Genomic DNA, 206,199 nt, shown 5'->3' with positions numbered 1-206,199 from the left:
AGATATGGAGGTGGCCGCAAATTATCCAGAGATTTTGAAGAAAATTGTGTAAGAAGGTGGCTATTATGACCAACAAATATTTAATGAAGATGCAACTGGCCTTTTTTTTTTTTTTGAACCGAATGCCTTTCAAGACTTTTCTGGCCAAATCAGAGAAATCTCAGCCTGGTTATAAAGTCGAATGAAATTACTGCTAGCAATATGCGAGCCGTTTGGAAGCACATTCTTCTACATTGTGCAAATGATTTTAGAGGCTTTTCAAATGAATCTAAGTTAATTAAATCTCATTCTGAGAAATTGAGTAATTCCAACCTGCTAAATTTAGATGCACAGTGGGAAGATCCTGAAGAATATGAACAAAATTTAATCACTGACAAGCCCAAAGAGATTTGACAGAAACAAAGTGAAAATATTTTTCGTGCAACCGAAATACTTTTTTCGGTTGCACGAAAAATACCGAAGTTTTTAAGCCGCAATGCTTGGAGGCTGACCCTGGAGAAGAGAGAAGCAGTAAAATTTTCAATTGAGTAGAAAAGGCAATAGGGCCATACCATGTTATATGAAAAAAAGAAACAAAATGCCCGCCAAACTACGTTAGCTCAATTCTTTGTTAAGAAGTAGAATAATAAATTTATATTCTGAATATGTTTTATTGTATTTTTCAGCTTCATGGTTTTCCTTTAAGTAGGCCCTGAGACATACCCTACTTCTTTTATAAAAAAATCAAAGGTCAAAAAAACTTGAGGAACGAATTATACTTTTTCCCATAGGTTGTTATATTCGATTAGTGCGTTTTCGATTAATGCGCCTGTTTTAAAGAACGCATTAGGCGCATTAATCGAGGGAGGCAAGTTAGCCGATCTTGGGTGTGGACTGCAGGGTTATTCTCCCCAGTTTATCTGGGGTTTTTCCTCCCGCAAAGCAGGCAAACCGGTATTAAGAATACAACGCTTCACAGACAATTACACGTAGTTGAGAGTGGGGAGTAACGACCCCACTTGTAGTGAGTTATGAAACCCGAAAATGGGAGGCCAAGGCCCTACATGGGGCTGTAGTGCAAAAGAATGGGTATATATATGTTATAAGGGGAGGGGAGAATTCAAGGCATCAGAAAACTTATAATCAGTTATTCTGCCTATAGTTAAACTAGTCCTCCGTTCAAAATTCTTGAAAGTTTCTATTTTTGTTGTTGTTATTGACAAAAATTTGAAATCACAAAATCCCCCGACATAAATGGAACCTGGCGAAACAATTCGAATTACAATTATTAAATGGCTTGTTGAAATTGATTTAATTTTGTATTTGGGATCACTATTAGAATGTGTCAATTCGTTTCAAGGCAAAGTTATGCCTTCAGTATGTTTGCCAAAAGTTGTTCAATGTCAATTCAATTGTCATACTAAGTGCTACTACGGAACACCTTTTTATGATAGTCTACGATTATTTTATTATTTGTATCAGCATGATACAGAACCATGTACCACAATTTCTGTTTTTAATCCTTTTTTTATTCCCATGAAATTGCCGTGGTTTCAGAGTAATCAAGTTTTCTTTCCTGTCATGTTTGAGGCAACATATGCAGTTTTATCCGTCTAAGTGTTTAGCAATGTCAACATAGGCTGTTATCTTTTCGATTTTTTTTCGTTTTGAATAAAGATTAAAAAAAATTCGATAGAATCCCCCTTGCATGATATGATGGAATTTACTCTTGCTCAATACACGAATATATCCACAACCTAGCTATCCCAATCCCGTTCTGTGAACTTTTTAATACTATCTAAGATGGCTTTTTTTTTCTTTTTAAAAAGGCTTCAGCTGCTGAATTAGTCCACGACATTATTGGAAGTAACAAGCACAATGAAAAGGAGAGTCAACACGTCGCTACAAGTGAATCATCTTCAAGTAGCAACAATAACACATGGTGGGTGGCAACGAAAGATGTCGATGCGGATGAGGAGCACCACGCGCGTCTGGGCGAATACATAGCGGTACTATGGAGACACAACAAGATGACTGATATTAACCTCGTGTTAAGGAACCGCAGTTATCCCGCACACAAAGCTGTTCTCAGTTGTTATTCTCCTTATTTTAAAGACATCCTTTGGAGACCAGAGGGTTCCGCCAGCGCACTTGAGGTAAGTCTCACAGTATTAAACATTTTATAGATTAAAAAAAATAAAAATAAAAAAAAAACTCTCACGTTTATTTTCCTTCCTCTAGATTGAGGCACCCATGACGAGTCCTGTTATAATTGGTGATCACTATAAATTTTACCCTGCCTATTATCACTTCACTGTCAATAACTTCTTGGTTACCGAAATCTGAATGCTGTTAAACTTTACGTATCATATTTATCAAACTATAAAATAACCAAAATTCTCCACGCTTTATATATGCGCAAGAGTGCAAGCCAATATTTAACCCTATTGCTTCTGAAACTTGATTAAAGACCAGTCACTGCAGGAAGCTTAGTCTGATTGAATTTTATTTTGCTTGTGGGGCCGGGAATGATGAGCTGATGGGGTAATGAAAAGGATAATGAAAAGTTCTAATCTGTGACTAGAATCAAACCTATAGGATATTTCTTCTGTCAATCTTGCATGCGTGTTAGCACAAGATTACGCAGGTATCCTGATATCAATCACCACAGCCCCCACCCCTTTTTTTTTTTTGAAAGTAGGAGAATAAACCCCGTTATTGCACATTAGGATTTTTTTTTGTTAGATGAAAATAGAAACCTAATTAAAATGCTTTATGCCTTGAATTTCGTTAATTAAATAAGATATTTTTATCATGTTTAATGAGAGAATAATGCTATACTTGTAGCCAGCCGAAAACATTTATGCTATACACCAGCGAAGAGTAGGAGAATATGAGTTCGTGTTCTTGAAATTAAGAAATATTATATTATAGGAGTACTTACCTGAATTCGCATGCATTTAAATTTAAAGCGAAATGAACACACCCGTAAACTGAAATAAGTTAATGTATTGGTCTTTTTTAATTTAATTAACATTTCAAATTTCTACTCTCATATCGGCGTATAATTAATGTGAGTAGTTGGCTAATAGCGAACTGGTGTCCTGCAGCTTAAACTTGTTGGAGTTTAAGGAATTTTTACCACAGTCATATTCTGGCAACTTATGAGACAAGCTAACAATTATAGCAGGATAATGAATTAGAGTTCAGTTGATATTAAGCACTGATTATAATTACTGCTTTATGTTAGAAGAAATGCAGTTCAAACTTTCACAAAGCTACCCGATCTGTGACTGGTCAGTAAGAAAAACTAAACAAAAATGAATAAATAAACATGAAAAATGGGAACCAAATTTAAATTCAATGTTAAATCACGGTTGTTAATAACACTGTATGTGAAACACATAAAATTCAAAAGAAAAAGTGGGCATTCCTTCCGGATCTTTCCTAAAACTAACAAGCCTGTCAATCCTTACATGCATATCCAGTACATAATTTCATACATAATAGCAATAAAACTAGGTGCCCAGATGTATAAATATCCGCATATAAAATTATACATTAGTAGGTAGGGATCGCATGATTTTAAAATTAAATCCTAAATACGCTATCCTACCAAAAACCATGGAACAACGCTAATTTCTGAAAAAAAAAAAAAAAAGAATGTCACTAAGCAGTACGCAAATTCGGTGGATTATGAAGAACATGTATGACTCGTTTGAGAAGTAGTTTTAATCTTGTACGTTCAACGATGACTACAGAAAAAGAGTTAACACTCAGGAATGAATGACAATCGGATGTCGCTTGTAGAAAATATCTGAACACGTTACTTCGCAAAATCAAGCATTTCACATCTCGCTGTCCCACCTCAGAGAAAGCAAATGGTTCCTATAGGTATTCGCATGAGAAGTAGCCAGTTTTATGTCCCGAATTTCATCTAAGGGCCCTTGTCTTTCTAAAATTTACTCAAATACCTTTAACAACAACGAATACATATCGTCCAAGGGCATAAGCATATACAACGTGAGTTGTCTTTTCACCGAATCGAAAGCCACTGCTCACTTCTAGGTTGGGAAGAATGGAACAGCTTTGATGTAAAGTTGCTTTTTGTAGTATGAATTAGGTCTACTACACTGGTGTACAAAAGCTAAGGACGAACTGCATTTTTACCTGAATATGAAAAACTTTTCATGACTACAGCCAAATGTGGATTGCCAGCATACTAATACATTATATTACACAAAAAATGTGTTATAAATTCCGTACAAATTAAATTGCAATACGTTTTTGGAAAAAGTGACAGATTTCCTAAGGACGTAGTTAAGGAATTAACGTACAGTGCTTACAGAAAATTATGCGGAGAGACATTTCAGAACGGAATATGTCAATCCGAAGTGCGATGCACCTCTCACAACGTCGTACCATGCTTAGCACCAAGTGATTCAGCAGCTCTTGTAGCCAACTGATCCGGTCCTCCTTGTTTGGGAGGGGAATTTCGAGCAGCAATGCATCTCCTTATATTGCTTCCATATTTATTGAAAATATTCCTCACTAAAAGATCACCAAAAGATGCCAAACCATTCAAACATGCAACCATTCAATCCATATGCTGATTTTTGTGTAAATCAAAATGCCATACTCTGGATATTAAAGCGAGGAACACGATCAACAATCCCAGCTTGTCGAAACGTCATAACACGGAAATTAGTCGTGATTATGTTTGATCTAAAAGTGTTAGGGAGCCCATTTTGCAGTAAGACCACTCCCAAAATTTTGGAAGTGTCTTGACTGACTGTGTTTATGATGTACTGATATTTACAAATATAAATGAAGAAGTTATTTACATGTAAAAAAAAACCTTCAATCTTTCTCAATCCTATGTTTGTATCTGAATGGCACATATTTTTCCGTTAGGCCACAAATCATACATGCGATTAAAGTGAGCATTTTACATGGCCTGAGTCACTGGAATTGACCTAGTAGTTAAATCCTGTTGGAATGTTTCATATGGTACAGCAAATACCAAGTCCCCCCCCCTTCCTTGACCGCTAGTTTCGATAATACATAACAGCAGAGTCTCTAGGTAAGATTTCTCCATTTGAGAAAAGATCGGAGATTGAAAGATCTTTTGTAAAAGACCGATTCATATAATTTTTATATGAAGAGAATATATAAGGCAGACAAAAGAAGTCTTATTAACTGTTACTGTTGACAGTGGAAAACCCGGAAAAAAATTGAATCCGCCAAGATGTGGTGGATTTGTTTGAAAAGTACCTCTTCAACTTCTTCAAACCCCACTGGGTTTGAAGAAGTTGAAGAGGCAGTCCGCAAAAAAGAAACCATATCCAAATTTCTCATTTCCTTTCAATTCGCTCAAAGTGTTCTTAGATTACAGAAGGAGCAACTAAGAATAGAAATAACGCTAGTGTATTTTGTAGCGATATGCATGCATTTTTCTGGCTTTGTTTTTCGGTATTTAAAACCGAGTTTCCGGGAAGATGTGCCGTTAGATTTCTTATTTTGTTTTCTCTGTATTCTTTAATTTATGTGCGAAAACAGCTAAACAAGTTATCGGAAAACTCTGGCACGACTATAGAAGAGAAATATCATGAAAGTGGCAAAACATTCTGGAAGTTATTGAAAAATTGATGAATCAGAGATGATTCCGGCGGGGAAAAAAACTAAAGAGTTTTTTTTTTTTTGCTATTCTGGAGGTCTGCGGTGATTACTTGGAAAAATTGTTAAATGAAATAGGAGTGACAGAACAACGGTAGAAAATAGTCAAGAGAAATGTAATCAGGAGTGTGTGTGTATATATATATATATATATATATATATATATCAATACTAGAGGTAGAAAAGCCATCAAAAAGCCTTGAAATGTGGAAAAGCGGCTGCAGTAAATGATAATTCGTCCAGAAATGCTGAAATGTGGAGGAGAAATTTACACTGCATAATTCAAAAGGCATGAAAAATTGGAGTGCAGCTCTTACAGTACCGATTTACAATAAAGGGAATAAAACTGAGTGCGAGAATCGCAGAGGAATATCCCAAATGGATGCCTCTAGTAAGATTTATGCAAGCATAATATTTGAGAAGTAGATAAGAAAAATTGCTAAAGAGAAATCCAGAAAATAACAAATTGGGTTATGCTCGTATGGAGATTGTCAGAACCATATGTTTACTGTAAGAAGACAAATCGTTGAGAAATCATAGGCATATAAAAAAATATTTAAATTTTAAATCTAGAAAAGGCATATAAGGTGCAAAAGAGGATATATTCTAAACACTACAATTATATGGTGTAAATGGAACTTAGTACAGAGCAATATACATCGTATACTTAAGTTTAAGCGAACATTTAGGATTAAATCGGGGTACAGTAAGATGTTAATTTAATGTCAAATCAGGTTTATGTAAGAATTTATGCTATCTTCACTGCCATTTATCATCTATTTATGATAAAAGCATGTGGAGTAAACTGTGTTGTGCAAGTTCTCCTGAGACAAAGGAACTGATATTTTTAAATGACTGTAATATATTTTATAATTTTGATCTGACCAAATTGTATAGTCTATACTTCAGCATTCCAATATGTTCTACTGTTTTTTATGGAATAGAAAGTATGGGGGGATTAAGAATGACATGGAATGAGAATAACAGATTATTTAGTAACGGATTAAATGAGTGTGTGCATGGAATAAATAGTGCAGAAATACATACACAGAGATTGCTGAGCGATATATACAAAAGAATGTAAGAGAAGATCAGGGACAAAAACAAGCATCAGTGGGGGGGGGTAAAGGATGTCAAGTTAAAAAGGAGCAGAAAAGATATTGTGCTGTATGGGGATTCTATAATTAAGGGTGTGAAGGATGGTAGAGTAATTAAAGCATGTTATACTGGGTCAAAGATTAAGGATATAACTGAGGCTGTGATATTGCAGAAAGATAGAGCGAGTGAGATTATTGCAGTTATAGGGACGAATGATCTAGGTAGCGAAAGATTTTCTGTGAGACAGGATTTGAAGGATTTAATGATAGCAATGAATGCAAAGAGCGAGAGTGGAAAGATCATGCGTGTGCTACCAAGATTTCATAGTTATGAATTACACAGAAGAGCAATTATAGTAAATGGAATGATGTCAAGATTATGTAAAAGCTTCTGCAATGAAATGAAATTGAATATTCATTTTATGAATGTCTGGGATGAGTTTGATAAAAGGAAGGAGTATTTTAAGAGAGATGGTTTGCACTTAAATGGATTGGGCGCTTGACATTTAGAACATTTATTGATAAAGGATAGAGTAAATGGTCAAAAAATTGGGAAACAGGATTTGCTAGGGAGACAGGTGATAGAGTCAACTGTAAATAGTACTGAGGTTATTAATCGCTGTGAATTTGGGATTAATTTAATCCCAGATCTGTTGCCGCTGTATGACAGAGAAGAGTTGAGAAGGAGGGCCATAATTGCAAATGATCTTATGCGCAGGTAATGCAAGAGGAGTGGTGTGGAGTTTGTGGACGTATGGAGTGAGTTTGATGGGCGAAAGGACTTATATAAGATGGATGGTTTGCATCTGAATGGATTTGGTGTGCTGAGACTGGAAAAAGTGTTGCTGAATGAAGTGAAAGTGGATATGCAGATATCAGGGAGGCGGTTGAGTATAAGAATGTGTATAATATGCCTGAGATGGTACGGACAACAAATCTTCCAAGAAAGAAGAATTTTTGGCCTTGGTTGGCTCTTCCTAGCCACAGGTTATTGGCATTAGTGAGACATGGTTGACAGAAGATGATATAGCTAGTGGGATGGAATGTGAAGGGTATAGTGTTTAGGAAGGACAGAGAGAAAATAATGGGGGAGGAGTGTTACTGATGATAGCTGATGAACTACAGCCGAGAATTGAAGATGAACTGCAGGATAGTGAAGAGAGCACATTTGAGGCTATTTGGTGTGAGATTGAGACTAGTGGAATAAAATATACAGTTGGGTACTGCTATAACCAGGTGATAGAATAGATGGTGGATAGAATGTGCATAGACAAATAGAAGAAATGAGTGGAAGGATGGTAATTATTATGGGAGATTTCAACTATGGTAACATTGATTGGAAAGAGGAGAGGACAGATGGGAGGAAAGAATTGGATTTTATGCAGTTATTAAGAGAAAACTACCGGAGACAGCATGTAATGGAATATACTAGGGGTTAGAGAGTGCTTTACTCTCTAACCCATAGTTTAGAGTCTAGTCTAATTGCATCTGAGAATTTGACTGTAATGAATATGATCATGTTGCCACCAATTGGTGAGAGTGATCATAATGTCTTGACCTGGGAAGTGGCTAAATGCGTGGAATTTTCAATTAAGAAAGGGTACATGTGGAATTACTAGACTGGTAAGTATAACAAGCTTAGGAGATTGCTTGGTTCAGTGCCATGGCATGTACAACTGCAAGGGCTGGAGATTGATAATGCATGGGAAGCGGTAAAGGAGCGTTTGAAAGAGGTAATGGCTGATTGTATACATAGAGTCTGGATAGTAAATCAAGTAGGGGTTAAATGGATGAATAACACCATTAAGCTTGAGCTGCAAAAAAAGAAACAACTGTGGTGGGAATTTAAGGAGAAAGGTGACCTGCAGGCCCATGAACAGTATAAAGCACAGGCCAGAAAGGTAACGAGTGTGGTAAGAAAAGCAAAAGTGGATTATGAAAGGAAATTAGCCATGCAAGCTAAAGAGAATCCCAAACAGTTTTTTCGATATGCTGCAAGTAAAAGAAACAATGTATACGGCAGAATGATTTTAAGGAATGCCGATGGTAGGGAGGTAACTGAATCAGTTGATATAGTGGAATTACTGAGAGAGCACTTTGCAAGAGTATATCATCCAGGTGGTGATATTGCAGGAATGAATGAAGCAATAGCTTATACGGGAATTGAAGTGAATGAAATGGAGGTGAATAGTATATTACAAAAGCTTAATGTGAATAAATCTGTGGGATTGGATGGTATACCAGCTCGGGTCTCACGTGAAGCGGCTAAAGAATTGTCAGTGCCCTTGACCATTTTGTTTGAGTCTCGGGTCTGAGTTAGTCCCGAGGGGGTGGAAAAAGGGGAAAATAGTTCCACTGCATAAAGGAGGTTCCAAGACTGCTGTTGCAAATTACCAACCAATCAGCATAACAGGAGTCGTTGTCAAGGTTTTGGAGAAAGTAGTCAAGAGAAAAATACAGGAATGAATAGATGAAAATGGGATACTGTATGGGGACAGCATGGTTTTGTGAAGGGTAGATCATGCCTCACTAACTTGCTTACGTTTTATAACACAGTGATGGCTGAACTGGATAAAAGTAATGGGTATACAGTGATACTGCTGGACCTTGCTAAGGCCTTTGACAGGATACTACATGGAATTCTAATCAATAAACTGAAGCATATGGGGATGGATTTAGGGTTGCTGAGATGGATAGGAGGGTGGTTGATGGAGAGATATCAGAGAGTAGTTTATTCAGGGGTAGAGTCCAAAAGACGATCTGTGACTAGTGGTGCGCCGCAGGGTTCTGTTCTTGGACCACTACTATTTAATTTGTTCATTAACGATATAGGAAAGGATCTGAGAGGAACAGTTCATTTGTTTGCTGATGATGCAAAATTGGGTAGAGCAATAGTGAATGCACATGATGTCAAAATTTTGCAGGATGATTTGGATAGATTGGAGTACTGGGCTAAGGAGAATGGATGCCAATTTAATGTGGCAAAGTGTAAGGTTATGCATTTTGGGGTGAAAATATTAGCAGCAGTATACCACATCGGTGGAACTGTACTGCAGGAGATTAAAGAGGTCAGGGATTTGGGAGTGTCAGTGGATAGGGAGTTGAAGTTTAGGGGGCACATTGCAAAAGTAGCTAAATCAGCTCATCCAATCACTTGGTTACTGAAGAATACTTTGACGAACAGAGGCAAGCAAGTTATTGTTCCTCTGTATCGAGCCTTTATCAGGATGTCAAGGTAGTCAAGATGTAAGACCCCATCTTGACTACTGTGCCCAGATCTGGGAGCCAGGATTTCTTCTTGATGGGGAGGAGGTTGAGAGGGTCCAGAGGCGAGTGACCAAGATGATAGCAGGTTTATGGAATGAACTTTATGAGAACAGGTTGAAGATTTGTGGGTTGCAGAAATTGGTTGATAGGCGGAAAAGGGGTGATATGATTGAGCCATTCAAATTACTGAAGAGCTTCTATGACCTTAATTCAGAGGATATTTTTCAGACCAGGACTGGTGGTGGAAGGACTAGGGGCCATCCATGTAAACTGGGCAAGAGTGTGGTTAGCAAGGGTGTTAGAATTAGGTTTTTTACTTGGAGAGTTGTGAATGAGTGGAATGGGTTGCCAGAGTCTGTTGTGGGTGCCATGACTGTGAATTCATTCAAGGCAAAGTATGATAGATACTGTGTGGATGTTGAGTAGTTGTTTAGGGAGTCCCTAAACAACTACTCATCGAGGGAGTCCTTAGACTCCCTCGATGAGTCTAAGGACTCCTTGGAATTTCCCGTAATAATAATAATCTATTTGGATCACATTATGAAGGAAAGTGGCATTCGACTTGATACAAAAACCGACAGTATTAAAGTCATCTTTTTACTTGACTTATTTAGGATTAAGTAAACTGAATAACTAAGTTCCAAATGAAAATCAGCAAAAATAAGAACTATGCAAACAGGCAAGAATGTGAAAAACATCAACTGCATTCTCAATAGCAAATCTTCAGAACAAGTAAAAAATTTCAGCTATTTAGCTACAATTTTAGTGAAAATGGCGAATTAAATATGAAAAAAAGATACCAGAATAAGCAAAGCTGGTATGGTGAGGAAACAGATGAATAAACTTATTTGGAGTAAGAAGGAAATCAGTCAAAACACTTAATTAGCCGTATTACAACACTTTTCACATACCAATTTTAATTTATAAATCTGAGAGTTGGGTGACAAATAAAACAATTGATTAACACTAGAGAGATATTCGAGTGCTGAGAAAAATTAAAGGAGCAAACAGCTGTCGTCAATGGCAGAATCACATTAAAAATATTAAAAACGAACTTGACATCATTAGCATTTAAAGATGTGTGAACAGAGCTAATTTAAGATTAGCTAACCTATGACTAATCTATGACCATTTCGTTACAATAATTATTATTCTCCCGCTGTGAAGTGTATAAACAATCCATCCACAACTCCATACTCCTAGAGCAAACTTTTTCTTTGCCATTTCTTCTACTGCTAATCTCTCAAGCAATCGTTTGTTTAGAGCGACAGCCTATATATTCGTATGATTTCCAAACGAAATTTGAAACCTATATAATTCTCTAAGCTTTCTTTCTTTTTCTGATTTTCCCTGGATTTTGTACTAATTAAGTTATTCATAGTTAATTTTCTTCCTGAAATTTATAATCACTAAACATAATATTTCATTATAATTTCGATATGTGGTTATTCATACAATTTTTGTATATTGATTAACAGCTGAATCTGCCTTCAGTGACAAATGAAGCCTTTGAAATCTTGCTGACTTTCATGTACACAGGCGACCTAAACGTTTCTTGCCAAAATCTAGGCGAAGTCTACTCAGCAGCAAGAAAACTCGAAATAAAGGATGCCCTACAATACTGCACTGATGTAAGTTAATTCATGCAGAAGCAACAATGAGTTTGTTCGTGCAGAAGCTTCACTCGGTAAGATATGAGTATTTGGACCGAAGATCTGTCACATCCAGATGGTCCACGCACTAATACTTTGTTCGGAACATTTAATTTTAAAATATCTTACCGAGTGCAGCTTCAAGCTTTTTATACTTCTAAAAATGTTAATATATATATATATATATATATATAATGAAGAATTCATAATTTTATAGCAATGAATGTTAATTTTCTTATCATAATTATGAAGTGGAATGAAAAAAATTAACGCACAAGAAACAATATCGTTTTTGTGTGAGTAAAACCACTTGCTTTATTCAAATTTCTTAGATTGTGTCGTCTTTATGTAAGTGTGAGTCAGCCCATTTGTTAGGCGTGGACGTTTTTTTTTTTTTAAGTAGCTTCTACCCATGAGAGGCTTTTCTGTAAAACTATAGTACATATATTGGTACCGTGGGTGGGCTAAAATTTTTTTTATATATATATATATATATATAAAAAATATATATATATTTATCTATATATAAATATATATTTATCTATATATATATATATATATATATATATATATATATATTATTATTAAATATATATATATATTTAATAAACTTATATATATTTATCTATATATATATATATATATATATATATATATATATATATATATATATATATATATATATATATATATTATTATTAAATATATATATATATTTAATAAACTTATATATATTTATCTATATATATATATATATATATATATATATATATATATATATATATATATATCCTTCATAAAATATATTCCATGTATTTAAAAAAATTAAGAAATCTGTTTCATATATTGAATTTAAAATTTAATTCCTAATTTAGGAATTCCATCACTGCAAATTTCAACACAGTGAAAAACTAATGTAGGAGTTTTATAAATGTATGAGTATTTTTGATATTACGTTCACATAAGCCACGAACATTGCATTGAGACAATCTATCGATCAATCTCAGTAATTTTGCATTACTGACAAAAGCCTGTAATCATCAACGCCCGCATAATCCTAAGAAATGAGAAATCGTCAAAATCGCGGGTGTCCAATGGATCGATCGTGACTTCGTGGTGGAAGATTTTTTTTTCTTTTGTCCATATCTCCAACTTTGTAACGGCTTCAATCACAATGGCATATGGCACACGGAGACGAATAGTTTGCGATGTGTATATGCTCATAGGTAATTCAGAGGTATATATAACTGAACCATATTATTCTACTAAGAGTAGCAAAGTTACTGAAATTGCGGCTAAATTCTTGGAAGAACTGAAAAGAAAAAAAGAATAGTACGAAATTTGATGCAGCTTTATTAAAGTACACTAATTCATTTAGGGTATTTTTAATTATATTAATATATGTATTTGAAAAAAAAAAAACATAATCTCCGTTTTAGTTTTCATATAGCGTGTCCCATTTAAAAGGGTAGCGATTCCATTTGTAAAGAAATCAACTAAAAAACTACTTTTCCGAGTATTACCATTCTCGCAACCATTAAAAAAAAAAAAATGCCGATTGTTAGGAATCGATAAACGATATATATATATATATATCACATGGATATATGAGGAAATATACTTTCCTACATGCTAAGTGATTTACTGCATAACTAATACCATTCTTACTGTATTTATAGCAAAAGATTATGATTTAACAATTAAAATATTCCAAACAGGAAATTAATTTAACTTACCTTATTTTTAATACCAGGTAAGCTCATTTTGCTACATTTGGTAAACTATTTATTTTGTTTTCGAGATGTGAAGATATCACTTACGTCTGTGAATCAATATATCTTTTAAGCTATTTTTACCATACCATGAAACTGCTTTATATACAGTAGCGAGTAAATTACATAATCCGAACACTCACATTTTAAAGAAAATTTTTAATTCCGCAAGAAAATAAGTACAAAAATGAAACTGTACCAAGGTATAATACATTTTTCTTATTTCTGTATCTCGAAACCACACTTTTATGATGGATCACAATTTAATTTTCCAGATCTCTTTTTCACTATTGTCCGCAAATTATCTATTGGGTTAATGTCAGAAGAGTTACCTGGCCACTGAAGCAATTGGATGTGATTTTTAAGGAACTCTTTCACTTTTTTTGAAGTGTGACATGGAGAGAGATCCTGTTTGGAAGATGAATTTTTTGTCTTTCTGGATTCGTGGCACTGTTTTTTTACTCTGATAATTTTATGTATTGGTCGCTTTTCATCATACCGTCAACAGACACAAGTGATCCTGGACCGTCATGTGTAAGACAACCGGTAACATCCCCAGAGCATCTTTTTAGCTGGGTGTTTAAGAGCTTGTTGGAGACGTCTTCTCAGCCGATGATTTGTGAACATAAAGTACTCGCTCTCCTTGGACAAAAAATTTGACTCTCATCTGAGAATATGACCTTCTTCCGCTACTCAACAGTCCAATCTTTGTACACTTTTGCCAATTGAAGTCTCTTTTTCTGCACATCTTTCGTCAACAGTTGTTTCTTTTTATGTCTTTAAAAAGTCTCTAAAAACCACTTCCTGCTTCCAACGATCTTCGACGAACTGTCATGTCAGAAACATTATAGCTAGCTGCCAAGAGTCTAAGTCTACAGCAGACAACGTTGGATTCATTTTGCTTTTCGTAACTAGTAAGCGATCTTGAGTGTAGTTTTCCTTTTTCGTCCACATTTTCATTTTCTGTCAGGAGAAAAGATACCTGTTCTCCTTAAACCTCTTTAAAATCGCATTAAAATAGTACCCAACCCAACACCACACTCATTGGCAATTTTTTTTTTAAGTCATGGATGTGTGCTGAGAAAAAGTAACTATTTTTGAACGCTTTCTTGAAGACGTATCCATTTTATAGCTACACAAGCTGAATAAAACACTACGAATAGCAACTTGTTAGCCCTATTAACAACGCGCAGCACTCAACCAAAATAGTGAACTGAAACCAAAACCGAAAATAGTAAACCGAAATCAAAACCAAAATTATGATGTAAAAAAAAAGACGACGAAAATTCGGCTTTTTCGGATTAATATGTTCGCTACCTATGCTACAGTAATTTATCACCATGCAATCGCCAAGGAACTAAAATAATATTCAGAATTTTCTCGCAAAATATGCATCAAAAAGATTTCTAACACGATTTCTTACACTCACCCTCTACTTGATGTGCCTCTCGGAAGAAACTTTTAGGATGGTATTAGAAACAAGTCATTCGAACCCAGAAAATATAGAGAAAAATAAATAGTAAATAATTTTATGAAAATATAAATGTTATCAACGAAAAAATAATTCACCGTTGACTTTTTTTTTATATTTTTTTTTTATCATTCCTCAAGTTTTACATTTTTGAGTCAGAAGCAACGACTTGTTTCAACTCAGAAATCTGCATTTATATAAGGGCAACTTTTCGAAGCTTTTACTAGCAAACGTTCAATATCAGCAAAATTCTGTACAAAGTTTTTTTATTACTATTTGGAGGGAGGAGGGTAAATAATTAATATGTTTACAATCCAAGATTTCAGCAAGTTTCAAGCCAGAAACCCGAAAATCTTTTACTTTTTCTCTTTGTAGGTAATGGCAGGAAAGATGAAACCTTTTGTGAACTCCATCTATATCTATGTGACTGCTAAGAAATTAGGAATGACCGAAGCTTGTACTAAAGCTTTCAATACAATGAAGAAAAATTTTGAAAAACTGGCTGGAACCAAGGAGTTTCAAGAACTTGAAGTGGATCAGGTGTGTGAATATCTATCGTCAGATGAGCTTGGCACCAGGAGGTGAGAGATATATTAGAATTATATCGAGTTCTTCAATAAATCATTAAGTCTATGACACTACAATAACAAGAAATACTGTTTAAACCAACAATAAATTTAATTCATAATAATAACTTGAACTGATCACCAAACATAACAAGTGAACAAGTGTCCTAAAATGTTACCAACATTTTAAAAATCAAAATTTGTATCAAGCCATTAAGAAATTTATCAAGGAGTAGCTTATATCTAAAAAAAAATAATTATAACGCCAATTTATTTTAAATTCAGCAGCAGCTTTTTGACTCTTGTTTATGATTTTGCCAATATAATTTGTAACGTAACATTTAGATATCTCCTATCTAGAGTAGGCGAACGGTTTCAAAGAAAGCCTTTACACTTCAACTAAAAGTATATCTGAATATCCGTTCTTATTCCTATTCAAATGAATTAAGCGAAAACTAAATGATTATGGTAGAATGGGATTGATTGGTGAAAACGGAGGAATGATAACTGCTGCGGAGGATATAGTTGAGATATTTAATGAGCAATTTCTAAAGGTATTTCATTCTTGCGAATGTGACATCATGCAGAACTTGAAAGTAGTGGGAGAAGAGGAGGAGGAACTGTTAGTAAGTGAACAGGAGGTATATGAGGAATTGAATAGACTTGATGTATATAAGGCTGTGGGACTTGATGCTATTTCACTACGTGTCTTGAGGGTATGTGCCAGAGAGTTAACAACAGCTTTTGTATATCTTTTCAACATGAGTCTCTCACTGGGTCTAGTTCCAAAAGAGTGGGAAGAGGGTAAAATTGTTCCAATTCATAAGGGAGGTGATAAGAGTAAGGCTTTGAATTATAGACCAGTCTGTGTGTCTGGAGTTGTGGTCAAGGTATTAGAGAAGTTAGTTAGGAATAAAGTTCAGAATTGGGTTGACAACAGAAAAATACTCTTTGGTGGCCAGCATGGATTTACTAAAGGAAAATCATGCTTTAGCAACCTGCTTACTTTTTATAATAAAGTGACAAATGCGTTGGATAAGGGTATTGCATATGCAGTGGTATATTTAGATTTTGCAAAGGCGTTTGATAAATTGCCACATGACAAGCTGGTAATTAAATTGAAACGGATGGGGCTGAACAGTATATTGGTTCACTGGATTGGAGATTGGTTGTCTGATAGGTATCAGCGAGTTGCCTATGGAGGAGCGATATCCCAGAAGAGGAAAGTTACTAGTGGTGTACCTCAAGGGTCTGTTTTGGGTCCATTGCTGTTTAATTTGTATGTAAATGATATCTGGAGAGGTCTGAATGGTGATGTGCAGTTGTTTGCAGATGATGCAAAGTTGGGCAGAGCTATCAGGAGTAGTGTGGATGCTGTAGCTTTGCAAGAGGACTTGAATACACTGTCTGAATGGGTAAATAAGTGGGGATGTCAATTCAATGTCTCAAAGTGTAAGGTTTTGAAATTTGGGAAGCAGAGATGGGATGTAAAGTACACAATCGGTGCAAATATCTTGGAAGAGGTAGAGGAAATGAGAGATCTGGGAGTGATTGTAGACAAGGACCTAAAATTTCGGGGACGTGTTACTAAAATAGTGAAGACAACACAGCGGATAATGGGAATGATGCGGAGGACATTGACTTGTAAAAGTAAGGATGTTATGGTTCCTTTGTATAAGGCTTTGATCAGGCCACATATGGATTACTGTGCACAGATGTGGTCACCTGGTTTTCAAAAAGATGAAATTGCGTTGGAAAAAGTTCAGAGGCGATTGACTAAGGTGGTTTCTGGTCTCTGGAATGTAGAGTATGAAGACAGATTGACAAAATGCAATTTGCAGAAATTGGTGGATAGAAGGAGGAGGGGGGGGATATGATTGAGACATATAAGCTGTTGAGTGGTTATTACCAGATTAACGTCGGGGAGGTTTTGCACAGAATGGGTGAGGATAGCAGGAGAACAAGAGGTCATTCCTGGAAGCTGTATAAGGAGGGTGTGAGCAAGGGAGTGAGGCGCAGGTTTTTTGCATGGAGAGTGGTGTGTGATTGGAATGCTTTGCCCGAGAGTGTGGTGTGTGCAGAGACAGTGAATATATTTAAGGCACAGTATGATAAACTGTGTGTATAACAGTGGACCTCCCACGATGAGTCTTTGACTCCATGGAGGTTTTTATATAATAATAATAATAAAAACATCTTGTCTTCAAAACAGTTTCTTGCATTTGTAAAAAATACCTTTATAAATGTTTCATTAAATGTAATTAGTGCATCATAAAACAGCATGATATAAAAGTGTTCAAAATATACATTTTAAGGGCTTCGCTGATTCCAAGCACATTTGATGTCACGTGATAGCGACATTTGTCATGCAAAGAAGTGTCTGTCAGAATGAACTGCATTCCCATAGTTTATTCATTCATTACGCTACGACAACGGTTGTCAAACTGATGTTAGCTATGTATCAGCTATTTATCGATATAAATCTCGCATACTATCCAGTGCCTGCAAATGTTATAATTATCTGCCGCACCAATCCGATAAATTCTTCCAACTAAGTAAATAACCCACTATTAAAGCACGCACATTTAAATATGCTATTTTCTCTTTCCTGTAGTGAAAATGGCTCCCAGTGTATTTCCATACTCTATGAATTATTAAAATATTGATATCTGAATAAAACATTCACTAGGCCAAAGTTTCGTCGTTCTTTTAGAGATAGCTTCAACCGGACGTGACCGCAACAAGTGTATGTACGCTATTATATTACACCAGAGCGTGTTTCTACTAACTGCGTAGGTAATCGTCATTAACAGTAAACAAATAATTTATTGATATATAAGCTATTGAATATAAAAACAACATATTCACAGTCTTACCTGCTGCTTCCATATAATAACATCGTACACAATAAAAACAAGTCACACTACTGCCAATGTCATATGGTTAACAACTTAACAGAGAAAAATACGCAACTTCGTAGCCAGTGAATTCAACGATCGCATAATACTGGCCGCCAACAAACACATTTGTTTCGTAAATAATATGTATTGGACATCTTGGATATTAATATTTATATAAAAATGATTAAAATTGTTGCTACAATATGAATAATTATAAGTTTTAAAAAGTGACAGAATGAGCAATCGACTCCTAAAATAATACGTATCTGCGCATGTCACAATACTGTTGAGAAGTTCAGCGTTTAATAATTTGCTAGTATAACATACCATAAAACATACCTAATTTAATACCTTTCACCATGCTCATAAATAATAAAAGTAAATAAATTGATAAAAAATAAATAATTGGAAGTTATAAATGTGGTATTTATAAAATGACACATTTATACAAACTGCCACAAGCTGATTCGTCTGAATTCGCGGGTGTAATCTTCATGTTCGTCCTAAGGTTTTGGACACCAGCGTGTTATGATGCTTAATTCTGTCAATAATGATCAAATAATCAATATCAATAAAATATTCATGCAAAGTGTGCACATCATCCCATCACCACAGTCATGTCTAAGAAGTATCTGCATGTAACAATAAGAAACATTTATACTCGTATTTTTTTTTTTAATTTCTTTTCTTTAGTGAGGTGGTCGTTTACCTAGCAGCACTTAAATGGCTCAGCAAAAAATATTTGCAAAGAGAGAAATACGTTCAGCAAGTTATTGAGTGTATTCGTTTTCCTTTGATGACACTGGAAGAAGTTCTGGCTTGTCACCACCCCCCACTGCTTCCAGCAGTCACAGAAATGCCTTGGGTCAAAGAAAAACTACTCAAGAGTACATGGTAAGTGTTTAAAGACTTTTAATTCTCGCACTTAATTGAACAAGTTCCATTTCTTAAGTACAATGATTAAGAAAAATTAAGTGTTTAGTTGGTGTGAAAGTATGTCCACCCTCACCATTTTTTCTTAGGATAGCTCTACTTTTACTGACATTATAAGAAATCCCAGTCTTCACTAATAAGCACTTTTGAATTGAATATGCAAATACTAAAGTAATTTATTTTTTATTTCTTTCTTACTGCAGTTACATTGCAGCCAAATTAGTTGGACAAGAAGACAGATTTCAATGTTATAGCTGCCAACCTCGTACATTCCTGCACCCACTTGAATCCCTAGTATTATGGGTAAGTTGCTCCCTTGTATTTGCAATAATGAAAAATGCTAAAGTTGAACCTCATTGTACACTTTAATAACTTATTTTTTGTCTGTAAGATGTAAATATCGAATTACGTATGGCACTTTATGCGCCTAATGGTTAGTATTTTTATTACAGGACACCTACATTTACGACAAAGACCGATACAGTGCATATCGACGTGAGATAGCCGCTACAAGGATTCAGGCAGCTTTCCGCGGTTATAAAACTAGGATGCAGTTAGAACAGCAGAACGCCGTTATTTCACAACTACGTACAAAAAAATCATCTGCTCCACCTCCACCACATCAATTTAAGAACATAGAAAATCTATCTTACGATCAAGTGATTGCTGAAAATGGTGAACAAAAAACCCAGTATTCGTTGGATACAAGCAAAAGCAAAAGTCTGCTGATCGATGATGAAGAGGAAGAAGAAGAAGATTCAGACGAAGATTTTGATTCCATAATAATGTTGAAAGGCAAAGGTGCTCAAGCCGAAACGCGTGAACCTCTGTATCCAATCATTACTGAAGTCAGTTCATTCAGAGAACTTCCAGATACTGCTGACTTCCACGAGACTCAACCTATAGATCGTACGATGACTAATATTATGAAATCTGTTTCAGAATGGGAAGAGGTAAGTTCCCGAAGTAGACCTGTATATGATCTTTAATAAAATGATAGGATGAATTGTATTGAATAGTTTTATTGTCCAAACGATACTGATTTGTTCTGGCGATAATCATGAATACGTTAAAGAGATGACAGTTTACTCATAGTTACAATTACGATTTTGTACGCCTTTATTATGACACGATACATTATCTGGAATTATCATAACCTTTCTGGTAGAAAGATCAAGATAGCTTTCTAGAGTACAGTGACTGGCTTGTAGTTGCGCATGCTTCCATTTTATATATAGCAACTAAACTATACTTCATCTTTTGTATAATGCATTCTAAACTTTTGTATAATGCACAATATGTTTAAGTCCTTCATCCGGCACCAAGTAATTGTACTTTTTTTAATTAGCATTCCAGATCAAATTCATCTCTCATCACCAGCAGCAGAACCACCTTAAACTTTTCTCAATCTACAAGAGTATTTGCCAAGTCATAGAATCCAAATATCTACACCCTCCAACTGAAAGCTGGAGTGCATTCTTTTCTACTGAAAGACAGAAGTGAATGCAGTGAATATTAAATTTGCATAAAATCCATGATCTTAATGATCTGATCTCATTCACGATTTTTGCATGTCCACAGGTTGCAAACTTTCTCCCCCAGTGTTTCATTCTTCTCAATGCTTTCCAGCAAGGTTTGTTGCAGTCCTCCTATCTTATTAGGAGTTCAGACTTCTCTGGCTGTGTTTAGAACGACCATGGAACTCTGGAGCTATTCATACATCGCCTTCCATTTGTGCAAAATTTGTCCATCTGTTCTTGCTTTTATAAATATTTTCTGTTTCTGTTTTAATCCACATTTTTTATGACGTATGTATTCTTTCCAAAGATTGCACTGGAATCACGGAACGACGTTTATCTACAATCAATAAATTGTGATTAAAAGAAACACACGTATTAACTACAGTGAAAATTATTTAATTGTAAATATTTCATCCTAAGTATCTTAGGACATCATCAGTACAGTAGTTTAAACAATAATAAGAATAACATACAGTCACTCTCCCACACATCAAACCAGACAAGAAGTCAATAGGATTCCCATACCTTACGTCAATTTATCTAACCGTCCACTAACAACGGACGAATTAAATGTTCTAGCAAGAGGCCATAAATTTGCGATTTCACCAAAACGTTTTCCCATATCTAGACTTCATACATAATATAGAAAGAAACGTCAACCATCTCTCCAGTACTGAAACCAACAGACTTCGTTTTGAGGTAGCTAAAGTGATCTACAATGCCAAACTTCCGGAATTAAATATCCCACCATCAGAATTGAAAGCTATTACATTCTTAAAACGTAATAAAAACATAATCATTACCAGAGCTGATAAAGGAAATATGGTTCTTGATACCAATTCATATGATAGAAAAATGAATTTACTTCTTCATGATCGTAATACTTACGCCAAATTGGATTATGATCCTACAAAACGCCAACTCAGAAAATTAAATAAGCTACTTAATGAAACTTCCTCCTTAGATGAAGAAACAATCAAAAAACGTAAGACATACCATGCCAGACCTCCTAGAATTTATGGCTTACCTAAGCTACACAAAACTAATGTTCCACTTAGACCTGTCGTAGACTGTAATAGAAGTCCAACTTACAAGTTATCAAGTTTCTTATCTAACCTTCTCCATCCACATATAGGCCACTCAGTCTCTTCAATCAAAAATTCTACAGAGTTTCACACAAAAATGAAAGACATTCAACTGTCAAAAACCGACTTGTTAATCAGATTCAACATTGTCTCCCTCTTCACGAACATTCCTCATAAAGAAAATATAATTACTAACTCAAAAATTTCCGTCTGATATAGTTGAATTGTTCAAGTTTGTTATTGCATCAGGTTACTTCATCTGGAAAGGTCAAATTTACAAGCAAGAAGAAGGAATAGCAATGGGATCTCCTTTATCACCAAACCTAGCAAACTTGTTTCTAGAACACCTTGAGGAAAAAATATTCACTTTTGAACCCAAACTAAAAATTTGGTTAAGATATGTCGACGACGTATTTGCAGTCTGGGATCATCCCGAACATGAATTACAACTGTTTCTAGATAAAATTAACCTCCATCATCGCATCAACTTTACGTTAGAAAAAGAATCTCCACAGGGTATCTCCTTTTTGGATTTACACATTCAAAGAAAAGAAGACGGTTCCATCGCCACGTCTGTCTTTCGCAAGCCTACATTCTCAGGTCGCTACATTCACAATTCTTCTGCTCATCATCCATCTCAGAAATCTGGCATTATTAAATCACTAGTTTATAGAGCACACAAATTCTTCTTCTCTGAAGAATCTTTAAACCAAGAATTAGAAGTAAGCAAAAATACAGCCATCCTAAATGGATATAATCCTAAAACAACTCAAAAAATCATCAGTAGTCATTTCTCCACACATTAAACTAGACAAGAACAAGTCCATAGGATTCCCATACCTTACGTCAAAGGCATCTCCGAATGTCTTTCTAAAATTACGAAGAAATACAATTTTGCCACTACTTACAAATCTATCAACCAAATTTACAACTTGTTAACTTCTCCTAAGGACAAACTCTCACCTTTGATGTTGCCTGGCGTTTATGAGATTCCATGCTCATGCAAATTGTCTTACATTGGACAGACAAGTAGGTCTGTTCAGAAACGCATCTCGGAACATCAAGACCACATTCGTCTTTTTAAACCGCAGAAATCTGGCCTCTCTCAACACGGAATTGAAAATCCAAACCATAGGATCCATTGGGAAAAGTCTAAACTTTTACATAGATCTTTATATAAACATGAACGTTTATATAAAGAAAGTTCTGAAGCCCTACTACACAGACCAAATTTAAACCGCAACGATGATCTTGCTATTCCTAAAGTATGGGAAATTTTCATACAAAATTGTGTAAAATAATCATGTTTTTTTTTTCTTCTGTAACACGTTACGCACGTTTAATGAGTTTCTATTGTAATCATGCGCCCTAACTGTATGTTATTCCCATTATTATTTAAACTATTGTACTGATGATGTCCTAAGATATTTAGGATGAAATGTTTACAATTAAATAATTTTCACTGTAGTTAAAACGTGTTTCTTTTGATTATGATCTCACCACAGGTTTCGTTATTAAAAAATAAATAAATAAATTGTGAGACGTAACATTTCAAAATACATGACAAAATTTAACAACGTAAGATGGCAATTAATGATAGTTAATTATTCTAAGAATATTTAATCACTTCTAAAGGAAACTTACATAACTATCTACACTACGATCCAAAAAATACAAGGATATTTGAGTGTTTCAGACTTCAATATAAACCGTTTCCATAAAATGGCCGCCATTAATTGCTACTCTCCCGGTTAAAACTTTCCACTAAAAGTCAATAGGCAGAAATTTTGTCGCATTCCTCCACCAAAATGTTGGTGTTATGAAGTGAATTAGTTAGTGCCGTTTTCCACCCAGTGTCTAACTTTGGGAACTATACGTAAGCTATTGACCTTTGAATTCCATTTTTTGTTGAACCGTGTTACCAATCGTTGGTATAGTGTGGTGCATAATAAAGCTGATAATTATTCGGGTAATTTCCAACAACTCATAAACAACACAGATTTGTTTAGGTGCTCAATTTTTCACTGAATTACGACGAGGTGTTAACACTAACCCGAAAAATCAACCTCACTATACTACACAGCATGAGACGATACGTCCTTGTAAACAACGTCCTTCTGTCAGCGATCATCCCACAATGTCCATCCAATGTGAAGGCATTGAGATTTACTATTCCATTCCACATCTGTCCAATGGTCCACTAATGGAAAATGGACCAATGAAGAGCTGTGTACTATGAAGGGTTATTCATATTATAACTTATGGAACTTATTCGTTAATACTAGTAATCTGAGTTTCGATTGAATACGACTTAAATTACGTGTCGTAATGAATCCTGATTTATCAGATATCTACCTAGTCCTGTATTAATGACAATCATCACTACCCTCAATCATTAAAAATCTAAGGCAGATTACTTATTACGTAGCTAAACGACCGGAGATGATCATAAAAAAGGCTCTTTTCATAATAACAGTCTTGTATTAAATATACAGTACCATTATTACAGCGATCAAACCTACAACTGTGTTTGGCTTATGCGTCGACAAAGTTGGCTAATCCTATATTTCAGTAAAGTCGATACTTCAATATATATTAGTCTCAATAAAAGAATTGGAAAGTAATGGGGTGAATTGAAGTAATATTTTTTTATGACACGCTGTCGAGGAGTTTAATTTAGTGTTATAATTAAATGCACGTCTTTGTCTTCTCAAAGAGAATAAAAAATTATTAATGTTAATAAACTAGTTGTAAAATGCTGTTGTTAAAATGATTTGTAACTTGGGTTTGTGTTGTCAAGTATTGCTAATTTTGGCAATATTTCGGTCACTCAGCAACGACTAAGATTTTGTCGCAGTCTGGTTAATGCTCCAAAGTTAGCAATAAGTGGAGGAAATATTTCATTACATGAATAAATGAGGAAAACTAGAGGTAATTCATGGAAACTGAGTAAGGGTAGTTAGTAAGGGAGTGAGGAATAGATTTTTTTACTTGTAGTGAATGAGTGGAATAGATTGCGGGTCAGTTGTGTGCGCTTTGTCGGCGAATGATTTCAACACAAAATACAACACGTATTGATGGTTAAGGTTTATTATTATGTGACACCTAAGGACTCATCGAGGGAGGGCATTCTGCTCCCCGTCTTCACCATTTAATCCAATAACTACACAGAACCGCTACTACCATCATTGTCTACACACAACGCCATCTACTGCTCACTACTATCACTAGTATTTTTTGTCTGTAAAGTGCGTGTGTTCTCAATGCCAATTTGCCTGTACTCGGGATTAAAAACGCTGCGACTTCAGTATCAGATCAGCTCGCTCACTCACTCACTTTCAATTGAAAAAAAACTAATATAAAGAATTCTCTCGTCACGATGAGAATCGAACTTTGGCCTTTTCCAACCGACGGGCGCTGTTCTTCGAATTGGGCTTTATGTAATGGACTTTCTGCGATGAGATTAAGGGCTCCATGGAGGTGCGTATATGTTATAATATTTCGTAATGGCAACAAAAACAAACATGAACTTCAACATCTCACATGCATTACATTCTGGATAATGCCGGTAGTTGTAAGCTGGTATGCACAAGAAGAGTGTGGACAGTGAAGAAACGTGGCTGAGAGAAGTGGTTACGGCTAGCAATGATTGAAGGGAAAAAGAGTTACAGGAACGTATTCGTATAGATTTTTTTTTATCTGAAAGCAATTATTTCTTTGAAATGGTGTACAACCACCTGAAGATAATCTAGGAGGAGGCCTGGAATATATACGTAAAGGCGTATACAGTAACTCAAATTGGAAAGCAGTTACAGCAGGAGGTGTCTCTTATTTCATCTCAAGTAGAAAGTTTGTTTCTTCTAAATTGCTTATAGTTCGTGCATTATCATCGAAGATAAGAGGGGAAAAAAACTTACTCGCACAAGGATCTGAATTTATGTAATGAAGATTATATTCAGAGAACTGTAAGGTAGACAGTTTAAGTATTTTCTCTTCCTGTTTAACATCTTAGAGTAGGAAAAATCTGAGAATTATTTGTACTGAAGTCACAGAGGTGGGATAAGTTCCTTGACGGGAAAAGAATGTTAACTTTGATCCAGAGTGAAGATTCTTCATTGTAAATTATTGTAGTGAAATGCAATAGTTGTTTAATTCTAGACAGAATTAATTAGTAAAAGGAATGTTTGTTTACAAACTGTAGTGAAAAGCCATAATGGTTTACTCCTGGAGGGAACTTGTAAAGGAATTTGTTTCCTTTTTAAAAAAAAAAAAAAAAAAATTAAAGTGAGTGAATGTGAGAGAGAAACTATGTCTGTTACAATTTTCTTTATGTAAATAATATTTGTGTAGTTATTTAAATATTTCTTTTTGTATTACATTTTCCATTGTCTTATTTTAGAGAAAGATAAATGAATGTAAAATGTGAGCTACAATGTTTTTGGGGAAAACTAACAGTTTTCAAGGTAAATGAATATCATCTTCGTTCTTATCTGACCGTTAAACGCCTGTAACCGTCCAAGGTATCCTTGGATTTCGTAACCAGGTTTGGTGGTTAGCCCATAGGCCTATAAGTATACTTGATACGTAAATTTCGTGTGTTCTCATGGCCGGTTTGTTTGTATACGGAAAGAAAAAACTCGAGTTTCCAGTAAGAATAACCCTGCCATCACCTTATGAAACCGGCTAACTCATCTTCATTTGAAAAGCACTGGTAAACGGGATTCGAACCCAGGTTTTTCCCAACCAAAAGGGTTTAAACCGACTGAGCTACGGAAGCTGCCATGGTAGATGAATATAGTGGAAGAAAACCAGAGATACTTAAATGATACTCGTGAGGGCAATCATTCAGACACACACATTATTTTTAAAATAGCGAAGCCGACACACTGTAACACAGTAGACAAGAAAAGATTCAGTAATTTTCATTTCACAGTTGACTTACGATACATGACTTCGTGAAATTTTGACAGGAATGGGGTGGTTCCGATTTAAACCAACGAGAAAATCGGACAATTTTTAATCAAGATTCTAAATATCTAATTCAAATAAAACCAACCACATCGAGGCAAAAACAGATAACTGAGTAGTGATTCGCATTTTGATACAAAACTGTTCATTATATTTTGTACCTAAAACGTGCAGAGTATCATTTATGTTTTTGGCAAACACAAGGACTCTCTAGCGGCAATGAGTCCAGGGTGTGTGCATATATATATTTAACTTGAGTACTAGTATAAGTACCACCGTAGTAAAAATAATAAAATAGCAAAAATCATGTTATGACAAAATATACTTTCTTGGGGTGCACAAGTACCGCTTGCAATTATTTTAATTGCTCAAAACAAGTTTTAATGGCAAAGAATATCAACAACTGGTCAGATACTAACTCAACAAAAATAGCCTATAAGATTAACAATAAGTGTTTGGTCATTAACAGCAAGATGTATTCATTTTGTATTCAAACATTGCTGTAAAAACGAACCATATTTCAGAAAATGTTAAGATTTTGTAGATATAAAATACTGCACACAATCAGTGGTTTAAACCCTTAAAACGATATTTGAAAACCAAAATTTATTCAAATGAATTATTCTAATATAAAGCTTTAAACTTAGAATGATTCACGAATAAATACAGGACCTAACGATTTTTTAAAAAAGTAAAATTTCATTGAACAATTCTAATTTTCTGCTTAATCATTTGTTAATAAGAGTTTCCTTTCAGCCTACGAAAGGCTTAATATTGTCTTCCTCACCAACTCCAACCGAAAACAGAAATAACTCTCAAATTGAATTACGAAAAATTCAACAATATGTCGTAGTAACAGAACTTTCGGTTGAAGATGTGTTGCCGATTCAAGGTACTGAGGTAACGAAGCCAAAAACGCAATCAAATAGTCGCTTCGATAAAAGAAATAATCGTAAGGGACGAACTAAAGGTGTTGAACCCACCGATCCGTGTGTTGACTTCCTTCTTCTCAAGCAAATAGACAAAAGAAGGAGAAGTACGAAATCTAAAACGGGCGAAAAACAAGTTTTAAAGAAAAGTGAGGAACCCCTTCTTATCCATTTCCAAGATCCCAAAGATTACATACAGAGCATATACACCAGTGCCGTACCTCATTCAGCTACTCAAACTGAGATGCTTCCTATAATTCACACACCTTCTCATAGTTTTAGAAAAATTCGACATCACAGCATTCACATCGATGAAGCTTTTAAAAATAGCACCGAAGTAGATTTCTTGGCTCACAAGGAGTACTCAACTGGTCTGGAGCACAAGCCTGACATGCAGCCTATAGATGTTGAAACCCAAGTCGTGCAGCTTCTTCACACTCCTGCAATTTTAGTAATGGGTGGCATCAACTTGGATATTGAAGGAAATGATGACGTCGGTAAGATTCCATAATTCGTTACTTTATTAAATAGTTTATTACTCAGTTATCTAAACATTTATTCATGGAATATGTAGGATTGTATAAGATATGAGTAATAGTACCTTCCTTTATACTGGTCACATGTGCTGTTCTTAAAAAATGCGTAAAGGCTCATTTCTTCAAATGGATCATTTGAAATAAATCTGAGAGACTGCAGGGATTTTCATAAGCTTACAAATTTTCGTCGTCTTAGAAGATTACATGTTCACTATTACTTACTATTCTTAGAGTAATATCGTTTAACAACAATAAATCCCACTCAATCTAACTTCACTTTGGATAACATAATTACTCTATATAATGATGAATGTTTACTAATAGCATCAGTTTTATCCCAAAGTTGCACAAACTTTCTGTTAAAATTATACCATAATAAGAAATAAGTTATGGGGATGTGCGTACGTTTTTTTTTTTTTTTTAGATTCAGAAATGCAAACATCTATTGGAAGGAGATAATTTCTCTCTCTCAGAACACCTTCATTAAATAACTTTGTCTTCAGCTACTTGGATGTACGTCATTCATTTCTTACTGGCGCGTGCTTCCAAAACTTGCTTTAGCTAATAAAGCCATTTACTTAAACTATTAATTTAATAGTTTAAGTAAATATCATTAAGAGTAAAAAAAACACTATAAATGTTTATAAACTTACAGCTTCAAAATCCAACCTGCTGGATCTGCTCACTGCGAGACGAAGGCTTTCTCCAATTTTCTTCATTCTGTTCTGATTTCTCGTCCATTGTATTCCAACAATCGTAACAATTTCATCTTGCTATCTTCGCCTTGGCCTTTCGCTTTGCCTGCTGCTCTCCAAAAGGTCTATTCTGTTAATTTAGGACACTGCGTTGTTATATCTCCCAACGTATCCGGTCTATTTCCATTTTGTAAACTTAAAGAAACTGATCATGTCTTCCTGTACACTTGTTTTCGATCTTATCATATGGGAAGGTATCTGTCTTTAAGTGTCATACCAAAGATATTCATTTCCATTCTGTTCTTGGTAACTTTCCATTCGCCAACCACACTGGCCTAAAGCTTTCCTGTTCAAACTAATAGGAATATCACCTTTTTAGATATTTATCCTCTCTATTGCCATCCAACCACGTGGTATCCTTTTAATTCTTCTATTTTTTCCTTTTTTTTTTTTTTTTTTTTTTTTACCCAGATGAACATGGATCCCCAGTATCTCTTTTTTGCTGTTAAAAATCACTTATAATTAATTTCGTTTTGTTTAAATTTATTTTCCACAACCCAGTTCGACTGTCCGGTCGAACTGGGTTGCAGAATTCTCGATCTTTTGATAAGAGAACTGCAGTGTATATCTATCAGCAAAACACAAATGAGTCAATCCTTCCTTCTTCCAATTCCATTTCTGAAAACTTCATCTAAGATGGATGCGTAGTGTTTTGGAGAAATTGGATCTCCATCTTATTCTCCAGTTTATCAGAAAATATTAATTTTGCTTTCCCAATTTAATGACAAAAGGTGGAAAGGACTATACATGCATTTCATTTCAAGGTTTCGTCTGAAATGCTTTTACAATTAGATAAATTAGAATTTAATATAATAACAGTACAGATATGGTTGATTATAGTGGATGTTGAAACGCTGCTTTCTCCTCTTTGCGGGTAATAAACTAATGGGTCTGTACTTTTTCATATTTGCGAAGTGTAAACACTCGTGTTAATAATCAGTCTGTTTTTCTTACTTCCACCTTTCAACAATCCCACTTGAATCACATTCGGCGCCAGGAGTCTCCCCCCCCCCCTCGCTTCATAGTTTTCAAAATTACATCAGTTTAAGTTTTGACTCAAATCACAACTCTTTTTGAAGTATTATTTCTCGCTGTGAAGTTCTTTTTGCTATATAATTCATTTTATTTATCTAATTATTTTATCCTTTCTTTTCGGAGCAACGTTTGTTTTTCCCTAATGCCAAAGTTGTTTGCAGAATGTCCGTAATTTAATTTTTAATTTTTTTTTTTTTAATTAAAATTTCTGACTTCGTGTGTCATTCTTTTCTTCCTTTTGCACAATCCCGGATATCCAAATGAGTTTTTCATAGCAGCATGTCTATTTTTTCGAAATTTCATTATTTCGCGCGTGAGAAATAATTCCACCCATTTCAAAGATTTTAATTACAGTATTTCTTTGTATATTAATCTCATTTTTATTTGAAAGTTCTTTTAAGACAACTTTTTTTTTTTTTCAAGTTTCAAATACATGTACCTGAACTTTTGTTCAGTTGCCCTTTATAATTTTAGACCTCACCATTCCAGGATCACTTCCCGTTTTAAACAATGTCTCCTATATACGGCGTTTATTTTCATACAAAGAATTTTTTTCACAGCTGTAGTAAAACACACGGTCATTCTGCAGCTTAATTAGATGTTCCACTCTTCTTCTTCGCATGTCCGAGTCCGATTACATCCCATTTAAGTTTTTCAATCTCTCGCAATTACTCTTCCAAGTTTCTCTCTGAAGCGATCTACGGTTGGAAGTGCTAATGAATATTATAATAGACGCGGCCTTTTTCCTTGTGATCTCATCTCTTATCCGACCTCTTGGAAAGGTTAAAATCTGAGTTATTCTGAAAGATGGATTTGTCTTTAGGTCATTATGCCTACGCGCTCTAAGGCTTTCATGCTTTAATCCAAGTGATTGAAAATCTGAGGAGGGGTCCTAATTCATCCCACGCCCAGTAGAAATTGCAGACTTCGCTTGTCTATATTAGTCGGGCATACTAAGCAGGCCTAGAAAATATATTTATGGAATATAAAATTAATCGTCTACTTTTTATATGTTGATATTGCAGAACTGAAATATTGGTTTTTAGACTCATAGTTAATACAAACGTGGCCATTTTATTAAATGAAATATGTATTATGAAAACATCCATCTTCACAACATTTTAAACTTCTGAAAAGTTTACTTATACATAAACAATAAGTGTTTTGTGTCTCTTGCATAGGAAGTATGATCTCTCGCTATAATCCAGCAGCTAACGAGTGGGATACTTGCGGTAAATTACCCACTCCTCGACACCATCATCGCAGTGTGCTTCTTAATAACAATATCTACATAATTGGTAAGTCGGTGTTTAATCTTTAATAAGTATATTCAGGAATTGAAGTTAGTTAATACACTTAAATTACAAGGATCCAAATATCAACTAGCCACAGTTTACACATTAACAACGGCGGACACGCATCACAGCGCGACTGTTACCACAACAACAGCATCGAAACTGCATCCTCAATAACTTATTGTAGCCCTTAAGAGCCTTTGGTTATGGCATTGTCAAGATTACGAACTTTCAACAGGAGAGGAAAAATAATTGAGCATCCAGTTTTTAGTTTCTGACATACAGCTAGCCAGAATCCCTGCAATATACGTTATACAAAATTATGCTATTTCGGCAATGTAGAAAAACCTAGAAAGCTTCAATCTATAACATGCGTCTTTCCAGCTAGCAATAATGGACTCTATCAAAGTTACTTGTTTCGTACATGCTCTTAAGCCTAGTTGAGTTTGATATCCCTTAGAATGCTTTATTTGTTTTTTCCCTAATTAGGTGGCTGTGATACTCGTTTAACAAAAGAAGAAGGCAATATGACTGCTACTAGTTCGTGTTATCGCTATGACATGACCAACAATCATTGGTATCGCATCGAGGACATGATCCATAGCAGAGCTCATCATGGTGTGGCTTCTCTCGATGGCATAATTTATGCCATGGGTGGTAAAAGTCACCACTCTAGGTAAGTCTCAATTATTGAAAGCCATTCACCATTTCAGTTATTCTGGTAGTAATAGATTACACTTATACATACTTACGCGTACATCCCCAATGTAAGCGCACCTGCAAGTGCAAAAATTACCTTTGAACTATTTAATTTGTATAAAATTATTCATCGGTTGCTTCTTAAACTCAATAATTTGAGACGTTACATTTAAAAAAAAAATTGTAAGCATAATTTTTGAAGTGTAAAGTTTACTAAGAGGATCGGTTGTTGCTCACTGGCTTATCGTTGGCGAACATCTTGTAATTGTTATATTTTTTCATTCATATTTTATTAGCAGACATAATAGTCTGTCTCATTCAATAGATGGCACCACCAGTGTATGTTATTAATTTCTTTCCATTGTCATCTGATTTTTGATTTGCATTATATTTTTGTATAATAAAGAGATTGCAAACTACTAGTCGAGTTTTAAATCTTTAGATTTATTTTATTTTGTCATTTTAATCCCTAAAACTAACCTACTTTGACTTATGCAAATGACTTGCATCCGTTGTGGCTTTAATTTTGCATGCTTTCCGGATGTTACTTTAAATACCGAGACGTTTTGAGGCCGACCGCTATTATAAATAATAAAAACACATTGCGTCAGCTATTATTTGTTATGCGCGATGAAGATTGCGCAGTCGTATTTAATAATTGCTCATGATATCTTTATTTTGCATTTGACAAATCAAAATTTGCATTTTTATTATCAATACAACTCGCAAATGTAATAAAAGAAATTTGTAGGGTTCCCCCCTTACCGTACACTGCGTTTTGATTAGTTATCGATTTATTTTAATCGCCGTATTTTATTTTAATGTAAATTTGTGCCTTTTCTTGTGAAATGTAAATAACCGTACGATTTATCCGTATTTTAGACTCTTGGCATCGGTGGAGTATTATTTGCCCGAACAAGACTCATGGTATGAACTACATCCGGGTCTCAGTAGCCCTCGCATGGCAATGGGGGTGATTGCTTACAGGGATTTCTTGTGGATAGTAGGAGGAATGGTTGAAGATCACACAGGCAGAAAAATTGCAGTTGTTAGAGATGTTGAATGCTACGACCCGAAGCAAGAATGGTAAGTCCCTTTAAGTAACAAAATCCCGGTTAAAGAATTTTGAGGGTCAACCCTACAGTCTCTAATCTTATTTGGGTTAAACTTTGGCCTACTGCAGTTAAATTATATTTACACATTATTCGTTATTAGCGTTGCTACTTTAAGGCTTACGTGAATTTTAATACTTCCTTTTCTTTCTCCATTCGAATCTGAAAACATGCAATAATTTAAGATTAAAACATTTCTCAGGTCAGGGAAACTTTAACAAGCTTTTGTTCTTACTGCGTTAGTCATTTATCTTCATAACCAAACGGTAATAAACATTGATTGCTGCGGCAAACTTGAACAAAAACAACTTTGCTAAATTAAAGATTCACTCTTGATAAATTACTAAATTTCCTTACTTGCTTTAGGGATTATTAGCGTTGAGTAAAGGTGCACCAATTAGAACATTTTTTTAATTGTTTAATTCAACTACTAATAGCAGAAACACGCGAGCCATTCTTATTAAACAAATATGGATTATTTGAGGTAATCGAAGCTAGCGACATCTATATACATCTGCTAGTATTTCTGTACCGATTCTAATATGCATTAATTTTTTTTTTTATTTTAGAATGTAGATTAAAATACTAATGATTAAATTGCACACTGAATAAATTTAATTTTCTTTGTCACCTTTGGACATTACTTTTTTTTTTGTTTGTTTGCTAGTTGGTGGACGAAACAGGCGTCCCTTCCATCCCCTCGCTGTTTTATTTCTATGACTGAATGCAACGACAAATTATACGTAATAGGTGGCGTTACATACATTGAAGGAGTTAAAGAATCTACTCTCAGAAGTATCGGAGATGTTTATTGGTATGATAACGTAAACAACAAGTGGGTTTTGGATGTTCCTTTGCCATTTCCTCGCCACACAGCTCCAGCTGTAACTATAGGTAAGTTAGGCTTAATCGTTGATTTCGTAAAATCGCAGGTTTCAATGGTGGTTGAATATGAAACTTAAAATAACAAAAACTTTTTTTAAATTGAATGCTCAAATGAAATTAAAATTTTACTGCTCGGTAGCTTATAGTAAAGATTACAAATAATCAAGCTTGACCAACTTTGATATGCAAACAGACAGGCACATCTAAAACATTAAGAAACAGAACAAAATGCGAATAAAAAAAATAAGCAATTAATTGTTGCAATACATTCATTTAAACTCAACTTTCTCGTGTACACGAACTCGTGCAGTATTTATCGTATCTTTCTTTACTAGGAAAAGCAATCTTCGTGATTGGTGGTTTAACAACCTATGATATGACCGAATTGGATGACGTACTTGCTCATGATCATCACATGAGTGACTGGACAGAATGTGCTAATCTGCCTACACCAAGATGTGGCTTTTCTGTCATCGCTGTGCCTGAACTACAATAATGCACATTTTTTCAGAGGCTGCTTGCAAATCATTTGACTCTGTACACGAATCATTAAAAATGTTGACATTCTTTTATGTGTCATTTGTGTGTAAAATGAATACATTATAATAGATCAAAAGATAATTTTAGATTTACGATTCATTTTAATGTTTAAAATTCTCACAGGAATTTTATAAGGTAATAACATGTTTGAATATTAAAAAAAAGCAAATTATATATGAACTTACGGGAAATTAAAATACAGATAAGTCACTATTCAAATAATCAATCTTAAAAAAAAACAAAAAAACTGTTGATAATTTCTCTTTTTAATAACATGCCAGCCATACGAAAGCCATCAACAGCATGAACCTGCCTGATAACGAATACTCTAGATGGCGCCATGTATGCTTTTATAAAAAGCAGTGAGATTGAGCACTAGCATATTATGCCCAAATTAAACCTCACTAAATTAGAACTCCTGAAACTATTTAAAATGAAATATATCGCGCAACAGAAATCAATTATAGATGTATATATTTTATTACTTCATGATTGTTATTTCAGCATTACTTGGTTTGCTTTTATTGGCATACAATAGCTTTTCAATTACCTTAAATTGGGGATAACATTCGTCATTATTTGTAGTGGGGTACAATGATTGAGTCTTTTCAAGAAAAAAACTTCTTAATTGTAAAAGACGGCGTTTTCTTCCGTCATCAAGAAATATTTCGAAATTAGATTTTGAAACATTCTGTAGCAGCCATTTAATTTTTGTTTTCTCATTAATCAACCGTAGATCGATTCACAAAACTAGAAAAATATTTCCGTTTCATCAAATTGTGGAATTTATATTTATTTTGATTATTCTGGCTAATTCTGTATATAACTGGAATTCACTTCCATGCTGAATACTACTGAGAATAATGAATCAGTCTTTGTTCATATCAATTTCAGGAAAATGTCTACCATTCATCTCAATAATCAAAATACTTACTCAGTTTATTTTCTACATCACTGGTGAGCTATGGCTTCCATACATAATAAGGTGAATTAATAAACTGATTGCTCTGTACAGGAAATCCTCGCTTAACGTGATTAATCCAACAATTAATGCGCGTTAAGCGAATCCAATAAACAATAAGAATAATTATAATTTATCTATCAGTTAGCTTAAATTTTGGAAAAAAATACAGTATAAGCTATATTAGAAGATAAATCAAAGTTAATAAAAATCCATTGCTTAAATTTTTATTTAATGTCTAAACATTTGATTGAGCTGTTTTTTTACAAAAAGATTAAGTAAAGATATTCGACTTTTTCATTTTGTCATGCAATTAATAGCTGGCGATCGCTTTATCAAGATTTTGGCGGACTTCGAAGCTTCGTTCCATATCAGGATCAGCATCAAACAAAATTTCCTTAGCATTTGATTACTCAATGTGATTGAAAACTAGCTCAAGTTCTATTGCAGTTAGCTTCTTAGTCGTAACATTCTCTTCTTGTTCGCGCTCCTCTTCTTCACATGCAGGCTGTTCTTCTAGTTGAAGGAGATCATTCTCGCTTAAATGTTCTGAATGGGAATCGAGCAAGTTTCTCACATCTTCATTATCCAATTCATTAAATCCAAGTTCTTTTCCAATTGTGCTAATTTCTTCATTAACGTTAGATTTTGGATTTTGGGCAAGATAAACTAACACATCCTTGAGTTCAAAGTCGCCTTCTGCATTGCCTCCTAATAAAAGCGTAAGAGGATCTTTAGATGCTCTGTATTCTGGTTGAGATGCTTCAGTTTTAGCTAGGAAAGTTTTTGTTGGCATACGCTTCCAAAAGAGACCAATTTCGTCTACGTTGAATATTTGACGATCGTCATAATCACTCCCCTAAATTATCATTTGCAATTCTTTAGGAAACTTGGCCACAGAATATTTATCCGCACTAGCAGATTCCCCAGTTATTCTTAGGTTATGTAATCCAGTTCGATTTTTAAAACGATCAAACCATCCTAAATTCATAGTAAAGCTTTCACGTTCCTCTTGAAATTTGGTGTCTTTCAATGAGGTAAAAATATCGAGAGCTTTTTCCTGAATATTCCTTGCATTAAGAGGTATTCCTTTTTGGTTATAATCCTCAAATCTATAGTGATAGAAGACGCTCCACCTCGATCATTAAATACCTTCTATTTCGGGTGATCGGCATGCTTAAAGAACAGTAACAACTTTCCTTGTTCTTTGCTCTTATTTAATACAGTCCGAACTGTACACTCGCTGTATCCCAGATCTCGCACAGTCCTTTATTACTAGCGCCACTTTCATGTCTCTTAATGACCTCCAGCTTTTCCGCTTGCTGCAGATTGGCGACAAAAAGTTTTGCGTAACGTAAAAAAAATCTCGTTAACTGATTAATCACTCGCTTAAAGCGGGAAATAGTATCATTTCCCTCAATCGCGCTAACTGATTATCGAATTCGCGTTAAGCGAGGTTTTCCTGTATATTAAACAGAGAAGCACTTCGGGAAAGCGCTGCTCCAAAAACACTCAAGTGTTTTTGGAGCAACGCTAGAGCCGAGATTTTTTTTTTGTTTGTTTGTTTCTTGTGAAGCTGATCAGTAAATAAAAACTGCGAATATGAATAGAGAAATTCGTTTATTTCAACAGGAAGGCAGTATACACAGTTGATATAGATCGAAAGTGAAAGAGAATCGAAAGTATTTAAGTAACGGAGTTACATTAAATAGAAAAAGGAAGAATAGTAAGGCATGTGCACATCTCAAACAAAAAAACCAAAACGTCAATATGATAATCGGATTCCAATGTAAACATTTTTTCGTTAACAAATTGAAAAACGTGCGTATTTCTAGTAAAAGGTACACTTGAATGAGGAAAGAACAGTGATATATGTTGACTTACTACTGCATGAGTATAATTTAGAATCTTGTTCAAGTTTTTTTTTTCCCTGATTATTCAGCTGAAGGTTTGCACAGTGTTAAGATGAGAATAACAGAAAGACTAATGGGAAGATCTTTACATATTTACAAGGATATGAAATATAATCTACAAGTCTGAAGTGCAACACTACAAACACAAATATTCTTTACGGAAAAAACTGAGCATAAAAAACAAATAAAATTGCCAAACGAAGAAGTTTTGTTCACTAACTATTTTAAGAATCAGTCAATTTTTTTTCGTTAATTGTTCAAAACGTATTGCCTACAGTTTACACTATGACATTCACAGATTAACGAATCTGCGAGTTATTTCGTTTAAACAGAATATTACGTTTTAAATGACACTTCGACATATATACGAATTGTCAAGGCTATTTAGCGATCTGTTTAATTACCAATGCTTCAAACAATGGCATGGCACACTGCATTAATAGATTCATGATAGACATTATAAGAATAAAGCAATGATAAACAAATATGCACTTGTTTCTGTTAAATAGCAACTGAGATTTGTTGCTCAAACTATAACTGCATATGTTAACTCGATCTCAATATCACAGTATAAAAATACATCTTTGATTTAAGATAAAGGTTTGGTAAATTCGTATTTTAGGTACACATATCAACATGTACGAACCTAAATTACAAAAGAACCTTCAGATTCTGGATTTCAATATCACGGTAAACCACGTGTCAGATTGAAAATGTGTATATCAGGCAGTATGAATTATTAAGCTGAAGAAATACATTCTTTTATGTATTCAAAATATAAATTCAACTGTTTTCTTACTCGATTACTTAGGTTTATTTGATTACTTAGGTTTCTCTCGTCACAGTAGAAACATTATCATATACAAAGGAAAGTCGACCATTTTAAGTTAGAAAAGTACATTATGTGATTTTGATTTATATCTTTAATATTTGTCTGAAGTTACCCGTTTTCCAAAAGCATACTCTCTCTTTAAATAAGAAAATAAGGATTACTTTAACAATAATATATGTACGTCAAATATATAGATTTGTCTTTGACAATAAGCATGCATAGCTAACATTTCTCATTGATATACAAACATTCCACTTGAAAACATTATTCTTGACTCCGTAAATTAGTTAAAAAATTTTAATTTTTTAACTAATTTTATTTAATGACAACTTTATTATTAAAATACACTTAAATTTCAAATATTTTCCTATTACCCATAATTAGTATTATTCAGTATTGAGACGTGATCACCTGCACCTGATTATATATCTTTAGTCGTCATTGTAGTCTCTAGCGAGCTTGTACATTATTCTTAGTTCCAAGTAAACTATTAACGATATCTAAAATTTACGATCTTGTATTTCTTTCTCCTCTGTATCATTTATAGTAATTACATAAATCTTAAAACAAAAACACGTTTTAGGGAAGAGGCACTCACGGTACTAGGTACAGCATGCTTTACCTGTCACTAGTATTATGGGAATCACTGTAAAGTAGCATGTGTAAGTCATTTATATTTTGCAGCGAACTAGAATATCTCTCATTTTAAATGCAGGCAAAACTATATTAAATAACCGTGTATAGATATCTCTACAATTTATCACGATGGGTTGTGTTCTGCTAGTACTTCTTTTTTTTTTTTTTTTATATTACATGAAGATCTATTTTGGTTAATCGAAGTCTGAATATCATTGGAAGAATGATCTGATCAATGCTTTGCCTTATCAACAAGGAATCATTTGAACAGCGAGTTTGTTTAAAATATTCTCTTATAAAATACTAATATTTCCATTTAATTAAGGCATTGAGATTTTTGTTACATTGAAGTTTTAATATAGGATGCCATTTAAGATTTTGAAGTTTTAGAGTTTAAACAGTAAGAAATTATATTTGACGACAACTCTGCGAATACATTAAATGATATAGATGAAGACCTCATGATTCGATGAAGAATTAAAATATAAATTATTTAACACTACCCAACTTTTATTCGATGTCTGTATATTGTTTATAGATGACCCTAATATTTGATTGATTCACTGTAATTGGATTGCTATATTTCACAAATTACAGTAATTAGAAGTCAACTTCTCTGGGGGAGATAATACCCATAGCGTCTATTCATCGCAATTATTTCTATAGCATCATAAAGATTCATGCAGATTTAGCATATTAGCCATAAGATGCCAAATGGCAGTGTCGTCCACTCTGGAAATCGAACCAGATTTCAACTATAGTTTGCATCTCGCTATAAACCATAATCTCCAAAGTTTTGTACTTGAAAAGTATTCTTAAGTATAAGGACCTTTTAACAGTGTCCTAATTAAAGTGTTTCGAAGTGTTGGTATAAGTATCAACTCGGAAATTATGGTTTTCATTCTCGGAAACCGAATAAATGTTTTAAGAATTGGGCCTTCCTTCTTTATCTGACTTGCAACCCTAAAACAAGAAAGGTAGCTCCCTCGGCTTTACCCTACCTTTTGCCATCGGTGGAATTGCACTTCGTTCGGTATCAAGCACAAAAAGAATTCTTTAAAAAGATCACTTAAAACAACAAAAACAAGTATAAAAATAGACTACCAGCTGTTAGATCAACCCTTTATACCTCACGTGTTTTTTTAATCGAATAAGAATGATGACAAAATACAATTAATTATATCAATCGCTATATAATATGCTTTTCTTATTCCAAGAAAATGTAAGGCCATAAAGCGATTGAATCTTCCATGTACGTTAAAAGTTAAGATTATCTTCCCAAATAATCAAGTCTTTTTTTCAAACTGTCATAATCATCAATAACTATTTGGTGGTTCGTTCTTTACGTGTTGAATCGCAAGGCACTTCTGAATCTGACCTGCTTCCTTGTATACTCGCCACCTACACTAATACAAAAATAATTATAATTCTTGTCCGACCAACAGCATTTGCAAATACACAATTATGCATCAAACATGGATTTAACTATTTATTTATTAAATGCTTCAAGTTTCAACAATGCCATTTTAAAATGCGTAATGCAGGCATTTTTTTTGCCTTTCTGCGCACAGTTCTCGATAATATTTGTAACCTAAACTACAATTGCAGAGTTAAAATAAACTGGCTATTGTTCTGAGATTTTTTTTTTTTGGAATAATATGCACGACTTTAGGTATTTAGCTGTTAATTTATCAAACAATAACGAAAATTAGCAGCTATTAAAATTATCTATAATCAAAGATTAACTTTAAAAAAAATTAAGGTATTAAAAAAGCTGTGTTTTCAATCCTATTAGATACTAAGGCAGCAAGTCTGAACTTAAATATATGTATGCAAATTACAAGATAACATTTAAAGTATGGCGAAATAACTGGGAGTAATAAAGAATTTCAATCGCACGCAAAATTAACTGCCTAAAAATATCTATCGAAATGATCTTGACGCTGCAAATTCAAACCAGTAAAGGTGGTTTAATAACAATAAAGAAACAAGTGCATATTTTATAAAAATGTATGGACGGAAAATATAGTCTCCAGGAAGGTAACAGGAAACTAATAGATTTAAGTGATAACTTTTTTTTTGGAAGAATCAATGTAACCAAACATTGTTTGAATTGTATTAGCCAGAAAGGGAAAAAACAAGTTAGGTGGTAAAGTAACGTTTATATACTTAGTCAATTCTGCAACATAATATTAAAGATGGGTAGAACATTTTTTTGACACAATTTTGATAATTTTACCTGTATGCCAACATTGATTTATGCTTAAAATAAACATTGGTGCATTCATTAGAAATATCTCTCAATATACAACCTCATTAGAATTAACAAGCAACCATTTGACTTTACAATATATTTCATGGACCCGTCTTTACCTCGAACGATATTCCTTCACTAAAATATAACATCTGGTTTCTTTTACTTCGTTGATTGTTTCTTTCGTTTTCCACATATAAATATAATTTCTTCGATCCTATTTACACGTTTCTTCCCATGCTGCTGATTTTTTTTAGCTTTAAGCCTCTATTGTTAGTTTTTGTTCAAGTCTTTGGTACAACTTCTGCCTCTCCTATCGACTTCTTGATAATCTACAGATGAAGGATTTATATCTTGTGAAGAGAAAAAAAAAATCGTTGCACCAAGAAGTATTGGAAACATTATGGCTTCAGTTGCCCACAAAGACTTTCAAGATGTTTGTACAGCTGATAACGTTGTACTCCAGCAATAAACTCACCGCTACAAACACAAAGTACAGGAATAGCATCACCACTGCCAGTCCTACGTTCATTTTCCATTTGAAAAGTGCTATGGAGACTATCACGAAAATCAACATCAGGAAGAGGATGAAGATGGAACATGCCATGCCAGCACTGCTCACTTTAACGGGTCCAAAAATAAGACTCGATAGCAGCCATGGTAAAGGAAGACTGCAAGAAAAGTTATTGTAAATGAAATAAGGCCATATCAACGCACAAATTTTCAGAAAGACAAAATTAGGAATAAAATGACAACAAGATTTTGCATATTATTTAAATAATGAAAGGATTATATTTTAAATAATTCATATCTATCTACACTATACATGCCAAAGCACTGCAACATTTTCGAAGAAGCACTTACAATGTAAACAGAGGCTACTCAAATACTACAAAAGCCTTAAATGCTAGGAAAACAAGCATGCAAGGAACATGTCACTTAATAGCAGTTTCAATTATAAAGCAAGCTAAGCGGACTTTAAAAACTTGAGCTACCCACAGTTCATATTCAGAGATGACTACGGTACTTCTTAAACTACACGCGGTGGCAAGATTTTTTTCCTTCTGAAATCTTGTAACCGGTCAGAACACATGCAATTTTCAGACATAATGACTTCATAGCATCAGTTGTTTCTGCCGTAATCACAAGTAACTCCTTAAAACAAGAATGCTGGATTCCGAATAGAAGTGGATTAGTCTCTTGACTGATCTTTCGCTAGTCTGTTTTCATCGTGAAAAGGAATTAATCCACGTTTTTGTTTGTTTTTTTTAATCGATACTAGTGAACAGAGTTGTGTACTTCTGAGTTTCAAGTTTTCAGCTACCCAAATAATTCTAGATGCAGGGTGATACCTGTTCCAGCATGCGAATATCCCAGCAAAGTCTATTAGGGTTAGTTTGAGGAAAACGAACTAAGGTACTGACTAGCTCAGAGTCCGATCTAAACCCTGAATCCTTGAGGAATGAAGTGGGATAACACGAGGAACTGTCCCTGAAGCGCAGTATCTAGTCCTTCGTGAAGAATGCTAAATTTCCCACAAATACCGACAGACGTAAAACAATAACCACGTAGACGAAATGCTATGATACGTGCCAAAGAGTAATATTTGATTTCGTCCCACTTATTTCTCGAACGTTCCAGTACTACGAGCAATAGTAAAGAAAGAAGTTGCCCTTTTGAAACTTTAAAGTGATAACTTACAGAAATATGAACGTTTGTGCATTAGTCTAATATTTCGCACTACAATGGCAACCGCTACTCAATGAGCCCATATGTTTCCAGTGAAACCAGTTGTAAACTCAGACACCAAGTAGAAAACCCAGAATACCACAGTGACTAATGCTTGGAACTTGAGATCGACATGGAAATCACAGATAATGATTTCCAACCCAAATATTTTAACAAAACTTTGCCGAATAATTTTTATAAAATAATTTTCATTGCCACATTGAAGCCTTTCACCAATTCTCACATTTCTCTCTCCACGATTCTAGTATTTACCAGTTGATCTCGACCAGTTGGAGTTCTGAATCTAAAGCAAATAATCCCAGTTAACACATTCTCATTCAATAAATTATGTAATTTTAAAATTAAGAATCTTAGCTATGTACAAGTTTGGATCCACAAAAACTGGTGCTGTAATTCTGAATCGATTAGGGAGAGAATTATGGAATTTACAGCTGTATAATATATGAATAAGAACAAGATGGAGTGATAATCTACAAAGCTTTGATATGAGATGGTGGACCGTGGACAATGGCTAAAGATAGAACTGGAAAGTTAAGGGGAAGGCCTATATCCAGCAGTGGAATAAATCTGACTAAAGAAATGTATAAATCATTATAATGATCACATGGTTTTGTACCAATTTCGTAATTACATCTCCTTGCAATGATTTAGTCATGCTTTGGCATTTTTGTTTCCATTTTCAGTGTATTCGAACATATCAGCTTTAGACAGAGATATTTTGCGTAACTTCATAAGAGTAATGGATATTTACAAAACACTGTCATTCGGGAAATATTCGATGACTGGCCATGGAATGCCCCTTTTGGTGAATTTCGAGTTTGCTCAGATACCAAGATGATGTGCATTTGAGAATGTGTGAAATGAACATGCCCTAGCTGGAGAAAAAGTTAATGAGCAACATTCTATTATTGTGTTGAAATTCGATCAGAACAGAACTGTTCTGACTGCATTAGATTGATTATTCATTCTATCTTGTCTGTTCAGTAGTTTGAACTCAAGCCTGACAGCATTTCCCACCTGATTTTCCACATTAGGTGGCTCTGCGAATACTTGTTTCCAAAGTTGAAGATTCATCTAAACGAAACGAAATTTGAAGATATCGAATCAATAAAAGCTATAGGCACTGGACAAATTTATATTGCAGCTTACCTCGGGAGGTGAACGGATTACCGAAACAATTATATGAATTCTTTGTTTATTTACAATTCATTTATGAGTTGAAATTCCATTGTCAGTAAGCTTTGTGATTGTAAGGTCGGTACACTTTGTACCGATGTAATGCCAGAAATCCCATATTGCTAATGTCATTTACAATTTCTTATATGGTTTTCGTGTTAAAATTGTGGTCCAACGATGCGAATTTCTTAACGACTGTTAGAATCATGTGTAAGAATAACATTCATGGAGCACTATAAAGGCAGTTTTGGACTTCGCCAAGCCACTTCATGATAAAGTACAGTTTCAGTAACGTTACTGGTGATAACAGTGAAATTCTCGGAAGTTGTACATGAATATTATTCTGCATATTATCCTCGATAACTCAAGTACACCCGTGCAGATTTATTACAACGACTGCAGTATGGCAGCAAATACTTTTTAGGACCAATTTTATCAGATGGAAATCCATTTAACCATCGATAAATTTCAGGAGAGAAAATCCTCATCACTGTTATAATAATCATATTCAAGGAAAATATCTATATTCCCAATAATTGATATACTTGAAACCACGATCCGTTATGGGCAATATTTTTGTGTCCTCCAAGGACATGACCTTTTTCTATTACAAGGGTATGAGCGATCCTCCCAGATGATTAATTTATATAAAATACGCTCAGTCAATTCTAAAAAATAAGTGAAAAGATTTCGTACTACATCTTAATGTACAGATGGAATATTAACATTGAAATAATTATGAAAACTGGTGAAAATTGCAAAAGTTTCTGAAACGCAATCTACTATTTTCAACCTCATGTCAGAGGTGACAATTCTCTATGGTAGTGCTATACCGCATTAGGTGATTTGGAATATTAGAAATTAAAAAAATAAACCAGGAACTAAACTTACCCCACAGTCACATCAAAGAGATTGCTTCCCACAGAACTGGATACAGCCATGTCTCCAAATCCTTTCCTGGCTACAAGAACACTAGTAATGAGATCGGGTATGCTTGTGCCTGCCGCTAGAAACGTCAACCCCATAACCTATAAATGTAATAAAATAGGGAGAGAAAACCTTGGTTATCTGTTATTTCCTGTGAAAATCAAATATATTGTGAATAATTTAAATCCGAAATAAATGAAATTATCAATTTAAGACTAACAGCTTATTTTTTTTTTTTTTTCTAGACGAACAAATTCCGACGCCAGTGAGTTAGTGAGTACTAAAGAATCGATGAGAATGCATTTGTATATTTGTAAAGAAATAGCGGAAAAATCTACTATATACTAAATTCTTTTTGAAACTAAATTGACTAAAATAGCTTATGCAGAATGCTGTTAAGGAGGGAAAAAAATAAGTTAAAAGATAGATGGATAAATTAGAATAAATCTAGTGTGGAAAGGTTTCATGTTGGATTATTACCTTATGCGAGTCAATTGTATTTCTTGGAATTGCCGTTAGATGGAGTGGTCTGTCAGTTTCGTTTTTATTATTTCTTGTTATTACGTTATGATTAATAAGCCTTTTCTTCAATGACGTAAATGTCTATTCAGCGAACTGTTAATGAAAAATAATCAATCTAGAAACATTTATACATGTGACAATAAACAGTAGAGCATACTCGACATGAATGTTAATCGCTTAGCATTCAAGGTAACCTTACGTTTTAAGCTTAGCTCGTAAAGGAAAAGACGTGTGGGAGTGACGTGAGGATTTCCTCTCAGTGAGGAAACGGATACATCACGTGTTTACGCGAATTAACGTTTTATATATTTACAGTATCATTTACACACGTTATAGAATCTGATGTTTATTAATACAAATATATTTCCAATTTCATTTCAATTTTTAAGCTCTTTTCACTGTTTAATTTAACATATGTTGGATTGAAAATCAATGACGACAAATTTATTGGGTGAAATACGAATCTCGTATCACAATCACAACGTTCGTACTTCAATTGAAAAGAGACCGCGTTGGAAATTCAGTTGAGGACCTAAGGAACTATAAGTTGAATTATTCTAATACTCACAAGGATGTATTAACGTCCTTGTGGGTATTAGATTTACGCATACTCACCTCATTTGGTATTCCAATTGTATCTCCCACCATGGAAGCCCACCAAACCATCAGATACGAAAAAATGGCAATCCATATGATGCTACCTAGAAAGGAAATGGCAAACCACTTCTCTTTTTCCTAGCGGAAAAAAAAAAAAAAAAAGAAATGCAGGATTTTTAAGCAATATGATAAAGGTCTAATAAAATTTATAGAAGTGACGTAACAAATGCTAATAACACTATCACGGCTATAAAAAAAAATAAAAAAAATTAGTAAATTTTATTACTAAAAATGAAACCTCTTAACGCTAATAGGCAATTATGTAACCAAAAAAATTAACAGACTATTGGAGAAAAAGCCATGATCTGCGCTTTCTTTTTATTTATTTTTATTTTTTTTGAGGGAATTTAGTGGAAAATTTCGGGAAAGTATGGCATACACCAGTCAACACTAAACGAAAGTATTTGATTATATTCATGTAGAAGTTTCATGGAACAACAACAACAAAAAAATACTAACTAAATTTAATATGTACACACCGCCGTTTCGCATCCAGTATTATCAAATGCACTTCACAAATACACTCAACGATGACAGGAAAGTAAGGCAGTGCGCCGGGATTTACAAGAGTGCATCAGGTCTGTTGCAGTTAACTGGGATCTGTAGAACATGAGCCACTTCCAACGGTCTCTGGGATTTAAATTGGGATTTGTGTATTGGGAAGTAGCTTTCTTCCACAGGATAAAGTACCTCTTTTCAAGGCAAGCTGCGTTATTTCGCTTTCAGGTTGCGCTCGTACATAGCGATGTCATTTTTTTCGAACCAAAGTAGTCCTCCAATGTCGTCAGTCTGAAATACTGGTCCTGCACTGACAGTGTAAACTGTAATAGTGCAGTTTACAGGGAAGAGATGACCATGGAATCCACGGTTTGCCACAAAAAGGTGAAAACTTTGTTCATAGTTTGGTACTATTCTAATTAGGTTGTTATAGGCGTGAGCCCTGCCTGTTTGGGAGACAAGTTCTTTTTAAGTGGTTTGTCACCTTAGAGTATTATCACTAAGATCAACCAAGAAATAGCATATTGCCTTTGGATGCGATTGTCTTTGTTTTCGAAGTTATTTCATTCTGTTTTTTCTGAGTGTGTGTGTGTGTGTGTGTGTGTGTGTGTGTGTGTGTGTGTGTGTGTGTATATATATATATATATATATATTAAATGACTTTGATAATGCTTTGAGGCTGGAAAAACGTCAGTTCCAAGTCGATGTTTATTCCAGAAAACAACATGAAAAAACTCAACAGGGAAGGACCTTTTAATATGGAAATAGAGCTTCTTTACTTGATTATATGGAAACAATTACCGACTCCAAATGGGCTGGGTGAAGAACAGCGTAGTCCTCCGAGAATTCAGCACTAGTTGGTGGAACGTTATTTGCACAAAAAGGGAGTGGAATATCCCCTCTTACGAAAAGGATCGCCATTGATTTTTAATTCGACACAAACAGTTTGCGACATGACCTTTTTTTTTAATGTTGGGCCCCAATACACGAGGTTGGTTGGATCAACCTATAGCATATTATTACTGTATATGGGTAGTGGATTGGGAAAGGAGGAATTTGTTTCATTTGATTTAAAAGTAATGTATATTGTATTCCTTGGGAAACATCAGTGGGAAGACTGTTCCACAATTCAAAGGAAGAGGAAAAGAAACTTGTTCTGTGGGTTCAAGGTGTACTGTGAAGGGTTGTTCGGTAGCAGCTGCACGTGTTCCAACAAACTTCGTACTGAGTGGGGGAATTATTGATGCTATTTCAGATGAACATTTGCCAAGAAAATATTCATAGAATATATAATGCAGAAAACAAAGGTCTGTGCAAAGGTGTGAGGAGTGAGTTGGTAAGAGATGGGTTATTAATCGATCTAATTGCTCTCTTCTGTATTGAGTCAAGCATTTTGAGGGCAGCTCTTAGGGGCCCACTAAAAATGTGAGAGCTGTATTCGATAGCTTGGCGAATTTGCGATTTGTATAAAGTTAACAGCTGTTCAGGGTTGAAGACCATCTTAAGTAAAAGAGAAATTCTAGTTATTTGGAAGCTGTGGATTTAATGGTCGTGATGTGTTTATGCCAGGAGAGGCTTGATGTCAGGGTGACTCCAAGAAGAGAAATCTCAAATGTCTGAGAATTTGAGAGTTGTCAAAAATAATACTGGAAGAAAATGATTATTTTTTGTAAGAAATAAGGCTGAACTGGGTTTTGCTTGCATTGAAATTGATGAGTTTATCGCAACCCCATTGAAGGATGGCTTGGAGATCAGAACTGAGGCAGCAGTGGACGATATTCTGTAGGTTGAGGTGAGTTGTGTAGAGCGAAGTTTATCAAATGAAAGGGAGGAGTGCAATGTGCTGTCATCTTCAAAACTTTGTACAGGATTTCAGGACAACTGAAGTAGGTCATTGATATATATAGAAGGAAGAGGATTTCTGAGAGAAGTGAACCTTGTGGGACCCCAGCATTAGTTGAATGGTTAAAGAATAAGGAACGATCTACCATCACACAGTGTGCCTAACTTCTTGGGCAGAAGTTACGACCAATTACTTTGACAAGAGACCAAAATACTCGGCTGCAAGTTTCCTGCTTTTTGCTCTTTCGAATTCTGTTTCCGAAGCATTGATTATTTTCATGCATCTATTTCGGGCATGATTATAAGCACTAAAGGAGGATGGAGTTCTTGAGGTACGCGTTGTGGTATGTTTGATTTTTCATTTGTACAGTCTTGATACATCGTTTGGAGAACCAGGAAGAAGAACTAATTTAGGGAACAGCAGTTAAAGGTAGTGTGGGGAACATGTTTTCAAGCTAGTGAGGATCAATATGGTGATACGTGCGGTGCATATGTTTGGGTTGGAAGGCTCGAAGCAACAGCCCAACCATGGGAATGAAGCATAAAAGTCCTAGAGGCTGTCCAGCTTGGCACTGTTATAACTACTCGTGTGGGAGTGGCTATGTAAGCATTGTTGCACGGGGGGCGGAGATAAATACTAGATTATGGTCGGAATTACCTGGGGGGCACTACATTCACTGTGTATTTGAAAGAAAGTTGGTGAGAAGAGATTTAGGTGTTTGCAGAGTGGTTCGGGTAATCTGGTATTCTGGATGGCATGTGAACAATTTGTGTAAGATTGTTAGTGATGTTTCAGCATCTCTGTGTGCAAGATCTGTACAGAACTGGAGGAGGAAAGCCAAGAGGCGTTGTGGACATTAAAATCTCCTGTAGGATGATTTCACTGTTGAGAAAGTGGGACTGGAGAAAATCAATTTCTAAGGAGAGGAAACTAAAGCGCTCAGAGTGGTTGGTGGTTTTATGGGAAACATAGAGACAGCAAATGAATTTGAACTGAGTGGGGAAGGGATATTTTCAACCAAAGAAGGTCAAAGTTGGGAGATTCTAGGTTGGGTGCTCTCTGGCAAGGTATGTCAGAACGGATGCATCTCCAGACACCACCCTTGGGTAGAAAGGAGTTAAAGAGCGTGTAGTTTGAAAGGCCGAGATGAATAGTGCTGGGGGAGGTGAGATTTAGGTTTCTGCCAAATATGTAGGTGGGGTTTGGTAGAATGAAGATGGTAATGGACATTAATAAGGTTAGAGGTGAGGCCACAGATGTTGGTGAAGTGGATATGCAAGGTTCTGTGGGTATATTTTACCGCAGGAGTCTTGCATTTTTCCAATGCGTATTTAATGTTTGATTTCGTTAGTGTCTGAAAGATTCTCGTTACAAAAATATAGCATCCACCTCAGGTCGACAAACATTCAATAGACGCTCATTAGAAATTTTCGTTGAAATTTAGGTATTACTGCGTTTGTCATTTACATGTGATAAAGCATGCGTTTTTTATTGTATACTATTTATGGTACCCTTTTCTTGTCTCAGTGTTCAAAGGAACTCCCATTAATCTACCCAACCATTTACTACAACTCTTTAACGTTACTGTTAAAGTAAGCAAAGTATTTTTTTTATATCGCTTGCACTAAGTCCAGGTTTGTTATCTCAAAGAATCCGTCAACTTCAGTAGTGAGAACAAATTTGTTTACCAAGCAATGGAATTACTACTTCAAGAAAAAATGCTCAAGTCTTTCCACAGTAACCTAATAACTAAGTAATCATCTACTTACAGGCCTTCGTACATCGGGAAGCGTAATCCATAATGGGAAGACTATGGGTGCTACCAGAATATAACTGAGTCTCTTCCTGGGTGTATCAGGCCAAGACATATCTAGAGGTTCTACATCTTCGTCAGGCATTTCTGGAGGAGGCGGAGGTTGCTGTGGCTACAGGTACATGGAATGATGAAAATAACTGAAATTAGTAAATTACAAACTTAAATACCATTTGTTCATGCCATCAATCAGTGGTGGCAATATAAAAAAATAACGTAGTGGGATGTAAGAAAAATATGGGCAGAAAGTTCTCATACTTAAAAGCAATATAAGAAGTCATAAAAGAGATATTGAAAAGTCAAATAGGAAACATCACATAGAAGCGCATGCATATTAGAGCAGTGCCAAAACGAAAGAAGAAAATGGAAATAGTCCTACCATTCCGTAAAGATTCGAGCACTTGCATTGTTCAGTGAGATATTTTGGTCATTTTTATTGGATATTCTTTCGTTTCATTTCTTATTGACGATTATTGTCCATCAAGTACTTACTTATAAGCCTAACTGACTAACACTTTTGTTTTCAAACAAAGCAAACACAGCCAATTGGTCTTTCGAAATAGTCCTCTAGATGCTCTTTAAGATCAAAATGATTAAACACTCCTGCACTCACCTTTAACATTCACATTTGTCTATCAGTATTCAACTTTTAGAATCTTTTCAGTGATTAAATATTCGATAGCCACATTTCCTTATGTATATTAACAATATCTGCGTCAACTTTGTTCGATATAAAGGGCGCGATGGATATTTCTTCAAGGATCTATTTGAATTTTTTTTTTTTGATGAAGGCCAGTTATTTTATCTAAGTGTGATATGGTGATTCATCATGTTCAAAATCATGCGAGTGACAATTAATTTCAAAATGTTTAAACGATTTCTTCCAAACATTGAGACGTATTTTGAATCAGAGAAACCCATGATTCAATAACTACAGTTATTCGTTTTAAAAAGATAAAAATTATTTTCCTTTGTCTCCAATGAGGTATTCTTCACAACTTACTGAATAGTAAGTAGGATATTATTACATGACAACTTCGTGGAATCATCGCGGGAGGGCGCTTTACCCTATATATACCTCATCGTTTCTCCATACTACGTTTCTCCAACTACACTACTATCAACGTCACTACTGCCCACCACCACCAACAACAGTATATGTTTCCTCTGTAAATTGAGTATGTTCTAATAATCATTCGTTCTTGTTGATTATATAATGCATATTTCAGTTTAATCGGAAAATGTACACTAAACTGGATGTTTTTGTCTTCGTCCAACGTAACGTGATTTCACTTCTCTAGTTTTTTCTTCTTTAAATTGTTATTTTTGCCATTTTAATTTACCACCACCAAGGACAGACAGACAAACACACACATAGAGAGAAAAGAAAGAGGAAAAAAAAAATAGAACTCCAAGTACTTACAGCAGTCGTTAATGGTTGGCCTGAGGTGGGATTCTGTGTGCTACTTTCTGCCAGAATAGTGCTGATATTGCTGGTATTTTTTGGAAGGGAATTGTCACCAGAGTTGAGGGTATTCTCCTGTCTCCCTCTTCCCACTAGACCATCGGGAAGATCCGCTGGCACACCATTTGCCAACGAATTAAACGACACAGACTAGAAAGAAATCAGAGGTGATCTCAGAAGTCTGTATATCTTATATAATTTAGAGTTAGGTACACGCAAATCGCTGAAAGATATTCCAAAATGGCCTTCATAAAAAAAGGCTAAAATAGCCTCCATGTGAAATGTTTCCGCATATATTTGTAAATTTTGTAACATTAAAGTTAAATCTACGTTTTTAGTTTTGATTTAGAATTCAACTTTAATTCACTGAATTGCTTTTTTTTTTTTCTCCCAAGAAAAACTCGACTATAGTGATAGATTTTTAAAATATCAAATCATTTACGTTACCAAAATAGATATTAGAAGAATAGACTGCTGACATTTCTCAGGTTGGTCTGTTCTTAATTTCCGAAATAAAAGGGCTAAAAAGGCAAGTGATTAATGAATCATTTATTTTTATCTACTTGAGTATCTTAAAATCTTTTATCATGATGGAACAAAAATAAACAATTCATTTAGAGTAATAGCAACAATCCCTGCTATGCCAAATCTGTTTAGAAACTCACCTATTCATGTTATATAACAAAATAAAGGCAATATCCGATAATTATGTTGATTAATTTTTGTGAAAGCGCCAATGGCGCCCCAAGTGTTAATCATTTGAATTGTTATCTAACGCAAATCGTCTGCTAATTAAATTCCCAGTAGCATTTCTCGGCCATTTGAAAATTATTTCCTTCGGTACTTGTTTACTTAGGCAGTAGAAAATACCTCACTTTCAGTGTGTATGTTGAGCGCACACGAAAATACAGGCTTCGTGAGAAAATGTCGATGTATTTTCCCCTTTAATTTCGCAGCTCGCTGTAATAGTTGCTGTTTGGCGTGATGAGTTTTCTAACGAAAATCTACTGAGCACAAAAATTTGCTTTTAGCAATTCACGACAAACACTGCAAGAGGTCTGTGAAACAGTCTCGAATATTATTCTGCAGTGAAGGAAAATTATTCGGTAAGCCTCACGGGAAAAGTAATTACATCAACGTTCTCCGCCCATTCTAGTGGCAGCACGTGGCGATTATCATTAGAAGAGGCGTCTTAGAGAACGAAAGTATGTTATAATCATAATAACTTTCCATGGAATTACCTTTCGAGAGGGCGGGAATCTCCACAGGGGAGAATGATGTTGTATTGTGCTATCCTGGGTTATAGGTTTCATCCGGGCAACAATATTATTCAACAACGTACGGTAAGGATTTGTGTCAATATTTTATCTTGGCAATTGCCATTATTCAACTCGGTTCTTTATTGGAGGGAAAGCTCTTAACAGAATATGCCGAGGATGGCATCCGTTTCTATGTTCATATGCAAGTCCCTCGAATTCGGGAAATGCGAGTTCTAGAGACCTTCGAATGAGTATAGTGTGACTTATGAATTCGTGTAAGGCTTATGCAAGTAGTGAATTATTCTACACTTTATTATAAGCAACATTTAGCTTTAAAAGCGAATGTCCACCTTATCTAAAATTCAATAAAATATTTCAATAAATAGAATAGTAATATTACATTGAACTCTCTTGCAATGTCCCAAAGATTCGTCAGTAATGGTGCAAAATAAATACAATTGATTATTTTCGAACTGGATCGAATCAAATAATTCATCTATGAAAATGTCGAGATACTTATATCGCAAATGTTGCATTTCAAGTTTGTTACAGACTACTTATCAACAGATAAACTCGTTCCATCAAATATTCGTTATACAACTACTATCTACAGTAGTGATAGCTGATTAGTGTTAGCCTATCTACTTGTTAAAAGTGCTGAGTATTTGTGAAGTAATTTTTTTGTAAAGGTTTGAAATCTAAAATTTTAAAACTTGTTCTATTAGTTCTGTTATACTTAATAAAAAGTATAGCTTATTATACTTAAGTACAAGGAACAAACAAATGGGTATACGTTATATCATTTGTCAACTTTGCTTCTAAGGAGAAAACACAATAGCGCAGATGAACGATAGCAATATATTATCGTATTTATTTTGATATTTCTTATCTAGATATTTTGACAATAGGATATGTAGGTACTACTGCCAGTTAAATCTTCGGCTTAAATTAAAGTTATATCCCCCCCCCCTGGCCTACGATATGAAGAGGCTTAAAATTAATACATTTCAAGGAAAACTGGATGAATAAAAAAGCCAAAGTATGTTTAAATCACCACTACTTTTTAGTAAATCATCAAAATAGGTCAGATGTAATGTTCAACTTTTCAGACAGTGCGGGCCGCATTAAAAATTTCAATGAAGCCCGCGGGCCACTAAGCTATACTGCGGTATTTAGAATTGTAAGATGCTTTCCAGATTCACAAGGAACGCTGTGCATTTGATTCTTTACATAAAATCTTATAAAAATAAACAAACTGAGCTTTAAGAGCGTAAGTAGGAGTCGGGTTCATGATAAGTAAATACAATCAATACTTGAAAAAAAGATAATTTAATGAAGAAAACATTCATTTTTTTACAATGTCAATGGGCAACTTGTTGATGTTAGCATCAGTGTTGGAAGTCGCTATGCGCAGAGTATTCTCGAGATGTTGGTCCGTAATCTGAGTTCTTGTCTTGGACTTCACATGCTTCATTCTAGAGAAGAACTGCTCACACAAGTATCTGCTTCCTAACAAAGTGCACATCTTCAAAGTATGCCGGCGAAGATTAGGGAATGCCTTCTCAGAAATGTAGTCTTTGTAAAATGTAAGCAAGGGCACATTGAATAATTTTTCTCTCAAAGCAGAGTTGTTTTGGAGTTCAAGCAGCTTCATTTGTACTGAGCCTGGCATTTCGGCAGCATTTACAGTGAATGGCATTGAAAATAAATCTCAAGAAGCAGTTGGTTACGAAAATCACTAAATCTCTCTTCGAACTTACTTCACAACACGACAAATTTTGTAGCGTATTCATCAAGAGACGAACACTTGGACTCGGCGAGAAGCTGAAAATGAGTTAAGCCTTTTTTGCGAGTTGTGCCTCCCAAAGTTTGAGCTTGGCCACAAAAGCTTTGATGTGATCAAACAGAGTGTGCACCAGTTGATCTTTCGATTGTAGCCGCGTATTTAGGTCATTCATATGCAACGAGATGTCGGTCACAAAGGCAAAGTCTGTCATTCACTTCGGATCGTTAAATTCCGCAATCGGATTCCCTTTGGTATGCATTAACTGCTGCATATCGCTCCTTAAGTCAAAGACTTAAGAACCTTCCATCTGCTCAACCAACGCACATCACCATAATAAACCACATCGCCGTGATCCGCTTCGCACTCTTCGGTCAAAAACTATTGGAATTGACGATGATTCAATCCTCTTGCCCTAATAATGTTGACGACAGTAACTTTCATGACATTCTCAAATCCAATAGTTTTCGCGCACAAATTTTCCTGGAGGATTAAACAGTGGTAATGGACGAAATCTTTTCCTTCTAGTTCCGGTTCTTTCCGTAGCAGCGCAACAAACCCTTTGTTCTTTCCCACCATAGCAGGGGCACCATCACACCATCGTACGAGAGCTAGCAGTTCTGTCACATTCAGTACAGTAACTAGGGTATGAAGCACCTGTGGCAAGTGTTTAACTTCCCCCTCCCCCAACCCAACCCAACCCAAGTTTCTAACTCCCCCCCCCCCAACTCAAGTTTCTAACTTGCGCCTCCCTAACCCAAAAATGACAAATTTTGAAAAATTTAAATATAACAAGTTAAATTTTACTAAATGCAATATGTTAAATACTTACTATTAACCCCATCAAAATGAGTTGCAGTGTGTTGCAGAATGTGCGTGTCTAAATCGGCATTTTGCCGAAATTACGCGCCCAAAACTTAGTTGCACCCGTGGAGGACGCCTCTTTCACCACGCCCTCGTTACAGCACTGGTCACATTGAACTGTTGATCAATGCCACGGACAAAGATAGCCAGTTGTGCTGTATCCTTCACATCTGTGCTCTCATCTAAAGCAAATGAATATGACTTAAATTCAGACGACCGTTTTTTTTTAAAGTTCCTTCAATGTCGGCAAGTTCTTCGACACGTCGTGCTACAGTTACTCCAGACGAACTCGGTTTTTTAAACACTTCCTTATTATTTGGGCATAATATACACAGCAACGATGAGACAAAAACTCTTTCACAAACTCGCTGTCCAAGAAGGCTTTTGATTTTTTAGCAATTTTTTCAGCTATTACATAACTTACTTTGACGCTCTTTTCCCTCTACCCTTTAAAACGTACCCTGCTGGCATTTTAAATCAATGCAGAGACGGTTCACTTTGTCCACATGAAGCTGCCCTTGAAGGTGATCGAAATTAGACGCATGTTTTGTTTCATAGTGTCGTTTTATATTGTATTCTTTTGATACCGACTCACGACAGATTAAACACACTGGGTTATCGTCCATCGGCACAAAAAAAAGTACAAATTGGTCCACTTTTCATTAAAAACTCGACAAGAATCACTTGATTTACGCTTTTTACTCGTAGACGCCACAATGATGGAAGGTGAACCCAAAATATGATCCAAAATAGCCGTGTAACGGTTATTATCCACTGAATATGTCTCACACTAACGAAAAAGTATAAAACCACAATAGGTTATCGCTGATACACGAATATCACACTATTTACGACTGACTTTGGTGAGACCACCTTGTATTTATATGAAAATAAATAAGTATCGAGAACCTTCGAGATGCATCTGGAAGGCTAGACTAGACAGCGCACTCGAACGAACTACTACTCAGCCTGCGACCTTAGTACTAGTACTTAAGTACCGCTTGGCGCTGGTAGATGGCTGAAGAAGCATGTCTATTTAATATTTATTTTTATACGATTTTATGTAAAGCATCAAATGCCCAGCGTTCCTTGTGAATCTGGAAAGCATCTTACAATTCTAAATACCGCAGTATAGCTTAGTGGCCCGCGGGCATAATTGAAATAATTTTTTATTTAATCGTGTTTTAATGTTAAGTAGTTATTTTTTCAAAATGGCCGGCGGGCTACAGCAAAGAGCTCCACGGGTCATGCGTTGAAGACCCCTGCCCTAAGTAATAAAGATTGAAGTTACAAATGATTCGCTCTTAAAAATGAGAAAGAATCTTTTAGCATTTAAATTTATAGTGAAGACTGTTCACCTTAGCTTTGTGTGGGCATTAATTTCTTTATTTCTTCATGATTCAGAATTATATACATTTAATTTTTGGGACATCAAAACTTCAGATTCCAAACGGAATCAAATCTTATTACTGATACCAGTCTTAAGAAAATGCACTGGTCACCAATGATATTTCCTGAAAGAAACAAAAATTTTAAATCAAACATTCTTGATAGTAACGTTTTCGCACACACTGAGAATACAGCAACTGCAGATGTCATTCGCCAATGTAAATATAAACTTAACGGTTGCCGGTGACATTTTTAAAACGAAAAATTCAAACTGCACCACAATGTTGCTACAGGCAACACTCGCAATATCTCACTGCCTAAGCCAGTGTAAAATCAAGAGTACTCGCGGTGTGTCACAATATGTAGACTCGCCTGTCAGAAATTTTCATTTCTATTAGGCATATTTCGATGGTTATCTGATTGGTGAACCAACTGGGGCTTGAGCCAGTATTATAAAGACAAGTGTCTGAACCTTTTTTCCCTCCAAAGGAGAAAATGATTGTCTACAAAATTTTATTTATCAACTTCAGTAATTCAAGGTAGCTATCTAGCAATCATATGACAACACAAATAATCTTAGCTCAAAAGAACCGATAAACAGCAGTAATTGTGGAGGTATTTTCTGTTGACATACTGACTTAACTACGAGATGTCCATCCACTGTAACTCACTCTATCGACTACGTCCTTGGATTGGGGGGAGTCCGGAGTTCGAATCTCGCGTAAGAACTGTTTACTGTTATCTGAAAGTGAGTCAGCGGGCGATTCATACGGAAATGACAGAGATTACATTCTCGGAAACTCGTTTTCCATCTACAAAACAGAAAATCGACCAGAACACATGTAAAGCAATGCACTTACTTCACTGCCTTAGTTACTTTAGTATACTTCTATACAATCTAATTCGGCCACCTTAAGATGCGTGTGGGTCACGATTTTTGCAGAATATTTGACATTCATCTGGGTTTCGGCATTAAAGCTCAAGCCGAAGTAAGTTGTTCCAAGCAAATTACTTTGTAATGTACGTCTCTCGAAACAGAGAATTCTCAAATTCATGATTGGCTCATTTTCACAAATATTGTGCATTTTTTTTAAATTACATCTCTTATAAAGTATCCAAAAGAAACGAATCCCATAACGCGCTTTATTCTCTAAAGAGAGTAGACAGGCTCTTTAGACAACATTTGGAAATCAGGAGGCTGCGGGATTCCAACCTTATGTAATCTGAGCTAGCAAAGATTTAAAAACTAGAGCGAGAGAGTATGGAAGTCAAACGACGTCATCTTGTGATCTTAAATTCCAACTGTTATCTGAAATAGCCCGACTTTTACGATCAATTTTGTCTTATGTGCTGAGTTTAAAGCTAGTTTTCGGAATAACCCATAACACAGTTATAGTTATTCGAAAATCGAAATAACTCAGAGACAGCGGAAAAGAGGTGCTCTAGTTAGTAACTAGAATCGAACCTAGGTCTTTTCTGAAGGCCTAGCATCATGGAGAAGAAACGTTGCTAGATAGACAACTGAAACATTTGTGTAAAAAATTTACACAAACGTTTTTGTGTAATTGTAAGACAATCGACGAGGAGAGAGAGGGAGAGAAAAAGAAGAGGACTGCGCTGCCAATTTTTTTTCTATTTATTTCGTCAAGTTTTTCTGTTTCATTAATTAAACGCCTCAGCATTTTTTGTCCTATCTAGCAGTACATTTTAACTCCTATTCTTTTGCCACAATTCCATATTTCAAATGTTGACACTCTCAAGGTTAGGGCAGTAATTTCAATCTGCCAAGACGTCGGCTCTAATTTTAGAAGAGTTTAGAATTTTTAATGCATTTTATAGCACTTTCATTCTCTTTTATAATTCGAAACTGTTTTTTAAGGTTATAAATCTCAAATTCGACGAATTATATCTATGTATGTGAATCCGACGGAAACGATTGTAAATCTAGAAACTAAGTCAAGAAAATAAATTAACTGGAATTTTATCAAGTCACTTCAAGGATATGAAATTCAATCACCTAAGACATTCACAAACTTACAATGACGCAGCGAGATATGAACCCACAGTTTTGTTTTTTAATTTTACAGGATGGCGGTATATAAATTAAGATTTTGACAAGCTACAAAACGCCTTTTGATGTATTCTTTAGAAGGACATGAGTCTACCATGAGTTTGTGGTGCAAGTTTAATACTTATGCAGAATCTGTTTTCCTAAATACAAAGAACGACTTATCTTAAGGGGAAAATATTCAAATACTCATTTCAGAGGGAGAAATAATTATTATCCAGTAAAATAAAGAGGCAAAAAATATCGCAATAAGATTTTTTTATAAGGTAAATTCGTGTAGTTTTTAAAAACTAAATTTGAATCGTTTTGATTATTGTAAATTTTTTAAAATAATTCCACACTGCCAAGATATTAAATCTGCTGGTGTTTATAATTTCTGACAGACAAAATCAAGGCAGTGAAGAAAGATCGGATATTTTACGATACGATCCATTTCTAGATTGATAGATGCATTCTTCCTGATATGAAAATGATGCTGAACTGGAACCAGAACATATTTGGGTGGTTGGAAACAAGGAAATATACCTGGAATGATGTAATGAAATTAAAAAGCAGAAGATTGTTATGAAATGTTAGGGTAAGTGACACAGACCCACATTTGTTGATAGAGATTAGTTCAAAGGTTAATTATGAACAATGTTTCGGTACTGTTCATGTGATTTTTTTCCTCCATTTCGTGTACATGTGCTGAGCAAGTGCATACAGCTGCTCGCTGTACAATATCAGGTGCATCAGTTGAGTTGTGATAATGAATACAGTAAAGAGAAACAGACATAACATTTCTTATTGGGTCGTGGTTGTCGTTTGGTATGTGAAGTCAATAATTACATCATATTTACGTTTTTCACTTTGGGTTGACCGAAACATCCAGTATTGATTTTGGACGCGAGTATTTAGTGGTATAATTTGAGCTTCTTGGGCAAGGATATTACTTTGCATGTAGTTCTGCACACACACACACACACACAGAGAGAGAGGATGGTTTCCTTTGGCGAAGTTTCAGTTAGAGAGGAGAGCGAGTAGATTTCTATTGTTTTTTTTTTTTTATGAAGGACAGTAAAGATGTGCGTGAATATATATTCGGGACCGAAAGTAAAGATCACGAAAGATTTATGTATAACCTGTGACTAAGGGGAGAAGTACTTGATATTATTAGGCTACAAATCATTGTTAACCTGTTTAGGTTCAACTTCAGCTAGATGAGTTGCTGATTTTGAATATCTATACGGATTCTTCTGGAGGAAACGCTAGGTCCTTTGAATGGACGGGGGAAATGAAATGTATGCACATTTATAAATGTGCAAACGTTTTAAGCGTGTTCATGAGAGGCAGTAACAAAAGATCTCGAAAATAATACACTCGTATTTAGAAATTGTGAAATTATCAGAAGGTAGTAATTATAATCAATATTTTAAGGAGTACGTTAACAAAATATACTAATGTTTGAAGATGGTGTATTTAGTTGAAATTCGTGTGCATTTGTTGCAGTAATTTTTGGTATTGCGAAAATTGAGAAAGTTTGTTTTCTTAATAAAAGTTTAATCTGCAAATCATTTTAAGTTCGAATTGTTTTCTACAAATAATCTACACAAATAGCAAAGTTTCGGGATTAGTTATGTTTAGAATTGAAATTATCCCACCGAATAGCTGTTTTGGCGAGTCTGAAAGGTCAAAATATTTACCATTTTTAAACAGATCCTTCATGGTAAGGCGATAATACAACAGTGAGGAATTTCAATGTTAAAATATGTTTGCCAGTACAAGTAACGTTGAATATTTTTTAATCCCAGAAACAGGCGTATTTGGATACATACTTGCTTATGTTCAAATTATTCCATGGTTAGTTTTCGCGATGTGAAAGGGTATGGTTAGAATAGAAAAGAACGGTCAGCTCCATTGATCTACCTACAACAAAAAACCAAACAGGTAAATTCAATCAGTCGAAAAAAAGCAAACTCTTCATTCATCGCACTCCATTGTATTAATTTTAAAAAGCTGTTATAAAAATATTTTACGTATTTTTTGTAACACTTATACATGCGGTTTACTTTGTTTTCATAAATTTTAATAAAAAAAGTATTGATGATGTTTATTCCAGGACAGACTGGAAGATCAGCCCCGAGATGGGAGATCTCTCAAATGATTTGTATATTCTGAAGGATAAGGGAAAGGTGAATTTATATTTCTTTGCGTGATAATGCATAGGACTGTAGCGTTGATGGTGACTCTCCACATCCCATTGAACAATGGCACAAGTTTCCTGTGTTGACACCACTTGTATAAGATCTTGAAGCTTGAGATGTTTACAATATTACGTTTTATGTTATCTAGTATCCAAATGCAAAACCCAAATTTTACAGGATACGAGAAAATGAATTAGGCAATAAAATAAAACTTTAAAACGCTGTGCATTGGAGGAGAAGCTGAAAGAGAGAAAGCCACCTATTATGACTCTCGTTGAACGACTAAAAAGAAAACTGGCTATCCAGTTAGAGGATGGAAGGTATTGTAATTTGCTTGACAGGCCTCGATACTAGATCCGATCAAATGCTCTGGAAATCTCAAGGGCAAGATGTGTATATACAATTTTCTTAAACTCCCTCGAAGATTACTTTTAGGTATCTATCGAGTATTGTAGATCTCTTTAAAATATTTGAGTTCTGCGAAAGCCAAAATGCATGCAATGGTTCGTTACAATAGTCGAAGTACACAGCGCTGTTCCATAGAGAAAAATCAGAAATCACACGACTAATGAAATTTAAGTAACAAAGAAATAACTATTTGAGTAAAAGGTTTCATTTTGATAAAGTATAATCAGTATAGGGGAAAAGTATATATTAAGAGTAAGGAAAATGTTTTCTTACATAGTTGGGACTAAGATCAACTAAAAGAAGGTTAATATTAATGTCATTTGCACATCGAGAATTTTCACCCCCCTTTATGCTTCTGGTAAAAAATGAACAAAAATATTTTAATGTATTGACTTGAACACGATGTTATACTCTTGCTTTCAGCTAAGTGTGCTGGCTAAAAAACGGGAAGAGAAGAGTCAATATCTTCATTGGAAAAACACTAGACAATTTAAAGTCGAGTACTGAAATATGCTCAAGGAGTACTCACCTGAAGATTTTGGAAGTTCGTTAATGGATCCAAACCGTGTGTATTTTCTCCTTCTGTCCAGCTTACAGGTGCATCTGGAGGCACTACTCCGTTGTTGAGACTAGTTATTGTAGTGTCACTAGATACAGTTTTTGCAACAGGTCGAGAACATGAAGGACATGCTACACAGGCTGGGCACGTGGGACAGGCTGAGCAGCATCCTCCATTCAACGAAGTAACAGCTTGAGTTGGTCCAGTAGGATGGCCACCGTTTGTTTTGGTAGCGTCGAGCAGCACACGAAGTGACGCGATTGCATGAAGTTGAGACGCTTTTTCGTCAACTTTTCCTGTAAGAAAAGAGTAACTTAAGTCCGGAAACAAAGAAAGACAATCTTTTTTTCAAAAGAATTGTAATTAAGCCAAAACAGACTACTTAAGTCATTCTACAAATATTTAATACAAATTTATAGCAAAGAGGCGGGCAATCAACAATATCTAGGATTATTTCAAACGTTCTGCACACTACGCATGCGTGTCCAAGTAGATGACGTAATAGTTTTAGTTTTGAAATCACATTATTTTTTTTCTGTAATATAACATATGACGCCCAGTACAATTCGCTTGTCTCATTTTTGGTACTATTCATGCATCTGAAACAAAATACTTCGCACAGAGATTATTCTAATGGATCCTTGGAAACCTGCGTGTCATAGGAATCATTATTCCATACAAGCATTGTAAGGACGAGGAGGGGAGGATGGAGTCACTAATGGATTCGAAGAAAGCCTATTTTTAATCAAAATCATTAAAGAAAGTGACTATAGCACTGCTGCAGTGAAAGAAGTACTAGAATTATATCAAAATGAATTTCTGCAGACGTGAATTAATCAGGACCGATTAATTAAACATCAGTACTGTTCGCTTGCTACCAAATTGCAAGTTTCAACGGAACTCGGATTTTCCTTATTGACAAAAACAATTGATTCTGTCAACTGCATATTCAATACTTGGATACACAGACTATATGCCTCACTAGGAAACCGGTGCGTAATACATTATCCTGATAGTTAAAATATAGTTGAAACATTTGATTCAACAATTTCTTAAAATTTCCTAAATGAACGCACGAACTCGTCAATTCAATATTTTTGGAAATATTCAAATATTAAAGAATTTCAGTTCGAATTGCATTATCCTACTAAGATAATTGATTTCTGCATTTGATCGATTCTATGCTTTTCCGTAGGCAAATAAAAATATTGACATGTCTTTCACAAAAATTTAAATCTTTACATGAATTTAAAACTACCAGAATGTAAACCGTCAGAGGAATTAAAAAAAAAAAAAATCGTAACAAAGGCATTCAAAGTGCTAGCTTTACAATCAGTGTCATTTCTAAGTGCAGATAAATGCCTAAATCTTATAAAGGAATCATCGATCTACAGAAAACAGACCAGACGTCTAGCATATTATGGATGTCAACTGAAAAGGCAATATAGTGATATAACATGCAGAAGTCTCTTAGAAAAGCTTTCTTGAATTTATCCTAATAGTATTTTCCGAATGTTGATTTGACTCAAAAATCAATATTACAAATTCTAGGCCACGTCATAGAATTACACCTTTGAATTCAATGTTGTTCATTAAATGCGAGTTAAATAAGACACAAAGTGCTTCCATAACCACGAACTGCCGAAATCCTGTTAAGTAAAACTAGGACAACTGACGTGAATATTTGTTAGAGCTATGGGCTTCACAACATACTCGCAACAATCATTGCGAAGGCCGCTGTATTTCTGCTTAATCCAGTTCAAATTTTCAATTTCTCTCTCTTAAACAGATTTAAGGATTCCCTTTACTGTTAAAGTAACAAGAGTTGTACAGTATACATTTCTCGAATGTTTAGTTAAGGGTACACAGTTGCATAATTAAAAAGTAAATACATTTTATGAAAACGAACGCACGCATCGCCAAACTTTAATGGATATAATTATTATTAACCAATAAATGCAATTTTTACGCTTCTTTCTCTAGCTTTGATTCAGAGAAGGCAACTAATTACTGACAACGAATGCTTCGGGAAATAACCAATTATGAACACTGAAGAGTCTAAGAACTAAGAAAGTGGAAAATTGAGACAAATTTCAGAATGGTTTAAGACTGAAAAATCCAAATATACACCAAGTTAATTTTCTCTAGCTACCAGAAGACGGAATTTAAAAAACTACCTTGGAAATGGAAAGTGAGATAGATATAATAATTATTGCAAGTGTCGCAAGATCAGTTTAGAACAAGTAAAAAATCGTGCAGTTTTTTTTTTTGCTTTTGGAGAGAGAACACTTTTAAATTAAATCTACAGTTAAAGCTCATTCTATTCGCATTTACATAATACACAAAAAATGTTTACGAAGGTTTTGAAACTAATTTATTGTAGCATACACAGGAACAGTACCCAAAATAGGACAGGATGCTCTACAACCTATACTTTCCTCTACGCAAATACTTCGTGTGTTCACGTTCCAGGAAAACTGCGTACTGAGCAGAATATTGAACATTAATATTAACCCCGATTCAAGGTTAATATTAACTAAAATTTAATCCTGAATCCGAAACCGACGTAGCGACAAAAACTGTTGCTAAACTAGAGACAGCCGCTCCAGTGAATGGTGGCGCTGATGTATTCAGCTACTGGATGCATTACCTCGTACGTCACCGTTACAGGAAAACATGCTTGGATTTAAATGGATTCGGGTGTCAGATATAAACGTCCAGATCGCTTATTAAATTTCTGATTAATATCCCAGAATGCGTGCATTTTGAGACCGCTATTATGATGCAATATAATCAGCACTCCGGACTAAGTTTACATAACACCTACATAACCTGCTTTATTTGCGAACTTATCTTAAATTCGCAAGCATATCAAATTGTCACGTTGTGTTTCATTAATATTTAAGTATTTCGATAACTGTTTGGAAGGAAAAATTATTTTTAAGATAAATGTGCGTAAAACGGTCCACAGAGCAGAAAGATTTGGAAATTTCTTAGCCCATCTTGGGTGGGCTAAGAAATTAGAAATTAATAAGAAATTAGCCCACCCAAGGTGGGCTAACTCACTACACCAAATGTACTATAGGTTTATAGAAGCCTTTCGTGGGTTTGGGGTCACATAACAGGTTAAAACCCCTATTATATTGGATGCTATTACATTCTAGGATCTTGAAATGCGTATTAAGACATAAATTTCACATGTTTTCCTTTTTTAGATCAATAATTAAGAACTGCAAGTTCAGAATTAGATAATACTAAATTTTTGCTTATTATCCGCCTTCCACCAGGAGATTTAAATCCATCAATTGTGGCAAGCGGCATAAACGCTCCAGAATTACTTAACTGCTTTATCAAATGTGTTCCGGGAAAGTTTTATGTTTTGTGGGAGGAGACACATTAGAACTCACTTTATCTTTTTTTTTTTTTTTTTAAGATAAGAAAAAAGCGATATACGCCCACTAAACGAATGAAAAATTATCCAATTATATCAAAACGATCAGAGGGTACATAAGAGTATTGGGTAAGAAAGTAATTAAACCAACCTTTAGTTAAAGTTCTAAATATATTTCATATGTCAACAAATGCACTCATTCCAAGAGTTCTGTGCGATCGATCACCGATAATAACAAGAAAAGTTACTTAGTCTTCCAACGAAGATTCTTTAGACAAGCAAATGACTGCAATTTGCTGAAAATAGCTACAATAAGAACCTTTTTAAGCGAGTAGAGGTTCAACTTAAGTTAACGATGCCTTATAATTTCAGTAGAAAGATATTTCACTTCCCAAGTTTCTTGAATCTTTTGATATGCAAGAAATCAAATACAGGTCGCCGAGAACATTACCATAATCATCATCTTCTATAGATAAGGATATTACCGAAATTCTTTATCAGGTAGTTTCTATGGCAACTATTCGACGTTGTCAATAGCAACGAATGTTGGAGTGTTGATAGGATGTGATTAATTTAAGTGATTAAGACTGTTTGGAGATTAATATCAGTATAGAAACTATCGCACTACTTTTCTTGCGTTTTCGATGCTAGTTGTGCATGTCCGGTTGCCAGGAGATCGCGTGTATGTTTCCAACCCTTTCTCCACGGAGAACTTGGATGTTCTTGCAATTTTTAGCTGGACGTTTGCCAACTTATTCTCTAAAACAGGAAGGATAAGCATCAGAGTCACAGAAGGAAATGCTTGTGTACCTACCATCGTGAAGAGGATCGATCGAGTGGATCATTAACTGCAGAAGGCCATGCCGAAACTTGCTGCCTGCATGAAGAATAGGGGTGCTCATTCGCCTCTTCGACAAATGCTGTATAAGAAAGAATAAAAACTTTATAAGCACATATCAAATGGATGAAAATTATATCGCTTACTACATAATTATAAGGCAATTTGTTTAGGAAGCATGGAATAACCAGTTATAATATGTCCAGTACTCACTTCTCAATAGTTAATGCAACAGGTTTAACGTATACTACGAAATGAAAATGTGAAGTCTTGATCTATCCCCCCCCCCCATAATCGGATGGATTTCATTTAACCTTATTCCAAGTTCATTAACGTAAGCATAGCAACAGCGCAACACTCAAAAGCGAGAAACTTATCGATGGCAAGCAACCTTCACGAAGGTGTTTTCCTACAAATCATTTAAACAAAAGGTGAAAGTGTTGAAGCTCGTGTGCAACCTTCATACATGAACAAGTGTTGAACACTAACTTTCTAGTTACAAAAAAATGGTATGAAACAGAATTTAAATTCAATCAAGATGTTTTTAAAAGTACAAGTCTTTGATATAAATAATACTTTTAAAAACATCTTGATTGAATTTAAATTCTGTTTCATACCATTTTTTGTAATCCTGACAAATACTGACAAAGATGAATTGGTGCTGATAACGGTACCTGTGAGGATATTGACACCCAATCATAAAGTAGAGAAAGTGAAGCACGGAAAATTAAATATACTAAAATGGATCAGGGTCTAGCGACAGTTGAAAAACACTGTTTACGAAAACAGAACACTTGTATAAAAATTCTGATGTCACAAGACTTCCGGAATGCTCGTGATTGTTGGGCAAGATATATTGAAAAAAAAAAAAGATAACATATGTGATAAATCCAGCGAAATGAATCCTATGGAGCACAAAGTTTCAGCTTTAAGTTGTCATGCAGTACTGTGACGTGGGAGATACTCTCTATGGCTAATTTACAGACTTTCTACCACCTATTTATTAACAACGGCAATTGAAAAAGCTCCGTCCTTTGATTTGGAATGGGTGTCCTAAACGTTGGTCACTGTGAACATCATCCAATCCTTGATGAAATGCTGATATCCATGGTGGGAATGTCCTATCCGAATAAAAAAAAAGATTTTCCCATTATTCTTCCAGTTAGATATCTCTCTAGCAATGAATTTTTACTTTATTTATTGCAGTTCAAGCAAACGTTGTTTGAATAACTTCGTCTTCAATTCGACCCTTGTTGGTCTGATCTACTTATCAGCATTTAATCTACTCAGCTTGGATTTTTATCCACGAGCGTTTTTCGTTTTAAGCAGGGTCTCACGAGGGCCAACTTACTCATTTCATCCATGCTCTCCACTTGTTTTACTGTGTTTTGAGTGAATGAAAAAAACTCCTTACACAGTTATGAGCATTCACTCTCAGTAATTTTCTTTCTCATCCTTTGTCGCCCAACACAAAGCTTTCCTCATTATTCCAAGAAAGTAAGTCGAACGAATTCTAATGTTTAGTAATAGTAAACACTTCAATTCGTAGCACTGGCCGAGAAAAACAATTCTAATCGAAATAGGTGCTATGAAAGACAACTAAAATAATCGTTAGCTTAGTTAAAAACTTAATTCTTATAAATTAAGTTCATCCAACTATAAGGTAGCGCCGAATATCTTAAAACATCATGAATTAAAGCCAAGGAAGACGAAGCATTGTCTAGGATTTGGGGGGGGGGGGTGAGAGTTAACTCCCAAAATGGTAGAAGTACACCAAGAGTGTTCAAGTCACAGTTGCAAAATAATTTAATTGTGAATGGTCAGCATTTTGCAGTGGTTCACAAATATCTCTAATGGCATTAAAATTCCAATGGCTCGTCATTACAGAACCTTTTTCATCTCTCGCTTTACATTTAGCTCTTATATTGGATGATAAAGTACCATACGTTTCTATTTTTGCGTTTTTTCCTCCTTTGTGCAATTGATCCACTGTAACAAGAGAAATGCATTAAATGATATATGAACAGAGCACACGACCCTTTCTTTTCTGAACACACACACACATGCATTTATCCGTCTACCACCGAATCAGAGCACGCAATACAAACGGTTACCGCCATTTTCTTTCACATAAACGAACAAAAGATACAAATGTACACTCCAAAAACGATCTGTTTGTGTTCCAATTATCTACTTTTCTGAAGAATGACACATACACAGACAGAATAACAATTTATGTTTTCAATTCCGATCACAATGTTTGACCAATGCATGCCATCTTGGAGCAGGTATGTCAAATGCAGGAATCTGAACTAAAAACGACTATTTACTGAAGGGCAGGGTGACCACTCAGCAAAAATATTTCGTACTAACTTATGCAGGAAAAAAGTACTAAATTTTTATTTGCTTTCGTTTCATTCACTCTATTCAGGGCATTTTACGGTATTATTACCTTATTATTATAGATGAACTCAATGTAAAACCGCTAAATTAACACACGTATAACAAATATGAAAAGAAAAAACGTCAAACTCACCTCACTGTAGTCATCTATGAATCCAAGAGCTGCTGTTGTCAATCATCATAACAGAAGTCCCAAGTGTAACTCTAGTACTTCACATGTCAAATTACCATATAATTTTTAGTCTCATTTTAGTGTTTAAAATAATGTAACATTAAATTTTCAGTTATTTATTATGCTATTTGCATATATACAGGATTCCCCACCCACAAAAAGAAAAACACTGGCAGTATTTTTTTTTTTATCAGATTTTGATAAATTAATTAATTCTTCAGAAATAGTAAAATCTGTAGCTGATGAATGTTTCAATTTTCCTTTTGTCAAAAGGAGTCCATTCATCAAAGGAGTTTTTTTTTTTTGAGATTTCATTGCGCGAATCTACAGCCAAAGCATTTTTTTTTTTTTATAAGATAGTTACATTTAGTGCGTTCACACTGCATTTTCTTAGCAATTTCACTATCAGGAGGAATTGTTTTCAATAGAGTTGGAAGAGTATCCATAAGCCACAAAAGCAGATTGTGTTTGGCATCCAGGGCCGTTCCGTGGGTTTGCGCTGCAGGAGTGCAAATTTTTGTGTCCCCCCCCCCTTTCCATTAAAAATTAAAGGATCCCGAAGTACAATAACACTTTACGAATCATTTTATTATACTGAGCATTAAGAGGAATGTACATTAAAATAAAGAAAAAACACAAATAGTAAAAAAAAACTTATTTTTATATAATAAACCAACATACTCCTATAATGTAACATGGAACATGACAAGAAAAGAGTCTCAGAATAATTCAGCGTACAATAGAACGTAGGATTTGTAACATCGGCAAAATGGAACATGTTAGAAACACGGAACTAAGAAAGAGATCAGGCATAAAAGATGTGGTAACTGCAGTACATGAAAGCAGGATGAGATAGGCAGGTCACATAGCCAGACTCAGGAATAACAGATAGACATAGAATATTCAACTGGCAACAAGAATAAAGAGAAAACCAGGAAGACCACCTACAAGATGAGAAGATCCGCTAGTGAAATCTATGGGGATAACATGGAAGAGAGAGGCTCAAGCTCGAGATCGTTGGAGGCATTTTTGTGACCTGCACTCATGGAGAAATCCTAAGTGAAACACAGGTCCATCAAGAAGAAAACAAGAAATTCCTAGAATGTTTGTTCACTGTGCTGAGAGCAGTGTTTAAAGTAAGTTGTGTTGAAGCTCGTACCATTTATTTAAATACCCAGCGACTCAGCCCCTCATTGAAATATCTCATATTCGAAGGTGACAAATATGCACAAACAGTTCAGTGTATTATTCATTCCCAATTTTTTTTATGAACGTGTTCGATTATATCTCCCCTAAATTGCGTCGCTTGGGTTCTTTGCATCCCTGTACGGAAGGGGGTGTCTGCATCGTATGGACATAATCTTAATTCTGTCTCTTTAATTTATTTTTCTGACTGCTATTCGGAACTGGATTTAAACAAGGTGAGCATCTTTTAGATTCTAAATTCTGCTAGTATTTTGGGGTGTCTGCATAACGAATCAATAGACATTTGCTACCATTAATGCTTATATCACAAAATTTACAATAAGCAGTGTGTTCTTTACTTTTACCTGAATAAATCCAGGATTTAAGAAAGGGTTTTGGTTTTTAAAAAAGGGAAGTGGTTTCTTGTGAGTGGGAAGGGCTGGCATTGAGATCTTCACTTTCAATGGCTCGTTTGTGTACTTTACTGACTCATGTCAGTAAAGTACACTTTACTGACTACACATTTTCTCCTGAGATTTAGAATCAAATTTAAACTTAGAACGTTTTTCTTGTCACTTGTCCATGTTTAAAAGTAAAATCTAAATAATAATATTTTCTATGAAGAATTAAACAAGTTTTTGTTAATAAAATTAATAAAAGCACTGGGCTTCTTATAACGCGCGAGAAGTGTTTGAACAACGAAGAATATATTTTCATTGGCTAATGCCGGTCGGATTGCCTCAGTACGGGATCGTGGGGGAGGGAGAAGACTAGCGAACAGTGAGAGGGGTAGGAAAAAAAGAGAAATCATATTCTTGTGTCACTGAATGTGACATATGGGGAGGCGGGAGAAGAGAAAAATATTCAACTCATATGTCTAATTCTCATGTTATTATTATTATTATTCGGAAGGGGGAAAAGTACTAGATCTGTTGGTGAACGTACTAGAACACTAAAAATTTATAAAACGTACTAGATCTAGTACACAAGTACTAGATGTGGTCACTCTGCTGAAGGGCCAAAATGACGTAAAATCTTGTTCACGACTATTGTTGAAACGTTGCAGTATACATATTGCGCATGCGTTGAGAGAGCATGAACAAACACGTTTCTATGAAATTTAGTCTGCATAAATTAGTTTAGAAATTTTTTTTTTTTTTTTTAAACCGTTTGTCGCCTATACTATGTGAAGATCCGTGAGGCATAAAAGATTTGCCACAGTGCTATTATTCCTGGCTCGTTTCGTTCAGAAACCCGTGGCATCTCTGACATACAAGTTGAGTTCTCAGCGAACTTTAATATCGTTCGCTTCATAATGTTTCCACTTGTTCGATTAAATGGAATCGACGCGTGGCTGCACCAAACTTTGGCTTAGTTTTTATTCCTTCTTAAATTCTATTTCTTTCTTCATAGAGAAATCTCAGACAATATTAAAAGTTATGCTTCGCCGTGTCCAAGCATATGTAAATCTGAGGATGTAAGTTTTTTTAAATTAAAATTTTTCAAGCAATAATTTAATCGATTATCATTTAAAACCGATGAAAAATGAAAACAAAAGTAAAAGCAGAGTTCTATGAAAGTACCATGACCTTTATACAAGAAAAATATTTTATAATTCGCATTACAAATGCTTAGTGACAAGAAGAAGTATTTGCTTTTGACATTTGTCTATTTTCATCAATTAGAATGAATAAAATGAAACTTATACAAAGCTAAAATGTGCGGGACCAGCCACCATCTAAACTGTGAACCAACTCATCAAATAATAACGAACTGGCATGGCTGATGGAAGAGTTAAATAGACAAAAAAAAAAAAAAAAAAGTTCTTCAATAAAATCACTGATAGCGACAGCAACGGTAAATGATTTTTGTCCGAGTGTTGATCAACTGACTAGCGGCAGAACCATTTAGGTAAGCTCAGTTAAATCCGTGGGCTAAGAAGTGGAGAAAATAACTAATAGGGATCTCAATCATTGGGTAGCAAGAATTTACGGGCACTTACCAATATTTGATATTTACGTTGGTGCATTGTTTATATCAATTGTGATTTATGTTTATATTCTAAAAAAAAAACCAGGATTCATGATTTATGATCCAGTTATCAGCTTTGATCAGCGTGATGTTTATTCATATATAATAACATATAACTGCATCTTTTTTTTTTTTTTTTTTATCTTTCTTCCACTAAAAAATTTAGGAAAATGAACATTTGGAAAAATCAGTTTATAGATATTCTTAATCTCTGTTGTGCATCGCAAAGTTTGTTGAACAAAAAGAATAAAACTTTTAAAGCTGACTTGGATTTGTAGTTAATGAAAGAATTGTTGATATAGGGAAGGATGAACGAGGATCAGAATTATATTTGCACTAATTAAAGATTTGAATTCTAGTGATTAAAACTACAAAAGGTTTCTATCTTGTAACCAACAAAACACTTAAAAGCTAATAGTAAAGAATTTATACCATTAATCATTTTAATTTTTATTTTCAGATGAAAAGGCACAACTCTATTGGAAGACGAATGGTAGAGAAAACTTTCACGACTGAATTCTGGGATAGATTAATCCATCGAAATATTTATTTACTATTGAGGAGAGTGCTTACATGCGAATTTCGTTTTTTTGATAACTTAATTGTTAATTCAACTCTTTTTCATACCCGTTAAGAATTTTCATAGTTAGGCGGATTTTTATTACTTGTTTTCAGATTAATGTTTTAAAAATACTCCTAAAGTTGAAAATCAATTACTTAAGCACGTGATCTTTAAATAGCTTTAAAAACTTTTAATACTAATATATATTTAAAACGTAAATTTCACGGAATAGAAAGCATTAGGTACAAAGCTTTAAGAGAGATTAAAGACTTACGCAAAATATTTCAACACAGAAAACAAAATTTGGACTTGGTTCAAAAAACAACGTGACAGAAATGTTGATTATGAAGTACAAACTCTTCTTTCATATACGCTAGTCTCTAACCTACAGCTGTACCGGATGTGGTGACAAAAACAATTTTCATAGGATCCCCACAAATCGGTTGAAAAACATCTGTTTGCATAAAATCAAACCCCCAAGACATAAGGCGCGAGCACGCAGTAGGTTATCAGATGATCTCACTCTTTATTGAAAATCGGTATATCTTTGAAACCCAGTTTAAAAAAAATGTCATTGATATTTTATGAGTTTAGTTATGCAATTCTAAATCTCCCGCCGTCCTCAAAAAAAAAAAAAAAAACTGAATATGAATGGCACGATCCGCAATCACTTCTATAGAAATCTGTCCAAATTTGGACACTCTAATAATGTTTAGCCTCAAAACTCACTTGTCCAACGTTATTTACTAGTAATGTTAAGATTTCAAGAAAATTGATGGCCATGCCCCTCGCGAATTTAGGGGTTTTGATGAAATCTCAAACAGGAATTCTTCACCAGACCTCTGTTTCAGTTTTGAATCAGATAGGATAATCTCATATTTCATTTTAGATAGATATAATCCAATAAGTTCACGATACATTAGATGAGTCTGTATATCAACCAATATATGGAGGCTCATTTATGTTAGTAGTAGGTGAAAAGTGACAAATAAACGTATAGCAAAGGTCTCCTTAATATTGCTTTTATGTACTAAATCGTTACGGTTAGGGTTTAAATATCATGCAGATAACAGTCGTTATTTGTGATAGCAATACACAATATAAGAAGATTAGTATCAAACTGAGATTTTCATGCAACATATATTGAAAATGGAATTGAAACGGGGTAAAAATTTGAAATGTGTACCACAGCATATTTTTCAAATGTTTATACTCTCTGAAGTGTTTTGCCATCTTTACAAATAAGCTGGTATGACCTATCCTTCCGAAAGAACTATAATAATGGTGAAATACCAGTCAAGAAGACTAGTTGAATTATATTACGACAAAGCCAACTCAGAGTATAACAGTGTAGTTTACATGTAAATTGCATCTGCAGGAGATTCTCACTAAAGCCCTCTCCTAGTGATAAATCACTTTTCCAGTCAGATGGAAATCGAACACTGGAAGTTTGATGCCAGTTACCGAAATGAACTAGTACAGCATCACTCATGCGTGTTAAGTTGGAAATTGCTAGATCGCATGAATCGAATGTTTCTCACATTTTTAGGTTCCTATAAACCTTTTGGAAGAGCAATATCCGCCTCCATTTTTTCTATTATCCTTCCTAGATCTCTCTTGATCTTCAATGTATATTTATCTTATTTTCATTCAGATCATTCCGGTTTTGAGAGATTTTCTCGAATGTTGCCATTATCTCAAAAACGCCGTCTTCAATGCCTATAAGCTCATCTTTCTGCGTGTGTGCAGAAGTGCAAAATAACTTCTGTTCAAATTTATCTTAGTCCAAAGCAAATTTTCACGCAACTAAAGAATCCCAACTTTAGTATTATCCTTTGTGTAAATTTGAAACATATTTTCCTAATGTTTAACATTATCAGTCATTTTTGTCTACCAACAAACACACCGCCCATCCAATCAAAACTAATCTGCTCTTCCTACTAATCTAAAGCCTATAATTTGTCTCGCACAGCCTCACTTATCCTATCAACACTATAGTTCCTTCTGTGTATGCACCCAAAGGAAACACATTCAAAAACGCCAACACGAAATGAAGTTTATACCTTTGAAGTTAACGAGAAAATGTTCAGAACTTTCAAGCAAGCTCTATAATTTATCTTTGCATGTTTCTTCGTAATTCTGGGTGCAAAGATGAGCAGTGGAGTGAAATCTGTCTGGTACTTACGTAGAAATAAACGAGACTTAAAATCACGGTGTGTTTCTAAGAATACTGTAAGCAGCTGCCTAGCAGACATGCTATTTATAAATATCATCAAAAGATAGCGTTATGAGAATTACTAATTAAGGAAACTGTAACCGACCGACTGTGAATGAAATGTTGAACAAAAACGTAGACTAATTAGCTAGCACGCTCAACGCCTTACCTGTTATTTGGAGAACCGCCAAGGATCAGATATGATAACACAAACGAGCAACAGACATGGATGCAGATGGTCTAATTATCCATCGTGAGATCATCACACCTTACTCATATAGCACGCTTTAATTGGCTTGAAAAAAGAAGCTCGTCTTTAGAATAGACCCAAAAATGGCACATTTAGTACGTACTACATGTGATGCCATAGGTTTAAACTTTTCATGGGCAATCATACTATAAGGATGATACGAAATTGAGCGCTGTTAGTTTTTGTTCCAAAAGAATAGAATGTAACCCTGACCAATATCGAATATAGTGAAGTGTTAGTTGAGTAACTGTTCTGAGAAATAAAAACGCGTTTATTCAACAATATATTAAAAAATTATTTGGTAAAAGGGTGCCAGAAACGGGTATCCCTGATCGGAACAGGATCATCGCCTGATTCACTCGCATAACATTGGATATATTAAGTTCAAATTCAACACCCACAACAGTAAATTTTAAGTATATGAAAATTTAAGCCAAAACTGCTAATGAAGTTTGTTCTGCGCATCTTGTGTATTCTCATGCCAGTAAAAAATAAATAAACTTAATAAATCTTAGCAGTATTGAACAGACTTTTTAAGTGCATTTTAACATTCGATTGCTTTACTCTGTATATATGCAGGGCATCTTCGGCCCGTGCTGATGAAGCATAGGCGTTTGAAAACATAAGCGAAAATGCGTTTGAACCATGTAAACTTAGAATTGTATAAAGGGGATGACAGTCACGACTAATAATTAAAAATGTCCTCGAATAACAAAAGATCATTAAATACAAATACACGTTAGGAAGGTTTCAACATTATGGAAGATATTCATCATGAAAAAGGTGGTTCCTCGTGACAGAATCAATTCCACGTGCAAAAATCGCTGCGTTGTCTTCGAGCTTGTAAGCGGTAAATATTTAAAAGGATTCGATAGGATCATTTTTCAAGTGTGTCCAACTTAAATCGTTACGTTATTTATACGTGACGCGGATTTTTGCAATAGGTCAGTAAATATTGATATGACCTGGATTATGTTTTGTTATTGCAAAAATGACTACTTCAGAACTAGTTATGTTGGAAACCATATTCAATAATTACTTGGCTTTGAATTTCCAATATCATTCTCCTAACTTTCTAGATATATTTCTATTTTTTGAAATAGTTTTTCACTAAGTTCCAGACGTAATCTCGTACCGTGTTCTTTGTTAAGTTCAAAGAATGTCAGGAAAAATGTCAAAGTTGGTGACAAAGGAATGCATTCAAGCCAAGCAGTAAAAGCTCAGTTAGCAAAGCTTAGTGGGATGCCGAGGACAACATTAACCTAATTAAAGGAACTGTATATACAAGAGTAGGAGAATAGTAAAGAGAACGCGACCATATATTAGGATATAATGATCTGCAGACACATGACAAGTGGTAACATTGCGTTGCATTCATTTTTCGGTAGAAGGCACGCCTTAATTACTTAATTTCTCAGACCTGTCACTGCACCAAAAAGACGATTGGAACTCATGTTCAGGGCTGTTCAAATAATTTATAAAGCACGGTTTGCCTTGGCAAAAGAAAGGGATGATAGTTCTGTACGCTCGTGTAACAAAAGGCAGTATAAAATCGAAAGTAATAAAATCTCCTGCACTTGACAGTGTAAATCTCGTTCAACTGAGAGCTGGTTTTAATAAAATATTTAATTTACTTTGAAATTTCATACGTTACTGATATTTATCAAAAAGGAATATTAGCGAAATGTACTGAAAGACAAATCAACTAAATATTGCAAAATGAAGTCGGTTTAATAAAATAGGAATTAAATCAAAGTACCAAACTATGCTACTGAATGGTATTACCCCATTTATCTGTATTCTATCACCCGGCAATAGTAAGAAGCTGGGAGATTGAATATGTTAGTGAGGAAGATAAAATAAAAATATTTAAGTATAATAGAGAATTTTATATTTGGAAAATATTATGTATATTAGTAAATTTCGTTTCCACATTTATAATATTCAATGAAATCATAACTAAAAATAAAACGGCCACGTGTTTTTATCCCCCAAATGGAGGTCGCGGAACTTCAGTGTTCACTTAATAGCAATTGGTAAGCTTGTATCCACCATCGTCATTGGCCGAAGATTGGTACGATCGCCAATAGAGCAGTCATGCATAGGTGAAAGCACACAGAATATAGCAGCCGCCATGTCGTGTTCCTAAGAGTAGCTGGCATTATTGTGTAAAAATATATGAATTTAACTGCTTATTCTCTCTCTAGAAGAAAAGGAGGCTGGTTTATTTTTAGAGTTAGGAAAAATTTAAGTTAAAAACTATCTAAAATTGAATTTTAGGTATGAACGATTTAGTAGATCACCGTTCTGGTCAGACACCTCAAATTGTTTGAGTCAATTCCATTTCTGGTGTCTACGCAGAATGACTGGATTATATAACCTTAGTACACTCATAGTAGTAAATGCACGGCAGATTTGCAACCTTTCATGGTTTAGATTGAAATGCATCTTTGGAGCATTTTTATTTATTTGGATTTCTGTTTGGTCCTGATGAGAACACATTTAGAAACAGTCAGGAGAAAAAACGCATAAATAAAAGTTTAAAATATACGAGTTTCTAGGTAATGTCTAAGTGCAATAACAAGGCAATTTAAGCAAAAGGCTGCATTCTCGTAAGCCCTCGATAAATTTCTAAATGCACACCTTGTTCGTTTACCTCGTTATAAAATTGTAATCTAGGCAAGGCCTTCTTCGTAATGCTAATTTTCAATTACCCTCATCACTGCCATTACGATTTTTCTTCCTACACGGTAATTATCATTTTTCTATTTAAAGAAAGAATTGTAAATTGCTTAGAGTAATTTTTGTGAATCAGGATTAAAATAATTACACGGATTCAAGCGTAGTGACATCATTAGCAGACTCCTGAGCAGATTAATGAAACATTGAGTGGAAGCTCCGGGTCATATGAATATTTCGGAAGATCAGGAGGGAAGTATTGCATGGATTACGTGTTCGATTTCGCTAGATGTCAGAGAAGAAAAGATGAGAACTCAATGGATTTTTATAAATCCGGAAAAATGCATACAATTCGGTGCCCAAGGCATTAGGATTAAGAATAAAATTTGTAGTACATTAATCTAGCTAATAAAAAAAATTCATGACAGCCAGACAACAAAGACGAAAATCTTCAAACGAATTAAGAACAGGAATAATGTATAGTGTTGTTGAATGTATCCAACCCTTTAAAATTTATTTGACTGCAGTGTGATGTCCTGTCGACGGATGGGATTTATAATCACTGGGAAGTTATACATTCATTAAATTTCTCCGATCAGTAGGTGATAATAGCTCAAACATATGCAGAAATGACTAACGTTAGAGATCACATGATTTCGGAGGACTTAAATAATTTTTTTTAGAAAACAGAATATTTGGTGACAGGAAGAGTTGGGTGCGATTTGGATATACCAGGAGTTTGGAAAATAAACTCGCTTGAACAATTTAAGAATAATATAAACATGTAGGTAAAATGCTGCATAAATGAGATTCTACCGATTAATATATCGAGGTGAAGGGATGGTCACTAACACAGCGCCAGAAACAAAAATCCATGTTTAGTAGAATGGATGGCCTAAGAATCATACGTCATATTTGTAAGATTCTGAGAATTTGGAATGAAATAACAAGAGAATGGATGCACCAGATACTCTCTGGAAGAAATATATTTTGAAACTTTAGTCACATTAGAAGGATGATACACAAAATGGTCACAGAAGTATTTTTATTGATCTCTTTATATGTTAAAACACGGTAGATATACCCAGACACTACACTGATGTGCTTACAGGTCTTTTGAGCTCTTTGACCACATAAGAAATGTGGGAAACCTGAAGTAACTTGGAAAGGAGGTATAGTGCAAGCCAAAAGAGAAAGGACTTTAGATGAGGACCCAAGCGAGTAGGAAAACTAGATATCGGGCAATAAAAGACAAATGTTGATAACTGGAGAAAGCCTGGAGAAAAATTGCTTAATGTGCATACTTTTGTTTTAATTTTTTTTTCTGCATTTTAAAACTAAAAATCTATATTTATGCTTGTGCGGCGCGTAAAATATGACATTGATCTTGTGCAAGGAGCATGTGTACCGATGAAACAAAGGCGTCAAGTATTTCCTGATCAACTATTAAAAACACTTCATGATATGCACATTTTCCCGAGATGCTAATAACATGCAAGCAAGTAAATATTAAAAGAAGTCAAACATATCCAAAAACACATCGTCTATTAAATAGGTGGTGCTTTTGTGTTAGAAAATAATCCCAAATAACTTGTTTAAGTTAAGGGATATTACATCCCATATAGTTTCTTAGCCGAATAAGAAACTCAAAGAGTTTCATGCCGAATATAGTAGAAACTATATAAATAAAGTTCGGCGATTCCAAGCGTAAGCAAATACCTGGATACTGCAGCACTGATCCCAAAGGGTAGTGCAAGCTGGGGCAACTCGTGGTAGAAGTGGAGCGAGCTCCGATCACTATTCTTGATATTTGCCCATAATGTGAACGTAGCTCCTAGGAACTGTAATTTTTGTTCACATTATGAGAGAAGGTCACTACCCAGACCGGTTTCGACCTTTATTGAGGTCTCATCAGTGAGTAGCCAGACCTAGTTAATATCAAGTTTGTAGCGAACAGAACTTGTACCCCTTCTACGAGTATTGCCGTGAGGTGCTCTGAAGCCTTTGGCTCTTCACATATCTAATAATCCCAAATAACTTTGTTTCTATTATGTCATTTTAGAGAAAGTCAGTACTTTTTCCCCTTATTTTCGAGTAAGCAATCGAAGTAAAGGATCAAATCATGTCAAAACACATCGAATATTGGAGAATAGGTGGTATCCTTCTTTTATGCTAGGGAAAAAATCACCAGCTAAGTGGATTTTTTTTTTTTTGGTACCTTTGCGTCATATTTAGAGGCCTAGTCCCTACTTTTCTTATTTCCTTAAAAACGAATTTGGAAGGATGTACTTGTCTCTGGCTATTTTAAAAACAATTTCTAAAACGAGGTGGAATATGATCAATTCTAATGAAGCCAACAAATATGGACAGTGAACTGAAGATTTACGATCCTAAATTTTATTATTTGCGCGAAATTATTTTTTTCAGAAATCTTTGGGACCATCATGATCTTCGCTAAGCACCAGAGGAGGCAAACCTTTGCCGTTTCCCCTTAAGCACTAACTTGGGTCTAATCCTGTCGCTTTAAGCAGAATCGACTAAACAAGGACCAACGGGTCCTTCATGGTTTAGTCGATAATTCGGTGGGGAAAGACTAGCCCTCATTTTGGAAATGAAATCAAAGTTCTTTAAGTGGTAGTACATTATTTGGGCACTACAAAAAATAACTCAAACTTGATTTCGAAACCCAATTGAAAAATGATTAAAATGTGCCAAGAAACATGTTATGTTCTAACTCTGGGGTGCTGAGACGTGGCGATCAATTTTAAAAAGCTAACGTCAGGGATTTACTGGTTAGACATGGAAAGTGACATTTACTTTGCTCTAAGAGCTAACCCACCGGTAGAAAAAGCCGTAGTAAGTTCATTTTTAACTATGAATGCACTTTATACATTTCTCAATTTTGCGTTTTTTTTTTTTATTTCGTTTTAGTCTTTTTCCTCATTCTGTTTCATGTACAGCAGTAATGTGTGCAAGAGTAAAATGAGTGTCATTTCATGTGCCCTTTAAATAATAATATTTCAGTAAAAAAAAAACACTCCAGCGGATTCCTTGAAAATGTGCATCTTATAAAGAATTTGGACAGCGTTATCGTAAGATAATCATTAATTGAGAGATGATTTTCATTTCCTGACGTAATAACCATTCTTTAATGAAGACATGAAAAGAGGAAACTCGAGGTGTTATACAAACTCGTCAAGGAACTACAGAATGGCGTGTAAAAATACTTTACTAGACAACTAATGCTCTAAGAGTTTGTGCAATTCGGAATCTTAGTGCAGCAGAGTTCGAAGATTGGTTCACAAGTTTAAAGCAACTGGAACCATGTTGGATGATAGGATTTTTCATCTTGGAACTCAAGGAAATTGTAGAACGTACGCTGTTTTGGACCATAACAGTGTGAGGGACTACTAGATGACGATAGTGGTAATCATTCCCTGGATCCCAATTAAAATTAATGACAATCTTGGCCCAGCTATCTGTGCTTGACTCTCTTCCCCCCCCCCCACCATATATTTGAAAATAAAAGGCGTTAGTGGATTTCATTGTAAATAAAAGTCCAAAACGTTCAACTTCCTTATCCATAGTTTCTATCGATAAGAGGCAGTGTACTTAGTAGTAGTAATTCTGCAAGTTTGTCTGTTTTGTAGGAGGAGCAATCACCTTTGGTTTTTCATTGTGCAAAATCTTTGAAATTTCTTTGATTTACTGAATAACTCAAAGAAGTTCAAGTTTTGAAAAACAGTTTATTATTTAATTAGATAGTTAAGGCTATATTTATGTCTGTTACCTTGTTGCTGTTGGAATGGACGTCTCTTTCTGTAGGAAAGCTGAACCAGCGTTTCCCTCAAGGGCAGAAACCTACCATTTCCTTAGGATAACTTACCAGTAGTTGAACAGATCTTATAAACGTTAGAAATTCGAATCAAAATCTTTCGAATAAAAGTTGTTTAGAAACTGGTCATCATTTTCGTTGAGAACACAATTATTAATCAATCACACTCACGATACGAATTAATTCCAAGTTAGATTAAAAATTATGGAACAGTTAGAACAAAAGCACGGATTGATCACATTAGATTTAGCGAAATACTTCAAATCGTAAGTACATGGTTACTACACCACACGTTATTATCAGATACATTAATAATTCAATAACAATTTAAAATATGTATTCAAAGAAATTATTACAACAAAAAGAGAAATTAGGATAAAGCAAAAACAAGGTGTCATCAGCAAGACTGCTGCCTCCTGTTGGATTTTCTTGTTTGACTTACTTTTCTTGTCTGATGATGTCAATACAAAAAGTTCCGAATAAAGCAATGTCTGTATTTTAAATTACTATTTATTGAGAAAATCAAGGTGCAGCAATAATAAATGTTGTAAATGGCAGTTTGGAGTACATGGGTCTTTATCTGAAGCGAAAAATTTCAAATGTGAGCGACAGGTATACTACCTCGGCCATGGAAATCACGTTCTTCTCATGTACCCTCCAACTCTTTTCGCGGTAACCACGTCTGTAATATGTCGAAATGAATTCAAGTGAAGTCACTTTTGACATGTACACTTTAACCTATAAATTCGCAGAAAAACTTCCAAGGTCGTATTGATTGAAACAAAGAGGTGACTAGGAAAGTATTCAAGAAATGGGCATCCAAAGTTTGTTCGGCAATTTTTTCAAAGTGGAAGGATGGAAAATGATATGACGTCTTTCAAGCTATGGGAAAGCGAACTTTGCCAGTATATACAAAACTAGATATATGTTAAAAAAATAATTGTTCTTCTGCAAAGGAAAATATGTAGCACTTTTAGATCTGTCTTCCTTTACAAATAAATTACATTCTCATCTGTCCTTTAACGCATAATCGTAGCTAATTAAAAACGTTTGTCTGCGTTTCAACGACATGCTTAACGATCTGCAACTCAAAGGATTTCACTGTGATTATACCACCACCATTATACTCGTACATTACATGGATTACTGTAGAAGAATTGCCGAAATTCTCATTGTATACAAATGGTTGATGGCAATTTTGCATAAAAACGGATGTAGGCAAGCTTGCGCACCAAATTCTAAAGTAGATGAGTATTATATCCTTAGTTAGGTGATTAACAATTTGGGTTTTAAAATATCTGAATTTAAAACGGACATTCTTTTGTGGAAGCTTGTACTGCTAAGTACTACTTCCTATTTTTAATTATAAAAGAACCATGACAGTAAAACTAAATAAAAGCGTTTCCTATTGAAACTTGAATTTAGGCCTTCTACTGTTTTGCAACTGCAAAAGATTGTAGTTACAAAACATACGGCAAAAATAGTCATTGTTTAAGATAAAATGATGGTCGTATCTCTTCTGTCTATTCATACTTATAGCTTCAAGTTTGTGGTGTTGTTGTGAATGCAAATTCCATATAATCCCTTTAAAATGATGTACAAAATAATAATAAATGACAGAAGATTTGAAAATCATAAGAGGTTTTTTTTTTTATAAATTCCAACTGCTAAAACTCTGTCAGTTATTAATAGTTTACAAAATGTAACCACCTATGAAAACAACTGTGAATTTAAAGGCCTATAATACAGAAAACACTAATTGTTTACAAGTCCAAAATGCTTTATCGCTCCATGTCATTTATGATTAGGTACTTTCCTGAAAGAAGTGCCCCTTTTAGTATTTTCGCTGAGAACATTGCTTAATGAGTTTCTAGTTTAGAGTTTGCGTGTTTCTTTTCCGTTGCTTAAATATACCCAAGACACCATAACTCCTTTATATCCATCTACCAGTAGCTACAGTAATGTGTTTACCAAAGTTTGTTCAGTTCACTTGGGAAAAAAGGAATTATAAACAAGGGATTCGTATCAACAGCGGAGAAATTTTTAAGCTGTTGAAATTTCGAATATAAAGGTTAGTTACATGGCAGTTTTGCCATGGTAATTTAATTCTACTTTATTTTGCTAAGCAGTCTGATTATTATTACAAGTAAACTTTTATAGAGTTTAAAGTTAGACCATTGCCCCATAAGGTGCAATGTAACGTTTGCCTTGAATCCATAAGTCGTTTTACTACCGCCATAGATGTCACAATTAGGATAAATAATTACAATTGTTTGTAAAAAAACTCAAAGAAAAGGAGACGCAGTGAAAAATGCTTTTAAGATTAATGGGATAAGACCTAAATAAATGGATACGATTCTTTTAAAAAAGTTTCGATTCTTTTGACATTTGTCAACGTAATATAAAAAATAAATAAAAATTTGTCGGACAGAGAAATGTGATGGAGTTGAAATTAACAAGATTTGAAACGTAACAAACTACCTTATGAAAACCACCAGTTCAACATAAACATTTGTTGTAACTGTATCCAAAGTAACTGAAGGATACGCCAATATATATCTTAAGTGACTGTAATCCCATTCGATCGGTTGGTCTGTTTCTGTCAATTTTGACAAATCGCTACGCGTGTATTGGCTCATTTGTCTGTAATAAATCCTAGCTTTTCATTAATCATTCAGGATTATATCTATACGAAATATTGATTACAGAAAGCTAAAAGATTTGTAATTTGCTTTAATGATCGAATTTAACTCATGTTAGCTTTTATTTTAATCAGGAGGGAAATCCTGAAAATTTTTTTAACAAGTTTCGAAAGTCCTCGTTGGAGAAAATTACTTTGAAAGTTCGAACGAAGTGCAGTTTTAAATTTACGTAACTATCATTACATGCTCACTTGCAATTTAATGCAATCTAATTAAATTTACTGCAGCAGTTCAACGTTAATTACAGAGAGCAATTAAATGCACATTTCAAGGCTAACAATCCAATACATGAGACTGTCCCTGATGGTCATTATTAACCCCAAGTGATCTCAGAAACACTCGTTTGCGCATTAAGACGACGCAGGTTACCAAGTTAAAAACAAAACCATGAGAGGAACGTATAGCAATATGGACATTGCAACGTTGAAGGAAGTAAAAGCTAGGCGTGCCATACTAATCTAATTATATTCCTGCCTAACCACGTTCCAGATTTAAGAGAATGCCATATCTCCATTACAACGGATAAAGAAGACGGATTTAAGTCGATAATAACTGGGCACTGAGTTTAGAAACGCTAATATTTCTGTTACACCAGAATAACTCTACCGTGCCATTTAAAAGAGTTAATGCAAACTGACAACGTTTGCATTAAGCCTTTCATCAGTTTAATCTAATAATAAATTTCCCTAAATGAAAATTTCAAATTTGACCAATCTGATTTGGAAATCACACAATCAGCAAATTGCTTGTTTTTGGCGAAGTTATAATTTCTCTATTGCTTTGTCAAAATCATTGGCGAAATATCGAAAACTGGTCCCTTTGGCTAATATTTGAGGCTGAGAGCTTTCATAAAATAGTAGCTATTTTGTGAAATTAAGTTAAACTCAAAGAATCGGCATAGTTTACCATATACATATTTCAATGTCTCCCATCACATATCAGTGGTAAAAATAAGTTCCAACGCCATCGATCTTGGATTCCTGGTGACCTTTATTTTATTGTATCATGTAGAATTATGTCAGTTTTAGCAGCATCACTGTTCCTAGCATGCAGCCGCAATGACGAATGGTATTACCCAGCACATGAATCGAATCTATCTAGAAGAAGAAATGGCCCGGTTTTTCCTAGACAGACTGGTGCTTGTGATAAGGATATTACACGTACAGTCGCTTCGGGCAAGTTTGTTGTTATGGTAACAAGAAAAGAATGTATAAAGTAAATGGGCTTAAAAAAAAGACAGCACTCTTAGAGCACAGAGTATGAAGTAAAACATTCGACTCGAGTTTTATTACTTTTATCCACTATATAACTGCTACAGATACCGATTATTGGAGTAAGCCCTAAATAGTAACAGATATGAAGTATCTATTCTCTCTCTCTCATGTAACAGTTTCCTGTTGTACAATTCTGCCGTTCTACCAGACTAAAGCTTAAGACAGTTCCATCAATTTAATTTAGCGGGCCTGTGTAATACGCACTTAATTCAGTAGAGCCGTACAGTATTTATAAATATATTATGTTATTTATAAATATATATATATATATGTTCGATTTACTATTAAGCTATAATGATTTGGGGAAAGCTTTTGTTTGGGACAAGATACAAACCATGTTAATGGTCACGTAGGATTCCCTTTCGATCGTTATGTAACCTGCCTATGACGGAAATGTAAATGCATAGCAATGTTACTAACTATCGATCCAAGATGATTTATGAATGATTTGGTGGCAACAAGTGCTCGTATGTATTGGCGGAAAAAGTCCCTGGTCTGAATCTCATAGCACATGGGGATGTGCAGAGGGGGATTGCAAACTGTAGAAGCAACAAGTTACGCTATTAAGTGTATTCCAGAATTGGATATCGTCTGACCAATTCATCTCTATGCCATGCTTGTAGATAAGCGCTTTCCAATTCTTTGCTAGTTAATTCTTATTTGTTTCTGTCGCAGCTTGATAATAAAGCGATATTCCTCCATTTCATAGAAATATTTCAAAAGGTACTGCAAACATTTTTCTCTTTATGCTAACCAACGTTCAGCACTATTGAGATATTAATTATATGAATTAATTTTCATGTTGCTTTTTCATGTTACACCGGTTTCAAAGATTAAATGCTTATTATACTTACTGACCTAAACTAAGTCTGCATATTACGTAAACCGCCTATAACAATCGCTGTTTTTCGCCAAAAATCAGCAGCTTAGTGGGAAACAACTGCGCGTGTTTTACTTGTGGCGTTTTCGAGATAAAAAAACTTATATTCCGTAGGGAGAATCCTGCTTCATGAGACCACCTAACTCACCTTAAAGTAAAAAAGCGCTGATAAATCTCCCTGTCCTAGGCGAGATTCCAACCCAGTTCTTTCCAAAAAAAAAAAAAGGACACTCACTGAACTACGAAGGTTCGAGTTATGAAGTAAAATTATTTATGAAGGTTCTGAAGTATGAAAGATAAAATTAAAATGGGAAATCCTTTAACACTACGACTAGAATTTTAAATACATGAATTATACATCAACTAATGGGTCGGCTTGGCTAAGTGTAAAGAATCACTTTTCACCGTGATTTAACGTCGTTTCAATATTTGAGCAAGGAAGGTAGGTGCTGAAAATGTCATCTGACAAGCAAAAGGTTAGATTGAAATCAACGTGTTTTTTTTTAAATAGGATAATTGAAAAAGGATCAGTTATTTACTGATGATTTAAAGATAACTGCCTATTACTATCTTTAAAGTTAAAAATATAAAATTTTTATCTGGGATTTTAAAATAAAAATACGCTCAGTAAGTTTTCCATTTTTATAAAGTGATATATGGCATGGGTAAAGAAAAGATATGAAGTTGTTATACATGGGAACAATTACCACGAAAGCCATGGTTTAATATTTACTTATTCCAAATGAATCAAATACAGGGAAAGGTAAATTTCAGGGTAAATTCCAATCATTTCTCTGCTCAGTAAGTGTGCTGTCAGAAATACTACAAATAGAAAATGGAACATCTTTAGTGGAATTATTGCATTAATCGACGTTTACATGCTATTCTGATGTTAAAAGCATTTGAGCTAAACTTTTGCGACATTCTATAGAAAATACTTTGCTTTCGACAAGATCTCAATCCTAGTGATTAGAATTGTTGCAAACAGACCAAACATTGCCTTTCCAGTAAACACGGGATGGGACAGCAAAGAATTTATTACACATTTAACTCAAATGTGTAATACATTTGAACTCAAATGTATTAAATATAAACGATATCCAACTCCATGCATGATTATAGATGTCTAAAAGGTGTATTTTGTTGTCTGGATAGTTGGAGAGCATCTCCACTCTTCAAACCAACAGGCTGTGGGTTGGAAATCTCACTGATGACAAAAATGTTTTTAGATATGAAATAAACATGTTTTTTAGTGGTAAATGACTTTAAAAAAAATAACAATTTGGTATCTAGGTTACAGGATTATGAAACTTGTTAAATTCAGGAACTTGTTCAACTGTTTTAAAAAAATGAATAAAACTTAGGTCAAAATCGAGAGGGTTTTGACCAATTCTTGCCCATGACGATTCTTGTAATCTTTCGGAACCACGTAGACAATGTCAACATCACTAGATACTTAAAGCAATTTTACTACCGATTCACACATTTGGCATCCGGTGATCTAGCGTGATAGATTCATCTAAATTCTCGCTGCACACTCGCCAGGAAGCCATAAAACGCGCTGAGCTTTCTGTTGAATGGCTACCATTTCAACAACTACTGATTATCAGGTGAAAGACGAGAATGCTCAGAAAAACTGAATATATGCTCAGGCATTTTCAGTTAGGTAGCTATCGACGATTTGTAATTCGATGCACCCTTACATTTAAAATATAGACATTGTTATAGAAGATTCTCAAAGGAAGTAAAGAGAAAAAAAAAAGTTGAATATAGAATATTTCACAAACTGACTGCGAAAAAGAAAATCGGAAATACAATGAATAAAAGTTTGCATCGATTCAATGGAATTGTGCAATGAAGAATGTTAACTTGGTTAACATTGCATGCACTTCGCATGCATCGAGGATTTAGTTGAATAAAGATGAAAAGATTTTTGAGCGATTACATTTCGTTTGCTTTTGGGGGTCTGAAATATTTGAAAGTCCATTTGAAACTGGACAGAATTATTGTTACATGGCTACGCTAGCTTCATTTTTTTCTCATCAAGCAAACGACAATTCATTTTAATAATTTATTTAGCTAACCGAACAAACACCATGGTAACTATTATTCCAAAGTTATTTGGTCTATTATAAAAGAGCATTCTCATTGTTCATTACAAAGAATACACCGTTGTATACGGAGCATATTTTATTGATCTTTAACAAAGTGTTTGTTTACCAACAAAATTCAATATGCATCTTGTTGAAAGTCGATAAAATATGCCAGCACTCTGAAGTGCAGTACCACAGTCATTGAGTCCTAGTGATATTTTAAATTAGTAAATATATTTCGAATAACTTAATAGTTGTCTCATCATCTCATCTTTCTTTTACCTTGCGGTGTCGAGGTTTTATTAATCATTGGACCTTAAGCCGTTCACAGGATAAGGCGTTCAAGCCCAACATCCCGGTGTATCCTATGTCCGTAGTGTTGAGTCCTCAAGGCCGGTTTACCTCGATAAACTGGGGGAGAAACCCTACTCTCCACGCCCAAGACCGGCTAACTTGGCTATAGCTGAGGAAGATCCTTCAGCTCCTCTCGTCGCCGACGGGAATCGAACCCAGGACACTCCTTCCCCAGGCATATGGTTGCGAAGCGCAAAGCCACTAGGCTAAAGTGGCTTTGCGCTTCGCAAAGCCACTTTAGCTTCGCAAGCGGACTTAAGTTATTCTACTAGAAAAGTTATGTTTTTTCTTTCTGTCTCTCTTTTGTATGTGCGGTATTTTCCATTCATTTCGGAAAATACCGCACGTACCTCCGAATGGTTTGGAAATTTTATTTTATGTTTAACTGAGTCAAGTGAAAATTGTATTAGGTTTAGGGGTTTCTAGAAATGAACGGACCAAAGCTTCTATAAAATTTTATAGAAGAATTTAGTAAGAATGTGTCCTTTCTATTGTCTGCGAACTTAGAGGCTCAGTCCCAGTACGAATGCAATCTGAAAGGATGACACTTTTATCATTTTTAATAAGGGGAATATCGATGTGCATACATCCATATCCCCTTATTAAAATCGCAATATCCCCTCATACCTGGACAATTAGAATAAGTACCATGACTTCAATCAAATAATTACATAATAGTTGCATTAACTTCGATTTTATGTTCCTTTGCATAAGACCATCGCAGTTTCTGACGTGAATGAACAAAATCTATTGACCAATTTTAGATAACGTTAAACCTAAATTAAGCTGTTAACTGTATTGAAATAAACTTATGAATGATTGCAAACGTCAACTTCGGTATGCTCCATGAGTGAATGCGATCCTAATAACTATGTTAATTCCATCTCGCATCGCAACTCAAAAGGCAATGCTTATATACATGAACACAATATATTAGTAAAGTAGCAACCCTGGACTAACAGAGCACCTGTCAAGACGTGCAGTACATGACCTACATTTTGAAATAATCTTCCGTCAGCTACTATGAGGATTTTGAAATAATCTTCCGTCAGCCACTATGAGGATTTTGAAATAATCTTCCGTCAGCCACTATGAGGATTTTGAAATAATCTTCCGTCAGCCACTATGAGGATTTTGAAATAATCTTCCGTCAGCCACTATAAGCAGTCATACCTGCAGGAACTAAATTAGTCCGATCTCTTATCAGATCGTGTTTTTTTTTTTTTTTAATGGAAAGTTTCTATACGTTTGCAGATTATTCAATTGTACTGGAGGGGCATCATTAGTATATAATAAATATATTTAAAAGAAAAAGAAGTCATTGAGAATTGTAATACTTCAGCATTCTTTTATTGGTCCACACCTCATTATTTTAACTTTATGACAAAAGAGAAGTCTTATAATAGTTTAATAAACAAGTACAAAAAAAAAAAAAAGTCATTCACAGTAGAAGCGCAAATAAGGCTTACAACACATTGAGGTTTCACCTCTAGGCTATAAGAAGCTCTACACGTTTCGGCATTAAATCCAGCTTAGTGTTCCTCGACGTCTACCTCAGAATAGCACACAACTGTGTGGATTGAATGCGAGTTCTACTAATACTGGAATGCCCATTATGATAAAAAAACTCTTGTTAGACGGATGGGACGTGCAGGATGCTTCGATGGGAATAGTAAGTTCGGCTTGCGTTTACCAGGATACGACATCGAGATATTATGCAAAATTAAAAAATACAAGGTGCATCTCATCAACATTGGTAATACGGAGGTGGCAGGATTTTTCCTTCCAGAAACTGATTTTTCATCCCTCAAAAAAATCCAGCCATAAGAACACCTAAACAATGCAAGCCACTAGGGCAACAAGCCACTTTTGGTAAGGCCTCCGCCTTCCTGGGAAGGCGGAGGCCTTGCCGAAATGCCAAAAATTATTCTAAGATTGATGCTATGAGCAAAGTATTTTAAACAATTTTTTCACACATCTTTAGACAGTAATTAATTTTGATCTTTAATTTTTTTTTCGTAATACTTTTCAACCGCTATTAATAATCCACTAGCTTCTACTGATAGCCAATCTCAGCTTTCGATTTCATTCATTTTAACTTTAAAAATGAACTACTACTGGTACCTAACAAGGACTAAAATATCTTAGTGACTACGTTTGATATTCTGAATTTTTTTTAATTGATCATTTTATTTCGAATATACTTCAAACAGGCGATCCGATGGTGTACTTACCTCTGGCGACGTTCATAGTAATCGCAAAGAGCGTGCAAGTATTGCGATAATCAGTGACTACTGGCCAAGACTTCGATTGCATTCGATTTCAGATAAATTGAATTTCTTAGAGTTATATATAGATATGAGACGTATCTATTTCTGGTATAGGTTATCATATTTTAAAAATAATTCATTCGATCATTGTTATGTTTAATAAGCAAATCGATTTTAGAGATTCGCTTACAACTCCACCTGGTGGAGTATTTTGAAAGGAACTTCATACCCGTTTTCGTGTCTTAATACTATTTGCGTCCATTGTACAACAGGATGCGACTCATTTTCCATTTTCCATGTTGCTTTTGTTTTCAACATGATGATATCGTAAAAGTAATGAATAAGGCATCTGCACCACTTTAATCTATTTTCTAGCTGTTTACTTTTCTCTATCAAAAACAAATATTAAATTCGGTTTAAAATGTATTACAGAAGCGAGGCGTATTGATCCCTGAATCATTTGGTAGTCTATACCATACTGCCGTTCGGGCTCTCCTAGTAGGAGTTTCGTTAGCACGCAATGAACATATTCGCTATGTTACCTGGTAGATGGTTTATATCGAAAAATAAAATGACGTAAACGAAAAAGTAAACAGCACTGGGTCACTAATGAATACACGGTACGTTGTAGAAATTTGAGGGGCGAACTGTTTGAACGAATCAATTGTTTCAACTAAGACATATCATTCCTTAAAATTAGTAAATTTTTAAATCGGCATGAAAGTTGAATAAATACGATGCAATATACGCAGTAACGTCTCAAGGTTTCTCTATACAATTAGTAAAACCAACATAGGTATGCAAAAATCACGTGGTGCTAAGTTTCCCTTAACACTAGTGGCTGAAATACCGTTGAATTTCAAATTCTATCGTAAATCAAGCACTAATTTTCAAGACTGAGATAAACAATTACAGCTGCTTCGTTTATTACGTATTCCCGAAGTTAATATCATAATTAAAATATATTTTTATTCTTCGCCACTTTGTAAATTTAATTTTTTTTTTTTTTTTTTTTTTTTTTTTTTTTTTTTTTTTTTTTAGTAATGAGGAGATCATGCTAGCCAACTGAAAATTTACATGGCGCGCCCCTTCTTAAATCTCAGCAACTTTAATCAACTATTCTAAGCGAGAAAAATCACTGATTTGTAGGATGCAACAGAGTTAGTGGAAGAATCTTATGCTGATGACTGCATTAATTATCTTGAGCGAGTTTCTTGGATTACACACACACTTATAAGCAAGCGTAGGGCCAGAAGAATATGCTGTGCTGTTTATCTCCAGCCCTGAGAAATCAAGAACTCATTCTGTGGTAAATTCGCTAAGGCTATCAAACTGTGCTCTGCAACACGTAAAGAAATTATCTTGAAATCAGCTCGAGAAATCCCAAAGCTGTAGTATATTCGTATAATACCGTGAGTGGGCTAAGTAATCCGGAACTCTTGCACTAGAGACTAAACATGAACTTTTTCAAGCCACCCAAATGTTCAAGTAAACAGAGTGGGATTTCAAAAGACTGTGGGTTCGAATCCCAACGTTAGATTCGGATCCAACCAGTCTGGCATATGGATGGGTTATTTCAATTATACCAAATGGACAGTGTATAAGGCATCCTGTTAGTCAATGTAGTGTTAATAAACCAGATTGTTTTTGAGATGGTTTGGATGGAATTTTTGTCGAACCAACAGAGGTTATCCATTACGTTTGTTATATGCGTGTCTCCTCCCTGTGGTTTATTTCTTTGGCGAGATGAAAAACCTTGCCCACTCTTATGAGACCGACTAAGTAATCTTCAGGTATTGAAAATACTCCATAACAGACATATTGCGGATTCCAAACTGAATATCCGAACGGTCTTTCCATCGAAAAAAGCAAACATGTTGTACCATCTTCACGACTATGCTACAGAGGCATAGGGAGGGGAGAAACACCTTCCCCTGGACATGTTTGATTTTCTTCACTGAAAAAGTGTTATCTTCATACGATCTCAACTACATAGCACTTAAATGTTCCTTGTATTCTAGATGGGATGCGAACCCATGGTCTTTAGAAAAGAATGTCGCTTTTGACTGAGGTAGAAAGCAATTTCTATAAAAGCTGTTAAGTCCCAAGCTTGAATAAATTTAAATATTTATAAGTTTTCTATTTGTACTTGTTCATTTTTGTACACTCTCTAAACGTGAGCTTTCACAATGTGTATTGAAATCAACGGTAGTTTTTGATTCCATTCCTTATAAATTATTTCAAGTTCTAATTTCCAAGTTAGTATGACGTTTGAGTTAGAGTTTGTTGTTGAACGAATAAAAAAAAAATCAATATCACGCCTCTAAGGTTTGCAACTGGTCGCATGCATGTATACTTAGTCTTGTTCCAAACATCGAAATAACTACGAAGTGGATGATTCTAAACTCACGCAAACGTGGTTGTCTCGAATAACGTTAAAGCCTTAATCGGTTCCACATTGTACACTTGCCATTATTTCCTGCGTTCTGTTCTTAGCAACCAGTTGCTTTCCTCTTTCACTTTACGCATGTAGCATAATAAACCAAACGCATTCCGCCCCTCTCTTTCACGCGCTTCCGTGACTACTGTTCATTCATGTCACATTCGCAGCAATCCGTCTAAATGTTAAGGGCAACAACAACAAAAAAAAAGACTGCTTCTATACAATGCAAACCATCTCCAACTTACGTCAGATAGGTTCTGGAAAGGTGGTGGCTGTGCCGAAATGCTAATAAAACGGGGCATATTTCAAGCAGACACAGGAGAAAATAAGATAAAAAAAAAATTCAAAACTATTAACATGGGAGTTTTCCCAGAAATAATATACATAATTCAAAACTATTCTGAGATTGATGCTATGTGCAAATATACTCAACTTCATTATTAAAATGAAAAGCCATGGATTGAAACTATTCCACGCCATGGAATTTCTGTTAAATTAATGGGGATGCACTGCAAGAAACAGTATGAATCTGGAAGTTCCAGCGGACAGAGCTGTTGATTGATTTGGATTTACAGCAAGCAAGGCTATGAGGACATTGTTGTCTGTAAATTGCGCGTGTAATTCTGACTGGTTTGCCTGTCGGATGATAAATCCTTCCACGAACCGGCTAACTTATTTTAAAAACCCTGATAAAGGTTCTTCTGGTTCTACACGAAATTCAAACCAGGTCTTTCCAACTAAAGGAAATCCTTTATAATGACTAAGCTATGCAAGGTTCGGTGGACAGATAATTGAAGATTCAAGAGATTCCTAAAGTGGTAAAAGCTAAAAATAAATATTGGACGTTTGAGATTTTTTCATAAAGCCTTGATAAGATCCTTCTGGTCTACTATGGTACGTTAACAGCTTTTGAATTGTGTCCATTTCACGAAGAAATTGAACTTTTTTTTCAAGCCACTTGGGCTCAGGCTTACAATAAGTTCAGAGGTGGTCTCACACCGGGCGATAAAATCCATCTCCCACCTAAAGACAATCAGAAACATCCATTTCCTATTGTATCATTATAATTAGAAATTATGTAAACAAAACAGATTTTAATCCTGAGTTAGCACAATGGATATCAATTAAAACACTCGGGTCATTAGAATGATTATTAGATTTCTAGACTTGTGAACTGCATCGGTAATGATTAACATTCTTGCATGTAACCGATGCGAAGATAAAATGCCTAAATTGCTGATCTGCATCTCATTAAGTGCGTGGAATAATTACTGCAACTTGCAGTGAGTCTGTAGCCAGGCTTCTATAGAGCGTGCATTTCCTTAAACTAATTTTCTCAATTAGCAATACGTTGTATAAAGAAATGTTAAAATTTCCAAACCGAACGAATAGTTACACAGCAGCAGATCTTACATTCAATGTTCTGCGAGTAATAAAATGGATTTACAGTTTATTTTTGAAGAGGTTCAAAATGAAATATGCATACACACTGCATTTGGCAATGAATGTACTATTACGAAAAAATTAAGCATAAGCCTCAGAATCATAACATGCATAAAATGACCCACTTCCTAACCTAGTTTTTTTTTTTAAAAAGAAAATCTCATTCGCATATTTTTTTGTTATTTTACTAAGAAGAAACAGCAATGAATAATAACAAACGAGGACATTAAAATGTAATATTCTGAATGCCTAACTTGTTTAAAACCTGAAATGTTACTAACAGTAATCCATTTTATCATTCTTAAAGGATTATTAAAACAAAAAGATGGTCCTTGCATATTTTTACGAAACAACCCACAACAATAGCAGATAATATTCATGGATCTGGACGACCTGAGGGATGCAAGTCATTACAAAGCGACATAGGAGACTTACGTTGAAAACTGGCTACTGGCAATTTCTTTATAGTCTACTAGCTTTCAATTCCATTTTAGTGAAAAATATTTTAACTAGTTATATAAACATACAGGTAAAACGTCCTTAAGTATTATAAGATGGAAGTAATTTTATAATTTTTATATTATGAAACCAATGTTTGGATTTAAAAATGTGGAAAGAACCCATGCTAATAATTAAAAACTTTCTTTCACTAACACAATATACAAGCTCAATTCTCCATCTGCTTCTTTCCCTTTTGGTATATTAAGCCTTGACGTAGCTTTGGAAAAAAAAAACGGGATATTCGAGAAGGAGGAATTTGAAACCAAAATTCAGATATGATAAATAACATCCTAAATAACAGCTTTTGTTAAGTTCTATTCAGCCATAGTTAAATAATCATTTCTGTAAATAACTGTGGTACGATTATAACCCAAACTACAAAAATGTGGCATTTTAGCAATACATCCAACACGACAAATGTTTAGTCAAACCTAGATTAAGAGTTTAAGACCATTTAACAGATAGTGGGAGTTTTTTTGCTGCAAAACGAGTAAAAGTCATCGAAAAAAATAACTGGGATCCAGCTCGAGCAGTTTTTTTTTTTTTTTTTTTTTTAACGTTGTATAACTATGAATCAGGCCCATTATTCGCGATCCTGCCATTCCTTAAAACTGCTTTGAATTCACGATTAATGCCTTGAGTGAAGAAATCTTAAAATGCATTTTATATATAAAATTTACAATAAAAATTGCAATAAATTGAAGAGCATATTTCAAGACGTTTGCTTGATTAGGTTAAGAAATCTTCCAAACGGTAAGATATATACCAGAAAACTTGATGTGAGTTCTTTCCGCAGCTCAAACAAAAGATGTGGATACTTTATGATTGTTCCTGTGTGTTTAAAGCAACAGGCAAGGTTTTTCATGCCGATTAAAAAAAAAAAAAAGAAATCTGTTTTGCGCATGCGTTACGTGCCTAGAATAGTACTGAACAGCCAGCGAAATGTGAAAAATCTTGTGTAAGTGCATCATAAGATACGATTACGAAAGTCGGACGTTGTTGGTGTGAAGTTTTTACTTAACAGATTTCTTTTAAGGAATTTGGCGAGTCATCTTTTTCTATGTCAAATAATTTACTCATACTTTCAACTGCATAAAAGTTACGTTGCTTTATGCATGTTAGTGTCCTGAATTATACGACTTACTGGTTCCGACCCCATCTCAAACGATTAAAATCTTTCATTAAACAATGGTCATCCATATATACGTCTAAAAATTCATGATGAAACTAGTTCTAATACAGCAATCCCTCGATTAATGCGCTCTTTAAAACGGGCGCATTAATCGAAAACGCACTAATCGAATATAATAACCAATAGGAAAATGTGTAATCCCTCAGATTTATTTTTTTGACCCTTAATTTTTTTTTATAAAAGAATTAGGGTATGTCTCAGGGCCTAGTTAAAGGAAAACCATGAAGCTGAAAGACAATAAAACATATTCAGAATATAAATTTATTATTCTGCTTCTTAAGAAAGAATTGAGCTAACGTAGCTTAGCTGGAATTTTTTTCTTTTTTTCATTCAACTGACGGTATGGCCCTATTGTCTCTTCTGCAAATTTTACTGGTTCTCTCTTCACCAGGGTCAGTTTCTAAGCATCGCTGCTTAAAAACTTCGATTGTACGAAAAATATTTTCAAATTGTTTCTGTGAAATCTCTTTGGGCTTGTCAGTGATTAAATTTTCTTCATATTCTTCAGGATCTTCCAGCTGTACATCTAAATTTAGCAGGTCGGAATTACTCAACTTCTCAGAATGAGATTTAATTAACTTAGATTCATTTGAAAAGCCTCTAAAATCATTTGCACAATGTGGAAGAATGTGTTTCCAAACGGATCGCATATTGCTAGCAGTGATTTCATTCGACTTTATAACCAGGCTGAGATTTCTCTGATTTGGTTAGAAAAGTCTTGGAAGCATTCGCTTCTAAATAAAGGCCGGTTTTATCGACATTAAATATTTGTTGATCACAATAGGCCCCTTCTTACACAATTTTCTTCAAAATCTCTGGATATCTCCTTATCTGCAATTGCAGCTTCGCCTGTGATTAGAACATTATGTAGGCTATTTCTCTTTTCGAAAAGCCCAAATCACCCAGCACTAACGTGGAATTCTTCTTTTCCATCATTGATAGCCAGGGACGAATTCTCCATGCTTGCTGCGCAAGCTCATTACTTGAGAAAGAAGTAATATTTATTTCTTAATAAATGCATGCATTTATAAGCATTCCATTTAGGTGTTTATTTTTGTAGACAGAAGACGTCTTAAGCTTGCACGGCAATAATTGAGCTTGGCGTTGTGTATCGAAGGCCAATGTTTGCTTGCTCTTCTAGTCAAAGCTACCTTGGCTTGCTCGGTTGTGGAAGATTCCAAGTGCTCGCTGCAGCACTGCGATTTCATGCGCGCTCATAGCCATTTCCGCTCCCTTCATTTCGTCTTAAACGCAGGCCCATACGCAGTGAAAGTACCTCTAGCCAGTGAGCTTTAGCCAGCCTTTACAAGTGTGCGTGTTGCTTGGGAAAATTAAGTTACATCCAACTTTTTATGACGATATTATTGACCAGTTCATAAAGAAGAACCGTAGGGTAGAATTTGTATTCAAGTAGCTAAATTGAAAAAGATAAAATATCATTTGTAAAATAGTGTATTTGTATGATTAAATGTACATAAATTTCTAAATATATAGTTTTAAATGGTCAGTAAATCATTATTCCGCTAATCAGACTTCAGCAAGCGTGAATTTCAAGCCCAGCATTCGCCCCTGTTGATAGCACTTTCTTTCCAGGTTACAAAGAGACAATGCTTTTGATTTAATAAGGCCAGTTTAGCGGGATCCGTTTTTGGTTACAATCTTCCATCCATGTAGAAAGAAGTCTCTAATTCAATCATTATAATACTTTGATTTCAAGTGCATGCAGAATGAACTTGAAGTAGCCTTACCTTTCTCTTTGTATTCAGCAGTTGATTCACCCATTTTTGTGTTCTTGTCCTATCTTTGCTCTGGACTAGCCTTGTTCATTTATCTTTATTATTTCAAGTTTTTCTTCCAATCAGATTACTTTTCGAATCATTTCCACACTTCCATTTTTTTATTGCTCACTAATTCTTTTACTCATGATTAAAGGTTAGGAAAATAATTTAAAATAAAAAAATAAGGAAAACAATTGCACGAGATATGATCAGCAAAATGCTATGTAAAGCAGACGATAAATTTTGGCGGTAAATTTGGAACATAGTATACATGGAAATAGTGTAGATATCATTAAAAAATAACTTTGTAAAATGTTTCAATTCGGTAACTAAATTATTTAATCCTGTGAACGATTTTTTTAAAATGGTTAGTCATAAAAAATGTATAGATCGAAAATTTTTAAAATCTTTAACATTTATTTTTAAGATAGGCGCACTAAACGAATTTGAGTATCGAAAAAAAGGACGCACTAATCGGGGGCGTATTAATCGAGGGATTGCTGTACATTTCTAACATAGATCGTTTCTATTTATACTTGGGGGATATCCTTAAGAAATGTTAGGACGTATAACATGACTGTCAAATGTTTTTATTCTGTAGTCTAAACAGTATAAAATGAGAGTTTTAATCTCGGGCTTATACAGAATGACACAGTTTATTGTTTGCAATTATTCCTAACAGAAGAAGCACGTGAACATTGCAATTATGGCACAACGTAACTAATTTTTAATTAATCATTGTGATTCTATTAAATAACATTAAAGAATGCCTTCAATAGCAAATTCCTACGACGCAATTTCATCGTGTATTTTAATTTTTGATGCACTTTATCACTAGAGGTGGCAAATTACATTAAAGTCGAACCACAAAATTTAATTACACTTTATCGATTTGTGTCCGTGTGTTGTAGTGGAATGCACTCGTGAGGTGGTCTGGTTACAAGATCGCTACTAAAAGCGATCCAAGCTTTTAGCAGTTGGGCACATGAAAGCGGAGAAAAGTTGCTTTTGCTGTTATAAAGTTCAGTGTTCTCTCGCGAGCATAAATCGCGCATTAGGCAGCATAGCGGCCCGCTTCGGTAAGGTGATCGAATGTCAATAGCAAGTGCAGTGGACTGTCATACATTGCATTATGCGCAGTTTTTACCGTGATGTGAAATCAGAAACTAACGAACAAAACCAGCGAATGTTACTCGATTTATTTTTATTAAAGAAATGGTTAAAAACCACAAACATTTGAGACCATTGTTATTTTACGAAGTTGCCGGGGAAACAACAAAGCAATTTAATTTTTATCTTAATTTAAATTAGAGCCATCTATCGAAACAGCATATTAGCATTTTATAAATAGTTGTACATTAAAAAAAAAAAAAAACTGCTATTGAGACCTCAAGCAGTTACGATAGCGTATAAAGTATACGACCCCCCCCCCCCACACACACACACACACACGTAAGATGCAAATCCGTTTCCTAATCAACAAAATCAGAAAAAGCTATCTTAGGAAAAGCTACTCTTGGTGATTTTTTTTTTTTTTTTTTTTTTTTTTTTTTTAAGATGAGAACTTACCCTAGCGGCAATTTTTCATAACAAAAGAACGCAAGCAGTTTTTTTGGTAAACTGTAATCCCTGTTAATTTGATATAACTGCCACAAGCGTCAACTCCGAAATGCATTTTTGTTTAGCGTATGTTCTTCTTACAAAATCAAATGCCTTTCAAATCAAATTCACTCAAGACTTCATAAAATTAAAAGGAATTCAATTTTACTTGTGCAATGCAAAATAATGTCTTACGTACTCGGAAGCTGTAGGAAGCGAAAGTTCAAGACGCAAATGAGCTGAAAGCGGAGGTGCGAATATTGAATCCTTACAAGATTTGGGATTTATAATTATTTCTTTTTTTAATTTCTAGTGTTACACTTTATTTGATTTTAATTTCCTTTACCTATTCGTTCTCAAATGTTTCTTTATTAGACGCCTAGGTTTTAACATTTAAATGGTTCCAAAAGATTTTAAATTTTTTGACAATGTAGGTCAACCAAATACTTTCACAAATAAATATTTAGCAGTTTCTATTCTAATTAAGCTTCTTGAAGCAAAGATTTTGCAACAGCTTGACTGGTTGAGTACGCAGTGTGTCCAACCAATCAGACTGCGAGTACAAATCCCGCCACGGTCATCGCCCAGTGTGTGGCCACTGTCGTATATGGAAGGCCTGAAAGCTTTAAAACATTCTAAGTTGCGTCTAAGGCAAAGTTTCCGAATCCTGTAAAAATATTTATTTAAAAAAAAAAAAAAACTTTTATAATTATTATTCCTTTCCTTCCCTTCTCTTTTACCTTGCGGTGTCGAGGATTTTCCACATTTAATCGCCACCATATCGAGGATAAGGTGGTTAAGACCTATGCCTCCCGGTGTGTTCTATGTCTGTAGATGCGTGTGTTCAGGGGCTGGTTTGCCTGTTCTGGACGACGAAAAACCCTACCTACTTCCGTTTGAGACCGGCTAACTCACCTTTAGTCAAAAGAGACCAGATAAAGGTTCTTCGCGTCACTGACGGGAATCGAACCCAGGTCTTTCCGACCAAAGGGCTTCGTCTATACTGGCTGAGTTACGGAGGCTCTATATAGATTATTAAGACTGCAGGTGATATGCATCCTTGTCTTATCCCTGATTTTAATCAACCCATCCTCCTGCATTTTCATCAATTCTAACTGCTGACTCACAACTTCTGAAACTGGTGGTGAGCATGCCTACAAAAGTGGAAATTGTGATCCATGCAGTACCTATTTATATTTATTTCGAAATTAGGTGTTAACGTGCATATATTTTCATATCAATCTCATCCGGGAAAACATAAGACAGCACAGCAGTATCATGAAAAGTAAGCGATTGAGAAGAAGGTTGCTTTAACATCTTTGATATTTTTGGAATACTAGAGAAAAATGCACTTTTCAAAAGTAGAAGTATGAGGGATGAATAAGAGGGTGAACGGGCAGGTAATAAGTCGGAAATTGGATTGTATCCATACTTAAGAAGGTTCTGGGGAGAGAGAGACAGAATCGGGGTTGATAAATGCAAGTTCAAGTGAACAATACTCTTGGGAGTGGGTGCTTGTAGTGGAGAACAAAAATTGATTGCTTGTCACGGAATACAGCGATAAAAGGCGCGACCAATCACATGGCACTTATCAGTTTTACAACCCGCTCCCTTCCCTGTGACACCTTAAACTTCGTTCAAGATGTGCACTAAGACAGTATTATAATCCTTTATTTAAGGTCTTTATTCTTCTAATAAATTACTGAAAAAGTCAGTATAGAGTTCAAATTACAGGTTGATCGTAGTTACAATATTCTTAGGCTTCAAATTTCGTCTGTATTAGGTTTTCTACATGTTTAACTCCCCCCCCCCCATCAATATATAGTATTGAAGAGGGGGGGGAGTTAAACATGTAGAAAATGGGCAAATACAGTCGATAATTTTCTGAGCAAGGTGCGAGACCAGTCTCCTCATTGTAGACTTGATTCTGCTTGGCAAAGTACCATGTTTAAGTCTCTACAAATAGGGTTTCCTTAAAGTCTATTTTCTTAATTCATTCACGGTAATAAAATGCTGCTATCTTACAACTCTGGTGAATACAGTTATAGTAACATAAAATACTATAACTGTAATTACTGCATGGTTTATGAAACAAAGACCGATCATTGTCTGGCATCGTTATACACCCCAATAAAATCGGATTGCATCAGAATAAAAACAAACGAGAAATAACTTTCGAAAAAAGGTAGGAAAAAATTTCTATTGCAAAACATACTTCTTAGATACTAGCATTGTGTAATATCACAAAAGTCCCATCCAGAGCATTGTTATTTAGAGAAAATAATGGATTTGTCTTTAAATTGGGTATGTTCTCTATCTTAGCTGCATGTTTTGTGGGAGGGTTGAGGAGTGTTTGGAATTACTCGGAAGCGTTTAAGGCTATGAGACCAGTGTGCGATATCTCAGTGAGAGGGAAACCCTATTACTACCGTATAAGAAATATTAAATCAAACATGAATAAGGAAGAATATGATTTAAGGAAACAGCGTTGAAAGACATCGCCGAATGTTTATTGGAGGATGGGGGTAATTAGAATCCGAATGTTTCCCCCTTTCTTCACCAGGCGGCAACATCTATCCTCTATTTTCAGGTCTTTCTACGAGAACAAAATCTAGGAACAGCACTGAGAAGTTTGCCCACTTCTTACTCTCGGCCAAAGTGACGTACAAATAATACAATCCCGCAAAAGATATATTTAAGGTAGTTTTCACTTTATAGCAAAAACTGAACCGCCTTGAGGGGGGAAAAATCTCCACAACCGCTATTAAAATACTACCAGAAAGGACGGATATCACAAGCCATAAAAACCAAGGAAAGCACACCATTCCAAAACGTAAAATTTACGTTTTTGGAATGGCCATCAGCAATCTAATCTCAAAGATTAGAGATTTACTGCTCGCATCCTTTGTTCAGATTTCTAACGAATATCAAGAGAATCCCGACTCCCTTAAGGGAGCAGTAATTTAATACTGACATGACTAGAGACTTAGAATATCAACATATTCTTCCTCATAAAAAAAGCCTCTTAATTCAACTTTTATTCAAGCATGCGGTATTTTAAGGTCATTTGAACACTTTGCTACTTACCCAGGTCATAACAGTAAAATATTCAATTTTCATTCTGAATATATGAATTAAAATCACTGGTAAATATATCCAAGAAGGATCCTAAAATTTTTCTCCGGGATATTTCACCCTGTAGTAGTTGAGGTATCCCCATCTAAACAGTGTATGTCAGATAATTTCTTAGCCATTTCGCTAAATAACTGTCAGTATACACCTGGAGCATCATTATGTTCATATACGCCACCTAAAAGGTCTTGAGGAAATTGCATCATACCCATTACCCAGATTATTTCCTTCGTGACCTTTTCGTAAACATTCATACTGATAGAAAGGTTCATATGGCTTGACACAAAAGTTAATTACCTCTGAGGATTTTCAATCTGATATATGAAAGAATTTTTAAGTGTTCAAAGGAGATCCAGAACAGTTTTATTTCTTCGAATCTAGCATAAATCTCTCTACATGCCGAAATTTTATAAATTGCATTATGGTTTTATAAAGGTCAGCCATTCCGCTCCTATATCCTATTATAATATTTAAAATTCAGCCATTTTCCTGCCTTAACTTACTGATGTTCCATGTAGTTTCAAAACTTCCATTAGAAATAAAACAATATTGCCTTCCACCCACTTATCGTAATGCTACTTTTAATACTCCTAAGTGTACATAGTGTACATAATAACTAAATAAATAAATAAAAAAAAAATCATGTACTCAGCTATTCCAATAACATCAACTAAGGCCACTGAAGTGTATTACTGGTAGGACCCCCCACTAAAAATATGAGCGGTTTTATAGGCGATGGGCGAAATACGTGCTTTTCTGCAACCAGCAAAGAAAACACGGTAGTACCAGTGCGATTCCCCCCCTGTCCCCCCCACGTCTCTTACACACCCACCTTCACACACCTTCCTTCTCGTTCCATCCAACTACATTAACCGGATAGCAATCTATTAAATGTTCTTTTGAAGGTTTTTTTTAAACGAATATTTGCTCCTGCAGGCAGTTAAGTAGAGAAACGATGGTAATAAAATATTTCCTGCAATCTGTAATTTTTAAAAATAGAAAACCACGTTGAAAAAAAAGAATTTTATCCAACCTCTGAGTATGCTATTTAGAGATTTATTTTAGAGTCGCCCGATATCGGCAAAACATGACCGGAGTAAATTTGCATTGTTATTAATAATGAAGCATTTTAATAATAATACTTGAAGATTTTTTTTTACAGTGCGATATCGAAAACTATAGTTTTGTTTTAACTTTCCATTTAATCCGAACAGCGATGACTTAAAATACTAAACGGATGCCGTGTTATTACTGCAAATTATTATAATATGTACTGTATTCATTTCAATATTTTTTCTTTCCCTACATATAAAGACTAACATTTGGGGCATGCGCATCGATTCATCTCTAGTAGCAGTTCCTGTAGTGACGTCAGCTGTTACTAAAGAAACCCCAACTTAAAGATTCACAAACTATCTACATAAAAAGGGCAATAAAAATTTAATGCAACTGTTACTAGAATTATCTTTGCATTTTGCTTATTTCTGTTCCAGACGACATTAGCTTCTAGAACTGTTGGTAGAGCAATATACTATTTGACAGAAAAAAAAAAAAATGCACAGTTCCAGTTGTTTAAGTCGTCTAGCCTAGATTAATCATGCAAAAAGAATAGTTTTTAAAAAATTCATTTCTCATGCAGTAATCAAAGAATTAAATGTCAAACGTGCAAAGCGTTTAATTATAACTGTAGCGTGCTTTATATTGGTATTAAGTTAATAAACTTAATGATTTACAGGAATGAAAAATAAAGGCCTGGAAGTCAACACAAATACCGATGATACAAAAAAGAAAAAGACATTCGCATATATGATCTGTAACATATAGCAGTAAAGAAGGTTTTGTAATAGCACAATTTGTCTATTCTGATATTGCAAAATTTGATGCAATTATTTTATTGCTAATTTTATCAAAAGAGGGCGGGCTTTGAAGAAAAACAGGTAGGGTACGATTCCTTTATCATAATGGGAAACTTTTACACAAATTAATTTAAAAAAATTATTTGCGTTTCTGATTATGTTCATTAAACAAGGTTATGAAACATATCCTCGTAAGGGTCCTTGTAGATCAGCTCTGTATCTGAAAGGTTAATTATTACAGCATATAATTAGTGTGTCACAGTTGTGTCGAATAGCATACCAGAAATAAAGACAAAGGTCACAACAGTAATCTGAAAAACTTAACGAAAATAACGATGTCTTCGGTAATAGGATCAACAAGGGGAAAAACCTTCCCCTGAAAACTGAAGCTTAGTCGGATGAAAAATGAAAAAGGTTTGGAAATAGCTGCCTGAACAAAATATCAAACATTATTTAAGCAGCGTAAAGAATTGTGAAATTATAATTGGTCAACATTTTTCTGATAATTGAATCTGATCTATGGAAAAGTAGGCCAAACTCGGTCATGTTTGCGTTTAGGTTTCACAACAAATACTTAATTCAAAATTGTAAACGTGTGTGTGTTCATATGACATCATTTGTTCTGTAAATTATAGACAAGCCAACCATCCACAACGTCTGGAATTTTTTTTTAACGCTAAAGGACGCAACCAGTTTTTACATATATCAAAGGGGAAAAAATGGAAGAGTCAGCTTCATTTAAATATTAAGTTCCATCGTAAAAAATGCCTGGTTGAAGTTTTTACATTTCCATTTAACAACGTATTGCTCAAACCAATGGTCCGATAATTCTCTTAATTCTACCCTCGAGAATATTTCAAGAAATCGGGTTGGATAAAAGTCATTAAGGACAAATGCATCTCCATTTAAACATCGGTAGCCACAAAGTGTAACGCATATTAGCCAGCTGTCATTTTTTACTTTTAAGTTCTAATTCTAAAAACAACTAGAATATAAAACGATCTTCAATCTTTATTGAAAAGTGGTATCACCTGAGGAACTCCAGTTTAAAAGAAATGCATATACACAATCGTAGCCTCCTATCATGTTATGAGCCGAATGAATACATACTACCCACTGTGCTGTGTAAAATGCAGGTGTTGTTACAAAGAAATATTGTAATAAATAAACCTTGTATATTGCAATTTTTCTGTGTATCTGATTACAACGAACAAATTGAGTTCAAAAAAACAACAACTAAAGTATATACTATTCTATCATGTGAAATTCTACGTTAGTTCACATTTGGACAACAGAATTAACACGTTGGTATGGTAGGAAATCAGCTGAATACATTTATGTGGAATAAGAGAGAAATTAGTCAAAACTCTTAACTAGCCGCTTGCACAACTCTATTCAGATCAATTTTAACTTATGAATCTCAGAGCTGGGTTAGAAATAACTGAGACTGGAGACCACACAGGTCTGAGTAAGATTAGGGAAGTGAACAAATGATTGCGATGGCAGTATCCTATTAAAATTAGGTATTTAAGGGAAAACGTGATATTGTTAGCATTCTGGAATGTGTGAGCAGAGCTAATGTCTGGTGGTATGGGCACTTAAATAGAATGGGAGACGAAAGGTTAGCAGAACAACCGGTTACATCTGGGTGGTGACGGCAATCCGCGTCGTCGGTTCTTGATGATAGAGGTTTTGCCGTGTGCCACTGAATCGTAGGCACAACGAACCTTACCAATCGAAAACAGTCACGCTAACCGTGGACGAGCAGCAGCCAAAGGAATGAAAATGCGTTAAAAGATAGATGAGTGAACGCGAGAATTCTGGCAATGCCATTTTTCACTCGTGTTACAGACACTCGCATGTCGAAAAACTTCAAATCTAAAGTATACTTCTTAAACTACACATGAAGGCAAAAGATACGATTTTTAAAATGGAAAAAAATGTCCAAAGTTGCCTTAAAAAGAAATACCCTTCAATTTAAATTGGAAAATAATCGATGATTTACCAGATTTTTCTGGTAAATCATCCGATGTCATTACATGGCTTAGTCCCAACAGTACAGACTGAAGTGGAGATGAACTTTTTACTTTCATAAAACTATCCATTTTTAGGAAATTAATTCTAAATTCTAGTCTAGTTAGAATTCAAAGTCTTCGATGCTTCTAAATAAGTCCACCAATCAAAGTTTGTTTAAAATGCCAAGCGGCGACATACATACGTGGGCACGTTCTTTGGATATTGATTTCGTAAATACCAAAATTTTTTCAAAATGCCTCAGGAAACCGAGATAAAGCAAGGAAGAAATCTGAGAAAGGACTGTTCCATTGCAAAATAATGAAAACAATCTCGTCGATTGAGAGCACCTTATCAGGGGAGAAAGGTAATTACTGAAAATCGATGCAAACCATGCTGATAACGCAAGAACGATACTTGATATAAAAATATACTTGAATAGCCATAGTAGGGTAATAGTTTACTTTTTCTTTCTACTTTGTCATGAAATTATAACTACGATTAATTTATTTGGTCTGGAAGAAAGTTTAACTTTGCGAGATTCATAAATTTTGTCCTTGAAGGGGGCCTAATGATAATATAAATTAACAGGAAAGTCCATACATTTCTAAGGTTTTCTGTAGCTGGCAAATGCAGTGGAAAACAAAAAAGACCAGAATAAGAGGCAATACAACGAAAGAAATACTATCCCCAACAATCATTTCTTTAGTACTTAAGCCTTTAAAAATCTATTTTGGTTCATCTCAAATTCACATGCGTGTAAACAGACTGCTGACATCTTCTAACAAGCTGGTAGACGTAAGAGCAGGTCGATCAAGTGTTACATGCCATCGCTTCTTTACACAAACGGCTAGCTAGTTTGTAGGAAGTAGATCACAGTGAATGCTGTTGTTGTCCTACTATACCTAAAACACGGCAGGAAAAATCAATAACCCAGAAAGTAAATCAAATGTAAACGGGATATGGTTACTTTATTTTGCTTACTATACAAATCCGCGTTTTCGGTTCTCTCTACAAAGTCATTAGTTATAGGAGGGTAATAGATGATTAGTGGAATGATTTAAATAAGGAAATTAAAACCTTACGAGAGAATCAACTGCCGAATTAGTGTTTAAATTAACATGTTGAATATGGAAATGGGAACGTCAATTCAATATGGTAGGAATGGAAAACGATTCAACTTTGTCTTAGTTGAATATCTGCATACTGATAACAGTTTTTCACAGAACAAAACAAAAGCTAAGGACGAGTGTATATATCCTAGATATTTTCTAATGGCTTAAAGACCATGGGCGACTTCAATAGAAAAAAGGAATTAGAGCAACCACAGAGTCGGGGCTCAAAACTGACACAGGATTGAGAAGCTCAGTGTTGACTTGAGGAAGTAAAAACATGAGGCCAGTGTAATGGTCGTATAATTTCTAATTAAACCGAATTATAAACTTATACAAAAAATCTTTCTTGATATAAAAACTGGTTTAGAAAATCGCTTTTAAAATCGCTTGGTAAAAATGTAGCAAAAGTACAGCTTGTGGTATTAAGAGTTAGGCAATTTTGTAATCTCCCTCTATAGACTAAATACTTAACTTCTGAACTCCAACAAGCTGGGTGTGAACAAGATACACACACACACCTGGCGATAGAAATCTTCTAAAAGCCTATATTGGAATTCGCACTTAGCCTCTCGACGATATTTCTGTAGGAAAGCAGAATTGCATTCTTTCTACAACATGTATTACTGTTCTGGTTATATTTTAGGCGCTAAGTTACGCATTTAACACTTGTTCCGATTGATGATTTTTAAACAAAAAAATCCGAGAGTGGAAAGCACTCCATTGCATGTTGATGCGGATGAGAGATCACAATAATTTTAAGGAAATATTAGGCACAGTCATTCAACAATAATCTCGAAATTGTCTTGCTGTGATGCAACATTTACATTTAATCGTTTTCCTCTGATAATTTATTAAAAGTGCTTCGAAAATAAATTGCTTTCGATGAACTATGAATAAACGAACTATCGTTAAGAAAAAAATTGTTTTTTTTTTCATACCTCTACCTCATCTTTTATCCCAAGTAAGCTAAGTAAATCCTTAGTTCGCTATTACATCTCTCCAGAGATGTAATGATGGAACTGAACCCGGATCGATAAGTGAAAGACTACGCATATCTGCTGCAGTAAAGGATACTCGGCCATGTTTTTCGACATCTTATTCACTTTGCACAACACCGAGAAACTATTACCCGCGGTTTGACCTTAAGAAAGTAACTAACATTAGACGATCGATCATTTCAAGGTTATTTGACACCTTGCAGCAAAAGAAACTTTTGGCTGTCTAAGATACGTAATATTTCAAGTTATAAGTACAGTTAAATGTTTTTCTTTTGTAACGATAATCCAAGCAATTTTTCACACATCACTAGAGATGAGTTGAATCATGTAGAATCATTAGTTAGCTGGTTCTATTAATTATGGAGAAATATCATAACCAAAATATAAACTTTGTAATTACTTAAAATGTACTGCTTTCTAGTCGACTTCGAAATGGTTCGACAGGGTCGTTTTCTTGGTCTAGTGAACAGATAACACGCTACGAACAGATATGACCTCTTCCACTTGTTCTCAACAAACGTGAAAAATTTATTTTCTTATATGTGATTGCGTTCAAAAGAATATCTCCAATGAGATACTATTTTAAGAACTGCAACCTCAATTCTTGAAATCATTTTTCACTCTCAATCATTTTACGTATCTTGGAACTCGACTAATCTTTTTTTTTTGCAACAAATTCTTATTCGAGTTTATTATTTTGTGATTAGTACAGTTAGCCCTATTGGGAGGTCAAAAGATATAATCACACAGTATCTGGTAATCTATCGATTTTACAATTAGAAGAAAATGTCCTTTCATTCATTGTAGTTTCATGTCGCAAAACAGTGTTGTACAAATAAGATGTCCATTTGTCGAGTCAGAATCGAAATGAGTTAACATAAAGAGGTACGATAAGATGCTGTTACCACTCTTCGATTATAAAATATTTTATGTATTAATGAGTTATTACATAGTTATTAACAAATAATTAGGTGTGGTCCGATTTCAAGGTGACTAACATGTCAACGGCATCAAATTTTCTAATGAAGAGTCATAGAAAGATATCAACCAATGCTACTGCGTCCGGGGCCCTGATGATAAATATGCTACGAGGACTCATTAACATTTGCAACTCAATATCAGCGGTACTCCGAAAAAAATAGATGAACTTAAATACATGCTTTACAAAAACAATATCCATATAGCTTGTCTACAAAGAACAAAACTGAACAAAAATCTGAACTTCAGCATCAAAGGATACACAGTTATTAGGAAGGATAGAGAAGAAAGAGCAGATGGCGGGCTTGCTATCCTTTTGAAGACCCCAGAAATCAAATTCAAAGAAATCATCCTAAATCAATATTTAAATAACAACAGTTCGACGGAAGCTCAAGCTGTTGAAATACATCTACCAAACCATTCCATTTTAATCACAAACGTCTACCATCCTGATAATACAAATATTGATACAGACATCATTGAAAAGCTAAGCGAATCTTCAACTGATGCAACCATTATACTTGGTGACCTAAATGCAAAAAGCCCAACGTGAGGCTCCCCCGATTTAGACCATAAAGGTCAACAATTGGAAGACCACTTTATAGATTTGGAACTCACAACAATTAACAATGGACAGAGCACCTATCTCTCTAAAACTACGGGAACTGAATCTGCTATTGACATCACAGCTATTAATTATAGCATTGCATCAAGTGCACAATGGAAAATTTTGGGAAATGCCATCAGTGACCACAGACCCTTAATAATAATAACACTAAACTTCAAGATTGATCAAGAACAGCAAACCAAAAGGACATGGAACTTCAGAAAAGCCGACTGGACAAGGTTTACTCAAACCTTGGAGAGCCTCTGTCAAGATGAACCTGTCTCTGGAAACCTCGACAGAAAATTGCAAATCCTTACTTCACACATCAGTAAAGCTGCCAATGCAACAATACCAAGAGGAAAAATACCTGGGTACCATATTGAAGAGATCACAATATTGATTCAATGATTACAGAAAGAGACAATATCAATGAACAATTCAGAATTAATAAACCTGATGAATACAGAAAGAAATTAATGGACATAACAAAATAGAGCAAGAAATTTGGAAGTGCAAACAAGAGAAATGGGCGGAGTTTTGCAATAACCTGGACCCAAGAAAAGACAGACAACACTGGAACATTATTAGAATTCCTAGACAATATCAAAAAAGAGAACCAACAGAAAACAAACTTCATAAATGCTTGGAAACAAGTATTACAGATTAAGGAATTGCAAACACACTGGCAAAAACCTATTCAAACAACAGAGAGGAAAAGACCCTCAATAAACTCATAAGTAAAATACTGAAACAAGCAAGAACATACCAAACTAATGACATCTCCGAAGAATTTACACTAAGTGAACTAAATTAATCAATCGTGAAAACTGCACCTAATAAATCTCCTCTTTGGTCATATGGTCAACACCTTGGCAAAAATGCCAAAGAAAAACTTCTGGACATTCTCATGATCTCTTGGCGAACAGGCAAACTTCCAAAAGAATGGAAAAAATCAGTTATTGTACCCATCCTGAAACCTGACAAAAATGCTGCAGAATGTCAAAGCTATAGACCTATTGCATTAACTAGCATACTTTGTAAAACTACTGAAAGAATCCTGCACTCTAGGCTCATGCACTGGCTGACAAAAAATAAGAAAATCAACTACTACCAAACTGCCTATAGAACCTGTCATTCGACAACAGATCAATTATTCCACTTCTGCCAAACAATAATAGACTCATTTTAGGAAAAACCAACAAAAAAAAGACAACTGCCATATTCCTTGATATGACTTCTGCTTTCGATCGTGTTGGGATCAAAAAAATTAATATAAACAGTACATGCTATTGGAATTAGAATTGACGCTTAAATTAATTGCTGATTTCATCAACGCAGCAATATCAAGAGAACGGAGAACCTGGGCTGGTGTTCCCCAGGGTTCAGTACTCAGTCCCTTACTATTCCTTCTGTATGTCAATAACATTCATCCCTACCTTACAGAACACACAAAAGTAACTTGCTATGCAGATGATATAGCCATCTGGCACACTAGTGCTAAAATCAAAGAATCAGAGGATATTCTAAACAAATTCATGAGAGGATTAGAAAAATGGTCAGATGAACTAAACTCAAAATCAACCTAGACAAAACAAAACTAAGCACCTTTAGTACAGACAGGAAAAATAGACATTCCTACAATCCCAAAGTCATGATCAACAAGAAGCTAATTGAAAAAGTCACAAATCTAAAATACCTTGGTATTAAGCTTGATCAGGAATTACGTTTTGCACAACACATCTCTAACACTTCCAACAGAGCTCTAAAAAAATTAAATATACTGAAAAGGCTTTGTGGAACAAATTGGGGGCGCAAAGTCAAAAATTCCTCAAAACTACTTACACTACACTAATAAGACCAATAATGGAATATGCAGAACCATCTGGTCACCTTTGGCCTCATCAGTAAAGAAACAATTAGACAACATACAAGAAAAAGCATCCAAGATTATCATTGGTGTAGTCTCATCCACTAACAACATCAGAGCCCAACAGGAATGTGTGCTTGATCTGCTGGAGGACAGACGAAAATTTGCCACCATAAAATTCATAAATAATATCAGAAGCTACCAAAGCGATCATATCTCCCTAAAAACTTATGAACATTGGAATCAAAAATGCAGACTTCACAGATCAACTTTACAATATGATGACACTATCAGGAAGGAAATAGGTCTTGATCAGCTAAATGCTCACATAAACAAAGAACCTCTATTTTCCAGTCCTTTACCTTCAAACACCTCCATAAATCTAAACCTTACCAAACTCTGTACAAAAAAAAGGACCAAAAGAAATATGCCTAAATACTATCAACCCTCTTTCATCCTCCAAACAGGTTATTTGTTATACCGATGGATCGTCAGACACCAATATGATTAATGGAGACGCTGGTGTTCTCCTACTCCCGAAAGGTGAAAAACTTTCAATAAAAGTTTGGATCTGGGAGAATCGCTTCCAATTTTACCAGCGATCTCTACGCAATAAATAAAGCACTTGTAGTCTACTTAAAACTACCATCATCTCAACAATCTGAAGGAATTATAATTTACAGTGACTCAAGATCAGCTATGGAGGCAATCAAAAATGGCAATACCAAGCTCACACAATATATCCATACTCTTAAACCAACTAAAGTGTTTAGGAAAAAGTGACGTTTTACAATGGATTCCTGCACATGTAGGCATCGATTACAATGAAGCAGCTGATAAATTAGCAAAAGAGGCCAGAGAACTCAACCAAGAAACTCCCATTCTTGCTGATGCCAATGCACTAGCAAAAGCTAAACTAATTCCACTGAAATCAGTGATACAACATCAAATTCCCGAAATCAGTGCTGATAGAAAGACCTCCACCACGATAGCAAGACTATGCACAGGACATTATAGAGGAATGAAGATCAATACAGATGATACGAGAACATATAGAAACTGCAACAACTGCCCCAATACTGAGCTGACACCCACCCACATCTTTACCTGTCCAGCAATTACAGCAGCCTTGCAAGAAATAGATCCTAATCCTGAACAACAGCTCTATAAAAACAAAATCATCGACATAGCCAAATCAGTACAAGGAGCACACGGAAACATCTAAGACTCTTCAAAAGGACAAGACAACAAATAATTAGAACAAACATGCTGTCTACAATGCATGAATGGTTATTAAAATTTGGTGAGCTATTCAGACCTCGAATCCAATGTATCAAAGATTTCAACTATAGGGTGATCAAAATTGAAGTATCTCTGTTTAAGGTCGTGTATAAACTTTGCAGGAATTCGTGCAGAAGCGCATCTGAAAGGAAAACATTCCAAAATTTACCACCGGTGGCGCTGTATGATGAACCGGATGTAGATGCGATTTTTTTTTGTGTATGCAAGATGGATAAAATCATCACAAGCATAAATAACACAATTTTATTCACTTTCATTATGCATTCGCGAACGCTGTACTGTTTAATGTGCTGCCCTTCCCGTTCCACCACAAACTGAGTTTTCACAGTGTATTCAACGGCAGAATGCAGCTGGTCGGGACTGATGTTGCGCACATGCTGGGTTATGCTGTCTTTCAGCGATGGTAAGTTATCAGGATGATCCCGATAAATCCTGTCGTTGAGAAATTCTCAGAGCCAGAAGTCACAAAGGGGTCAGATCAAATGAACAAGGCGGCCATGTAATGGGAAATCCACGGATAACTCTGGCTTCTATGAAATCTTCTCGAAGAACCTCCTGTACGGATCGGCCGATGCAGGCAGGGGCCCATCCTGTGAAAATTGTGAAAATGACCCATGCACGGGCTGCTGCAGCTGTGGCACAACAAAATTGTTTATCATATCGCGATGCATCTCGGCAGTAACTGACCATGTCACATGACCCGATTTGGCGAATGTCCTCAAAGAAGAATGGTCCAATGAGAAACGAAGCTGCAACCGCACTAGACAGTAACTGTGGGTGAATGCAAAGGAATTTGTTGGATTAGCAACTTAGCTGGCAACTGTGGCTATTCACAGCTCCGTTCAGGTGAACGTGAGCCTCATCTCCCCATGAAATCATCTACAGCCACTTAGCGTCCAACTCCACCCGAATAAGGAATGTTAGTCAACTTTCAAAGTCCTGCGGACGCAACTCCTCCTTCAGGGTTACCTTGAATGGATAGAAATGTAGAAGCTTTCGTAAAATTTCCCAGACAGTTGTGTAACGCATATCCATGTGTTTTGATACAGCACGTGCGGTGAAGGAACCAACGCTATTATTCATGGCCTGATCCACAACGGCAGAATCAACTTCATTCACCTGTGAACTTGATTGTTTGCAACCTCTGCCAGGTATAACTCCCAAAGATCCCCTTTCTTCAAAACGATAAATCATTCGTCGCAGAGCACAGAGATAGTGGACCTCGTCGACATTTGTTCAGGCTAATAAATTCGCAGATTGTAGCAACAGAATTGGAATTGTTTAGGCAGTACAGCTTCACGAGAAAAGCATGTTGGGGACAAGGTTAGTGCCATCATTGTGGACGGAAGTAACAACTAGAATGAAGGGAAAAAATCCCTTGTCCATCTTTTCAATCCTACCTCCAGCACCTGAAGAGTTGGGTGATATGAATTTGGTGTTTACAGCGTCCCTGGTGGGTGAATTATGGTACAATTCGCCCCTGTCACATGTCGCATAATGTATTCTTGCAAGGTTTTGCAGTATTTGGATTACTGAATGACTCCACAAGTTCTTAAACGCGGACACTTCGATTCTGATCACCCTGTATTTTAAAAGGTAATTAACACTAGAAATAAAGGCTACTTGAAAAGAATGCGTATATACGATTATGGTTTAATACTTGGGAAATAATATATATAATTGGAAACTTGTAAATGTCTCGATACAGAATTAGTGAAAATTCAGAATTTTTGAACCTTTGAAAAGGTTTCAAGCTTTTTTTTAAGTTATGCATTAGATTTAGTTATAATCATTGTCAACTGAAAATAGCAAAGATTTAGATTACTGCAACCTCTGAAAGGAAGACAAAATTTTATAAGATCTAATTCAGAAGCGCAGCATTCTTTGTTTCATACATTCGTTATGTATATAATACAAACTTTTGTATTTCAGTTTCTAGAAGGTAAGGGATAGAACCTCAACAAGATGGATGGATGGCGTGTCTGAAGTGACTGATCTACAGAGAGTTGAAGCCTGCAAAAGGGCATACAACCGGACGACCTGGCGATGACTTGTGGCACATCACTGAGGAATGAAGAAATCATACGGCATCTGATGACGTCCAACGAATACACGTGTTTCTGCACGCATTCGCCTGTTTTATAAGAAGAAAAGTTACATCGCTACTTGTGGATTTTTTTTTATGTACAGTTAAGGGTTAACCGAGCTTGCCTAGTTAGTTGGTAGTTTTAACAAAATCAAAATCTATCCTGATGACCGTTCTGTAGTGTATCCTGATTTTATCTTCACTTAAAAAAAAAAAAGGTATTAACCCTGTTAATCCCATCATTACTAAAACAGAACACTTCAGTTCATTCTCATCAAAAATACAACTAAAAACTCGAGAATTATAACATCACACCAGATCTCAAGAGCGCTTCAGATATCCCTAAAATAGTTTCGCATTAACTCGTACAAAGTTAACAACCAAGTTGTGCATATGTTCGATTCAACAAAACTTAATACAGAACATTAAACATGGACATACGAAACTCATTAGCGTATTGTTATCGAACGTACCTTAAACACATTTGATTGTAGTTGCATTTATATTTCAATAAATATGAATTCGGGTAATAATTGGAGTTCATGCTGTTGTCATCCCAGATGGATCCTGCAGAAAGTAAGACTATTTAAAGTTAATGAATTTAGAGGCGAATAGACAAATTTTATTAGATTTGCTATACATTAATGAAATGTTACTATAAGAACAATGCCATCTTTTTTGCTATCCTGACCTTCACTTTTCACGGAGCAGAAAGGCTACCTATTCTATTTTTAATCCACAGAGCATTTTCCCAATCAAAATGTGAACCTTAACATTTTAAAAGATTGTGTATTATATAAGCTACAAATCGAACGATGTTGAATTACTGCGACTCTTTTCAGGAAGGTAGCCCCGGGGCTTGCAGCAGCGAACATATTAAATCCATTGGTCTAAGTGATTCCTACTTGTATTACAGATCTTTGCAATAAATCACATGTTGGTAATGCCTACTATGTTAAAAGCCTTCGTCTTGTGAAACGAATTCTCAAACTGTGGATCACTTCAGTCCATAATATTCATAAACAAATCGACTTAACATTTCAATTTCTCTAAGATATTCAAGATTTATTAGTGGTACTCAGGCTAAAAATAATTTAGAATATTACAATTATATACACATTCATTCTGTTTTTTAATAAAAACGAAATGTAAATACTTACGCTGGGCACCAAATGGTCGGTGCTTCCAACACGGGTAGACTTGGTTCTGTTCAATACTCTTCTCAAAAACCTTTCCACCCTCTCATTGAATTTCATGAATGTTACGTAAGAGAAGTAGCAGCAGAGTAAGATGAGAGCTTCGTACCAATGAATGATGTTATCCATGAAGCAAACGATAAGAATCATGAGACTTATTGAGTAAAATGAGACATCACGAAATAAGGGCCACCAAGTTAAGTTCAGGACGGTCTTACTGAAGATGGCACACATGGAAATAACAAACAAAATGTTAAATACTGCTGAACCCACAATTGTTCCTATCCCAACGTCATCATACGAAATGAAAACGCCAATAACACTAGTAAAGAGTTCAGGAGCGCTCCCACCAGCAGCCATAAAGGTGGCTCCAGCTACATCTTCGGAAATATCGAGTTTTTTCGTAATGACGTCCAGAGATGGTACAAAGAATTCATCACAGACAACAGCCAAGGCCACAAACATGTATACCAGGCCTAAGATGTGAAAAATAACAGCTCCGTGCTGTCGTTCATAAAGAGTAAATAGATCTTCTGGAAACTGGGCTTGTGGTTTAGTTTCAATGCTATCAGAGCGATTGGGAGCTTCTGAAGCTGATAGTAGCTGCCTACTCGAATGTGTCACTTGCATACCCACCGACTCTCGAATACTCATCGAAGGTGGTTGTTGGTGTAACGCATTACACGTGTTGGATAAGTGATGGAAGTATGAGAAATATCCAATGACAATCATGCCGGACAGAAACACAAGTAGAGGATTCCTCCACCTTCGTCTATATATCTTCCGAGGAATCATGATCGTTGGAATTTAAGGAAGAGGAAGAGAAAGAAAAGAATGATACTAAAGCGCAGCTATTTGCATCGTATGGTTGCTCCTGGAGAACTTTATGTGCTGTAAGTTTATTTCCACATCTTCACAGTAGGCAACTTCTCTAACTGGACAGATCACCTGTAGAAATAGAAGGAAAAAAGTCATGAAACAAAATTGAGAACAGTTTTCAAGCTTTAATGCAAAATATACATAATCTCTACGCTAAAGTTTATAAGTACAACGGTGTTTCGGTATATAAAATAAATATTCATCATCTCTTGTGTTAATAAAAATTAAAAAAAAAAAAAAAACGCACATGTTTCCATTCACGTAACATCGCAACTCATACATTACTGGAATGTTTACTTAATCAGTATGAAACATCTTGGAAAGCATGCAAACGTGCTACTCTGTTCATGTTTATAAGGCTGCGAGATGCTACAAGTGCAATACGCATCAAGATATTTTTGTAGGCGTGAGCTGCTAAAACCAAGCTACTCAGAATCCAAATAAATGCGTGATAATTTCTTATTGTGACCAGTCATATCCAATTACGTAGAAGCGGTTTAAAGGTTAATGAACCAAGTTGTGACAACTGACCTGTTTCAATGAAAGCATTTCGAAGTCTTCAACACCAGCTTCCTCCGCAATTGCACATTATTTTCAGTCTTTTGTTTAGAGGAGGGGGAGAGATAGGATATCTCCTATTCTTCATTTATTGGTCGCAACCGGTACTCATATTCAACTGCTTGCTTTTAAATTACCCCCCCCCAAAACAAAATGTGTATTTCAAAATATTAATCCATTAATTGTAGTTTTTTTTAATTCTGAAGTTCCGAGAAATTATAACTACGTAGAAGCAAAAATCTTTCCCGGGCATGTAATACGTTTTGTGAAAATGGACAAATAATAACTTCGCTGACTCTACAGTGATTAACTTGTCCGAAATTTTGGTCAATAATATGATTCTACTGGCAGAGATTAATGATCCCTTCAGAGGAAAGAAGAGTTTCTCTATAATGGAACATGAAATTGAGATTGTAGTTGCTCTAACTTTCATCACACACGATTTGTAGCGGATAGTGGCATCAGTCGCAATATTCGTTGCCCTGGCAAAGATAACAAAACTCTATTCAACGTAGTACTTTCTCTGCAGACCTAAGAATAACAAGAAAAGTCATGCGCTGAAGCAACGTCTGCTTCCAGTGAATTAAGTAGAAGTTTCTCGAACCATAATTTTAAGCTTATGGTATCGATGCAAGGTAATAAATTATGCTCCGGTAGGTCAATCTTTTTAAAGACTCTCCATAAATAAGAACTGCTGATATACATTTTATTGGAGTCCTTGGAAATACACGTTTACGTACACAAAAGCAATTTAGTTGGATTAATACAATGCAAGAGTTGTGCACATGAACGAATGAGCCTATGAGATGATGGTACATAACTGTACTGAATAAATAGAATAATACCAGATCTAAATCCTGAATTCATGAATCAACTTTAAGCTGCTTAGAAGATAAAATACAAACAGAAAAATTGAACTGCTCAAAGATAATTGCACTGCTCACTGACTCCATGATTGGTAAGACTGGCAGATGGAAGAGTATCAATGCCTGTATTCAGCTACTTTGCCTGTTTCTGGTGGAAAATAAATCAACACTATCGAGATTCAAGCTTTAGTTGAAATGGAACAAAATATTCGCAGGGTTTGTGAAGCGATTTGGCTCGATCCGAAGAGATATTTTGTCTGACTACTCCACAGATCTTGAAAAATATCTTCATTAACAAATTGAGTAATTACTAATACGTCCAGTTATGCATATTGTTCCTGAAAAAAAACATTTTCGACAATTAGATGGGATTCTCTTTATAGTTTAAGTTTTGAACGATAGAATACCTTGGAATAATTTCATGGAAAGAGTACTGTAACAAATTAAGGACATTAGATGATTATATTTCCTCTATATATACGATTTTATTCAAGCCATATTTAGTTGCTAAACTTGTTACATGAATATTGTAGAAATGGTATGATCGTTTTTAGACAGCTTTCTCCATATAGTTCATACAACAGGGGGGTTTAAATTTAACTCTTCGAATCAAAAATCAAAGAAAACTATCACAGCATTACAAAAAACCTGCTTTTGTTATATTTGTCTGCAGTAAAACTAAAGACGAATTTTACAATTCACTTTACATGAATTATTTTTTACCGATAATCTTTGAGATTACGTGTCACTGTATTTCATGTTGAGAAATGAGCTAAATATTATAAGCAGTTCGCGTTTCTCTGACACTGTATTTTTACTATAATAATGAAGCTTGTAAAAATATTTTCTCTACTTTTAAAAACGCAGGACTTCCAAAATTTCTGTGCACTGATGAATTGGGTATAGAGGTAGAAAATACTGCAGAAGCAATTCAAGTTATACCAGGTTATCATTGCGTACATTCTCCGCTTAGCCTTTTTTCTAAGCTACTTCATTCCTCTCAAACCCTCTTAAAAATATTCCAGACGCAGACGGAATTCGAACCCACGCTTTTCCATACGAAGGACAGATGTCGCGATGTCATGGCTATATTATGCAGGCGCTGCGAGTGAAAACTTTATCAACACAAGTGAAACGAAGTGTTTACTGAAGATAAACGCATCCAGATTCGATGATTCACGGTGTGTGGTTCATTTAAAAGTGAACTAAAGTTAAGTTTCGCTCTATTTCTTTCATCGTTCATCCATGAGTTAATGCTTACACAGTTCATTTTTCTTTTCACTATGAATTCGCCTTAAGGGTGTTAAAGGGCATATCTAAGAAAAGATGAATCAATGACAAAGTATTCCGTAAGGGGTTCTCTGCATCAGTCTTTTGAACTATCAATTTAATCTTAAAATATACTGAAAAGCTGTCTTTTTCCTCTAACTCCTCCCTATGATTAAAATAGACTAGATTATGCCACGTTAATTACTAGCATAAACAATTAATTTCAATTAGGTAAAATTCAACAAAATATTGATGTATTTAAGAAAGAGAATTCCACTCCCAACTGATGCTATTGCTTAATATTTGGACCGTGTCTTCAAGTCCTCAGGAAAAGTCGTACAATTAAGTAGAAAATATGTAATGTTTATGTATTTATTGCGAAACTGTGGCTTTATCATGCGCTACTTGCCAGTAATGAGGTTCAAATGTTTTTCTTTAATAAGTTATCAGAGAAACTAATAATTAGAGAAGTTAAATCAGTAAAATAGTCTAAAATGGTAAATAAAAACGTAGTTGTATTTTATCGAAGAACTCGTATATCAGATTATCAAAATGCAATATAAAAGAAACTGCTACGATTCAAATATGATACCATTAAACTGTTCTGAAAAAATTTGGAATACTGAAAAATCCAAGACATAAACAGAATGAAGAATCTATTTCCGAAATAAAGTGCGACACTTTTTTTTCAAGTGAGTCGGTGTATTTTATCGTCATCCTGGAGGAACCATACCACTCCGCGCAAGATACAAGTAACTCTCTAATCGATAAAGAACATTTTTCCAGTCATCATTAATATCTGGAGAATTTATTACCAATTCCTTCGCTAGCAAGACGGCTGTTAAACCCGAAGTGAAATAAAGATCGACAGAGGAGAAAACTGTACCCACTTGCATCTAAGAGATTCCCTAATTTAGCTTTACGACATTGAAGATATGAAGAGTACCATTCGAAAGTGCTAGAAATAAAACGTAAACAAATAACCAGAAATACGTACCACTCGATAAACAGCTGATAATTATGTAATTCAATTATTTAACTAATAGTTAAGATTTTATTGCATGTAGCATTTCGTCATTAAGGGGGAGGTCAAAGAAAATAGGACACATTCAAATATCACATTTAGAAGAGGGAAACAAAATCTAATATTAAACTGTAGATTGTTTTCCCCCGAAAGGAAAAAAAATCAGTGAAAGCCGAAATGCACCTGTGTGGTAACTTATGAAATATCATTTCCAGAGTAATCTCTGCTAATTTTAATAGATAGGATAACTTGCCGGCCTGGTTGCTCCACTTTGTTCTCCAATCTATACATCGTGGGTCCGAAGTAATTCGCATTAATAAAAGGATTTTAAGCCCTCATTAGTTCTGTTAGAAATGCCTTAGAATCTGTTTTATCGGCTGATTATTTTTTCAACAATAAATGCGGAGAATAATGTCCACATTTCTTCAACTTCATTCCTTGTTTTAAATTCAAAGCGTGATAATTTAAAACAAGTTCGATTGACTCAAACCACTGTAAGACCAGTCTTATGTGATTTGGGACACGAATAGGTTGTCATTAATACAACAGGTCGTCTTCTAACTCAAGATGAGCTTTTGGTATTATCCAAATGGGCATCATTTCGTACGTTAGATTAAGTTATCTTTAATGGACTCTTTATTTCGTTCTATTTATTCCGAGACGAATAACAGAGACCACAGATATGAGTCCTGAGAAAGATTAGAGGCATGTACAAATGGCAATATCATATTGAAAACGAGGATATTAGGAAAGAACTTGACATTGTTAGCATCTAGGAATGCATTAGCAGAGCTAATCTTAGGTGGTATGGTCACTTAACAGAATCGGCGAGAAAAGATTAGCAAAACAAGTGTTCTCTGCCAGGTTGGCAGGAAAACGACCCAGAGGAAGAACAAGATATAGGTGGATTGATACGGTAAGAAGTGTCTTAGAAGACAGAAATATAAGATCTGATAATGTTGGAGTTTTGACAGGTAACAGACTGATTTGGAGGAAAATTGTAGATAGGAAGTTAGTAATAATGTAAATTTTTCATGTAGTACTATCATATCCTATACACCCCTTGAGGATATACGGAAATTCCTGATATATACGATTCAACTCGTGTATATCAGGAATTTGATGATGAATAACAGAATACGTTTTGCAAACGCAACCATTATATTTAAGATTAAAATACATCCCCGAAATTCGAAATTTAAAGCTCTTAATTCATTGATAACTAATTTGGTTATTCCAAAAAGCCGGTTAAGAGGCGACTGTCGTTTAGAATAAATGAGAGTTCCGTACAAAAATTTCGTTAATGTTCCGAGACTATTATACTTAATCTTTCTCTCTCTCTCTTCTGATTCCACTGGTAGACAGCCACTTCAATAGCTTGATATTCTTATTGATAATGTTTCTGTTAGGATAAAGAATTAAAGAAACTGAAGACCATGCACATCCTCCAAGATCATGTGGGCTGCCTAAAATTCCCTAACTTAGTGCTCCATTAAAACCAGTTGATTGCATCGGATGTCCCATTTAGATGTTTAAAATATTTGTCCACCTTACTACTACTTCTACAAGAAATCTTCAAAGTCATATCCAAAACGCTTTGGACATTGAAAACAATTCGTGATTTTAATCTTGCTCGAGTAGTTCTAATTGTATCTGATTAAGGAATGTCCATCTGATGTAAATCTCTTATTCACTCTGGATATTTCACTTTTAAAAACAAATGACACTCGAATGTCCATGACAGTCGAATCCGGAAGATTAATCATTTCTACTATCTTGATGTGTATAAGTACCATTGATCAATGAAGATAAGCAGTTAGTGAACAAGAATCTATCAAACAGTTATACCTTCTGTGGGCAAGATGGACTGATCACTTTTGGAGCATGCCTATTTGGTAAAAGTAACAAATCTTAATTGAGCCATAGGGGAGATATAAGACTAGATGGAGTGAGAAACTATAGAATTCATGAAATTATGCTAAGAATAGTCTTAATACACATCACAAGAGAAAGTCATCCATAAATTTTAGATAATACACCAATCTGCATTTTATTCTAACATCAAAAATTTATGGCGCACCCTTTCGGGCAATACTCGTTTAATAATCTCCAACCCTGTATATTTCAACGTCATTAAGATATTTTTGTTACTCCAAATTTCGACTGCTCATTACTCATGAATTAATTACCATATCGAATCATTTCCTTAATCACAAGTAGCGGTAGGAAATAATCGATTCGTATCATTTATTTACTGTTAATTCAATTCCAGGGAACAGGAACGTGATAAAATTTTCGCCAGCAATTTTAATGTACAAATATACATTAACATATTACTTAAGTATTTTACAATAAAGGTTATGTATAATACACATGTTAAATACACTAGCATAATATTTTAATTATTCTTGATTAAATTAAAATAAATCTTAATTTGGGGATGTAATACTGTGCTTGATCACCAATTTTAAAATAATGAAGTACACTTCATGAAAGTCTCAATGCTTGGGTGATTGTTATCAATCATTCACTTAAAAAAATTCGGCAAAAATTGCGAATGTACTGTATTTAAACTTAGTAAACCGAGAGCTGGAAGCGCCTCTAGCGAGTAAACAGAAATGGCTACTATTGTTTGTTTAGTATTGTTTGTACCAAGCTGTTGTTTACATACATCAAAAATTCTGCGAGCGATTTTGTTCACTGTTCTTTAATATTAACAGTCAGTTATTTTGAATATTCCAAATCATAACAAATGTCAAAGCTTTAAGTGTGCTTGTGATGAAAAACGTGCCCTAAAAATCAGTAACTTGGGTACAGAAGTTAGATGGAATAAATCACTATGCAAAAGACTACACAAGCGCCACGATGCGTCGTTTGTTAATTTAGGAGAGAATAATTTGCGAAGTATTATAAATAATGCTGAGAAAATGAAAACGTAGCAGATACACAAAATTAAAAACGTTGCTGTTTGAAATGATTGAAGAAAAGAACAAAAGAGGAAGACCAAACAGAGAATGGGGTGATGACATCACCAAATGGTGCGGAAACTATAAACAAACTGAGTCATCTTGCACAAAATAGAATGCAATGGAGGAGTCATATCAAGATGGCATCAGACACCTACGGGCATTAGACCCATGGTTGTTGTTGATGACATTTACTTTTGTAAAGATTTTTTTTAAATGACAAAATAATAAAAATGAAGAAGACATTAATAAAATTCTGTTTGAAAGCAAAAATGCGCTACAATGGTTGTATATGGATGCATCTCCCCAACTTGACATTTACCTAATGAGAAAGATAGTCGAATTATGCGAAGTGCTCACATAAAATGCGATCGCAGTAGATAATGTTTCCTACTTTATTGCAGATCGAAATGTCAAATTCGAAGGCGTAGAATTTAAGCTGAGGAATGATACAGTGAGATTTTTTTTTTCGCCGCGATATATATTTCGTAAAATTCCAGAAATAACGTATTCAGTTGGGAATGAAGCTAATGGTTATCGCGATGCAATAAAATACTGGGACAGGTCACGATCAGCACTCTTTGCACATTTATGAGTATTGAGCAAAAGCAGTCACTTAGAAATGGGAATTATTTTCACCCTTTCTAAAATAAGCACAGAAAGTCGTGTCCTAGAATCGATTTTAAAATTATAGAAACTCGTGTATCACCTCCTTACCAATCCCGTATGTCGACGATCAAGTAACGAATCTATCCTTGTTACCATGAGGCGTTGAATGCAAGAACAAATTCGTGTGTGATGCAATTCAAGAGAACCACTTAAAAGAGCAAGAAGAACAATAAAAATTCAGTAAAAAAAATATGTAGGACAAGAAAGGTTACAAGATTTTTAATGAAAAATATAGAAAAAAACGTATGAATATTATCTTAAATTTAACCTGAGTTAGAACGACTCAGAACACATGAAACAGAGGTTGGTCAAGAAAATTCTTGTCAATTAACAGATACGCACCGGCAGAGAAAGGATAAAGAGATTGGTTAACTGGAAAGGCTTGTAAGGTCAAGTCTATTCTACGAAGGGTCGTCAATTATTAAGTGGAAAATATCAAAATTTAATGTGATCGTTATAGACATAGTTTATATTTAATTATATAGTAGATGAAAATCCTTCTTTATATCACTGCAAAGCTAATAATTTCTCCCAAATTGATTTCATTGCAGTAATAGCTCCAAACAATTTTCAGGGAATTGCTGGTTATTGCAGCATTGTAATCAGAAGATTCCCAATACAGAGTCATAAATAAACGGCCGTCCACTTTGAGAAGCCGTTCTCTTTTGAGGGGAAGGGATTGCTCCCTTCAATCACAGCAATTAAAAACAAGATAGACAACGAGAGTTGTCATCTGCTACAATTGTTACAATTAAGAACATAATTTAGAATTAATCAATTATTGAAATTAGAATGATAAAATTCAATGAGCTAATTGTAATCAGTGAAATGCAGGTACAAACTGTTCAGGTCATGTATATCAATCAAGCCGATCAAACTAACGTCCAATGCTTCATTAAATACAAAAATCTCCTGTAGGAACATCCATATTTGCGATAGACAAATTTGCATGGGTGGAACTCCCTTGCCTAGTTTGTTATGACGTACGTTATTCCGATGAGATATCTGCTTATTAGCAGGCTTGACGTCATTTAGAATTACAGTCGAAGCAACTTAGGTTGAGGCTAGCTTATTATTATGTCTAAATTGCGTACCTTCTTCTGGAGATGGGGGGGATAATAACCTTACTACAACCATCATTTGAAAAGGCCCTATAACGATTCTCAGCGTAACAGATGGGATTCGAATATCGATCATCAAAACTGCGTGGTGGAATGGGCCTAAAATGTATTTATTTTAGGCCTATTTCCATGCTCTAACAATTTAGAGTAATTGCTTCCTGCAAAGTCACGAAAGATTTTCATTTCTTTAATTCTGACTTATATATTGAAGTATTTGTATACTTTCACTGCAAAACATTCAATCTCAATTGGTAAACATTCGAAAGCAGCAGAACAGACGCCTCGTCTGAGACGCGCAAGTGTTGCAAAATGTATTTATTTTCTCTGAATAAATCACTGCAGATTCGATATTTAGTATCAAACAATGCTACTCCATGGTTATACAAATTACTGATATCGTTATACGATTATAATTTATGATTAATCAATATTAAAGTATATTTAGTTTTCGTTAAAAACGGGACAAAATTGACATTTTTATTAAAACGACGGGATGGCCGGGAAATATGAAAAAAAAAAGGTACTGTTCCGTTCAAAACAGTATGTATGGTCAGCCTACCCTTTTCCCAATTACCATATTTTTCTCATACTGATTTTGTGCATATGTTCATTTTGATATCTCATGTTGGTGTCCAGCTTGGGATCGCCTCTTTTTGATGTTCTTGGGTTTAATTCCTTTGCTCCATTCAATCAAATGCGCAGTTGTCTATCGTTATCCTAATGTCCCAAGCATTGGAAATTGATTTCCTTTCTTTACATGTTGATTTATTCTGACCAAATTTCCTAACAATGAAGTCATCCTCCATGTAAATTTAATGTTCACAATTCCAACGGGCTTTCATTTTCCAATTACACTGAAGTCGAGATGTCAAACCATTTATCACAAACGCTCTCACGATGCTCAGATGCCTATCGAAGTCCTGGTTATCTCCAAATACTTTGGAACTATTCCTTATCAATAATCCTCAGTGCTATTAAAAAAAAAAGTGCTATTAATGTTTGTTAATAGTTCAGTTCAATGTAGTATTGATTTCTCCCATGAGAGCAACACAGCCACTCGTGGAATTACGAAAATAAATTTGGGTGGTAATTATGATTTCTCCAGGTTATTTGAATGGATTCTTCTAAAATGTCTTTTGAAACGTTTGTACTGAAAGCATCACTGCAATAATTCTCAACATTAGTTGCTGAAATTATCACATTTTAATGCTGATATCTGATCTAAGCCATGAATCTCGAAGAATTACACGAACTTTTATGCAATTCTGCTTCCACCTCTTCTGAACGCTCATGGTTCTATTCCAGTGTTTACTCACAAAACATAACTCTCCTGGTCTTTATGGCATTTCTCGGATTATTCATAAGCATTGTACTTAAAGGATGACTCATAAGTAATATGTCACCTTCTTATATTTCCCTATTCTACTGGTTGAATGTTACTCAATATTCAGCATTCTTAAGGGTGATATAGATATTTAACATATCACCGTCCTACAGCTGCTCTCACTTTAACTCTTTATAATGTGTAGGGAAGAAATACATTAACCACGCTACACATAAACAACTAATAAATTGATCGCCAGTATGGATTCTGTTATCGATCAACAGGGACTTCATTCATACCTCTGGGCAAATGCTACGGAAAAGTTTCTCTAAACTCGAGTGTTTGTTGTTGATATCTAAGGATCGATAGGACACAAAGGCCTATTAAACCTCCGTCTAGAATATCGCCTGCGATTTCTGTAACTGGGTTGCTGTCTGTCTCTTATCGCAAATGTGTGATGGAGAAACATGAATCGCAACCTGGCATCAGTATTGAGATTCCACAACCCTGTTCTCTCACCTGCTATAATTGACTACAAATGCAATCCAGTTAATGAGATAAATTTGACAAACTAAAATTACAATCTATAAGAATATATCAATGTCCTTAATTCCTATGTCTTAAGGATATTCTTTAAACAGGCTTAATCCTATTACCTTCACTGCTTGCAAAACATAAGTGTTTACTCACAAAAAACTTCGTGTGACTTCTGATAATCCTCAAATCTGTAAGGAGTTTCTTTTATGGATAATTAACGTCTTCTTTGAATCAAATATAAGTATTCCCTCCACAGTATCCGGATAAGGATTTCGTTACAGATTCAAAAGTTACTTTACCTCCGAACAACTATTAAACCTTTCATAAACCACAAATCCGTGCGACCATTGAATGTTATTTCCATATATCAGTGAACGTTTTACAAACTCATTTTAGTGGCATTTATCCTTGTAAGGATAATCATAATAGATCAACTTAACAAAAGCGTTTATGCTGATTTTACCCGCTAAGGATTACAACTCTTCGCATATAATTAATACCCTGGATGGGTTTATAAATGACATGTACATCTACGCAATTCTTCGCGATCAAGTGCAAATTCGAAAATATAATTTTTATCTGAATATCGATAAATACACAGAATATCTTCATGGCTAAATGACGTTAAAGAAAAATCATGAAGTAGAAAACTGAGAACCAAATTGCACTACTGAAGTTATGTTGAAATCATTAAAATCTCTTATATTCGAATATCAAAAGGCAACTGCCTAAATGTCTAGTTAGTGTGGCATCCTTTAAGGTGATCATTAGTTACCCGGGTGCGAACTAACACTGGTCTGTATATTCCAGACTAAAAATTTAATTAATGATATTTAAAAGAGATAAAATCACAGATTTATCTCAGCTTTATAGACTGGATTATAACTAATTTTATCGTAAACACCTCTTTCGCTCGTCTAAACCACCGAAACAAAATCTGCCGGGATATAAATGGCAAATGTTTAAGTGCGTAATTGAACTTTCTTTGATTTATTACATCAGGAAGCTGTTGGAATTAGAGTCGGGCAATTACCAATTTCCCTAGTGATGGCTGATAATAGATGGCTGAATAATATTTTTTACGAACAGTTTTTGCTGCTTATTTAGCGATAATCACAATACTCGCATAAATAACAGACGAAATGAAGCTATTTAAAGCAAAATAAAATAATGCTTCTTGGTTTATTTTTCGTTCAATGAATTGAGTAAATCGACGAGCAACTTTTTGCAGGAAGACTGAAATTTTACACCATGAAGATGGTAAAGTAAATGCAATGATGTCTTGGTTCTTTTAAATGATCTACACGTGACTGGATGTTATGTATGCATAGCGAAAATAAATGCATTCAAGATTAGTTTTGGGATATCCTATCAAATTTAGCTAAAGGAAACATGACTGACAGCTTATCTGTCATGTTCTATTCAGTGAAGGAAATATCAGGTAGGCAGCATTAAAATTAAATAAATGTAAGTGTTTATAAGTTGATATATTGCGTTTCTTTCATAAATGAAGCCATTTTTGTTACGAATGCGATAAAACCCCAAATTGAAACTTTTCCCCGGATTAACCCACATTCAAAATCTGGTTTAGGTCTTAAAGAACTGTATGACTTATCTTTCAGATTAAGAAATATTGAGAAATAATCCAATTCGCCAATTGTAAGTTGAGTAATTTCTGTCCTATATAAATCAGGCCTTGAAGTTCTGAGAACTCAAGTTACGGGTATAATAGGTCAGTGCGCTTCTTAAATAAAAAAAATTAAGAATCTGCATGCAATAATATAAGTTTAATAAATATTTAAACGTCCTAAAACCATTACAATACGTTTTCCTCTCAATGTTTTTCCGCAAAATACAGTATTCTTTAACCAGAAAGAGTAAGCTTATATAGGATTAGAACAATCCAAATAATTTCATTTTACTTACGTGCACGGTTGACTTCTTGCTTCCTTGTTGAATCATCATAAGTCGAAGCAAATCGCATTTTCAGGCAATGACGTGGAAGAAATCTGATATTTCGATTCGCTTCCTGAATATAGATACAGGGGTGTAGTCGGGCCAGGGCGACGCCCTGATACTTTTTTTAAAACTATCAAAATTTTTAAATTTATTATAATAAATTATAAGAATAATAATAATGAGACTTATAACGCATTTCCAGCTTTCTGTCAAAAAATAGCAGCTTGCCGCTCTTGTCATTTTCGTTTCAGAAAACAAGGCAATCTCTCTCTGCCATATGGCCCTCGCAATAATAATATTAATGCCGCACTTCGTGCTCTGGATTTTTGTTTCCAAGGTAGGACCCTGGCACTATTTCTTTTAGGACTACACCCCCTGTGTAGATAGTTCACATAGTAAAACCAATTTCACTTTGCATAATATCAGCAATTTATGGATGAAATGAAGTATTTGTTTACTAAAAACACAGATTGCATCAAGCTATTAAAATGCAATTGATCTGCTGACCAGCTAACATCGCAGTCGAGATTGGTAAATATGATGCTTGTAGTTCTTGTAGAAGTGTGGTAAAAAAAAAAGAAATTAGAATGGAGAATGAATTTATACCAGTATCTCCATAGGTCAACTCGAAATTTTATGATCTCTTCAAATAACAACTGAATGATCATATAACAATTAGAAGAGTCAGAAGACCAAACTTTTCAAATAGGCGTAGAATTAAGGATAAAATATAATCAATAATCACATCTAGAAATGGACGAAAACAAGTGTCGCTATCCTTGGTCATGGGATGCCAATTTTTTTGATTTCGGAACTAATTCCATTTCTTCTAAGGATATCTTTGGAGATATGGTTGTATTCAGCGATTTTAGATCTCCATCTAGCAATGTTCATAGACTACTGGATATGTCTTTACCAATGAATCACCTTTGATTTCTGTTGCCATAAGATTGGGTATTATCCTAGAAAGATTCAAACGGAAACTGCATGAGACCCACGGAAAAAAAAAAGGTCTTAAAGAACTGTATGACTTATCTTTCAGATTAAGAAATATTGAGAAATAATCCAATTCGCCAATTGTAAGTTGAGTAATTTCTGTCCTATATAAATCAGGCCTTGAAGTTCTGAGAACTTCAAGGCCTGATTTATGCCAATTTTTTTGATTTCGGAACTAATTCCATTTCTTCTAAGGACATCTTTGGAGATATGGTTGTATTCAGCGATTTTAGATCTCCATCTAGCAATGTTCATAGACTACTGGATATGTCCTTACCAATAAATCACCTTTGATTTCTGTTGCCATAAGATTGGGTATTATCCTAGAAGGATTCAAACGGAAACTGCATGAGACCTACGGGGAAAAAAAAAAAATCAGCGATATAATGTCCAAAGAAAGCTTAAACACTAAGCTTCTTACTGTTTATTTCATTACCACATTGGTCTAGTTACCTGTGCATTTTTCTCTTATTCTGAGTGGAGTAAGGATTAAATACTTCGGAAGCCCTGTAACTAGAAACTAAACGGAACAAAAGTGTTCCTGACATACAATAAATTTCAATTTACTTTGATTAAGAGTCTTTCTGGAAGATAACTATAAAATTAATCAGTTCATATTCTTCGTTTTAAAATCTAACACAAGTTAAAAAATCTTTCAGATATTAAATTGACGGAACAAACTGCTGATTACGGTTAATTTTCCAGCACATCTTGTAAGTTGTGCTTCGCAGTCGAGATCTGCAAGTTCTGTAGGGAAGGGGGTTCACTGATCGCTGTTCTGTAGGGACGGTTCACTTTTAAGACCAAAGAATAACAATAACACACTGATTATGTCGCCAATCTTAGTATGTCCTTTTGTATTTGAAGTGCCAAATGGGATGACATTCATGATTTCTGTGCCTCCTTTTATATGATCTAATTACCTTTCCACTTTCCTGATCCAGATGTTCCGAAAAATAACCGCAATCAACCTCACTGAGGAACAAAGGACATTCATTCTCCACTCCTCACAACCTGACCATTGTTCTTAGTTCTCCAAGAAATGCCCACAAGTAGTTCAAGATAAAATTCAGCATCTCGAGTGACTCAAGTCAAACATACAGCTTCACGCTAGATCTGCATGTTCTCAACATATGAAAAAATTCACCAAACTATATGGGGGCTGCATTTCTAACCCTTCCGTGATTTCACACTTACATTCTGATGGTACCATGATAAAGGGATCACTTGGCAGTCTTCAGCTGTTAACAGACAACAAACGACAATCCTACGAACAGCTCATTGCATGCACATCCTATGATTTTATGAAAGATTTCTGAAAAATATACTTACGAGTAAGTCCTCTGATCCAGATGACATCTCCCCAGTTTTGTACTCCTGAATTAACAGATCACCTATACTGGCTGTCATGCTTATTTGCATCTACCCATACTCAATCCTTTAAAACAATAAAGGTCGTCAAAATAACTGAGGAACCAGCAAATGAATTCGTGATCTATATTGATTCCGCCACAGACCTTCTAGCCAACTTCACCTATGGACAAAACCATGGAAAGGAGATTGCGGTTTTTGTCTACGTATTTTCATGGGCGTTGCTCTAACCGAACTGGCTACTGCTAATCCTTCTCTCGCGTCTTAAAAACGTGCAGCTGTCGGTCGACGTATTACTTCAGCTTCAAACTTATCGAATACCTCATTACCTTTTCATCCATCCCGTTCTTTGAAACGACCTTTCCCAAATAAAAATCCTCCAGCTATTTAAGAAACAGATTCCTACTTTCTCCCTGGACACGCACAGCTTTGCGACTGCTTGTGTGGGAGGGAAAAAAAAAAAAAACGAACTAGAAAGGAAACATACCTACCATCTAAATCCAGTTTCTTCTTAGCTCATTCTAAATTTTTTTATAAATAGAATTTCTTGTATCTTCTTAGGACACTAATCACATTAAAAAAAAAGATTAACGAAAGAAAAATAAATTTAAGAGTAAGAACGAAAATTAAAAAAAAAAATTCAAATTAGATGTCTGAGAAAACATGTCTTGAAATAACCGCCTTTGTCAAACCAGTATTAAGAAGGAAAGGAAGCCTGTGTGAATAAAACCGAAACGTTGATGAAAGGGGGTGAGGAGTTGAAACGAGCTCGTTTTGTATTTTGTTTCAATAGGAGTATTTATGAAACATCAAGTGTCACAGGTTTTTTGCATACTTCGTTTTAATTTAACTTCAGGTCATTAACGTATCAACCATAATTATAAACGCGGTATAAAAAGGTACAAAAAGATAAAGCTTGTTTATTATCCTCCTAAACTATCAAATAACTTGCCTTTTTAAGACAGTAAAAAACAATTTGGAAAAACGAGTTCTGCCTTATCTGTTTCAGCTTCTTTCCACATTACGTGAGGGCGTTTATCAACTGTTGGATGATTATAGTTTTCCATACCCATCCAATAAGTCCCACAGCATGATTTATTTAGTATTCAACGTGTAGGTGACAAGCGACTATACGTCAATATAGTTTATTTTTTCCACTACTCTAAAATCAACTTAATCTTACAAGAGTGAGTTCATCTGTCCACAAGAGGCAAGAATGTGCTATAAGGTTTGCTATCTCTCGTGTATGTGAAATTATAAAAGTAGACTTTATTTGCAGAAAGGACCTTGTATGTAAAGATTTGATTAAATAACTTAAAAAGTATCAGTTTGATAGGGTTATCTGCAACGTCATCACGATTGATGGTCAGCCATTAACTGTGCCCCCCCCTTCCCCCCTAAATCTGCCGCAAGTAACGGCACAAGATTCCTCAAGCCGATTAGGACTATAAAATATATGCATTGATCAAAGTATTATCATCTTACGTTATAAAGTATGCTACAAAGGAAAAAAGTCGCTAAAAATGACGTAAGGTCATCCAGTAGCTTTATGATTAAAATTATTTCAACTCAGCTAAGCGCTTGTGACTCGCACCCCAAGTAATTTATGTGCAAATGCATAGGGTACTTGAATATGTCATATGGCTAGCTCGCTAAGGATTTTCGCGGTGCTGATACTACCCTGAAATATCCATTTGTTATTTATTTGACGTCAGTGCTCTTCCTTCGGAGAATATGGAGCAATTCTCTCTACGGGTTAGTGCCGGCACAGTAGCCTTGGGCTATAAAAAACGTAGGTAACGATAAGCGTCATAGCTGCATTCTCCGTCCCATGGCGATCATCATGGCAGAACGCAGTCCGTGAATGCTAAAGGTATGTAAACTCGTATACGGTAAAGTTGTCTCGAAGACTCCGGTTTGTTGACACTGACGCATAAATTTTAATTCGTTTCGCCGTAGATATATCGGGTTCTTTCAACTAAATGGTGGATTTGTAACATCCATTTCATTTTTTTCTCCTTCAGCTGAACATTTCTTTTTGACTCAAGAGAATGCCAAAAAAGATTCTCCAGTCTTTTGCAATTTGTTACAAGTATTTCTTGAAATAAAAATTACTCGAAATGTGCACTATACATGCTAGCAGTCTGTGCTTTCATAAAAAACCCTCAACTCATCTTCATTTGACTCGCCCTTACACAAAGTTCCCTGAGGCTCAGATTCAATCGCGAAAGAAGCCCTTCTAACCAAATCTCTCATATCGTTTGGCCTAGGAGCACCATCAGTTACAAGCCAACATTTTCTTTCCTTCTTCCACTTCATTCGAATTCTTTATTCATTTATCCCAAACACTTGCAATTCTCTTTCAACCTTCCTGCCTAACACCTTTTCGCAAACCCCTGAACTTGTTACGGATGGAATCAATTATTTACCTTTATGTTGTTTATACCCCAGAAAATCCCTTTCGATTTGAATGATTAAGTAGATGGACTTTATCCAAAGACCAAGTTCCATTCCATAGTAGAAATACAAAAATACTGGCTAATCGCACTTCTTTGTTGTGTAACAAAACAAATCAGTACTTCTAGATGTCATTGAAGTTAACGGACATCCAAGCCAAGCTGTACTTGCATTCTGCTCAAGTAGTCACTCATTAATTTGAATAGGATTAAGTATGTGATTATCTTCGATTATCCAGACAACTATAACAATTCTGATGCATCTGCAGTTAATCAGAAAAGAGTATGGAGTTGAGAGTATAGTTAAAGATAACTATACTCTCAACTCCAAATATGACGTAATCAGTCCACTTTCTCTTAGTGCGATCATTTGAAATTTGAATGGCTTTTTCCAAATCATGCAATAACATTCATCTTTCTCCAGTCAGTCAACTGGAAGCTCTCCTAAATCTAACGATTTCCGAAGTGATTGAAGTCGACTGCTGGTGGGATATACCCGTATACTTGTGGAGCTATATTAGTTTCATGCTTTCATTTTTTTTTTCTCTTCTTGAATTCATTCTGTTACGAAATATCTAAGTTCCCTTCCTATTCGTGTTTTAATCCTTCAACCAAGCGTGATCAAACAAATGTTTGTGCGGAAATTATCCTCATAACTACGTTACTTACATATAGAAGCTATTGACTTTATACATTAAATTGCCTCAGTATATATATATATATATATATATATATATATATATATAATTAAAATGTATTTAAGACATTTGTTCTCTTATTTGGTTTATCAATAATATTCCCAATGTCTCTTCTGAATAACGAATGTCCCTCTGCTGTTAAACATGCATATAAATTCTTTTCTTTAATGAGCCAAACCAAAAGTATTATGCATTTCCTTCTCTGGTTGATCAAACCATTTGTTGTCCATTACTCTACAAACGATTTGGATTGTTTAGTCAATAAAAATGGAATTATTACAAAAAAAAAAAAACATTCATCAGAAAGTTCTAAACCTACAAATGGTTTTGGAATTACTTACTACACGTTGCTGCACTGTGCTCGGATCATTAAGCATTAACAGGTTTTGTAATTGTTTACGTACGTAGTGAGTATGAACACACACACACACAACGTACGTAAACAATTACAAATTATGTACAGGACACTGTCGATATTTGTTGTTCTGGCGAGATCCATCATGTTTTGTGACCTTTACTGGAAGTGTTTTGTAAACAGACGAATGTCAGGTTCAAGCGCATTTGATATTTCGATCTGTTTTTGACTTATCATTTTGGCTGTGAATCATTTCCACGAAAAGGCTGTTAGCCGACAATACATTAATTTAGTTAGCATGGGCAGGATAGATAATCCAGAAACTGTTCTACAGAACATTGATCCTCAAGCTATTTCAAGAAAGGTGATGGTCTCGACGTGCAATCACCACCTAAAGACATTAACAAAACATCACTGCCCACCATGGGGTTCGAAATTGCAGCCTGTTAGCTGATGAGCTCGGCAATATCCCGACAATTTTCTCATCCTTCCAATTACACGTCAAACTCAATACTTGTCACGACCAGAAGTAACTTGGCTTCATAAACCTAATTAATCCTAAAATAGGATCGGTCAATCTTCTGTGCAGTTTGCTGTATTTCAGCTGCATGTATTCCTAAGCCTGTTTGTTTCAAGGGACAAAAGACTCGTGTCTGTGAAAAGAACTCTCATCTACCGGCTAAACCTACCTTTTCAAGCTGCTAATTTCTTAAAAATGGATTACAATCGGAATCGGTTTAAAACAAAGGGGAAAAATAATGTTATCGTCAAATGTTTTCAATATAAACAACATAAGTGTTTAGTTTAAATTCAAATACATGAAGGTCAGCTTTCTACCTTAAACTGTGCAATAATTTTTGATTTACTGATTGAAAATAAGTGTGAAGTTGTTCGTAATGACACTGCTTATAATTTAAAACTTAGTTAAGCTTCTCTTTCCTCTTAATATCATTTTGTGTTAAGGTGTCTATCCCCTAATCCTCACCTATATACACTACCGTCACCGTCGACAGGGTGTAGCATAGAGGCAGCCTGCCTCACGGCGCCGCTTAATTAAGGGCGCTGGTTCAGCCATATTGCTGTAGGCGCTGTATTAGGGCAACAAGATATTTTACAACATCTGATGTAGATGCAATAGATTTATGTGAAGAATTAAAATTCTCTCAAAAATAATACAAGAGGAAAGTGGTCCTCACCAAATGTTATCTATATAAGTTTTTCCAAGCTCGAACTGATTAAAAATTAATTGCGAACAACAATGACCCAAGAAAGATTGATTGGTCTAGCAACTATATCGATAGAGGTGGACATAGTTTATAATTTACATTTAGAAGAGCTTATAAACAGTTTTATTGTGCGATATCCCAGTAGAACAAACATTTAATTAATATTATGTAATCGTTTTGATTTAATGTTTCTCTTGTAATAAAAACAGTACAGCAATTGGAGATTCTTATATTTTTGTTTTATAATCAATCCATAAGGGGTGATATTTAATTGTTTTCCTCAGGGCGCGATCTAATTTGGTGACGGCCCTGCCTACATCTCTTTACTTTTGCCTTTCACGTAAACTTTTGGAAGTTGGGTAAAAACAATCGATCAGTAATTAATAAACTTATCAATGTTGGTCTTGTCCAAAAATATATTCTGCATTGTAAAATTCTCCACCTAACCAATGGGGGTTTAAGGATTCATCTTTTTTTCATATTCTGGAAATCTTATCAGCATTTTCATTTGGAGAGAGGAAAGTGAATTTTCCCCCAAATATCGTACTAATCCTATTTTCCATCTTTCATGGGAGATTAATGTGTATGCAGATATTCAAAGTATCCCTACTACATCAAATTTAGACCAATAAAAATAACGGTTATTGATTTGCGTACCAAAAAGAAAATATAGGCATCACATATGAATTAAAGATATTTTCTGGAGTAGAGTTTACTGTTCTTTAGGAAATTAAAAATCGGACTTTCATGAAAATAATGCAAGAATAATAAAAATCTTACCTTAAAGTCAGAAAGAACCAGTTTTATGTCAGACTTTTAGGAGTTTGGATGGCCACTGAGATTAACTTATAAAATAGTTTCCTGAACCAATTATAATCCTTAAACAGGCGATTCGATCGATATTAGATCTTCTCTAATCCCTAAATATATTGCTTCTAAGTACTCAACTGTTGAAGAGCGTAGAAATCTGGCATGTAAGCCGTTTCATCTGAAGATCTCATTTGGTAGAAAGCCCCTTGGAAACGGTCTTTTAAGAAACAACACTTCATCCGACTCATTCTTGCACTATCTTACCGGATGCAAAGCTAAGTACAGACGTCTTATGACGTCAGTGAACAGGTAATGCGAATAGCGATATAAGAAAGACCACCGTGTAGGGAGAAGCATGTAGGACGATGTGAGTCATCAAGTAATGTGAATAGTACAATATGCACTTAAAAGCAACACTGAAAGATGTTGACTGTAATTTCACACTAAAATTTAATTTAAAAAACGACTTGAGAAAACGTGTAGCGTACAGAATTAATTTGGGTAATCTTGCCACTGTATGATTTAATAATTATCACCAGATATTAACTAAACAAAATAAGAACAAAATAAAACAGTATTGGTAGCAGGGGCAGCTCGTGCATAAACACTGCGGAACTGCAGCACCCCCACTTTTTCTCGATATATAAATATATTTATTAATTTATTTAGATTTGCTTGTAATATTTAATTTTATCATCAACAATCCTATACAATTCTATTATTTTGTATAAAAAATAATAAAAATCCATCTTATAGCACTTAGGAGGGCGAAGAACGCTAGCAGCACTGTGTTTACCACAGTGTCATATTGCTACGCGCGCAAGCATATGCACGTCATAGTGAGATGCGAGCTATTAGCGTAATGCGGCACTGTCCGTCGCGCAGTTCCACTGTTTACATGCAGTTTGCGCCAGTAGTAGAGTGTTCGTAATGCTTATCGTGTTTCCTCCGTCTCTTTAAATATTTGGACATTACAATTAAAGACATGAGTTTTTATTTTAGAACATTATTGGGGTCATAATAATGGATTTTATTTTTAACTAATTTTGAATTATACCAAACTATAATTTTATCGACAATAAACAATTTTTTTGTTTAATTTTTACCATGATTTTGATATTTTATCCAAACATGTATACACTGTACTTACAGTGTGTACGGAAATATACATGTACACACAGTGTGTACATGTATATTTCGAAAGTTGCAGCATCCCACGATTTCAAGCCACGAGTCGCCACTGATTGGTAGCATTCTTGTGATAATTCAAATAACAGAATCTTTACTGTATTCTGATTGTGAAGTTTGAACCATGGATAAAACTCACTTCAGACCTATTCAACTAAATTTTCCCTCCAAATCAAATTCCCCTTCTTAACTTTTAATCCTTTACGTCTGTATTTTAATAAGTTACATAATTCCAATCCACTGTTAGCGAGTTTGTCTTTCAATCTTCCATGTTGTGAACGCATCACAGTTAAATAACTTCTATTCGCAATCGTCATGAAAAGCCTCAAATTTATGCTAAAGTGGATGGACTTCGATCAGAATTCTAATCAAATTCATATTAAAGAACTGAGCCGTTCTAAACAAAACAAAGAAAAATAATTTCTGTAAATTTTCTTTAACCAATTAATTATCTTTAATATAATCAACGGTCTGACTACCAGCAGAGTGCCTTACTTCCTCTATATCATTAGGTCTGACTAAGACGGATGTGACATTTGGCTTTCGTGTCAACGATGGTTCTGCTTGCATTTACAAAGAGGGCGATTAGTGCGACATTTCCGCAACTGGTAGGTACAATTATCAAGTAAACGCTCTCAGCAGTAAGATATTAACCATCAACGCGCGCCGAATTTCTAGTTCATCAACATGCTAGATATTTCAAAAATAAATATGACTGCAGTAATTATAGGAGAATTAGTCTGCTCAATGCAGGGCACAAAATATATTCAGGAATATTAAAAGATAAACTAAACAGTATTGTAGAAGCCAAACTACTAGACGAACGGAATGGATTCTGAAAATGTCGATTTTGCATACTCATTTTTTTCACTCTAAAATTATTAATCGAAAAGAGAATTTGAATTTCAAAAAGAAACACGTGGACTTCATTGATTATGAAAAAGCCTTTTTATAAAATTAATAGACAAATTATTTAAAATATTAACAAGTAAAAATAAACCAGTTTCTTAAAGTCTATTCATTCATATCCATTCAAGAAATATACAGAGGAAAAGAATAGCAGTCAAATTAGAACGAATATCAGAATGAAAAGACAAAAGGAGTACGGCAAGGCCCCATCACTTCTACTTTTCAATAAATAAATAAATACATAGAATTATAATAATCTGGAAACAGCATAACCATTTGATATACAAATAAAGATATATTATTTGCCGATGATCAAACTGTATTAGCTACATCAAAAAATGATCTACAGCGATATTTAAAGAAATTTCAGAACAATATAATATTAAATATCAAAAGTAAAGACAGAAATAATGACTTTCAAAGGAGAATATCCAATAAGAAGTAAAATAGTGATAGATAATTAAATATTAGATCAAGTAAATACTTTGAAATACTTGGGATGCGACTTAACATATGAGTGAAAAACATATATTAAAATACCAAATTTTGTTAAAGTAACTGCATAATAAAAAAATAAAAAATATATATTTAAACCATCTGTGGTAAAATCAGACTGCAATAACGTCTTATATGTAAACCAACACTTCATTATATGGAAGTAAAACATGGACCATAAAAAATTAAGAATGAAAAAAGGATTCAAACAGCAGAAATGAAATTTCTAAAAAAAAAACACAAAAAAAAACGGCTGGATATAGTGGGAGCATAAAAAAATTGGGTGTCCTCGCGCGATGAGTCTTTGGACTCCTTGGAGGTGTCACGAATAATAATAAGTTTAACATCTAAATCGAATGGACGATAGCAGACGCCCAAAAATCCTATACAGATATGAATTAGATGGAAAAAGAAGTACTGGAAGACCAAGAAAGTGATAGCCTAAAAACTGGAACAGGCCACTTGGCCGAAAATCCATAATAGGAAGAATATTTCGAAGTTTTTTTTTCATACTGTTTTCAGTATCACTGAAATATAAAAGCGCGATGATGATGATGGAATGAGCTTCTAGAGTTAAAGCAAGGTACTGTTTTATGCGAAAATTTGAATTGGAATTTTGAATTGTAATAATATTAAAAAAAGTTCCTCTTTTGTTTACAAAAGCCAGTCTTTGTAATACTGTATATTTGTTTTCAATGTTGCACATATGAATTCAAGATACCAATGTTTTGCCAAAATACATAACTGGTAAAGTATAATTTTCTAAAAAATTATATTGAAAATTTAGGAAAGATTTGGATGCCACAAAAATATCAATGCATCTAACTTCTAATTACTTGAAATGTTATATACGATTTTGTTCAATATATAAAATAGCAATTCGGCCAGTTTGTAGAGAACTCACAAAACTGATGATAATCTACACTTGTTGTCCGATATGTACACAGGATGTTTCAGAGGAAAAACAGGACGCTGAATCACCTTGCATGGAAGGATAGAAGATAGCAGTTTAGAAACTAAGACTAATCTCCTATGGTCAGACACTCTACTAACATTCAAGATTTGTGGCACAAATGGATGCATCTTGACCTGGGTCCAGCTACTGGAATGGTTAGCAGCGATAGTCTGCACTCAAACAGTATATGTCTGATGTTATCAGCACGTACTTATTGAAAATCTTTTCCATAGTTCGTTAAAAAATGTCGTGCAAACAAGAATGATTAATTTTTGATCATCATTGAATCACAAAGGCTTTGTCGCATTTACGTTGAAGATAACCGATTTTATTATCGCTGTTATTCTTCCAAGATGCATTTAATTAAAATACCGTTGCTGTAGAATGTAACTGTGATAATTTCTGAGCTGATTTAAATGCATCAATAAATCACAGATTTTGAATGAATAATAAAAAAAACTTAACATTTTTCAACAGCTATAATGTATATCACGTACATCATTAAGATCATGAAGGAATTCCTCACATTATTAAATCTAATTTTGCAACAGCACAGCCAAAAAGTATATAAAATGTATTATGCGAAATTGTTTAGCTATTTTCTGAAACTTAACGAATACTTATTTGAGTATAAACGCTTTTCAGTTCAGAGAAAGTAAATACAGATAAATTTCCTAAATCCATTTAAGCATCTTAAAAAGCATCCACCTTACCAGCCATTATGGATCAAATAAGCATCCTCATACGCTTCGTATCCATCATATATTTCAATGTAATATCAATGGTATTACAATTTTAATGTGCACTTCGCATCCATGATAAACTGGACGTCTATAGACGTCTTGGCCGGTAACGTGGTTTAAACCAGCTCTTCCCAAACTGTGGGCAGCTGTCCCCCTTGGGCCGTAGATTTTGTTGAGGGGAGGCCGTGAAATAATGAAAACAGATTTAAAATGTTTTAAGACTAAGTTTTTTATTATCTTAAAAGAAACATTTAATTTTTATTTATTATTTCTTTTTTGTTATTTTTTAATGGTAAAAAGTCACATTGTTTTACAAATTTTGCTTCATGAGTATTTCGGCGCTTAATGAATATTAGTAAATCTATGCTTATTCATATAAGTTTTATTTCAAAGCAGAAATCTAAGAATTGCAGTTTCAAATATTTCACCTGATGTTGACTTTTTGTGTAGCAGTATCGAAACACATCACATTAAATTGTTATTAAACTCTTATGTTTTTATTCTTTCTTTGTTATTAATCGTTTTACGTTTCATGTGCTTGTACTGCAAATGTAAAATAACAATATATCTATCTATATAAAAGTATGATAATGTGCCATTTCAAGTGTATGTAAGATGCTAAAAATGTAATATTTGCATTTGATTTTTGCAATATTCGCTGTGTATGTTTTGTATTGAATATAAATACAATAAATATTATAATATGTCTATATTACGATTTTTTTTCGAGGGGGCCGTGAAATATTTTAATTTTTCCGAAGAGGGCCTTGGAATCCAGAAGGTTGGGAAGCACTGGTTTAAACTAATCGTTTTAAATATGATATGCTGAATCGTTAAGGAAAGCAAAATACTGTATAATCTTTCTGTATATAGGATTTCTTAGAAATTGAAACTCCTTTTGATCCTGATAAAAAAAAGATACATATTCTGTTGTCTTTGGATAAATTCGATGGTTTTGTTTTAAACTAAAAGTTTCCAAACTAACGCTTTTACTTCAGGAATTTGCTAGGTATTACAATTTTTATTGAGTTCCTAAATGCTTTTTAGACATTTCTTGTTTGCTTAATCTGTTGAGAAAACGTTGCAAGCACTTGTGACTCGGTGATGCTAATTCTTAAATTATTACTTGTTTATTCCAACTTATTATGCCAGTATCCATTTTCTCCAGAGACTCAGACAACTTTTCGTGTGTTGTTTAATTCATATTTCAACTCTAAAAATAAATTAGGGGACAAAGAACAAATAAGCTCCTCTACTCTTCGAAATTAATGCAATATGTATGCTAAAATTAATTAACATTTTATTTATTTACTACTTAAAATCATTATCTTGGTTTCCTTTGGATAGATTACATTCATTTCTGAATACCGTCCAAGACAAATGAATAAAATATTTATAGTATGTTAATGTATGTAAACAGCAGTGAGAAAATGTAACTAGAGGGCGCAAGTGTTGAAAGAAATAAAATGCATTTCCAGTGATCGAATTAAACTTCGCTATTCACAACAATTTGCACTAATATCAGTAGAATGAAGAGGTAAAAAAAATGAGTGAAGGGGCTCGAGGGATCGGTGCCCAGATAAATTAGAATTTAATTCTTTACGTATCCTATAAATGAAAATAATTCGATTTGCTAACAAATTTGGAAAGCTTCAGTCACACAGGCCAGTGCAAACGAACTGGGTTGCACTTGTCCTTCAAAAAAGACTAAGCTGTAATCGCCCACGTTTTCTTTAATCAGTTTCCTGCAGATTTCCTCTTTCCTCCACCCAGTCCATAGGGGGAAGTATGAATAAATAAATCAAGGATAATAACCTCCACGAAGTAAACGCCTTCATTTGCGCACAGACCTTCATAGCAATCTGCCTTACTATGCGCCAATGGATATCACAATGCTAAAAGTCGATAAATACTCGCTACCTACACCACACCAATGACGTCAGAAATAGGTCATGGGACTGCGTAAGTGTTTATATGGTTATTTCAATTTGGTAAAGATTATATAAAATAACGCGTTTATAAGACCGATCTTCGCGAACCAATCAAATTCTTTAAGGCTTTCTAGACCGTTATCTTTTCGCATAAGTTAAGCAATAGATACCGCTACTTTAAACATGACTCATATCTCGTCATTTTATGCGGTTTTATGACATTCAAAGTACCTATGTTTTATAGCCTGTGATTTCCTAAACGAAAATATTTATTGTTAAACATACATAATCAAGATTTATAGTAGCACTAAAATATTTTTAGATAGCCAATTAACCAATTATATTTTATTTTTAAAATTTTGTCTTTGCTTTTCCAGACGTTATAGATGAAGGATAAACCGCTTATATTTGTCAGAGTAAAAAGGGATTCATTCTCCAATTTATTTATCGTATGGCTTGTACACATGGTTAAAAGACAATAAGATATAATGCACGAGTATAGATAAGCTACACACATGATTAAAAAGAAGTCTACATTCAGGCAAATACAAATGTGAAATTTATGACAAGCATCAGACAGAAGATGAGTCTTATTTTAACATTTAGGTTTTTGATCCAGTTGATCGCCTCTGGGGATATGTCAAAGATATCCTTAAAGTCACCTGAATATGCTGTCAGCTCGCATTCCTGTACTATATGGTAAATGGTTTGGCTCTCGGCTCCACGGGGACAGTGGGGATTTGGTATCTTACCCCCACTTTGAAAGCAAGTCTCCACATACACCATAGCTTGTACGAATCCTGTTAGCCGTCGTCCATACATTCCTGGGCAGGTCAAATCCAGACAGTTTTTGGAAGATGTTTATGTGATTGCGAACTTCAGGTGATACTGCTTGGGACCACAGCACATCCCACCTACTCACCATACTGTCATTCTGGCTAAGAAGATTACGGGCGGTTTTTATGGTAGGTCTTCTGGATTTTAGTCTATTAGATAAAGCATCTGAATAAATTCATGTATTGGGAGATTTTGGTTATTTAAAATTCTTTTATATTCACGAAGCAAGGCTTCCTGTCGTCGTTCCGGAGGAGCAATATGGCTCAAAGTGGGGAGCCATTGTAAGGGTGTACTTCTAATGCAACCTGTTATTAAACGCAGAGTGGAGTTAAGTTGAGTATCTAGTTTATTGACATGGTAACTATTGAGTCAGACAGGAGCACCATACTCTGCTGCACTGTAAACTAGATCCATTGCAGTGCACCGCAGAGTTGTGGCACTTGAGTCCCATATAGTACCACAAAGCTTCTGAACTATGTTATTTCTGGTGCGAACTTTAGCAACGATATTAATCATATGCTGTTTATATGTCAGAGTTATTCCCAGATATTTAGGTGTCGGATTAAACGAAATTAATGTTCCATCAGCACATACCTCTGGTTTTTGATTTACAAGACTATTGTCCAAGTGAAAGCAAGAACATTCGGTTTTACCAGAATTTGGTGTTAATCTCCATTTTTTTATAGAACTGATTTCTCCAGTAGAACTCAGTTATTGAGAATGGATTGGTAAAGAAGGATAACTATGCAAATAGCTCGAGTTTTTCTAGAACATGAAACTAATTTTATATTATGCTATTAAAGAAGTAATTCTCTATAGCATTTATTATTTTAATATCTATTATGCTGTAGATGAAAACTGCACACGTGTCAACAGTGACAGTATAAAGCCGGGAGGAGCAATAGACGCATAATGTCCTACCATAAGTCTTGTAACACGTGTACATAAAACCATTTTTAGTGGCAAATTAATGTGATGTTCAGCAATTAGAAGCAATAAATGCTTTGTGGAATACTAATTTCTGGTACAGTGATAGTAATATCCTCCTGAAATCTATGACCTAATTCTTCGTTCTATATACTCCAGGTTCTTCATGAGGCTGTCAACAGATTCTATGATCTGGTGACAAGGTAGCCGGCCTTCTCAAGAAGCCACTAGTTCTTATCAGTCGATATTCAACTCTACATTGTCGTATGCGGTGCGCGGTTCGTCACCTATTGTAGTTTTCCAAATTACCAACTTGGACTCGGAAATGCTTAATTTCTCTGTAGGTAGTTTTCAGTATTGAGACCACATATTAATATAAAGAGTTTATTAAAAATAAATAATTAAAATCCCGGCAAGTTTCGTTCGTCGTAAGACTTACATTATCAGGGATAATGGTATATAAAGGTTAAACACAACAAAAGCTTATTGATAATTAATTACAGTTTATTTTTATAACTTTACAACTGTCAAATAATTGAGAAACCCGAATACAAATGATATTCGTTACTGTATGCGTGTTGGAACATTGCTAGTTGTTGTCACGTTCTATGGCTCACGCGTGCTGTATCCAAGGCCCGAGACAGTTAAATTTTTGATGAAGGCGGACCAGACTTGAAAATCAAGGCTTGAATTTTATTGCACTATATAGGGATCCTAAGCAATAGTGCAGCTTCTTTAAATTTCCTTGCGAAGCGGTTGTTATCAATATACGACATGTTTGACTGTTGCCAGAGTACATGATGGCCAGTAGTGGCTGTGTGGAATGCTAAGCCTGATTTTACTCCATTTCTTTTTTTGCACGTCTTTTACATGCTCAGACATGCGGATCTCTCTCCCGACCTTCCCGTCTGGCCTACATAACAAATACCACAAGAGCAATGAATCTCGAAGGACCCTGGATTTTTCATGGGGTGATGTGGCGGTTTTGGTGGATGTAAGAATCGTGATATTTTTTTAAAGGTAGAAAAGCCACTTTTACGTTGTACTTGCGGAGCAAAGGCCAATTTGTCCGTGACATTTTTGATGTACGGCAGCGAGATTTCATTCTTGAAATCTTGTTTAAGTAAGTGAGTTTGCAGGAGGTGTAGTCAGAATTTTTTTGATAGTCTTGGGTCATTAAGTGCGAGGTTCTGTGCCTGGTAGTGTAATTCTTCATTTCTCTTCATCGGGGCGCTAGATATATTGTATGCTGTCTCTCAAAGTTTTAATTATGCCTATTTTTTTTTTTTTTTTTTGCAATGCATGGTGGTGTGAAGCGGCATTTAAAAATCTTCCCGTTATGGTGGGTTTCCTGTATACGAAGACATAACTTTTTTTTCCCTCTTCGTTTACCTCAATAAGGTTATGAAGGAAAGGTAATTTTTGTGCTGTTTTAGTTCATGAGTGAATTTTATATTGAATGCAAATTACTTAGATAATCTTTAAAAGCAATTAGCTCATCTACCGTTCCCGACCAAATTACGAAAATATCTACATAACGTAGCCAAACGTTTGGTATTTTTGATAGTTTTTTAATGCATTTGTTTCGGAATTTTCGATGAAAAGGTTGGTTAGAACTGAAGAAAGGGGAGAAACCATGGCAAGTCCTTTTTGTTCCCAATATTTGCCTTGAAATATGAAAAAAGTGTTCTCGATGCAGTGTTCGTATAGTCCTGCAGTGTCTGGTGTGAAAAGGTTTCCAAGTAGACCCCCCCCGTGTAATTTCTGAGTACATTGATAAAGAGACTGACTATATCGAAACTTGCTAGGATGTCTGAAGGTTCTATATTTATATCCTTTACCTTTTTAATAAATGCAAACTATTCTTTATAAATGATTCTGTTTTTCCTATGTGTGGTGTTATCATGTTTGTCAGATATTTCGTTAAGTTTGAGGTCGGAGAATCACTCCCATCTTCAATCGGCCTTAACGAAATATCTTTTCTTAATGTATTTTTAGTGCTCCATAAATTCTTGGGACCAATGGATGTTTTGATGATAAAAATCTTTTTAGTTCTTCTGGCCAATTAGGTAGCTTTTAAATCAATTCATTAGTTTTATTATGTGCATGCCGTGTGGGATCCGTGTCTAAGGATGAATAGATATTGGAATTCTCTAATAGGATGTTTTTTGCTTGCGTATTCTTCTAAATTCATAACTACTGTTGCATTTCAAAAATCCAACAGTAGATCAAAAATGTCACGGACAAAGTGGATATGTTGCTCCGCAAGTACAACATAAAAGTGGCTTTTCTACTTTTACAAAAAAAATCACGATTCCTACATCCACCAAAACTGCCACATCACTCCATGAAAAATCCAGGCGTCTACGAGATTCATTGCTCTTGTGGTATTTGTTATGTAGGCCAGACGGGAAGGTCGGGAGAGAGATCCGCATGTCTGAGCATGTAAAAGACGTGGAAAAAAAAGAACGGAGCACAAATCATGCTTAGCATTCCGCACAGCCACTACTGGCCATCAAGTACTTTGGCAACAGTCAAACATGTCGTATATTGATAACAACCGCTTCGCAAGGAAATTTAAAGAAGCTGCACTATTGCTTAGGATCCCTACAGTGCATTAGAAATCAAACCTTGATTTTACATCAAGTGTGGTCCGCCTTCATCAAACATTTAACTGTCTCGGGCCTTGGATACAGCACGCGTGAGCCACAGAACGTGACAGCAACAACTAGCAATGTTCCAACACGCATACAGTAACGAATATCGTTTGCATTCGGGTTTCTCGATTATTTGACAGTTGTGAAGTTATAAAAAAAATCTAATGTGTAATTAATTGTCAATAAGCTTTTGTTGTGTTTAACCTTTATACCATCACCCTTGATATTGTAAGTCTTACGACGAACGAAACTTGTCGAGTTTTTTAATTGTTTATTTTTAATAAACTCTTCATATTAATGTGGCCTCAATACCGAGAAACCTACAGAATTGCTTAATTATAACAAGCAAAGAATTTGATCTAACGACAGCCAGCTGTCATTCTCCTCTTAACCCCTTTAACTCTTAGTTGCTTAGTCTTTCACAGCTTCCGAGAAATATATTCTTTAAACATGTATTTGTATACTGTTTACACATCCGTTTTCCAGCAATCAGTGTGTATCGCGATTGTCGATAAACTAATGTAACACTGTGGGTAATAAATTAATACTGGAGTTGGAATTTAAAGTACTTTTATTTAAGCTAAAAATATGTGGAAGAAATTTTTCGCTTCTTACCAAACAGTTATCGTTCTCCTTGCCTCCCTCCTTCAACCGAAATGTGCTAATGTAATCTTCTGTTTTAACGTCTAATTTGGCTAAAATGAGATCATTTGCACTAGGTGATTACTTTTCGTACTACCTCGATGAGTCTTTGGACTCCCTGGAGGTGTCAAATAATAATAATAATAATTCCGATGCCAACTACATCGACTAAGCTGATAGAAATTCAGCATGTTACAGCAGCTCTCATTAAGCACATGTTTTCAAGGATAAATTCAACTAGTTCCGTTTGTCACCGTAAGAGTTCCCAGTGTAATAATCTTCGTACAATATACGATCAACCAATCCAATCTCAAGTATAGAATCGAATTACTAAAATAATTCTTGCCAAAATGAAATTTAATTCAATAGAAATGGGATTCCAAGCAGTTGAAGTAGTAAAGTGGTCTGAAGTTAAAGATGCCATTGACTTAATGTGTAAATTCATAAATTTACGCGGACTCGATATCTTCAATTATCTAACGATTTAAACAAAGCATTTATTTCCACTAATTTTCTAACAGAAGATAATTTTGATCATGCTGGTTAAAGGAGGTTTGGATGGGATTTAACGGTTCTCTAAACCAGAGCTCCAGAATGAACTCTTATTGTATGCACCTTATATTATGCATCTCCCATTCTACTGGCATTTAAGTACGGTATTGAGAATTAATCCATATTTCAATCTCAGCCTATTAGAAACATATCTGTGAAAGCCTTCAAGACAGATTCATTTTAAAACGGATTATCTACTTAGAAAGTTTAAACAAACTCCTTTCCCCCCAAACGATCATAGCAATGTGGAAAGCAGTTATTAATTTCAAATCTTCGAAGGCAGATAAGCACGTTAACAAATTAAGCGTCAGCATCCAGAGTTTACTGCAATAAATATATACCATGTTTAACTCGGCAACTGAGAAGCTGCTCTTCTGTTTAAGAAATTAATTGTCTAATTCTCTATTAAACTCGGCGTAACAGATTTTAACTTATTTTTGTATTTTAAAGTTAATCATGATTGAATTATTTTTGACAAACTCCGGCAATGAATGTACTGATTAAAGCAGTGACATTTGAAATAAAAGGAATATGTCAACTTTGTTGCTCAACTGCCAAACATATTTTGCATTCGAATCAGTCAAGAACAGACCTGTACGTTGGTTTCAACCATGAAGTACAAACCAATTAACATCCTACATAAGTTTTAAGTTTTAATGCAATTAACCGATATCAGTTCGCATACAGATATTAAAAAGTTACAGCCTAGATTATATAAATACCATTTCGATTACGAATTAAACTAAAGGAAACAGAATAAACAAAATACAGTGAAAAGCTAGCTGAATCCCCTCCCAAATCTTTGATTTTCTGACTGATGACTTCTTTATAATCCAATGTTTTAAATATTTTGTCAGCCGCAATCTACTACAAACATCAGCGTCCAATGTTTTTCCTGCCTCAAGTACTTAAATCTCTTATTATTGATTTATGTTTCTCAGATCTCTCGTAAGATAAGATTCAAACCCCGTGTATGGGCTAAACTCTAGCTTACATTGATTCGCCAAGATAAGACTGCTCGCATACAAGGATTTATAACTCAACCAAAATTTTTCACTCCCAGGTCAAGCCATCCTAAGTTTATTAATTTCTGTCGGAAGCTCTGACAGACTACAGGCTCGAGAACGGTGTCAAAATACGACACCTACGAGGTATCGTCATTGCAGGTACTGCCTTCCACCAGAATGGAGGAATGTGCATTATACCCATGTGTAGATTTCCTGGATTGCTGTTCTGCCAGCTGGGAATTCAGAAAATAATGGTTTATGGTTAATTAAGTGGAATAGCTTTCGCGAATCTTGATCAAGGTCTGTCCACATTTTATTAAAAATTAATCAAATGCTGCCATTATATACTCACAATACTAAAATACGTAAATTAAAGACTTACTTCTGTATGTTAGTCAAGTAAATATTAGTTTAATATCCAACGTTTCACTGACTAATATCTGTTAGCATTTTCAAAGGAATACACTGGTAAGCAATAGAAAGTAACGAAAACTAGGAAACTAACCGACAATTCCAAAAATTATATAAAGTTATCACTGTGCATGATACAATACGCGTATCGCAAGTACAACGTTTTATTTGTTAAGATATTTATTGTAATTTTCATGAAAGTTCATTTCTTTTTGGGTTAAACGATCTAATTAGAGTTTTCCATATATCTGGTAAGATTAGGCCTTGATTCTTATTTAAGTTACCTGTTCAACGGGCGACTGGAGCAGTTTCTTTAAATGTTCTGGAATGGTAGTTCTCTTCTGTGTAGGGCATGACTCATATCCCATTCAATATTATGGTTAGTTGAGGCAAAGTGTGAAGAAAGGCCTGATATATCCTGTCTGTTATTCCTTACATAGCCTATGTGTTCTTTCTTTCTTGTATCAAAACTTCTAGATGTCTGTCCGATGTAATTAATACCGCAAGAAACAAGGTATGCTGTAAACTCTAGAGTATTTGTAGAAAGGATGGCTATCTTTCGGTGATCTCATAAACTTTTGAATGGTCTCAATAGGTTTGAAGGTTACTCTGATATTATATGGTTTTAGAAAAAGAGCCAATTTTCTGGATATGACACTAACAAATGGAATTGTTATAGAGCTGATGTATTGGGTTTCATCTCGTTGTCTTTGTGGTATGTCACTAAAGAGAATCTTGTTGGTGATTCTTGTAGGGTAGCCATTTAGGAATAGATCTTTTGGATATTTTCATTAATTCTTCTTGTAGGTCACCAGGGTCTGTGGTACACTGTATAGCTCTTTTTTGAGCATATGGATAATGCGGAGTTTCTGGGATATGTGGTGAGATGATTCGAAATGGAGATAGCGTCCAGTGTTAGGTTTTCTATATACTGACAGGTTGATTCTGTTGTCAGTTTCTTTCTTAATAAAGACGTCTAAGAATGGAAGTGTACCGTCTTTTTCTAGTTCCAATGTGAACTCGATGGTGTTGTGGAAGCAATTAATTTTGTTTAGATAATATATTAATTCTTCTTTTGTGTGATTCCAAATGATGAAGATGTCGTCAACATACCTAAACCATGTGGTTGGTTTAGGGGTAATTTGGGATAAAATTTGAGTTTCTAGATTAGGTTAGAATAGGTCGCCACAAGAAGGAGAGAGAGGGCTACCCATGGCTAATCCAGTGAGTTGTTTGTAGTATGTTTTTTGCCATGTCAAATAATTTGAAGTTAAGCAATGCTTGAACAACTTGGTGATGTTTGGTGGGAACAAGTTTTCTAAGATGTCGATGACTTCTGAAACTGGGATATTCGTGAACAGAGATGTGAAATCCAGGCTAACCATAATATTATCTTCAGAGAAACTGATGTTTTTTAATTTCTTCAATAAATTCTTATGTCAAGAATCCGTGTTGTGAATGTGTTCTTGTAACATTTTGGCTAGATATTTTGATAATGTGTAAGTAGGGGAATGGATACCATCTACTATTGGACGTAACGGTTTGCATTCTCTATGGATTTTTGGAACACCATATAAGTCTTGGAGTTGATCAAAAAACTAGATTTTAGTTTTTTGATTAAGTCCACAGGCCAGTTAGTCATATCACGTAATAGTGCATTGGTATTAAGATGGTTTTAGTGAGTAGGATCTGTGTTAAGAACATCATAGATTTGTCCGATAATAGATAATTGATCTTTCTCTAAGTTGCAGCTAAAGTCCATATTTGGAATAGTAGTTGGTTTCAAGGAAAAATTGAATCCTGTTTTGAGAATAGAAATATCTGGTGTTGTTAAGATCTGATTAGATTGGTTCACAATGACTTGGTTGTCTGGTAGGGAAGGTTTGGAGTTTATGTGAAAAAAAAAATTAACGCACTATATGATAATCACATAAACTCCAAACCTTCCCTACCAGACAACCAAGTCATTGTGAACCAATCTAATCACATCTTAACAACACCAGAGATTTCTATTCTCAAAAATGGATTCAATTTTGCCAACTACTATTCCAAAAATGGACTTTATCTACAACTTAGAGAAAGCCTTCTCATTACTTCCACACACAATAGCCAATGACTTGCGATTAAAAATCAGCTTAATCCTCTCTGCTCTCTCTAGATATTCTCACACTAACTCTAGCACTATGGAAAGAAAAGTACTACTGAAATAAAGAACAAAGAAATCATTATACTCAGAACAGAGAAGGGAAACAACACTGTCATCTTAAATACTAAGGAATATGAAGAAAAGATCAATAATTTATTATCGGACACATCTGTCTATGATGTTCTTAACACAGATCCTACTCACTAAAACCATCTTGATACCAATGAACTATTACGTGATATGACCAACTGGCCTGTGGACGTAATCAAAGAACTAAAATCTAGTTTTTTGATTAACTCCAAGACTTATATGGTGTTCCAAAAATCCATAAAGAAGGCAAACCATTACGTCCAATAGTAGATGGTATCCATTCCCTTACTTACACATTATCAAAATATCTAGCCAAAATGTTACAAGAACACATTCACAACGGATTCTTGATATAAGAATTTCTTGGAGAAATTAAAAACACATCAGTTTCTCTGAAGATAATATTATGGTTAGCCTGGATTTCACATCTCTGTTCACAAATATCCCAATTGGAGAAGTCATCGACATCTCAGAAAACTTGTTCCCACCAAACATCACCAAGTTGTTCAAGCATTGCTTAACTTCAAATTATTTGACATGGCAAAAAACATACTACAAACAACTCACTGGATTAGCCATGGGTAGCCTTCTCTCTCCTTCTTGTGCCGACCTATTCTAACCTAATCTAGAAACTCAAATTTTATCCCAAATTACCCCTAAACCAACCACATGGTTTAGGTATGTTGACGACATCTTCATCATTTGGAATCACACAAAAGAAGAATTAATATATTATCTAAACAAAATTAATTGCTTCCACAACACCATCGAGTTCACATTGGAACTAGAAAAAGACGGTACACTTCCATTCTTAGACGTCTTTATTAAGAAAGAAACTGACAACAGAATCAACCTGTCAGTATATAGAAAACCTAACACTGGACGCTATCTCCATTTCGAATCATCTCACCACATATCCCAGAAACTCCGCATTATCCATATGCTCAAAAAAGAGCTATACAGTGTACCACAGACCCTGGTGACCTACAAGAAGAATTAATGAAAATATCCAAAAGATCTATTCCTAAATGGCTACCCTACAAGAATCACCAACAAGATTCTCTTTAGTGACATACCACAAAGACAACGAGATGAAACCCAATACATCAGCTCTATAACAATTCCATTTGTTAGTGTCATATCCAGAAAATTGGCTCTTTTTCTAAAACCATATAATATCAGAGTAACCTTCAAACCTATTGAGACCATTCAAAAGTTTATAAGATCACCGAAAGATAGCCATCCTTTCTACAAATACTATGGAGTTTATAGCATACCTTGTTTCTTGCGGTATTAATTACATCGGACAGACATCTAAAGTTTTGATACAAGAAAGAAGGAACACACGGGAAAGAAAGAACACACAAGAAAGAAAGGCTATGTAAGGAATAACAGACAGGATATATCAGGTCTTTCTTCCCACTTTTCCTGTACTAACCATAATATTGAATGGGATACGAGTCATATGCCCTACACAGAAGAGAACTACCATTCCAGAACATTTAAAGAAATTGCTCCAGTCGCCCGTTGAACAGGTAACTTAAATAAGAATCAAGGCCTAATCTTACCAGATATATGGAAATCTATATTCAGATCGTTTAACCAAAAAGAAATGAACTTTCATGAAAATTACAATAAATATCTCAACAAATAAAACGTTGTACTTGCTACACGCGTATTGTATCACGCACAGTGATAACTTTATATAATTTTTAGAATTGTCGGTTAGTTTCCTAGTTTTCGTTACTTTCTATTGCTTACCAGTGTATCCTTTGAAAATGCTAACAGATATTAGTCAGCGAAACGTTGGATATTAAACTAATATTTACTTGACTAACATACAGAATTAAGTCTTTAATTTATTAATACTAGTAGTCAAGAAACAGGTCATAATACCAAAATAAGTAATCGGATGATCTAGAAAGAAATTCAAGTTTAGGCTCTAAAACAAGATTTCCTAGAATTACCCTTTTGAATATCCGCACACCATGACGTTCCTGAAAGGAACTGTTTGAAGGCACTAAGTAAATACTGTTTACTCTAATATTTGCAAGAATTACGGCACCTTGGAGAGGTAGATTGAGAACTGCAATTAAATATTTTTGTCGTTAGGTGCTAGCAAAACATGTGTTCAGGCTCACATTTTTGTACCCATCAATGAAGCGAAGTTTATTCGAGACAGGGATTTGTCCATAATTGTAATGTTTATGGGCAAAATTCCTGACTGAATAGTTGAAACGAATGGTCAATAGTGGGCTTCGATAATTGTATGGGTAGACTGCTTGTTAATAATTACGCAGAGATTTCAACTATCATTTCGGTGGTGAAACATACCACTTAAGTTGTTTTTTTTTTTTTTATATAAAATGAGTTGCTGGGCCTTGAAGGATTTCTCTGTCACTGTCTCAGAAATTGGACTAGTTGTCCATGCTAGTGGAGAAGATCCTTGGGTAGCGAGATCCATCAACTTTAATCTTTTAGACTCATCTGGGATCAATGAAAAGAATGCGTTAATGTATGCGCTAAATGTTACCACCCGGATGACCGGCATCGGAAAATTTTGAAAAGCACCAGACTACATTCGAATATGCCAAATCAACGAAACAGAAATTAAGCATAATTATAAAGGCCGAAATGTAAATGTCTATTCAAGTAGGAGGACAATTTGATCAAGTATTATAAGCGTTTACTGATTTTCATTTCTTAAAAATTTATTTTTTTTTAAAATTTATCTCAAAATTTAAGATTTAATTATATTAAATCATTACGTTATACATCGATCGATGCTAATATAAATTTTCTTGCTTACTATTCAGACATTAACGCCTGAATTTCAGAATATTTCTTCCATGGCTGCCTCCATTGCTCTTTCGGTATTGTTAACGATATCCTTCTGGTTGGAAAGACCTGGGGAAGGTTGAATCCGCCTAAGATACGAAGAACGTTTGTAAGGGCTTTACACAACAGAGGGCGAGTTGGCCGGTCTGACTAAGGTGGAGGATTTTCTTTCGCGCAAAAGCAGCAAGGAATACAGGCAATTAATAAAAATAATATACTGGCCGATAGCTTTGTTTCGGCCGTAATTGTAGGACAATCCTCTTGAGGAACCTTACGAGTCTCCTCGTATAATAAGGATTTCCTCTTGCTTGGTAACAATAGCTAGACGACACCACATTGGTCCTTCACAGTTAGACTAGTCGGTCATATTTAGGTGTAGTAAGGATTGTACTCCCATATAATTGTTTTCATTATTCAAAATAGAAAAATTATAACGATATTCTGGACCTCAACGCAAGTTAAAAAAAATACCGCGCAAACATGTACAATAATCAATGTTAGCAGCTGCAAAATTGTTTCGCTTGTAATAACAGAAATCGCCTGCTAACTATTCCTTTAGCAGAATATAAAAACAACCTCAAGGGCTCACCTTAGTGAGTACGGGAGTAGCGAACCCGAGGTACCTGATGCTGGACCATACCCTTATTTCCTGTAATATAAGTCTGTTATATTATCTGTAGGATGGTCCTACTCTTATTTCTTTTTCATTTTCTTCTTTCTTGTTCCTTCCCCCAATGCTATTAAAGTACTCGAGGGCTAAGGTCAATCTTTCTATGTTTCTACTTTTTCATTTCTTCATGCATAGAAGGCAACGGGAAACCACTGTGCTTCTACTTTTCCTTAGTTTGGATGAGCAGCAAGGATCAAAAAAAAAAGAGCGATGCCCAGTTCAGGATGGAACTCCTGGGTCCGGAACTACGGAACTGGCTATCAGGGAGGTCACTTGTTCCAGTATGGATATTGACCAGATTGCATGTCAGTCATATGAATCGTCTTTACTAAAGCCTGTGGGACGTGGAGAAGAGGAAAATGGAATATATTCATGTGGAAAAGGGGCTAAAAGTAATTTTCACATTGGATCTTGGAATGTGAATACCTTACTTCAAACTGGAAGATTGGAGATTGGAAAGATAGAGATGCTAAGATTGAAAATAGATGTTCTGGGAATGGCTGAAGTGAGATGGAAAGGAAAAGGAGATTTTAGAACAGAGGATGGAATGAGAGTAATTTACTCAGGAGAGGAAGAGCAACATCGAGCAGGTGTTGGAATAATATTGAATAAACGAGTGGCAGGATGTGTGGAAGGCTACTGGAAAATCTCAGACAGAGTTTTGGTGGTACAAATGAAAGCAAAACCAAGAAATATTCTACTTATTCAGATATATTTACCTACTTGTGATTATGAGAATGAGAGGGCTGAGAGAGTTTATGCGATGTAGAACAGGGTTTGAAATATAAAGAAACAAGAAGATATAATTATAATACAGGGAGATATGAATGCAAAAATCGGAAGGAGAAAGGATGAAAATATTGTTGGGCTACATGGATTAGGAGTGAGAAATGAAAGAGGAGATATGCTGTTGGATTTCTGTAGAAAACATGATTTAGCAATTATGAACACTTGGTTTAAGAAACAGCCAAGAAGATTGTATACGTGGAAAGCCCCAAGGAAGGATATAAATAGTAGAAGAAATCAGATAGATTATGTTTTGATAAACAAAAGATATACAAACATTATCAAAGATGCGACAACATATCCTGGAACAGACTGTGATACAGATCATATATTGTTGTCAACTAAGATGAAAATTAATCTAAAAAAGTTACTATAAGGAAACAAAGAAAATCATGGAATATAGAGCAGCTAAAAATACCAAATACGGCGAATAAATTCGCAAAGAAAGTAGAGGAAGACATGAATGAGAGAAATATACAACAAAGTGATTATGCAAGTGAAAAATGAAAGATTCTGAAGGAAAGGGTAATTACTGCTACAGAATTACATTTCGCCACAAAAGAAGAGAAAAGAATGAAACCATCGATGACGGAAAATATTTTGAGGAAAATAACACAAAGAAGAAAGTTAGTTAATAGTAAAACAGAGGAGAAAAAAAACAGTATAGACTTGAGTAGGGAGATACAAGAGAGATAAGGGAAAAGGAAGAGTGGCTAGATGAAATACGTAAAGATTCAACAGCAAAGGCAGAAAGAAATGACAAAAAAAAGTGTTTATAAAAACATTAATATGATGACAAGAAGGAGAAAAATGCAAATAATTGGAGCAGTGAAGAATGAAAGAAGTGATATTCTGATAGAAAAAGAGAAGATATTACAGAGATGGGAAGAATATGTAAGTAAACTTTATGAATATAGAGAAAGAGGAGAAAATCAAATGAAAGAGCATTTGATTTTCTCCTGAAAAGAAGGAAAGAAGGAAAATCCCCTGGAATAGATGGTATACAGATAGAATTTATAAGGAATATTGGTGAAAAAGGTATGGAAGTGTTATGGCAAATTATTAACGGAATTCATGGGGGACAAGAATTACCAGAGGAACTTAGAAGATCAATTTTTATCCCCATTCCAAAAAAGACTGGAGTTTTGGACTGTAAAAATTTTAGAATGATAAGTCTTATAACTAAGATGAAAAGCCAAACGGCTATATTTCTGGCTTAGTTGATAAATTAAGGTAATAAAAATCCCTTAATGTTTTTCAGCCAGTATGCGAAACTTTAAGATCGAAAACTACGATCTGAACGTTTCATGCCAACGAACTATCGGCGAATCCAAGCGTCAGTGACCACTTGGTAGTACCACACCAAGGCAACTCGGTGCAAAGGTGGAGCAAGATCCCTCACTACTCTTGATATTTTCTCATAATGTTAAAACACACAGCTCCTAGGAGATGTAATACTGCTTTACATTATGAGGAGAGGTCACTACCCAGACCGGTTTCAACCTTTTTTGAGGTCTCATCAGTGAGTAGTTAGACCTAGATGATATCAAAGTTTAAGTGAAAAGAACTTGCATACCTTCGCTACTACTACCAAGTGGTCACTTACGCTTAGATTCGCCGATAGTTCGTAGTTTTCGATCTTAGAGTTTCGCATACTGGCTGAAAAACAATAAGGAATTTTTATCCCCTTAATTTAAGTCTTATAACTCACACAGCAAAAATTCTGGCACAAATAATTTTGGAGAGAATTAAGAATAAAATAGAAAAAGAAATGAATGAGGAACAGTTTAGATTCAGAACCAACAGAGGAACTAGAGAGGCTATAATTTGTTTAAGAATTATTGGGGAGAAAACACTAAACCATGGTGGAAAGTTGTTTTGGGAATTTCTAGACTTTGAAAAAGGCATTTGATACAGTGAAACATGAAAGGCTTTTTGACATTCTAGAAAATATTTATATTAACTCTTATGACTTGGATATCTTAAAGAGATTACATTGGACACAAACAGCGTCAATATGTGTTAATGGAGAAGAAACAGGAGAATTCCCGGTGGAGGGAGAGAGAGAGAGGAGTTAGACAACGATGCAAGTTATCACCATTATTGTTTAAACATTATAGTGAATAAATGCTTAGAGAGGCACTTGAGGATGTAGAAGAAGGAATAAAAATAAATGGAAGAATCATTAATAACTTAAGATATGTGGGTGATGTAGTGGTGATGGCAGAAAGTGAAAATGGATTACAACAAATTGTTCAAAGAATTGAAAACTCCTATAAAGAGTATGGACTAAGGATCAACACAAAGAAGACCAAGATAATGATAATGGGCATAAAAATAGGAGATAATGTAAAGATAAGTGGAGGAAAGGTTTTAGAAGTGGAAAGATTTCAATATTTAGGTAGCTGGATCACAGAGAAAGGAACTTCAGAGTTGAACATTAGAAATAGAATAGGCAAAGCTAAATCGGCATTTATGGAAATGAAGAGAATCTTAATAAACAAGAATATTAAAATAGGTGTTAGAATTGGAATAGTTAAAGCAACAGTTTGAAGTATTGCAAGTTATGGAAGTGAGTCATGGACACTCACAAAGAGAGATATGGAAATACATTGGAAATGTGGTGTTATAGAGAGATGGAAAAGATTAGCTATACAGGGAGAATATCAAATCAAGAAGTTTTAAGAGTTGGGATGGAAAGAACACTGCTCAAGAATATTATGCAAAGAAAGACCAGATTTGCAGGACATCTTCTGAGAGGTTCTTCGGGACACCTGACAAGTACTATATTACAAGGGAAAATCGAGGGGAAGAGAAAACGTGGAAGACCAACTAGAGACTGGTTCAGAGATATCGTGGGATGGACTGGTTTAAGAATGACGGAGGCGACAGACCGAGAAAAATGGAGAAGAGCTGCTCATCTGCTTCAACCCTCTTACTAGAGGATGCTACCGGATGATGACGATGAATGGCTATTCCCTATAAATAAGAAACCAAGCCTATTTTAATTATATATATGATTATAATACATCATGCGTACAAATATTTACATTAGAAAATTAAGCAAATAGCATTTGTTTTAGTTCAACTGATGTGGAAGCCTTTGCATTGTTCGTGCGATCACGTAGTACTTGGTGCTTTTTAAGCCTCATAACCAGATAATTAAATTATATTAAAAACGGGATAGATGGTTATGCTGTTTGGGACATTGCTTTCTGTATTGTTTTCAGTGTAACAGTAGCAGCGATCCAGTTTTCCCAATCTGTGTCTAGTGATCTCATTTTTCATGATGCCCAAGAATAAATCATGTCTAGATAAAAGGCGTTGGAATTATCTCGTTTATAATTGATATCCTTGACATATCGGAATGAATTTCTCCCAGTAGTCAAAGTGAGAGATGACGTAATTGTATCTTATCGTGTATATACCTACGCATTTCAACAGGGGGAGGAATTTTAAGTTCCATGGCCCTTAGGGAGCGCTAAACGCGCTCTCGCAGTTTAGATGGATCTAATCTCGTATGCTCGAAGAGTTTTAGCTAAATTCGTAAAAAGTATCGATTTTTGGAGGATTGAAAAGACCTTGAAATTCGTATAGGAGTGGACTCCTGACTGATAGGTTGAAAGAGTAGCAGGGTTAGCCATTCTACTTTTTATCAAACCATTATCTTAACACCTGGTGAGGAAACTATTCCTTCAGCAGCTGAGTCAAAGTTGCGATCTTGTGATATCCAGTTTCGCGACTGGGTATGCACCTAACGACAGATGTCATTTTCTAGAGAACACAAAGCGATCAACAATGTAAGTCCATCACCAACTTTGGATTCTGTTTGCAAGCGTTCTCTTTTTGAAATATCCGGTTTTAGGCAGTTTAAAAGGAAATATCTTTTTACTCTGTGGAACCTGCCTGAAGCAGGATTCATTAGTAAGTCTGTAGGAATATCTGAAGTGGAAGGTGATATTGTCTGGGAAATTCGATGAATTAAGTCAGCACGACTCTAAAAATTTCGGAACGATTATAGTTCGTTATAAAAACCCAAGTAAAAGAATGACACACTCTTAAGCGAGAACGGTCGTAAGGGGAAATAAGGTATTTTAATCCGTTTTTCTTGTGTTATAAGAACTACAGAAAATAACCAAGGGATCCTACAAGAAAGTAAATGATGCTGGTAAGTAAATGACTGTACCGATGAAACTCAAGTCCTCACGGACACCTTTTGCATTGATATTAGTTTTTGAATGATACATGATTTTTTCAAAATATTGCATCCTTTCTGCAATCTATCAACTTCATCACAGTTTCAATATTATCTTTCCGACCCTCCGACTGTTCTGTCATTTAATTCGTAGCTTTACTACAAAGTATATGCAAAGCACACCATCAAAAAATTCCTTAGTTACTTTCGGAATAAATATTTTAGTCGCTGAAGCAGAGGTATCAAACTAGCGGTTTTTTTTTCTTTTTCAAGAAAGGATTCTCTACGACTTCTTAAAGAAAAACTCCTATCCAGCAAGTAGTTTTAGTTTTCCCCATGAGAAAACAAATAGCCTGTTACTGAAAATAAGTCCATTGACCAATTTAACAGTACAGAAATTGGATCAGGGAGTACGTGAACTGGCTCAAAAAGCCCAAATTTAGAAATCGTTGTGAATGGTATTACGCGAGTTATCTACATGTGTGTACCCTTTTATATTTTGCAAGCTATTGATGATCTGTTGCTCTTGGATTACCCATATGACCTTTTCATATTTTTACATTATAATCTGAAATTAAAAACATCTCATTTGAAAACAGAAAAGACTGACTGCTTTTTTCAAAATTGGAAGTAATCTAAAAGAATAAAATGTACAAAGATATTTCAATGAAAGAACTCAATACTTTCAAAGTATAAAAGTGTTCGTGTAACAGTGATGTAAAATGGACATTTTCTGATGTAAAGAACCTTACAGTGAGTATAATCTCATTTAAATGGCTAATAGAAAAGAATACAAGGTAAGTTTTTTTTATATATATGACGATTAGAATGCTGTGTGATGTACAGCAAAAGCTTCACAGCTGTTGTTCAAATGGCGACTTACTTAGAAATGTCTTGAGGAAATTCTTAACATCGATTTTTATCGGAAAAACAGACGTGGAAATGCACTTCCAGGTTGCTAAAGAGAACGGTGAAAGTGCAATTAATCTCCCAAATTTTGGCAGTTTAATGATTAAAGGGTGTTCATGATCACCTGGTGAGGGTGACTGAGCACCTCTTACACGGAATGCAAAGTTCTACAAATTGATGAGAATGCTTCGAGGCAACAAAACACTGATTTCACGCGAAATGACCATCAAGTTGGTCACTCGTTATGCAGTAGTACGATAATGTTCAAGTTGAGTTGGCGTATTATAAAGTTTGTTTGTAAATGAGTGCTTGATTTCAGATCTTCAATGGTATGAAAAGGCAGGAATGAAAAATTCAAACAATTCAAGAACTTATGTAATTATCAAGAGAATTGTTTAATGACTGGTTTTAGTTAATTACTTCGCAATATAAAAAGTAGGAATATTTCTTGGATCTCATCCTATATTCGACCGCTTCTATTGTCTGTGTCGCGTTCCCATGATACATTCAGTACAGGAATCGATGCATTTCTTCCATGATTGTAGAGCAGTAGGTCATTATTCTGGAATCTGGCCCAAGCTAATTGCTGAACGAAAATGGTCTTATTTTAATACAAAGACCAAACATTTCCTGTCGTGACGGCTCATACACATTTCTTGTTAATGCGATTTTACTTTCTATATTTAGTTCCATGGTCACTGTGTGACACATACATGAACGACAATAACAAAAATGCAAATACAAGGGAAAATTATGGAATACTCGTATTTTCTTTGTTCTCGCGAAGTTTACGCACGAAAAATTTGCTTACTACATAAACTTGCTGCAGCTACTTGCATTATTGATTTTTTTGGGGCAGTCTTTCTATCTAGAATTCTTAAAAGAAACGGTCGTCGTAAATTCAATACTTGAAATATACTGAAAGAAGGTGGTCTTAAGGCGTGGATAAGTATCTAAGTTCCTCCTGCTACTAGGCAATTCCCATAATCAAAGTTTTAGTACAATTTCCACGAATTTTTCCCGTTTCCTGTTTGAGTGAAGATTACCATCGTAGCCACGTGTCGCCCTTGACCTTTACAAACCAAGTGGTAATCATGCAGCTCCATCTACCGAATCGTTTGTATGGTGTGTATATCTACATGTGGGGGCATTAATAACTTTGGGATGAACTAAAAACGATAAAAAAATTCTGGAGAATGTCGTACAAATATGTGGTACTTTAAACCATGGGGGTGCAGAGAAATACAAAACATTTGATGCCCAGTTAAATAAAAAAGGCACCGAAGAAAAAATAAGATAGGTATTAATAAGTCATCCAAGGAATCTTACTAAATTCCTATTAAAGAAACTCAATTTAAATGAAAAAAGAATTGGGGTAATGCTAATATTAAAACGCTAATTGTTATAGTCCATACATACCATGAACAGGATATAGTGGTTCGGAAAATAACTCATTTTAAATAATTCCGCTCGGAAAATGTTGAAAATAGCAGTACATAGCATTTTAAAAATGTTACATAATCCGAAAACCCTGTTCAAGAGTCTATTCGTTTGAAAGAATTTAAACCTAAGGTCAGAGTTTGGTCTCAGAAGCTATCAGTGAGTGAGGGAAAATCTAGTTTTCATCTCAATGCTTATACTGAAGTAATTTCGGTAATCTATTTGCATTTTGTCAAGTTGTTCTATCTAATTTATCTTTATATTTTCATTAATTTTCTGTATTGCCTGCTCTTGGTTTTATTCTTTCATATTTCTTCATAAGGATCACAAGAGCCAAAGAAATCGACACATATACCCTCTCCTGATCAACTACGGCAGCTGACAATAGCCAGTATAGTGACAACATATTTAGATAGAGATGCCAACCACAAATTTATTTCTCAGAAGGTTTTAACTTTGAAAGAAGACAGGTGTAGAAGTTCCAAGGTAGCCGCCCTATCACCAATCCTCAGGCTAGTAACATGACATTTGAGACTCCCCCTCAGACGTGAGCTATAGGACATTACTACTGTGGGTGGGACAAAATTTCATTTAAAAGTATGTTTTATTAAATTTTTTTTCTAATTCTGAAACCTTGCTTTATAGACCAAAAGGAACTTTTTTCAAGCCACTGTTAGTCATTCTCTTAGTGGGATGATGGTCTCACTTTAGGCGTTAAAATTCATCTCGCCTAATAACATTTACAAGCATCCATACCCAAACGATAACACTTTAAACACACCCGTTGGTGAGAATACCATCCACTTGGCCAATTATACAAATGTGATTTTAACCAACAAAAGAAAAAAAAATTCGGACGGAATCCGGAAAATAACCTTGAAGATTGTGGAAATGAAAATAAAATGAATATTGCAACTTGGAACGTAAGAGGGGCAGTTTATACAGAAGTTTCATATACAATAGTTTATTAAGCCAGATTATTAATATTGAAGTAATTACAAAAACAATTAAAATAAACTATGGAGAGACAACCGATATTATTATACAGGCACCACCATGGAGTCCGAAGACTCATCGCGGGAGACCCAACCTATCCACACAATCGATCATACCTCTTCTTGAACCCATTAACAGATAAAGCACTCATAACTGACCCTGGCTACCCATTCCGCTAATTCACAACTCTCCAAGCAAAAACTCTAGTCCTCATACCCCTACTAACCACAGCTTTATTCAACTTCCAGGAATGACTCCTTGTTCTGCTCCCTCTAGCCGAGTGTTGAAACATTTCCCCTGCATCTATCCTATAAAACCCTTTACGTAACTTAAATGTTTCTATCATATCCCCTCTTTTTCTCCTATCAACCAACTTCTGCAACCCACACACCTTCAATCTATCCTCATAGCGAACATTCCACAGGGGAATAACAGCTTCCTTATCTCTAATTGTTAATGTGTTCTTCAATAGCAAAGTAATCTTATGGGCAACCTTAGCAATATGTCCTCTAAACTAACTGTTTACTACTGCCCATAAATCTCTAGCTTCATCTATTTCCTGGAGTCTGTACTCAGTGCCATCAGTGTGGTACACGGCTTGTAATCTATTTATCCCAAAATGTATAACTTTACATTTCTCGACATTCAACTGACACCCATTAACGTTTGCCCATACTGACAGCCTATTTAAATCGTCCTGAAAGTTCTCCACATCACCTTCATTAACTATTACCCTACCTAATTTCTCGTCAGCAAACAACTGAATATTTCCTTTTAGGTTATTTCCTATCATGTATGTACAAGTTAAGCAGCAATAGTCCCAGTAATGAACTTTGCGGCACATCACTAGTCACTTGTTTTCGTCTTGCTTCTGTCCCTCTATATACCACTTTTTGATATCTGGAGCAGCAGTGCCATATCCATCCCCATTTATTCTAATTTGTGTAACAGTTCCATGTGGTATTCTGAAAATGCCTTTCCAAAATCATAGTGTAGCCATTTCCTTTATCCAACTCAGCTATTAGTCTATTATATAAAGTTAGTAAATTATTAAAGCATGACCGACCCTTCATAAAGCCATGTTGACTCTCATACAGTATCGTATTTGTATCTACCTACTCGTGAATTGTCATTTTTTTTATCAATTTTTATTTTATAATACTTTTACCACCATGCCTCAGATGCTGATTGGTCTATAATTTGCTAATGCCGTTTCAGAACATTCTTCATGGAAAGGAGGTATTTTGCTCTCTTTCCACTGCTTTAGAACTCCAGAGTAGTGTTCAACAACCTAGTAAAAAGCATTGTCAGTTCTCTTGGACATTCTCATAAAGTCCTTGCTGTTATCCTATTTAATCCCACATCTATAATTACATTAAGATTCTGCAATATCCTCAGAACCTCCAACTCATCTACCTCTGTTTCCACATTACTGTGTCACATAGGTTAAAGCAGTAACCTCACTAGGATGATATAACCCTTGCAAGTGAGTCACTCAGTAACTCAACTATTTTATCCACTTCTATCACCTCTTGACCATCACTCATTAAAGTTAATCTTCCATAGTCATTCTTCCTCTGACTTGCCACATAATGAAAGAACTCTTTAGGATTTCCTTCGGCCTGCTCAGCTAGATTCTTCTCATAATCTGAGTTTGCCTTTATTGTCATGCTGGTCACCTTTCTTGCCTGAGCCATTTCAATGTTCATGTGTTTGTTGGTCATCTTTCTCGTTATATACTCTGCACAGTGTTTTCTTCTTCTGCAGCCGACACTTAATGATATTACTCATCCATCTAACTGCTACCTGATTAACCTTCCTTACGTTAGGTATGCTTGCACTACTAACATCCTTACCCTGTAGTGTTTTATGCAATGGCACAGATTTAAGCTTCTTCCTAAGCTTGTCATAATCACCTGCCTTGTAGTTCCACATATACCCCTTCTTGACAAAATATTCCTCATGTTTTACAATCTCCCAAGTCAAGACCACATGGTCACGTTCACCAATTGGAGGTAATGTTGCCACGTTGGTTATGGATAGCTCTTCTTGAACTATGGCCAGGTCCAATACTCTCTCAGGCCTAGTCCCCGGACTAGGTTTCATTATTTCGATACACATAAATTACTTAAAGGTTGGAATGAAACAATACTATTAAAATGAAAAATAAATAGTAGCCTCTACTATTTAATGACTTAAGTTAGGTTAAAAATAAATAGTGGCTACCTGACAATAATCGTTTATTCTTCAGGAGGAGGATACAATACAACCGATCATACATGCGTGATCGTTTATTTGTTCTCTATTCTTTTTTTAATAGAATCTACTGAATAGTCCTTTCAAAGTTTTAAAATATCAAGGTTAATCATTCATTGTTTACATGCGATAAAGGCAGACAAATGGTTAATTTAGAAACCTTATTTGATGAATCAGCACAAGGCAGTTGTAAACAAGAGCGAAAATTGTGAAATGTTTAAGGAGCTCAATTAGCCTTTTGTTTTGGCAGATAGTTTATCGCTCTAGTTATTTCCCAGCCACGGTCCACCCATATCGTAAATTATGGCACGGCACATAACGCGACTCTGCTTTATATTATTTTGATAACGGGAACCTGAAAATTGAATTTAACCTTAACTAGATCCCGAGATTCGACCGTTGTGTAGTACTAACCACAAATTGTAATTTTGAAGAAGTATTTTAACGAGCAAAAACGTAATATCTTGAATGCACTCATCTTAGATATCAGATAATTTTACTGAGATTACCTTATAATTTACTAAGCTAAACTTAATAAAATTATAATGAAATACGGTTTAAAACTAATGGACAGCACTGCTTATGAAAAATACCTTATGCACGTAAAAAAAAACACACAGAAAATAACAGACAGGATATATATCATGAAACAAACATGATGCTATCTAAATACATAATGCTAGTAAAATGCTCGTACTAGCATTATGCATGAGTAATTTACTAGCATTATCGAATTCTTTTCGGTGAATACCACCATGTGAGTTGAACTGGGGAGTAGATATTTTTCACATGGATACTCGAATTAAGAATAATAAATATTGTAAAATTTAAATACCGGTTACCTTTTTCGAGCATTAGTAAAATGACAAATTTATTTCTTCATAGAATTAAGAAAGTGCAATTGAATTTTTGATTAAAAAAATTTCTCATAATGACTACAGCGATATCTCTGAAATCACTGTATCACTCACTTTCGGACATAACACCCAGAAGACCAAATGTTTAAGTAGTTATCTTGTGACTAAACTCATATTCCCGTTTTAAATCCAGCTACAATTTCCATCCTGATCGATTTAATCAGTTGGATTGAATCCTAGGACAATTATATTCAAAATGATAAACGAATCACACTTCTATGGAAAAATTTCCTGAAAAATATCAAAGCAAATGATCGATGCAGGAAGTGAATCGAGTTTTTTCTATTATATGAACAAGGTACCCCCATCAATACCCAGGAATCTATTACACAATAGTACCATGTGTAAGCAAATGATTAGCAAGAAAGATGGAATCCATTGATGTGTTGAAGTAATGACTGTACTGGGAGAAAACGATATGGCAAAGACTGTTCTAAAGAACAGCAGATAGAAGTTAGTGCAATAAATTTGGATATTAACTGTGTGTACATGTTCACAAGCCAATGCTCTAACATGATTAATAGGGAGCGAAGAGCAGTTCAATGAAAACTAAAAAAAAAAAAAAAAACATATCTACAAGATAGCAAATGAAAGATGTTTGTGAGAAAGTGGTGGGGTTATTCTCTTAAGAGAACTGCCCCCCCCTTCTGAATACAATTACATTTTATTCGTTGTTCTCATTACTTCTTAACGAGTCTTTGAATTTTGTAGTAGCCAGTGAGGTATGGAACGTAATCGATGTTTTTTAGCTTAAGTCTTAATTTCACATTTCCTTCAATGAAAAGGTTCGTACTGCATCACTAAAAACGGAATCTCCACTTGTAAGGGTTGTTTGTATTCTTTCTCTGTCTTTCCAAAGTAATGCGTCAAGTAACACTTCGTACAAACACACACACGTTACGATTCCCAGCAGAATTCTCTTCATTGTGTTCTCAGATCATTCATATCACGATGAAACTACTTGCAATCAGGAAAAGGAACTAAGTTGTGTTCGCTACATTTGCATGTGAATAATAATAATAAAAAAACGGTTTAGACTGCAGATGAAATCCCATGATAATAACCTGACAACCATATCGATGTTTACCAATGCAAATAACAAATGAAACGAGGATAAATACAGCACAGGCTATTCACACACGATGGGAATATTTTTACTAAATATAAACTGCAGTAAGAAACAATTCCTAAATGAGATTTAGACCTTTTAAACTAACCTAATGAAGTTATCAATTCTGACTTTTTTTCTTCTTATATAAAAAAGCACTTAAGATGTGAACTGGCCAAAAATCTTTTGGATTTTTATATAAAAGAACCGAAACAATTTTACCTTTTACAATAATGAAAACAGCATTTCAATTTGCAACTGTATATTTTATTAAATTCATTTTCAATTGATAGGTTCTGATATTCATCTCTTAGCTCGCTTACTATAATATGGATGTACTTCAGCCTAGTGGGTAGAATGAAAAATATTATTAAATAAAAAGTAGAGACGAGAATGAGCATTTTTCCAACCAAGATAATAAATCGTACCTTTTAACTGTTTTAAGTATTTTTAAAACTTGTTTGCAACCTAATGTTTAAGTGTGTCTACCGGCTTGTTAGGTTGAATGGATTACATATCTCCCCCAGGCGATTTGTAAGTATAATTTTGTCTATAAAGCAGGATTCTTATACTTGGCCCATCCATTCACATATTACTGTACAATAGATTTAAAGTGGATAAGATCGTAGTAAGTAATTTCGTTTGTTTCGCCTTCTCCAATGAAGGCATAGAATTATTAGAATTAAAATCTTGGCTTTAGTGATACGCGTTCGACGATTCATCAGAAACTTAAGATTTTGAGAACAATACAAACAATGAGAAATTTAGTTCGAGAAACATCAAACTGACAAAACAATTATCACTCCCAATCAGTGTTGCCAATTCAACTCTTTTGGAGCAAGATCTAGCTCTTTGTTTTTCTTCCCTAGCTCCAAATCTAGCCCCTTCAGAACTAGTTTCAGCTCTTTTTGATTGTTTTTATAACTTATTGTTAAAGAAATTGTTTTAAACGTTTTCCAGATGTTGGCATTTGATAAGGAATTGTATTGTACGTTTGGTGCGAGCATCGTACACGTTTCAAATACATGATGACGCCAGTCAGTCACGTGCCCCGACAGTCTGCCATTTTGTCGTCTTAAAGTTGATAGCACCGCTACAAGTTAGTCTTTACACAGTGTTCTGGTTGGTAGTTACGATAGCGAGTGGGAAGTTTTTTTTTTAAAGACCGATCGTAATTCGTTGCAGTAAAGAGTTGTATACCCCTCTTCAAAAATGAAGAAAGAGAAAAATAAAGCCTTCAAGCAAAAATTTAGGGGAGAGTGGTTGCAAATGGAATGTTTAGTAAATGGTTGTGTGACGTTCCTGGTGATGCTACAAAAGGCCACTAAGTTATGCAGATGTGATATAGCTGCTAAATATTGTCAGCTTGTAAAGCATAGCGAAACTAAGAAACATCTTGCTGCAGTTCCATATAAGGTTGTTCCTATTACAAATATGCTTGTGAAAAAAAGTCTGATGAGACCGCGAACTTTGAAGGTGGGTTAGCATTATTTCTTTGTTGTCACTCATCATTCAACAGTTGCGATCATCTAGTAGATCTTTGCAAAAATATCATCCCAGACAGTCAAATTATGCCAAAGGTAAAAATGCACCGAACTAAGTGCTCTGCAATTGTAAAGAATATTCAAAGTGAGCATTTTGAAGAAGATCTGTGGATATTGGAGATGAAAATTTCAGCTTGTTAATAGACGAATCGAATGATATCACAGTGAATAAGATTTTAGGAATGGCCATCATTTATTATAGCAAGAAATTCAATACAATTATGCATACATTTCTGAGCATGGTGGTTCCAGAAAAGTGTGACGCTAATGGTTGCACTGAAAAAAGAGCTCTTGAACTAGAAACTGGACATTAAAAATCTCATTTCAATTGGCACAGACAACGCCAGTGTTATGGTTGGTGTCAATAATGGCATTTATGAACAACTGAAGGCATATATTCCCTCCTTAATTTTAATTAGGTGTGTATGCCATTCATTACAACTGGCAATGTCTCACACTTGTGCAGAATCGCTCCGAAGAAAATTCTAATTTTCTTGGGAGGAATTCTGCACAAGTTGCTGAAACGTACAAGTAGTTTTCACATTCTTCTTCAAGACAAGCAGCATACAAAGAGCTGTATCAAACTATCAACGAAAATGATGCACCTCTGAAAATTGTTAGCAATTGTGCAACAAGGTGGCTCTCCATTGAACCTGCAGTAGACAGAATTCTCAGCCAGTGGTTGGAATTAAAACTCACTTCGAAGTCGTGAGTGTGACTGAGAAATGTTACAAAGCTCAAATTTTGTAGATGTACAAAGATGAAAGGAATCTGTTGTACCTCTCATTTTTGCATCCTGTTCTAGTTCAAGTTCAGGAAGTTAACAAAATTTTCGAATCTAACAGTGCGGATAAGATGAGATTATTTGAAGACCTTTCTCGTTTGATTTGCTCTATTGCTAATATGTTAGTGCTACCCACAGTCGACCCTCTAGAGTCAGATTGACGACTATTTGGATTCCAATCCAAATCTTGGTTACAGGTTTGGAAGAAAAATTTCAGAGTTGATGATACAAAAGAAAATAATGCAAAATGATGAGCGAAAATCTTAGAAGTAGAGCACAACAGTTTCTTCTTGGTCTCCTTAAACAGCTTAAGCAAAGGTTGCCTGAAAACTTGAATATTTTAAGAATGATGTCTTCTTTTTCTGTTGACAATACCCTAAAACATTTCAGTCATATAAACGAAACTGCTGCTCCAATCTTATAAATAATGCTGAAAACAGAAAACGATGTTGCTGCTGCTGAATACCAGTAGAATACTATCCACTTAAATAAATGGACAAATATAAAAAATACCGAGCTATTCTGGACTGAAGTACGAGAATATGAAAATGCATCTGGAATGAATCCATTTAAAGAAATTGCTCAGTGTGCAATAAATTTATTAATATTGCCAAATTCTAATGCGGAAAATGAACGAATTTTTAGTTCCATGAAGGTAGTTAAAACTAAATTAAGAAACAAGATTGAATTGTCAATGCTGACAGCTATTTTGTCAATCAAGTATAGCCTCAGGCGTAACAAGTGCTGTACAGACTATCACTTACCAGCATCTACACTGAGTAATACTAGAACGATGGCCATGTATAATAAAGCTGAAAATGTAAGTGAAAAATGTGGGTGAATTAAGCGTAGAAGACCACATTGGAAGATGTATTTATATACAAGTATCACTTCAACTTGAATAAAGTAAGTAACTTAAAAGTATCAGCTACTAATTTTAAAAATAAAAATTTGAAGCTAAAATTTTAACTCCTTTTTAGCTTTTTAAGATTTAGCTGTTTTTAGTCATTTTCATCATTTGGCAACACTACTCCCAACATAAGAGACCGCAAGGCATAAAGTAAACATCGTGTGTAGGCCGAGGGATCAAGGGCAAAGTAATCTGTTATAAGTGCACCATCCCAAATATGAGAACAGTATTTCAAGGTTCAGCAGATTTGTACACAATAAGCAACTGGACAGAAGAGAAATAACATCTTAAGGGAAAAAGGACCCCCAAGTTTTCTAGAAACCAAAGATGCTCTAATCCATCGGTTCCAACCGGTGATACGTGCTGGGCCGTTCAGGGGTGCACGAAAAATAATCAGTAATGGCGGAAAAACAAGTAAACAAAATGCAAAACGTTAGTTATGGAACAATAAATGTCGGTATTTAAAAACAGCTATTTTAAAAAAAGGGGTACAATTTATAGAAATGGGTTTAAAAGGAGTACACAAGTGGAAGAAGGTTGGGAACCACTGCTTCTAATTATACCATATGTTAAATCATTGGATATTGTCCATTTCCACAAGATAGGAATTGGAAAAATTCTCACACATTTGTATCATCGTATACACTGCTGTTCCCTTGTTATTGTCCGAATTGCTTAATTAAATTTTATTTTGATGTCATTCCCACTCATGAAATGTTAATGGCTTCCAGCGGATATGCTCAAGATTAAACTGAGAACAAGCAATATGAAAAAAATAATTGAAATAAAAACAATCGTGGAGTGTTTATATTACCTGGAATTCTGATAAGTGTTTCAAATATTCATACAAACCACACATTTTTATATTAGTAAAATAAATTTGTAAGTCTCTTAGGGATTGTATAAACGATAAATTGCTAATTGGCAAGATTAAATTAGAAGTAACCCCCCCCTCTCTTCCCAGTGCATGCTATTATTCAAACGTGACCAAAACCAGATCTGCAGAATCTAGATTATATGGATAGCTGGTCAGAGGTTCGTTTTTTCTGGAAGGATCGAAAATTTTATAAGGCGTTTAGCAATAACATTTTGCTATCATGACACCACCCATCAATCCAACTGAATTTAGATTTTCTTTGTATCAAGTTAACGGGGAGTTATTTCTTGATTTTCTAAATGTTTGGCAGAATTCGTCGAACTTTTCTGGCTGAAACGAAATCGAAATTGTTTGACAAATTTGCCGAGGATCCAAATATCGAATTTCAAAAGCATTATCCCATTGAGCTTGAACTAAGGAACAAAAAATGCATGTATGTTTGCAAAATGCAACTATTAAAAGACAACACTGCTGACACATTAGGGGCATGGCAGTGCGATCATCAATGACATTAACGCCAACAAAGATGGCATTTAGAAATGTTCATGACTCTTATGTAACAAGGTTCGAATGAAGTAGGTCTTCCTGAGTCTGTACAGAATGACTGTCCATTACGCGCAGAACTAAAGTACATACATATGCACAGATTTTATTAATAATTCATACAAGGTACGCAATTTCAACTATATTTCGTTCTAAATACTGTATATAGTTGCTACCTTGCAGTAACTTTGTTTTTCTTTACTGGAGTGCTACTGCATGTGCAAGTTTATGATTTTTCCAATATCGATCTTGTCAACATATCAGTCCTAAAGAGTCGAGAAAATTACCAACTTCTCGAGTATATTAACCATAATAATCGACGTAGAAAGGAGGGGAAAAAAGCAGTTATGTAAATATACAGTTGATCAATAAAAATTACAAATGGTTCTTTGGTGTCCAAAGCTATACAGTATTTAAAAGTAGAATGAAATAAACTAAAATATTGAAATTATTTCAGTAATGAATATTTTATTCAAATTTCTTAGAGATAATGTCCTAGATTATTTTAGTCCTCTTTCAATGATGCTTCCCTTTGTTCTCTCACCCGGATCGCTTGCACATTCAACACAAGCAATGGAAATGGCTTTTTTTTGTCGTAAGATCAAATATACCAAAAATAAAATAAATGGGTGAAGATACGACAGGTATTTATAAAACTTTCCCGAAGGAAACGAGATCTCAATCTACACCATTCGGAAAAAGTATAAGGCGGTTTATGGTAAGGGCGTTAGACTAAAATCTCAGATCATATGTACTGTACTAGTAATGCAGGTTTTCTGTGTTCTCGTTTTATGTCATGAATACGAAAAATTCTCCCCAGCCTCAGCAACCCACTTGAATATTACCTTTGTCGACAAAACATGGAATGAAAAGTATTTAAAATGAAGAAATATTGCAAAAATTTAATATATTCATTTCTCACGTAAATAGCATCATCTTAACCCTTCCCCCCAATGTCTGTCTTGAGGAAAAAATCCCGGTTTTCAAAAGAGGAAACCCTACCATCTCCGTATAAGACTAGCAACATCCACCTTCAGTTGAACATCCCCCATAATTAAATGGGATTCAGACTGGGGACTTTTCAACAAAGATCATCAACACTGAAACAAGAAAGCTTGCGATAGATCTATTCACCCGCCTGCTGGAATGTTCAAGCGTGTTAATGACGTGCATTTCATGCCCTATATCCAATCACTTGTTTTCGTCGTTCAGTTATGTTTATCCCAATTGGAAAATAACGAATCTTTACAATGAAAATGTGAATCAAAAGAAAATCGGATTACTTTAATCTAATGGTTAAACACGTTTTGTTTAGTTTCGTTATGTAATACAAAATTACACTCAAAAGCCATAATGCATGAGACAATCTCTTAAGAACTGAGAAGCACTCAATTTTTCTTTAGAAACTGAGAAACACTCTCCGAGAATTTTTGGAGCAACCTGTTCTGAGATACTGAATGGATATCTAACTTCTGAAATTCATATTACATGTTGGACAAACCTTAGATAACTGTAAACTAGAATGAATCCCAAAATTGGAGGATAGTGTCCAAAGTTACAAAACCTGTTTCTCCCAATGTTACATTTTTTAACATATTACAGAATTTTTAATTTTACAAAGTGAATTAATCTTTAGAAAAATTTTCGTTGGTGACGCTATTTGCGCTGTGATATTCTACAGGACGTTTTTCTTGCTTAAATATCAGAGGAATCTTAAGTAATTTCTATGGCCCAGAATGTCACATCAAGTGACATTTATCGACCTTGCGTAGGGAGGAAAATATTTATTACACCATGCGATAATTTCAGACATGAGCGGACTGATGTGAAGGACCTTCATTCTGTACATTATAATAAGGTAATGCAAAGCCCTATGTACACTTCCGTCAACCTAATATCCGCATCGCTATCACCATGCCGATGAATGGTTTGGGCACACCTTAACACAAAAAGAAAGATGCACCCAGCAAAATGTGGAAACTTCTCCTACGCTTGACTCAAACAGAATACAACACGAATATAACACTGAGATGTGTGACACACACACACACATCTGTAGCAGGATAAGACTATCAAAGCATCACTTCAGATGCATGCTGAACGTGTAGTGAACAAACATCTCACAACGTGCACTATTCTCTGGAGTTTTTGGTAAATTAAATTTCGTTCCATTCAAGGAGCGCGTAACTGGTTGCTGTACCACATGACTGAATAAACGGAATAATGATCGAAGTGTTAATTCAGTTCAACATTACTGCGATTAATTGGCAATGCTTTCATAAGCCTTGTTATTCAGGCTCGCGGTCAGCTTTGTCATCATCCCAGCCAACCACTTCTCGGGAGTATCTAGTTGCATTTTTGAGGAAGATGATTCAAAACACGTGTTGATATTTTCTGCTCGCAAGTGCATTGGCATTCACATCCTAATAAACTCTCCTGCTACTTCATTTTGTTTAAGATATGCGAGGTCTGTCATTCAGAGAATTCCTCGCATTTCATCATTAATCATCATTTGTGAAGTGCATCCTTCTTCCACATGATTTGATCGCAAGTTTATACGCTTTCTTGCCCATGATCCATATAGATATAGGAGGAATGGACTTCGAGTAAGAAGTTCATTCCTCCCCTCACTCTCTTGCATGATACTAAACATTCACTGAAGAAAGGTTCTGGTGATTGCTTTCGTCAGTCTTCATACTAACGGCAGTGAGGTAAGGATATTTGTTTTATTCAGTTGCATTCTGTTTTTAAGAGAAGATACTCACTTTTAACTGGATCTACGGCAGGAATTGAGCCAGTCTTCCCAACCAATGGATGCAATCGTTATTCCGACAGCATGAATTACCGTCAGCTTCTTCGATGATCTAAATGAATTACGGCACTGTTCTGCAAAGGCTTTGAAATCAGGTTTAAGGAAAACAAAACTTAGATTTAGGTAAAGCTGAGCATATTTTTTTTTATTTGATCTCAAAATCAACAGAACCCTTTCTGACTCCTTAATATCTACCAAAAGTAAGAAAGGACTAATATCATGAATGTATCTATTGGAATTCTTAATTTCTAATCAATATGTTTACTAACTTCACCATTCTACAGGATTCTTCATAAGTGACAATTTCGGGATCCTTGGATGCAATTTCACAAGATTGTATCCAATAAAGGATACAATCCTTTATACAATGTTGCTGTTGTTACAATTTTGTAACAACAGCAACAAGATTGTATCCAAATAAAGGATACAATCCTTTATACAATGTTGCTGTTGTTACAATTTTGTAACAACAGCAACAAGATTGTATCCAATAAAGGAAGTCATTTTTATCGGATCAGGAAATGACTCCCCCTATCTCCGCCGCTATATTTGATGAACATTTCGGACTCTGCAAGAGTGTCTGTGTAGCCTTATGGAAATGGCGCTTCCTTCCATAGCGCTAGGTACTGAAAAAAAAAAAAAAAAAAAGATCGTTCCAGGTTCGATTCTAGTAGCTGACCAGGAGCTTCCTCTAGTTTTTCTTCGGCTGATTACCGGCTTATTTGATTGATTCGGGTAAGTAGTATTTTCTTGGAACATGTTTTTCAAAAATCGACCGTCGATACAAATACAAATCGGCGATACAGACCGTCGATACCAACGATACAAATGTTCGTGTTTGTAGAGCCACGAGATGACGATAACTGTCTGTCGTACACTCTCCAAAAAGTCTTGGTTTATTGACAGTAAAGGATGGAGATGCTCTTCATCTGTTATAAAATTATTTGAGAACAAACGAGCTCCGCCGAACACCCCTTGTGGGGAATAAAAAGGCATTAAGGAATTTATTTTATTCGAAGTCTGCAATATTTAATGTGAAAGCATGAGCAGCAGACGTAAATCGCTCGAGACCGAAATATCAACCAAACGTGTACTACTATAGAAGAACAAACCAGATGAGTGGTTTAATACCGCTATGCCTTCTTTAGTTCGATGCTTCTGTTGTAAGAGGTCCATGCTAAGACAAATCTCACAATATAACTTTGAAGGATCAGCATAAGTTTAGATCTCGCTTAGGCTTCATAATAAAAGGAACGCAAAATTTAAGTTATTCAAGCTTTAACCGCAGAAGTAGGTTGAACAACGAGACTCGTTTATGTAGAGACGTTAACGACAGATTGGCACCAATCTCGGCTAAATGTTTACTGTTCGGTTAAAATCACATTTTGGAACCACGTAGCATCGTTTTATATATTAATATTAAAACGAAATTAGACAAACTTCCAAAAGAATGATCCAATTGGTTATTTTAGTGACGCATAAATTAACAATTAAGTGTCATTAATTTAGCGATTCACACTCTAGGCAACTCCTAACTTCACTTCAAATATCTATCGCGATTGCTTATGTTTAAGGGTGTTTGCTTCAACAGAAGAAAATTACTGGGGAAAAAAAAAAATCAAACAACTCCGTCTAAGGCCAGTCAAACTTAGCCTAATCGACAACTCGGCGAAAATTTGTAGATATTATTTTCCCCCTTGTTCCTACCTAAAATTTAAATTTTATTTTAATAGAGAAATTCGTTTAGATATCACTAATAACTTCGCAGCTCTGCTAAGATGTCGAGGTATTTTGATTCCCTTCTTCTGCCTCAAATATTGACGTGTAATGAAAAGTAGGTCACCATTTATTTTTCTCTAAGTGCAGAACAGAAGACCGATATTTCAGCATCACGCAATTTATTGTAGTCCTTGACGAATTGAAAGGACTAGAAATCAAATGCAGTTCGGATATCATCATTAATTCTCTCGTAGAGAATTAATAGCACAAAAACATCTTGAATAATTTCTGAAATACACGAATACAAATTTGATTGTCAATGTCAATTTTCCAACCCTTTTGCTCATGCGCTGTGTTTTCCCCTGGTGTTTTTTTAACTTTTTTTTCAGTATGCTGTACAATAATTAAATTAAACAATTTAAAACGCTAAAAAAAAATCAAAAAACGATGTTCAGGGAACACTCCATCTAATAACACAGAAAAAGTTTCTTCAAGGTCATACAACGGTCATGAAATGGTGGTTTTTTTAATAATCGATTTCGAATTTTAAGAACTCATTCTTTCGTATTGGCTGCGTTTTGAAAGCAAATAATAGTACAACAAAACTGTAACAACAAAGCAACAGCTGCGACTTCCACTGCAATAATAATGTTAATTAAAAATGTCGGTAAGCCTTTTTTGTTTAAAAAAATAAATCCAGAAACGCTATATTTTAAATTTATAATTTTAAAATAATTAAATGTATGTTTTTAAATGGTTTAAAGAATAACAAATATTCGTTTATGAACTATTTAATATAAAATATAGATATTATAGTACGATATAATTGAACTTTTTTTCTTCATTTCTTTGAAATCTGATGTAGCCAGCTATTAAACTAATAGCTGAACTGGTTACTCATCGAGATAATAGGGCTAGCGATTCAAATTTAGTCGGCCAAAGCCGATTAACCTATGGATACAAGAAGTGGTAGAGGTCGCAACACAAAGTTCGTAGCAGAGTAACCTCCACAGGTGCGAAGGAAATTGAATTGGGGGAAGAAGGAAGTTCAGTGAGGGATAAATTATTTCTCTACCGAATTACGGTTTTTTATACATCCATTTATTACTAAAAGAGTGCCGAAGTAACCAATATTTTGAAACCACCATTATCTTTTGTAATAACTACTAGTCAGGCAATTTTTTTGATATAAAACGAAGTATTTAAAAGACGGAAATGAAGTCAAAAATTGCCGTTAAAAATAATTCGGTTTGTCATTGGTTTAACCTTCACGATAGGATGAATTTATTGGCTGGTCATCAAGAAATTATTTAAAAAAACATTCACAATAATAAACACGGATTGGAAACGTCTACAACCATCAACTACCCATTATTTGGAAACTACCACATTTGCCGAACCCAAAATTGACGAGATTCAAGTCATATCAGCCTCACGGAGTACTTCAACGTCACGGCAGTACATTATTACTGTTATTGAAAGAACAAACGACTTACCATTGTAGTAAAGATGAAACAGCTACACCAGACGATAGACAAGTAAGCAGCAGAAGACACAGGATGTCTCCTAAACGACACGAAGCACTTAACACACACCTGCGAGAGAGCGAAGGAATAACGTGCCCGCTTCCTCTGTCAGGAAATGCGGCACTGCACCGTACAGCAAAGTGGCGAAGCTCTCACTGGAAGTCCGCCAATCGATATGTCGAATGGGTGCAACTCATCACGCCACACGTGACAACCGTGGAAACAATGAGAGCACGAGCTTGTGACATCAGAAAGCCCGAATTGAGTAAAATGTGAAGCTTCTTTGACATTTTCGAAATTCTCTTTTACGTCTGATATTCTGGGTTCCACTTTCAGGTAAATCTTTTCGTACATTTTTTTTTTTTTAATTTTAAATTAGTCTAAGATGAGAACGTTCTCTTCTTAAAAAATACCTTGTAACCAATTCTTTCTCTCACTTAAAATCGTTATTTTTTTTTCTCCCTACACTCTTAAAAAAAACATTTACAAAGTCTATTTCGTTCTTTCACGAGATTTTAATTGCATTCGTTTCGCTTTGCTCTAAAACACACACACCATCGCGTTTTCGCTGCGATAAACACAAACTGAAATCCAAACAAAACACGTAGTGACCATGGAACGGCATCTTTGTTTTTAGTTGTATCTAAGGGAGCAGTCCCCGGGAGGTATTATAATTCTTATATTTGTAAATAAGCGCAAAAGAATTCAAATAGAATAATTCCATTACTTAAATTGGAAATAAATATGCTTTGTTAAATACAAATATTTGTAGTTCATTACGCATACATGTACAATGAACCATACATATATGCCAGTATCTGTTTACTCAACATAGAGACAATAAAAGACAAAACTGTCGTTTTCTTTTATCTTTGATAGGTAAGGATATTGAAAACGAAGTAGTCTTAAGAAGTAGATGAATTTCATTGTCCAGCATGAGGCTACTACCTTGCTTTTTGGGTAGTGATAATCTTAAAGAAGGCCTTGTTGGTCAAGCAGATAGTGCATCCGTTCTCCAACTAATACAGGGGTGGCGCAAAAGTAGCGAAAGGGTTGAAAAAAAATCATAACTTTTTGAAATTCAATGTTCTAATTTTTCTTTTCAGAGCTTGTGAAGTACATCTGGAAAATTCAGTATGGAACGTTACACCATTATGCAACGAACCAAGATCGTACAGCTTTATTGTGAACATCATCGTTCAATAATCCAGACCCAACGAGTCTATCGCCGTCATTTTAATGTGCGAAATGCACCCTCTGAATCGATGATCCGACGCTTGATAGGACGTGTTCGGCAGCAAAGTGCAGTGCAAGATCTGCCAAGATCTAAAAGACCACGTTCTGCCCAAAGTGACGTAACTGCAACCGGTGGCCTATATCCGATATGATCAACAACTTTCTGAAACCAGCTCTTGCTGATACTCCAGAAATGTGGTTCCAACAGGATGAAGCCACTGCACACACTGCTCGAGCCACGATAGGGGGTCTTAAGAGAGATTTTTGGCGAACGTCTAATTTCAAGAAATTCTACATTCAATTCATTCGCCAGATTTAACGGCCTCTGACTTTATTCCTTTGGAGACATCTTAAGGAGAGGGTTTATGTGAATAAAGCCAGAACCACAGAGCAGCTCAAGGAGAATATTCCAGCCGAAATACGGGAATTAACGGCAGATACTCTGATACGCGTAATGGAAAATGTTCTCAAAAGAGCCCAACTTTGTGAAGCTGAAAATGGCGGTCACTTACAGGACATAGTCTTCCATACCTAGCTCATAAAATTCTCAATGGATTATATGTTACTATTTTGAAGAGAAATAAATTCCAAACTTATCATTTAAAAAGTTATTATTATTGTAAACTCCTCTACTTTTGCGCCACCCTGTATGATTGGGAATTCGAATCTCAATTTGGCCCTAAATGTCTGTGAATGTTATTAGATGTCAGATGGGAGTCATCTGCCATCTAATAACATGGCAAATGGAAAGACAGTAGAAGTCATCGCGTGGCTTATTGGAGGTCTGAAGTAGCTTAGCAAAAGTTCTCAGTTTGGTCTCTACAAGATGGTTTCTGGATTATGTAATCCATGGTCCACCCAATGATACTCAAGTACGATAAGTTTATAATCCTTCATAGATGTGCTAAAATAAACGGATGTTTCAAAAAATTAGATGGAATTACAATATCATAGCATTAACACAACTTACTTTATTCAGATTAATGCAACTATAAGAACAAAAATTGTTTTACTGTATATAATATAAATGTTTATTTTCCCCCCTGAAACGTTAAGCATTGAAAGCTACAGAAACACTGTAATTGTAGCTTAATAAAATTAATAATAATAGATTCGCTAAGTATGCTTGCATGATCTGGGTAGGTAGGCGGGTGGTTAAAACAAGAGCCATGCTTCCCGAAAGTGGTTTTACTGATTTTTCGTAGCATTTTCTGTTTAGATCTTTAGGTTATGTCTGGTTTGTGATTCATCTCTATCTGTCCCATAACGGACTGTTTTTATCATTCACGTCAAAATCCATCTACGAAGTTAAAGTCAGACAAACGAAATCTGGTTAAGGGCAAGAACATCGTATATCTAAACTCAGTTGCAAGAATGGTTATACTACTTGGAAATTTAATAATATTTTTTATGAAAAGTATCCGACCATTTGAATGTATGTGTGCGACTTCGTTCACTCAGAGCACCCCATTATGTAGACAACTGTAATGAAACTAATTTGACAGAAACGATGGATCGGAAATACGAAAAGTCATGTTAATAATCGTTACGGCAAAATTCGTAATTACTGTTACATCTCGCATGTGCATTATCATCTTAATTTGTCACAATAGAGCTTCCTAATTTCTGCTCTACAATTCACAGTTATTCCCTAAAAAAAGCATTATTTGTATCCCTATATCGTCTAATACCAATCGTTCTGTTCGTGAAATCGCTGCAAATAACAACGGTCCTTATGTTTAATAGTTCAAACTCGATCTATTGAATTTAAAAGAAATATAAACCTCGTGGAAGTTGTGAATGAAAATATCAGATGACTGAGACAGTTGGGGGAATTACAGGTAGTGCAATTGTTATTAAATTGGTATTGTAGATCGGTAACATTGAAGAATATTTTCCAATTCTTTTTCCATAAGATATTCCCATCATTTATGCAGCGAACTTTGATATTTTTATATCAATAAACCCCGATAATGATACAGAAAGGAAAAATGTCCGGTATCAAATGTAAGAATAGCATCGTACTTTGAGAAGAAATGGACTTTGAGAAGGATCGAAATTCTAGCAAGCACTTATGCCACGAACACGACACAAATGGCTTTAAAAATAAATAAATAAAACAGAAATCTCCAAAGCTTAAAATATGATGTTTTGTTTCGTCTGCAAAAAGGTAGTTCCAATAAATCAATTTAGTCATCCATGAATACGATACTTAGTCCAGTGAACTAAAAACCACCAACTGAAGGAAGATTAATTAGTTTGGAAAAATATGGTCATTACGAATGAGAAAAACCTTTTGAACAAAAGCTGATTATAAAAGAGCTTACAAACACTGCTGTTTTGTTGGTCATACATAAAAATGACGAAGTAAAACTTAAAGATTGATCTGTACCCAGAGGAGTCTGGAATTATAGTGACAATGCATTACTTAAAGTTTATATTAAATTGCTGCCTAACAAACAGATAACATCAGCGCACGAAGGATGAAAATAAATCCGATATTAGTGACTTAATCAGAAGGGACGGATGTTAATGCTCGTCAAAAGGAGGATCATAAAAAAAGAAAGAAAAAGAAGATAGCGAGATCGCTGACTTGTCGACATACAGAAAGTCTCAAGGACTTCTGAGTGGCGCATTGGAACAATCAAGTAGCTAGACAAAAAAATGTTAAATTTTCGAAGGGAAAAACGAAAAGATTGAAAAGCGTCGTGTACAGTAATGGAAGGCAACCCTGGGAAATCACAATTCGGATATGGATAGAAGGCATTTATTAACAGAAACGTTGCTTTAGGAAATTACAAAATGTGGAATGGACCGACTAGTTTCGCTAACCGAACCGGCAGTTCAGAGTAAGTACAAATAACGATTACAAAAAAACATTAACATGAAACACTGCTAATAGTGCAAACCGTTATGAAAAAAACGAGGTGCGAGTCATGAATAATCGGGTTTTAACTTTGAGCTTATAGATGTTTAGAGATCGTAGACTTTCAGAAAAGATCCTATTTCTAGTTTAATTCGGAGCGTACATGTTTAACTAATCTGCTAAAATTCTTGATTATACATAGATGCGATTAAATCTCGACGATCTGTGGAAAGGGACCAAACATTTGGACAGTATCTTCTAACTCAACAAGCAAAGGAGTTGCAACACAGTAAATTATTATTATTTTCTTGTCTTTCTTGGGTTTTCAAGCTATCCCTCAACCAAATATCTTGGGCGAATTTTGCAAGAAAAGCATAAATATATCCTGCAAAATTCGCCCAAGATGTTTGCTCTACCTTACTTATACAGCCGGCTTGCAGGTTGTTGGATCACGATCAGAGATGCTCATCATTAAAATCTTAGAGTCGGTATCCGAGTCCGTGTAGATATTAATCCATTCACTTTTTTTTATATTATTAGAAAGAAACGATTTGATTTCAATCATTTGTTCGTTTCCTCAGAGCAGCTCTGGCTATTGTGTTTTGCCTTCTGCTGAGGATAAGCAAATAGGAAACTTCGTTTTTCAAACTGGGGTTGAAGTTTACTTATTAAATGTTGGTAGTCTGAATAAACTTTTTTTTTTCGAATCTCATGGCGATTTTAATCTATTGCACCTGATCATTAGCGAATCACCAGGAGTCACAGATGGGTTGAGTCGTCGAAATTTGAAGATAAGCTTGAAGATTATGGTGAAGAATTCTGAAACCATTTCAATTTTTTGTTGTTGTTGAAAATTTTTCTATCTGTAAATTCTGCTGAACAGGCAATCCTTACAGGAAGAACACGCAATTAACCCGTGTGGTGCAGGAACATCACAGGCATGGCTGCTTCTGTGCTTACTTGAGTGCTTTCCAAACTGCAAACCCATCTATTATTGTTTTATAATAATGTAAGCAAATAATGTTGGCTTTGAAAGCTTAAAAGTGTGAAAAATAATGGAAAATTTTGTAAAATGCGAACATTCGGCGTTAGTTTTCAAAGTATTGTACTTCAAAGGCAGCATAGAAACCCAAAGTATAAAAATGTAAACGAAGCCCTACTATGAACATATCCGGTTTTTATTTTGAATGCAAAAGCGTAAATACAATAATGCTAATAGCTTTACAACTTTCAGATCACGAATAAGTACAACTATTGATATGAGTGGTCGTATTATCGCACTAATTGAAGACACGAACTTCGCAAAGCATGCATATGCAACTGCGCATTTCAAAAGTGGTCGTGACTTCAAGGTTCCGCTGACATTATTATTATTTTACTTGACGCATTTGAGTTTCAAGAAAAAAGTAGGTCATAGAAGATCACAGGATCTCAAATGGAACATATTATGATGGTTAAAAGAAAAAAAAAAAAGCTGAACATGCTTAGCCCTATTGTTTACAGCAGACTTGTTTTCAAATTATGATCTTTCTTCTTGTTATTATACGGAGAGCAGAAAAAGAAGCAACAAGCCGATTTCAGCACCAACAGTTCTTGTCGGTGAGAAATAATTGTGAAAATCCCGAAGGATAAACTGTGTAATAAGACAATGCATTCTGTAATTGTGCATGGCAATGTTTTTCGTAGCTCCAACATGATATCCAATCTTTTATTTTGTCCTTGGTTTTTTAAAGCTTATGAAATCGCAAATGTGTCACCAAAGAGCTCTTTCAGACACTGATTTTAAGTGTGCGACCGTGAACAAACTAATTGTTAGTTTCAGAAAATAGTCCCACATTCTCATGGAGTAGCATTATAATCGTTCCAACTTCTACAGACTTGTTCGAACTCAATTTACTCCAGTGGAATAAACAAAGAGCTATTCACGGATACACTAGTCAACATGTAGCTCCACAACGAAAAGTAGCCTCACGTCAACTCTTGCAGCTTAGTTTTAATTAGCATAATTACTTTGGACGACAACCAGAAACGCTGTGCGTGAACGCGAGTATTAACATCACACCATAATAACATTTTCAAGATCAATGAATCGTGGAATGGTGTCGCTCTTAGGAATTGTCAGAGATCAAACACTTGCTTACGAGTGGGAAAGGTGACAAAAAAGTGGATTAAAAATTAAATACACGCGCATTTTTCTATATCATAATAATCTGACACTAAAGTAGAACTTAGAACACGCTAATCCTGCAAATGATTCTTGTGAATATAGTAGGAAGTGAAAAATTAAAATGATGAAAGTTAGATATCCAAATATAAACGTAAATGTAGATGCAGATGAGGAGAATTTTCGGATTCTCCAACATTACTGATAAACCTAGTCGACTGACTGATTTTCCCTTTCAGTCGTTTCCGACCGCAGCTAACTTTGTAAGCATTTGCCCACAAAGTATTCCTGGTAAGATTTTTTACAGGGTAGTTCACCATTTCTCCCCTCCCCCCAATTTTATCCGAGCTCGGGACCGGCATATGGCTGGGACGTACTCATGACTGTAATCCATGTTATTCACGGGGCCGGTATGGCTATTCTGGGGGACGAAAAACCAGAGTTTCCGGGTGGGGAAAAACCCTACCTCCGTATGAGATGGACTAACTCATCTTTGGCCGAAAGAGACCAGATAAAGGTTCCTCACGTGACTGACGGAAATCGAACCCAGGTCTTTCCGACCAAAGAGCTTCGTCTATACCGAATGAGCAACGCAGGCTCTTAAACCTAGTCAGTAAAGTCTAACTTACCAAGCAGCCAACATGAGTCAGAACATGATGTCCAAAATGAAACAGTCACCCAGGTGCCCAAGTTTCGGAATTTATTCCCTCATCCAAAGATGAGTAATGAATTCGAAATCCCTCTCTCGGATCTATAGGCAAAATCCACAAATTTTTTCATGTAATGGTTGATAAAAGAATTTAGTGAGAGAAAAGAAGGCTGAAAATTCCATGGAAACAGTTTATCTTTAAGAATATGTTAGATGTAAGCTAATTTTAAGCTATAGGAAAATTAGCATCGAACAAGGAAGTGTAAAAGATATAACATTTGGTATTTAAAGATTTGGTATAACCAGAAACATAAAGTTAGTAACCAAAAAGCTTTTGCCAACATTCACTTACTGTCGTAAAAACATCAGTATATATAAATGATAGGGGTGTAAGTATTGTGCATGGAATCCTGTACCGTCGGTACACTTTTCTTTTCGCTAGTCAATTTTTTTTTATATTCATTTAAAAACGAACACGGCAAAACATAATTTTATTTTTCTTGAAATAAAGACTATTTCTTTGCTGATAAATTTACTGATGATATATTACTACCGCACTATAGCAACAAGATATCATGTCTCCGAAACGATGACATAAATGAAACCTGAATATAGGGCAAGTAAGGAATGTAGAAGATATTTAAGAAATAACTGAGAAATACTTCAGGATAATATATCACAGAAAAATGTACAAAGAATTCGTGGATAATGAGGGAATTTCAACCTTAGAAAAGGAATCACATACCAAGTGTGAGTGCGCAATAGTATTTAGTTTATAAAGCGGACGCATTAAGAAAAACGACTTAAACAAGTTGGTAGGGATGGTAAACGAAGCCAAAAAACAACTCGTAATTGGAACAGTTTTCGTCATAAAGAGAAAAACGCTTAAAGAACATAATTAAGTGTGTGCCAAGAAAGCTGACGTGATAAAGTACTTTGTTAACACACTTGGTAGGGTCACCGAGAAAGTCCTCTCACAGGTAAAGGTGAACAACACCAAAAACAAAGCGAAGCGGCATCAATCGAACGGATAAGTAATGATATGGAGCACAATGTCTACGCTCTTTATCTTATTTCATTATCAATACGTGGTTAATTAATGCGAAAAGCAATTACCAGATCCGTTTGGGAAGCAATTAGCATTAATTAGGGTTCTGTTTTAACAGTGATACTAAATTACATCTGCTGACAGTGTTTGTTCACTCGGTCTTTCAAGCAGAGATAGAAAAATGGCTGTTTGGTAGAACTAGAAAAATGCATGGGGAAAGTAGATAAAATATGCTATCTAGGAACCGAACAAGGGACATAACAAATGGATTTCGAAATTGTTTACTAGAATATCTTTCTAGTTGAAAGAAGTTAGCTCACTGTGGGAGATCAAGATCCATCCCTTCTATTTCCCTGGAACTAACTAATCGTTGTTTTGGAAAGAATGACACGAAACATTACTATTAGTGTTACTATTATTACAATTTAATCATTCTTTTTCGCGACAGATTATTTTCGCTGTTTCACTAAATGAATAATGGCAGCACCAAGCATGTCCATGCAAAGGTATCTACATTTTTATGCGAATAGTAATTGCACTAAGTATCACTTTTTTTTTTCGTCCTCTTATTGATGAAATCAGCAAGATGGTAGAAAATAATATCATCTGAATAAATTCATACGATTTTGATATGTTTTGATAAATTCATATGATCCAGTTATATTTCACGATTTCAGTGTTTTTTCCATGAACAAACGACAATGAAAATTTGATCCATCACAGATGGTTGTAAACTTACTATTAGCATCCTTGGGCTATTCTTTTTTATTCTTATTTTTATTGATTTTTTTTTAGAGGGAACTTTTTTTCAAGCCATTTCAGACCACCAATAAGCGAAACGGCGTTCTTACAGGTGTTGAAATTTATCTTCCATCTAAAGACATTCACAAACGCCCATAACCTTCGTGGAATTGGGACCTTCAAGTCTGGAGTTGGAGCAGAGAATGCTATCCACTCTGTTAACGATACCAGCAATTATTTAAAGGCCATTGATTATCTCAGTTTGATACTTATGATTATCACTGTTATTTTGTGTTTTGTTTAGCTCTTCACATTTCCGAGGCATTTGACTGTCATTTGACATTTGACATCAAGAACATCCTATGTTGTTTCTTGAATCGTTAATGTTTAACATCTAAAATTAGTAACGTTTCGTTTTTGTTTCACTTTTTTCCTTTTGTAGGCCTGCAATGATTATATCATAGTCCCCCCCCCCGTTATCCGCGGTCATCTCCGATCCGAAAATATTAAATGCAAAATTCCAGAAATAAGCAATTTATAAGTTTTAAATTGCGGACCGTTCTGATTAGTTCTCGATTATCTGATCGACTGTCGCTGTATCACAGTGCTGGTGTTCAAGTAACCCTTAACCCTGCGGAGGTCGCGGTCGAAAAAATTGCAGCGTAGGTCGCGTGTATCTGAGAGATACATTCATTACTAGTATGTGCTGAAATGCGATGAAACTTAAAAAAAAAACACTGCAAATAGCATGATGGTTTATTTATTTTCAGTTACAATCTAGAAATTATTGAACTAAGAAACAAAGAAAAAACAACTAAACCAATACTATACTGATATCGAAGTTCGCGGTATCTCTCAGATACAATTTTCTATCAAATATCACTTTCACTTTCACATTCGACTCTATCATTCTTATCATCGGACTCGAGTAACATTCGCTGAATCTCTTCAACATCTGAATGGGTCACCAATCGATATATTTTTCCAGACATTTTCAACGGTAAATAAAAAAACAACTAAACCACTACTATACTGACATCGGAGGTCGCGGTGTCTCTCAGATACAATTTACTATGAAATATTACACACCTTTACATAATATGTGTTAAACCAAAACTGACCGCATAAACAGTGTGGAATATCACTCATAATATATGCATGTGCAGCTACTCATGACCTCCAAGCACACTGGATATGTGTAAGAATGTTTATATTAAACAATTTGCTTGCATCTGTTAGATCAAGAATAAGAGTAAATTAACACTGCGATCTCCGCAGGGTTAATTTACAAGAGTAAATTAATAGTGGCCCCTAAGTGCAAGAGTAGCGATGCTAGCAATTCGGTATACCAAAGAAAATCACAAAGTGCTTCCTTTTAAGTAAAAAAGTGAAAGATCTCGACTTCCTAAAATAAATAAATAAATAACAAAAAAACGTATGCTGAGGTTGTTAAGATTTCATTCACATTCACATTATTTTTGTTCATCATTATTACAGTATGTTGTTATAACTGTTCTACTTTATTATTAGTTATTGTTGTTAATCTCTTACTGTGCCTAACGTATAAATTAAACTTTATCATAGGCATGTATGTATAGGAAAAAAAACATAGTATATAATAATGTTCGGTACGATCCGCGGAGTGTGATGGAACGTATCCTCCGCGAATAAGCGGGGAACTACTGTATATCACGGCGATTTTTTTTTTTCAATTTTAATGGACAGAGTACAATAGCAAAAAGTAAAAAAAAAATAATAAATAAAATCGAGCATAACGTCATATGCGTTGGGAATATGATAACATATTAAATTAACGTATCCAGCGGAAAAATAAAATAATAAAATAAAATATAACCAATGAGAATATTTCCACTCGCCACTAATCTCGTGTCATGTTTTCCTGGTGGTAACGTATCATCATCAGCTTATTGACAGCCATTTTTTCCCTACTGGCAGCAGAGATCAATAGCCTTCATAGTACTGTTATCTAATTACAAGTTGGCTGTTCGCAATGCGCCATAATTCATGACAGGAATTGGATTTTCTTCTATGATATTCGTCCTGGATTCTATCCATCCACTGGTGGTCTCACATCGGATGATGAAAATTATCTTTCACGTAAAACATTTCACAATTTTTCATGTACAATTAGGATTCCGACTCGCTACCCAGGAAAATATAATTTTCATCTGAGACTAGGCTAACTCACTCCCACGTAAAAGCAACAAAAAAGGGAATATTTCATAAATTCAGATGTTTTGGAAAAAAATTTAGACTCGGACAACAGCGTTGCGGCTTTAGACGTACACATTTTTAATGAAAAATTTTAATTTGCAATGCTTAGTCAAATTTGTCAAGAGACTTTAAGTTAAACTGGATAAGTTTTAGCCACTAAATTATCCAAAACTGTAAGAAACTATATGCTATAATATTTATGAAAAATTAAAAAAAAAAAAAATGAAGACGTTAAGCACGTAGCGCGTAGCATACAAACTGCTGTAATAATGAATTATAATCTGGTCCATTATGACAATAATTGCACTGCCGTTAGGAGGCGTCCGTGTAGACAAGCCACTAGAAAACAAAATTTCTTGCTATTATCGTTAATGTTGCATACTTGAGGACTATGATTTATCCATATGGACTTAATACTGAGGGCATACGGCGGTAATGGCGAACTTGAGGCACGCGAGAAATATTTGTTGGTACGTCGCTGACATGCGTAAAAGAAGATAAACTTTGTAACTAAAACAAACATATGCTTTGAATGAAAAAGTGACAGGTGAACAGTGTACACTGTTTCTTTAAGCTTTCAAATAGGACCGATCAAATAGACAAAGCCGTTTAAAAACGACAAAATGTGGTGATAACACCAATTACTACTTTCAAAATAAAGTCATTTTATTTCTACACACTCCAAACATTATAAAATGCTCAGAGATTAAATAAAACTTTGTTGACAGACCTGCAAATAGTAATGATTCTCATTTTAAACAGCGAAACACCTTAATTTATCTCTACGCATCAAAATAAACGCATTCTTTCCGGCCATCATTCCTCGCCTTCAACTTAATGAGAAAGAAAAAAAAATATAGAAATGCAGAAACTGTAGGGGGTCAATTTGTCATGATTTTTTACTCTTTGCTGAGTTTCCCAAATGTCATATTTTTAAGTTGGCAAAGTAGTGCAACTAAATCGTTCTAAATTGGGTCATATTATGGGTAGAGTGACTATCCCGATTCTCATTGTTTGTTAGATGACAGTCATATGACTACATTCATTGTCGTAAAGGACACAGTTGTCCAGAATAGAAAGTTCTTTCAAGCTTCCGTACATCACAGAATCTGGCAACTTGCCAACCCTCGTCATGGTTGAAGTATTGTATCTGTTCCGTATCAGTCCACGTTATCTTCTTCAAGATTCTTCAACGTAAGTTTCCCCTCCAGTGGAAAGTATAATACAAGGACATCATCAACGGAGCAAAAGTGTTTTGAAACATGTCTTCCAGTAAAGGGTAAAGCAAGGCACACGTTAAACTGACTGTTCTATGTCAGAGTTTGCCTTCAAATAAGTTCTCTTTTTAGTGAAGCGTGCTGTATAAAATCAAGACTTCTAAAAACCCGCTGTAGAAATAATTTATGAAGCTAAATATAGAGAAAATAATTGCTGCCGGTTTCTAGGAAGTAAACATTATAAGTGCCAAGATTGTTAGATAGACATGCTTCACATAATGATTTTAGTGGTTAATAAAATGATTCAGTTTCCTAAATCTTACATGCTGTTTAATACTTTAGTTACTTGATGAGTGAATATTAGAATTCGGATAGCCAGAACCATGTTGTTGCTATAGAAAAGCGAGTAGGAAGGAATGAAGTCATTTATAACAGAGAACAGATTTATTTAAATTTAAAAAGATTTAAATTATTCAATTAATTACAAGTTATAAGAAATATAAACGATATGAAATTAGCTTACGTTTTCTGATATTATAGTTGCCAATCTGCTATCACGTGTACTAACACGCTTCAGTATAATGATGATCTTCACCAAACTGGAAACATTCGTTAGGAAGAGGAGTAAACCACCCTCTTAAGCGGCGAGAGAAATTCATATTCTTTGCATTACACTCTTACTGTAGTGTTGATGTGTAAAAGATTTTAATTTTTGTCTATTCCAAGAAACAAAGCAGCCGAAAACTAAAATAGGACAAGTGGCTCATGGCCTTAGATGGTTCTACCAAAAATGACGTATTTAAACTTCAGTGTGTAATTGCTCTAGCAAGTGTGAATAATACTAACTACAACTGCTCCAGGAAGAAAGTTTCCTCATCAGTATTCCACTAGACATGGTGGGATACGAACCTCCAGCCTGCTAGTTTGAGAGTACTTACGTTTTTCACTTGGGCATCCAGGCGGAGAGCTATCTTTCGTCGTTATCATCACAATCGCATTTTATTTATTAAAAATTTCGCTTTGTATCTTAGTCAAGAATAGAGCCACAGTCTGAAATACCTCATTAGATTTACTTTTTGTAAAAAAATTACTTAACGTTTCCCTCATCAAAAATGTCACACGAATGAAACATTCTTGCCACTTTTTGACATGAAAACTTTGTTATGTAACCTACGTACATGTAACGGATACCCTAAGCTTGAACTTTCTGAAGAAGAAACTCCTGTCTCTTAAATAGAAACAGACATTGCCCAGTATCTGGTTTCTTCAAGTGGCAGGATAACTACGAAGGTGTGCTGAAAAGTTGTGATAATCACCATGAAAGAATTGACATGTCTTCTTATATATCCTAAAAGAAAAAGAACAAATTATTATAATTTGAGGAAACATGGGGTTTAAAAGTTTTAAGATGTGTTCTTTCTTGTGGTTATATCAGTTGCTTTAATATAATTATTATTCCAGGTGTTTATCGGAACTTTTCACCGCCCCTCGTACCATAGGAATAAGAAAGGACTGAGAGTGAGGTTCTTCATTTTCCCTTCCCAGTGGTGAATCTGGACACGGAATACTTTTAAACGATAGCTTTGAATATATATCACTCTCAAAACAGAAACACTAGACAAGATATGTCGAGGATGTATTCTCATTGGAAAACAAAAACAATAATGCCTAGGGGGTTATTTAGTCTATTCTAATCGAATACATTCAAAAACTAAAAGTTCTCAGCAGTTTAAGGAAGGAGAATCATGCCACATCTTATTGTTAGTGGAATTTATTATTTGAAGACCGCAGAGATTTTTTATTTTTTGTACGAATTCTACCTCAAAAGGTTGTAAACCTATAGCATTAAATTAATATAGTAGGCAGGCTAAGCATTAGATAGCCTGGAAATCCTGTTGTACAGACCCAACGTGGAACTCTTCAAGCACACATACAGTATTACGGGAACATGGATCAACCAACCTATTCCGTCAGATTTGGTTTCGAATGCCCGTATAGTATGGTATGGGTCTAGTGCAAAGTAAAACAGATCACACACGAAATTAGAACAGAATCTTCTGCATTTAATATTTTACCATAAACTTCATTTCAGTACTACCATTCATTTTCCCAGTTTTATTTCTCTAACAGTTCAAGCTTCACTATCATACACACGCTGGCTTTGATAATCATGCATTCTACAGTCCAGTAAAGGTCAACCACAATTAACACGAATTCGATATGTGCGATAATCCGTTAACGAGATTGAGTAAATGATACTATTTCCCACTTTAAGCGAGAAATTTTTTCCTCCGGCAATCTGCAGCGAGAGGAAAAGCTGGAGGTCATTAAGAGACATGAAAGTGACGCGAGTAATACAGTGATTGCGCGAGACTTGGGATACAGAGAGTCTACAGTTTGGACTCTATTAAATAAGAGCAAAGAATACAAAGAACAAGGAAAAGTTGCTACTGCTTCTTTATGCGAGCAGACCACCAGAAAAAGAAGCCATTTAATGATTGAGATGGAGCGTCTTCTATCACTCTGGATTGAGGATTATAACCAAAAAAAGAATACCTCTTAGTACAGGGAATATTCAGGCAAAAGCTCTCAATATTTTTACCTCATTGAAAGAGACCAAATTTCCAGAGGAATGTAAAAGCTTTACTGAGAGTTTAGGATGGTTTGACCGTTTTAAAAATCGAACTGGATCGCATACCTGGGAAATCTGCTAGTGCTGATAAAGATTCTGCAGCCAAGTTTCGTGAAGAATTGCAAAGGATAATTCAGGAGGTTGATTATGACGATGGAAAAATATTCAAAGTGGACAAAATTGGTCCTCTTTTGAAAACGTATGCCAACAAAAACTTTCCTAGCTAAAACTGCAGTATCTTAACCAGAATACAAAGTATCTAAAGATCGTCTTACGCTCTTATCAGGAGGTAGTGCAGAAGACGACTTTAAACTCAAGCCTATGTTAGTTTATCTTGCGCAAAATCCAAGATCAAACATTATTGAAGAAATGAGTGCAACTGGAAAAGAACTTGGATTTAATGAACTGGATTATGAAGATGTGAGAAACTTGCTCGATTCCCATTCAGAACATTTAAGCGAGAATGATCTCCTTCAACTAGAAGAACAGCGTGCATATGAAGAAGAAGATAAGAAGTGTGAACGAAAAGAAGGTTACGACTAAGAAGCTAACTGCAAAAGAACTTGAGCTAGTTTTCAATCACACTGAGTATGCTAAGGAAATTTTGTTTGATGCTGACCCTGATATGGGACGAAGCTTCGAAGTCCGCCGAAATCTTAATAAAGCGATCGCCAGCTATCGCAAATTCTTATGACAAGATGAAAAAGTCGAGCATTAGTCGAACATCTTTACTTTTTTTTTTTTTGTAAAAAAGTAGTTCAACCTAATGCTAAGACATTAAATAAAAATTTAAGCAATTGATATTTATTAACTTTGATGATTTTATGCTCTAATATAGCTTATAGTGTAATTGTTTTTTTTCCAAATTTACGCTAACTGATGGATGAATTATAATTATTCCTATTGTTTATCGCATTCGATTAACGCGATTTCGTTTAGCGCGCATTAATGGATGGATTAATTAATCGTGTTAAGGAGGTTTTCCTGTATAATGTAACTGCAATTTCTTTCTTGTATCATAAATATATTATATTTCAATAACTGATTTAATGTAGTTTACAATATATAACTGTATTTTCCCTTAGGCTAAACTATAAACTAAATATTTCAATATAATATGCTCAATGGCCCCTAACAATTGCTTTTTATTGAATTCTTCACTCTAAAATACAAAGAAAAGAGTTGGGCACATTTTTATAATGTTTTGAAGTGAGGGTAATATTTTTGTTAAAGCAACAATATTCTGCAATAATGCGAAATTTTATGTTGCAAAAGTACACTTCATAGCCTTAGCATAAATCGAAGACCTTGACAAGACTTGGATGTGGTATACCAGTGACAGTCGCATTCCACTGAAAGTGGGTGTTCTATCTGCAGTTAACAGACATCATTACACTGGCCTCATAGCCTTACTTGCATCGGTGATAATTAAAAACAACAACAAACTGCAGATCGGGATGCCTCATCCTATTAATGCAATCATCCACAAGTAGACTGTTTAGGAATATAACCCAATGATTTTTACTAAAGAATTCTTTTGTTCTTCACTAAACTAAACAAGCCTATAATTTCAATGGCACAACTCCAAATTAGCCTTACAGTCATGTATCCCCCCCACGATGACTGCAAAATAATCGAAAATATTAGAACAATAGGTTTATATTTTCACGTAAATTCATTCATTCGTACTTTGGGTATGTACTTAAGTCAGGAAGTATGAGTGCAGTAATTCTACAAGAAATTGTAACCACTATTCTTCACTTGGTCGTCGATAAAAGAATTTTTAGCAAGTGCCAAAAATCTATCTGCCCTTCAGCGTAAGAAGATCTGTTAAAGATTATTTTTTAAGTTTTGACACGAAAATTTCCGAAACAGCTGGTGGTTCGATAAAAAGATTTTATGCATGGCAACACTTTGCTTTCTCTGAAAGAGAATATGCTCATTGGCTTGTCTTCTACTGCCTCGTAATATTGATTTAATGGGCTTTCTATAAAACCCAGTGGACATCAATCACAAGCTGTGTTGAAGTATCCTAATTGATATGTTTTTGATGAATACCAGGAATTCCTAAAGCTATCTATTATGAAGGGTAAAAAATTGTTTCAACAAGCACTGTTTTTTTTCCTTACAACTAAATTTACCTGAAATTGCACAGAATGAAACAGGTGTTTGTTTTCTTCATGAGAATTTCACTTCTTTTATTATAGATAGTCTTGCATGGCATTTTATACAAAGAAAAAATAATTTCCTCGTTTCAAATTGGTAAGATAAAACTTTCACTAGAATAACATGACTAGAAAAGTCTTATCTGGGTATTTGAAGTTAGAAATTCCTATAAATCAGTGTGGGGGTATGAATTCTGTGGTCCTATTAAGTAGGTCCACAGAATTTTTTTACGTTTCAAAAATGAAAAAAAAAATGTTGAAAACACGCTATTTACTTAGTACAAAACAAGAAAAAAAAAGAGTGTTATACATAGATTATCTTCTGTTTATTATACATTTTATAACTAATATAATATTTCATAACTCCTATTTAGAGATTTTATATCTCCTAATAGATTTTATGTTTGAAGCATGTTTCGAATAAATCACGATGTTCAGGCACATGATTTTTCTTCTTTCCACTTCAAATCACAATATTAATTTAGAATATGCTATAATGATAGCGTATATTCTAAATCACCATGTCAATACTCAGTTTAATGTTACTGAGTCATGCTGAATCACTGCAGTCTGCCATATATATTCCAGGTTTAACAATACCATATGACGCGCTGATTTTTATAAAAGTACCCTTCAATCATTTACATAATATTAACATCAATGTATATGTGTTAAGATGACTCAATAGTAAGATGATAAATTTACTGATTTTATTTTTTTAAATTTCTGTTCTGATCTGATGTCATCCAACTTTTCTATCTTTTCGATGTCCAGCTTTTCCTGGCACAAACTCTAGTTCCTCTTACATTCTCGGCGCTGTTTCTCACCTGAACAATTACCTAAGTAATCCGGTTGACAGTCCATATCCTGCTTACGCATTTGCTGTATACCAACTCTGTTTCTGCCTTATGCTTTTTCCTGGAAACAGAGGGTTTTTTAATCCCACAAAATAACAGATCTAATACTTGAGTTTAAACTTCAGTTCTTATTATTCCAAACAACAACAACATCTGCCTTGTGTCTTTTTTTTCTATAAGTCATATTTTCATGAATCGTGAAGAGAATTGTCATCCTTCTCATCATCTCCGATCCGAAGATCGGTGGCCATGGTTTATTCCTATCAGTTGCATCTTTAAAGATCTGGGTGATAGTTTATCTGACAAGTGGTCTATGTTCCTCATATAGTAATGTCCTGGTCGACTTCTTCCTCGTCTTCGCTGTAGTTTTTCTGTGATTGTCAGTCCTTCTCTTAGAGCATGCACTTTCTCATCATGATCTCATTCAGTAATCTTTTTTGGCTTGCTCTTTCAAGCGAATTTTCTCTATCCAGCTAGTCCTAATTCTTCTTAATCATCTCATCTTTAGAGATATAAGTCTTTTTTTTTTTCATTTCTTTTCAAGTAGTACGTGTTTCTAAGGTGTACGTTACGTACAATAAACATAGAAACTCATCAGCTGTATCCAGGGGCGAATGCTGGTCTTGAAATTCACGCTTGCTCTTGTTATCATTCAGGGAATGAGAGGTATGATTGAAGTCTGATTAGCGGAATAATGAATTACTGACCATTTAAAACTATGTACTGTGTTTAAAAATTTATGTACATTTAATGATACAAATACAACATTTATTTTACATCTATATATATTCTATTCTATCTTCTTCATTAGATATTCTATCTTTTTCAATTTAGCTACTTGAATACAAATTCTACCCTACGGTTCTTCTTTATGAACTGGTCAATAACATCGTCATAAAAAGTTGGTTGTAACTTAATTTTCCCAAGCAACACGCACACTTGTAAAGGCTGCTGAAACTCACTGGCTAGAGCTACGTTGACTGCGTATGGCCCGTGTTTAAGCAACAGGGTGAGATGACTTGGAGGGAGCGGAAATGGCTATGCGCGCGCATGAAATCCCAGTGATGAAGCGAGGACCTGGATGCTCCCATAACCGATGCTCCCACAACCAAGGTAGCTTGACTAGCCTACACAACGCAAAGCTCAATTATTGCCGTGCAAGCTTAAGACGTCTTGTCTACAAAAATAAAAGCCTAAATGGAATGCTTATAAATGCATACATTTATTAACAAATAAATATTACTTTTCTCAAGTAATGAGCTTGCGCAGCAAGCATGGAAAATTCGCCACTGGCTGTATCAACTCTGTTGATAAGCATTTGTTTTATGTTAAGGAAGGCTGTTTTGGCTATTTGTATTCTCCTTTATTTGTCTTGCTCCCATTTTCTATGATCAGTGGTGAGAATTTATCGACTTGTTTTTATGTCGTCTACATCTACTTTTACTAATGGAAATGCCTCTATGTTTCGATCTTGCATGAAGATCCCAAACAACAGCAATCATACACAACACCGTCGGAGTCCTCTTTTCATATCTATCCATTGTAAAACATGTTTACTTTTATTACGGAATGTGTGTGCTTTTTTATTATGCTTAAATCTTGTGAGTCCAGACTAATATTTTCTAAGATTCTTATAAGTTTATCCGAGAGACGGCGTCAAGTGTTTTTTTTTAAAATATACGAAGCAGAGGTAAACCTGTTTTTTGTACAGCACCAGATCTTTCGAATATCATTCTGAGGTTTAGTATTTCATCTTTTGTGCTTTTTTCTTCTGAATCCGTATTGTCCTTTGGCAATTATTTTATTTATCCGGTTTTGACATCTATACAATATTATTCTAAGAAATAATTTCAATGTATTGCATATTAAATTAACTGTTCTGTGATCTACACATCTTCAATAATTTATTTGTAGCAAGATGATTGTTGAGTGTTCCATAGTTTCCATATCAATTGAAAATTTTTATTAATTTTTAATTTACAAAAATGTTAATAGCTTTATTTCGTAAATACCTCAGGACGATACCATCCTTTCCTAAATTTTTAGCATTTCATTTGTAACTAAATCTGGATCCATCTTTGGATCTATTTCATTGTCATTAGTTTGTAGGTTTACCGTATTTTCGGAAGTACAGGTCCATAATATATTTCTCTGTATTTCAGGATATATTTCTTATGGAATAGCACATCCCCCCCCCCCTTTTCTTTTTTTATACATCTGAGTTGTTTGTTCGTTTTCTTTATTTACGTTCTGTTATCTTGTTATACTTTTTAAAATCATGCTTAAGCCTTCAATTTCTTGGAATGCCATTCAAAGATATTTCGTTTGCCTCTTTATATTTCTATCTTTATTTAATGTTCTATTTTTACTTAGATATCTGTTTTTCTCTCTCTCTTTCTTATTTTTAAATTGATTCCATAATTTCATCAATCATCTATTCTTTTCTTTTTTCTCCTTGTTCATAGGAGATATTAGTTCTGATGCTTTGAGCATTATTTTCTTGAAACAATGCTCAAATTATTAACCTACTTCACTGCTTTCATTTACCAATTCTTTTCAATCATACGTTTCCCACCGCAGGTGACTTTGTAGGTATTGCCCACAAAGTGTTCCTGGTGAGATATTTAAAAAGGGTAGTTCACCATTGCCTTCCTCAACCATCCGCAATTTTATCGGGGCTTTGGACTGGCATATGGCTAGGACATATTCATGACTGTAATCAATGTGTGTTCACGGGAAACGAAAAACCCGAGTTTCCGGGTTAAAAAAAAAAACCCTAACTCCGTAGGAGACCGGAGGTAAGGTTCGATTCCAGATCGGAAAGACTAGAATCGAACCCAGGTCTTTCCACTCAAAGAGCTTCGTCTATACTGATTGAGCTACGGAGGCTCTTGTACTATTCAGTATATCAAAACGAAAGCAGTTAACTCCAAAGCTATCTAATCCCTTTGAATATGTTACAGACATAAATTCAAAATAATAAAACAAAATGGTTTTCATTAACATATTTAATTTTTGACATTCCCCACGTGGCCCGAGGGCAGAAGGATCTGACATACGTCAGTTTACAGGCCGAAGTTAACGCTGTGAGAATGGCCAGCCCTCCTCAGAGTTCCAGCAGCATTGAACGATTGTACCCTTCCAACTACTAACCGCGCTCAGACTTGCTTAACTTTTTGCATGAGCCATTAGTACTGGAAACTCTACCAATCGACCAACCTTTGCTGGCAATTTTTGACAGGCGTTTGTAGAAACAGTTTAGTTATGTTTTGGAAAATAAAATTTAAACATTCAGAGCGCTTGTCTCCTTTCAGTTTTATTAATTCTACTTCTCTGTTGCTAAAATTACAATAAATATTAAATCTTACAGCCAAGATAACGCTGCAGTTTAAAACCACCGTTCCAGGGTTGATTATTTGCACATTTATTCATTTTCAAATCTTTTTTTTTCCCTTTTTCAGATGAATGTTGTTCGAAGTAACGATTTTCATTTTTGCTTCTAAATATATTATGCAAAAACGGGCGATTCTGACGCTCTCACACTAGGGCTTCGTATCGTTTACTTACATCAAAGACTTATTTGCTCCTCGATTAAATTAAAACAGATGTTCGCCAACTTCGGAGAGGCTTCCTGGGTAAATATCAATTCACATCTGTTTCTCACGAGCAGATTTCTCAGGAAGAACAATTTAATAAAATTCGCCAAGTGCTGCAGAGAAAATTTCGGTAATAAACACAAACGTGAAATTACTCGAGGATTGTCTTTCTGCTAGAGGCAACGAAGCGAGAAATAAAAGAAAGTAGGATGGTTATTCCAATGCGTCGAGTAAAAGAAAAAAAAAATCTCGGATGGTTTCTACGAAGAGGTAATTGCATGCTAAAAGGTAGGGATAGGGGATAGTGTAGTTTAACATCTCTCAGAAAGAAATGGGAAGGCAATCCACCTTGTCCTGGAAACTTCGTAACCTTCTATAGGCTATCAGGCTAAAATGAAAATGGGTTTCAAGAACTCGATAGGCTAGGAGTGCCAATTCTGGTTAATGGAAAAAACGAGGTGCCATATATTTTCCGTGAATAAACATATACTGAGTGGCCAGTTTATTAGGAAACTTTTACTAATATCTGCATGTATAAAAATAGATTTACATTTCTTTCTCAGCCCTCAATTTGTCGGGACGTCGACATGAGAAAGCCATAGCATGACGCAAAGACAGTCCCATAGATTATCATCTAGTTAAGAGTTATTACTGAGCAGACTAATAATTACATTTTCCTGCTCCTGGAGCTATTACACACGATGTGTACCTTGTAATATGGCTCATCTTTTTTTTTATAGCAGCCACCAATGAAAGGTTTATTTTTAAATCTACAGTACATTTGTATCGTGAGTGGACTAGTGATTTTTTTATATTTGATTGGTTTTATATATTTTTATGTATTTTTACTCATCTCTCACCTAAAATGGATGTAATCGTTATCCTATGGACAAACTGTGAGCATGAATGGGTGTACCTGTGTAGTAACAATGTCCACTTTATGCTCAAAGGTTGCTTCAGGGAATCTAACGTGTCCACACGAACAATCCCCACAACACCATGCACCAGTAAAAGACTGCCACTTGGCAAGATGGATTCCCCTGATGATATTATGGTAATATCCTGTCCTTGCCATCAGTGTGGAACAAATGGAACCGGAATTAGTCGGACCCTGCGACCCTGTTCCACTTCTGGTGTGTCCAATGTTTTCCTGTGCCCGTTATACCAGTAACTGCTGGGTTTTTTTTTCCTTTTTTTAAGCTGACAGGGATTGAAGTCATCTGCTGGTATACGATATCTCCATCGGTTACATAATCCGATGCATCGCACTACAGTATACGATATAACTCTTTTCAGACCACTGTTATATTGCAAGACCATTTCCATTTTGTCTATTAGAGTACGTAAGATTTGTAACACTCCAGTGGCTCTTGGCATCAAAAAGCTGTCTCCAACCATAGGGATTATCTTGCGTAGATATTTATGGTTATTAAACTATCGGTAGTGTACTTTAAACCAGTGTCTAAAGGCTTTGGGTAATATGACGAGTATACAAAATAATTGGAATCATAGACCTAGTCTTAGTACAACTGGAAGAACAGCAATTTCACTATTTGCATTATTTTTTTTAAATTAATATGAATTATTCGCAGCTTGGTATGGATCTAGCCAGTAAAAGTGACAACATCACATGCACATTCATTATTATAATGCTTATGCGCGTTCTTATCATCATTCTCAACACATTGTCGACTCTTAATTCTAATTATGATGTCACTTTTGTAGTTGAAGAAAATGAAAATAATATAAATAAATCACAGGGACGATATATTTGCAAGATATTTTCCAGCACCATACTTCACAGGAGCGTGGAATGCTGATGATAGAGTCTACAGTTTATTCAAACAAACCAAGTGGATCTAAAGAAATATGTTGTTTACATTCCTAGGGCTATTCCAAAAGTAAGGCATCGAGAATATAGCTGGCGACGCATAGAAGTCAGGCAGAGAGAGAGAATTTTATTCGTTCATAAATATCATAGTAGTTTCTGCAAGCAGAAATGAGCAGTCTTTACATGGACACGTAAAAACAAAACAAAAACAAACCAAAATGGCTGCACAAATGGAGACATGGTTGGTTAGTTGTTGCGTTAAGTCAAACCAACTAAGGCCATGCATTATGATGGCAAGCTGTTTGTGTTTTCAAGTTGAAAACAGAATGCTATTCGTTCCACATCAAATCCGAAGATAAGGAAGAATATTTCAGCTTTCACATTAATCCTGATGTTACTCGGGTAGAAGTAGCGAGAAAGATTTTTCATTGGGAAAGGTGCCTCAAAATGAGCGGAGGTTATGTAGAAAAACAATGTTAAGATGTACATTTAGTGGCGAAAATATTAGCGACCACCCTATACAAAATGAAAGGCACCTCGTAAACATGCAACAACACTGGTAAGTAAGTGTTATAAATGGACAGGTGATTATCTACGGGACACAGTATGTGTTTTCTAAAGGGGAAATGAAAACAGGAACCAGATGAGCTAGTTGGAAGATATCTTGAAATCCTCTGCTTTCCTAGGATGGCCTCAACAAAACACCGTTCTTAGCATACTTATAGTAAATAATCAAACACACGACATAAAGTCATGAACATTAAGTTGAAAATAGTCGATTGATGCAAGAAAGAAACTAAAAATCCGCAGAATCAAAATCCAGTATACACTACATTTGATCATATGACTAGAGACCAAAAAAGGAGTGGAATGAACTCAACACTCGACGGACACTAACCAACATGTCATTATAATAGCAAACGATCTTTGAAGGTACAATGTATTGCTAACAAAAAAAGCAGCTACAGTTAAGATGGACACACTATGGAAATGGTGAAAAGTTGTATGGGGATTGATGAATCCCAATTCGAGTTATTACATGCGGACAAAAGGACAATGATATGGAGACAATAGTGGGCCTGTCATCACGACTCAAAACAAGCAAGATGATGGAAGCGGAGTGATGGTCTTAGCATGTTTTTCTGGCACGCCTCAGGCTCTTTAATAATAGCAGAGCAAGGGCTGAATGGTTAGGCCAATCTGATAATCATGCCGACTCAAGCACAACCATTCGTGTGGATCATTTGCTATTCATATAATGCACACTTCGAACAAGGAAAACACACCAAGGTACGGTAGGCCTGTCGTCTAGAAACGATTACAGGAACATAACAGTAACTTTGCTTTAATGGGATGTTTGTGACAGATAACCACCCTCAGAAGTATGATAAAACATGAATTCATCATGCGGGCCTAGGAGAGTATTGTGGAGCGTGTCCGGAAATTCGTAGAGTGAGTATCGAGGCCATTCCTGGGCCACGGCGGACCAACATGCCATTATATTGGACTTTATTGGATTTTATTGGACTAAGAAGACCAGTACCATTTAAATGAATTAGTCCAACTAGGAGTCTAGAAGCAAGTGTTTCTGTCTGATTGGAGTAGCCGTAGCCTGACTGATTTGGTCTCCGCCTAAGTAACATAAAAACCAAAGAGAGCGTACAGTTACCCCCCCCCCCCCATATACATAATATTGAATCCTCTTATAATCATTTTCATTCACAGTAATGTCATGTGGCATCATCATTCATTTGATGTTCATATATGTGTGTGAGTGTCTCAAATATGAACAATATTTGGAATTATAAAATTGTTTTCTTTTTGAAATTCCGTCGAGAACTTTAGTCTAATCAGAATAAAACAAGAGGGAAGCACTTCTGCAAACTT

At 35.0% G+C, this 206,199-nt stretch overlaps 2 protein-coding genes across 2 annotated transcripts; one reads left to right on the top strand and one right to left on the bottom strand.

Annotated features, from left to right (window-relative positions):
• The first annotated feature begins 32,793 nt into the window (after positions 1-32,793).
• Positions 32,794-34,699, top strand: LOC150099745 (beta-scruin-like). Its single transcript, XM_090403516.1, has 4 exons — positions 32,794-32,866; positions 33,018-33,221; positions 33,915-34,141; positions 34,468-34,699. Exons 2-4 carry the CDS (start codon positions 33,097-33,099, stop codon positions 34,626-34,628), a joined length of 513 nt encoding a protein of 170 aa, XP_090259642.1. The 5' UTR covers positions 32,794-32,866; positions 33,018-33,096; the 3' UTR covers positions 34,629-34,699.
• Positions 34,700-37,236: 2,537 nt separating this feature from the next.
• LOC150099744 (sodium/potassium/calcium exchanger Nckx30C-like) lies at positions 37,237-181,326 on the bottom strand. The gene is made up of 9 exons (XM_090404381.1): positions 181,046-181,326; positions 117,636-118,619; positions 66,637-66,742; positions 62,402-62,727; positions 51,877-52,068; positions 50,410-50,565; positions 46,258-46,377; positions 45,085-45,221; positions 37,237-41,939 (listed from the first exon to the last, which is right to left on the bottom strand). The coding sequence occupies exons 2-9, from the start codon at positions 118,464-118,466 to the stop codon at positions 41,678-41,680; spliced, it is 2,130 nt and encodes a 709-aa protein (XP_090260507.1). The 5' UTR covers positions 118,467-118,619; positions 181,046-181,326; the 3' UTR covers positions 37,237-41,677.
• Between the last annotated feature and the right edge of the window lie 24,873 nt (positions 181,327-206,199).

This window comes from Typopeltis vanoorti, chromosome 14 (genome assembly GCF_054136105.1).
Source record: "Typopeltis vanoorti isolate ZY-2024b chromosome 14, IOZ_Tvanoo_1.0, whole genome shotgun sequence".
Taxonomy (NCBI): domain Eukaryota; kingdom Metazoa; phylum Arthropoda; class Arachnida; order Uropygi; family Thelyphonidae; genus Typopeltis; species Typopeltis vanoorti.
The sequence above is the reverse complement of the archived record's forward strand: the minus strand, read 5'-3'. Positions and strand labels throughout refer to the sequence as shown.

Excerpts from the sequence above, each read along its gene's own strand:
- LOC150099745 (XM_090403516.1), top strand. The coding sequence starts at position 33,097 with ATGGCAATGGGGGTGATTGCTTACAGGGATTTCTTGTGGATAGTAGGA. Across the intron at positions 33,222-33,914 it reads TACGACCCGAAGCAAGAATG|TTGGTGGACGAAACAGGCGT; the intron begins GTAAGTCCCTTT and ends TTTGTTTGCTAG. Across the intron at positions 34,142-34,467 it reads AGCTCCAGCTGTAACTATAG|GAAAAGCAATCTTCGTGATT; the intron begins GTAAGTTAGGCT and ends TTTCTTTACTAG.
- LOC150099744 (XM_090404381.1), bottom strand. The coding sequence starts at position 118,466 with ATGATTCCTCGGAAGATATATAGACGAAGGTGGAGGAATCCTCTACTT. Across the intron at positions 66,743-117,635 it reads CCGACCATTTGGTGCCCAGC|CATTTGTCGAAGAGGCGAAT; the intron begins GTAAGTATTTAC and ends TTTCTTATACAG. Across the intron at positions 45,222-46,257 it reads CAATTGGAATACCAAATGAG|GTTATGGGGTTGACGTTTCT; the intron begins GTGAGTATGCGT and ends TTACATTTATAG.